Genomic DNA, 288,358 nt, shown 5'->3' with positions numbered 1-288,358 from the left:
GCTCCCCCAAACAGCCAGCACTGTCAGTGCTCCCCCACACAGACAGTACTGTCAGTGCTCCCCCACACAGCCAGTACTGTCAGTGCTCTCACCACACAGCCAGAACTGTCATTGCTCCCCCACACAGCCAGTACTGTATGTGCTCTCCCCACACAGCCAGCACTGTCACTGCTCCCCCCACACACCGAGCACTGTCAGTGCTCCCCACACAGCCAGCACTGTCAGTGCTCCCCCCACACAGCCAGCACAGTCATTGCTCCCCCACACATCCAGTACTGTCAGTGCTCTCCCCACACAGCCAGCACTGTCAGTGCTCCCCACACACAGCCAGCACTGTCAGTGCTCCCCCACACAGCCAGTACTGTCAGTGCTCCCCACACAGCCAGTACTGTCAGTGCTCCCTCACACAGCCAGCACCGTCAGTGCTCCCCACACATACAGCACTATCAGTGCTCCCCCACACATCCAGCACTGTCAGTGCTCCCCGCACAGCCAGCACTGTCAGTGCTCTCCACCCCCCACAGCCAGCCCTGTCAGTGCGCCTCCCACACAGCCAGCACTGTCAGTGCTCCCCCACACAGCCAGCGCTGTCAGTGCTCCCACCACACAGCCAGCACTGTCAGTGCTCCCAAAACACAGCCAGCACTGTCAGTGCTCCCCCACACAGCCAGCACTGTCAGTGCTCCCCCACACAGACAGCACCGTCAGTGCTCCCCCACACAGCCCGCACTGTCAGTGCTCCCCTCACACAGACTGCACTGTCAGTGCTCCCACCACACAGCCAGCACTGTCAGTGCTCTCCACCCCCCACAGCCAGCACTGTCAGTGCTCCCACCACACAGCCAGCACTGTCAGTACTCCCCACACAGCCAGCACTGTCAGTGCTCCCCCCACACAGCCAGCACTGTCAATGCTCACCCACACAGCCAGCACTGTCAGTGCTCCCCTCACACAGCCAGCACTGTCAATGCCCCCACCACACAGCCAGCACTGTCAGTGCTCTCCACCCCCCACAGCCAGCACTGTCAGTGCTCCCACCACACAGCCAGCACTGTCAGTACTCCCCAAACAGCCAGCACTGTCAGTGCTCCCCCACACAGCCAGCACTGTCCGTGCTCCCCTCACACAGCCAGCACCGTTAGTGCTCCCACCACACAGCCAACACTGTCAGTGCTCTCCACCCCCACAGCCAGCACTGTCAGTGCTCCCCCACACAGCCAGCACTGTCAGTGCTCCCCCAAACAGCCAGCACTGTCAGTGCTCCCCCACACAGACAGTACTGTCAGTGCTCCCCACACAGCCAGTACTGTCAGTGCTCTCACCACACAGCCAGAACTGTCATTGCTCCCCCACACAGCCAGTACTGTATGTGCTCTCCCCACACAGCCAGCACTGTCACTGCTCCCCCCACACACCCAGCACTGTCAGTGCTCCCCACACAGCCAGCACTGTCAGTGCTCCCCCCACACAGCCAGCACAGTCATTGCTCCCCCACACATCCAGTACTGTCAGTGCTCTCCCCACACAGCCAGCACTGTCAGTGCTCCCCACACACAGCCAGCACTGTCAGTGCTCCCCCACACAACCAGTACTTTCAGTGCTCCCCCACACAGCCAGAACTGTCAGTGCTCCCTCACACAGCCAGCACCGTCAGTGCTCCCACACATACAGCACTATCAGTGCTCCCCCACACATCCAGCACTGTCAATTCTCCCCGCACAGCCAGCACTGTCAGTGCTCTCCACCCCCCACAGCCAGCCCTGTCAGTGCGCCTCCCACACAGCCAGCACTGTCAGTGCTCCCCACACAGCCAGCACTGTCAGTGCTCCCCCACACAGCCAGCGCTGTCAGTGCTCCCACCACACAGCCAGCACTGTCAGTGCTCCCAAAACACAGCCCGCACTGTCAGTGCTCCCCTCACACAGCCAGCACTGTCAGTGCTCCCACCACACAGCCAGCACTGTCAGTGCTCTCCACCCCCCACAGCCAGCACTGTCAGTGCTCCCACCACACAGCCAGCACTGTCAGTACTCCCCACACAGCCAGCACTGTCCGTGCTCCCCTCACACAGCCAGCACGGTCAGTGCTCCCACCACACAGCCAGCACTGTCAGTGCTCTCCACCCCCACAGCCAGCACTGTCAGTGCTCCCCCACACAGCCAGCACTGTCAGTGCTCCCCCAAACAGCCAGCACTGTCAGTGCTCCCCCACACAGACAGTACTGTCAGTGCTCCCCCACACAGCCAGTACTGTCAGTGCTCTCACCACACAGCCAGAACTGTCATTGCTCCCCCACACAGCCAGTACTGTATGTGCTCTCCCCACACAGCCAGCACTGTCACTGCTCCCCCCACACACCGAGCACTGTCAGTGCTCCCCACACAGCCAGCACTGTCAGTGCTCCCCCCACACAGCCAGCACAGTCATTGCTCCCCCACACATCCAGTACTGTCAGTGCTCTCCCCACACAGCCAGCACTGTCAGTGCTCCCCACACACAGCCAGCACTGTCAGTGCTCCCCCACACAGCCAGTACTGTCAGTGCTCCCCACACAGCCAGTACTGTCAGTGCTCCCTCACACAGCCAGCACCGTCAGTGCTCCCCACACATACAGCACTATCAGTGCTCCCCCACACATCCAGCACTGTCAGTGCTCCCCGCACAGCCAGCACTGTCAGTGCTCTCCACCCCCCACAGCCAGCCCTGTCAGTGCGCCTCCCACACAGCCAGCACTGTCAGTGCTCCCCCACACAGCCAGCGCTGTCAGTGCTCCCACCACACAGCCAGCACTGTCAGTGCTCCCAAAACACAGCCAGCACTGTCAGTGCTCCCCCACACAGCCAGCACTGTCAGTGCTCCCCCACACAGACAGCACCGTCAGTGCTCCCCCACACAGCCCGCACTGTCAGTGCTCCACTCACACAGCCAGCACTGTCAGTGCTCCCACCACACAGCCAGCACTGTCAGTGCTCTCCACCCCCCACAGCCAGCACTGTCAGTGCTCCCACCACACAGCCAGCACTGTCAGTACTCCCCACACAGCCAGCACTGTCAGTGCTCCCCCCACACAGCCAGCACTTTCAATGCTCACCCACACAGCCAGCACTGTCAGTGCTCCCCACACAGCCAGCACTGTCAGTGCTCCCCCACACAGCCAGCACAGTCATTACTCCCCCACACAGCCAGTACTATCAGTGCTCTCCCCACACAGCCAGCACTGTCAGTGCTCCCCACACACAGCCGGCACTGTCAGTGCTCCCCCACACAGCCAGCACTCTCAGTGCTCCCCCACACAGCCAGCACCGTCAGTGCTCCCCACACAGACAGCACTATCACTGCTCCCCCACACATCCAGCAATGTCAGTGATCCCCCGCACAGCCAGCACTGTCAGTGCTCTCCACCCCCCACAGCCAGCCCGGTCAGTGCTCCTCCCACACAGCCAGCACAGTCAGTGCTCCCCACACAGCCAGCACTGTCAGTGCTCCCCCACACAGCCAGCACTGTCAGTGCTCCCACCACACAGCCAGCACTGTCAGTGCTCCAAACACACAGCCAGCACTGTCAGTGCTCCCCCACACAGCCCGCACTGTTAGTGCTCCCCCACACAGCCAGCACCGTCAGTGCTCCCCCCACACAGCCAGCACTGTCAGTGCTCCCCTCACACAGCCAGCACTGTCAGTGCTCCCACCACACAGCCAGCACTGTCAGTGCTCTCCACCCCCCACAGCCAGCACTCTCAGTGCTCCCCCCACACAGCCAGTACTGTCAGTACTCCCCCCACAGAGCCAGCAGTGTCAGTGCTCCCCCCACACAGCCCGCACTGTCAGTACTCCACGCACAGAGCCAGCACTGTCAGTGCTCTCCACCCCCCGCAGCCAGCACTGTCAGTGCTCCTCCCACACAGCCAGCACTGTCAGTGCTCCCAACACACAGCCAGCACTGTCAGTGCTCCCACCACACAGCCAGCACTGCCAGTACTCCCCACATCCAGCACTGCCAGTGCTCCCACAGCCAGGAAGGCCAGTGCTCCACCAACAGCCAGCACTGTCTGTGCTCTCCACCCCCCACACAGCCAGCACTGCCAGTGCTCCCACCACACAGCCAGCACTGCCAGTGCTCCCCACACAGCCAGCACTGTCAGTGCACCCCCACACAGCCAGCACTGTCAGTGCTCCCACCACAGCCAGCACTGTCAGTGCTCCTTCATACAGCACTGCCAGTTTCCACCCCAGCACCAAGCACTGCCAGTGCTCCCCACCACAGACATCACTCTTTGTGCTCCTCCACTCACCCGGCACTGCCAACGCTCCCCACAGCCAGACCTACCCGTGCCCCCCACAGCCAGCACGCCACAGAGATCGACCAAATGCCAACGCTCCCAGTGCTACATCCACAGGCAGCACAGCCAGTGCCAGACCCGCAGCCTGCACGGCCAGTGCTCCCCACAGCCCGCACTGCCAGTGCTCCCACAGGCAGCACTGCTAGGGCTCGACCCACAGCCAGGACTACATACGCCACCCACAGCCAGCATTGCCAGTGCTCTTCCCAGTGTCAGCAGTGACAGTTTCCCCCCCCCCAACACCCAGAACTGCCAGTGCACCACCACACAGCCAGCACTGCCAGTGCTCCCCACATCCAGCACTGCCAGTGCTCCCACAGCCAGGAAGGCCAGTGCTCCAGCACACAGCCAGCACTGTCAGTGCTCCCCCACACAGCCAGCACTGTCAGTGCTCCCCCACACAGCCAGCACTGTCAGTGCTCCCCCCACACAGCCAGCACTGTCAGTGCTCCCCACACAGCCAACACTGTCAGTGCTCCCCACACTGCCAGCACTGTCAGTGCTTCCCCACAGAGCCAGCACTGTCAGTGCTCCCACCACACAGCCAGCACTGTCAGTGCTCCCCCCACACAGCCAGCACTGTCAGTGCTCCCCACACAGCCAACACTGTCAGTGCTCCCCACACTGCCAGCACTGTCAGTGCCTCCCCACACAGCCAGCACTGTCAGTGCTCCCCCACACAGCCAGCACTGTCAGTGCTCCCCACACAGCCAACACTGTCAGTGCTCCCCACACTGCCAGCACTGTCAGTGCTTCCCCACACAGCCAGCACTGTCAGTGCTCCCCGCGCAGCCAGCACTGTCAATGCTCCCCCACACAGCCAGCACTGTCAGTGCTCCCCCACACAGCCAGCACTTTCAGTGCTCCCCCACACAGCCAGCACTGTCAGTGCTCCCCCACTCATCCAGCACTGTCAGTGCTCTCCACCCCCCACAGCCAGCACTGTCAATGCTCCCAACAGCCAGACAGCACTGCCAGTGCTCCACCACACAGCCAGCACTGCCAGTGCTCCCCAAATCTAGCACTGCCAGTGCTCCCCACAGCCAGGAAAGCCATTGCTCCACCAACAACCAGCACTGTCAGTGCTCCCCTCACAGCCAGCACTGCCAGTGCTCCCCCACACAGCCAGCACTGCAAGTGCTCCCACATACAGCACTGCTAGGGCTCGACCCACAGCCAGGACTACATACGCCACCAACAGCCAGCACTGTCAGTGCTCCCCCACACAGCCAGCACTGCCAGTGCTCCCCCATACAGCCAGCACTGCCAGTGCTCCCACATACAGCGCTGCCAGTGCTCGACCCACAGCCAGGACTACAAACGCCACCCGCAGCCTGCACGGCCAGTGCTCCCCACAGCCCGCACTGCCAGTGCTCCCCTCCCTCTCCACAGCCAGCATTCCTAGTGCGTCCCACAGCCATCACTGCCAGTGCTCCCACCACACACCATAAACAGCACTGCCAGTGCCCCCCAAATCCATCACTGCCAGTGCTCAACCCACAAAACCAGCACTGCCAGTGCTCCCCACAGCCAGGACGGCTACTGCTCCCCACAGCCAGGACGGCTAGATTCCCCCACCACCCAGCTCTTCCAGTGCTGCCCCGCCATCCAGCACTGCCAGTGCTCCCCACAGCCAGCACTAACAGTGCTCCCCCCATTCACCCAACACTGCCAGTTCTCCATCCCAACCCTACCGCCAGCAAAGCCAGTGCTCCACACACCCAGCACTGCCAGTGGTACACCCGCAACCAACACTTCCAGTGCTCCCGCTCCCGCAGCCAGCACTGCCAGTGCCTCACCACACCCAGCACTGCCAGTGATCCGCACCGCAGCCAGCACTGCCAATGATCCCCATACCAAGATCAACCAGTGCTCCCCACAGCCAGCACTGCCAGCGAACCCCCAACGGCCAGCACTGCCAGTGCTCATCCACAGCCAGCAATGCCATTGCTCCCCACACACCCAGCACTGCCAGTGCACACCCGAACAGCCAGCACTGCCAGTGCTCCCCACAGCCAGCACTGCCAGTGACTCCCAACACAGCCAGCAGTGCCAGTGCTTCCCACTGCCAGCACTGGCAGTGCCCCCCATACAGCCAGCACTGCTAGTGCTCCCCATACTGCACAGCCAGCACTGCCAGTGCTCATCCAACAGCCAGCAGTGCCAGTGCTCCCCACAGCCAGTGCACCCCGTCATCCAGCACTAAAATGCTCCATCCACAGCTATCACTGCCAGTGTTCCCCCCAAAGCAAGCACTGCCAGTTCTGCATCCACAGCCAGCACGGCCAGTACTCCCACCACAGCCAGCACTGCCAGTGTTCTCCCCACAGCCAGCAATGCCAGCGCAGCCGCACACTTCCAACATTGAGTATGCACTTCCCCACAGCCAGCAATGCCAGTGCACCCCACCAACGCAGCCTGCACAACCAGTGCTCCCCTCCCACAGCCAGCACTGCCAGTGCATCGCCACAGCCAGCACTGACAGTGCACCGCACAAAGCCTGCACTGCCAGTGCTCTCCACAGCCAGCACTGTCAGTGCTGCCCACTGCCAGCACTGTCAGTGCTCCCCACCGCCAGCACTGCCCGTGCCCCCCATATCCATCCCCCCTACTGCAGCCCACAAAGCCAGCACTGACAATGCTCCCCACACAGCTAGAATTGCCAGTGATCGCCGCCGTTGCCAGCACTGCCAATGCTCCCACACCCAGCACTACCAGTGCACCCTCCACAGCCAGCACTGCCAATACTACCCACACAGCCAGCACCGCCAGTGTTCTACCCCACAGCCGGCACTGCCAGTGCCCCCTCGCTGTCAGCACTGCTAATACTACCCCCACAGCCAGCACCGCCAGTGTTCTTCCCAACATCCAGCGCTGCCAGTGCTCCCCGACATCAATCACTGCCAGTTCTCACCACCACAGCCAGCACTACCAGTGCTCCCCACAGCCAGCAATGACAGTGCTCCCCCACACAGCCCGCACTGTTAGTGCTCCCCCACACAGCCAGCACCGTCAGTGCTCCCCCCACACAGCCAGCACTGTCAGTGCTCCCCTCACACAGCCAGCACTGTCAGTGCTCCCACCACACAGCCAGCACTGTCAGTGCTCTCCACCCCCCACAGCCAGCACTCTCAGTGCTCCCCCCACACAGCCAGTACTGTCAGTACTCCCCCCACAGAGCCAGCAGTGTCAGTGCTCCCCCCACACAGCCCGCACTGTCAGTACTCCACGCACAGAGCCAGCACTGTCAGTGCTCTCCACCCCCCGCAGCCAGCACTGTCAGTGCTCCTCCCACACAGCCAGCACTGTCAGTGCTCCCAACACACAGCCAGCACTGTCAGTGCTCCCACCACACAGCCAGCACTGCCAGTACTCCCCACATCCAGCACTGCCAGTGCTCCCACAGCCAGGAAGGCCAGTGCTCCACCAACAGCCAGCACTGTCAGTGCTCTCCACCCCCCACACAGCCAGCACTGCCAGTGCTCCCACCACACAGCCAGCACTGCCAGTGCTCCCCACACAGCCAGCACTGTCAGTGCACCCCCACACAGCCAGCACTGTCAGTGCTCCCACCACAGCCAGCACTGTCAGTGCTCCTTCATACAGCACTGCCAGTTTCCACCCCAGCACCAAGCACTGCCAGTGCTCCCCACCACAGACATCACTCTTTGTGCTCCTCCACTCACCCGGCACTGCCAACGCTCCCCACAGCCAGACCTACCCGTGCCCCCCACAGCCAGCACGCCACAGAGATCGACCAAATGCCAACGCTCCCAGTGCTACATCCACAGGCAGCACAGCCAGTGCCAGACCCGCAGCCTGCACGGCCAGTGCTCCCCACAGCCCGCACTGCCAGTGCTCCCACAGGCAGCACTGCTAGGGCTCGACCCACAGCCAGGACTACATACGCCACCCACAGCCAGCATTGCCAGTGCTCTTCCCAGTGTCAGCAGTGACAGTTTCCCCCCCCCCCCAACACCCAGAACTGCCAGTGCACCACCACACAGCCAGCACTGCCAGTGCTCCCCACATCCAGCACTGCCAGTGCTCCCACAGCCAGGAAGGCCAGTGCTCCAGCACACAGCCAGCACTGTCAGTGCTCCCCCACACAGCCAGCACTGTCAGTGCTCCCCCACACAGCCAGCACTGTCAGTGCTCCCCCCACACAGCCAGCACTGTCAGTGCTCCCCACACAGCCAACACTGTCAGTGCTCCCCACACTGCCAGCACTGTCAGTGCTTCCCCACACAGCCAGCACTGTCAGTGCTCCCACCACACAGCCAGCACTGTCAGTGCTCCCCCCACACAGCCAGCACTGTCAGTGCTCCCCACACAGCCAACACTGTCAGTGCTCCCCACACTGCCAGCACTGTCAGTGCCTCCCCACACAGCCAGCACTGTCAGTGCTCCCCCACACAGCCAGCACTGTCAGTGCTCCCCACACAGCCAACACTGTCAGTGCTCCCCACACTGCCAGCACTGTCAGTGCTTCCCCACACAGCCAGCACTGTCAGTGCTCCCCACGCAGCCAGCACTGTCAATGCTCCCCCACACAGCCAGCACTGTCAGTGCTCCCCCACACAGCCAGCACTTTCAGTGCTCCCCCACACAGCCAGCACTGTCAGTGCTCCCCCACTCATCCAGCACTGTCAGTGCTCTCCACCCCCCACAGCCAGCACTGTCAATGCTCCCAACAGCCAGACAGCACTGCCAGTGCTCCACCACACAGCCAGCACTGCCAGTGCTCCCCAAATCTAGCACTGCCAGTGCTCCCCACAGCCAGGAAGGCCATTGCTCCACCAACAACCAGCACTGTCAGTGCTCCCCTCACAGCCAGCACTGCCAGTGCTCCCCCACACAGCCAGCACTGCAAGTGCTCCCACATACAGCACTGCTAGGGCTCGACCCACAGCCAGGACTACATACGCCACCAACAGCCAGCACTGTCAGTGCTCCCCCACACAGCCAGCACTGCCAGTGCTCCCCCATACAGCCAGCACTGCCAGTGCTCCCACATACAGCGCTGCCAGTGCTCGACCCACAGCCAGGACTACAAACGCCACCCGCAGCCTGCACGGCCAGTGCTCCCCACAGCCCGCACTGCCAGTGCTCCCCTCCCTCTCCACAGCCAGCATTCCTAGTGCGTCCCACAGCCATCACTGCCAGTGCTCCCACCACACACCATAAACAGCACTGCCAGTGCCCCCCAAATCCATCACTGCCAGTGCTCAACCCACAAAACCAGCACTGCCAGTGCTCCCCACAGCCAGGACGGCTACTGCTCCCCACAGCCAGGACGGCTAGATTCCCCCACCACCCAGCTCTTCCAGTGCTGCCCCGCCATCCAGCACTGCCAGTGCTCCCCACAGCCAGCACTAACAGTGCTCCCCCCATTCACCCAACACTGCCAGTTCTCCATCCCAACCCTACCGCCAGCAAAGCCAGTGCTCCACACACCCAGCACTGCCAGTGGTACACCCGCAACCAACACTTCCAGTGCTCCCGCTCCCGCAGCCAGCACTGCCAGTGCCTCACCACACCCAGCACTGCCAGTGATCCGCACCGCAGCCAGCACTGCCAATGATCCCCATACCAAGATCAACCAGTGCTCCCCACAGCCAGCACTGCCAGCGAACCCCCAACGGCCAGCACTGCCAGTGCTCATCCACAGCCAGCAATGCCATTGCTCCCCACACACCCAGCACTGCCAGTGCACACCCGAACAGCCAGCACTGCCAGTGCTCCCCACAGCCAGCACTGCCAGTGACTCCCAACACAGCCAGCAGTGCCAGTGCTTCCCACTGCCAGCACTGGCAGTGCCCCCCATACAGCCAGCACTGCTAGTGCTCCCCATACTGCACAGCCAGCACTGCCAGTGCTCATCCAACAGCCAGCAGTGCCAGTGCTCCCCACAGCCAGTGCACCCCGTCATCCAGCACTAAAATGCTCCATCCACAGCTATCACTGCCAGTGTTCCCCCCAAAGCAAGCACTGCCAGTTCTGCATCCACAGCCAGCACGGCCAGTACTCCCACCACAGCCAGCACTGCCAGTGTTCTCCCCACAGCCAGCAATGCCAGCGCAGCCGCACACTTCCAACATTGAGTATGCACTTCCCCACAGCCAGCAATGCCAGTGCACCCCACCAACGCAGCCTGCACAACCAGTGCTCCCCTCCCACAGCCAGCACTGCCAGTGCATCGCCACAGCCAGCACTGACAGTGCACCGCACAAAGCCTGCACTGCCAGTGCTCTCCACAGCCAGCACTGTCAGTGCTGCCCACTGCCAGCACTGTCAGTGCTCCCCACCGCCAGCACTGCCCGTGCCCCCCATATCCATCCCCCCTACTGCAGCCCACAAAGCCAGCACTGACAATGCTCCCCACACAGCTAGAATTGCCAGTGACCGCCGCCGTTGCCAGCACTGCCAATGCTCCCACACCCAGCACTACCAGTGCACCCTCCACAGCCAGCACTGCCAATACTACCCACACAGCCAGCACCGCCAGTGTTCTCCCCCACAGCCGGCACTGCCAGTGCCCCCTCGCTGTCAGCACTGCTAATACTACCCCCACAGCCAGCACCGCCAGTGTTCTTCCCAACATCCAGCGCTGCCAGTGCTCCCCGACATCAATCACTGCCAGTTCTCACCACCACAGCCAGCACTACCAGTGCTCCCCACAGCCAGCAATGCCAGTGCTCCCCAACAGCCAGAACTGCCACTGCTCGTTCCACAGCCAGCACTCCCAGTGCTCCCCACACACCCAGCACTGCCTGTGCTACCCCAACAGCCAGCACTGCCAGTGCTCCACCACAGCAAGCACTGCCAGTGCCACCCACCACAGCCAGCAGCACCCGTGCTCCCCACTCATGCAGCACTCCCAATGCTCCCACACAACCAGCACAACCAGGACACCCCCCAAACCCAGCACTGCCAGTGCTTCTCCAGACTGCACAGCAAGCACTGCCAGTGTCCCACCCACAGCCAGCACTGCCAGTGCTTACTCCACAGCCAGCAGGCCAGTGCTCCCCACAACCAGTACAGCCAGTGCACCATCACACACAGCACTGCCAGCGCTCCCCGTCATCCAGCACTGCCAGTGCTCCATTCACATAGCACTGCCAGTGTTTCCACAAAGCAAGCACTGCCAGTTTTGCACACACAGCCAGCACTGCCAGTACTCTCACCACAGCCAGCACTGCCAGAGCTCCCCACACCCAGCATTGCCAGTGCTCTCCCCACACCCAGCAATGCCAATGCTCCACCCACTGCCAACATTGACAGTGCACCATCCACAGCCAGCACTGCCATTGCCCCACAAACCCAGCACTGCTAGAGCTCCTCATCAGCCAGCCCTGCTAGTGCTCCCCACAAAGCCAGCACTGCCAATGCTCCCCCACACCCAGCACTAGCAGTGCACCATCCACAGCCAGCACTGCCAGTACCACCCCCACAGCTAGCACTGCAAGTGCTCTTCCCCACAGCCAGCACTGCCAGCCCCCCCACATCCAGTACTCCCAGTGCTCCCCCGACACAAAGCACTGCCAGTGCACCCCACCACAGCCAGCACTGCCAGTGCTCCCACACGCAGCACTGCCATTGTCCCCACAACAGCCAGCACTGCCAGTGCACCTCCTCAAAGCCAGCACTGCCAGTGCCCCCCACAGCCAGCACAGCCAGTGCTCCCCCAAAGCCAGCACTGCCCGTGCCCTTCCACACATAGCACTGCCCCTGCTCCCCTACAGCCAGCTCTGCCAGTGCTCCCCTCACAGCCAACACTGCCATGCTCGCCCACCGCCTCGCAACCAGCGCTGCCAATGCACCACCCCCCACACACACCCAAAACTACCAGTGCAGCCCCAACAGCCAGCACTGACAGAGCTCACCCACAGCCAGCACTGCCACTGCCCCCCGCTGCCACCACAGCAAGTGCACACCGCCACACCCACGGCCAGCACTGGCAGGGTTCCCCCCACAGTCAGCATTGCCAGTGCTACCCCCACATTCAGCATTGCCTGTGCTCCCCCTTAGCCAGCACTGCCAGTGCTCCCCACAGATAGCACTGCCAGTGCCCCCCACAGCCAGCAATGCCAGCACGCCCGCCGACTGCCAACATTGACAGTGCACCCACTACTGCCAGCTCTGCCAGTGCCCCTACACCCAGCACTGCTAGAGCTCCCACCACATCCAGCACTACCAGTGCACCCCACCACCGCAGCCTGCACAACCAGTGCTCTCCCTCTCACAGCCAGCAGTGCCAGTGCACCGCACAAAGCCAGCCCTGCCAGTGCTCCCACTGCCGGCACTGCGAATGCCTCCCAAACCCAGCACTGCTAGAGCTCCCCAACAGCCAGCACTGCCAGGGTGCCCGCGCCGCAGCCTGCACTACCAATTCCCCCCTCCCACAAACAGCACTGCCAGTGCGTCCCCACACCCAGAACTGCCAGTGCACACCACAAAGCCAGCCCTGCCAGTGCTCCCCAAAGCCAGCACTGCCAGTGCTTCCCACTGCCAGCACTGCCAGTGCCACCCACACGCAGCACTGCCAGTGCACACCACAAAGCCAGCACTGCCAGTGCTCCTCCAAAAAGTCAAAACTGCCAGTGATCGCCAGCGTAGCCAGCACTGCCAATGCTCCCCACACCCACCACTAGCAGTGCACCATCCACAGCCTGCACTGCCAGTACTACCCCCACACCGAGCTCTGCCAGTGCACCATCCACAGCCAGCACTGCCAGTAATGCCCCCACAGTTAGCACTGCAAGTGTTCTTCCCCACAGCCAGCACCGCCAGTGCCCCGCCCCCACATCCAGCACTGCCAGTGCTCCCACAGCCAGCACGACAAGTGCCTCAAAATACTGCCAATAGCCAGCACTGCCAGTGCTCCCAAAGTCAGCACTGCCAGTCGTCCCTCCACATCCAGCACTTCCAGTGCTCCCCCGGCATTAAGCACTGCCAGTGCACCCCCCAAAGCCAGAACGGCCAGTGCTCCCCAACAGCCAGCACTGCCAGTGCTCCCCACAGCCAGTACTGCCAGTGCTCCTCCCGCAGAAAGCAATGCCAGTGCTCCCTCAAAGCCAGCACTGCCAGTGCCCTCCAACACCTAGCACTGCCCGTGCGCCACTACAACCAGCTCTGCTAGTGCTCCTCTCACAATCAACACTGCCAGTGCTCTCCCACCCACTCCCAGCCAGCGCTGCCAATGCAGCCCCCCCCCCACACACACACCCAGCACTATCAATGCAGCCGCCACAGCCAGCACTGCCAGAGCTCACCCACAGCCAGCACTGCCAGTGCCCCCCGCTGCCAGCACAGGATGTGCACCCCCCACCCACACGGCCAGCACTGGCAGTGTTCCCCCCACAGTCAGCATTGCCAGTGCTCCCCCACATCCAGCACTGCCAGTGCATCCCTTAGCCAGCACTGCAAGTGCTCCCCTTAGCCAGCATTGCAAGTGCTCCCCCACAGCGCCCCAACCCCGCAACCAGCACTGCCAGTGAGACCCAACCCCGCAACCAGCACTGTCAGTGCAGCCAACAAAACCAGGCACTGCCAGTGCCCCCCACACCCAGCTCTGCCAGTGCAGCCCACAAAGCCAGCACTGCCAGTGGTTCCCCACACTGCCAGAATTGCCAGTGATCGCCACCGTTGCCAGCACTGCCAATGCTCCCACACCCAGCCCTACAACTGCACCCTCCACAGCCAGCACTGCCAGTGCCCCCCTCGCTGCCAGCACTGCCAGTGCTCCCCAACATCCAGCACAGCCAGTGCTCCCACAGCTAGCACCGCCAGTGCTCCACCAACAGCCAGCACTGCCAGTGCCCCCCGCACAGCCAGCACTGTCAGTGCTCCCACCGCACAGCCAGCACTGCCATTGTTCCCCCCACAGTCAGCACTGCCAGTGCTCCCCACACCCAGCGTGCCAGTGCTCCCAACAGCCAGCGCAGCCAGTGCACCATCACACACAGCACTGCCTGTGCTCCCCATCATCCAGCACTGCCAGTTCTCCATCCACAGCTTGCACTGCCAATGTTCCCCCCAAAGCAAGCACTGCCAGTTTTGCACCCACAGCGAGCACTGCAAGCGCTCTCCCCACAGCCAGCAATGCCAGTGCTCCCCACAGCCAACATCGACAGTGCACCCCCCAATGCCAGCACTGCCAGTTCCCTCACACCCAGCACTGCCAGTGCACCCTACACAGCCAGCACTGCCAGTGCTCGTCCACAAAGCCAGCACTACCAGTGCACCATCCACAGCCAGCACTGCCAGTACTACCCCCACAGCCAGCACTGCGAATGCTCCCAACACCAAGCACTACCAGTGCACTATCACGGCCAGCACTGCCAGTACTACCCCCACAGCCAGCATTGCCAGTGCTCCCCACTCACCCAGCACTGCCAGTGCTCCACCCCACACCCATAGCCAGCACTGCCAGTGCCCCCCGCTGCCAGCACATCAAGTGCAACCCGCACCCCCACGGCCAGCACTGGCAGTGTTCTCCCACAGTCAGCATTGTCCGTGCTCCCCCACATCCAGCACTGACAGTGCTCCTGCTTAGCCAGCACTGCAAGTGCTCCCCATACAGCCCGTGCTGCCCACAGACAGCACTGCCAGTGCCCCCCACACTGCCTGTGCTCCCCCACACTTCTCAGCCAGCAGTACCAGTGCCCTCTCCCACTGCCAGCACAGCCAGTGCTCCCCACAGCCAGCACTGCCAGGGGTCTCCACTTTTAGCACTGCCAGTGCCCCCTCACACACGGCACTGCCAGTGCCTCCCCACATACAGCACTGGCAGTGCACCCACAAAAGCCAGCATTGCCAGTGCTCCCACGCCCATCACTTCCAGTTTTCCCCCAGAGCCAGCACTGCCAGTGCTCCACCCACACCCAGCAATGTCAGTGCTCCCCACAGCCAGCACTGCCCATGTTCGCCACACAGCCAGCACTACCAGTGCTCCCCCACACCCAGCACTGCCAGTGCTCAACCTACAGCCAGCACTGCCGGTTCTCCCCACTGCAACCAGCACTGCCAGTGTTCCAACAGCCTGCCCTGCCAGTGCTACCCCCACAGGCAGCACTGCCAGTGCTACCCCACAGCCACCGAGCTCTCCCTCACAGCCAGCACTGCCAGTGCTCCCACCTCCCAAATCCAGAACTACCAGTGTTCCCCCCACAGCCAGCACTGCCAGTGCTCCCACAGCCAGCACTGCCAGTACTCCCCCCACAGCCAGCACTGACAGTATTCCCCTCAGCCAGCACTCCCCCACACAGCCAGCACTGCCAGTGCCCCCACAGCCAGCACTGCCCGTGTTCGCCACACAGCCAGCACTACCAGTGCCCCCCCCACACCCAGCACTGCCAGTGCTCAACTTACAGCCAGCACTGCCGGTTCACCCCACTGCAACCAGCACTGCCAGTGTTCCAACAGCCTGCCCTGCCAGTTCCCCCCCCCCACATTCAGCACTTCCAGTGCTCTCCCCCGACATAAAGCACTGCCAGTGCTCCCCACCACAGCCAGCATTGCCAGTGCTCCCCACTCACCCAGCACTGACAGTGCTCCACCCCACACCCATAGCCAGCACTGCCAGTGCCCCCCGCTGCCAGCACATCAAGTGCAACCCGCACCCCCACGGCCAGCACTGGCAGTGTTCTCCCACAGTCAGCATTGTCCGTGCTCCCCCACATCCAGCACTGACAGTGCTCCTGCTTAGCCAGCACTGCAAGTGCTCCCCATACAGCCCGTGCTGCCCACAGACAGCACTGCCAGTGCCCCCCACACTGCCTGTGCTCCCCCACACTTCTCAGCCAGCAGTACCAGTGCCCTCTCCCACTGCCAGCACAGCCAGTGCTCCCCACAGCCAGCACTGCCAGGGGTCTCCACTTTTAGCACTGCCAGTGCCCCCTCACACACGGCACTGCCAGTGCCTCCCCACATACAGCACTGGCAGTGCACCCACAAAAGCCAGCATTGCCAGTGCTCCCACGCCCATCACTTCCAGTTTTCCCCCAGAGCCAGCACTGCCAGTGCTCCACCCACACCCAGCAATGTCAGTGCTCCCCACAGCCAGCACTGCCCATGTTCGCCACACAGCCAGCACTACCAGTGCTCCCCCACACCCAGCACTGCCAGTGCTCAACCTACAGCCAGCACTGCCGGTTCTCCCCACTGCAACCAGCACTGCCAGTGTTCCAACAGCCTGCCCTGCCAGTGCTACCCCCACAGGCAGCACTGCCAGTGCTACCCCACAGCCACCGAGCTCTCCCTCACAGCCAGCACTGCCAGTGCTCCCACCTCCCAAATCCAGAACTACCAGTGTTCCCCCCACAGCCAGCACTGCCAGTGCTCCCACAGCCAGCACTGCCAGTACTCCCCCCACAGCCAGCACTGACAGTATTCCCCTCAGCCAGCACTCCCCCACACAGCCAGCACTGCCAGTGCCCCCACAGCCAGCACTGCCCGTGTTCGCCACACAGCCAGCACTACCAGTGCCCCCCCCACACCCAGCACTGCCAGTGCTCAACTTACAGCCAGCACTGCCGGTTCACCCCACTGCAACCAGCACTGCCAGTGTTCCAACAGCCTGCCCTGCCAGTGCTACCCCCACAGGCAGCACTCCCAGTGCTACCCCACATCCACCGAGCTCTCCCTCACAGCCAGCACTGCCAGTGCTCCCCACCTCCCAAATCCAGAACTACCAGTGTTCCTCCCCCACAGCCAGCACTGCCAGTGCTCCCACAGCCAGCACTGCCAGTACTCCCCCCACAGCCAGCACTGACAGTATTCCCCTCAGCCAGCACTCCCAGTGCTCCCCCACACAGCCAGCACTGCCAGTGCCCCCATCAGCCAGCACGGCCAGTGCTCCCCACCCTCCCACAGCCAGCACTGCCAGTGCTCCCCACAGCCAGTACTGCCTGTGCTTTGCTCCTTAGCCAGCACTGCCAGTTCTCCTTCCCACACCCCACAGCTGATTGGCTGAGAGACTGTCAGCCAGTGGCTGGTGCAGCTGAATGGATGAGAGGCTGTCAGTCAGCGGCTGCAGCTCCTGATATGCTGAAACGCTGTCAGTCATTTTCATTTCCTCATTGATTTAATAATTGATGTAACCGTATAATTCACCGCGATCTTGATCTGCTCCCTGAACCTGGACTGAGTCACCACATAAATAAATGTGTTCGTGCAGCAATTTAAATCCCTCGGCATAAATCCGACTTGTTGTAAATTATATTGAGGAATGGTGATTATATATAATCCACTCAGTTTCAAATAGAAAAATGTAATAACGTACACGGTCCAGAGGAGGATGAAAGCTCCGGAGATGCTAAAAAGTAAAATCATTGACTTCCTTCTGCTCTCCATCTCTGGGTCAGTGCGATTGTCTCCCTGACTCTGAGCCCTCAGTGCCTTCCGGACCCGACTGGTGAGTAAAATGTGTTTGACTGTCAGAGCGTTGATCAACAGGATTGAGAAGAACGGCATCAATGGATTTAAAATCTTATTAAACCAGTTATATCCAACCCATCCGGCGTCAGTCAAAAATATCCTCTTTGTCAAACAGAACCACTGGACATTGCCGATCAATTCGCTAGGTTCATATATAAAGTACACAGGGATGTTTTTCACACAGAGCAGGAGGCCGCTTATGGACAGAATCACAGCCGCAGTTTTCCCGGTGCAATATTAGTTTTCAGTTTCTGGCAGCGAATGGCCAGAAATCGATCAAAGGAGAAAGTGAGGGTGAACCAGACAGAACAGTTCCTCGCTGCAGCGATCAGGGCACCCTTAACACTACACACAGGGGTGAGGGACAGGAAATTCCAGGGGAAATAATAATCATTGACCATGTTCAGAATGGGCTGGCAGATAATATAAAGCAGATCCGCCGTTGCCATGGCTACCAGGTAGCGAGTGGTGCAGGTAGAGAGACCACACTTCTCCCGACACAGAATCACAATTGCCAGTATATTAACTGTCAGAGAGAGAAAGGAGAGATGCGGGAAATTAATGGATAATGAATCTCCCTGTCTGAACCAGGACATAATGTCAGCATCAATATAATGGAAAGTGTGTGGGTGGTGTGTTGGGAGAGGAGTGGGCACAGAGATTAACATTGCAGAGAGGGAAGTAGGGAATGCAACTCCAGTGTTAAAGATGGGGAATGGCGGGGTTGGGGGGGTGTGTGAATTGCAGCCCTGTCAGTTTGATGGCAGTGGTAGGAAAATGTTTATAATTCAGAGACCTTTGGGAGAGGTTACATTTCTCATTCAGTCTGATTTACAGGATTCACTCAGGCCGGCCAAGTTTCCCAAGCCGGATACAAACATACCAGAGATTGTCATCTCTGCTCAATTATTGGACCACACCCCGGATTGGACCGTCCCCTGGACTGGACGTCTGATGGGGTTGGACCCCACTCCTGGTTTATTTGAATACTCCACGATCAATGGAAAAAATAAAACAAACGCAGGACCTTCCCACTTCATAATCATGGGAGGAATCGAAATATAGAATGTACAGTGCAAAAGGAGGCCATTCGGCCCATCGAGTCTGCACCGCCTCTTGGAAAGAGAAAACCAGTTCAGCCCACCCCATCCCCATAACCCAGTGACCCCATCTAAATTGTTTGGAAACTAAACAAAATTTATCTTGGCGAATCAACATAACCTGCTCATCTTGGGACTGTGGGACCCACCGGAGCACCCGGAGGAAACCCACGCAGACACGGGGGAGAAAGTGCAGACTCCGTACAGACAGTGGCCCAAGCCGGGAATCGAAACTGGGACCTTGGAGCTGTGAATCAACTGTGCCAACCACTGTGCTACCTTACAGCCCAGCCTGTTCAGAATAGAGTCTGTCCAGTCTCCAGAACATCCCGAGGGATCACCCCTCCCAGGTTTAGTCATTCGTAAAGTACTCGCTCCCAGGAATCCCCCATTGCCATGTCTCGAACATCCCAACATTACTGTTCCCAGGAATCCATCCTCTCTCTGTTTGAAAACAATCCCTGCCAAGCTTTTCTCAGGAATATTCCCGCTCCATCATTGGACATTCTCCAGGGTTCACTTGGCCGGAATAGACTCTCTCCAGATTCGTACTCATTGCATTCGACAAAAAAGTAGGAATATTTCAAAACAAGAGCGTTAAGATGGAGGAGAAAGTTCCCAGACTAAAGTTGTTTAAATTAAAGTTACGCCCTGCGGGATGTAACATCCTAATTGGACGATGAGATGTTGCTCCTCCAGCTTTCGTTGGGCTTCACTGCATTCTTGCAGCTGGCCAAGGACAGACATGTGGGCCTGAGAGCAAGGTGCTGAGTGAACATGGCCACAACAGGAAGGCTGGGGCCATGCTGTGGGCTGAGTGAAGGTGTTCCACAAAGCAGTCTCCCAGTCTGCGTTTAGTCTCGCCAATGTAGAGGAGACGGTATTGGCTCCAGCGAATACAGTAGAACAAATTGAAGGCACAGAAGTGAAACGCTGCTTCCCCAGAAAGGAGAGTTTGCTGCTGCGAACCATGAGGCGGGAGGAGGTAAAGGGACAGTTGTTGCACCGTCTCTGATTGCAGGGGAAGGTGCTGGGGGAAGGGAAAGGGGTGTGGGGTGTGAGGGGGAAGTGGACAAGGGGGAGGGAGCGGTACCTGAGGAATGCATACATTGAGGGGTGTGGTTGGAGAGAGGTGAAAATGTGTTTGGTGGTGACATCATGCTGGAGTTGGCAGAAATGGAGGAGGATTTTCCTTTCAATGGGGAGGCTGATGGTGTGGAAAGGGAGGAGAGGGAGACACTATCTTGTTTCCGAGAGGGAGGGGGATGTGTGAGGATAGAGGTGTGAGAAGTGAATTGAACACGATTGAGAGCCCTGTAAACAAAGGGAGGTGGTGGGGACAGACCGGTTAAGGAAAAGACAGAAATGCCAGACAGGCTATTTTCGAAGACGCCATCATGAGAACAGAGGCGATGGAGGTGGATAAAGTGGAAGAATGAACATAGAACATCGAACCTTACAGCGCAGTACAGGCCCTTCGGCCCTCGATGTTGCGCCGACTTGTGAAACAACTCTAACGCCCATCTACACTATTCCCTTGTCGCCCATATGTCTATCCAATGACCACTTCAATGCCATTAGTGTTGGCGAGTCCACTACTGTTGCAGGCAGGGCATTCCACGCCCTTACTACTCTCTGAAACAAGAACCTACCTCTGACATCTGTCTTATATCTATCTCCGCTCAATTTAAAGCTATGTCCCCTCGTGCTAGACATCACCATCCGAGGAAAAAGGCTCTCACTGTCCACCCTATCCAATCCTCTGATCATCTTGTATGCCTCAATTAAGTCTCCTATTAACCTTCTCGCTAACGAAAACAGCCTCACGTCCCTCAGCCTTTCCTCATAAGATCTTCCCTCCATAACCAGGCAACATTCTTGTAAATCTCCTCTGCACCCTTTCCAATGCTTCCACATCCTTCCTGTAATGCAGCGACCAGAATTGCACGCAATACTCCAAATGCGGCCGCACCGGAGATTTGTACGGCATCAACATGACCTCAAGACTCCGAAACGCAATCCCTCTACCAATAAAAGCTAACACACCGTACGCCTTCTTAACAATCCTCTCAACCTGGATGGCAACTTTCAGGGATCTATGTACATGGACACCGAGATCTCTCTGATCATCCACACTGCCAAGATTCTTAACATTAGCCCAGTACTCTGTCTTCCTGTTATTCATTCCAAAATGAATAACCTCACACTTTTCTGCATTAAACTCCATTTGCCACCTCTCAGCCCAGCGCTGCAGCTTATCTATGTCACTCTGTAACTTGTAACAACCTTCCGCAATGTCCACAACTCCACCGACTTTAGTGTCGACTTTAATCAGATGCAGTCTTTACAGGAAGCAGTGTATGAGGATCTGTACACAACCCTTGTGTTGGGGAATGGATGTGAAGAGGGATTGGGCATCCATTGTGAAGATTAGGCGGTTAGGGCCGGGGAAATTGACCTTGTTTATGGCACCAGAGGAATCAGGAATCATAGAATTCCCACAGTGCAGAAGGAGGTCATTCGGCCCATTAAGTCTGTACCAAACCTCTGAAAGAGTACCTCATTAAATCTCACTACCCCGCCTATCTCATCAACCCCTTAATCTAACCTACACCTCTTTTTAGACTCTACGGAGTAATTTAGCATGGTCAATCCACCTAACCTGGACTGTGGGAGGCAACCGGAGCACCCGGAGGAAACCCACGCAGACAAGGAGAAAAGGTGCAGTCTCGACCCAGACAGTCACCCAAGGTGGGAATTGATCCGGGGACACGGGTGCTGTGAAGCAGCAGTGCAAACCACTGTGTCACTGTGTCGCCAATGTCTTTGGGAAGGGGCAGAACAGGGTAAAGCGGATGGAATCAAGATCGGAAGAAATGATCTTGGTGGGGCTGGAACAGACCGAAATAACGGGTGTACTGGGACTTTCCTGTTTGTGGATTTTGGGAAGGAGGTAGAAGCGGGAAGTTGATGCAGGATGTGTGGGGTTGCGGGACTATGATGACCGAGGCTGTGGACAGAAGATATCCAGAGTCAATGAGGTCAGTGAAAGTCCTGGAAACAATATCATGATGTTTGGTGGTGTGCTGCTGGTCCAGAGGGAGGTAGCAGGATGGGTCTGAGAGCTGACGGTCAGCCTCTGTGAGGAAGAAGTCAGGACACCAGACAATAATGACACCACCCCTGTGAGCAGCTTAGATCACCAGGCCAGGGTTGGATATTAGAGAGAGGATTGGAGCAAGTTTAGAGTGAGTCAGGATTGTGTTGGTGAGAGGCACAGCGAAATTGAGACGGTCGATGTCGCACTGACAGATCTCAATGAAAAGATCAAGAGCTGATAGGAGGCCAGAGGGTGGGGTCCAGGTAGAGGGAGATTACTGGAGGCGGATGGATTTCAACAACACATTTTCATAAAATAGACAGTGAGAAACAGCAGAGACAATATTATCTATTCACTGATCATCTTCAGAATAATTACCAAAGAATTGAAAAGCAGAAGTCGGTCTCTGTTATTCTTGAATTTAGAACAGAATATAATAATATCTTCCAGTCACAATGTCAACAGTTGGAAATATGGAATTAGAAGCATGAGTGAAATGAAATCCAGTAACACAGAGTATACTAAATCGTCGGCACATATTCAAAAGTCAACATTATTCTTGACACATTTCATCCAATTAATTCAATAACAACCAGAAATAATAGTATAATGGATGTTAAAACAATTAGATTTTCTAAAGGCCGTCAGTAAGATCTGACATAACAGACTGATGAGTAATCTCAGAGCCAGTGGAGTTAGGGGACACAGCAGCAGAATGGACACATGCTGGCGACACACACAGAAAACAGGGAGAGGAGTTAAAAGGATTTAGGCTGGTTAGTGGAAGGTGAGAAGTGGTGTTCCACAAGGATCAGCACTGGGATCGCTCTCCTTCACCATTCCCATCAACAGTATGGGATCGGGAAGCAGAATGATAATTACACAATTTACAGACAGAATCAAATTGAGAGTGATAGTGAATACAGAGGAAGAATACAACTAATTACAGGCACAATTACATTCATCATTAATTATGAATTTGCAAAGTGGGTATTTCAATGGGAAATTTATGTTCCGACAGATCAGTGTCCGCTGCTGCATTTTGATCAGAACAATAGGTCCCCCAATCACTCCTTGGAAAACAAGTGTGTGAATGGACTGGAGGGGTTTCTGGGTTCAGGTGAATAAATTCACAAATCGTGCGAAGCAGAAACACAGTTTATAAACACCCATAAAAATTGATCAAACACGTGAGTTCATTTCAGGATGAATAGAAATGAGAAAATATCACAAAACCTATTGGAATACTGCACTGCTGTGGGTTTTATCAAATATTAGAGTGTGGGTGATATCTGTTCCTGTTAGACTATGTCAAAAGAAAACAGAGATAGAGACATTTAACTTCATACAATGAATATAAACATGTTCAAAACACAGCCAAACTCTTTGTTTTCAGCCTATTCCAAAGTTAAAACACACAGAGAGAACTCCACAGAATAGAGCGACCACTCCCCAATAAAATACATCATTTCAAAACAGAACCAACTAATTTCAGTCCAGTTACTGACCCACACACAATACAACTCCACACGGACAGATAGCCCCAGTGATAGATAGATAATTGGATTAGATACTCCACTCTGGTGACATACCCACATTCAGTACAATCCCACACTGACCGATACTTCCAGTAATCCTTGTTCGCTGCTGTCAGATATTTCAATCTGATTAGTGATCCACCCTCAGCGTGATTTCATTTTTACTCCCATTAAACCTTCCTTCAGAGCGATTGCCTTCACTGAGATCCAATCTGACATTATACAAGATTCCACTCAATATAATAACTTCACCGTTCAGAGATCCAGTGAGTTACAAACAGGTATATTGTTAGTAAATTAAATGGATTCAAACCATAGACATTATTAACGAGATTTGAATTAAGTGAATTATATCGTTGACCAGGTGTCTATATAACAGTGAGCTCGAGATCAGGATCAGATTTTCAGTCACAGTTTAAAATCAGAGAGCCGCTCACACACAGATTTACACAACTTCAATGGTGACAGACACTTACCAGGAACACCAACAATAGCCAGGATTGGGTAGAATACTTTCTCAACCATATCAATTGGATCATGCATTTTCACTGTGAAGTGATGTGTCCCTTCCTCCGATTGGCAATCTCTCTGTCTGAAACTCTGAGGTTATATATTCCACAAGCTTTTAATTAATGCCCTGTGGAACCACCTCAGGGATATTGAGGTTGTGACATCGTTCAACTTATTTTTCAAAGATGTAAACAAAGGGATTCCGATATTTGGTTCAGTGAAATAAAATATTATTTTTGTGAGTGAGTGACCTCTTGCCAAACACAGGACTGTGTTGGTCACATTGTTCAGCTAACATTAACAGAAAGGATGCTTTCCACTCAGACACCATCAGTCCCATCTCTACATCTCAGATTGTTTCAGTGATAGCCCTCACTCCACTGTGAACATTCAGAGATCCAGTTCCAATTGTCAGTGTGTTTCTCTGGGTGGTTCCACTGCACTCTGGGGTGTAGCTGCCTCTGTAACTGTGACCATTCAGTGATTCACTTCCAATTGTCAGTGTGTTTCTTTGTGTGGTTAAACTGAACTCTGAGGTCTAGCTGCCTCTGTAATTGTGACCATTCAGTGATTCAGTTCCAATTGCCAGTGTGTTTATCTGGGTGGCGCCACTGCACACTGGGGTGTAGCTGCCTCTGTAACTGTGACCATTCAGTGATTCAGTTCCAATTGTCAATGTGTTTCTCTGGGTGGTTACACTGCACTCTGGGGTGCAGCTGCCTCTGTAACTGTGACCATTCAGTGATTCAGTTCCAATTGTCAGTGTGTTTCTCTGGGTGGTTCCACTGCACTCTGGGGTGCAGCTGCCTCTGTAACTGTGACCATTCAGTGATTCAGTTCCAATTGTCAGTGTGTTTCTCTGGGTGGTTCCACTGCACTGTGGGCTGTAGCTGCCTCTGTAAATGTGACCGTTCAGTGATTCAGTTCCAATTGTCAGTATGTTTCTCTGGGTGGGTCCACTGAACTCTGGTGTGTAGCTGCCTCTGTAACTGTGACCATTCAGTGATTCAGTTCCAATTGTCAGTGTGTTTCTCTGCGTGGGTCCACTGCTCTCTGGGGTGTAGCTGCCTCTATAACTGTGACCATTCAGTGATTCGGTTCCAATTGTCAGTGTGTTTCTCTGGGTGGATCCTCTGCACTCTGGGATGAAGTTGCCTCTGCAACTGTGACCGTTCACTGATTCAGTTCCAATTGTCAGTGTGTTTCTCTGGGTGGTTCCGCTGCACTCTGGGGTGTAGGTTTCTCTGTAACTGTGACCATTCAGTGATTCAGTTCCAGTTGTCAGTCTGTTTCTCTGGGTGGTTCCACTGCACTCTGGGCTGTAGCTGCCTCTGTAACTGTGACCGTTCAGTGATACAGTTCCAATTGTCAGTATGTTTCTCTGTGTGGTACCACTGCACTCTGGGATGTAGCTGCCTCTGCAACTCTGACCATTCAGTGATTCAGTTCCAATTGTCAGTGTGTTTCTCTGCGTGGTTCCAATGCACTCTTGGCTGTAGCTGCCTCTGTAACTGTGACCATTCAGTGATTCAGTTCCAATTGTCAGTGTGTTTCTCTAGGTGGTTCTGACGGATGTGACATAAAATAGTTACTTTAGAGATATTAGTTACTGTAATGTAGAGATAGGCCAATCTCATTCTGGTGATTTCACAGACAAAGGATTTCAGACCGCATGGCAAAGCAAGGAGGAGGTGTGTCCACCAAAGGAGGGGAAAAGGATGCTGGGTAATAAGGGGCCAGAGGAAGGGATGAGAAGTGAGCCAATCAGAATGTATGACCAGGTCAGGAGGGGTATAGAATGACCTTTGGGAATCGTGTATGTGAAACTTGATACCATTTGAATTTATTTGCAGAAATCCCTTTGTCTCTTTGTTCATTCGCTTTCCGGGGTGTAGGAGATTGGATGTGTCTCATGCCTCTGTGAAATGAATCAGGCGTGCAAGCCAAATAAGATAACTAATGCTGTACCTGCAAATCCATCTCGACTTTTATTGAGGCCAGACTGACGGGTGAAGAAATTTGATTTGTCATTTGGTGTCGAATACCCGGGATTTCTCAAGACGGTTCTGACTGACCGCGAAATCAGAATTAGACTGATTATGAAAAGGGAGAGTAGGAAGAAGGGGCCCACAATGTATAGCTGGAAAATGACCGCGCATTGCTATTTCCCCTCTTCTTATCGCCTGATTAGTCTGGTCACTCGCGGTTGGTATGGAAAGATCGTCTCGACGAAATCAAGTCAGTCTGGGGATTAGAAAATTAAACTGATGGGATATCATAATTGTTAGTTAGTTCAGTTTTGGGTTAATTGTGTTGCTGATGAACTGATGTGACTTTAGCAGATGAAGGATCAGTTAAATAAGTGTTTTTAAATCTGAAGATGGTTCAACTCCATGTGTGAGTTCTGATTCGGCTTGGGCTAGGTTATGGGTTGATGCGACATCTAAAACAGATGTTTCAACTCCATGTGTGAGTTCTAATTCGGCTTGGGTTAGGTTATGGGTTGATGTGACATCTAAAACAGATGGTTCAACTCCATGTGTGAGTTCTGATTCGGCTTGGGTTCGTTTATGGGTTGATGCGACATCTAAAACAGATAATTCAATTCCATGTGTGAGTGTTTTAAATCTATAGTTGATTAAGCTAAAATTGTACCCTTGGACTGTAGTGGCGAATAACGCAGTTCTGAGGACTAGTTGAGATTATGGGGAATTGCTTGGATAAATTTCAAAACAAAGAACATCCATAGAACTGGATGCAGCATGTTAGTTAAAGCAGAAGTCTCTCAAAGGGTTAACAGCAGCAGCCAAAGTTAAAGACGACAGGCAGTGCTTCTCACTCAGGCCTTGAGATAACAGCAGCAGCCTGTAGTGTAATCGGACACCTTTCCTTTGAGTCAGTGAACTCCAGCAAAGTTACGTTTTGAATTAATTAAAGGAAACCAGTGGGTTTCTCCACCTCTTTGATAAAAGTTATTATTTTCGAAAGTGGGCAGCACGGCAGTCACTGCGTCAAGGTTTGGTATCTTCCTAAGCGGCAACTGTCTCCGAGTCTCACCAGGAGCCACTCTAGCTATTTCCTCTGGTTCTTCCAAGACTTCGACGTCCCTCCCTGTGACGAGAGGGAGGTCTTTCTCTTCAGAATCATCCCTGGCATCTCCCTTTGTTCTCGAAATTTGCGGTTTCCCCTTGGTCTGAAGGGATTTAGGTGGTATGATTAATTGTTTCTGGTTAGGATCAAGCCCTTCTCTCGCTGTCCGAGATCGGGTCCGAGAGCTAACTGGGCTTGTGGAACAGAGCTCCACGAAAGTGGGCAGCACGGTAGCACAAGTGACTAGCACTGTGGCTTCACAGCGCCAGGGTCCCAGGTTCGATTCCCTGCTGGGTCACTGTCTGTGCGGAGTTTGCACGTTCTCCCCGTGTCCGCGTGGGTTTCCTCCGGGTGCTCCGGTTTCCTCCCACAGTCCAAAGACGTGCAGGTTAGGTGGATTGGCCATGCTAAATTACCTGTAGTGTCCATAAGGGTTGGGAGGGGTTATTGGGTTGCGGGGATAAGGTGGAAGTGAGGGATTAATGTGGGTCGGTGCAGACTCGATGGGCCGAATGGCCTCCTTCTGCACTGTATGGTCTATGTAAAGCAATTGATTGAAATTGCCAGAATCTTAAGTTTTACTTACTTGAAATAATGTTTATCTTATTTTATTTGTGAATTAATAGAAACTTAAAGAAAATCACTGACACCATTTTAAAAAGTGTAAATCTGGAGATGACAGTTGACTTTGCTCCGGTATACATCACCGCAGCTAACTGCTGCCTCATTGATAGCAGCCAACATTTTTGAGAATATAATGTTAAAAGAAAAATTGTTAAGATAAAGAATTAATTAAGTTGTAAATGTTATACAAGTTTGTGTTAAGCAAATCGTAAATTTAGTTCTGAGTTGATATCAGAGCTAAGCTTGCAAGTTGCAGTAATTCAATTTGAATTTTCAAACATTTTAAGTTTTAAAAGAACACTGTTAGAACCTTTTCAATCATTTTGCCAAGGAGCAAAAATTGACATTGGTTATAAATAAGCAAATAAAAAAATATATATAATTTAAAAAAAAGGAAGAGCCAAAGTATGAAAGCTAAAGAGTTAATTAGATTATGGAGACAATATTGTCAAGAGAAAAAATATAAGATCATGTTATCAAGTTGGCAGGACAATGCCCTTAAAATGGGAATTCCAATTAGTGAACAGGGTAACCAAAAAAGATTACAGGTCTTGAAAAAGGAATGTGCATTCAAAAAAAAAACCGCGCAAGTAAAGACAAGAAAGGCTCGGGTCAAACAAAAGATGGGCTACGTAGTTCAATGGCTGGCCTTGAACTGACAGAAAATGATCAATTCGATAATTTGAAAATGTCAGCAAAGGATTTCGACTGCACCTGTAGCATTATCTGCACTAATTCCAGAACCACCATAGTGTAATAATTTGTATCCAGTCACTGCTCCCCAGATCCCAATCATGCCAGTCACTCCAGCCCTTTTGGTTGATAGCGTGGGTCCCGATTTACCATCTTCACGCTCAGTAGGGGAAGAGGAGCTCTGTTCCACAAGCCCAGTTAGCTCTAGGACCCGATCTCGGACAGCGAGAGAAGGGCTTGATCCTAACCAGAAACAATTAATCATACCACCTAAATCCCTTCAGACCAAGGGGAAACCGCAAATTTCGAGAACAAAGGGAGATGCCAGGGATGATTCTGAAGAGAAAGACCTCCCTCTCGTCACAGGGAGGGACGTCGAAGTCTTGGAAGAACCAGAGGAAATAGCTAGAGTGGCTCCTGGTGAGACTCGGAGACAGTTGCCGCTTAGGAAGATACCAAACCTTGACGCAGTGACTGCCGGGGCCCAGCCCACGATAGACGTTTATTTCCCATGGACACCCAGTGAGATGATGGCTATTATGGCTACAATCCCAGATAGAAAAGAATCTCCTGCTGCTTTCGTGGAATCCCTGAGAACTACCATCACAATTTATCAGGTTGATTCTAGGGACCTCTGGGCCCTAGTCCAGCAGGGTTTAACCCCAGCAGAGTACCATCTTAATCACTTGAATTATGCTAGCCACGCCACACTTCAGCAAGCTCATGCGTTAGACGACAACAGAGGAACACAAATTCTGAATGCGTTGAATAGCACATTTCAAAAACCCATAAATATTTCTGCTATCTTAGACTTAAAACCTAAGAAGATTGAAGAGCCAGAGGAATTTCTGGAACGTTTTAATGAAATCTACCATGGGCAGTCAGGCGACTTGCCATATCGAAATGGTCAGAATTCCCCTCAATATTGCGCTATGTTAATGCATTGCCTACCACCTTCTGTGGCTACTGCTGTGAAATGTAATAACATGAATTGGACAGAGAACGACCCTTCCCAGATGGCAAGGGCAGTCAGATTTTATTGGAAGGAGGGTGTAGGCCAGGAAGGAGGCTCAGTTACAAAGGTTAAGACTGAGTATGTAATGAAAAAGGATGATCTGCGACCCCAACAAGCGGCAGAAATGGTAGTTTACCAGCAGGAGCCCCAATATTGTGACTTTGGGTGGGGGGGGGGGGAATCAGCGAGGGGGAGGATATCAAACCCACCCAAAGGGACCCTCAGCTCCTTTTTATGGCCCACCGTATGCACCAACAGCTTTACAACCGCCGCCCCCTCTGAGGGGCCATTGGTCTACTGGGAGAAGAGGACGGGGCAGATATAGAGGGAGCAATGATTTTTTTAATTGCGGCCGTGCAGATCACTGGCAACAGGAATGCCCCTTTAAAAGACAGGCAGCAGAAGGAGATTATCCGACCCAAATGAGGGGGTACCCACCAAGGGGAGGACAGACGAGATACACTGACTTCTCCCAGGCAAACCCTTTCCCAACACAGGATTGACTAGCTAATTTAGTCATAAGGACTCTCCAATCGGACAGGGAACCTATTATCTCTCTGCAGATAGGAGATTAACATCACTCATTTGTAATCGACACTGGAGCAGCCATGTCTTCTGTGCAATCAGAACTTCGACTACCACTATCCGACCACACGCAGCAATTGTCGGGGTTCCAAGGACAGGTGTGTGAGTATCCTATCTCTGAACCTGTGACAGTCACTTACGAGAATAAGTCTGCAGATCATCAGTTTGTAGTGACTACTGGATTGGACTGTAATTTGTTGGCCCGAGATTTACTGTGTATCTTCCAGCTACAGCTAGAGTACGGAGACGAAGGGGTAACGGTCCAATCATGGAGGATGAGACAACAGTGCTATATTTCTATCACCCCCCCCCCCCCCCAGTGGTGGACGTTAGACATTGAACATTCACTGCATCACGTTACCCTGGCCTATGACAGAACCGGACAAAACAGGGAGTTGGAGGACAAATACCGGCCATTAATTGGGACCAAATGGCCAGTCAAGGTTACAGCCACAGTCACAGTAAAGAAGGTACAGCCGATTTTGTTACAATACCACCACATTAATGGCCACAGTCAGCTTCGGTAAGCCCTCATATTACACGTCAGGTCCACGACCAGTACCATGCCAGGGATCTGGGGCAAATGGTATGGAGGGCAGTGGATCATTCGGATCCAACAGAGTACGCGTTCCAAGTCATGCCGGACGGCACTGCCATAAAATATTTTGAGGTCCCTGAAACAATTAATACTCGACTGCAGCATCACTGGGGACATGATGTTTTGGAATATGTCAATCCACAGGTCTGGGCGGAATACCCATCACAAGTGGGAAAGACAAATGTTACACCTATTAAGGTAACGATGAAGGATCATGTAAAGCTACCTACCATTCGGCAATACCCCCTGAAATCCCAAGCTGCTCCGTCGATAGACAAATTAATTCAAGAGCTGTTGCAACTGGGTATTTTGGTCCCTTGCCAATCAGAATGTATCACCCCCATACTTGCTGTGCCTAAACTAGCCAAACCAGACCAGTACCGATTAGTACAGGATTTACGTTCAATCAATGCCATCGCATAGCCATTACATGCTCTCACCCTCCAACAGGATATTACGGTGTATAGCTCCCAATCGGTCATCGCACTACTGAGGCAACTGCGGACTCAGCATCTTACCGCAGCTCGTCAGAATAGATATGAGGTATACCTTTTGAACAATCCACGTCTGACATCTAAACACTGTACCACTATCAATCCAGCCTGTTTTCTTAGTGGTCCCCCTGTTCATGAAGACGCACCTGGCCACGACTGTTTAGCCTTGATTCAGGAAACTACCACAATAAGGGACGATTTGAGTGACATTTCGTCAGAACAACCTGACATGATTATGTGTGGTCAAATATCCCACCGGGGTTTAGTTAATGACTTACTGCAGATTTATGCCCGTGCAGATTTCCGTTATTAAATGCGCTGCCCACACAAATGGTAAGACCCCAGTTGACGTTGGTAATGAACAAGCAGATTGTGCAGCGCGGACAGTCGCACAAATTCAGCAAGTGATGGTGACTAAAATGTTAAGTCAGACTAAACGATCTACTATAAATATGTCTGCTTCTGACAAGTCAATGCCAACCATCCAAGACGTCATAAGGTTACAGGAGGACGCTCTTGAGAGTGATAAACAAATGTGGAAACGGTTAGGTTGTACATATGATTCTGTTTCCTCGTTATGGACCACGCCAGCACATCAGACTTGTATGTCTGATGTACTGGCTTTATGGGTCATCGAATGTGTACACTTTGCAACTCATTGTGGGGCTCGGGGGACTAGTGATTTGTTGCTGGTCACTTGGTGGCACCCTGAAATGCAGGGGTTGGCCCAGAGTATCAGTAATCGGTGTTTGATTTGTCAGCAATATAACAGCGGCAAAGGCATGCCTTGTGGGATGGGGCAAACCCCGTTGCCCAGTAGTCCCTTTGAGACGCTCCAAATGGATTATATTGAGTTGGAAAGGTGTCAATGTTATAAACATGTTTTGGTCATTGTGGATGTGTTCAGCAGATGGGTCGTGGCGTATCCGACTACCGATAATAAAGCTGCTACTGTGGTTTAAGTTTTGATGCGGGAAATCATTCCCCGGTACAGTAGACCAGCACAGTTGAGTTCTGATAACGGGCCGCATTTTCTTGGACAGATTAACCTGCCTCCCTTCTCCAGTGCTATTTTACAGGTGTGGAGCATGATGGGGTGGCTACGCATCGTCTGTGTGATATTTGGCCTCACCTCGCTTGGAGTGTTATTGGCGATGGACATGGAAAAGGGGAATATTATCTATATTTGTAACCCCAACCAACCTACAAGGATACATCACCTATGCAAAGGTGATGTTCTTCGCTGCCCCCATATACGAGGACATGGAATCGACTCATGGAAGGTCGTCAAAGTTAAGGAGAATGCAGGACTCCTGAAGCAATTGCACCGGTCCCGGCGATGGGAAGGGAACATTATATGGACATTGCCTTGTTTTTGGAGTACATGTAAATTTGATTTTGGATGTGTTAAGATTGGTGCGATAAAGGTAACATCAGACCGTCAGGAGAGCGTAGGAAGAGATTGTGAGAGAGAGAGAGGGACGAGAGAGAGGACGGGGCGTGTGAGAAGGGAAGTACAGCTAGAACGTAGGTTACCGGGAGATACACTTAAGTTAGTTAAAAGCCAAACTGAGGAAACCCCGGGTAGTATAACTCTCTTCTACCAGATTTACCACCGCTTGTATGGCCACGGACGGGTTGTCTGCTACCCGAACCCCGCAGCGGCGTCTAGGTTATTTTCTGTTTCACCGCTTTGGCGCACTCCCCAAACGGTGGATCATTGTCAGCGTTCCGAGCCACCGCCCGAGCAAGTCACTCTTCCTTACGATCCGGGTTCAGCACCACCGGCTATTTGCCTTCCCCTTCCTCGGGATAATTCCCACTCACAGTATGATAGGCTGCAACGGTGGAGGGCGTACATACCTAGCCACTTCACTCCCAATCGGGATTCCCGGTCGTACGAGAATTGTTTCAGCAGTGAAGGATACGGCTGTTTGCTGGTAGAGGTGGAAAGGAATATAACATGTCTGTTCCCCACCTGTACGGACAGGAGGTGTCATATCACCCAGGCGTCTGGCCAATGCGTTTGTTACAACACCACTTGCGTTCCATTGAACGCCGACCTCCAGCTCCTTTGTGGCTGGGCGAATGTCTCTCACATCACTGTTGGGACTAGGGCTTTCCGCATTGCTGGGCGGCCCGAATGGGCGTTTCGAAGCTGGACAAACTGGGCTACTGGGGGATCCTTACGCAACCGATATACTGATTGTGATGCTCACCTGTACACGGAGCAAGGATACTACTTTTTATTTAATGGCACAGCGACCAATGTTTTGTCACCCCCATTTCCCCGCCAAATTGCTATTGGGACTCTAGTCCCTACCACAGTCCCCTGCCCTTCGGCGTGGATGCTGCATAATCAGCGAGCACGCCGGGCAGTCTCAGCTGAATTTTGCGAGAACTGGAAAAAACCTCAGGTTCTCGCACCCAACCGGGGCCACTCAGCCGGGTGGGGGATTTTGAGCGTCTTGACACTGGGAGGTGTGGGGGGTTCCTTGGCTGTCAGCAATAGGAATTATTTTATTTGTGGCCTTACCATCTTGGGAAATGAAACCTTGGGAGCCCTCGGGGCAATAACCAAGGCAATAAAAAGCTGCGGTTGTTTGCAATGCAGAACCGGTATGCTCCTGACTATTTTCTGGCCCGTGAGGGTGGGGTATGCGCCGTAGTGCAGGGCAAGTGTATCATGGGAGTTCAGGACTTGACCGCTAACATCACTAAATTTGTGGATCACATACGGGATCACCTGGATGGAATGCAGGATCCTGGCTCTTGGGGTAACTGGGGATTTGGAGGTTGGAAGGACTGGTTGATAAATATGGCCATGTATTTAGTGGTGGCTATCGGCTGCATCTTTGTGGGCCCAGCCATCCTTAAATGTGTGATGGATAGAATGCGGGGTACACTGGAACAGATCAACGCCCCTAAAATTTTAGCTGTCAAAATCCATGAGAGTGTAGCAGATGAAGGGGGGCTACGCCAGGAATTGGAAATGCAGTGACAGATCTTTTTAGATGAGGGACCGCAGCTATGGATTCGATAGTTCGGTTATCATGGACTGATAAAAGGAGGGAATGACGAATGTGATATAAAATAGTTACTTTAGAGATATTAGTTACTGTAATGTAGAGATAGGCCAGTCTCATTCTGGTGAGTTCACAGACAAAGGATTTCAGACCGCATGGCAAAGCAAGGAGGAGGTGTGTCCACCAAAGGAGGAGAAAAGGATGCTGGGTAATAGGGGCCAGAGGAAGGGATTGGAAGTGAGCCAATCAGAATGTCTGACTAGGTCAGGAGGGGTATAGGATGACCTATGGGAATCGTGTATGTGAAACTTGATACCATTTGAATTGATTTGCAGAGATCCCTTTGTCTCTTTGTTCATTCGCTTTCCGGGGTGTAGGAGATTGGATGTGTCTCATGCCTCTGTGAAATGAATCAAGCTTGCAAGCCAAATAAAATAACTAATGCTGTACCTGCAAATCCATCTCGACTTTTATTGAGGCCAGACTGACGGGTAAAGAAATGTGTCAGGAGAAGGGAGCGTCTCGGACATTTATCAGGAGATTCTGGGATTGGGGGAGGCGCATACCGAGGGTCTGAAGAGCACGTGGGAGGAAGAGCTGGGAGGTGAGATAGAGGATGTTCTATTGGCAGGCGCATTGAGTAGAATCAACATGCCCGCCTGATACAATACTGTGCGGAAGGACCGGCGAACCATATCAACATGTTTTGGACATGTCCAAAGCTGAAGGGGTTTTGGCAGGGGTTTGTGGACGTCATGTCCACTGTGATAAAAACAAGGCAAGAAGTCTTACAACACAAGGTTAAAGCCCAACATGTTTGTTTCAAACACTAGCTTTTCGGAGCACTGCTCCTTCCTCAGGTGAATGAAGAGGAATGTTCCAGAAACATATAGAGAGGCAAATTCAAAGATGCCAGATAATGCCTAGAATGGGAGAATTAGCAGGTGATTCAATCTTTACAGATCCAGAGATGGGGTAACCCCAGGTTAAAGAGGTGTGAATTATCTCAAGCCAGGGCAGTTGGTAGGATTTTGCAAGCCCAGGCCAGATGGTGGGGAATGAATGTAATACGACAAGAATCCCAGGCCCCGGTTGAGGCCGCACTCATGTGTGCGGATCTTGTTCCAACACGCCACAGCAAAAAACCGCACCAACCTCGTCAGTAGCCAAACAGGGGACACAACCGACAGATTACCCTTCATCATCCAGTACTTTCGCGGAGCTGAGAATCTACGACATCTTCTTCGCAGCCTTCAGCACGTCATTGATGACGATGAACATCTTGACAAGGTCATCCCCAAACCCCCACTACTTGCCTTCAAACATCCGCACAACCTCAAACAAACCATTGTTGCAGAAAACTACCCAGCCTTCAGAACAGTGACGGCGACACCACACAGCCCTGCCATGGCAATCTCTGCAAGACGTGCCAGATCATTGACATGGATACCACCATTACACGTTAGAACACCACCCACAAGGTACGCGATACAGACTTGTGCGACTCGGCCAAAGTTGTCTACCTTATACGCTGCAGGAAAGGATGTCCTGAAGCGTGGTACAATGGCGAGACCATGCAGACGCTGCGACAACGAATGAACGGACATCGCGCGACATCACTAGGCATGAATGTTCCCTTCCAGTCGGGGAACACTTCAGCAGTCAAGGGCATTCAGCCTCTGATCTCCGGGTAAGCGTTCTCCAAGGGGGCTTCAGGACGCGCGACAATGCAGAATCGCCGAGCAGAAACTTATAGCCAAGTTCCGCACACATGAGTGCGGCCTCAACCGGGACCTGGGATTCATGTCGCATTACATTCATCTCCCACCATCTGGCCTGGGCATACAAAACCTTACCAACTGTCCGGATTTGAGACAATTCTCACCTCTGTAACATGGCGTTACCCCATCACTGGATCTGTAAAGATTTAATCACCTGCTAATGCTCGCATTCTAAGCATTGCCTGGCATCTTTGAAGTTGTCTATATATATGTTTCTGGAACATACCTCTTCATTCACCTGAGGAAGGAGCAGCGCTCCGAAAGCTAGTGTTTGAAACAAACATGTTGGACTTTAACCTGGTGTTGTAAGACTTCTTGCTGCGCTCACCCCAGTCCAACGCCGGCATCTCCACACGTTATAAACAAGGGTGGCGCTGAGTCCAGAGGTGCCGATTTTCGGGGTGTCGGAAGACGCGGGAATCCAGGAGGACAAAGAGGCAGAGGTTCTGGCCTATGCTTCCCTGGTAGCTGGGAGACAGATACTATTAGCATGGAGGGTCTCAGAGCCCCCAAAGTCCGAGACCTGGCTATCGGACACGGCTAGCTTTCTCTTTTTGGAGAAAATCAACTTCGCCTTGCGAGGGTCACTGTTTGGGTTCACCCGGAGGTGGCAACTGTTCGTCGACTTATTTGCGGGAACGTAATCGTCAGCAGACGGGGAGGGGGGTGGGAGTAGTTTGGATTAGAGTAGGGGGTTAATAAGTGTGGAACCTGTACGAGAGGTAAATGCCTTTTGCACTATGTTTATGATTTCATGTATATTGTTTACTTTGTTGTCGTTGCCCTGCCAAAGTACCTCAATAAAATGTTTGATAAAAAAGCGGTCAAATGCAGTTTTAGCATTCATAAGAACATAAGAACTAGGAGCAGGAGTAGGCCATCTGGCCCCTCGAGCCTGCTCCACCATTCAATGAGATCATGGCTGATCTTTTGTGGACTCATCTCCACTTTCCGGCCCGAACACCTTAACACTTAATCCCTTTATTCTTCAAAAAACTATCTATCTTTGTCTTTAAAACATTTAGTGAAGGAGCGTCTACTGCTTCACTAGGCAAGAAATTCCATAGATTCGCAACACTTTGGGTGAAGAAGTTCCTCCTAAACTCAGGCCTAAATCTAAGATTTAGGACTTAGTCACAAATCGTGGTACACATCGGTACCAATGACACAGGTAAGAGAAGGGACGGTGATTAAAAACAGGAATTTAGGGATCTAGGGTGGCAGCTGAGAGCCAGGACAAACCATGTTGTCATGTCTGGTTTGTTGCCGGTGCCACGTGCTAATGAGGTGAGGAACAGGGAGAGAGTGCAGATAAACACGTGGCTGCAGGGATAGTGTACGATGGAGGGTTTCAGATAAGTGGCTAATTGGAGCACATTCTGGGGAAGGTGGGACATGTACAGACAGGATGGTTTGCACCTGAACCAGAGGAGCACCAATATCCTGGGAGGGAAGTTTGCTACGGCCCTTAGGGGCGGGGGGAGGAGGGGGGGGGGGTAAAATAATTTGTCAAGGGTCTGGGAAAACGAGTTGTAGTCCAGAAGCCATTGTCGAGAGTAGTGAGCTACTGAGGGGGGTATCAAGGTCGCAGGAGTGTACCGGCAGACAGAAAGGCGGGTTGAAGTGTGTCTACTTCAATGCAAGGAGCATCCGGTATAAGGTCTGTGAACGTGGAGCGTATATTGGTACTTGGGACTACGATGTTGTGGCCATTACGGAGACATGGTTAAAACAGGGACAGGAATGGTTGTTGGAAGTTCCGGGGTACAGATGTTTCAGTAAGAGTAGGGAAGGTGGTAAAAGAAGTGGAGGAGTAGCATTGTTAATCAATATAGTTTAACGGCGGCAGGAAGGCAGTTTGAAAGGGATCTGCCTACTGAGGTAATGTGGGCCGAATTTAGAAATAGGAAAGGAGCGGTCACATTGTTAGGAGTTTTCTATAGGCCCCCAAATAATAATAGAGACGTGGAGGAAGAAATTGCAAAACAAATTATGGATAAATGTGGAGGTCCCAGGTGGTTGCATTGGGTGATTTTAACTTTCCAAATATTGATTAGAACCTCTATAGGTCGAACAGTTCGGATGGGGCAGTTTTTGTACAGTGTGTGCAGGATGGTTTTCTGACACAATATCTGGATAGGCCGACAAGAAGGGGGGATACATTGGATTTGGTACTGGGTAATTAACCGTGCCAAGTGTTAGATTTGTATGTGGGAGAGCACTTTGGAGATAGTGACCGCAATTCGGTTCCTTCACTATTGCAATGGAGAGCGATAGGGCCATACGACAGGGCAAGGTTTATAATTGGGGGAGGGGTAATTATGAAGCGATTACGCAAGAATTAGGGAGCATAAGATGGGAACAGAAACTGTCAAGGAAAGGCACAAATGAAAAGTGGAGTTTGTTCAAGGAGCAAATACTGCGTGTCCTTGATAGATATGTCCCTGTCAGGCAGGGAGGAAATGGCCATGTGAGGGAACTATGGTTCACAAAAGAGGTTGAATGTCTTGTCAAGAGGAAAAAAAGAAGCGTCTGTAAGGATGGGAAAACAAGGTTCAGTTGGGTCGCTTGAGGGTTACAAGGTAGGAAGGAATGAGCTGGAAAAAAAAGGGTTTAGGAGAGTTGGAGGGGGCATGAGAAGTCCTTGGCGGGTCAGATCAAGGACAACCCCAAGGCGTTTTACTCCCACGTGAGAAATAAAAGAATCACCAGGGTGAGGGTAGGGCCGGCCAAGGACAGTAGTGGGAACTTCTGCATGCAGTCAGAAGAGATAGGAGAGGCGCTGAATGAATAATTTTATTCAGTGTTCACAAAGGAGAGGGGCCATTGTTTTGAGGATGAGTGTGATTCAGTCGGGTAGGCTGGAGGAGGTAGATGTTCTGAGGAAGGATGTATGAGCAATTTTGAAAATCCTGAGGGTCGGCAAGTCCCCTGGGCCAGATGGGATATACCCCAGGATTCTTTGGGAGGCAAGGGATAAGATTGCAGAGCCTTTGTCTTTGATCTTTGGGTCCTCGCTGTCCATGGGGATAGTGCCAGAGGACTGGAGAGTGGCGAATGTTGTTCCTCTGTTCAAGAAAGGGAGTAGGAATGATCCTGGTAATTATAGGCCAGTTAGTCTTACTTCGGTGTTCGGGAAGATAATGGAAAAGTTCCTGAAGGATAGGATTTATGACCATTTGGAAAAATGCAGCTTAATCCGGAATAGCCAACAGGGATTCGTGAAGGGTAGGTCTTGCCTCGCAAATTTGTTTGAATTCTTTGAGCAGGTAACTAAGTGTGTAGATGAAGGTAGAGCAGTTGATGTCGTATACATGGATTTTAGTAAGGCGTGTGATAAGGTTCCCCGTGGTCGGCTCATGAAGAAAGTAAGGAGGCGTGGGGTAGAGGGAAATTATGCCAATTGGATAAGTAACTGGCTATCACACAGAAGACATGTGGTGGATTGAAACATTTCGGACTGGAGACCCAGTTACCAGCGGGTACCACAAGGACCAATGCTGGGTCCTCTGCTATTTGTGATTTTTTTCAATGATGTGGAGGAGGGGGCTGAAGGGTGGGTCAGTAAATTTGCTGATGATACCAAGATTGGTGGAGTAGTGGATGAGATGGAGGGCTGTTGTAGGCTGCAAAGAGACATTGATAGGATGCAGAGCTGGGCCGAAAAATGGCAGATGAAGTTTAACCCTAAAAAGTGCGAAGTGATTCATTTTGGTAGAAAAAAATTGAATGAGGATTACAGTGTCAACGGCAGGGTTCTGCGGATTGTGGAGGGACAGAGGGATCTTGGGGTTCATGTCCACAGATCTCTGAAGGTTGCCACTCAAGTGGTTAGAGCCGTGAAGAAGGCTTACAGTTTATTAACAGTGGGCTTGAGTTTAAGAGCCGCGGGGTTATGCTGCAACTACACATGACCCTGGTGAGACCACATTTAGAGTATTGTGTACAGTTCTGGTCAACTCATTATAGGAAGGATGTGAAAGCATTGGAAAGGGTGCAAAGGCAATTTACCATCATGCTGCCTGGTTTGCAGGATAGGTCTTATGCGGAAAGGTTGGAACGATTAGAACTAAATCACTGAATGGTCAAAGTTACAGAGGCAGCTACACCCCAGAGTGCAGTGGAACCACCCAGAGAACCACAATTGGAACTGAACCACTGAATGGCCACAGTTACAGAGGCAGCTACACCCCAGTTGGCAGTGGAACCACCCAGAGAAATACACTGACAATTGGAACTGAATCACTGAATGGTCGCAGTTACAGAGGCAGCTATATCCCAGAGTGCAGTAGAACCACCCAGAGAAACACACTGACAATTGGAAATCAAAAGTCAGTCTGGGGATTAGAAAATTAAACTGATGGGATATCATAATTGATAGTTCAGTTTTGGGTTAATTGTGTTGCTGATGAACGGATGTGACTTTAGCAGATGAAGGATCAGTTAAATAAGTGTTTTTAAATCTGAAGATGGTTCAACTCCATGTGTGAGTTCTGATTCGGCTTGGGCTCGGTTATGGGTTGATGCGACATCTAAAACAGATGGTTCAACTCCATGTGTGAGTTCTGATTCGGCTTGGTTTAGGTTATGGGTTGATGTGACATCTAAAACAGATGGTTCAAATCCATGTGTGAGTTCTGATTCTGCTTGGGTTAGGTTATGGGTTGATGCGACATCTAAAACAGATGATTCAATTCCATGTGTGAGTGTTTTAAATCTATAGTTGATTAAGCTAAAATTGTACCCTTGGACTGTAGTGGCGAAAAACGCAGTTCTGAGGACTAGTTGAGATTATGGGGAATTGCTTGGATAAATGTCAAAACAAAGAACATCCATAGAACTGGATGCTGCATGTTAGTTAAAGCAGAAGTCTCTCAAAGGGTTAACAGCAGCAGCCAAAGTTAAAGACGACAGGCAGTGCTTCTCACTCAGGCCTTGAGATAACAGCAGCAGCCTGTAGTGTAATCGGATACCTTTCCTTTGAGTCAGTGAACTCCAGCAAATTTACGTTATAAATTAATTAAAGGAAACCAGTGGGTTTCTCCACCTCTTTGATAAAAGTTATTATTTTCGAAAGCAATTGATTGACATTGCCAGAATCTTCAGTTTTACTGACTTGAAATAATGTTTATCTTATTTTATTTGTGAATTAATAGAAACTTAAAGAAACTAACTGACAAAATTTTAAAAAGTGTAAATCTGGAGATTACAGTTGATTTTGCTCCGGTATACATCACCGCAGCTAACTGCTCCCTCATTGATAGCAGCCAACATTTTTGAGAATATAATGTTAAAAGAAAAATTGTTAAGATAAAGAATTAATTAAGTTGTAAATGTTATACAAGTTTGTGTTAAGCAAATCGTAAATTTAGTTCTGAGTTGAGATCAGAGCTAAGCTTGCAAGTTGCAGTAATTCAATTTGAATTTTCAAACATTTTAAGTTTTAAAAGAACACTGTTAGAACCTTTTCAATCATTTTGCCAAGGAGCAAAAATTGACATTGGTTATAAATAAGCAAATAAAAAAAAATATATAATTTTAAAAAAAGAAAGAGCCAAAGTATGAAAGCTAAAGAGTTAATTAGATTATGGAGACAATATTGTCAAGAGGAAAGAGATATGATCATGTTATCAAGTTGGCAGGACAATGCCCTTAAAATGGGAATTCCAATTAGTGAACAGGGTAACCAAAAAAGATTACAGGTCTTGAAAAAGGAATGTGCATTCAAAAAAAAAAACCGCGCAAGTAAAGACAGGAAAGGCTCGGGTCAAACAAAAGATGGGCTACGTAGTTCGATGGCTGGCCTTGAATTCACAGAAAATGACCAATTCGAATATTTGAAAATGTCAGCAAAGAATTTCGACTGCACCTGTAGCATTGTCTGCACTAATTCCAGAACCACCATAGTGTAATAATTTGTATCCAGTCACTGCTCCCGAGATCCCAATCATGCCAGTAACTCCAGCCCTTTAGGTTGATAGCGTGGGTCCCGATTTACCATCTTCACGCTGAGTAGGGGAAGAGGAGCTCTGTTCCACAAGCCCAGTTAGCTCTAGGACCCGATCTCGGACAGCGAGAGAAGGGCTTGATCCTAACCAGAAACAATTAAGCATATCACCTCAATCCCTTCAGACCAAGGGGAAACCGCAAATTTCGAGAACAAAGGGAGATGCCAGGGATGATTCTGAAGAGAAAGAACTCCCTCTAGTGACAGGGAGGGACGTCAAAGTCTTGGAAGAACCAGAGGAAATAGCTAGAGTGCCTCCTGGTGAGGCTCGGAGACAGTTGCCGCTTAGGAAGATACCAAACCTTGACGCAGTGACTGCCGGGGCCCAGCCCACGATAGACGTTTATTTCCCATGGACACCCAGTGGGATGATGGCTATTATGGCTACAATCCCAGATAGAAAAGAATCTCCTGCTGCTTTCGTGGATTCCCTGAGAACTACCATCACAATTTATCAAGCTGATTTTAGGGACCTCTGGACCCTAGTCCAGCAGGTTTTAACACCAGCAGAGTACCATCTTAATCACTTGAATTATGCTAGCCACGCCACACTTCAGCAAGCCCATGCGTTAGACGACGATAGAGGGACACAAATCCTGAATGCGTTGAATAGCACATTTCAAACGCCCATAAATATTTCTGCTATCTTAGACCTAAAACCTAAGACGATTGAATAGCCAGAGGAATTTCTGGAGCGTTTTAATGAAATCTACCATGGGCAGTCAGGCGACTTGCCATATCAAAATTGTCAGAATTCCCCTCAATATTGCGCTATGTTAATGCATTGCCTACCACCTTCTGTGGCTACTGCTGTGGAATGTAATAACATGAATAGGACAGAGAACGACCCTTCCCAGATGGCAAGGGCAGTCAGATTTTATTGAAGGAGGGTGTAGGCCAGGAAGGAGGCTCAGTTACAAAGGTTAAGACTGAGTATGTAATGAAAAAGGATGATCTGCGACCCCAACAAGCGGCAGGAATGGTAGTTTAACAGCAGAAGCCCCAATATTGTGACTTTGGGTGGTGGGATCAGCGAGCGGGAGGATATCAAACCCACCCAAAGGGACCCTCAGCTCCTTTTTATGGCCCAACGTATGCACCAACAGCTTTACAACCGCCGCCCCCTCTGAGTGGCCATTGGTCTACAGGGAGAAGAGGACGGGGCAGATATAGAGGGAGCAATGCGTGTATTAATTGCGGCCGTGCATATCACTGGCAACAGTAATGCCCCTTTAAAAGACAGGCAGCAGAAGGAGATTATCCGACCCAAAGAAGGGGGTACCCACCAAGGGGAGGACAGACGAGATACATTGACTTCTCCCAGGCAAACCCTTTCCCAACACAGGATTGATTAGCTAATTTAGTCATAAGGACTCTCCAATCGGACAGGGAACCTATTATCTCTCTGCAGATAGGAGATTAACATCACACATTTGTAATCGACACTGGAGCAGCCATGTCTTCTGTGCAATCAGAACTTCGACTACCACTATCCGACCACATGCAACAATTGTCGGGGTTCCAAGGACAGGTGTGTGAGTATCCTAATTCTGAACCTGTGACAGTCACTTACGAGAATAAGTCTGCAGATCATCAGTTTGTAGTGACTACTGGATTGGACTGTAATTTGTTGGCCCGAGATTTACTGTGTATCTTCCAGCTACAGCTAGAGTACGGAGACGAAGGGGTAACGGTCCAATCATGGAGGATGAGACAACAGTGCTATATTTCTATCACCCCCCAGTGGTGGACGTTAGACATTCAACATTCACTGCATCATGTTACCCTGGCCTATGACAGAACCGGACAAAACAGGGAGTTGGAGGACAAATACCGGCCACTAATTGGGACCGAATGGCCAGTCAAGGTTACAGCCACAGTCACGGGAAAAGAAGGTACAGCCGATTTTGTTACAATAGCACCACATTTATGGCCACAGTCAGCTTCGGTAAGCCCTCATATTACACGTCAGGTCCACGACCAGTACCATGCCAGGGATCTGGGACAAATGGTAAGGAGGGCAGTGGATCATTCGGATCCAACAGAGTACGCATTTCAAGTCATGCCGGACGGCACTGCCATAAAATATTTTGAGGTCCCTGAAACAATTAATACTCGACTGCAGCATCACTGGGGACATGATGTTTTGGAATATGTCAATCCACAGGTCTGGGCGGAATACCCATCACAAGTGGGAAAGACAAATGTTACACCTATTAAGGTAACGATTAAGGATCATGTAAAGCTACCTTCCATTCGGCAATACCCCCTGAAATCCCAAGCTGCCCCGTCTATAGACAAATTTATCCGAGAGCTGTTGCAACAGGGTATTTTGGTCCCTTGCCAATCAGAATGTAACACCCCCATACTTTCTGTGCCTAAACTAGCCAAACCAGACCAGTACCGATTAGTACAGGATTTACGTTCAATCAATGCCATTGCATAGCCGTTACATGCTCTCACCCTCCAACAGGATATTACGGTGTATAGCTCCCATTCGGTCATTGCACTACTGAGGCAACTGCAGACTCAGCATCTTACCGCAGCTCGTCAGAATAGGTATGAGGTATACCTTTTGAACAATCCACGTCTGACATTTAAACACTGTACCACTATCAATCCAGAATGTTTTCTTAGTGGTCCCCCTGGCCATGAAGACGCACCTGGCCACGACTGTTTAGCCTTGATTCAGGAAACTACCACAATAAGGGACGATTTGAGTGACATTTCGTCAGAACAACCTAACATGATTATGTGTGGTCAAATATCCCACCGGGGTTTAGTTATTGACTTACTGCAGGCCCTCCTTATGCCCGCGCAGATTTCCGTTATTAAATGCGCTGCCCACACAAATGGTAAGACCCCAGTTGACGTTGGTAATGAACGAGCAGATTGTGCAGCGCGGACAGCCGCGCAAATTCAGCAAGTGATGGTGCCTAACATGTTAAGTCAGTCTAAACGATCTACTATAAATATGTCTGCTTCTGACAAGTCAATGCCAACCATCCAAGACGTCATAAGGTTACAGGAGGACGCTCCTGAGAGTGATAAACAAATGTGGAAACGGTTAGGTGGTACATATGATTCTGTTTCCTCTTTATGGACCACGCCAGCACATCAGACTTGTATGGCTGATGTACTGGCTTTATGGGTCATCGAATGTGTACACTTTGCAACTCATTGTGGGGCTCGGGGGACTCGTGATTTGTTGCTGGACACTTGGTGGCACCCTAAAATGCTGGGGTTGGCCCAGAGTATCAGTAATCGGTGTTTGATTTGTCAGCAATATAACACCGGCAAAGGTATCCCTTGTGGGATGGGCAAACCCCGTTGCCCAGTGATCCCTTTGAGACGCTCCAAATGGATTACATTGAGTTGGAAAGGTGTCAATGTTATAAATATGTTTTGGTCATTTTGGATGTGTTCAGCAGATGGGTCGAGGCGTATCCGACTACCGATAATAAAGCTGCTACTGTGGTTAAAGTTTTGATGCGGGAAATCATTCCCCAGTACAGTAGACCAGCTCAGTTGAGTTCTGATAACGGGCCTCATTTTCTTGGACAGATTAACCTGCCTCCCTTCTCCAGTGCTATTTTACAGGTGTAGAGCATGATGGGGTGGCTGTGTGATATTTGGCCTCACCTCACTTAGAGTGTTATTGGCGATGGACATGGAAAAGGGGAATATTATCTATATTTGTTACCCCAACCAATCTACAAGGATACATCACCTATGCAAAGGTGATGTTCTTTGCTGCCCCCATATACGGGGTCAGGGTATCGACTCATGGAAGGTCGTCAAAGTTAAGGAGAATGCAGGAGTAATAAAGCAATTGCACCGGTCCCGGCGATGGGAAGGGAACATTATATGGACATTGCCTTGTTTTTGGAGTACATGTAAATTTAATTTTGGATGTGTTAAGATTGGTGCGATAAAGATAACATCAGACCGCCAGGAGAGCGTAGGAAGAGGTTGTGAGAGAGAGTGGGGGACTAGAGAGAGGACGGGGTGTGTGAGAAGGGAAGTACAGCTAGAACGTAGGTTACCGGGAGATACACTTAAGTTAGTTAAAGGCCAAACTGAGGAAAACCTGGGTAGTATGAATCTCTTCTACCAGATTTACCACCGCTTGTATGGCCACGGACGGGTTGTCTGCTACCCGAACCCCGCAGCGGTGTCTAGGTTATTTTCTGTTTCACCGCTTTGGGGCACTCCCCAACCGTGGTTCATTGTCAGCGTTCCGAGCCACCGCCCGAGCAAGTCACTCTTCCTTACGATCCGGGTTCAGCACCACCGGCTATTTGCCTTCCCCTTCCTCGGGATAATTCCCATTCACAGTATGATAGGCTGCAACGGTGGAGGGCGTATATACCTAGCCACTTCACTCCCAATAGTGATTCCCGGTCGTATGAGAATTGTTTCAGCAGTGAAGGATACGGCTGTTTGCTGGTAGAGGTGGAAACGAATATAACATATCTGTTCCCCAACTGTACGGACAGGAGGTGCCATACCACCCGGGCGTCTGGCCAATGCGTTTGTGACAACACCACCTGCGTTCCATTGAACGCCGGCCTCCAGCTCCTTTGTGGCTGGGCGAATGTCTGCCATTTCACTGTTGGGACTAGGGCTTTCCGCATTGCTAGCCGGCCCGAATGGGCGTTTCGGAGCTGTATAAACTGGGCTACTGGGGGAGCCTTACGCAACCGATATACTGAGGTGATGCTAGCCTGCACACGGAACAAGGATACTACTTTTTATTTAATGGCACAGCGGCCAATGTTTTGTCATCCCCATTTCCACGCCAAATTGCTATTGGGGTTCCGTGGCTGTCAGCAATAGGAATTATTTTATTTGTGGCCTTACCATCTTGGGAAATGAAACCTTGGGAGCCCTCGGGGCAATAACCAAGGAATTGTCTCAGCTACGGTTGTTTGCAATGCAGAACCGGCATGCTCTTGACTATCTTCTGGCCCGTGAGGGTGGGGTATGCGCCGTAGGGCAGGGCAAGTGTATCATGGGAGTTCAGGACTTGACCGCTAACATCACTAAATTTATGGATCACGTACGGGATCACCTGGACGGAATGCAGGATCCTGGCTCTTGGGGTAACTGGGGATTTGGAGGTTGGAAGGACTGGTTCATAAATATGGCCATGTATTTAGTGGTGGCTATCGGCTGCATCTTTGTGGGCCCAGCCAACCTTAAATGTGTGATGGGTAGAATGCGGGGTACACTGGAACAGATCAACGCCCCTAAAATCTTAGCTGTCAAAATCCATGAGGGTGCAGCAGATGAAGGGGGGCTACGCCAGGAATTGGAAATGCAGTGACGCATCTTTTTAGATGAGGGACCGTAGCTATAGATTGGATAGTTCGGTTATCATGGAATGATAAATGGAGGGAATGACGAATGTGATATAAAATTGTTACTTTAGAGATATTAGTTACTGTAATGTAGAGATAGGCCAGTCTCATTCTGGTGAGTTCACAGACAAAGGATTTCAGACCGCATGGCAAAGCAAGGAGGAGATGTGTCAACCAAAGGAGGAGACAAGGATGCTGGGTAATAGGGGCCAGAGGAAGGGATTGGAAGTGAGCCAATCAGAATGTCTGACTAGGTCAGGAGGGGTATAGGATGACCGATGGGAATCGTGTATGTGAAACTTGATACCATTTGAATTGATTTGCAGAGATCCCTTTGTCTCTTTGTTCATTCGCTTTCCGGGGTGTAGGAGATTGGATGTGTCTCATGCCTCTGTGAAATGAATTAAGCTTGCAAGCCAAATAAAAAAACGAATGCTGTACCTGCAAATCCATCTCGACTTTTATTGAGGCCAGGCTGACGGGAAAAGAAATTTGGGATTTGTCAGGAGAAGGGAGCGTCTCGGACTTTTATAAGGAGCTTCTGGGGTTGGGGGAGGCGCAGACGGAGGGGCTGAAGAGCACGTGGGAGGAGGAGCTGGGAGGTGAGATAGAGGATGTTCTATTGGCAGGCGCATTGAGTAGAATCAACATGCCCGCCTGATACAATACTGTGCGGAAGGACCGGGGAACCATATCAACATGTTTTGGACATGTCCAATGCTGAGGGGGTTTTGGCAGGGGTTTGTGGAAGTCATGTCCACTGTGATAAAAACAAGGCAAGAAGTCTTACAACACAAGGTTAAAGCCCAACATGTTTGTTTCAAACACTAGCTTTCCGGAGCACTGCTCCTTCCTCAGGTGAATGAAGAGGAATGTTCCAGAAACATATAGAGAGGCAAATTCAAAGATGCCAGATAATGCCTAGAATGGGAGCATTAGCAGGTGATTCAATCTTTACAGATCCAGAGATGGGGTAACCCCAGGTTAAAGAGGAGTGAATTGTCTCAAGCCAGGACAGTTGGTAGGATTTCGCAGGCCAGATGGAGGGGAATGAATGTAATGCGACAAGAATCCCAGGCCCCGGTTGAGGCCACACTCATGTGTGCGGAACTTGTTCCAACACGCCACAGCAAAAAAACGCACCAACCTCGTCAGTAGCCAAACAGGGGACACAACCGACAGAGTACCCTTCATCATCCAGTACTTTCCCGGAGCTGAGAATCTACGACATCGTCTTCGCAGCCTTCAGCATGTCATTGATGACGATGAACATCTTGCCAAGGTCATCCCCAAACCCCCACTACTTGCCATCAAACAACCGCACAACCTCAAACAAACCATTGTTGCAGAAAACTACCCAGCCTTCAGAACAGTGACGACGACACCACACAGCCCTGCCATGGCAATCTCTGCAAGACGTGCCAGATCATCGACATGGATACCACTATTACACGTGAGAACACCACCCACAAGGTACGCGATACAGACTTGTGCGACTCGGCCAACGTTGTCTACCTTATACGCTGCAGGAAAGGATGTCCTGAAGCGTGGTACATTGGCGAGACCATGCAGACGCTGCGACAACGAATGAACGGACATCGCACAACAATCACCAGGCAGGAATGTTCCCTTCCAGTCGGGGAACACTTCAGCAGTCAAGGGCATTCAGCCTCTGATCTCCGGATAAAGTTCTCCAAGGGGGCTTCAGGACGCGCGACAACGCAGAATCGCCGAGCAGAAATTTATAGCCAAGTTCCGCACACATGAGTGCGGCCTCAACCGGGACCTGGGATTCATGTCCCATTACATTCATCCCCCACCATCTGGCCTGGGCATACAAAATCCTACCAACTGTCCGGATTTGAGACAATTCTCACCTCTTTAACATGGCGTTGCCCCATCACTGGACCTGTAAAGATTTAATCACCTGCTAATGCTCGCATTCTAAGCATTGCCTGGCATCTTTGAAGTTGTCTATTTATATGTTTCTGGAACATACCTCTTCATTCACCTGAGGAAGGAGCAGCGCTCCGAAAGCTAGTGACATCAAAACAAACCTGTTGGACTTTAACCTGGTGTTGTAAGACTTCTTGCTGCGCTCACCCCAGTCCAACGCCGGCATCTCCACACGTTATAAACAAGGGTGGCGCTGAGTCCAGAGGTGCCGATTTTCGGGGTGTCGGAAGACGCGGGAATCCAGGAGGACAAAGAGGCAGAGGTTCTGGCCTATGCTTCCCTCGTAGCTGGGAGACCGATATTATTAGCATGGAGTGTCTCAGTGCCCCCAAAGTCCGAGACCTGGCTATCGGACATGGCTAGCTTTCTCTTTTTGGAGAAAATCAAGTTCGCCTTGCGAGGGTCACTGTTTGGGTTCACCCGGAGGTGGCAACTGTTCGTCGACTTATTTGCGGGAACGTAATCGTCAGCAGACGGGGAGGGGGGTGGGAGTAGTTTGGATTAGAGTAGGGGGTTAATAAGTGTGGAACCTGTACGAGAGGTAAATGCCTTTTGTACTATGTTTATGATTTCATGTATATTGTTTACTTTGTTGGCGTTGCTCTGCCAAAGTACCTCAATAAAATGCTTATTAAAAAAACGGTCAAATGCAGTTTTAGCATTCATAATAACATAAGAACTAGGAGCAGGAGTAGGCCACATGGCCCCTCGAGCCTGCTCCACCATTCAATGAGATCATGGCTGATCTTTTGTGGACTCAGCTCCACTTTCCGGCCCGAACACCATAACACTTAATCCCTTTATTCTTCAAAAAACTATCTATCTTTATCTTAAAAACATTTAATGAAGGAGCCTCTACTGCTTCACTGGGCAAGGAATTCCATAGATTCACAACCCTTTGGGTGAAGAACTTCCTCCTAAACTCAGTCCTAAATCTAAGATTTAGGACTTAGTCACAAATCGTGGTACACACCGGTACCAACGACACAGGTAAGAGAAGGGACGGTGATTAAAAAAAAAAATTTCGGGATCTAGGGTGGAAGCTGAGAGCCAGGACAAACCATGTTGTCATGTCTGGTTTGTTGCCGGTGCCAAGTGCTAGTGAGGTGAGGAACAAGGAGAGAGTGCAGATAAGCCCGTGGCTGCAGGGATAGTGTACGATGGACGGTTTCAGGTAAGTGGCTAATTGGAGCACATTCTGGGGAAGGTGGGACATGTACAGACAGGATGGTTTGCACCTGAACTAGAGGAGCACCAATATTCTGGGAAGGAAGTTTGCTACGGCCCTTCGGGGCGGGGTGGTGGGGGGAGGGGGGGAAAACTAATTTGTCAGGGGGCTGGGAAAACGAGCTGTAGTCCAGAAGCCAGTGTTGAGAGTAGTGAGCTACTGAGGAGGGTATCAAGGTCGCAGGAGTGTACCGGCAGACAGAAAGGCGGGTTGAAGTGTGTCTACCTCAATGCAAGGAGCATCCGGTATAAGGTAGGTGAACGTGGAGCGTTGATTGGTACTTTGGAGTACGATGTTGTGGTCATTACGGAGACATGGCTAGAACAGGGACAGGAATGGTTGTTGGAAGTTCCGGGGTACAGATGTTTCAGTAAGATTAGGGAAGGTGGTAAAAGAAGTGGAGGAGTAGCATTGTTAATCAATATAGTTTAACGGCTGCAGGAAGGCAGTTTGAAGGGGATCTGCCTACTGAGGTAATGTGGGCCGAATTTAGGAATAGGAAAGGAGCGGTCACATTGTTAGGAGTTTGCTATAGACCCCCAAATAGTAATAGAGATGTGGAGGAAGAAATTGCAAAACAAATTATGGATAGGTGTGGAGGTCCCAGGTGGTTGCATTGGGTGATTTTAACTTTCCAAATATTGATTGGAACCTCTATAGGTCGAACAGTTCGGATGGGCCAGTTTTTGTACAGTGTGTGCAGGATGGTTTCCTGACACAATATCTGGATAGGCCGACAAGAACGGGGGGACACATTGGATTTGGTACTGGGTAATTAACCGTGCCAAGTGTTAGATTTGTATGTGGGAGAGCACTTTGGAGATAGTGACCACAATTCGGTTCCTTCACTGTTGCAATGGAGAGCGATAGGGCCATACTGCAGGGCAAGGTTTATAATTGGAGGAGGGGTAATTATGAAGCGATTACGCAAGAATTAGGGAGCATAAGATGGGAACAGAAACTGTCAGGGAAAGGCACAAATGAAAAGTGGAGTTTGTTCAAGGAGCAAATACTGCGTGTCCTTGATAGACATGTCCCTGTCAGGCAGGGAGGAAATGGCCATGTGAGGGAACTATGGTTCACAAAAGAGGTTGAATGTCTTGTCAAGAGGAAAAAAGAAGCGTCTGTAAGGATGAGAAAACAAGGTTCAGTTGGGTCGCTTGAGGGTTACAAGGTAGAAAGGAATGAGCTGAAAAAAAGGGTTTAGGAGAGTTAGAGGGGGCATGAGAAGTCCTTGGCGGGACAGATCAAGGACAACCCCAAGGCGTTTTACTCCCACGTGAGAAATAAAAGAATGACCAGGGTGAGGGTAGGGCCGGTCAAGGACAGTAGTGGGAACTTCTGCACGCAGTCAGAAGAGATAGGAGAGGCGTTGAATGAATAATTTTATTCAGTGTTCACAAAGGAGAGGGGCCATTGTTTTGAGGATGAGTGTGATTCAGTCGGGTAGGCTGGAGGAGGTAGATGTTCTGACGAAGGATGTATGAGCAATTTTGAAAATCCTGAGGGTCGACAAGTCCCCTGGGCCAGATGGGATATACCCCAGTATTCTTTGGGAGGCAAGGGATGAGATTGCAGAGCCTTTGGCCTTGATCTTTGGGTCCTCGCTGTCCATGGGGATAGTGCCAGAGGACTGGAGAGTGGCGAATGTTGTTCCTCTGTTCAAGAAAGGGAATAGGAATGATCCTGGTAATTATAGGCCAGTTAGTCTTACTTCGGTGGTCGGGACGATAATGGAAAAGTTCCTGAAGGATAGGAAACATTTCGGACTGGAGACCAAGTTACCAGCGGGTACCACAGGGATCAGTGCTGGGTCCTCTGCTATTTGTGATTTCTATCAATGATGTGGAGGAGGGGGCTGAAGGGTGGGCCAGTAAATTTGCTGATGACACCAAGATTGGTGGAGTAGTGGATGAGGTGGAGGGCGGTTATAGGCTGCAAAGAGACATTGATAGGATGCAGAGCTGGGCGAAAAATGGCAGATGAAGTTTAACCCTAAAAAGTGCGAAGTGATTCATTTTGGTAGAAAAAAATTGAATGAGGATTACAGAGTCAACGGCCGGGTTCAGCGGATTGTGGAGGGACAGCGAGATCTTGGGTTCATGTCCACAGATCTCTGAAGGTTGCCACTCAAGTGGATAGAGCCGTGAAGAAGGCTTACAGTTTATTAACGGGGGGGGGGGGGCTTGAGTTTAAGAGCCGCGGGGTTATGCTGCAACTACACATGACCCTGGTGAGACCACATTTAGAGTATTGTGTACAGTTCTGGTCAACTCATTATAGAAAGGATGTGAAAGCATTGGAAAGGGTGCAAAGGCAATTTACCAACATGCTGCCTGGTTTGCAGGATAGGTCTTTTGCGGAAAGGTTGGAACAATTGGAACTAAATCACTGAATGGTCACAGTTACAGAGACAGCTACACCCCAGAGTGCAGTGGAACCACACAGAGAAATACACTGACAATTGGAACTGAATCACTGAATGGTCACAGTTACAGAGGCAGCTACACCCCAGAGTGCAGTAGAACCACCCAGAGAAACACACTGACAATTGGAACTGAATCACTGAATGGTCACAGTTACAGAGGCAGCTACACCCCAGAGTACAGTGGACCCACCCAGAGAAACACACTGACAATTCGAACTGAATCACTGAATGGTCAGTTACAGAGGCAGCTACACCCCAGATGGCAGTGGAACCACCCAGAGAAACACACTGACAATTGGAACTGAATCACTGAATAGTCACAGTTACAGAGGCAGCTACACCCCAGAGTGCAGTAGAACCACCCAGAGAAACACACTGACAACTGGAGATGAATCACTGAATGGTCACAGTTACAGAGGCAGCTACGCCCCAGAGTGCAGTGGAACCACCCAGAGAAACACACTGACAATTGGAACTGAATCACTGAATGGTCACAGTTACAGAGACAGCTACACCCCAGAGTGCAGTGGAACCACCCAGCGAAACACACTGACAATTGGAACTGAATCACTGAATGGTCACAGTTACAGAGGCAGCTACGCCCCAGAGTGCAGTGGAACCACCCAGAGAAACACACTGACAATTGGAACTGAATCACTGAATGGTCACAGTGGAGCGAGGGATATCACTGAAAACAATCTGAGATATAGAGATAGGACTGATGGTGTCTGAGTGGACAGCAACCTTTCTGTTAATGTTAGCTGAACAATGTGATCAACACAGTCCAGTGTTTGGAAAGAGGACACTCACTCACAAAAATAATATTTTCTTTCACTGAACCAAATATCGGAATCTGTTTATTCACATCTTTGAAAAATAAGTTAAACGATGTCATAACCTCATTTTTCAATTCATTTCATTTTTCAACGTCAATATCCCTGAGGTGGTTCCACAGGGTATTAATTAAAAGCTTGCAGAACATATAACCTCAGAGTTTCAGACTGAGAGATTGCCAATCGCAGGAAGGGACACATCACCTCACAGTGAAAATGCTTTATCCAATTCAGACTGCTGAGAAAATATTCTACCCAATCCTTGCTATTGTTGGTGTTCCTGGTAAGTGACTGTCACCATTGAAGTTATGTAAATCTGTGTGGGAGCGGCTCTCTGATTTTAAACTGTGACTGAAAATATCTGATCCTGATCTAATGCTCACTGTTATAGACACCTGGCCAACGATATAATTGCCAAATGTCTTTAAGCATGTCAATGATTTGAATCTCTTTCATAAACTCACAATAAACCACTGTTTGTAACTCACTGGATCTCTGACCGGCGAAGTTATTATATTGAGTGGAATCTTGTATAATGTAAGATTGGATGTCAGTGAAGGCAATCTCTCTGAAGGAAGATTTAGGAGGAGAAAGAATTAAATCACATTGAGTGTGGGTATCTGTCAGTGTGGAATTGTCCTGACTGTGGGTCACTATCCGGAGTGGAATATCTGACAGCGGTGAACAAGGATTACTGGAAGTGTCTGTCAGTGTGGAATTGTACTGACTGTGGGTCACTATCCAGAGTGGAATATCTGACAGCGGTGAACAAGGATTACTGGAAGTATCTGTCAGTGTGGAATAGTACTGAATGTTTGTCTCTTACCAGAGTGGAATATCTGATTCAATTATCTATCTATTACTGGGACTATCTGTCCGTGTGGAATTGTATTGTGTGTGGGTCAGTAACTGGACTGAAATTAGTTGGATCTATTTTGAAATAAAGTGGAGTTCTCTCTGTGTGTTTTAATTTTGGAATAGGTTGAAAACAGGAAGAGTTTGGCTGTGTTTTGATGATGTTTGATATTTATTGTATGAAGTGAAATAGCTCTATTTCTGTTCTCTGTTGACCTACTCCAACAGGAACACATATCACCCACACTCTAATATTTCATAAAACCCACAGCAGTGCAGTATTACAACAGTTTTTTTGATATTTTCTCATTTCTATTCATCCTGAAATGAACATACATGTTTGATCAATTTTTATGGGTGTTTATAAACTGTGTTTCTGCTTCATACGATTTGTGAATCTATTCACCTGAACCCAGAAACCCCTCCAGTCCATTCACACACTTGTTTTCCAAGGAGTGATTGGGGGATTTATTGTTCTGATCAAAATGCAGCAGCGGACACTGATCTGTCGGGACATTAATGTCCCATTGAAATACCCACTTTGCAAATTCATAATTAATGACGATGTGTGAATGTAATTAGTTGTATTCTTCCTCTGTATTCACTATCATTCTCAATGTGATTTTGTCTGTAAATTGTGTAATCATCATTCTGCTTCCCGATCCCAGACTGTTGATGGGAATGGTGAAGGAGAGTGATCCCACTGCTGATCCTTGTGGAACACCACTTCCCACCTTCCACCAATCAGCCTAAATCCCTTTAACTCCTCTCCCTGTTTACTGTGTGTGTCGCCAGCATGTGTCCATTCTGCTGCTGTGTCCCCTAACTCCACTGGCTCTGAGATTACTCATCAGTCTGTTATGTCGGATCTTACTGACGGCCTTTAGAAAATCAAATTGTTTAACATCTATCATACTACTCAGATCTATTATTTCTGATAGTTATTGAAATAATTGGATAAAATATGTCAGGAATAATGTTGACTTTGGAATATGTGCCGATTATTAAGAATACTCTCTGTTACTGGATTTCTTTTAACTCAGACTTCTAATTCCATTTTTCCAATTGTTGACATTGTGACTGGAAGATTTTATTACATTCTGTTTTAAATTCAAGAATAACAGAGACCGACTACTGCTTCTCAATTCTTTGGTAATTATTCTGATGGTGATCAGTGAATAGATAATATTGTCTCTGCTGTTTCTCACTGTCTAATTTATGAACATTTGTTGTTGAAATCCATCCGCCTCCAGTAATCTCCCTCTACCTGGACCCCACCCTCTGGCCTCCTATTAGCTCTTGATCTTTTCATTGAGATCTGTCAGTGCGACATCGACCGTCTCAATTTCTCTGTGCCTCTCACCAACTCTGTCCTGACTCACTCAAAACTTGCTCCAATCCTCTCTCGAATATCCAACCCTGGCTTGATGATCGAAGCTGCTCACAAGTTGGTGCCATTATTGTCTGGTGTCCTGACTCTTCTTCCTCACAGAGGCTTACCGTCAACTCTCAGGCCCATCCTGCTACCTCCCCCTGGACCAACAGCACACCACCAAACATCATGACGTTGTTTCCAGGACTTTCAGTGACCTCGTTGACTCTGGATATCTTCTGTCCACAGCCTCGGACATCATAGTCCCACAACCCCACACATCCTGCATCAACCTCCCGCTTCTACCTCATTCGCCAAATCCACAAACAGAAAAGTCCCAGGACACCCATTATTTCGGCCTGTTCCTGCCCCAGCAAGATAATTTCTTCCTGTCTTGATTCCATCCGCTTTACCCGGATCTGCCCCTTGCTAACGAGATTGGTGGCACAGTGACACAGTGTTTTGCACTGCTGCCTCACAGCACCAGGTTCCCCGGATCAATTGCCACCTTTGGTGACTGTCTGTGTGGAGACTGCACTTTTTCTCCCTGTCTGTGTGGGTTTCCACCGGGTGTTCCGCTTACCTCCCACAGTCCAGGTTAGGTGGATTGACCATGCTAAATTACTCCGCAGTGTCCAAAAAGATATGTAGGTTAGATTAAGGTGTTAATGAGATAGGCGGGGGAGTGAGCTTGGTTGAGATACTCTTTCAGAGGTTTGCTACAGACGTAATGAGCCGAATGGCCTCCTTCTGCACTGTGGGGATTCTATGATTCCTGATGTCTCTGGGGCCGTAAACAAGTTCCATTTCCCTGGCCCTAACCGCCGAATCTTCACAATGGGCGTCCAATCCCTCTGCGCCTCCGTTCCCCAACACAAGGGTTGTGTACAGATCCTCATACCCTGCTTCCTGTAAAGACTGCATCTCATTAAAGTCGACACTAAAGTGGGTGGAGTTGTGGACAGTGTGGAAGGATGTTACAAGTTACAGAGGGACAGAGATAAGCTGCAGCACTGGGCTGAGAGGTGGCAAATGGAGTTTAATGCAGGAAAGTGTGAGGTGGTTCATTTTGGAAGGAATAACAGGAAGACAGAGTACTGGGCTAATGGTAAGATTCTTGGCAGCATGGATGAGCAGAGAGATCTCGGTGTCCATGTACACAGATCCCTGAAAGTTGTCACCCAGGTTGAGAGGGTTGTTAAGAATGCGTACGGTGTGTTAGCTTTCTTTGGTAGAGGGATTGCGTTTCAGAGCCATGAGGTCTTGTTGCAGCTGTACAAAACTTTGGTGCGGCCGCATTTGGAGTATTGCGTGCAATTCTGGTCGCCGCATTGTAGGAAGCCTTTTTCCACGGATGGTGATGTCTCGCACGAGGGGCCATAGCTTTAAATTGAGGGGAGATAGATATAGGAACGATTTCAGAGGTAGGTTCTTTACTCAGAGAGTACAAAGGGCCTGGAATGCCTTGCCTGCAACAGTAGGGGAATCGCCAAGACTAAGGGCATTCAAATGGTCATTGAATAGTCACATGGGCGATAAGGGAATAGTGTAGTGGGCTTCAGAATGGTTTCACAGGTCGGCGAAACATCGAGGGCCGAAGGGCCTGCACTGTGCTGTAATGTTCTATGTACTATGTTCATTCTCCCACTTTCTCCATCTCCATCGCGTCTGTACTGATGATGGCGACTTCGAAAATAGCCCGTCTGGCATGTCTGTCTTTTCCTTTACCGGGCTGTCCCCACCATCTTCCTTTGTTAACAGGGCTCTCAATCGTGTTCAATTCACTTCTCACACCTCTGTCCTCACACATCCCCCTCCCTCCCAGAAACATGATAGTGTGTCCCTCTCCTCCCTTTCCACACCATCAGCCTCCCCATTGAAAGGAAAATCCTCCTCCATTTCTGCCAACTCCAGCATGATGTCACCACCGAACACATCTTCACCTCTCTCCAACCACCCCCCTCAATTTCTGCATTCCTCAGGTACCGCTCCCTCCCCCTTGTCCACTTCCCCCTCAGACCCCGCACCCCTTTCCCTTCCCCCAGCACCTTCCCCTGCAATCAGAGACGGTGCAACAACTGTCCCTTTACCTCCTCCCGTCTCATGGTTCTCAGCCGCAAACTGTCCTTTCTGGGGAAGCAGCGTTTCAGTTCTGTGCCTTCAATTTGTTCTACTGTATTCGCTGCTGCCAATACCGTCTCCTCTACATTGGGGAGGCTAAACGCAGACTGGGAGACTGTTTTGTGGAACACCTTCACTCAGCCCACAGTGTGGCCCCAGCCTTCCTGTTGTGGCCATGTTAACTCAGCACCTTGCTCTCAGGCCCACATGTCTGTCCTTGGCCTGCTGCAAGAATTTCATAGAATTTACCGTGAAGAAGGAGGCCATTCGGCCCATCGAGTCTGCACCGGCTCTTGGAAAGACACCCTACCCAAGGTCCACACCTCCACCCTATCCCCACAACCCAACAATACCACCCAACACTAAGAGCAATTTTGGACACTAAGGGCAATTTATCTTGGCCAATCCACCTAACCTGCACATATTTGGAACGTGGGAGGAAACCGGAGCACCCGGAGGAAACCCACGCACACACGGGGAGGATGTGCAGACTCCGCACAGACAGTGACCCAAGCCGGAATCGAACCTGGGACCCTGGAGCTGTGAAGCAATTGTGCTAGCCACAATGCTACCGTGCTGCCCATTCGCCTCAAGAATGCAGTGAAGCCCAACGCAAGCTGGAGGAGTAACATCTCATCGTCCAATTCAGATGTTACATCCCACAGGACATAACTTTAATTTAAACAACTTTAGTCTGGGAACTTTCTCCTCCATCTTAATGCTCTTGTTTTGGAATATTTCTAATTTTTTGTCGAATGCAATGAGTCCGAATCTGGAGAGAGTCTGTTACGTCCAAGTGAACACTGGGGAATATCCAATGCCGGAGCGGGAATATTCCTGAGAAAAGCTTGGCAGGGATTGTTTTCAAACAGGGAGAGGATGGATTCCTGGGAACAGTGATGTTGGGATGTTCCCGACATGGCAATGGGGGATTCCTGGGAGCGGGTACTTTACGAATGACTAGACCTGGGAGGGGTGAACCCTCGGGATGTTTTGGAGACTGGACAGACTCTATTCTGGAAAGGCTGGTTGGCACAGTTGATTCACAGCTCCAGGTTCCCAGGTTCCATTCTCGGCTTGGGTCACTGTATGTGCGAAGTCTGCACTCCCCCCTCCCCCCCCCCCTTGTCTGCGTGGGTTCCCTCCGGGTGCACCGGTTTCCTCCCACAGTCCAAAGATGAGCAGGTTAAGTGGATTGGTCAAGATAAATTGTGTTTAGTTTCCAAACAATTTAGATGGGGTCACTGGATGATGGGGTGGTTTGAACTGGTTTTCTCTTTCCAAGGACCGGTGCAGGCTCGATGGGCAGAATGGCCTCCTTGTGCCCTGTACATTCTATATTTCTATTTCTCCCATGGTTATGAAGTGGGAAGGTCCTACGTTTGTTTTATTTTTTTTCCATTGATCGTGGAGTATTCAAATAAATCAGGAGTGGGGTCCAACCCTATCAGAAATCCAGTCCAGGGAACGGTCCAATCCGGGGAATGGTCCAATAATTCAGCTGGCATGATAATCTCGGGTATGTTTGTATCCGGTTTGGGAAACCTGGCCGGCCTGAGTGAATCCTGTAAATCAGACTCAAGGAGAAATGTAATCTCTCCCAAAGGTATCTGGATTATAAACATTTTCCTACCACTGCCATCAAACTGACAGGGCTGCAATGCACACTTTCCCCGCCCATTCCCCATCTTTAACACTGGAGTTACATTTCCTACTTCCCTCTCTGCAATGCTAATCTCTGTGCCCACTCCTCTCCCAACACTGCCACCAACCCCCTATCCATTATATTGCTGCTGCAATTATGTCCTGGTCCAGACAGGGAGATTCATTATCCAGTAATTTCCCGCGTCTCTCCTTTCTCTCTCTGACAGTTAATTTACTGGGAATTGTGATTCTGTGTCGGGGGAAGTGTGGCCTCTCTACCTGCACCACTCGCTACCTGGTGGCCATGGCAACGGCGGATCTGCTGTTTATTATCACTCGTCCCATACTGACCATGATCAATGGTTATTATTTCCCCCGGAGTTTCCTGTACCTCACCCCTGTGTGTCGTGTTTACTCTGTCCTACTCTCTGCAGCCAGGGACTGTTCTGTCTGGTTCACCCTCACTTTCTCATTTGATCGATGTGTGGCCATTCGCTGCCAGAAACTGAAAACCAAATATTGCACCGGGAAAACTGCGGCTGTGGTTCTGTCCACAAGCGGCCTCCTGCTCTGTGTGAAAAACATCCCCCTGTACTTTGCAGAGGAACCTGGGGCGATAATTGACAATGTCCAGTGGGGCTGCGTCACAAAGAGCAGCTATTGGACTGACCCGGGATGGGTTGGGTATAACTGGTTTGATCAGGTTTTAACCCCATTGACACCGTTCTTCTCAATCCTATTGATCAACGCTCTGACAGTCAGACACGTTTTACTCAGCAGTCGGGTCCGGAAGACACTGAGGGCTCAGAGTCAGGGAGACAATCGCACCGACCCAGAGATGGAGAGCAGAAGGAAGTCAATGATTTTACTCTTCAGCATCTCCGGAACTTTCATCCTTCTCTGGACCGCGTCAGTTATTAAATTTTTCTATATCGATTTGTCAGATTTTTATTACCTCACTGATCCTCAATATAATTTACAACAAGTCGGATGGATGCTGCAGGATTTAAATTGCTGCACAAACACATTTATTTATGTGGTGACTCAGTCCAGGTTCAGGGAGCAGATCAAGATCGCGGTGAAATATCCGGTTACATCAATTATTAAATTGATGAGAAAATAAAACTGACTGACAGCCTCTCAGCCAATCAGGAGTTCCAGTCGATGACTCACAGCCTCTCAGCCAATCAACAGCTCCAGTGTCCGACTGGCAGCCTCTCAGCCAATCAGGAGTTCCTTCCGCTGACTACCGGCCTCTCAGCCAATCAGCAGCTCCAGTCTCCGACTGGCAGCTTCTCAGCCAATCAGGAGCTCCAGCCTCTGATTGACAGTCTCTCAGCCAAATATCAGCTTCAGCCGCTGCTGACAGTTGTGGGGTGTGGGGGAGCACTGGCAGTGCTGGCTTAGTGGTGGGAGCACTGACAGTGCTGGCTGTGTGGTGGGAGCACTAACAGTGCTGGCTGTGTGGGGGAGCGCTGACAGTGCTGGCTGTGTGGTGGGAGCACTGACAGTGTTGGCTGTGTGGGGGAGCACTGACAGTGCTGGCTACGTGGTGGGAGCATTGACAGTGCTGGCTGTGTGGGGTTAGCACTGACAGTGCTGGCTGTGTGGGGGGAGCACTAACATTGCTAGTTGTGTGAGGAGCACTGGCAGTGCTGGCTGTGTGGGGGGAACACTGACAGTGCTGGCTGTGTGGGGGGAGCACTAACATTGCTGGTTGTGTGGGAGCACTGGCAGTGCTGGCTGTGTGGGGGGAACACTGACAGTGCCGGCTGTGTGGTGGGAGCACTGACAGTGCTGGCTGTGTGGGGGAGCACTGACAGATCTGGCTGTGTGGGGGAGCACTGACAGTGCTGGCTGTGTGGTGGGAGCACTGGCAGTGCTAGCTGTGTGGGGAGCACTGACAGTGCTGGCTGTATGGGGGGGGGCACTGACAGTGCTGGCTGTGTGTGGGGGGGCACAGACAGTTCTGGCTGTGCGCTGGGAGCACTGACAGTCCTAGCAGTGTGGGTGGGAGCACTGACAGTGCTGGCAGCGTGGGGGAGCACTGCCAGTGCTGGCTGTGCGGTGGGAGCACTGACAGTGCTGGCTGTGTGGGTGGGTGCACTGTCAGTGCTGGTTGTGTGGGCGGAGCACTGGAAGTGCTGGCTGTGTGAGGGGAGCACTGTCAGTGCTGGTTGTTTGGGGGTTCACTGGCAGTGCTGGCAGTGAGAGGTGGCACTGGCAGTGCTGGCTCTGTGAGCGAGCACTGGCAGTGCTGGCTCTGTGGGGAGCACTGACAGTGCTGGCAGTGTGGGGTAGAACTGACAGTGCTGGCTGTGTGGGGAGCACTGACATGCTGGCTGTGTGGGGGGAGCACTGACAGTGCTGGCTGTGTGGAAGTAGCACTGGCGGTGCTGGCTGTGGAGGGGAACGCTGCCAGTACTGGCCTTTGGTGGTCGCATTAGAAGTGCTGGCTGTTGTGGGGGAGGCGCACTGGCGGTGTTGGCTTTGGGAGGGGGAGTGATGGCAGGGCAGGCATTTCGGGAGGGGATCACTGTCATTGTTGGCTGTGTGGAGGGAGCACTAGCAGTGCTGGTTGTGGGCGGGAGCACTGGCAGTAATTGCTCTGGGGGAGCGTTGAAATGGGGGGAGAACAGGAAGTGCTGGCTGTGGGGAGAACTGGCAGGGCTTGCCGTGGGGAGCACTAGCAGTGCTGGATATGTGGGGGAGCACTGGCTGTGGTGGGCGAACTGGCAGTACTGGCTGTGGGGGGAGTACTGGCAGTTCTGGCTGTGAGGGGAGCACTGGCAGTGCTAGCTGTGGAGGGGAGCACTGCCAGTGCTGGTCTTGGGGGGGGAGCACAAGCTGTGCTGGCTGTTTGGGGGAGCGCTGACTGTGGAGGGGAGCATTTCCAGTGCTGACTGTATGGGAACACTGGCACTGCTGGCTTTGGGAGCACTGGCAGTACTAGCTGTGGAGAGCACTACCAGTGCTGGCATTGAGTGGGGAGCACAGCCAGTGTTGGCTGTGTGGGGAGCGCTAGCAGTGCTGGCTGTGGAGTGGAGCACTGGAAGTGCAGGATGTTTGTGTGGTGAGTGCACAGGCAGTGCTGGTTTGGGGTGGAAGCACAGGCAGCGCTGGCTGTGTGGAGAGGAGCACTGGCAGTGCAGGTTGTGGGGAGCACTGGCAGAGCTGGATGTGGGGGTGCAGTGGCAGTGCTGGCTGTGGGGGAGCAGTGGCAGAGCTGGATGTGGGGAGCAGTGGCAGTGCTGGCTGTGGTGGGAGAACTTGCAGAGCTGGCTGTGTGGAGGGGAGCACTGGCAGTGATGGCCATGTGTGGGGAGCACTGACATTTCTGGCTGTGGTGGGAGCATTGCCAGTGCTGGCCTTGGGGGGCGGAGCACAGGCAGTGCTGGCTGTGGTGGGAGAACTGGCAGTACTGGCTGTGTGGAGGGGAGCACTGGCCGTGTAGGCTGTGGGGGCGCACTGGCAGACCTGGATGTGGGGGAGCAGTGGCAGTGCTGGATATGGGGAAGCAGTGGCAGTGCTGGCTGTGGGAGGGGAGCACTGGCAGTGTTGGCCGAGAGGGGAGCACTGGCAGTGCTGGCTCTGGGGGTGCACTGGCAGTGCTGGTTTGGGTACCACTGGCTGTGCTTGTTGTGGGAAGCACTGACAGTGCTGGCTCTGTGGGGAGCACTGGCAGTGCTGGCTGTGGCGATGAGCACTGACTGTGCTGGCTATGTGGGGTTAGCACTGACAGTCCTGGCTGTGGGGGGAGCACTAACATTGCTGGTTGTGTGGGGAGCACTGGCAGTTCTGGCTGTGTGGGGGGTTGCACTGAGAGTTCTGGCTGTGTGCTGGAGAGCACTGGCAGTGCTGGCTGTGTGGGGGAGCACTGACAGTGCTGGCTGTGTGGTGGGAGCACTGACAGTGCTGGAAGTGTGGGGGGAGCACTGACAGCGCTGGTTGTGTGGGGGAGCACTGACTGTGCTGGCTGTGTGATGGGATCACTGGAAGTGCTGGCTGTGTGGTGGGAGCACTGACAGTGCTGGCTGTGTGGGGGGAGTACTGACAGCGCTGGCTGTGTGGTGGGAGCACTGACAGTGCTGGCTGTGTGGTGGGAGCACTGAAAGTGCTGGCAGTGTGGGGGGAGCACTGACAGCGCTGGTTGTGTGGGGGAGCACTGACTGTGCTGGTTGTGTGATGGGAGCACTGAAAGTGCTGGCTGTGTGGTGGGAGCACTGACAGTGCTGGCTGTGTGGGGGGAGTACTGACAGCGCTGGCTGTGTGGTGGAAGCACTGACAGTGCTGGGTGTATGGGGGAATAACTGACAGTGCTGGCTGTGTAGTGGGAACACTGGCAGTGCTGTCTGTGTGGTGGGAGCACTGACAGTGCTGGCTGTGTGGTGGGAGCACTGACAGTGCTGGCTGTGTGGTGGGAGAAATGACAGTGCTGGCTGTGTGGGGAACACTGACAGTGCTGGCTGTGTGGTGGAGCACTGACAGTGCTGGCTGTGTGATGGGAGCACTGAGAGTGCTGGCTGTGTGGGGGAGCACTGACAGTGCTGGCTGTGTGGAAGGTAGCACTGGCGGTGCTGGCTGTGGAGGGGAACGCTGCCAGTACTGGCCTTGGGTGGTAGCATTAGAAGTGCTGGCTGTGGTGGGGGGCGTACTGGCAGTGTTGGCTTTGGGGGGAGTGATGGCAGTGCAGGCATTTGGGGAGGGGAGGACTGGCATTGTTGGCTGTGAGGAGGGAGCACTGGCAGTGCTGGTTGTGGGCGGGAGCACTGGCAGTACTTGCTCTGGGGGTGCGTTAAAATGGGGGGGAGAACTGGAAGTTCTGGCTGTGGGAGCACTGACAGAGCTGGCTGCGTTGGGGGGAGCACAGGCAATGCTGGCTGTGGGAGAACACTGGCAGGGCTTGCCGTGAGGAGCACTGGCAGGGCTGGATGTGTGGGGGAGCACTGGATGTGGTGGGAGCACTGGCAGTACTGGCTGTGGGGGTAGTACTGGCAGTTCTGGCTGTGAGGGGAGCACTGGCAGTGCTAGCTGTGGAGGGGAGCACTGCCAGTGCTGGTCTTGGGGGGAGCACAAGCTGTGCTGGCTGTGTGGGGGAGCGCTGACTGTGGAGGGGAGTATTTCCAGTGTTGTCTGTATGGGAACACTGGCACTGCTGGCTTTGGGGATCACTGGCAGCGCTGGCTGTGTGGGGAGCACTGAAAGTGCTGGCTGTGTGTGGGGAGCACTGACAGTGCTAGCTCTGTGGGTGAAGCACTGACAGTTGGCTGTTTGGGGAGCACTGCCAGTGCTGGCTGTGGGTGTGTGGAGCACTGGCAGTGCTGGATGTGGGGAGATCACTAACAGTGCTGGCTGTGTGGGGGAGCACTGACAGTGCTGGCTGTGTGAGGGAGCACTGACAGTGCTGACTGTGTGGGGGGAGCACGGACAGTGCTGGCTGTGTGAGGGAGCACTGACATTGCTGACTGTGTGGGTGGAGCACGGACAGTGCTGCTGTGTGGGGAGCACTGACAGTGCTGGATGTGTGGGGAGCCCTGCGAGTGCTGGCTGTGGGTGTGTGGAGCACTGGCAGTGCTGGATGTAGGGAGACCACTGGTAGTGCTGGCTGTGTGGGGGGCAGCACTGGCAATGCTGTCTATGGGGCGCACTGGCACGGTTGGATGTGCGGAGACCACTGGCAGTGCTGGCTGTGTGGGGGCAGCACTGGCAATGCTGGCTGTTGTGGAGCAGTGGCAGGGTTGGCTGTGGGGGAGCGCTGCCAGTGTTGTATGTGGGAGGATGGAGCACTGGCAGTGCTAGCTGTTGTGAGGAAGCACTGGCAGTGATGGTCCTAGGTGGTAGCACTGGCAGAGTAGGCTGGGGGGAGCACTGCAGTGCTGGATGTTTGTGGGGTGAGTGCACAGACAGTGCTGGTTTGGGGTGGAAGCACAGGCAGCGCTGGCTGTGTGGAGAGGAGCACTGGCAGTGCAGGCTGTGGGGGAGCACTGGCAGAGCTGGATGTGGGGAGCAGTGGCAGTGCTGGCTGTGGGGGGAGCAGTGGCAGAGCTGGATGTGGGGAGCAGTGGCAGTGCTGGCTGTGGTGGGAGAACTTGCAGAGCTGGTTGTGTGGAGGGGAGCACTGGCAGTGATGGCCATGTGTGGGGAGCACTGACATTTCTTGCTGTGGTGTGAGCATTGCCAGTGCTGGCCTTGGGGGGCGGAGCACAGGCAGTGCTGGCTGTGGTGGGGAACTGGCAGTGCTGGCTGTGTGGAGGGGAGCACTGGCCGTGCAGGCTGTGGGGGCGCACTGGCAGACCTGGATGTGGGGGAGCAGTGGCAGTGCTGGCTGTGTGGGGGAGCACTGACAGTGCTGGCTGTGTGGAAGGTAGCACTGGCGGTGCTGGCTGTGGAGGGGAACGCTGCCAGTACTGGCCTTGGCTGGTAGCATTAGAAGTGCTGGCTGTGGTGGGGGGTGCGCACTGGCAGTGTTGGCTTTGTGGGGGAGTGATGGCACTGCAGGCATTTGGGGAGGGGAGAACTGGCATTGTTGGCTGTGTGTGGAGGGAGCACTGGCAGTGCTGGTTGTGGGCGGGAGCACTGGCAGTACCTGCTCTGGGGGAGCGTTGAAATGGGGGGAGTGCTGGCTGTGGGAGCACTGACAGAGCTGGCTGCATGTGGGGAGCACTGGCAGTGCTGGATGTGTGGGGGAGCACTGGCTGTGGTGGGAGCACTGGCAATACTGGCTGTGGGGGGAGTACTGGCATTTCAGGCTGTGAGGGGAGCACTGGCAGTACTAGCTGTGGAGAGCACTGCCAGTACTGGCATTGAGTGGGGAGCACAGCCAGTGCTGGCTGTGTGGGGAGCAGTGGCAATGCAGGCTGTGGGAGCACTGGCTGTGCTGGCTGTGAAGGGGTGCACTGGCAGTGCTGGTAGTGGGGAGGGGCTCTGGCAGTGCTGGCTTTGGGGAGCACTGGCAGTGATGACTGTGAAGTGGTGCACTGGCAGTGTTGGTAGTGGGAGGAGCTCTGGCAGTGCTGGCTGTGGGAGCACTGGCAGTGCTGGATGTGTTGAGGAGAGCACTGCCAGTGCTGTCATTGAGTGGGGAGCACAGCCAGTGCTGGCTGTGTGGGGAGCGCTGGCAGTGCTGGCTGTGGTGGGGAGCACTGGAAGTGCTGGATGTGGGGGAGCACTGCCATAGATGGCTGATTGGGGAGCACTGTCAATCCTGGCTGTGGGGTAGCACTGTCAATCCTGGCTCTGGGCAGCACTGGCAGAGTTGGCTGTGGAGGGAGCACTGGCAGTGCTGGCTGTGTGAATGGGAGCACTGGCAATGCTGTCCGTGGGGAGCACTGGCAGTGCTGGGTGGGAAGAAGTGGCAGTGCTGTCTGTGTGCGGGCAGCACTGGCAATGCAGGCTGTGGGAGCACTGGCAGTGCTGGCTATGCAGGGGTGCACTGGCAGTGCTTGTAGTGGGGAGGAGCTCTGGCAGTGCTGGCGGCTGTGGGGAGCACTGGCAGTGATGGCTGTGAAGGGGTGCACTGGCTATGCTGGTAGTGGGTGGAACTCTGGCAGTACTGGCTGTGGGGATCACTGGCAGGGCTGGCTATGTGGGGAGCGCTGGAGGTGCTGGCTGTGGTGGGGGAGCACTGGAAGTGCTGGATGTGGGGGAGCAATGTCATTGATGGCTGATTGAGGAGCACTGGCAGTGTCGGCTGTGGGGAGCACTGGCAGTGTCGGCTGTGGAGGGAGCACTGGCAATGCTGGATGTGTGAATGGGAGCACTGGCAATGCTGGGAGAGGGAGGACGGGAGCACCGGCAGTGTTGGCAGTGGAGGGAGCACTGGCAGTGCTGGCTATGTGAATGGGAGCACTGGCAATGCTGTCCGTGGGGGGCACTGGCAGTGCTGGGTGGGGGAGCAGTAGCAGTGCTGTCTGTGTGGGGGCAGCACTGGCAATACAGGCTGTGGGAGCACTGGCAGTGCTGGCTATGCAGGGGTACACTGGCAGTGCTTGTAGTGGGGAGGAGCTCTGGCAGTGCTGGCTGTGGGGAGCACTGGCAGTTCTGGCTGTCCGAGGGGCACTGACAGTGCTGAATGTGGAGGGAGCACTGCCAGTGCTAGCCTTGGTTGGGAGCACTGCAAAGTAGGCTGTGGGGAGCACTGGCGGTGCTGTATGTTTGTGGGGTGCACTGGCAGTGCTGGCTGTGGTAGAGTGAGCTCTGGCTGTGGGGGAGCACTGGCAGTGATGGTTGTGTGGGGGAGCAATGGCAGTGCTGGATGTAGGGGAGCACTGGCAGTTCAGGCTGTGAGGGGAGCACTGGCAGTGCTGGCTGTTGGGAGCACTGGCAGTTCAGGCTGTGAGGGTGGAGTACTGACAGTGCTTGCTGTAGCGAGCACTGACAGTGCTGGCCATGTGTGGGGAGCACTGACATTTCTGGCTGTGGAGAGGAGCACTGGCAGTGCAGGCTGTGGGGGCGCACTGGCAGAGCTGGATGTGAGGGAACAGTGGCAGTGCTGGATGTGGGGAAGCATTGGCAGTGCTGGCTGTGTGGAGGGGAGCACTGGCAGTGATGGCCGAGAGGGGGAACACTGGCAGTGCTGGTTCTGGGGGTGCACTGGCAGTGCTGCTTTGGGGACCACTGGCTGTGCTTGTTGTGGGGGCACTGACAGTGCTGGCTCTGTGGGGAGCACTGGCAGTGCTGGCTGTAGCGATGAGCACTGACTGTGCTTGCTATGTGGTTTTAGCACTGACAGTGTTGGCAGTGTGGGGGAGCACTGACATTGCTGGTTGTGTGGGGAGCACTGGCAGTGCTGGCTGTGTGGGGAGTGCACTGACAGTTCTGGCTGTGTGGTGGGGAGCACTGGCAGTGCTGGCTGTGTGGGGAGCACTGACAGCGCTGGTTGTGTGGGGAGCACTGACTGTGCTGGCTGTGTGGTGGGAGTACTGACAGTGCTGGCTGTGTGTTGGGAGCACTGATAGTGCTGGCTGTGTGGGGGGAGTACTGACAGCGCTGGCTGTGTGGAGGAAGCACTGACAGTGCTGGATATATGGGGGAATAACTGACAGTGCTGGCTGTGTAGTGGGAGCACTGGCAGTGCTGTCTGTGTGGTGGGAGCACTGACAGTGCTGGCTGTGTGGTGGGAGCACTGACAGTGCTGGCTGTGTGGGGGAGCACTGACAGCGCTGTCTGTGGGGAGCACAGGCAGTGCTGGCTATGTAGGGGAGCACTGGCAGTGCTGGCTATGAGGGGCCCACTGGCAGTGCTGGCTGTGGGGGAGAAATGGCGGTGCTGGCTATGGGGGATGCACTGGCAGTGCTGGCTGTGGGGAGCTCTGGCAATGCTGGCTATGGGGGGTGCACTGGAAGTGCTGGCTGTGGTGGTGCACTGGCCGTACTGGCTGTGGGGGTAGCACTGGCAGTGCTAGCTCTGGAGGGGAGCACTGGCTGTGGAGGGGAACATTGCCGGTGCTGTCTGTGTGGGGGAGCACTTGCAGTGCAGTATGCGTGTGGGGAGCACTGGCAGTGCTGGCTATGGGGGAGAATACAGGGGGAGAATGTGCAAACCCCAGACGGAGAGTGACCCAGAGCCGGGATTGAACAGTGGTTAGTACTGCTTCCTCAAAGCTACAGGGTCCCAGATACGATTCCCGGCTGGGTCACTGTCTGTGCGGAGTCTGCACGTTCTCCCCGTGTCTGTGTGGGTTTCCTCCGGGTGCTCCGGTTTGCTCCCACCGTCCAAAGGCTTGCAGGTTAGGTTAGTTGGCCAAGATTTATCAAAATTGCCCACAGTATCTAAAGATGTTCAGGTTCGGTGGGGTGACAGCGAGTGGGCGCTCCCCTACCCCGTGTAGGCGCTCTCTTCAGGGTTTACACCGTCTCTGTCATTATTGTTTACACCTACAATGCTGCCAAACGTTCTATCGAACTTTTTATCTCATGATCTTCAATCACTACGAAACAAATTCATAGATTTCATAGAATTTACCGTGCAGAAGGAGGCCATTCGGCCCATCGAGATTGCACCGGCTCTTGGAAAGAGCACCCTACCCAAGGTTCACACCTCCACCCTATCCCCGCAACCCAACAACCCCACCCAAAACTATGGGCAATTTTGGACACTAAGGGCAATTTATCATGGCCAATCCAGCTAACCTGCACATCTTTGGATTGTGGGAGGAAACCGGAGCACCCGGAGGAAACCAACGCACACACGGGGAGAACGTGCAGACTCCGCACAGACAGTGACCCAAGCCGGAATCGAACCTGGGAACCGATGGAAGAAGTTGGAAGAGTGAGTAAGCCGCGTGCGAGGGATCTTTGATTATACTGCCCGCTTTCCCCAGGCAGCGGGAGGTGTAGATGGAGTCAATGGATGGCAGGCAGGTTCGTGTGATGGACTGGGCGGTGTTCACGACTCTCTGATGTGTCTTGCGGTCCTGGGCCGAGCAGTTGCCATACCAGGCTGTGATGCAGCCTCATAGGATGCTTTCTATGGTGCATCTGTAAAAGTTGGTAAGAGTCAATGTGGACATGCCGAATTTCCTTAGTTTCCTGAGGAAGTATAGGCGCTGTTGTGCTTTCTTGGTGGTAGCGTCGACGTGGGTGGACCTGGACAGATTTTTGGAGATGTGCACCCCTTGGAATTTGAAACTGCTAACCATCTCCACCTCGGCCCCGTTGATGCTGACAGGTGTGTGTACAGTACGTTGCTTCCTGAAGTCAATTACCAACTCTTTAGTTTTGCTGGCATTGAGGGAGAGATTGCTGTCGCTACACCACTCCACTAGGTTCTCTATCTCCCTCCTGTATTCGGACTCATCGTTATTTGAGATCCGGCCCACTATGGTTGTATCGTCAGCAAACCTGTAGATGGAGTTGGAACCAAGTTTTGCCACGCAGTCGTGTGTGTACAGGGAGTAGAGTAGGGGGCGAAGTACGCAGCCGGTGTTGAGGACTATTGTGGAGGGTATTGTTGTTCATTCTTACTGATTGTGGTCTGTTGGTCAGAAAATCGAGGATCCAGTTGCAGAGTGGGGAGCCAAGCCCTCTGTTTTGGAGCTTTGATATGAGCTTGGCTGGGATTATGGTGTTGAAGGCGGAGCTGTAGTCAATCAATACGAGTCTAATGTAGGAGTCCTTGTTTTCGAAATGCTCTAGGGATGAGTGTAGGGCCAGGGAAATGGTGTCTGATGTGGACCGGTTGCAGCGGTATGCGAATTGCAGTGGATCAAGGCATTGTGGGAGTATGGACGTGATGCGCTTCATGATCAACCTCTCGAAGCACTTCATTATGACAGAAGTCAGGGCCACTGGTCGTCAGTCATTGAGGCACGTTGCCTGGTTCTTCTTTGGTACCGGTATGATGGTGGTCTTCTTGAAGCAGGTGGGGACCTCGGAGTGGAGTAGGGACAGCTTAAAGATGTCCGCGAATACCTCTGCCAGCTGGTCCGTGCAGGCTCTGAGTGCACGACCAAGGATCCCGTCTGGGCCTGTCGCCTTCCGAGGGTTCACTTTCAGGAAGGCCAATCTGACTTCGGAAGCTGTGTTGGTGGGTATGGGTGAATTATGGGCTGCTGTGGCACTCGCCAGCGGGTTGTTGGTTACCTGCTCGAACCGAGCATAGAATGCATTGAGTTCACCGGGGAGGGGTGTGCTGCTGCCAGAGATACTGTTCGGCTTCGCTTTGTAGCCCGTTATGTTGTTTAGCCCTTGCCACAACCGCCGAGAGTCTGTCTGTGACTCTAGCTTGGTTTGATATTCTCTCTTGGCATTCCGGATGGCTTTGCGGAGGTCGTACCTGGATTTCTTGTATAGGTCAGGGACCTCTGCCTTGAACACCTCAGATCTGTCCTTCAGTAGGGAGTCAATCTCGCGATTGAGCCATGGTTTCCGGTTGGGGAACGCACGTACTGCTTTCTTTGGCATGCAGTCGTCCACACATTTTCTGCTGAAGTCTGTGACGGTGGTGGCATACTCATTTAAGTTGGTCGCTGTGTTCTTAAATATGGACCATCCATGCATTTACCAGTCACGTAAGAGCTCTTCGGTCTCCTCGGACTAGCACTGCACAACCTTCTTAGGTGTGCTGGAAGATGAGGGTGATGATGCCTTTCCTCATGGACTCTGACATGCTGTCTCCCAGAAGCATACTCTCGTACACTTCCAGCAGGTCTGGGCCCATGCAGTCCTGCAGCGCCGAATACAACTCAACCGGTAAGCTTCCGGGAGTTTTACTCGTCTCGAAGGACTTGACGGCCTTTGTCAGCTCATCCAGAGTTAGTGGTTTGTCCAGGTTTTCCAGCTCGCTGTCGCCTATGACCTCCGTGATAGTCGACAGGATGGTCTGGGAAACAGTGCTATCTGTTGGCTTCTGGTCATACAGTCCGGCATAAAAGGATTGGCTGATCCTCAGGATGTCAGACTGCGATGACTTTACAGAGCCATCTTCTTCCTTCAGGCTGCTGATCACAGAGGTCTCTCTGTGCACATTTTGGAAGAAGAAGCGTGAGCACTTTTCATCCTGCTCCACGGAGCGGACTCTGGAACGGAAGAAAGCCTTGGAGGCCTCCGAGGTGTAGAGCGAGGCTTGCTGGCTCTTCACCTCTTGCAGGTCCTCCTTCACATCGACCCCCATCGACTGCAGCTGGAGCAAATTCTGCATACATTTCTGGAGCCTGGACATGACGACTCGTCTCTCTCTCACCTTTTGAACGCCCTTGAGGATTAAAAACATTTTGACGTACCCCTTGATTGCTTCCCACCATAGATGTGGAGACTCAAAGAGGGGTTTCGTTGTTCTCCAACCTTTGTAATCCCTCCTGAGTTCCTCGAGGTTCTCAGGGGTCAGCAGTTTTACATTCAGCTTCCATGTCCCCCTGCCTACCCCCTGGTTTTCCTGCAGGTGGCAGTCGGCCAGTAGGAGGCAGTGATCAGAAAAGAACACCGGCCTTACATCGGTGGTCCTGACAGTGAAAGCTCGGGACACAAAGAAGAAGCCTATCCTGGAGCGGACGGACCCGTCTGGCCGTGACCATGAGTATCTACGCTGCGCTCCGTCTGCAGGCTTGCTGCAGACGTCGAGCAGCTTGGCGTCTTTTACCGTTTCCATCAGGAGTCTGGACGTAGCGTCTAGTTTGCTGTCGGCTCTGCTGGATCGTCCAGCCGGATCGATGATGCAGTTGAAGTCACCACCCAGAATGACCGGCTTGGAGGTGGCCAACAGCAGTGGGAGTTGCTGAAGGCCTGCCAGCCGCTCACTCTTTACGGCCGGGGCGTACACATTAATACGTCTGAGAGGGTTGCTTTTGTATTTGACGTCTGCTACGAGGAGGCGCCCGGCCACCACCTCCTTAACGTCGGAGATGGTGAAGTTGCCTCCCCGCAGCAGAATACCCAGGCCGGAGGAGCGGCAGTCGTTTCCTCCTGACCAGATGGATGGCCCGTGGGACCAGCAGCTCGACCAGCGCCTGTAGTTGCTGAGGTGCGGAATTCCGCACTCCTGCAGGAACAGTAGGTCAGCTTTCACATTTGCTAAATAGTTGAGTGTGGCTACACACCGCGAAGTATCTTTGATGCTTCGCACATTTATGGATGCAATTTGAAAACCCATTATAGAAAGGGAGATTTACCAGTCTCAGAGTCCATAGTCTATACAGTTGGCTGTTCCAGCTGTTGGATGTTCCCCAGCTTGCCGGGGGTGCTCGCAAACTGTTGCACAGTTGCAGGGCTGAGAAAACTGTCCTGGTCCGCACTGGTCCCGTGAACCTGATGCAGATGCATTGCGGGGATGGTGTTGGGGTTGCAGGCCGGTCTTCGCCTGGGTTGTTGCTGCTTGTTACTTTCGGGGGTTGGTCTTTGACCTTGTTTTCGATGTCCGGCGTTTGGTGGCCGTTGGTCATATTGCTGTTCCCATGAGCCAGAGGTTGGTTGTCTCGGCGGGTTTTATTTTCTTTTCCGTCGGTGGTCTGGGGGGTCTGTGAATCCCGTTCCACATTGGTGCTTTGCCTCTTTATTTGAGGCTGATTCTTGTCTTGTTTTCCCTCATCGGAGGAGGTGTCGGCACTAAGTGCGCTGGCTGAAAGGTGTCGCTTTTTGCCACTCCCCATCGGGGGGGGGGTTCTTCAGTTTGTTTTTTTGTTTCCTCTTCGTTTGTCCCTGTTCACTGCTTCCCAGGGGTCTTTATACTTCGACCCATCCTCTTCCATTGAGTGTTCCTCGTCAGATGAGGCTGGGGTTGAGTTGTCCGGTCGTGCTGGAGCCTCTTCTTTTTATTGGGGCCCCTTCTGTTACTTTTCCGCATTCTGTACCGTGGTGTCTTTTTCGGTGGAGGGTGTATGAACCTCTTCTGTGATCGGCTTTTTAACTCCGCTGCTGATGATCTGTGCATATGTCGCCCCGCGTTTCGGGCAGGCCCTGTAAAGATGGCCGACCTCCCCACACAGGTTGCAGCACTTGTCTTCTTTGCAGTCCTTAGTCGTGTGTCCCTCCTGCCTGCAGTTTTTGCAGAAGGTCACGCTGCATTTTGCGGCAACATGCCCGTTTTGCCACAGGTGTGGCATACTCGTGGCTGTCCCACGTAGTAGAGGTAGCCACGATTTCCTCCAATGGCGAAACTGGAGGGGGGATGCAGGATGGTTCCGTTGCCGTCTGTTCTCAGAGTCACCTTGATCTGGTGCTCATTTGTCCAGATGCCGAAGGTGTCTTTCACTTGCACGCTGTCACTTTTCAGCTCAGCGTACCTGGCGAGGAACGTGAGCACATCAGACACGGGGACGTGGGGGTTGTACGTGTGCAGTGTAACAACCCGAGTTTGTTGCGACGGTATCGTAAACAGAGGCTCCGCAGTCATGATCGACAGGGGACTCTGGTTACCTTTTTCCTTGAAGACGTTCAAGAATCTGATGCACGCTGCGACGCTCATGAAGGTGACATCAAAATATCCACTGTTGGGGAAGTTTTGCAAGCAGAAGATCTCTGTTGCTTTAAACCCACAACACTCGAGCAGCACCCGCTTCACGAAGAGTTTCCGGTCCAAAGGTGACTCTCCTTCCGTTTTCTTCACTGTGACTTGGACAGTGTTTCGCACTTCCCAGCCTGATGGTCGGGATGCAGCTGCATCCATAGCTCGAACGTTGGGTCTTAACTGTATCGTAGTTGGCTTAGGGCAGCATGTAGATCCACCAATAGCAGCCGAGCTCCAAACGTTTCCTCTTTGATGACTTCAATCCCTCCGAGTTCTCCAGTCCACGATCGACATCGAAATCCTCAGCTTCCCTCGATTAAATGAGACTACACTTGATCTTAGCCAAAATGCCGAGCAGCGACAGCCCAGAATTTCCGGCTATGACTCTTGTCCTCCTCGTCCACCGACATTCAGGTGCACCTTGCTGCGCTCGAATGTGCTTTTAAACTTTTAGTCTACGGTCACTTTTGGTCAAGAGACCTCCAGCTTGGCCGAGCACGGTGGAGTCTGTGTATGCAGAACCAGTAAAACAGGGTGACATCGTCTGGCACGCCTTCCACTGTCATCACCAGAAGAAATGGAGACGCTGTGAAGGCCCAGTGACACCCAACGCAGGGAGTCGAAGAAACCTCCAGCTTTGCCGAACAAAGTGCAATCCGTAAGTACTGGCGGAATCCAACAGGGGGCAATGTCTAGTCTCCCTGAGCTCCACCCTGGCGTGTTGGTCGTGGAGTCAGGATACCGAAATGAGACGCCGTGAAGGTACACCTACATCTAAATCAGGATGCCGTTCAGTCTGTCGCCACACTTCCCCGTTGGGCAGGATGAAGGGATGTGGTAACGGAAGTGAGGAGAAGGCAAGTCGGCATCCTGGGGTGAGGGGGAGTGGACTGTAAAAAGCAGCAGGAAATCTGTGCGGCATATCGGCTGAAAACGGAGCCTGGCAGCTACAAGTCCGCGAGTCATTTGGCTCGCAAGATTAGTGCACAAAGCGCCCGCCAGCAGAAAAGCTAGCAATGCTTTGGAGCCTGAAAGGCCATAAATTGGTCAGGATGAGACAACTGGACAAGAGAGAAAAGGGGAAACCAGGTTTTGCGCCATTTTCTGCTTTTGTACTTCTTGCTCCCCAAAGCGAGGTGAAGGCACCATTCCTGGAAGCATTGCAAGACCAGGTTGATGCGTGGAGCGGAAGGAGCAAGCCCCTGAACCATCTCCGAGTCCCAAAAATTAATTTAATATTCGGTCCCCAGATTGAGGGCATATCAGATATTAAACTGATAAGAACAGATACTACACTTGATCTGAGCCAAAAAGCCGAGAAGCGTTAGCCCATATTTTCCGGCTATGGCTCTTGTCCTCCTCGTCCACCGAGATTCAGGTGCACCTTGCTGCGCTCGACTGTGGTTTGGAACTTTTAGTCCCTACGGTCACTGTTGGTCAAGAGACCTCCAGCTTGGCCGAGCACGGTGGAGTCTGTGCATGCAGAACTAGTAAAACACAACAGGGAGACATCGTCTGGCGCGCCTTCCACTGTCATCACAGGAATAAATGGAGACGCTTTGAAGGCCCAGTGACACCCAATGCAGGGAGTCGAAGAAACCTCCAGCTTTGCCGAACAAAGGGCAATCCGTGCAAGCAGCAAGTACTGGCGGAATCCAACAGGGGGCAATGTCTAGTCCCACTGAGCTCCACCTTGGCGTGTTGGTCGTGGAGTCAGGAGAGCGAAAAGAGACTTCCCTGTTGTGCAGGGTGAAGGGCTGTGGTACCTGAAGTGAGGAGAAGGCAAATCGGCATCCGAGGGTGAGGGTGAGTGGCCTGTAAAAAGCAGCAGGAAATCTGTGTGGCATGTTAGCTGAAAACGGAGCCTGGCTGCCGTAAGTCCGCGAACATTCGGCTCGCAACATTAATGCACGAAGCGCCCGCCAGCAGAAAAGGTAGCAATGCTTTGGAGCCTGAAAGGCCATAAATTGGTCAGGATGAGACAACTGGACAAGAGAGAAAAGGGGAAGCCAGGTTTTGCGCCATTTTCTGCTTTTGTACTTTTTGCTCCCCTAAGCGGGGTGAAGGCACCATTCCTGGAAGCATTGCAAGACCAGGTTGATGCGTGGAGCGGAAGGAGCAAGCCCCTGAACCATCTCCGCGTCCCAAAAATCAATTTAATATTCAGTCCTCAGATAGAGAACATATCAGATATTAAACTGATAAGAACAGATTTTTTTTTTCAAAAAAATATACTTTATTCAGAAAAATTTATCATGAGCATTACAGAAACATTTCAAATTGTCTTGACTGTACATTTCCGGCAGGGTTACATGTTGCCTTGACTTTCTTTCATTCAATTTTGATATTGTCATACACATATCACTCTTTACATTACTATTCCTTCTTAAATATTTACAGTGGCATGTTTGTTTTTGTACATTGGCGTGTTGGTTGCCCCGACCGAGGGGCTTTACACTGTTACCCGCCCCTCGGTGTACATTTGCTGGAAAGACTTTACACAGTGGTCTTTCCCCATTGCGCCTTGGCGGCAGCTGCCCCAAGCTTGAGTGCGTCCTTCAGCACGTAGTCCTGGACCTTGGAATGTGCCAGTCTGCAACACTCGGTCGACGACAATTCTTTGCACTGGAAGATCAGCAAGTTTCGGGCATACCAAAGAGCGTCTTTTACCGAGTTGATGACCTTCCAGCAGCAGTTTATATTTGTCTCGGTGTGTGTCCCTGGAAACAGTCCGTAGAGCACAGAGTCCTGTGTCACAGATCTGTTCGGGATAAACCTTGACAAATACCACTGCATCTCTCTCCAGACCTTCTTCGCAAAGGCACATTCCACAAGGAGGTGTATGACCGTCTCATTTCCCCCACAGCCACTCCGAGGGCAGCGTGCATTGGCGCAGAGCCTTCGGGTGTGCATGAAGAAACTGACAGGGTGGGCCCTTCTCACCACCAGCCAAGCTCGGTCTTGGTGCTTGTTTGAAAGTTCTGGTGATGAGGCGTTCTGCCAGATGACTCTGGCAGTCTGCTCAGGGAACCATCCAAAGTCCTCCACGGTCTCCTTTTCCCTGAGGGCCTCGAGGACATTACGTGCTGACCACTGCTTCATTGCCTTGTGGTCAAAGGTGTTTTCCTTCAAAAACTTTTCCACGAAGGACAGGTGGTACGGTACGGTCCAACTACTTGGAGCGTTCCGCGGCAATGAGGCCAGACCCATCCTTCGTAACACCGGGGACAGGTAGAACCTCAGTATGAAGTGACACTTGGTGTTTGCATACTGGTGGTCCACGCACAGCTTGATGCAGCTGGACACAAAGGTGGCCAACAGGATGAGGGAGGCGTTGGGTACATTCCGCCCTCCCTTCTCCAGAGGTTTGTACATGGTGTCCCTTCGGACACGGTCCATCTTGGATCACCAGATTAATTTGAAGATGGCCCGGGTGACTGCTGCGGTGTAGGGTCGGGTTATGGGCCAGACCTGCGCCACGTACAGTAGCACCGAGAGTACCTCACACCTGATGACCAGGGGTTTGCCCGCAATGGAGAGGGAGCGTTGCTCCCACCAGCCCAGTTTCTGCCTTGCCTTTGCTAAGCGCTCCTCGCAGGTTTTGGTGCACGCCCCAGCAGCTCTGAACCATATCCCCAGCAAAATCAGGTAATCTGACCTGACAGTGAAGGGGACAAAGGACCGGTCGGCCCAGTTCCCAAAGAACATGGCCTCGCTCTTGCCACGGTTTATCTTGGCTCCCGAGGCCAGTTCAAACTGGTCGCAGGTGGTCAAGAGCCTGCGCACAGACGCAGGATCCGAGCAGAAGACGGCAACGTCGTCCATGTACAGGGAGGCCTTGACTTGCATGCCTCCACTGCCTGGGATCGTCACTCCTCTTATACCCGGATCCCTCCTGATGGACTCGGCAAAAGGTTCTATGCAGCACACAAAAAGGGCAGAGGAGAGAGGGCAGCCCTGCCTGGCTCCGGATTTGATCTGGAACTTTTCTGGTTCCCACCCATTGATTGAGACTGCGCTATAGATGTTTGTGTTGAGCAGTTTGATCCAATTGCGAATTCCCTCCCCAAACCCATTTTGGAGAGCACGTCCATCATGTAGTTCGGGAGAGAGAGAGAGCCGGGACTTTGGAAACAGCGCGGGAGTTTGAAAAAGCGCGGGAGCTGCGAGGCAGAGGGGACAGTTTAAAAGGTCGCTGCGTGGGTGAGGTAAGTACTGCTTAACAACTTCCTTACCTTGCAGGTCAGCTGTTAGTTCGGGAGAGAGAGAGAGAGCCAGGACCTTAAAAACAGCGCGGGAGTTTGAAAAAGCGCGGGAGCTGCGAGGCAGAGGGGCCAGTTTAAAAGGTCGCTGCCTGGGTGAGGTAAGTACAGATTAACAACTTACTTACCTTGCAGGCCCAGTCGATTTCAGCAGGAGCGAGCAGGCTAGTCCATTTCAGCGGGGGCAGTACGTAAGTGATTTCTGGGAGGTAAGTCTCTCCTTTAAAGACACTTACCTGGTCCCGTTTTCGGTCCCTCTTTGCTGTTTTTTAAAAAAAATGTTTCGTGTTTAAGGCGGGAACAGGAAGTCGACCCGCGGACTTCTGGGAAGACCCTCACCAATAAAATCTGGTGGAGAGGAAACCCGAGACACTACACGTGTAGTGTCTCCCACCCGCCCTCCTCCTCTAACCTAATAATAAAAACCCATTGGTGCGAGGTAAGTACCATATTTTATTATTATTTTTTTTTAAATAAAAAGATGTAATTTAGTTGTTAGCCAGATCTTGGTAGAAAGTTAGAGGGATGGCAGGGAAGGGAGTGCAATGTTCCTCCTGCAGGATGTTTGAAGTGAGGGATGCCGTTAGTGTCCCTGCTGATTTTACCTGCAGGAAGTGCTGCCATCTCCAGCTCCTCCAAGACCGAGTTAGGGAACTGGAGCTGGAGTTCGAAGAACTTCGGATCATTCGGGAGGCAGAGGGGGTCATAGATAGCAGCTTCAGGGAATTAGTTACACCAAAGATTGGAGATAGATGTGTAACTGTAAGGGGGACTGGGAAAAAGCAGTCAGTGCAGGGATCCCCTGCGGTCGTTCCCCTGAGAAACAAGTATACCGTTTTGGATACTTGTGGGGGGGACGACTTACCAGGGTAAGCCATGGGGTACGGGCCTCTGGCACAGAGTCTGTCCCTGTTGCTCAGAAGGGAAGGGGAGAGAGGAGCAGAGCATTAGTAATTGGGGACTCGATAGTCAGGGACACAGATAGGAGATTTTGTGGGAGCGTGAGAGACTCACGTTTGGTATGTTGCCTCCCAGGTGCAAGGGTACGTGATGTCTCGAATCGTGTTTTCAGGGTCCTTAAGGGGGAGGGGGAGCAGCCCCAAGTTGTGGTCCACATTGGCACTAACGACATTGGTATGAAAGGGGATAAGGATGTCAGGCAGGCTTTTAGGGAGCTAGGATGGAAGCTCAGAACTAGAACAAACAGAGTTGTTATCTCTGGGTTGTTGCCCGTGCCACGTGATAGTGAGATGAGGAATAGGGAGAGAGAGCAATTAAACACGTGGCTACAGGGATGGTGCAGGCGGGAGGGATTCAGATTTCTGGATAACTGGGGCACTTTCTGGGGAAGGTGGGACCTCTACAGACAGGATGGTCTACATCTGAACCTGAGTGGCACAAATATCCTGGGGAGGGGGAGAAGTGTTAGTGCTCTTTGGGGAGGGGGGGGTTAATCTAATGCAGCAGGGGCATGGGAACCTGGATTCTAGTTTTAGGGTAAGGGAGAATGAGCGTATAGAGGTCAGGAGCTCAGATTTGACGTCGCAGGAGGGGGCCAGTGTTCAGGTAGGTGGTTTGAAGTGTGTCTACGTCAATGCCAGGATTATACGAAACAAGGTAGGGGAACTGACAGCATGGGTTGGTACATGGGACTTCGATGTTGTGGCCATTTCGGAGACATGGATAGAGCAGGGGCAGGAATGGATGTTGCCGGTTCCAGGGTTTAGGTGTTTTAGTAAGCTCAGAGAAGGAGGCAAAAGAGGGGGCGGTGTGGCGCTGCTAGTCAAGAGCAGTATTACGGTGGCGGAGAGGATGCTAGATGGGGACTCTTCTTCCGAGGTAGTATGGGCTGAAGTTAGAAACAGGAAAGGTGAGGTCACCCTGTTGGGAGTTTTTTATAGGCCTCCAAATAGTTCTAGGGATGTAGAGGAAAGGATGGCGAGGATGATCCTGGATAAGAGCGAAAGTAGCAGGGTAGTTATTATGGGAGACTTTAACTTTCCAAATATTGACTGGAAAAGATATAGTTCGAGTCCATTAGATGGGTCGTTTTTTGTACAGTTTGTGCAGGAGGGTTTCCTGACAGTTTGTTGACAGGCCAACAAGAGCTGAGGCCACGTTGGATTTGGTTTTGGGTAATGAACCAGGCCAGGTGTTGGATTTGGAAGTAGGAGAGCACTTTGGGGACAGTGACCACAATTCGGTGACGTTTACGTTAATGATGGAAAGGGATAAGTATACACCGCAGGGCAAGAGTTATAGCTGGGGGAAGGGCAATTATGATGCCATTAGACGTGACTTGGGGCGGATAAGGTGGAGAAGTAGGCTGCAAGTGTTGGACACACTGGATAAGTGGAGCTTGTTCAAGGATCAGCTACTGCGTGTTCTTGATAAGTATGTACCGGTCAGGCAGGGAGGAAGGCGCCGGGCGAGGGAACCGTGGTTTACCAAAGAAGTGGAATCTCTTGTTAAGAGGAAGAAGGAGGCCTATGTGAAGATGAGGTGTGAAGTTTCAGTTGGGGCGATGGATAGTTACAAGGTAGCGAGGAAGGATCTAAAGAGAGAGCTAAGGCGAGCAAGGAGGGGACATGAGAAGTATTTGGCAGGAAGGATCAAGGAAAACCCAAAAGCTTTCTATAGGTATGTCAGGAATAAGCGAATGACTAGGGAAAGAGTAGGACCAGTCAAGGACAGGGATGGGAAGTTGTGCGTGGAGTCTGTAGAGATAGGCGAGATACTAAATGAATATTTTTCGTCTGTATTCACTCAGGAAAAAGAGAATGTTGTGGAGGAGAATGCTGAGACCCAGGCTAATAGATTGCATTGAGGTACGTAAGGAAGAGGTGTTGGCAATTCTGGACAGGCTGAAAATAGATAAGTCCCCGGGACCTGATGGGATTTATCCTAGGATTCTCTGGGAGGCCAGGGAAGAGATTGCTGGACCTTTGGCTTTGATTTTTATGTCATCATTGGCTACAGGAATAGTGCCAGAGGACTGGAGGATAGCAAATGTGGTCCCTTTGTTCAAAACGGGGAGCAGAGACAACCCCGGCAACTATAGACCGGTGAGCCTCACGTCTGTAGTGGGAAAAGTCTTGGAGGGGATTATAAGGGGCAAGATTTATAATCATCTAGATAGGAATAATATGATCAGGGATAGTCAGCATGGCTTTGTGAAGGGTAGCTCATGTCTCACAAACCTTATCGAGTTCTTTGAGAAGGTGACTGAACAGGTAGACGAGGGTAGTGCAGTTGCTGTGGTGTATATGGATTTCAGCAAAGCGTTTGATAAGGATCCCCACGGTAGGCTATTGCAGAAAATACGGAGGCTGGGGATTGAGGGTGATTTAGAGATGTGGATCAGAAATTGGCTAGCTGAAAGAAGACAGAGGGTGGTGGTTGATGGGAAATGTTCAGAATGGAGTTCAGTCACAAGTGGAGTACCACAAGGATCTGTTCTGGGGCCGTTGCTGTTTGTCATTTTTATCAATGACCTAGAGGAAGGCGCAGAAGGGTGGGTGAGTAAATTTGCAGACGATACTAAAGTCAGTGGTGTTGTCGATAGTGTGGAAGGATGTAGCAGGTTACAGAGGGATATAGATAAGCTGCAGAGCTGGGCCGAGAGGTGGCAAATGGAGTTTAATGTAGAGAAGTGTGAGGTGATTCACTTTGGGAGGAATAACACGAATGCGGAATATTTGGCTAATGGTAAAGTTCTTGAAAGTGTGGATGAGCAGAGGGATCTATGTGTCCATGTACGTAGATCCCTAAAAGTTGCGACCCAGGTTGATAGTGTTGTGAAGAAGGCCTATGGAGTGTTGGCCTTTATTGGTAGAGGGATTGAGTTCCGGAGTCAGGAGGTCATGTTGCAGCTGTACAGAACTCTGGTACGGCCGCATTTGGAGTATTGCGTACAGTTATGGTCACCGCATTATAAGAAGGACGTGGAGGCTTTGGAGCGGGTGCAGAGGAGATTTACCAGGATGTTGCCTGGTATGGAGGGAAAATCTTATGAGGAATGGCTGATGAACTTGAGGTTGTTTTCGTTGGAGAGAAGAAGGTTAAGAGGAGACTTAATAGAGGCATACAAAATGATCAGGGCGTTGGATAGGGTCGATAGTGAGAGCCTCCTCCCGAGGATGGAAATGGCTGGCACGAGGGGACATAGCTTAAAACTGAGGGGTAATAGATATATGACAGAGGTCAGAGGTAGGTTCTTTACGCAAAGAGTAGTGAGGCCGTGGAATGCCCTACCTGCTACAGTAGTGAACTCGCCAACATTGAGGGCATTTAAAAGTTTATTGGATAAACATATGGATGATAATGGCATAGTGTAGGTTAGATGGCTTTTCTTTCGGTGCAACATCGTGGGCCGAAGGGCCTGTACTGCGCTGTATTGTTCTATGTTCTATGTAGGTGCGCTATATTCGGTCAAAAGCCATCTCCTGGTCAAGGCTGATGAGGCAGGTGTCCACCCTCCTGTCCTGCACGTAGACGATCGTATCCCTCAGTAGCGCGAGGCTATCAGAGATCTTCCTGCCGGGTACAGCACAGGTCTGGTCAGGGTGGATCACCGACTCCAGAGCAGACCTCACCCGATTGGCGATGACCTTGGCTACAATTTTGTAATCCACATTCAACAGTTAAATGCGTCGCCAATTTCGACTTTATTCCCTTTCCCCCTTCTGCTTGTAGATGAGGGTGATGATGCCTTTCCTCATGGACTCTGAGATGCTCCCTTCCAGAAGCATACTCTCGTACACTTCCAGCGGGTCTGGGCCCATCCAGTCCCACAGAGCCGAATACAACTCAACCGGTAAGCCGTCGCTTCTGGGAGTCTTACTCGTCTCGAAGGACTTGACAGCCTTTGTCAGCTCGTCCAGAGTTAGTGGTTTGTCCTGGTTTTCCAGCTCGCTGTCGCCTATGACCTCCGTGATAGTCGACAGGATGGTCTGGGAAACAGTGCTATCTGTTGGCTTCAGGTCATACAGTCTGGCATAAAAGTATTGGCAGATCCTCAGGATGTCAGACTGCGATGACATTACAGAGCCATCTTCTTCCTTCAGGCTGCTGATCACAGAGGTCTCTCTGTGCACCTTTTGGAAGAAGAAGCGTGAGCACTTTTCGTCCTGCTCCACGGAGCGGACTCTGGAACGGAAGATAACCTTGGAGGCCTCCGAGGTGTAGAGCGAGGCTTGCTGGCTCTTCACCTCTTGGAGATCCTCCTTGACATCGACCCCCATCGACTGCAGCTGGAGCAAATTCTGCATACTTTCTGGAGCCTGGACGTGACCCCTCGTCTCTCTCTCACCTTTTGAACGCCCTTGAGGATGAAAAACCTCTTGATATTCCCCTTGATTGCTTCCCACCAGAGGTGTGGGGCCTGAAAGAGGGGTTTCACTGTTCTCCAACCTGTGTAATCCCTCCTGAGTTCCTCGAGGTTCTCAGGGGTCAGCAGTTTTACATTTAGCTTCCATGTCCCCCTGCCTACCTCCTGGTATTCCTGCAGGTGGCAGTCGGCCAGTAGGAGGCAGTGGTCAGAAAAGAACACCGGCCTAACGTTGGTGGACCTGACTGTGAAAGCTCGGGACACAAAGAAGAAGTCTATGCTGGAGCGGACGGACCCGTCTGGCCGTGACCATGTGTATCTACGCTGCGCTCCGTCTGCAGGGTTGCTGCAGACGTCGAGCAGCTAGGCGTCTTTTACTGTTTCCATCAGGAGTCTGGACGTAGCGTCTAGTTCAACTGATAAGAACAGATTTTTTTTTTCCCCAAAAATATACTTTATTCATAAAATTTATCATAAGCATTACAGAACATTTCAAATTGTCTTGACTGTACATTTCCGGCAGAGTTACACATTGCCTTGACTTTCTTCCATTCAATTTTGAAATTATTATACACATATCACTCTTTACATTACGATTCCTTCTTAAATATTTACATTGTCGTGTTTGTCTTCTACATTGGAGTGTTAGTTGCCCAGACCGAGGGGGGTTTACACTGTTACCCGCCCCTCGGTCTACATTTGCTGGTGAGACTTTACACAGTGGTCTTTCCCCATTGCGCCTTTGCCTCAGCTGCCCCAAGCGAGAGTGCGTCCCTCATCTCGAAGTTATGGACCTTGGAATGTGCCAGTCTGCAACACTCGGTCGACGACAATTATTTGCACTGGAAGATCAGCATGTTTCGGTCATACCAAAGTGAACTTTCACCGAGTTGATGACCTTCCAACAGCAGTTTATGTTTGTCTCGGTGTGTGTCCCTGGAAACAGTCCGTAGAGCACAGAGTCCTGTGTGACAGAACTGCTCGGTATGAAACTTGACAAGTACCACTGCATCTCTCTCCAGACCTTCTTTGCAAAGGCACATTCCACAAGGAGGTGGGTGCCCGGCTCATTTCCCCCACAGCCACTGCGAGGGCAGCGTGCATTGGCGCAGAGCCTTCGGGTGTACATGAAGTATCTAGCGGGGAGGGCCCATCTCACCACCAGCCAAGCTAGGTCTTGGTGCTTGTTTGAAAGTTCTGGTGAGGAGGCGTTCTGCCAGATGACTCTGACAGTCTGCTCAGGGAACCATCCAACGTCCTCCACAGTCTCCTTTTCCCTGAGGGCCGCGAGGAAATTACGTGCTGACCACTGCTTCATTGCCTAGTGGTCAAACGAGTTTTTCTTCAAAAACGTTTCCACGAAGGACAGGTGGTACGGCACGGTCCAACTACTTGGAGCGTTCCGCGGCAACGAGGCCAGGCCCATCCTTCATCACACGGGGGACAGGTAGAACCTCAGTATGTAGTGTCACTTGGTGTGTTGCCTCCCTGGTGCAAGGGTCAAGGATGTCTCGGAGCGGCTGCAGGGCATTCTGGGGGCGTGGGGGTGAACAGCCAACTGTCGTGGTGCACATAGGCACCAACGATAGAGGGAAAAACGGGACGAGGTCCTACAAGCTGAATTTAGGGAGCTAGGAATTAAACTAAAAAGTAGGACCTCAAAGGTAATAATCTCAGGATTGCTACCAGTGCCACGAGCTAGTCAGAGTAGGATTGTCAGGATAGAGAGGATGACTGCGTGGCTCGAGAGATGGTGCAAGAGGGAGGGATTCAAATTCCTGGGACATTGGAACCGGTTCTGGGGGAGGTGGGACCAGTACAAACCGGACGGTCTGCACCTGGGCAGGACTGGAACCGATGTCCTGGGGGGGGGGGGGGGGGGGGGGGGTGGGGGGGGGGGGTGTTTGCTAGAGCTGTTGGCGAGAATTGAAACTAATGTGGCAGGGGGATGGGAACCGATGCAGGAAGTTGGAAGGTAGTAAAACAGGGACAGAAATAAAAGGCAGTAAGGGGGAAAGTGTAAGGCAGAGAAGCCATAATCACTAATCAAAAAGTGCAACAGTACAAGGTACAGTGACTGAGGGGAGCTCAGTGAATAGGACCAGGAATACTAAAAGAAATAAAACGGGAAGTGAAAACATTAATGGTAAGCGACGCGGCAGGTTGTTACAGGAAGATGTGGGTTTGACGACAAGTAAAATTAGGAGAAAGGTTAAGAGGAATTATAACTTAGCAGAGGTTACTGATTGAGGTGTTAACATTCAGAACAGAGGTAAAAAAAAGCCAACATAAGTGTACTTTACCTGAATGCTCGTAGTATTCGGAATAAGGTAAATGAGTTGATGGCGCAAATCATCGTGAATGAGTATGATTTAGTGGCCATTACTGAAACATGGTTAAAGGATGGTCACGACTGGGAGTTAAATATCCGAGAGCATCAAACTTTTCGGAAGGACAGAGTGGATGATAAGGGAGGTGGTGTAGCTCTGATATTTAAGGATGACATCCGGGCAACAGGAAGGGATGACATTGGTGCTATGGAGGAATAGGTTGAATCCATTTGGGTGGAAATCAGATATAGTAAGGCGAAAAAGTCACTGATAGGAGTAATCTATAGGCCACCAAATAATAACATTATGGTGGACCAGGCAATAAACAAAGAAATAACAGATGCATGTAGAAATGGTACAGCAGTTATCATGGCGGATTTTAATCTACATGTTGATTGGTTTAACCAGGTCGGTCAAGGCAGCCTTGAGGAGGGGTTTATAGAATGTATCCTCGATACTTTCCTAGAACAGTATGTAATGGAACCTACGAGGGAACAAGCGGTCCTAGATCTGGTCCTGTGTAATGAGACAGGATTGTTTCAGGATCTCATAGTTAGGGATCCTCTCGGAAGGAGCGATCACAATATGTTGGAATTTAAAATACAGATGGAGGTTGAGAAGGTAAAATCAAGCACTAGTGCTTGTGCTTAAACAAAGGAGATTACAATGGGGTGAGAGAAGAACTAGCTAAGGTAGACTGGGAGCAAAGACTTTATAGTGAAACAGTTGAGGAACAGTGGATAACCTTCCAAGGGATTTTTCACAGTGCTCAGCAAAGGTCCATACCAACAAAAAGGAAGGACGGTAAAAAGAGGGAAAATCGACCTAAGGAAATAAGGGAGAGTATCAAATTGAAGGAAAAAACATACAAAGTAAAGATCAGTGGGAGACTAGAGGACTGGGAAAGCTTTAGGGGCAACAGAAAGCTACTAAAAAAGCTATAAAGATGAGTAAGATAGATTATGAGAGTAAACTTGCTCAGAATATAAAAACAGATAGTAAAAGTTTCTACAAATACATAAAATACATACAACAAAAAAGAGTGGCTAAGGTAAATATTGGTCCTTTAGAGGATGAGAAGGGAGATTTAATAATGGGAGATGAGGACATGGCTGCGAAACTGAACAGGTTTTTTGGGTCGGTCTTCACAGAGGAAGACACAAATAACATGCCAGTGACTGATGGAAATGAGGCTATGACAGGTGAGGACCTTGAGAGGATTGTTATCACTAAGGAGGGAGTGATGGGCAAGCTAATGGGGTTAAAGGTAGACAAGTCTCCTGGACCTGATGGAATGCATCCCAGAGCGCTAAAAGAGATGGCTAGGGAAATTGCAAATGCACTAGTGATAATTTACAAGAATTCACTAGACTCTGGGGTGGTCCCGGCGGATTGGAAATTAGCAAACGTGACTCCACTGTTTAAAAAAGGAGGTAGGCAGAAAGCGGGTAATTATAGGCCAGTGAGCTTAACTTCGGTAGTAGGGAAGATGCTGGAATCTATCATCAAGGAATAAATAGCGAGGCATATGGATGGAAATTGTCCCATTGGGCAGACGCAGCATGTGTTCATAAAGAGCAGGTCGTGTTTAACTAATTTAGTGGAATTTTTTGAGGACAGAAACAGTGCGGGAGATGACGGGGAGCCACTGGATGTAGTATATCTGGATTTCCAGAAAGCCTTTGACGAGGTGCCACACAAAAGGCTGTTGCATAAGATAAAGATGCATGGCATTAAGGGGAAAGCAGTAGCATGGATAGAGGGTTGGCTAATTAATAGAAAGCAAAACGTGGGGATTAATGGGTGTTTCTCTGGTTGGCAATCAGTAGCTAGTGGTGTCCCTCAGGGATCAGTGTTGGGCCCACAACTGTTCACAATTTACATAGATGATTTGGAGTTGGGGACCAAGGGCAATGTGTCCAAGTTTGCAGACGAAAATAAGATAAGTGGTAAAGCAAAACGTGCAGAGGATACTGGAAGTCTGCAGAGGGATTTGGATAGGTTAAGTGAATGGGCTAGGGTCCTGCAGGTGGAATACAATGTTGACAAATGTGAGGTTATCCCTTTTGGTAGGAATAACAGCAAAAGGGATTATTATTTAAATGATAAAATAATAAAACATGCTACTGTGCAGAGAGACATGGGTGTGCTAGTGCATGATTCGCAAAAAGCTGGTTTTCAGGTGCAACAGGTGATTAAAAAGGCAAATGGAATTTTGTCCTTCATTGCTAGAGGGATGGAGTTTAAGACTAGGGAGGTGCTGCTGCAATTGTATCAGGTGTTAGTGAGGCCACACCTGGAGTATTGTGTTCAGTTTTGGTCTCCTTACTTGACAAAGGACTTACTGGCACTGGAGGGTGTGCAGAGGAGATTCACTAGGTTAATCCCAGAGCTGAAGGGTTGGATTACGAGGAGAGGTTGAGTAGACTGGGACTGTACTCGTTGGAATTTAGAAGGATGAGGGGGGGGGGGGAGATCTTATAGAAACATATAAGATTATGAAGAGAATAGATAGGATAGATGCGGGCAGGTTGTTTCCACTGGCGGGTGAAAGCAGAACTACGGGGCATAGCCTTAAAATAAGTGGAAGTCGATTTAGGACTGAGTTTAGGAGGAACTTCTTCACCCAAAGGGTTGTGAATCTATGGAATTCCTTGCCCAGTGAAGCAGTAGAGGCTCCTTCATTAAATGTTTTTCAGATAAAGATAGATAGTTTTTTGAAGAATAAAGGGATTAAGGGTGATGGTGTTCGGGCCGGAAAGTGGAGCTGAGTCCACAAAAGATCAGCCATGATCTCATTGAATGGTGGAGCAGGCTCGAGGGGCGAGATGGCCTACTCCTGCTCCTAGTTCTTATTTCTTATGTTCACACAGCCAGCACTGTCAGTGCTCCCACCACACAGCCAGCACAGTCAGTGCTCCCACCACACAGCCAGCACTGTCAGTGCTCCCCCACACAGCCAGCACTTTCAGTGCTCCCACCACACAGCCAGTACTGTCAGTGGTCCCACCACACAGCCAGCACTGTCAGTGCTCCCCACACACAGCCAGCACTGTCAGTGCTCCCACCACACAGCCAGCACTGTCAGTGCTCCCACCACACATCCAGCACTGTCAATACTCCCCCCACACAGCCAGCACTGCCAGTGCTCCCCCACACCGCCAGCACTGCCAGTGCTCCCCTACACAGATAGCACTGTCGCTGCTCCACCACACAGCCAGCACTGTCAGTGCTCCCCCACACAGCCAGTACTGTCAGTGCTCCCCCCCACACAGCCAGCACTGTCAGTGCTCCCCCCACACAGCCAGCACTGTCAGTGCTCCCCCACACAGCCGGTACTGTCAGTGCTCCCACCCCACAGCCAGCACTGTCAGTGCTCCCAACACACAGCCAGCACTGTCAGTGCTCCCACACACAGCCAGCACTGTCAGTGCTCCCACCACACAGCCAGCACTGCCAGTGCTCCCACCCCACAGCCAGTACTGTCAGTGCTCCCAACACACAGCCAGCACTGTCAGTGCTCCCACACACAGCCAGCACTACCAGTGCTCCCACTAGACAGCCAGCACTGTCAGTGCTCCCCCCCACACACAGCCAGCACTGTCAGTGCTCCCCCACACAGCCAGCACTGTCAGTGCTCCCACCACACAGCCAGCACTGCCAGTGCTCCCACCACACAGCCAGCACTGTCAGTGCTCCCCCTCACACAGCCAGCACTGTCAGTGCTCCCCCACACAGCCAGCACTGCCTGTGCTCCCACCACACACCACAACTGTCAGCAGCGGCTGGAGCTGATAATTGGCTGAGAGGCTGTCAGTCAGCGGCTGGAGCTCCTGATTGGCTGAGAGTCTGTGAGTTAGCGGCTGAAGATCCTGATTGGCTGAGAGGCTGTCAGTCAGCGGCTGGAGCTCCTGATTGGCTGAGAGGCTGTCAGTCAGTTTATTTTTCTTATTAATTTGAAAATTGATGTAACCGGATATTTCACCGCGATCTTGATTTGCTCCCTGAACCTGGACTGAGTCGCCACATAAATAAGTGTGTTTGTGCAGCAATTTAAATCCTGCAGCATAAATCCGACTTGTTGTAAAGTATATTGAGGAAGGGTGATGTAAAGTAATCCTCTCACATCGATATAGAAAAATTTAGTAATAGACACAGTCCAGAGGAGGATGAAAGTACCGTAGATGCTGAAGAGTAAAATCATTGACTTCCTTCTGCTCTCCATCTCTGGGTCTGTGCGATTGTCTCCCTGACTCTGAGCCCTCAGTGCCTTCCGGACCCGACTGCTGAGTAAAATGTGTCTGACTGTCATGGCGTTGGTCAACAGGATTGAGAAGAACGGCATCAATGGGCTTAAAACCTGATCAAACAACTTATATCCAACCCATCCCGGGTCAGTGACAAAGCTGCTCTTTGTGACGCAGCTCCACTGGACATTGTCCATTATCTCCCAAGTTTCATATGTAAAGTACCAGGGGATTTTTTTTCACACAGAGCAGGAGGCCGCTTGTGGACAGAACCATAGCCGCAGTTTTCCCAGTGCAATATATAGTTTTCAGTTTCTGGCAGCGAATGGCCACAAATCGATCAAAGTAGAAAGTGAGGGTGAACCAGACAGAACAGTCCCTGGCTGCAGCGATCAGGGCACCCTTAACGCTACACACAGGGGTGATGGACAGGAAATTCCAGGGGAAATAATAACCATTGATCCTGTTCAGTATGGGTTTAGTGATAATAAACAGCAGATCCGCCGTTGCCATGGCCACCAGGTAGCGAGTGGTGCAGGTAGAGAGGCCACACTTCCCCGACACAGAATCACAATTCCCAGTATATTAACTGTCAGAGAGAGAAAGGAGTGACGCGGGAAATTAATGGGTAATGAATCTCGCTGTCTGAACCAGAACATAATTTCAGCATCAATATAATGGACAGTGGATGGGTGGCAGTGTTGGGAGAGGTGTGGGCACAGAGATTACCATTGCAGAGAGGTAAGTAGGAAATGTAACTCCAGTGTTAAAGATGGGGAATGGGGGGAAAGTGTGAATTGCAGCCCTGTCAGTATGATGGCAGTAGTGGGAAAATGTTTATAATTCACAGACCTTTGGGGGAGGTTACATTTCTCATTTAGTCTGATTTACAGGATTCACTCAGGACGGCCAGGTTTCGCAAACCGGATACAAACATACCAGAGATTGTCATCCCAGCTCAATTATTGGACCACTCCCCGGATTGGACCGTTCTCTGGACTGCATTTCTGAAGGGGTTGGACACCATTCCTGGTTTATTTGAATACTCCACGATCAATGGAAAAAAATGAAACAAACGCAGGACCTTCCCACTTCATAATCATGGGAGGAATAGAAATACAGAATGTACAGTCCAAAAGGATGACATTCGGCCCATCAAGTCTGCGCCGGCCCTTGGAAAGCGAAAACCAGTTCAGCCCACCCATCCCCATAACCCAGTGACCCCATCTAAATTGTTTGGAAACTAAACACAATACATCTTGGCCAATCCACCTAACCTGTTCATCTTTGGACTGTGGGAGGAAACCCGGGCACACGGAGGGAACCCACGCACACACGGGGGAGAAAGTGCAGACTCCGCACAGACAGTGACCCAAACCGGGAATCGAACCTGGGACCCTGGAGCTGTGAATCAACTGTGCTAACCACTGTGCTACCGTGCAGCCCAGCCTGTCCAGAATAGGGTCTGTCCAGTCTCCAGAACATTCCGAGGACGCACCCCTCCCAGGCTTAGTCATTCGTTAAGCACCCTCTCCCAGGAATCCCCCATTACCATGTCTCGAATATCCCAACATCACTGTTCCCATGAAACCATCCCCTCCCTGTTTGAAAACAATTCCTGCCAAGCTTTTCTCAGGAATATTCCCGCTCCGGCATTGGACATTCCCAGAGTTCACTTGGCCGGAATAGACTCTCTCCAGATTCGGACTCATTGCATTCGACACAAAAGTAGGAAAATTTCAAAACAAGAGCGTTAAGATGGAGGAGAAAGTTCCCAGAATAAAGTTGTTGAAATTAAAGTTACGTCCTGCGCGATGCAACATCCGAATTGGACGATGAGATGTTGCTCCTCCAGCTTGCGTTGGGCTTCACTGCATTCTTGCAGCAGGCCAAGGACAGACATGTGGGCCTGAGAGCAAGGTGCTGAGTTAACATGGCCACAACAGGAAGGCGGGGGCCATGCTGTGGGCTGTGAAGGTGTTCCACAAAGCAGTCTCCCAGTCTGTGTTTAGTCTCCCCAATGTAGAGGAGACGGTATTGGCAGCAGCGTCTACAGGAGAACAAATTGAAGGCACAGAAGTGAAACGCTGCTTCTCCAGAAAGGAGAGTTTGCTGCTGAGAAGCATGAGACGGGAGGAGGTAAAGGGACAGTTGTTGCACCGTCTCTGATTGCAGGGGAAGGTGCTGGGGGAAGGGGAAGGGGTGTGGGGTGTGAGGGGGAAGTGGACAAGGGGGAGGGAGCGGTACCTGAGGAATGCACAAATTGTAGGGGTGGTTGCAGAGAGGTGAAGATGTGTTTGGTGGCGACATCATGCTGGAGTTGGCAGAAATGGAGGAGGATTTTCCTTTCAATGGGGAGGCTGATGGTGTGGAAAGTGAGGAGAGGGAGACACTATCATGTTTCCGGGAGGGAGGGGATGTGTGAGGACAGAGGTGTGAGAAATGAATTGAACACGATTCAGAGGCCTGTTAACAAAAGGAAGGCAGCCAGGAGACAGCCCGGTTAAGGTAAAGACAGATATGCCAGGCGGGCTATGTTCGAACACGTCACCATCAGAACAAAGGCGATGGAGGTGGAGAAAGTGGGAGATTGAGATGCAGTCTTTACGGGAAGCAGGGAATGAGGATCCCTACACAACCCTCGTGTTGGGGAACGGAGGTGCAGAAGGATTGGACATCCATTGGGAAGATTAGGCTGTTAGGGCCAGGGAAATGGACCTTGTTTACGGCACCAGAGGAATCAGGAATCATAGAATCCCCACAGTGCAGAAGGAGGTCATTCGGCCCATTAAGTCTGTACCAAACCTCTGAAAGAGTACCTCAACCAAGCTCACTCCCCCGCCTATCTTATTAACCCTTTAATCTAACCTACACATCTTTTTGGACACTGCGGAGTAATTTAGCGTGACCAATCCATCTAACCTGGACGGTGGGAGGTAACCGAAGACCCGGAGGAAACCCACGCAGTCACGGAGAAAAAGTTCAGTCTCCACACAGACAGTCACCCAAGGTGGGAATTGATCAGGGGACCCTGGTGCTGTAAGGCAGCAGTGCAAACCACTGTGTCACTGTGATACCAATGTCTTTGGGACGGGGCAGAACAGGGTTAAGCGGATGGAATCAAGATCGGAAGAAATGGTCTTGGTGGGGCTGGAACAGGCCGAAATAATGGGTGTACTGGGACTTTCCAGTTTGTGGATTTTGGGAAGGAGGTAGAAGCGGGAGGTTGATGCAGGATGTGTGGGGATGTGGGACTATGATGTCCGAGGCTGTGGACAGAAGATATCCAGAGTCGATGAAAGTCCTGGAAACAATATCATGACGTTTGGTGGTGTGCTGCTGGTCCAGGGGGAGGTAGCAGGATGGGTCTGAGACAATAGTGGCACCACCCGTGTGAGCAGCTTAGATCATCAGGCCAGGGTTGGATATTAGAGAGATGATTGGAGCAAGTTTTGAGTGAGTCAGGATAGAGTTAGTGAGAGGCACAGAGAAATTGAGACGGTCGATGTCGCACTGACAGATCTCAATGAAAAGATCAAGAGCTGATAGGAGGCCAGAGGGTGGGGTCCAGGTAAAGGGAGATTACTGGAGGCGGATGGATTTCAACAACAAATATTCATAAAATAGACGGTGAGAAACAGCAGAGACAATATTATCTACTCACTGATCATCATCGGAATAATGACCAAAGAATTGAAAAGCAGAAGTCGGTCTCTGTTATTCTTGAATTTAGAACAGAATATAATCAAATTTTCCAGTCCCAATGTCAACAGTAGGAAAAATGGAATTAGAAGCATGAATTAAAATAAATCCAGTAACACAGAGTATTCTAAATAGTCGGCACATATTCCAAAGTCAGCATTATTCCTGACACATTTCATCCAATTATTTCAATGACTACCAGAAATAATAGATCTGAGTAGTATGATAGATGTTAAACAATTGGATTTTCTAAAGGCCGTCAGTAAGATCCGACATAACAGACTGATGGGTAATCTCAGAGCCAGTGGAGTTAGGGGACACAGCAGCAGAATGGACACATGCTGGCGACACACACAGAAAACAGGGAGAGGAGTTGAAGGGATTTAGGCTGATTGGTAGAAGGTGGGAAGTGGTGTTCCTCAAGGATCAGCACTGGGATCACTCTCCTTCACCATTCCCATCAACAGTATGGGATCGGGAAGCAGAATGATAATTACACAATTTACAGACAGGATCAAATTGGGAGTGATAGTGAATACAGAGGAAGAATACAACTAATTACAGGCACACATTCATCATTAATTCTGAATTTGCAAAGCGGGTATTTCAATGGGAAATTAATGTTCCGACAGATCAGTGTCCGCTTCTGCACTTTGAACAGAACAATAAGTCCCCCAATCACTCCTTGGAAAACAAGTGTGTGAATGGACTGGAGGGGTTTCTGGGTTCAGGAGAATAGATTCACAAATCGTGTGAAGCAGAAACACAGTTTATAAACACCCATAAACATTCATCAACATGTGAGTTCATTTCAGGATGAATAGAAATGAGAAAATATCACAAAACCTATTGGAATGCTGCACTGCTGTGGGTTTTATGAAATATTAGAAGTGTGGGTGATATCTGTTCGTGTTAGAGTAGATCAACAGAGAACAGAGATAGAGACATTTCACTTCAGACAATAAATATCAAACATCTTCAAAACACAGCCAAACTCTTCCTGTTTTCAACCTATTCCAAAGGTAAAACACACAGAGAGAACTCCACAGAATGGAGCGGCCACTCCCCAATAAAATACAGCATTTCAAAACAGAACCAACTAATTTCAGTCCAGTTACTGAACCACACACAATACAATTCCACACGGACAGGTAGTCCCAGTAATAGGTAGATAATTGGATCAGATCTTCCAGTCTGGTGAGAGACCCACACTCAATACAATTCCAGACTGACAGATACTTCCAGTAATCCTTGTTCACTGCTGTCAGATATTTGAATCTGATTAGTGATCCACCCTCAGAGGGATTTCATTCTTACTCCCACTAAACCTTCCTTCAGAGAGATTGCCTTCACTGAGATCCAATCTAACATTATACAAGATTCCACTCAATATAACAACTTGATTGATCAGAGATTCTGTGAGTTACAAACAGGTTTATTTTTAGTTCATGAAATGAATTCAAACCATGCACATTATTAACGAGATTTGAATTAAGTAAATTATATCATTGACCAGGTGTAACAGTGAGCACGAGACCAGTGTTAAATATTTTCAGTCAGAGTGTAAAATCAGAGAGCCGCTCACACAGAATTCCACAACTTCATTGGTGAAAGTCACTTACCAGGAACACCAACAATTGCAACGATTGGGTAGAATATTTTCTCAGCAGTCTCAACTGGGACAAGCATTTTCACTGTGAAGAAATGTGGCAATCTCTCTGTCTGAAGCTCTGAGGTTATATATCCCACAAGCTTTTAATTAATACCATGTGGAGCCACCTCAGGGATATTGAGGTTGTGACATCGTTTAACTTATTTTTCAAAGATGTGAACAAACAGATTCCGATATTTGGTTCAGTGAAAGCAAATATTATTTTTGTGAGTGAGTGACCTCTTTCCAAACACTGGACTGTGTTGATCACATTTTTCAGCTAACATTAACAGAAAGGATGCTGTCCACTCAGACACCATCAGTCCCATCAATACTTCTCAGATTGTTCCAGTGATATCCGTCACTCCACTGTGATCATTCAGTGATTCAGTTCCAGGTGTCAGTGTATTTCTCTGGGTGGTTCCACCGCACTCTGAGATGTAGCTGCCTCTGTAACTGATCATTCAGTGATTCAGTTCCAATTGCCAGTATGTTTCTCTGAGTGGTTCCACTGCACTCTGGGATGTTGCTGCCTCTGAAACTGTGACCATTCAGTGATTCAGTTCCAATTGTCAGTGTGTTTCTCTGGGTGGGTCCACTGCACTCTGGGAAGTAGCTGCCTCTGTAACTGTGACCATTCAGTGATTCAGTTCCAATTGTCAGTGTGTTTCGCTGGGTGGGTCCACTGCACTCTAGGAAGTAGCTGCATCTAAATGTGAACATTCCTTTATTTCATTTCAGTAAGACAAATGAGCTGAATTTGGTCACTCGGCCCATCGGCTCTGCTCCGCCATTCTATCATGGCTGATATGTTTCTCATCCTCATTCTCCTAATTTCTCTCCTTCTCCCCATAACCCCTGATCTCCTTGTTCGCCAAGAATCTATCTGTCTCTGTCTTAAAGACACTCAGTGATTTGGCCTCCACAGCCTTCTGCAGCAAAGAGTTGCACAAATTCAGTACGTTCTGGCTGAATACATTCCCCACATCTCTGTTTAAAAGCATCGTCCCGTTAGTCTGAGATTGTGTCCTCTGGTTCCAGTTTTTCACTAAAAAAGAAACACCCTCTCCACAACCACTCTATCCAGGCCTCGCAGTATCCTGGAAGCTTCATAGAACATAGAACATAGAACAATACAGCGCAGCACAGGCCCTTCGGCCCACGATGTTGCACCGAAACAAAAGCCATCTAACCTACACTCTGCCATATCATCCATATGTTTATCCAATAAACTTTTAAATGCCCTCAATGTTGGCAAGTTCACTACTGTAGCAGGTAGGGCATTCCACGGCCTCACTCCTCTTTGCGTAAAGAACCTAACTCTGACCTCTGTCCTTTATCTATTACCCCTCAGTTTAAAGTTATGTCCCCTCGTGCCAGCCATATCCATCCGCGGGAGAAGGCTCTCACTGTCCACCCTATCCAACCCCCTGATCATATTGTATGCCTCTATTAAGTCTCCTCTTAACCTTCTTCTCTCCAACGAAAACAACCTCAAGTCCATCAGCCTTTCCTCATAAAATTTTCCCTCCATACCAGGCAACATCCTGGTAAATCCCCTCTGCACCCGCTCCAAAGCCTCCACGTCCTTCCTATAATGCGGTGACCAGAGCTGTACGCAATACTCCAAATCCGGCCGTACCAGAGTTCTGTACAGCTGCAACATGACCTCCCGACTCCGGAACTCAATCCCTCTACCAATAAATGCCAACACTCCATAGGCCTTCTTCACAACCCTATCAACCTGGGTGGCAACTTTCAGGGATCTATGTACATGGACACCTAGATCCCTCATCTCATCCACACTTTCAAGAACTTTACCATTAGCCAAATATTCCGCATTCCTGTTATTCCTTGCAAAGTGAATCACCTCACACTTCTCTACATTAAACTCCATTTGCCACCTCTCAGCCCAGCTCTGCAGCTTATGTATATCCCCGTGTAACCTGCTACATCCTTCCACACTATCGACAACACCACCGACTTTAGAATCGTCTGCAAATTTACTCACCCACCCTTCTGCGCCTTCCTCTAGGTCATTGATAAAAATGACAAACAGCAACGGCCCCAGAACAGATCTTTGTAGTACTCCACTTGTGACTGTACTCCATTCTGAACATTTCCCATCAACCACCACTCTCTGTCTTCTTTCAGCTCGCCAATTTCTGATCCACATCTCTAAATCACCCTCAATCCCCAGCCTCCGTATTTTTTGCTATAGCCTACCGTGAGGAACCTTGTCAAACGCTTTGCTGAAATCCATATACACCACATCAACTGCTCTACCCTTGTCTACCTGTTCAGTCACCTTCTCAAAGAACTCAATAAGGTTCGTGAGGCATGACATACCCTTCACAAAGCCGTGCTGACTATCCCTGATCATATTATTCCTATCTAGATGATTATAAATCTTGTCTCTTATAATCCCTTCCAAGACTTTACTCACTACAGACGTGAGGCTCACCGGTCTATAGTTGCCGGGGTTGTCTCTGCTCCCCTTTTGAACAAAGGGACCACATTTGCTGTCCTCCAGTCCTCTGGCACTATTCCTGTAGCCAATGATGACATAAAAATCAAAGCCAAAGGTCCAGCAATCTCTTCCCTGGCCTCCCAGAGAATCCTAGGATAAATCCCATCAGGTCCCGGGGACTTATCTATTTTCAGCCTGTCCAGAATTGCCAACACCTCTTCCCTACGTACCTCAATGCCATCTATTCTATTAGCCTGGGGCTCAGCATTCTCCTCCACGACATTATCTGTTTCCTGAGTGAATACTGACGAAAAATATTCATTTAGTATCTCGCCTATCTCTTCAGACTCCACACACAATTTGCCATCCCTGTCCTCGACTGGTCCTACTCTTTCCCAAGTCATTCGCTTATTCCTGACATACCTATTGAAAGCTTTTGGGTTTTCCTTGATCCTGCCTGCCAAATACTTCTCATGTCCCCTCCTTGCTCGTCTTCGCTCTCTCTTTAGATCCTTCCTCGCTACCTTGTAACTATCCATCGCCCCAACCGAAACTTCACACTTCATCTTCACATAGGCCTCCTTCTTCCTCTTAACAAGAGATTCCACTTCCTTGGTAAACCACGGTTCCCTCGCTCGACGCCTTCCTCCCTGTCTGACCGATAAATACTGATCAAGAACACGCAGTAGCTGATACTTGAACAAGCCCCACTTATCCAGTGTGCCCAACACTTGCAGCCTACTTCTCCACCTTATCCCCCCCCCCCCCCAAGTCACGTCTAACGGCATCATAATTGCCCTTCCCCCAGCTATAACTCTTGCCCTGCGGTGTATACTTATCCCTTTCCATCATTAACGTAAACGTCACCGAATTGTGGTCACTGTCCCCAAAGTGCTCTCCTCCCTCCAAATCCAACAACTGGCCTGGTTCATTACCCAAAACCAAATCCAACGTGGCCTCGCCTCTTGCTGGCCTGTCAACATATTGTTTCAGGAAACCCTCCTGCACACACTGTACAAAAAACGACCCTTCTATTGTACTCGAACTATATCTTTTCCAGTCAATATTTGGAAAGTTAAAGTCTCCCATAATAACTACCCTGTTACTTTCGCTCTTATCCAGAATCATCTTCGCCATCCTTTCCTCTACATCCCTAGAACTATAAGGAGGCCTATAAAAAACTCCCAACAGGGTGACCTCTCCTTTCCTGTTTCTAACTTCAGCCCATACTACCTCGGAAGAAGAGTCCCCATCTAGCATCCTCTCCCCCACCGTAATACTGCTCTTGACTAGCAGCGCCACACCTCCCTCTCTTTTGCCTCCTTCTCTGAGCTTACTAAAACACCTAAACCCCGGAACCTGCAACATCCATTCCTGTCCCTGCTCTATCCATGTCTCCGAAATGGCCACAACATCGAAGTCCCAGGTACCAAGCCATGCTGCCAGTTCCCCTACCTTGTTTCGTATACTCCTGGCATTGAAGTAGACACACTTCAAACCACCTACCTGAACACTGGCCCCCTCCTGCGACGTCAAATCTGTGCTCCTGACCTCTATACTCTCATTCTCCCTTACCCTAAAACTACAATCCAGGTTCCCATGCCCCTGCTGCATTAGATTAAACCCCCCCAAAGAGCACTAACAAATCTACCCCCCAGGATATTTGTGCCCCTCAGGTTCAGATGTAGACCATCCTGTCTGTAGAGGTCCACCTTCCACAGAAAGAGCCCCAGGTATCCAGAAATCTGAATCCCTCCCGCCTGCACCATCCCTGTAGCCACGTGTTTAAATGCTCTCTCTCCCTATTCCTCATCTCACTATCACGTGGCACGGACAACAACACAGAGATAACAACTCTGTTTGTTCTAGTTATGAGCTTCCATCCTAGCTCCCTGAAAGCCTGCCTGACATCCTTGTCCCCTTTCCTACCCATGTCGTTAGTGCCAATGTGGACCACCACTTGGGGCTGCTCCCCCTCCCCCCTAAGGACCCGGAAAACACGATCCGAGACATCACGTACCCTTGCACCTGGGAGGCAACATACCAAACGTGAGACTCTCACGCTCCCACAAAATCTCCTATCTGTGCCCCTGACTATAGAGTCCCCAATTACTAATGCTCTGCTCCTCTCCCCCCTTCCCTTCTGAGCAACAGGGACAGACTCCGTGCCAGAGGCCCGTACCCCATGGCTTACCCCTGGTAAGTCGTCCCCCCCACAAGTATCCAAAGTGGTGTACTTGTTTCTCAGGGGAACGACCGCAGGGGATCCCTGCACTGAATGCTTTTTCCCAGTCCCTCTTACAGTTACCCACCTATCTCCAATCTTTGGTGTAACTAATTCCCTGAAGCTGCTATCTATGACCCCTTCTGCCTCCCGAATGATCCTACACCAGAATTTATTGGTGAGGGTCTTCCCAGACGTCCGTGGGTCGACTTCCTGTTACCGCCTAAAAAACTAATTAAAAAAAAAGAAAAGAAAAATTCTCAGCTCCTGCTGAAATTGACTAACCAGCCAGCTCCACTCCCGCCGAAATCGATTGGCCTGCCCCTGCAAAGACAAGTGCTTTTAAAGGCCAGACTTACCTCCCAGCAGCCACTTCCGCAATGCTCCAGCTGAAACTGACTCACCAGCTGTTCTCCCGCCGAAATCGACTGGCCTGCCCCTGCAAAGACAAGTGCTTTTAAAGGCCAGACTTACCTCCCAGCAGCCACTTCCGCACTGCTCCATCTGAAACTGACTCACCAGCTGTTCTCCCGCCGAAATCGACTGGCCTGCCCCTGAAAAGACAAGTGCTTTTAAAGGCCAGACTTACCTCCCAGCAGCCACTTCCGCAATGCTCCCGCTGAAACTGACTCACCAGCTGTTCTCACGCCGAAACCACGCTTTCAATAAGATCCCCCCTCATCCTTCTAAACTCCAACAAGTACAGACCCAGCGTCCGCAACCACTCCTCAGAAGACAAGCTCTTCATTCCAGGGATATCATAGATTATCATAGAATTTACAGTGCAGAAGGAAGCCATTCGGCCCATCGAGTCTGCACCGGCTCTTGGAAAGAGGACCCTACCCAAGGTCAACACCTCCACCCTATCCCCATAACCCAGTAACCCCACCCAACACTGAGGGCAATTTTGGACACTAAGGGCATTTTATCATGGCCAATCCACCTAACCTGCACATCTTTGGACTGTGGGAGGAAACCGGAGCACCCGGAGGAAACCCACGCACACATGGGCAGGATGTGCAGACTCCACACCGACAGTGACCCAAGCTGGAATCGAACCTGGGACCCTGGAGCTGTGAAGCAATTGTGCTATCCACAATGTTACCGTGCTGCCCATTTTTTAAAAATGTTTTTTTATAATGGTCTATTTTGGATTTAATATATGTCCAAATCAAGCACATGTCAACCCCTTGGAAGAATTAGCCACCTAAAAGTCCACCATGACTTTTGGCCGAAAAAGTTGGTCTCAAAAATTAGACTTTGACATAATTATAGACAGCACCTTTATCATTTATATAGCAATCCCAAATTAAATTTCATGTTGCAAGAAGATAATAATGAAAATAACATGTTATGTATCGCTATTATTTTATACTAGGTACTGAAAAATAAATTTGGAGGCAATTAATTACAAGGAGTATGAAGCGTTCAGTCACTCAAAGCCAAAAGTTCGGATTTTAAGAAAATCTGGCAGCATGCTGGACTTTAATATCGGAATACTAAGGTACATTCCTGCACAAATAGGATTGACGAGAGATAAACATTTTTAAAAATGTATCCTTTTTATTCTCAGGGGGGATTATTTATTTTTATTTTTTTTTCTATTTCTAGTGAACCTCCTCTGGACCCTTTCCAAGGGAAGCATATCCTTCTTCAGATACGGGGCCCAAACCTGCTCACAATTCTCCAAATGGGGTCTAACCATAGACTTATACACCTTCAGAAATACATCCCTGCTTTTGTACTCTCGCCCTCTCGACATGAATGCTAACATTGCAATTGCCTTCCTAACTGCCGACTGAACCTGCACGTTAAACGCAAGAGAATCGTGAACACGGCCTCCCAAGTCCCTTTGTGCTTCTGATTTCCTTTGTGCTTCTGATTTCCGAAGCATTTCCCCATTTAGGGAATAGTCAATTCCTCCATTCCTCCTTCCAAAGTGCATAACCTCACACTTTTCCACATTGTATTCTATCTGCCACTTCCTTGCACAATATCCGAGCCTCGAAATCCTTCTGCAGCCTCCCCCCCATCCCCCCCACCCCCACCCCACCGCCCCCCCACCCCCACACTCCGCTTCCTCAATACTACCTGTCCCTCTACAGATCTTTGTATCATCTGCAAACTTAGCGACAATGCCTTCGGTTCCTTCTTCCAGATCATTAATGTATAATGTGGGAAGTTGTGGTCCCAGCACAGACCCTGTGGCACACGACGAGTCACCGGCTGCCATCCCGATAAAGATCCCTTTATCCCCACTCTCTGCCTTCTCCCAGTCAGCCAATTCTTTTTCCATCCCAGGATCTTACCTTGAACACCATGGGCTCTTTCCCAATTTAACAGTCTGTAATGCGGCACCGTGTCAAAGGCCCTCTGGAAATCTAAATACATCACGTCCACTGATTCTCCCTTGTCTAACGTGCTTGTTACTTCCTCAAAGAACTCTAACAGATTTGTCAGGCATGACCTCCCCTTGACGAAGCCGTGCTGACTCAGTCCTATTTTACCATGCACTTCCAAGTACTCCGCAATCGTATCCTTAATAATGGATCTAAAATCTTACCAATGACCGAAGGCAGGCTATCCGGCCGATAATTTCACGTCTTCTGCCTCCCTCCCTTCTGAAACAGCGGTGCTACATTAGCCACTTTCCAGTCCTCTGGGACCCTTTCTGCCTTCAGTGATTCCTGAAAGATTCCCGCCACTGCCTCCACAATCTCCTCAGCTATCTCTTTTCGAACCCTGGGATGAGGTCCATCCGGTCCAGGTCATTCATCCACCTTCAGATCTTTCAGTTTCCGCAGAACCTTCTCCTTAGTGATGGCCACGGCACTCCCCTCTGCCCCCTGGTTCTCCTGGAGCTCTGGCATCCCACTGGTGTCTTCCACCGTGAAGACTGATGCAAAGTAACTATACAGTTGGCCTGCCATTTCTTTGTTGCCTATTATTACTTCCCCAATCACATTTTACAGTGTTCCAATGTCTTTTTCTTGTCTCTCTCTTACCTTTTATATATTGAAAAGAACATCTTCTTATCGTCTTTTACGTTACTAACTAGCTTGCACTCATATTTCATCTCCTCCTCCTTTATTGTTTTTTTTCAGTTGTCCTCTGCTCGCTATTAAATGCTTCCCAATCTTCTGGGCATCCCACTGCTCCTCGTCACATTGTATGTTTTTTATTTTGCTTTACTGCTGTCCTTGACTTCCCTCGTCAACCATGGATGCCTTGTCCTCCCCTTGGCATGTTCCCTCCTAGAACATAGAACATAGAACAATACAGCGCAGTACAGGCCCTTCGGCCCACGATGTTGCACCGAAACAAAAGCCATCTAACCTAGACTATGCCATTATCATCCATATGTTTATCCAATAAACTTTTAAATGCCCTCAATGTTGGCAAATTCCCTACTATAGAACATAAATAAATTTAGCGTATCCAATCATTTATTTTTCCAATTAAGGGTCAATTTAGCGTGGCCAATCCACCGAACCTGCACATCTTTGGGTTGTGGGGGTGAAACACACGCAGACATGGGGAGAATATGCACATCCCACAGGGACAGTGACCCAGGGCCGGGATTCGAACCTGGGTACTGCGTGCTGCAGTCCCAGTGCAATCCACTGCGCCACATGCCGCCCTACTTGGGATGAAATTCTGTTGTTCCTCATGAATAAGCCCCCACAACTCCTGCCATTGCTGTTCCACTGTCTTCCCTGCGAGGCTCTATTTCCAATCAACTCTGGCCAGCTCATCCCTCATGTCTTTGTAGTTACCCTTATTTAATTGTAATACTGTTACATCTGATTGCAGCTTCTCCCTCTCAAACTGCAGGGTAAATTCTATCATATTGTGGTCACTGCCCCCTCAGGGTTCCTTCACCTTATGTTCACTAATCAAGTCTGCTTCATTACACATCACCAAATCCGGAATTGCCTGTTCCCTAGTCGGCTCTGTCACAAGCTACTAAAAATAAACATCTCTCAGACTTTCCACAAATGCCTTTTCTTGGGATCCACGACCAACCTGATTTTCCCAGTCCACCTGCATATTGAAGTTCCCATGATTATTGTAATATTGCCTTTTTTACAGCCTTTTCTATCTCCTGATTTATTTTCTGCTCCACATCTTGGTTACTGCTCCGGGTCCTGCAAATAACTCCGATCAGAGTGTTTTTCTCTATTCGATTCCTCAACTCTACCCACAGAGATTCTATGCCTTCTGATCCCATATTGCTCCTTGCTATCGATTTAACTTCATTCCTTACGAACAATGCAACCCCTCACCCTTTGCCCATCTGCCTGTCCATTCGATAGAACACATATCATTGCATATTTTGATCCCAGCCCTGATCACCTTGCAGCCACGTTTCTGTGATTCCCACCACATCGTCCCAGCCAATATTAATGTGCGCAACATGCAACTTTACCTTGTTCTGTATACTGTGCACATTTAGGTCCACCACCCTCAATCCTGCATTGAGCACCTCCCTTCTCACACTTGTCATCTTTTTTGCTCTGCCTGAGGGTGATGTTGTTCAGGTATTTTTGTTCCATATTTCCCCTTCAGTTATTACACCTGCTGAGCTACCGCTCTGGTTCCCACCCCCAATCATATTAGTTTCAATTCTCCCGGGTGACACTAACAAACCGCCCAGCGAGGATAGTGATGCCCCTCCAGTTTAGAAGCTACCCGCCCTTCTTGTCCAGGTCCCACCTGTCCCGGAAGATAGCCCAATGGCCCAGAAATCTGAAATCCTCCCTCCTACACCACCAGTTTAGCCACGTGTTTAGCTGTACCATCCTCTTGTTCCTTGCCTCGCTGTCACGGGGTACAGGGAGTAATCCTGAGATTACAACCCGAGAGGTCCTGCTTTTTAGCTTACTGTCTAACTTCCTGAACTCCTTCTGCAGGACTTCATCTCTCTTCCTGCCGATGTCGTTCGTACCTCTGTGAACTAAGGCCTCTGGCTGTTCACCCTCCCTCTTCAGGACGTCCTGTGTTCGTTCAGCGACAACCTTGCCCCTGGCACCAGGGAGACAACATACTAACCTGGAGTATCCTTCCTGTCCACAGAAGCGCCTATCTGTGCCCCTTACTATAAAGTCCCTATACCTATCGCTTTCCTGCACTTTGCCCTCTCCTGCTGAATAACAGAGCCAGTTGTGGTGCCACTGTTCTGGCTGCTGTTGTTTAACCCTGATAGGCTATCCCCCCAACTGTATCCAACACAGTATACATATTAGAGAGGGGGAAAGCCACATGGGATTCCAGCGCTGACAGCCTTCTCTTTCCAGCAGTCATCCACCCAACTATCTGCCTGCACTTAGATGTGACCACGTCTCCAGAACGTCTGTCTATGATGCTTTCCGCCACCTGCATGCTCCTAAGTGCGTCCAAATGCTGCTCCAACCGAACCACGCGGTCTGTGAGGAGTGGCCATCGGCTATATCTGCTGCAGACGTAGTCGATCAGAACGCTGGAAGCGTCATGGTTCTCCCACAACTCACAGTTAGAGCACTGCACCCCGCTGAATGACATTTATGCACTGGTTAATTTATTCAATATAATCAGTTAATTGTTGTCAGATTAAGTTACAATTAACGGTATGGTCCTGGCGCTGGATTCTTACTGTAAATTAAATATTAAATTCTAATCCCTGCTCTCAGGTTTAGTTACTCCTCTGCCCATTTAATGAATTAGTTGCTGCAGTTGTACAGAACCTTAATTACATGAGTAGAATGGTAATACCGGGATACGGACCACAGGAAGTGCAGAAGATTATAGGTTAGATGGGCAGCATGTTCAGCACAGGCTTGAGGGCCGAAGGGCCAATACCTATGCTGTACTTTTATTTGTGCTTTGTTCTTTGTTCTAACTGTTTGTATCAGGTATTGCTGAGTAAGGAGTCCAAAATCGCAATCAAGAGTCTATGTTGCAAGTGCTTGTCTTCAACAACGAACACGAGGTAATGGGACTGAGAGACTGGAGGAGATAATGCCACACCTTCCGGGCCAGACAGTGGAAGGCAAGGCATCATGTGTTCAACTATTAATAGAATAATAATAATCTTTATTCACAATAAAAATATTTATTGTCGCAAGTAGTCCCACATTGCAATGAAGTTACTGTGAAAACTCCCTAGACGCCACACTCCGGCGCCTGTTCGGGTACACAGAGAGACATTTAAGAATGTCCAACTCACCTCACAACACGTCTTTCGGGACTTGTGGAAGGAAATAAGAGCACCCAGAGGAAACCCACACAGACACGGGGGACCGTGCATACTCCACACAGACAGTGACACAAGCCGGGAATCGAACCTGGGATCCCGGAGCTGTGAAGCCACTGTGCTAACCACTGTGCTATCATGCCGGCCTTTAAATCTGCAATCCTCAAAAATTGGGAGAGTGTCGGTATCACGGAGAGTTATGGATCTGTTGTGTAATACTGATAAATTAATCACCAAGGCCATGGCAGGGTTTGATCCTCCTACAATCCGCCAGCTCCAATCTTAACTATCACATTAGACCCCGGCATTGATCAGTCCATTAAACCTGGGAAACAGACTCTCATTGATAAATAATGAATGGAAACAATGGTTGATCGCTCTCTTATTGTGAAACAGTCTGTATTTTCCCGAGGAGAAACAGTAGAGGATACAGAAGGGAACTAAAAGGACCAGTCTCCCCAACAACAACAGCGAGAGTTTGTAGTTATACAGTTGTGGCAGTCAGATAGCCTCAATAATTTAAATAAATATGTAACACAATATAGAATTGTTTCTCAGCCCATTACTTCCCGGATTCCATCATTTAAATTGCTGAGACGTCTTCAGTAGAAACAGGCAGAGAGATCACATTGTATTCCACCACATAGCAGCGATATTTCTAGTAATTAATGGAATTAAAACCTGAAACATAATTACTGGTACTCATCGACATTTCCAAATGCATATTATTGTGAAAAGTATAAAGGTTTCTAGATATATTCACTAATCATTGGACTGAAAATAATCATGTTCCTGGCATGATGAGTCTATAGAAAGATAATCACAGTTTAGTTAATTGTGAGCAGAAATGTGTATGTTCAATTCATTGTGTTATTGTAGGAAGGTCAGGAATTACTGACTCTATTTGAAAGAGCAATGTTATTATGATTATTGTCTGAAAAATATTTATTTTCGCCTGTGATTACTGGAATAATCAATCCTTCAATAAACACATTCAAAGTTGCAATTAAATGTTTTCGTTATTTACTGTGTTCAATGGACTAAAAACGAACGTGATACTTCCTATCAATGTTGTGCAAACATGATGGTGTAATATATGACATCCTGCCTTCCATCATTAGATCTCAGAGATCATACAATCGACAGTGCAGAAGGAGGCCATTCGGCCCATCGAGCCCTCACCGGCTCTTGGAAAGAGCACCCTACCCAAGGCCACACCTCCACCCTATCCCCATAACCCAGCAACCCCATCCAACCTGAGGGCAATTTAGCGTGGCCAATCCACCTAACCTGCACATCTTTGGACTGTGGGAGACAATCAGAGCACCCGGAGGAAACCCACGCAGACACGGGGAGAACGTGCAGACTCCGCACAGACAGTGACCCAAGTGGGAATCGAACCTGGGACCCTGGCACTGTGACGTCATAGTGGCACCACTATGCTACCGTGCTGCTCGATTTGCTCAGTTTTCTTTGGTAGAATGAGGCAGAGAGAATTCTCACACTATCCAGACATGGCGCAACTATTATTAATGAAATTAAATCCTGAGATATAATTGCTGGTATCATAGACATGGGAATTATTTCGCAATACATATTATTGTGGGAAGTTAAAAGATTTATACATCTCGTTAGTGATCAATGGATTAATCAGTATCTTGCCATGATAGTTATCTTGGACAATAATCATCGGTTTAATGCCCTGTACCCGGTTCTCCGTCTCGCCAGTCCCGTTATCCGGCGCGGCGCACCCACCGCCACAACGGGATTCTCCATTCCCGCAGCCGGTCAATGACGTTTCCCATTGTGACCACCCCACGCCAAGGAGAAACCCGCCGACATGGGTGTGCTGCGGGCGGAATTGGAGGATGCTGCCGAGGGAGAATCCCATTGATTGGGATTGTGAGCTGAACAAATGCATTTTTAATTGATGCTATTATTGTTGTGTGGTCAGGAATTACAGATTCTATTCCACTGAATAACAATCTCCATTTGATTATGGTCTGAACAGTAATTAGAATCCGCCTATGATTATTGCAATGAACAATCCTTTGACAATCACAGTGAAAGATGCAATGACATGTTTTTACTTATTTGCTGTGTTTAATGGACTGAAAACTGATTTGGTATTTTCTCTCAATGTTGCACAAATAATAATTAGTTGTGTAATGCTTGTTGGACATTAACATAATGAGCTACTCACTGACTTAATTCAACCTCGCAATGAATGAATGAGATAATTGTTTATTGGACCAAACAATCAATTCAAGTTCACTCTGATTATTGGGATGAACTACGTTAACAGGTGATTAATCTTCCACAGAAAATAATTGAATAATTCAAGTAAAAATCACCAGATCCGTCTGAATTTCACCAGTTTAAAGACATTTAATGTTGGGATTCTGGCAATCATTGATTAAAATATCTGAAACATTTTAACAGATAGCTCTTCCATATTCGCTTGATTATTGGGTGTAATGATTAAAAGTTAGTTCCTCTAACACTTAGGGTTGGGTGATATTTGGGATTGGGTGACCTCTGGCATTGGGTGATATCTGGGGTTGGGCGATCTCTGGCGTTGGGTGAACTCTGGGGTTGGGTGATCTCTGGGGTTGGGTGATCTCTGGGGCTGGGTGATCTCTGGCGTTGGGTGATCTCTGGGATTGGGTGATCTCTGTCGTTGGGTAATCTCTGGAGTTGGGTGATCTCTGGCCTTGGGTGATCTCTGCCGTTGGGTGATATCTGGAGTAGGTGATATCTGGGATTGGGTGATATCTGGTGTTGGGTGATCTCTGGGGTTGGGTGATATCTGGGGTTGGGTGATATCTGGGGTTGGGTGATATCTGGGGTTGGGTGATATCTGGGTTTGGGTGATATCTGGGTTTGGGTGATATCTGGTTTTGGGTGATCTCTGGGGTTGGGTGATATCTGGGTTTGGGTGATATCTGGCGTTGGGTGATATCAGGGGTTGGGTGATATCTGGGGGTGGGTGATATCTGGGGTTGGGTGATATCTGGGGTTGGGTGATATCTGGGGTTGGGTGATATCTGGGGTTGGGTGATCTCTGGTGTTGGGTTATCTCTGCCGTTGGGTGATATCTGGTGATGGGTGATTTCTGTGGTTGGGTGATATATGGGGTTGGGTGATCTCTGTGGTTGGGTTATCTCTGCCGTTGGGTGATCTCTGGGGTTGTGTGATATCTGGGGTTGGGTGATCTCTGGGGTTGGGTGATATCTGGGGATGGGTGATATAAAGGGTTGGGTGATTATATGGGGTTGGGTGATATCTGGGGTTGGGTGATATCTGGGGATGGGTGATATCTGGGGCTGGGTGATATGTGGGCTTGGTTGATATCTGGTGTTGGTTGATATCTGGGGTTGGGTGAAATTTGGGGTTGGGTGAATTCTGGTGTTGGGTGATATCTGGTTAAGGGTGATATCTGGGGTCGGGTGTTCTCTGGAGTTGAGTGGTATCTGTGATTGGGTGATCACTGGGGTTCGGTGATATCTGAGGTTGGGTGATATCTGGGGATGGGTGATATCAAGGGTTGGGTGATTATATGGGGTTGGGTGAAATCTGGGGTTGGGTGATATCTGGGGATGGGTGATATCTGGGGTTGGGTGATATCTGGGGTTGGTTGATATCTGGGGTTGGGTGAAATTTGGGGTTGGGTGAAATCTGGTGTTGGGTGATATCTGGGATAGGGTGATATCTGGGGTCGGGTGTTCTCTGGAGTTGAGTGGTATCTTTGATTGGGTGATCCCTGGGGTTGGGTGATATCTGGGTTTGGGTGATATCTGTGGTTGGTTCATATCTGGGTTGGGTGATATCTGTGGTTGGGTGATCACTGTGGTTGGGTGATATCTGGGGTTGGGTGATATCTGGGGTTGGGTGATAAGACCATATGCCCATAAGACATAGGAGCGGAAGTAAGGCCATTCGCCCCATCGAGTCCACTCCACCATTCAATCATGGCTGATTTCAACTCCATTTACCTGCTCTCTCTCCGTAGCCCTTAATTCCTCGAGAAATCAAGAATTTATCAACTTCTGTCTTAAAGAAACTCTGTGGCAATGAATTCCACAGACCCACCACTCTCTGGCTGAAGAAATTTCTCCTCATCTCTCTTCTAAAGTGACTCCCTTTTATTCTAAGCCTGTGCCCCCGGGTCCTAGACTCCCCTGCTAATTGAAACAACTTCCCTACGTCCACCCTATCTAAGCCATCCATTATCTTGTACGTTTCTATTAGATCTCCCCTCAACCTCCTAAACTCCAATGAATATAATCCCAGGATCCTCAGATGTTCATCGTATGTTAGGCCGACCATTCCTGGGATCATCCGTGTGAATCTTCGCTGGACCAGCTCCAGTGCCAGTATGTCCTTCCTGAGGTGTGGGGCCCAAAATTGCTCACAGTATTCTAAATGGGGCCTAACTAATGCGTTATAAAGCTTCAGAAGTACATCTCTGCTTTTATATTCCAAGCCTCTTGAGATAAATGACAACATTGCATTTACTTTGTTAATTACGGACTCAACCTGCAAGTTTCCCTTTAGAGAATCCTGGACTAGGACTCCCAAGTCCCTTTGCACTTCAGCATTATGAGTTTTGTCACCGTTTAGAAAATAGTCCATGCCTCTATTCTTTTTTTCCAAAGTGCAAGACCTCGCACTTGCCCACATGGAATTTCATCAGCGATTTCTTGGACCACTCTCCAAAACTGTCTAAATCTTTCTGCAGCCTCCCCACCTCCTCCATACTACCTGCCCCTACACCTATCTTTATATCATCGGCAAACTTAGCCAGAATGCCCCCAGTCCAGTCATCTAGATCGTTAGTATATGAAGAGAACAGCTGTGGCCCCCAACACTGAACCCTGTGGGACACCACTCGTCACCGGTTGCCATTCTGAAAAAGAACCTTTTATCCCAACTCTCTGCCTTCTGCCTGACAGCCAATCATCAATCCATGTTAGTACCTTGCCTCGAATACCATGGGCCCTTATTTTACTCAGCAGTCTCCCGTGAGGCACCTTATCAAAGGCCTTTTGGAAGTCAAGATATATAACATCCATTGGCTCTCCTTGGTCTAAACTATTTGTTATCTCTTCAAAGAACTCTAACAGGTTTGTCAGGCACGACCTCCCCTTACTAAATCCATGCTGACTTGTCCTAATCCGACCCTGCACTTCCAAGAATTTAGAAATCTCATCCTTAACAATGGATTCTAGAATCTTGCCAACAACCGAGGTTAGGCCAATTGGCCTATAATTTTCCATCTTTTTCCTTGTTCCCTTCTTGAACAGGGGGGTTACAACAGCGATTTTCCAATCCTCTGGGACTTTCCCTGCCTCCAGTGACTTTTGAAAGATCATAACTAACGCCTCCACTATTTCTTCAGCTATCTCCTTAGAACTCTAGGATATAGCCCATCTGGGCCCGGAGATTTATCAATTTTTAGACCTCTTAGTTTATGTAGCACTTTCTCCTTTGTGATGGCTACCATTTTCAACTCTGCCCCCTGACTCTCCGGAATTGTTGGGATGTTACTCATGTCTTCTACTGTGAAGACTGGGGCAAAGCACTTATTTAGTTCCTCAGCTATTTCCTTGTCTCCCATCACTAGATTACCAGCGTCATTTTGGAGCGGCCCAATGTCTACGTTTGCCTCCCGTTTGTTTTTAATGTATTTAAAGAAACTTTCACGATCATTCATAATGTTACTGGCTAGCCTACCTTCATAATTGATCCTCTCTTTCCTTACTTCTCTCTTTGTTATCCTCTGTTTGTTTTTGTAGCCTTCCCAATCTTCTGACTTCCCACTACTCTTTGCCACATTATAGGCTTTCTCTTTTGCTTTGATGCATTCCCTAACTTCCTTTGTCAGCCATGGCTGCCTAATCCACCCTCTGATAATCTTTCTTTTCTTTGGGATGAACCTCTGTACGGTGTCCTCAATTACTCCCAGTAACTCCTGCCATTGCTGTTCTACTGTCTTTCCCACTAGGCTCTGCTCCCAGTCGATTTTCGTCAGTTCCTCCCTCATGCCCCTGTAGTTACCTTTATTTTACTGTAACACATTTACATCTGATTCTACCTTCTTTCTATCAAATTGGAGATTGAATTCTACCATATTATGATCACTGCGTCCTAAGTGTTCCCTTATTTTAAGATCTTTAATCAAGTCTGGCTCATGACAGAACACGAATAAGTCCAGAATGGCCTGTTCCCTCGTGGGCTCCATCACAAGCTGTTCCAAAAAGCCCTCCTGTAAACGTTTAATGGATTCCCTTTCCTTGGGTCCACTGACAGCATTATTTACCCAGTCCACCTGCATATTGAAGTCCCCCATGATCACTGTGACCTTGCCTTTCTGACATGCACTTTCTATTTCGTGGTGCATTTTGTGCCCCTGGTCCTGACCACTGTTAGGAGGCCTGTACATAACTCCCATTATGTTTTTTTTGCCTTTGTGGTTCCTCAACTCGACCCACACAGACTCCACATCATCTGACCCTATGTCGTTTAGTGCCATTGATTTAATTTTATTCCTAATTACCAAGGCAACCCCGCCCCCTCTGCCCACCTCTCTGTCTTTTCGATAGGTTGTGAATCCCTGGATGTTTAAATGCCAGTCCTGAACCCCCTGCAACCACGCCTCTGTGATGCCTAGCACATCATACCTGCCAGTCACAATCTGGGCCACAAGCTCATCTACCTTATTCCGTACACTGTGCGCATTTAAATATAGCACCTTTAATTCTCTATTGCCCATCCCTTTTTGTTTTCTTAGTGTGGTGGACCTTGGATTACTGAGCCTTTCCATACACTGTGTCCTATTTTGTGGGATGGGGACTATCGTAACCTCTCCTGAGTTTTGTCTTTTCGTGCTTTTTTGTATTCCTAAGCAGCTACGCTTCCCATTGATTACTTCACCTCTTGGTTCCCTGACTTTCCTTTCCCCCCCCCCCCCATCTCTCGTTTAATGTCCTATTGACCACCCTATTTACACTTTTCGCCTGATCACTTGTCCCAGCTCGGTTCAGGTGGAGACCATCCCAACGGTATAAGTCCCCCCTGTCCCAAAACTGATGACAGTGTCCCATGAAAAGGAAATCCTCTTTCCCAAACCACTCTTTCAGAGGTGTTGAGTTTGGGTAGGGTGCTCTTTCCAGGAGCCGGTGCAGACTCGAGGGGCCGAATGGCCTCCTTCTGCACTGCAAATTCAATGATAATCTATGATTAATCTAGGACAAAGTTTCGGCACAACACCGTGGGCCGAAGGGCCTGTTCTGTGCTGTATTTTCTATGCTCTATGTTCTATGTTCCCTTATTCTTGCCTCCCTATGCCAATTTGCACGTGGCTCGGGGAGTAATCCGGAAATTATGACCCTTGAGGGGGGCCTGTTTTTGAATTTGAATCCTAGCTCTTCATAATCTCTAAACAGGTCATCTTTCCTAGACTTGCCTATGTTGTTGGTGCTGACATGGACTACAACAACTGGATCCTCCCCCTCCCTCTCCAGTATCCTTTCAAGACGGTCAGAGATGTCCCGCACCCTAGCACCGGGCAGGCAACATACCATGCGGAACTCTTCATCCTGCTCACAAACGATACCATCTATCCCCCTGATAATAGAATCCCCTACATCTACAACTTGCCTGTATAGCCCCTCCCCTTAAATGGCCTGCTGAACCACGGTGTCTTGGTCAGCTGACTCATCCTTCCTGCAGCCCTGTTCGCCATCCGCACAGGGAGCAAGTGCCTCATACCTGTTGGACAGCGTCAAGGGCTGAGGCTCCCGAATTCCTGACTGCTGGTTCCTTTTACCTGCCTGACTTGCAGTCACAGCCTGCTGTCCCTGGCCACTGGCAGGATTTAAACTACTTACTCTGACAGGTGTGACTGCCTCCTGAAACACAGTGTCCAGGTAAGTCTCCCCCTCCCGGATGTGCCTCAGTGTTTGAAGCTCAGACTCCAGCTCATCAACTCTGAGCCGGAGCTCTTTGAGCAGCCAACACTTACTGCAAATGTGGTCGCTGCAGCTCGCAATGGGATCTGCCAGCTCCCACATCAAGCAGCTCAAGCACATCACCTGACCAGCCATCACTAATTAATTAATTAGTTTAATTTAAGTTTACGAGTTTAGCTATGTGGTTTGTTTTTTTAATTTGGGGCAGATTTGCTATCAACCAATCAGATCACAGCTTCCCTCTGACGTCACCTTTGGGGGGGGTGGAAACTGGAAAACATGAAGTTACCGTTAGGTTTTTTTACTCACAGTCTGCTCCTCCTCCTCCGAATGGCTCCCGAAATTAGGCCCGAAGAAAGAGAGAGAACAAATCAGTCGGGACAAAGCACCTTCTCCCACTCTTCACCGAATTACCTCACTGCACCAAATTACCAAAGTCTCACTCTGTCTGTGTCTCACTCACTCAGGCTGTGTTCCTTTGACCTGCGCAACGGTTACTAAGTGCGCTTTCTGTCTGTCTTTTATACAGAATTCAGGACGACTCACACTAAAACTTCAACGAGAAGAATACAATGTGTACCTTTGTGCCCCTTAAAAGGCCTCAGGTGACGGCCAGATAACTGCCTCTCAGCAATTAGTGTGGGGGGCAGCTTCAGCCAATCAGACACTACTCTACACTGAGAGTAGTGTTTCTTAACTGAAAAACAGCACAATTAGATTTATCACTTACCTTTCTTGGTTACCTCACTGCACCAAATTCTCACTCTGTCTGTGTCTCTGGGGTTGGGTGATATCTGGGGTTGGCTGACATCTGGGGGTTGGGTGATATCTGTGGTTGGGTGATCACTGTCGTTGGGTGGTACCTGGGGTTGGGTGATCCCTGGGGTTGGGTGATCTCTGGGGTTGGGTGATATCTGGGCTTGGTTGATATTTGGGGTTGGGTGATATCTGGGGTTGGGTGATACTGGGGTTGGGTGATATCTGGGTTTGGGTGATATCTGGGGTTGGATGATGTCTGGGGTTGGCTGATCTCTGGGGTTGGGTGATATATGGGGATGGGTGATCTCTGAGGTTGGGTGATCTCTGCCGGTGGGTGATATCTGGGGTTGAGTGATATCTGGGGTTGGGTGATATCGGGGATTGGCTGATGTCGGGAATTGGGTGATATATGGGGTTGTGTGATATCGGGGCTTGGGTGATATCTGGGGTTGGGTGATATCTGCCGTTGGGTGATCTCTGGGATTGTGTGATATCTGGGGTTGGGTGATATCGGGGATGAGTTGATATCGGGGATTGGTTGATATCTCGGTTTGGGTGATCTCTGGAGTTGGGTGATCTCTGCGGTTGGGTGCTAACTGGGGTTGAGTGATATCTGGGGTTGGGTGATCTCTGGGGTTGGGTGATATCTGGGGTTTGGTTATCTCTGGGGTTGGGTGATATCTGGAGTTGGGTGATATCTGGGGTTGGGTGATCTCGAGGTTTGGGTGATATCTAAGGTTGAGTGTTATCTGGCTTTGGGTGATATCTGGCGTTGGGTGATATCGGGGGGGCTGATATCCAGTGGGTGCTGATATCCGTTCTGCGGTGATGTTTGGTGGGGGCATGAATTCCAGGGTCGTTTCATATCCGAGGGGGGGTGATATCACGGTGGGTGCGATGTCGTGGAGGCGGTGATATCAGGGTGTGGAGGTGATATCGGGGAGGGGGTGATATTGGGCTGGGGATGATATCGGGGTGGGGGTGATATCGGTGAGGGGGTGATTTCGGTGAGGTGGTGATATTGGGGAGGGGTGATATCGGGGAGGGGTGATATCGGTATTGGGGGAATATCGGTTAGGTGGTGATATTGGAGAGGGGGTGATATCGTGGAGGAGGTGTTATCGGTTAGGGGTGATATCGGGAAGAGTGTGATATCGGATAGGGTGTGATATCGGGGAGGGGGTGATATCAGGGTGGGGGTGATATCGGGGAGGGAGTGATACCGGGGAAGGGGTGATGTCAGGGAGGTGGTGATATCGGGGGGGGGGTGATATCAGGGTGGGAGTGATATCGGGGAGGGGGTGATATCAGGGTGGTGCTGATATCGGGGAGAGAGTGATATCGGTAAGGGGGTGATGTCGGGGAGGGGGTGATATCGGGCTGGGAGTGATATCGGGGAGAGAGTGATATCGGGGAGGGGGTGATGTCGGGGAGGGGATGAAATCGGGGGGGGGGGGTGATATCGTGGAGGGGTGATATCAGGGTGTGGAGGTGATATCGGGGAGGGGTGATATTGGGGTGGGGATGATATCGGGGTGGAGGTGATATCGGTGAGGGGGTGATTTCGGTGAGGTGGTGATATTGGGGAGGGGTGATATCGGGGAGGGGGTGATATCGGTGTTGGGGGGATATCGGTTAGGTGGTGATATTGGGGAGGGGGTGATATCGGGGAGGGGGTGATATCGGTTAGGGGTGATATCGGGAAGAGTGTGATATCGGATAGGGTGTGATATCGGGGAGGGGGTGAAATCAGGGTGGGGGTGATATCGGGGAGGGAGTGATATCGGGGAGGGGGTGATGTCAGGGAGGGGGTGATATCGGGGGTATATCAGGGTGGGAGTGATATCGGGGAGGGGGTGATATCAGGGTGGTGCTGATATCGGGGAGAGAGTGATATCGGTAAGGGGGTGATGTCGGGGAGGGGATGATATTGGGGAGGGGATGATATCGGGGGGGGGTGATATCGTGGAGGGGGTGATATCGGGGTGGGTGTGATATCGGGGAGGTGATGATATCCGGGGGGGTGATATCGAGGTGGGGGGGGGATATCGAGGAGGTGATGTCGGGGATTGGATGATGTCGGGGAGAGGGTGATATCGGGCAGCGGTAATATCGGGGAGGAGGTGATATCGGGGAGGGGGTGATATCGGGATGAGGCTGATATCGGGGAAGTGGTAGTTTTGGGGAAGTGGTGATATCGGGGAAGGGGTGATATCGGGAAGGGGGTGATAGCGGGGTGGGAGTGATATCGGGCAGGGGGTGATATCGGGATGGGGTGATATCGGGGAGGTGATGATATCGGTTTGGGGGTGATATCGGGGAGGGGGTGATATCGGGGAGGGAGTGATATCAGAGAGGGGGTGATATCGGTTTGGGGGTGATATCGGGGTGGGGTGATATCGGGGTGGGGGTGATATCGGGTTGGGGTGATATCGGGGAGGAGGTGATATCAGGGTGGGGTGATATCGGGGAGTGAGTGATATCGGGGAGGGGTTGATGTCAGGGAGGGGGTGATATCGGGGTGGGGGTGATATCAGGGTGGGAGTGATATCGAGGTGGGGGTGATATCGAGGGGTGATGTCGGGGATTTGATGATGTCGGGGAGGGGGTGATATCGGGGAAGGGGTGGTTTTGGGGAAGGGGTGATATCGGGGTGGGGTGATATCGGGGAGGGGGTGATATACGGGGGCGTGATATCGAAGTGGGGGTGATATCGAGGCGGTAATGTCGGGGATTGGATGAAGTCGGGGAGGGATTGATATCAGGCAGGGGGTAATATCGGTGAGGGGGTGATATCAGGGAGGGGGTGATATCGAGGTGGGGGTGATATCGGGGAAGGGGTGGTTTTGGGGAAGGGGTGATGTCGGGGAAGGGGTGATATCGGGAAGGGGGTGAGAGCGGGGTGGGTTATATCGGGAAGTGGGTGATATCTGGGTGGGGGTGATGTCTGGGAGGGGGTGATATCGGGCAGGGAGTGATATCAGAGCGGGAGTGATATCGGTGTGGGCGTGATATCGGGGTGGGTTGATATCGGAGTGGGGGTGATATCGGGTTGGGTGTGACATCGGGGAGGGGGTGATATCGGGTAGGGAGTGATATCAGAGCGGGGGTGATATCGGTGTGGGCGTGATATTGGGGTGGGGTGATATCGGGGTGGGGGTGATATCGGGTTGGGTGTGATATCGGGGAGGGGGTGATATCGGGGAGGGGGTGATATCGGGGAGAGGCTGATATCGGGGTGAGGGTGGTGTTGGGGTGGGAGTGGTATTGGGGAGGGGTTGATATCGGGGAGGGGGAGGTATCGGGGAGGGGTGATGTCGGGGAGGGGGTGATATTGGGGAGGGTATATCCGTGGTGGGGGAGGGGTAGTGCTGCGATGTCTATTGAGACACAACAATCCCGAAGAGCCCCAATGGGACCAATGGGCAGCAGGAGCCGCCAGTGCGCCTGCGCCACACCCATCTCAGCATCCCCTGCGTGCCGGTGGCGGCTATCTGGTGTTGCCAGGGGAAACTGCCGGTGGCCATCTTGTGTTGCCAGTGTAAACTCCCGCGGCAGTCTTGAGTTGCCAGGGGAGATTCCCCGCGACCACCTTGTGTTGCCAGGGGAGACTGCCGGTGGCCATCTTGTGTTGACAGGGGAGACTCCCCGTGATCATCTTGTGTTGCCAGGGGAGTCTCCCGGCAGCTATCTTGTGTTGCCAGGGGAGACGATGCCAGTCAGTGGGTAGCCCTCGCACTGCAACTTGGACAGTAACTCTCCCGCACATGCGCACGGACAGCTCTGTGTGAAGCCTCCATTGTCTGAAGCATTATTACTGCCATAAGACCCTGAGTCCACAACCGTTCCTCATACGACAAACTCGTCTCTGCTTTCAGACTCCGGCTTCACTCTCGGTTCTGAAACACCTATTCCCCTTTCCTTGGAGGGTCAGCGGCCCCTGGCGGCGGGGTGACAGCTGCCTCTGGGGGCGGGGGGACAGCGGCCTCTGGCGGCAGGGGGACAGCGGCCTCTAGCGGCGGGGGGACAGCGGCCTCTGGCGGCGGGGGGACAGCGGCCTCTGGCGGCGGCGGGACAGCGGCCTCTGGCGGCGGCGGGACAGCGGCCTCTGGCGGCAGGGGGACAGCGGCCTCTAGCGGCGGGGGGACAGCGCTCTCTGGCGGCAGGGGGACACCGGCCTCTGGCGGCGTGGTGACAGCGGCCTCTGGCGGCGTGGTGACAGCGGCCTCTGGCGGCAGGGGGTCGGCGGCCTCTGGGAGCTACGGGACAGCGTCCTCTGGCGCCGGGTGGACAGCGGCCTTTGGCGGTGGGGGGACAGAGGCCTCTAGCGCCGGGAGCACAGCGGCCTCTGGCGACAGGTGGACAGCGGCCTCTGGCGTCAGGCGGACAGCGGCCTCTGGCGACAGGGAGGGGGACAGCAGACTCTGGCGGTAGGGGGATAGCCGCCTCTGGCGGCGGGGGGACAGCGGCCTCTGGCAGCGGGGGGACAGCAGCCTCTGGTTGAGGTACGACATTTGCCTCTGGAGGCGGGGGGACAGCAGCCTCTGGCGGCGGGGGGACAGCGGCCTCTGGCGACAGGGGGACACCGTCCTCTCGCGGCAGGGGGACACCGGCATCTGGCGGCGGGGGGTCAGCGGCCTCTGGCGGCGGGGGGTCAGCGGCCTCTGGCAGCGGGGGGACAGCTGCCTCTTGTGGCAGTAGGATAGTGGCCTCTGGAGGCAGGGGGACAGCGGTCTCTGGCGGCGGGGAGACAGCGGCATCTGGCGGCGGGGGGACAGCGGCCTCTGGCGGTGTGGTGACAGCGGCCTCTGGCGGCAGGGGGACAGCGGCCTCTGGCGGCGTGGTGACAGCGGCCTCTGGCGGCAGGGGGTCGGCGGCCTCTGGGAGCTAGGGGACAGCGTCCTCTGGCGCCGGGTGGACAGCGGCCTTTGGCGGCGGGGGGACAGCGGCCTCTGGCGGCGGGGGGACAGCGTTCTCTGGCGGCAGGGGGACAGCGGCCTCTGGCGACAGGTGGACAGCGGCCTCTGGCGTCAGGCGGACAGCGGCCTCTGGCGACAGGGAGGGGGACAGCGGACTCTGGCGGTAGGGGGATAGCCGCCTCTGGCGGCAGTGCGACAGTGGCCTCTGGCGGCGGGGGGGGACAGCGGCCTCTGGCGGCGGCGGGACAGCAGTCTCTGGTGGAGGTAGGACATTTGCCTCTGGATGCGGGGGGACAGCAGCCTCTGGCGGCGGGGGGACAGCGGCCTCTGGCGACGGGGGGACACCGTCCTCTCGCGGCAGGGGGACACCGGCATCTGGCGGCGGGGGGTCAGCGGCCTCTGGCGGCGGGGGGTCAGCGGCCTCTGGCAGCGGGGGGACAGCTGCCTCTTGTGGCAGTAGGACAGTGGCCTCTGGAGGCGGGCGGACAGCGGCCTCTGGCGGCGGGAGGACAGCGGCATCTGGCGGCGGGGGGACAGCGGCCTCTGGCGGCAGGGGGACAGCTGCTGGTGAGCAGTGAGTGCGGGTGGGGCTGTCTGTCTCTGTCTGTGTCTCGGTCTGTGTCTGTGTCTCTGGCTGTGTCTCTCTCTGTGTTTCTGTCTCTGTGTCTCTGTCTCTGTCTGTGTCTCTGTCTCAGGCTGTATCTCTGTGGCTCTGTGTCTCCGTCTGTGTCTTTGTCAGTATTTGTGTCTCTGTCTGTGTCTGTGTCTGTGTCTGTATCTGTGTCTTTGTCTGTGTCTCTGTCTCTGTCTCTATCTGTGTCTCCATCTGTGTCTGGGTCTGTGTCTCTGTTTCTATCTTTGTCTGTGTTTCGCTCTGTGTCCGTATCTGCGTCAGTGTCAGTGTATTTTTCTCTGTCTGTGTCTGTGTCTCTGTCTGGGTCTCTGTGTGTGTCTCTGTGTGTGTCTCCGTCTGTGTCTCTGCCTGTATCTGTGTCTGTGTCGGTGTCTGTATCTGTGTCCCTGTCTGTGTATGTGTCTCTGTCTGTGTCTATCTTTGTGTTTCTTGTGTCTCTGTCTGTCTCTCTAGTCTGTGATTATGTCTGTGTTTCTGTCTGTTTCTCTGTCTCTGTCTGTGTGCCTATCTGTGTCTCTGTCTGTGTCTTTGTCTGTGTCGGTGTATGTGTCTCTGTGTCTGCTTGTGTCCCTGTCTGTGTCTCAGTCTGGGTCTCCATCTATGTCTCTGAATCTGACTGCGTTTCTGTCTGTGTCTCTGCCTGTGCCTGTGTCTATTTCTGTGTCTCTGTCTGTTTCTATGCCTGTGTCTCTGTCTATGTCTGTGTCTCTGCCTGTGTATCTGTCTGTGTCTGTCTGTGTCTGTGACTCTGTCTGTGACTCTGTCTGTATGATCTGTATGTTTCTGTGTCTGTGTCTCTGTCTGTGTCTCCGTCTGTGTCTCCGTCTGTGTCTCTGTCTGAGTCTCTATTTGTGTATGTGTCTTTGTCTGTGTCTCTGCCTGTGTCTGTGTCTATAACTGTGATTCTGTCTCTGTTTGTGTCTCCTTCTGTGTCTGTGTCTCCGTCTGTGTCTGTATCTCTGTCTGTGTCTCTGACTGTTTCTGTGCCTCTGTCTGTGTCTGTGTCTCTATCTGTGATTCCGTCTCTGTCTGTGTCTCTGTCTGTGTCACTGCCTCTGTCTCTGTCTGTGTCTGTGGCTCTGTCTGTTTCTGTGTTTGTGTCTCTGTGCCTCTGCCTCTGTCTGTGTCTCTCTCTGTATCTCTGTCTGTGTCTCTGTCTGCTTCGGTGTTTGTATCTCTATCTGTGGCTGTATGCGTCTCTGTGTCTCTGTGTCTCTGTCCGTGTATCTGTCTATGTCTCTGTCTGTATCTCTGTCTGTGTCTCTGTCTGTGTCTCTGTCTGGGGCACATTCTCCTGCACAGACTGTGTTTGAGTGTGAGACACGCACCCAGCTGATCTGCCATGGCGGAGGCAAACAAACCAGCTGATCGGCAATTGGGGGAATCGCACTCCCAGCTGATCGGCATTGCGGAGAATCACGCACCCAGCTGATCAGCAATGCGGGGAAGCACACACCCAGCTAATCGGCAATGCGGGGAAGAACAAACCCAGGTGATCGGAAATGGGGGAAGGTAGACACCCAGCTGATCGGCAATGGGGGGAAGCACACACCCAGCTGATCGGAAATGGGGGAAGGTAGACACCCAGCTGATTGGCAATGGGCGGAGACACACATCCAGCTGATCAGCCATGGGAGGGGAGCACACTCAGCTGATTGGCCATGGGGGTGGGGGGGGGAGGCACACCTCCAGCTGATCGGCAATGCGGGGAAGGACACACCCAGCTGCTCGGCAATGCGGGGAAGCACACACCCAGCTGATCCGCAATGCGGGGAAGGACACACCCAGCTGTCGGCAATGGGGGAGGCACACACCCAGCTGATCGGCAAAGGTGTGAAGCCGCACACCCAGGTGATTGGCCATGGGGGGAGTCACACCCACCCACCGATAGTCCCTCCTGGTAATGCAGAATGGTAAATCAGGTTGAGGCTGGCTGGGGAAGGTCAGTTTTACCGGCAGTAAGAGGAGAGAGATGCCGCGTGGGTGGGGTTTCCTCTCAGGATTTAATGAATTGAAGAAGTGAACTAAAGGGAACTTCCAGCAGTATCTTCAACTGCTGCCTGAACTGAGTCTGTGTCACGGCGTAAATCGCAGTGTTTGTGCAGCAACTCAGGAGCTGCAGCATGAAGCCCAATTCCTGAACATAATAATGTAACCATACAGACTCATACCCAAGATACCACATCCGGTTCCATATAGAATAAACCATTAACGTTGACCATAACAGGATGAAATTGGCGGAGATAATAAACAGTAAAATGATGGATTTCCTCCGACTCTCCATCTCTGGGTCTCTGGGACTGTCCCCACTGCTGTGAGCCCGGAGTCTCCTGCGGGCCCTGCTGCTCAGGACAATGTGTCTGACGGTGAGAACATTGAGCAGCAGAATCAGGGCGAATGGAACACACGGGGTTAGAATGTGGTGGAGGAACTCGATTGGTCCCCAGACCGGAGAGAACAGAACATCCTCTGTGACAGCACAAAACCAGGGGTCGTTCCACAGCCAATACCCACCGGTCATCATAAACCCCCAGGAAATGTCCTTCAAACAGCTCAGCACAGCCACTGTTCCCAGAACCACAGCCGCCGTTTTCTCGCTGCAATGTTTATTTTTCAGCTTCAGGCAACAAATGGCCACAAATCGATCAAAGGTGAAAGTGACGGTGAACCAGACAGAACAGTCAGTGGCTGCAAAAAGCAGGGCGGCGTGGATATTACACATGGGGATGGACCGCAGGAAATTAAACTGTTCCTTAAAAACAATGGGAATGTGTCTCAATATCAGGTCGAGAATAACGACCAGTAGATCCCCCACTGCCATGGCCACCAGGTAACAAGTCACACATTTGGACAGCCCACAGTTTCTTCTCTTCAGGATCACAATTGTGATGAGGTTCACTGGGAGGAAGGGAAATTCACAATAAAATTATACATCAGCCTGGGAAAGACATCACAAGTATGGTCGGTGTGGTGTTGAGGAAGTCAAATTAATATACACAAATACACTCACACTCACACACATACAGTAATACACTCAGACACACAGGCACTAACACACACTCACACACACATAGACAGTAACACACACACACAGACGCTAACACACACACACTCACACACATACAGAGACAGTAACACACTCACACATACACAGAGACAGTAACACACACACACACAGACAGTAACACATTCTCAGACACGCAGAAACTAACACACTCTCACACAGACATTAATACACTCACATACACACAGACACTAACACACACACATACTGAGACAGTAAGACACTCACACATACACAGAGACAGTAACACACACACACACACAGTCAGTAACACACTTTCAGACACACAGACACTAACACGCTCACTCACACACAGACATTAACACACTCACACACACACACTAACAAACACACACTCACACACATACCGAGACAGTAACACACTCACACATACACAGAGACAGTAACACACACACACACACACACAGTAACACACTCTCACACACACAGACACGAACACACTCTCTCACACACACACAGACAATAACACAGTCTCACACACACAGGCACTGACACACACACACAGCTCACGCATACATTAACACACACACAGTAACACACTCATACAATAATACACACACAGTAACACACACACATACATTAACACACACATACAGTAATACACTCACACATACTTTAACACACACACACAGACAGTAACACACTGACACACATACAGAGACAGTAATACACTCACACACACAGACACTGACACACACTCACACACACATACAGAGACAGTAATACACTCACACATGCACTGACACTAACACACTGACAGACACACACAGACAATAATACACTCACACATACATTAATACACACACACAGACAGAGATAGTAATACACTCATACAGACACTAACACACGCATAGTAATACACACAGAGTAATAAACTCAGACAGACACTAACACACACACACATACAGAGACAGTAATACACTCAAAGTCACACGTACACTAACCACACCCACACAAACAAACCCCTCACAAACAATCTAACACGTCACACACAACCTAACCCCTCACATACAAACTAACCCCTCAAACACAAGCTAACCCCTCACACACAAAGTAACGTCTCACGCACAAACTCACCCCTCACACACACACACTAACAACCCCAACACACACTAACCCCCCTCTCACACATACTAACCTCCCACACACGATACACCCCCCACTACCAACGCAGAATCCCCCACCCCACACACGCACTCAACCCACTCACACACGCACAGTCAATTCCCCTCACACACCCATTTGTGAGGGGTGTGTGATGTATTATGTGGCTAACTGGGTTATGGTACAATGAGTATGTGAGGGTTGTGTGGTGTTCTGGGTGACTGACTGGGCTATGGTACATTGCGTATGTGAGGCGTGTGTTGTTTACTGGGTGACTGACTGGGCTATGGTTCATTGCATATGTGAGGGGTGTGTGGTTTACTGGGTGACTGACTGGGCTATGCTACATTGCGTATGTGGGGATTGCTGGGTGACTGAATGGGCTATGGTATATTGCGTATGTGAGGGGTGTTTGGTTTACTGGGTGTCTACTGAGCTATGAAACGTTGCCTCTGCGAGGGGTGTGTGTTGAATTGTGTGGCTAAGGAATAGGGTACATAGTGTATGTGAGGGGGGGGGGTGGTGTACAGGGTGACTGACTGGGCTGTGGTACATTGCGTATGTGAGGGGAGTGTGTTTTACTGGATGGCTGACTGGGCTATGGTACATTGCATGTGTGAGGTATGTGTGGTTTACTCGCTAAAAGACTGCAATATGGTACATTGAGTATGTGAGGGATGTGTGGTGTATTGTGTGGCTGACTGGGATTTGGGACATTGCGTATGTAAGGTGTGTGGAGTATTGTGTGGCTAACTGAGTGATGGTTCATTGCATATGTGAGGGGTGTGTGTTTTACTGGGGGACTGACTGAGCTATGGTGTGTGGTTTACTGGGCGGCAGACTGGGCTATGGTAAATTGCGTATGTGAGGGGTGTGTAGTTTACTGGGCGACAGACTGGGCTATGGTAACTTGCGAATGTAAGGGGTGTGTGGTTTACTGGTTGACTGACTAGGCTATGGTACATTGCGTATGTGAGGGGTGCGTGGTCTATTGTGTGGCTAACTGAGCGATGCTACATTTCGTCTGTAATGGGTGTGTGGGGAATTGTTTGGCTAACTGGGCTATGGTACATTGTGCATGTGAGGGGTGTGTGGTCTGCTGGGTCACTGACTGGGCTATGGTACATTGCGTATGTGAGGGGTGTGTGGTTTGCTGGGACACATACTGGTCTATGGTACATTTCGTGTGTGAGGGGTGTGTTGTTTTCTGCATGACAGACTGGGCAATGGTACATTGCGTATGTGAGGGGTGTGTGGTTGGCTGGGTGACTTGCTGGGCTATGAAACATTGAGTATGTGAGGGGTGTGTGGTTTGCTGGGTGACTGACTGGGCTATGAAACATTGCGTATGTGAGGGGTGTGTAGTTTGCTGTGTGACTTATTCGCTGCAAGACTGCATATTGGTGCATTGCGTTTGTGAGGGAGGTGTGGTGTATTGTGTGGATAACTGGGCTATGGCACATTGCATATCTGATGGGTGCGTGGTTTGCTGTGTGACAGACTGAGCTATCGTCCATTTCGTAAGTGAGGGGTGTATGGTTTGCTGGGTGTCTACTGGGTTATGGTGCTTTTCGTTTATGAGGGGAATGTTGTGAATTGTGTGGCTGACTGGGCTATGGTTCATTTCCTATGTGAGGGGGGCTGTATAGTTGGGTGACTGACTGGGCTATGGTACATTGCGTCTGTGAGTTGTGTGTATCACATTGCGTATCTGAGGGATGTGTGGTGTATTGTGTGGATAACTGGGCTATGGTGCATTACGTATGTGAGGGGTGTGTGGTTTGCTGGGTAACTGACTGTGCTGTAGTATATTTCGTATGTGAGAGTTGTGTGGTTAACTGAGTGACTGACTGGGCAATGGTACATTGCGTATGTGAGGGGTGTGTGGTTTACAGTGTGACTGACTGGCCCATGGTACATTACGTCTGTGAAGAGTGTGTGGTTTACTGGGTGACTGACTGGGCAATGGCATATTTCGTATCTGAGGGCTGTGTGGTCTACTGGGTGTCTGACTGGGCAATGGTACATTGCGTATGTGAGGGTTGTGTGGTTACTTGTGTGACTGACTGGTCTATGGTACATTGCGTTTGTGAGGGGTGAGAGTTTTGCTGGGAGACTGACTGGGCTATGGTACATTGCGTATGTGAGGGGTGTGTGGTTTACTGAGTGACTGACTGGGCTATGGTACATTACGTCTGTGAGGGGTGTGTGGTTTGCTGGGTGACTGACTGGGCTATGGTGTATTGCGCATGTGAGGGGTGAGTGGTTACTTGGGTGACTGACTGGGCTATGGTACATAGCGTCTGTGAGTGGTGTGTGGTGTATTGTGTGGCTAACTGAGCGATGGTACATTGCTTCTTTGAGGGGTGTGTTGTTTGCTTGCTGACTGACAATGGTCCATTGCGTATGTGAGGGGTGTGTGCTTTACTGGGAGACTGACGGGGCTGTGGTACATTGCGGAAGTGAGGTGTGTGTGGTTTGCTGGGTGACTGACTGGGCTGTCGTACATTGCGCATGTGTGGGGTGTACGGTTTACTGGGTGACTGTCTGGGCTAAGAAACATTGCGGAAGTGAGGGGTGTGTGGTGTGCTGGGTGACTGACTGGGCTATGGTACACTGCGTATGTGAGGGGTGTGTGGTTTACAGAGTGACTGACTGGCCCATGGTACTTGCGTCTGTGAAGAGTGTGTGGTTGAGTGGGTGACTGACTGGGCAATGGCAAAATTTCGCATCTGAGGGGTGTGTGGTGTACTGGGTGACTGACTGGGCTATGGTACTTTGCGTATGTGAGGGTTGTGTTGTTACTTGGGTGACTGACTGGTCTATGGTACATTGCGTATGTGAGGAGTGAGAGGTTTGCTGTAGTATATTGCGTATGTGATGCGTGTGTGGTGTATTGTGTGGATAACTGGGCTTTGGTACATTGCATATGTGAGGGGTGTGTGGTTTGCATGGTGACTTGCTGGGCTATGGTACATTGCGTCTGTGAGGGGTGTGTGGCTTACTGTGTGACTGACTGGGCAATGGGTCATTGCGTCTGTGAGGGGTGCGTGGTTTGCTGGGTGACTGACTGGGCTATCGTCCAATGCGTATGTGAGGGTTGTGTGGTTTACTGAGTGACTGACTGGGCTGTGGTACATTGCGTATGTGAGGGGTGTGTGGTTTACTGGGTTACTGACTCGACTGTGGTACACTGCATATATGAGGGGTGTGTGGTTTGCTGGGTGACTGTCTGGGCTATGGTACATTGCGTTTGTGGCAGGTGTGTGGTGTATTGTGTGTCTCACTGGGCTATGGTACATTGCGTATGTGAGAGGTTAAGGGTTTGCTGGGTGACTGCCTAGGCTATGGGACATTGCGTATGTTAGGGGTGTGTGGTTTGCTGTCTGACTTGCTGGGCTATCGTCCAGTCCGTATGTGAGGGTTGTTTGGTTTACTGAGTGACTGCCTGTTCAATGGTATATTGCGTATGTGAAGGGTGTGTGGTTTACTGGGTTACTGACTCGACTATTGTTCATTTCATATGTGAGGGGCGTGTGGTTCGCTGGGTGACTGACTGGGCTGTGGTACATTGCGTATGTGAGGGGTGTGTGGTTTACTGGGTGACTGACTGGGCTGTGGTACATTGCGAATGTGAGGGGTGTGTAGTTTGCTGTGTGACTTGCTGCGCTATCGTTCATTGCGTATGTGAGGGTTTTGTGTTTTACTGAGTGACTGACTGGCTATAGGTCTGTGAGGGGTGTGTGGTTTGCTGGATAACTGACTGGGCTATGGTACATTGCGTATGTGAGAGGTGTTTGGTTTGCTGGGTAACTGACTTGGCTATCGTCCAATGCGTATGTGAGGGTTATGTGGTTTACTGTGTGACTGACTGGTCTGTGGTACATTGTGTATGTGAGGTGTGTGTGGTTTGCTGGGTGACTACAAGTTCAATGGTACATTGCGTATGTGAGAGATGTGTGGTTTGCTGGATGACTGACTGGGCTATGGTACATTGCGTATGTGAGGGGTGTGTGGTTTGCTGGGTGGCTGAATGGGCTGTGGTACAATTCGTATGTGAGGTGTGAGTGGTTTACTCGCAGAAAGACTGCACTCTGGTACATTGCGTATGTGAGGGGTGTGTGTTCTATTGTGTGGCTAACTGAGCGATGGTTCATTGCATATGTGAGGGGTGTGTACTTTACTGGGCGAATGAATGGGCTATGTTACATTGCATATATGTGGGGTGTGTTGTCTATTGTGTGGCTAACTGAGCGATGGTTCACTGCATATGTGAGGGGTGTGTGCTTTACTGGGTGACTGAATGGGCTATGTTACATTGCGTATGTGAGGTGTGTGTGGTCTATTGTGTGGCTATCTGAGCGATGCTTCATTGCATGTGTGAGGGGTGTGTGCTTTGTTGGGCGACTGACTGGGCTATGGTACATTGCGTATGTGCGGGGTGAGTGGTTTGCTGGGTGATTGCCTGGGTTATGGTATATTGCGTGTGTGATGCGTGTGTTGTGCATTGTGTGGCTCAATGTGCTATGGTACATTGAGTGTGTGAGAGGTGTGTGGTGTATTGTGTGTCTCACTGGGCTATGGTACATTACGTATGTGAGGGGTTTGCTGGGTGACTGCCTAGGCTATGGTACATTGCGTATGTGAGGGGTGTGTGGTTTGCTGTGTGACTTGCTGGGCTATCGTCCATTGCGTATGTGAGAGTTGTGTGGTTTGCTGGGTAACTGATTGGGCTCTGGTACATTGCGTATGAGAGGGGTGTGTGGCTTACTGGGTGACTGACTGGGCTATGGTACATTGCGTATGTGAGAGGTGTGTGGTTTGCTGGATAACTGACTGGGCTATGGTACATTGCGTATGTGAGAGGTGTTTGGTTTGCTGGGTAACTGACTTGGCTATCGTCCAATGCGTATGTGAGGGTTGAGTGGTTTACTGTGTGACTGACTGGTCTGTGGTACATTGTGTATGTGAGGGGTGTGTGGTTTGCTGGGTGACTACAAGTTCAATGGTACATTGCGTATGTGAGGGGTGTGTGGTTTGCTGGATGACTGACTGGGCTATGGTACATTGCGTATGTGAGGGGTGAGTGGTTTGCTGGGTGACTGTCTGGGTTATGGTACATTGCGTGTGTGATGCGTGTGTGGTGTATTGTGTGGATAACTGGGCTTTGGTACATTGCGTACTTGAGGGGTGTATGGTTTACTGAGTCACTGACTTGGCTATGGTCCATTGCGCATGTGAGGGGTGTGTGGTTTGCTGGTTGACTGCATGTTCAATGGTACATTGCGTCTGTGAGGGGTGTGTGGTTTACTGGGTTACTGACTGGGCTATGGTACATTTCATATGTGAGGGGTGTGTGGTTTGCAGGGTGACTGACTGGACTGTGGTACATTGCGTAAGTGAGGGGTGAGTGGTTTGCTGGGTGACTGCCTAGGCTATGGTACTTTGCTTATGTGAGGGGTGTGATATTTCCTGTGTGACTTGCTGGGCTATCGTCCATTGCGTATGTGATGGTTGTTTGGTTTACTGAGTGACTGCCTGTTCAATGGTATATTGCGTATGTGAAGGGTGTGTGGTTTACTGGGTTACTGACTCGACTATTGTTCATTTCATATGTGAGGGGCGTGTGGTTTGCTGGGTAACTGATTGGGCTATGGTACATTGCGTATGAGAGGGGTGTGTGATTTGATGGGTAAATGGCTGGGCTATCGTCCATTGGGTATTTGAGCGTTGTGTGGATTACTGGGTGACTGACTGGGCGGTGGTACATTACGTATGTGAGGGGTGTGTGGTTAGCTGGGTGACTGCCTGTTGAATGGGACATTGAGTATGTGAGGGGTGTGTGGTTTTCTTGGTGACTGACTGGGCTATGGTATAATGCGTATGTGAGGGTTGTGTGGTTTGCTGGATGACTGACTGGGCTATGGTACATTGCGTATGTGAGTCGTGTGTGGTTTTGTGGGTTACTGACTCGACTATGGTACATTTCAGATGTGATGGGTGTGTGGTTTTGGGTGACTGTCTGGGCTGTGGTACATTGCGTATGTGAGAGGTGTGTGGTTTACTGGGTGACTGACTGTGCTATGGTACATTGCGTATGTGAGGGGTGAGTGGTTTGCTGGGTGACTGTCTGGGTTATGGTACATTGCGTGTGTGATGCGTGTGTGGTGTATTGTGTGGATAACTGGGCTTTGGTACATTGCGTACTTGAGGGGTGTATGGTTTACTGAGTCACTGACTGGGCTATGGTCCATTGCGTATGTGAGGGGTGTGTGGTTTGCTGTGTGACTTGCTGGGCTCTGGTGTATTGCGTCTGTGAGGAGTGTGTGGCTTACTGGGTGACTGAATGGGCTGTGGTACATTGCGTCTGTGAGGGTTGTGTGGTTTACTGGGTGACTGACTGGGCTATGGTACATTGCTTATGTGAGGGGTCTGTGGTTTACTGGGTTACTGATTCGACTATGGTACATTGCATATGTGAAGGGTGTGTGGTTTGCTTGGTGACTGACTGGGCTGTGGTACATTGCGTATGTGATGGTTGTGTGGTTTACTGAGTGACTGACTGGGCTATGGTACATTTGACTGTGAGGGGTGTTTGGTTTACTGAGTGACTGTCTGGGCTATGGTACATTGCGTATGTGAGAGTTGTGTGGTATACTGGATGACTGACTGGGCTGTGGTACATTGCGTATGTGAGGGGTGTGTGATTTGCTGGGTGACTGCATGATCAATGGTACATTGCGTATGTGAGGGGTGTGTGGTTTGCTGGGTGACTGACTGTGCTATGGTACATTTCATATGTGAGGGGTGTGTGGTTTGCTGGGTGACTGACTGTGCTATGGTACATTTCATATGTGAGGGGTGTGTGGTTTGCTGCGTGACTGACTCAACGATGGTACATTTCATATGTGAGGGGTGTGTGGTTTACTGGGTGACTGATTGGACTGTGGTACATTGCATATGTGAGAGGTGTGTGGTTTGCTGGGTGACTGACTGGGCTATGGTACATTTCGTAGGTGAGTGGTGCGTGGTTTACTGGGTTACTGACTCGACTATGGTACATTGCAGATATGATGGGTGTTGGTTTACTGGGTGACTGACTGTGCTAAGGTACATTGCGTATGTGAGTGGTGAGTGGTTTGCTGGGTCACTGTCTGGGTTACGGTACATTGCGTGTGTGATGTGTGTGTTGTATTGTGTGTCTCACTGGGCGATGGTACATTGCGTATGTGAGGGGTGAGTGGTTTGCTGGGTGACTGCCTTGGCTATGGTACATTGCGTAAGTGATGCGTGTGTGTAATATTGTGTGGATAACTTGGCTTTGGTACATTGCGTATTTGAGGGGTGTATGGTTTACTGGGTGACTGACTGGGCTATGGTCAATTGCGTATGTGAGGGGTGTGTGGTTTGCTGTGTGACTTGCTGGGCTATGGTGCATTGCGTCTGTGAGGGGTGTGTGGCTTACTGGGTGACTGACTGGTCTATGGTACATTGCGTCTGTGAGGGGTGTGTGGTTTAATGGGTGACTGACTGGGCTATGGTACATTGCGTATGTGAGCGGTCTTTTGTATATTGGGTTAATGATTCGACTATGGTACAATGCATATGTGAGGTGCGTGTGGTTTGCTTGGTGACTGACTGGGCTGTGGTACATTGCGTATGTGAGGGGTGTGTGGTTTGCTGTGTGACTTGCTGGGCTATCGTCCATAGCGTATGTGATGGTTGTGTGGTTTACTGAGTGACTGACTGTGCAATGGTACATTGCGTATGTGAGGGGTGTGTGGTTTGCAGGGTTGCTGATTGGGCTATGGTACGTTGCGTATGTGAGGGGTGTGTGGTTTGCTGGGTTGCTGATTGGGCTATCGTCCAATGCGTATGTGATGGTTGTGTGGTTTACTGAGTGACTGACTGGGCTATGGTACATTTGACTGTGAGGGGTGTTTGGTTTACTGTGTGACTGACTGGGCTATGGTACATTGCGTATGTGAGGGGTGTGTTTTTTGCTGGGTTGCTGATTGGGCTATGGTACGTTGCGTATGTGAGGGGTGTGTGGTTTGCTGGGTTGCTGATTGGGCTATCGTCCAATGCGTATGTGATGGTTGTGTGGTTTACTGAGTGACTGACTGGGCTATGGTACATTTGACTGTGAGGGGTGTTTGGTTTACTGAGTGACTGTTTGGGCTATGGTACATTGCGTATGTGAGAGGTGTGTGGTTTGCTGGGTGACTGCATGATCAATGGTACATTGCGTATGTGAGGGGTGTGTGGTTTGCTGCGTTACTGACTCGACGATGGCACATTTCATATGTGAGGTCTGTGTGGTTTGCTTGGTGACTGAATGGGCTATGGTTCATTGCGTATGTGAGAGGTGTTTGGTTTGCTGGGTAACTGACTGGGCTGTGGTACATTGCGTATGTGAGGGGTGTGTGGTTTGCTGGGTGTCTGCCTGTTCAATGGTCCATTGCGTCTGTGAGAGGTGTGTGGTTTACTGGGTTACTGACTCGACTATGGTACATTTCATATGTGAGGGGTGTGTGGTTTGCTGGGTGACTGACTGGGCTGTGGAATATTGCGTATGTGAGGGGTGTGTGGTTTACTGGGTGACTGTCTGGACTGTGGTACATTGCGTCTGTGAGGGGTGTGTGGTTTACTGGGTGACTGACTGGGCTATGTCACATTGCGTCTGTGAGAGGTGTTTGGTTTGCTGTTTAACTGACTGGGCTATGGTACATTGCGCATGTGAGGGGTGTGTGGTTTGCTGGGTGGCTGCCTGTTCAATGGTACATTGCGTATGTGAGGGGTGTGTGGTTTGCTGGGTAGCTGACTGGGCTATCATCCATTGCGTATGTGACGGTTGTATGGTTTACTGAGTGACTGACTGGGCTATGGTTCATTGAGTATGTGAGAGGTGTGTGGTATACTGGGTGACTGACTGGGCTATGGTACATTGCGCATGTGAGGGGTCTGTGGTTTGCTGGGTGACTGCCAGTTCAATGGTACATTGCGTATGTGAGGGGTGTGTGGTTTGCAGGGTGACTGACTGGACTGTGGTACCTTGCGTAAGTGTGGGGTTAGTGGTTTGCTGGGTGACTGCCTAGGCTATGGTACTTTGCGTATGTGAGGGGTGTGATATTTCCTGTGTGACTTGCTGGGCTATCGTCCATTGCGTATGTGATGGTTGTTTGGTTTACTGAGTGACTGCCTGTTCAATGGTATATTGCGTATGTGAAGGGTGTGTGGTTTACTGGGTTACTGACTCGACTATTGTTCATTTCATATGTGAGGGGCGTGTGGTTTGCTGGGTGACTGACTGGGCTGTGGTACATTGCGTATGTGAGGGGTGTGTAGTTTGCTGTGTGACTTATTCGCTGCAAGACTGCATATTGGTGCATTGCGTTTGTGAGGGAGGTGTGGTGTATTGTGTGGATAACTGGGCTATGGCACATAGCGTATCTGATGGGTGCGTGGTTTGCTGTGTGACAGACTGAGCTATCGTCCATTTCGTAAGTGAGGGGTGTATGGTTTGCTGGGTGTCTACTGGGTTATGGTGCTTTTCGTTTATGAGGGGAATGTTGTGAATTGTGTGGCTGACTGGGCTATGGTTCATTTCGTATGTGAGGGGGGCTGTATAGTTGGGTGACTGACTGGGCTATGGTACATTGCGTCTGTGAGTTGTGTGTATTACATTGCGTATCTGAGGGATGTGTGGTGTATTGTGTGGATAACTGGGCTATGGTGCATTACGTATGTGAGGGGTGTGTGGTTTGCTGGGTAACTGACTGTGCTGTAGTATATTTCGTATGTGAGAGTTGTGTGGTTAACTGAGTGACTGACTGGGCAATGGTACATTGCGTATGTGAGGGGTGTGTGGTTTACAGAGTGACTGACTGGCCCATGGTACATTACGTCTGTGAAGAGTGTGTGGTTTACTGGGTGACTGACTGGGCAATGGCATATTTCGTATCTGAGGGCTGTGTGGTCTACTGGGTGTCTGACTGGGCAATGGTACATTGCGTATGTGAGGGTTGTGTGGTTACTTGTGTGACTGACTGGTCTATGGTACATTGCGTTTGTGAGGGGTGAGAGTTTTGCTGGGAGACTGACTGGGCTATGGTGTATTGCGTATGTGAGGGGTGTGTGGTTTACTGAGTGACTGACTGGGCTATGGTACATAGCGTCTGTGAGTGGTGTGTGGTGTATTGTGTGGCTAACTGAGCGATGGTACATTGCTTCTTTGAGGGGTGTGTTGTTTGCTTGCTGACTGACAATGGTTCATTGCGTATGTGAGGGGTGTGTGCTTTACTGGGAGACTGACGGGGCTGTGGTACATTGCGGAAGTGAGGTGTGTGTGGTTTGCTGGGTGACTGACTGGGCTGTCGTACATTGCGCATGTGTGGGGTGTACGGTTTGCTGGGTGACTGTCTGGGCTAAGAAACATTGCGGAAGTGAGGGGTGTGTGGTGTGCTGGGTGACTGACTGGGCTATGGTACACTGCGTATGTGAGGGGTGTGTGGTTTACAGAGTGACTGACTGGCCCATGGTACTTGCGTCTGTGAAGAGTGTGTGGTTGAGTGGGTGACTGACTGGGCAATGGCAAAATTTCGCATCTGAGGGGTGTGTGGTGTACTGGGTGTCTGACTGGGCTATGGTACTTTGCGTATGTGAGGGTTGTGTTGTTACTTGGGTGACTGACTGGTCTATGGTACATTGCGTATGTGAGGAGTGAGAGGTTTGCTGTAGTATATTGCGTATGTGATGCGTCTGTGGTGTATTGTGTGGATAACTGGGCTTTGGTACATTGCATATGTGAGGGGTGTGTGGTTTGCATGGTGACTTGCTGGGCTATGGTACATTGCGTCTGTGAGGCGTGTGTGGCTTACTGTGTGACTGACTGGGCAATGGGTCATTGCGTCTATGAGGGGTGTGTGGTTTATTGGGTGACTGACTCGGCTATGGTACATTGCGTATGTGAGGGGTGTGTGGTTTACTGGGTGACTGACTGGGCTGTGGTACATTGCGGATGTGAGGTGTGTGTGATTTACTGGGTGACTGACTCGACTGTGGTACACTGCATATATGAGCGGTGTGTGGTTTGCTGGGTGACTGACTGGACTATGGTACATTGCGCATGTGAGATGTGTCTGGTTTGCTGGGTAACTGATTGGGCTATGGTACATTGCGAATGTGAAGGGTGTGTGGTTTGCTGGGTAACTGGCTGGGCTATCGTCCATTGAGTATTTGAGGATTGTGTGGATTACTGGGTGACTGACTGGGCTGTGGTACATTACGTATGTGAGGGGTGTTGTGTTGCTGGGTGACTGACTGGGATATGGTACAATGCGTATGTGAGGGGTTTGTGGTTAGCTGGGTGACTGCCTATTGAATGGTACATTGAGTATGTGAGGGGTGCGTGGTTTGCTTGGTGACTGACTGGGCTATGGTATAATGCATATGTGAGGGGTGTGTGTTTTGCTGGGTGACTGACTGGGCTATCGTCCAATGCGTATGTGAGGGGTGTGTGGTTTACTGAGTGACTGACTGGGATATGGTACATTGCGTATGTGAAAGGTGTGTGGTACATTGGGTGACTGACTGGGCTGTGGTACATTCCGTATGTGAGGGGTGTGTGGTTTACTGGGTTACTGACTCGACTGTGGTACACTGCATATATGAGGGGTGTGTGGTTTGCTGGGTGACTGTCTGGGCTATGGTACATTGCGTTTGTGGCAGGTGTGTGGTGTATTGTGTGTCTCACTGGGCTATGGTACATTGCGTATGTGAGAGGTTAAGGGTTTGCTGGGTGACTGCCTAGGCTATGGGACATTGCGTATGTGAGGGGTGTGTGGTTTGCTGTCTGACTTGCTGGGCTATCGTCCAGTCCGTATGTGAGGGTTGTTTGGTTTACTGAGTGACTGCCTGTTCAATGGTATATTGCGTATGTGAAGGGTGTGTGGTTTACTGGGTTACTGACTCGACTATTGTTCATTTCATATGTGAGGGGCGTGTGTTTTGCTGGGTGACTGACTGGGCTGTGGTACATTGCGTATGTGAGGGGTGTGTGGTTTACTGGGTGACTGACTGGGCTGTGGTACATTGCGAATGTAAGGGGTGTGTAGTTTGCTGTGTGACTTGCTGCGCTATCGTTCATTGCGTATGTGAGGGTTTTGTGGTTTACTGAGTGACTGACTGGCTATAGGTCTGTGAGGGGTGTGTGGCTTACTGGGTGACTGACTGGGCTATGGTACATTGCGTATGTGAGAGGTGTGTGGTTTGCTGGGTAACTGACTTGGCTATCGTCCAATGCGTATGTGAGGGTTATGTGGTTTACTGTGTGACTGACTGGTCTGTGGTACATTGTGTATGTGAGGGGTGTGTGGTTTGCTGGGTGACTACAAGTTTAATGGTATATTGCGTATGTGAGGGGTGTGTGGTTTGCTGGACGACTGACTGGGCTATGGTACATTGCGTATGTGAAGGGTGTGTGGTTTGCTGGGTGGCTGAATGGGCTGTGGTACAATTCGTATGTGAGGTGTGAGTGGTTTACTCGCAGAAAGACTGCACTCTGGTACATTGCGTATGTGAGGGGTGTGTGTTCTATTGTGTGGCTAACTGAGCGATGGTTCATTGCATATGTGAGGGGTGTGTACTTTACTGGGCGAATGAATGGGCTATGTTGCATTGCATATTTGTGGGGTGTGTTGTCTATTGTGTGGCTAACTGAGCGATGGTTCACTGCATATGTGAGGGGTGTGTGCTTTACTGGGTGACTGAATGGGCTATGTTACATTGCGTATGTGAGGTGTGTGTGGTCTATTGTGTGGCTATCTGAGCGATGCTTCATTGCATGTGTGAGGGGTGTGTGCTTTGTTGGGCGACTGACTGGGCTATGGTACATTGCGTATGTGCGGGGTGAGTGGTTTGCTGGGTGATTGCCTGGGTTATGGTATATTGCGTGTGTGATGCGTGTGTTGTGCATTGTGTGGCTCAATGTGCTACGGTACATTGAGTGTGTGATGAGTGTGTGGTGTATTGTGTGGATAACAGGGCTATTATACATTGCGGATGTGAGGGGTGTGTGGTTTACTGGGTGACTTGCTGGGCTATGGTACATTGCGTATGTGAGGGGGGTGTGTTTACTTGGGTGACTGACTGGGCTATGGTACATTGCGCATGTGAGGAGTACGTGGTTTACTGGGTGACTGACTGTGCTATCGTCCATTGCGTATGTGAGGGGTGTGTGGTTTGCTGGGTGACTGACTGGGCTGTGATACATTGTGTATGTGAGGGGTGTGTGGTTTACTGGGATACTGACACGACTACGGTACATTGCATATGTGAGGGGTAAGTGGTTTGCTGTGTGACTGCCGCGGCTACGGTACATTGCATATGTGAGGGGTGTGTGGTTTGCTGTGTGACTTGCTGGGTAATCGTCCATTGCGTATGTGAGGGTTGTGTGGTTAACTGAGTGACTGACTGGGCTATGATACTTTGGGTCTGTGAGGGGTGTGTGTATTACTGGGTGACTGACTGGCTGATGGTACATTGCGGAAGTGAGGGGTAAGTGGTTTACTGGGAGACTGACTGGGCAATGGTACATTGCGTATGTGAGGGGAATGTGGTTTACTGGGAGACTGACTGGTCTATGGTACATTGCGTATGGGAGGGGTGTGTGGTTTACTGGGTGACTGACTGTGCTGTTGTATATTGCGTATGTGAGGGGTGTGTGGTTTGCTGGGTGACTGTCCGGGCTATGGTACATTGCGTATGTGAGGGGTTTGCTGGGTGACTGCCTAGGCTATGGTACATTGCGTATGTGAGGGGTGTGTGGTTTGCAGGGTAACTGACTGGGATATGGTACATTGCGTAATTGAGAGGTGTGTGGTTTGCTGGGTAGCTAACTGCGCTATCGTCCATTGCATATGTGAGGTTTGTGTGGGTTACTGAGTGACTGACTGGGCTATGGTACATTGCGTATGTGAGAGGTGTGTAGTACACTGGGTGACTGACTGGGCTGTGGTACATTGCATATGTGAGGGATGTGTGGTTTTCTGGGTGACTGCCTGTTCAATGTTACATTGCGTATGTGTTGGGTGTGTGGTTTGCTGGGTGACTGACAGGGCTATAGTAAATTGCGTATGTGAGGTGTGTGTGGTTTACTGGGTGACTGCCTGTTCAATGGTACATTGCGTATGTGAAGGGTGTTTGGTTTACTGGGTTACTGACTCGACAATTGTTCATTTCATATGTGAGGGGTGTGTGGTTTGCTGGGTGACTGACTGGGCTTTGGTATATTGCGTATGTGAGAGGTGTGTGGTTTACAGGGTGACTGACTTGGCTATCGTCCATTGCGTATGTGAGGGTTGTGTGGTTTACTGAGTGACTGACTGGGCTATTGTGCATTGCGGAAATGTGAGAGGTGTGTGGTTTACTGTGTGACTGACTGGTCTGTGGTACATTGCGTATGTGAGGGGTGTGTGGTTTACTGGGTGACTGACTGTGCTATGGCACATTGCCTATGTGAGGGGTGTGTAGTTTGCTGTGTGACTTGCTGGGCTATGGTACGTTGCGTCTGTGAGGGGTGTGTGGCTTACTGTGTGACTGACTGGGCTATGGTACATTGCGTCTGTGAGGGGTGTGTGGTGTACTGGGTGACTGACTGGACTATGTCTACTGAGCTATGGAACGTTGCCTCTGTGAAGGCTATGTGGTGAATTGTGTGGCTAAGGAATAGGGTACATAATGTATGAGCGGTGTGTGGTGTACTGGGTGACTGACTGGGCTACGGTACATTGCGTATGTGAGGGGTGTGTGGTTTGCTGGGTGACTGACTGGGATATGGTACAATGCGTTTGTGAGGGGTGTGTGGTTTCCTGGGTGACTGCCTGTTGAATGGTACATTGCGTATGTGAGGGGTGTGTGGTTTGCTGGGTGACTGAATGGGTTATGGCACATTGCGTATGTGAGGGGTGTGTGGTTTTCTGCGTGACAGACTGGACTGTGGTACATTGCATATGTGAGGGGTGTGTGGTTTGTTGAGTGACTGACTGGGCTATGGTACATTGCGTATGTGAGGGGTGAGTGGTTTACTGGGTTACTGACTCGACAATGATACATTGCAGATGTGATGGGTGTGTGGTTTGCTGGGGGACTGTCTGGGCTGTGGTACATTGCGTATGTGAGTGGTGAGTGGTTTGCTGGTTGACTGTCTGGGTTATGGTACATTGCGTGTGTCATGCGTGTGTGGTGTATTGTGTGTCTCACTGGGCTATGGTACATTGTGTATGTGAGGGGTGAGTGGTTTGCTGGGTGACTGCCTTGACTATGGTACATTGCGTATGTGAGGCGTGTGTGGTTTGCTGGGTGACTGAATGGGCTGTGGTACATTGCGTATGTGAGGTGTGAGTGGATTACTCGCAGAAAGACTGCACTCTGGTACATTATGTATGTGAGGCGTGTGTGGTCTATTGTGTGGCTAACTGAGCGATGGTTCATTGCATGTGTGAGGGGTGTGTGCTTTACTGGGCGACTGAATGGGCTATGTTACATTGCTTATGTGAGGGGTGTGTGGTCTATTGTGTGGCTATCTGAGCGATGTTTCATTGCATGTGTGAGGGGTGTGTGCTTTGTTTGGCGACTGACTGGGCTATGGTACAATGCGTAAGTGAGGGGTGAGTGGTTTGCTGGGTGATTGCCTGCGTAATGGTATATTGCGTGTGTGATGCGTGTGTGGTGCATTGTGTGGCTCAATGGGCTATGGTACATTGCGTGTGTGATGAGTATGTGGTGTATTGTGTGGATAACTGGGTTCTTTTAATTTGCGTATATGAGGGGTGTGTGGTTTGCTGGGTGACTTGCTGGGCTAGAGTACATTGTGTATGTAAGGGGTGTGTGGTTTACTGGGTGACTGACAGGGCTATGGTACATTGCGGAAGTGAGGGGTGTGTGTTTTACTGGGTGACGGACTGGGCAATGGTACATTGCATATGTGAGGGGTGTGTGGTTTGCTGTGTGACTTGCTGGGTAATCGTCCATTGCGTATGTGAGGGTTGTGTGGTTAACTGAGTGACTGACTGGGCTATGATACTTTGGGTCTGTGAGGGGGGTGTGTATTACTGGGTGACTGACTGGCTGATGGTACATTGCGGAAGTGAGGGGTAAGTGGTTTACTGGGAGACTGACTGGGCAATGGTACATTGCGTATGTGAGGGGAATGTGGTTTACTGGGAGACTGACTGGTCTATGGTACATTGCGTATGGGAGGGGTGTGTGGTTTACTGGGTGACTGACTGTGCTGTTGTATATTGCGTATGTGAGGGGTGTGTGGTTTGCTGGGTGACTGTCCGGGCTATGGTACATTGCGTATGTGAGGGGTTTGCTGGGTGACTGCCTAGGCTATGGTACATTGCGTATGTGAGGGGTGTGTGGTTTGCAGGGTAACTGACTGGGATATGGTACATTGCGTAATTGAGAGGTGTGTGGTTTGCTGGGTAGCTAACTGCGCTATCGTCCATTGCATATGTGAGGTTTGTGTGGGTTACTGAGTGACTGACTGGGCTATGGTACATTGCGTATGTGAGAGGTGTGTAGTACACTGGGTGACTGACTGGGCTGTGGTACATTGCATATGTGAGGGATGTGTGGTTTTCTGGGTGACTGCCTGTTCAATGGTACATTGCGTATGTGTTGGGTGTGTGGTTTGCTGGGTGACTGACAGGGCTATAGTAAATTGCGTATGTGAGGTGTGCGTGGTTTACTGGGTGACTGCCTGTTCAATGGTACATTGCGTATGTGAAGGGTGTTTGGTTTACTGGGTTACTGACTCGACAATTGTTCATTTCATATGTGAGGGGTGTGTGGTTTGCTGGGTGACTGACTGGGCTTTGGTATATTGCGTATGTGAGAGGTGTGTGGTTTACAGGATGACTGACTTGGCTATCGTCCATTGCGTATGTGAGGGTTGTGTGGTTTACTGAGTGACTGACTGGGCTATTGTGCATTGCGGAAATGTGAGAGGTGTGTGGTTTACTGTGTGACTGACTGGTCTGTGGTACATTGCGTATGTGAGGGGTGTGTGGTTTACTGGGTGACTGACTGTGCTATGGCACATTGCCTATGTGAGGGGTGTGTAGTTTGCTGTGTGACTTGCTGGGCTATGGTACGTTGCGTCTGTGAGGGGTGTGTGGCTTACTGTGTGACTGACTGGGCTATGGTACATTGCGTCTGTGAGGGGTGTGTGGTGTACTGGGTGACTGACTGGACTATGTCTACTGAGCTATGGAACGTTGCCTCTGTGAAGGCTATGTGGTGAATTGTGTGGCTAAGGAATAGGGTACATAATGTATGAGCGGTGTGTGGTGTACTGGGTGACTGACTGGGCTACGGTACATTGCGTATGTGAGGGGTGTGTGGTTTGCTGGGTGACTGACTGGGATATGGTACAATGCGTTTGTGAGGGGTGTGTGGTTTCCTGGGTGACTGCCTGTTGAATGGTACATTGCGTATGTGAGGGGTGTGTGGTTTGCTGGGTGACTGAATGGGTTATGGCACATTGCGTATGTGAGGGGTGTGTGGTTTTCTGCGTGACAGACTGGACTGTGGTACATTGCATATGTGAGGGGTGTGTGGTTTGTTGAGTGACTGACTGGGCTATGGTACATTGCGTATGTGAGGGGTGAGTGGTTTACTGGGTTACTGACTCGACAATGATACATTGCAGATGTGATGGGTGTGTGGTTTGCTGGGGGACTGTCTGGGCTGTGGTACATTGCGTATGTGAGTGGTGAGTGGTTTGCTGGTTGACTGTCTGGGTTATGGTACATTGCGTGTGTCATGCGTGTGTGGTGTATTGTGTGTCTCACTGGGCTATGGTACATTGTGTATGTGAGGGGTGAGTGGTTTGCTGGGTGACTGCCTTGACTATGGTACATTGCGTATGTGAGGCGTGTGTGGTTTGCTGGGTGACTGAATGGGCTGTGGTACATTGCGTATGTGAGGTGTGAGTGGATTACTCGCAGAAAGACTGCACTCTGGTACATTATGTATGTGAGGCGTGTGTGGTCTATTGTGTGGCTAACTGAGCGATGGTTCATTGCATGTGTGAGGGGTGTGTGCTTTACTGGGCGACTGAATGGGCTATGTTACATTGCTTATGTGAGGGGTGTGTGGTCTATTGTGTGGCTATCTGAGCGATGTTTCATTGCATGTGTGAGGGGTGTGTGCTTTGTTTGGCGACTGACTGGGCTATGGTACAATGCGTAAGTGAGGGGTGAGTGGTTTGCTGGGTGATTGCCTGCGTAATGGTATATTGCGTGTGTGATGCGTGTGTGGTGCATTGTGTGGCTCAATGGGCTATGGTACATTGCGTGTGTGATGAGTATGTGGTGTATTGTGTGGATAACTGGGTTCTTTTAATTTGCGTATATGAGGGGTGTGTGGTTTGCTGGGTGACTTGCTGGGCTAGGGTACATTGTGTATGTAAGGGGTGTGTGGTTTACTGGGTGACTGACAGGGCTATGGTACATTGCGGAAGTGAGGGGTGTGTGTTTTACTGGGTGACGGACTGGGCAATGGTGCATTGCATATGTGAGGGGTGTGTGGTTTGCTGTGTGACTTGCTGGGTAATCGTCCATTGCGTATGTGAGGGTTGTGTGGTTAACTGAGTGACTGACTGGGCTATGATACTTTGGGTCTGTGAGGGGTGTGTGTATTACTGGGTGACTGACTGGCTGATGGTACATTGCGGAAGTGAGGGGTAAGTGGTTTACTGGGAGACTGACTGGGCAATGGTACATTGCGTATGTGAGGGGAATGTGGTTTACTGGGAGACTGACTGGTCTATGGTACATTGCGTATGGGAGGGGTGTGTGGTTTACTGGGTGACTGACTGTGCTGTTGTATATTGCGTATGTGAGGGGTGTGTGGTTTGCTGGGTGACTGTCCGGGCTATGGTACATTGCGTATGTGAGGGGTTTGCTGGGTGACTGCCTAGGCTATGGTACATTGCGTATGTGAGGGGTGTGTGGTTTGCAGGGTAACTGACTGGGATATGGTACATTGCGTAATTGAGAGGTGCGTGGTTTGCTGGGTAGCTAACTGCGCTATCGTCCATTGCATATGTGAGGTTTGTGTGGGTTACTGAGTGACTGACTGGGCTATGGTACATTGCGTATGTGAGAGGTGTGTAGTACACTGGGTGACTGACTGGGCTGTGGTACATTGCATATGTGAGGGATGTGTGGTTTTCTGGGTGACTGCCTTTTCAATGGTACATTGCGTATGTGTTGGGTGTGTGGTTTGCTGGGTGACTGACAGGGCTATAGTAAATTGCGTATGTGAGGTGTGCGTGGTTTACTGGGTGACTGCCTGTTCAATGGTACATTGCGTATGTGAAGGGTGTTTGGTTTACTGGGTTACTGACTCGACAATTGTTCATTTCATATGTGAGGGGTGTGTGGTTTGCTGGGTGACTGACTGGGCTTTGGTATATTGCGTATGTGAGAGGTGTGTGGTTTACAGGGTGACTGACTTGGCTATCGTCCATTGCGTATGTGAAGGTTGTGTGGTTTACTGAGTGACTGACTGGGCTATTGTGCATTGCGGAAATGTGAGAGGTGTGTGGTTTACTGTGTGACTGACTGGTCTGTGGTACATTGCGTATGTGAGGGGTGTGTGGTTTACTGGGTGACTGACTGTGCTATGGCACATTGCCTATGTGAGGGGTGTGTAGTTTGCTGTGTGACTTGCTGGGCTATGGTACGTTGCGTCTGTGAGGGGTGTGTGGCTTACTGTGTGACTGACTGGGCTATGGTACATTGCGTCTGTGAGGGGTGTGTGGTGTACTGGGTGACTGACTGGACTATGTCTACTGAGCTATGGAACGTTGCCTCTGTGAAGGCTATGTGGTGAATTGTGTGGCTAAGGAATAGGGTACATAATGTATGAGCGGTGTGTGGTGTACTGGGTGACTGACTGGGCTACGGTACATTGCGTATGTGAGGGGTGTGTGGTTTGCTGGGTGACTGACTGGGATATGGTACAATGCGTTTGTGAGGGGTGTGTGGTTTCCTGGGTGACTGCCTGTTGAATGGTACATTGCGTATGTGAGGGGTGTGTGGTTTGCTGGGTGACTGAATGGGTTATGGCACATTGCGTATGTGAGGGGTGTGTGGTTTTCTGCGTGACAGACTGGACTGTGGTACATTGCATATGTGAGGGGTGTGTGGTTTGTTGAGTGACTGACTGGGCTATGGTACATTGCGTATGTGAGGGGTGAGTGGTTTACTGGGTTACTGACTCGACAATGATACATTGCAGATGTGATGGGTGTGTGGTTTGCTGGGGGACTGTCTGGGCTGTGGTACATTGCGTATGTGAGTGGTGAGTGGTTTGCTGGTTGACTGTCTGGGTTATGGTACATTGCGTGTGTCATGCGTGTGTGGTGTATTGTGTGTCTCACTGGGCTATGGTACATTGTGTATGTGAGGGGTGAGTGGTTTGCTGGGTGACTGCCTTGACTATGGTACATTGCGTATGTGAGGCGTGTGTGGTTTGCTGGGTGACTGAATGGGCTGTGGTACATTGCGTATGTGAGGTGTGAGTGGATTACTCGCAGAAAGACTGCACTCTGGTACATTATGTATGTGAGGCGTGTGTGGTCTATTGTGTGGCTAACTGAGCGATGGTTCATTGCATGTGTGAGGGGTGTGTGCTTTACTGGGCGACTGAATGGGCTATGTTACATTGCTTATGTGAGGGGTGTGTGGTCTATTGTGTGGCTATCTGAGCGATGTTTCATTGCATGTGTGAGGGGTGTGTGCTTTGTTTGGCGACTGACTGGGCTATGGTACAATGCGTAAGTGAGGGGTGAGTGGTTTGCTGGGTGATTGCCTGCGTAATGGTATATTGCGTGTGTGATGCGTGTGTGGTGCATTGTGTGGCTCAATGGGCTATGGTACATTGCGTGTGTGATGAGTATGTGGTGTATTGTGTGGATAACTGGGTTCTTTTAATTTGCGTATATGAGGGGTGTGTGGTTTGCTGGGTGACTTGCTGGGCTAGGGTACATTGTGTATGTAAGGGGTGTGTGGTTTACTGGGTGACTGACAGGGCTATGGTACATTGCGGAAGTGAGGGGTGTGTGTTTTACTGGGTGACGGACTGGGCAATGGTACATTGCATATGTGAGGGGTGTGTGGTTTGCTGTGTGACTTGCTGGGTAATCGTCCATTGCGTATGTGAGGGTTGTGTGGTTAACTGAGTGACTGACTGGGCTATGATACTTTGGGTCTGTGAGGGGTGTGTGTATTACTGGGTGACTGACTGGCTGATGGTACATTGCGGAAGTGAGGGGTAAGTGGTTTACTGGGAGACTGACTGGGCAATGGTACATTGCGTATGTGAGGGGAATGTGGTTTACTGGGAGACTGACTGGTCTATGGTACATTGCGTATGGGAGGGGTGTGTGGTTTACTGGGTGACTGACTGTGCTGTTGTATATTGCGTATGTGAGGGGTGTGTGGTTTGCTGGGTGACTGTCCGGGCTATGGTACATTGCGTATGTGAGGGGTTTGCTGGGTGACTGCCTAGGCTATGGTACATTGCGTATGTGAGGGGTGTGTGGTTTGCAGGGTAACTGACTGGGATATGGTACATTGCGTAATTGAGAGGTGTGTGGTTTGCTGGGTAGCTAACTGCGCTATCGTCCATTGCATATGTGAGGTTTGTGTGGGTTACTGAGTGACTGACTGGGCTATGGTACATTGCGTATGTGAGAGGTGTGTAGTACACTGGGTGACTGACTGGGCTGTGGTACATTGCATATGTGAGGGATGTGTGGTTTTCTGGGTGACTGCCTGTTCAATGGTACATTGCGTATGTGTTGGGTGTGTGGTTTGCTGGGTGACTGACAGGGCTATAGTAAATTGCGTATGTGAGGTGTGCGTGGTTTACTGGGTGACTGCCTGTTCAATGGTACATTGCGTATGTGTAGGGTGTTTGGTTTACTGGGTTACTGACTCGACAATTGTTCATTTCATATGTGAGGGGTGTGTGGTTTGCTGGGTGACTGACTGGGCTTTGGTATATTGCGTATGTGAGAGGTGTGTGGTTTACAGGGTGACTGACTTGGCTATCGTCCATTGCGTATGTGAGGGTTGTGTGGTTTACTGAGTGACTGACTGGGCTATTGTGCATTGCGGAAATGTGAGAGGTGTGTGGTTTACTGTGTGACTGACTGGTCTGTGGTACATTGCGTATGTGAGGGGTGTGTGGTTTACTGGGTGACTGACTGTGCTATGGCACATTGCCTATGTGAGGGGTGTGTAGTTTGCTGTGTGACTTGCTGGGCTATGGTACGTTGCGTCTGTGAGGGGTGTGTGGCTTACTGTGTGACTGACTGGGCTATGGTACATTGCGTCTGTGAGGGGTGTGTGGTGTACTGGGTGACTGACTGGACTATGTCTACTGAGCTATGGAACGTTGCCTCTGTGAAGGCTATGTGGTGAATTGTGTGGCTAAGGAATAGGGTACATAATGTATGAGCGGTGTGTGGTGTACTGGGTGACTGACTGGGCTACGGTACATTGCGTATGTGAGGGGTGTGTGGTTTGCTGGGTGACTGACTGGGATATGGTACAATGCGTTTGTGAGGGGTGTGTGGTTTCCTGGGTGACTGCCTGTTGAATGGTACATTGCGTATGTGAGGGGTGTGTGGTTTGCTGGGTGACTGAATGGGTTATGGCACATTGCGTATGTGAGGGGTGTGTGGTTTTCTGCGTGACAGACTGGACTGTGGTACATTGCATATGTGAGGGGTGTGTGGTTTGTTGAGTGACTGACTGGGCTATGGTACATTGCGTATGTGAGGGGTGAGTGGTTTACTGGGTTACTGACTCGACAATGGTACATTGCAGATGTGATGGGTGTGTGGTTTGCTGGGGGACTGTCTGGGCTGTGGTACATTGCGTATGTGAGTGGTGAGTGGTTTGCTGGTTGACTGTCTGGGTTATGGTACATTGCGTGTGTCATGCGTGTGTGGTGTATTGTGTGTCTCACTGGGCTATGGTACATTGTGTATGTGAGGGGTGAGTGGTTTGCTGGGCGACTGCCTTGACTATGGTACATTGCGTATGTGAGGCGTGTGTGGTTTGCTGGGTGACTGAATGGGCTGTGGTACATTGCGTATGTGAGGTGTGAGTGGATTACTCGCAGAAAGACTGCACTCTGGTACATTATGTATGTGAGGGGTGTGTGGTCTATTGTGTGGCTAACTGAGCGATGGTTCATTGCATGTGTGAGGGGTGTGTGCTTTACTGGGCGACTGAATGGGCTATGTTACATTGCTTATGTGAGGGGTGTGTGGTCTATTGTGTGGCTATCTGAGCGATGTTTCATTGCATGTGTGAGGGGTGTGTGCTTTGTTTGGCGACTGACTGGGCTATGGTACAATGCGTAAGTGAGGGGTGAGTGGTTTGCTGGGTGATTGCCTGCGTAATGGTATATTGCGTGTGTGATGCGTGCGTGGTGCATTGTGTGGCTCAATGGGCTATGGTACATTGCGTGTGTGATGAGTATGTGGTGTATTGTGTGGATAACTGGGTTCTTTTAATTTGCGTATATGAGGGGTGTGTGGTTTGCTGGGTGACTTGCTGGGCTAGGGTACATTGTGTATGTAAGGGGTGTGTGGTTTACTGGGTGACTGACAGGGCTATGGTACATTGCGGAAGTGAGGGGTGTGTGTTTTACTGGGTGACTGACTGGGCAATGGTACATTGCATATGTGAGGGGTGTGTGGTTTACTGGGTGACTGACTGGCCGCTGGTACATTGCGGAGGTGAGGGGTGTGTGGTTTACTGGGTGATTGACTGGGCAGTGGTACATTTCGTGTGTGAGGGGTTGTGGTTTGCTGGGTGACTGACTGGGCTATGGTACGTTGCGTATGTAAGGGGTGTGTGCTTTACTGGGTTACTGACTCGACTATGGTACATTGCAGATGTGATGGGTGTGTAGTTTGCTGGGGGACTGTCTGGGCTGTGGTACATTGCGTATGTGAGGGGTGAGTGGTTTGCTGGGTGACTGTCTGGGTTATGGTACATTGCGTGTGTGATGCGCGTGTGGTGTATTGTGTGTCTCACTGGGCTAAGGTACATTGCGTATGTGAGGAGTTAGTGGTTTGCTGGGTGACTGCCTTGGCTATGGTACAATGCGTATGTGATGCGTGTCGTGTATTGTGTGGATAACTGGGCTATGGTACATTGCGTATGTGAGGTGTGTGTGGTTTGCTGGGTGACTGACTGGGCTATGGCACATTGCCTATGTGAGGGGTGTGTGGTTTGCTGTGTGACTTGCTGGGCTATGGCACATTGCGCCTGTAAGGGGTGTGTGGTGTTCTGGGTGACTGACTGTGCTATGGTACATTGCGTATGTGAGGTGTGTGTGGTTTACTGGGTTAATGACTCGACTGTGGTACACTGCATATATGAGGGGTGTGTGGATTGCTGGGTGACTGTCTGGGCTATGGTACATTGCGTGTGTGACGGGTGAGGGGTTTGCTGGGTGACTGCCTAGGCTATGGTACATTGCGTATGTGACGGATGATGGGTTTGCTGGGTGACTGCCTAGGCTATGGTACATTGCGTATGTGAGGGTTGTGTGGTTTGCTGTGTAACTTGCTGGGCCATCGTCCATTGCGTATGTGAGGGTTGTGTGGTTTACTGAGTGACTGACTGGGCTATGGTACATTGTGTCTGTGAGGGGTGTGTGGTTTGCTGGGTGACAGACTGGGCTATGGTACATTGCGCATGTGAGATGTGTGTGGTTTGCTGGGTAACTGGCTGGGCTATGGTACATTGCGTATGTGAGAGGTGTGTGGTTTGCTGGGTAACTGACTGGGCTATCGTCCATTGCGTATTTGAGGGTTGTGTGGTTTACTGTGTGACTGACTGCGCTACGGTACATTGCGTATGTGAGGGGTGTGTGGTTTGCTGGGTGACTGACTGGGATATGGTACAATGCGTTTGTGAGGGGTGTGTGGTTTCCTGGGTGACTGCCTGTTGAATGGTACATTGCGTATGTGAGGGGTGTGTGGTTTGCTTGGTGACTGACTGGGCTATGGTATAATGCGTATGTGAGGGGTGTGTGGTTTGCTGGGTGACTGAATGGGTTATGGCACATTGCGTATGTGAGGGGTGTGTGGTTTTCTGCGTGACAGACTGGACTGTGGTACATTGCATGCGTGAGGGGTGTGTGGTTTGTTGAGTGACTGACTGGGCTATGGTACATTGCGTATGTGAGGGGTGAGTGGTTTACTGGGTTACTGACTCGACAATGGTACATTGCAGATGTGATGGGTGTGTGGTTTGCTGGGGGACTGTCTGGGCTGTGGTACATTGCGTATGTGAGTGGTGAGTGGTTTGCTGGTTGACTGTCTGGGTTATGGTACATTGCGTGTGTCATGCGTGTGTGGTGTATTGTGTGTCTCACTGGGCTATGGTACATTGTGTATGTGAGGGGTGAGTGGTTTGCTGGGTGACTGCCTTGACTATGGTACATTGCGTATGTGATGCGTGTGTGGTGTATTGTGTGGATAACTGGGCGTTGGTACATTGCGTATTTGAGTGGTGTATGGTTTACTGGGTGACTGACGGGGCTATGGTACATTGCGTATGTGAGGGGTTTGTGGTTTGCTGAGTGACTTGCTGGGCTATGGTGCATTGCGTCTGTGAGGGGTGTGTGGCTTACTGGGTGACTGACTTGGCTATGGTACATTGCGTCTGTGAGGGGTCTGTGGTTTACTGGGTTACTGATTCGACTATGGTACATTGCGTATGTGAGGGGTCTGTGGTTTACTGGGTTACTGATTCGACTATGGTACATTGCGTATGTGAGAGGTGTGTGGTTTACTGGGTGACTGACTGGGCTGTGGTACATTGCATATGTGAAAGGTGTGTGGTTTGCTGGGTGACTGACTGGGCTATGGTACATTGCGTATGTGAGAGGTGTTTGGTTCGCTGTTTAACTGACTGGGCTATGGTACATTGCGCATGTGAGGGTTGTGTGGTTTGCTGGGTGGCTGCCTGTTCAATGGTACATTGCGTATGTGAGGGATGTGTGGTTTGCTGGGTAGCTGACTGGGCTATGGTTCATTGCGTATGTGAGAGGTGTGTGGTATACTGGGTGACTGACTGGGCTGTGGTACATTGCGCATGTGAGGGGTCTGTGGTTTGCTGGGTGACTGCCAGTGCAATGGTACATTGCGTATGTGAGGGGTGTGTGGTTTGCTGGGTGACTGACTGGGCTATGGTACATTTCATATGTGAGGTGTGTGTGGTTTGCTGAGTGACTGACTGTGCTGTTGTATATTGCGTATGTGAGGGGTGTGTGGTTTGCTGGGTGACTGTCCGGGCTATGGAATATTGCGTGTGTGAGAGGTGTGTGGTGTATTGTGTGTCTCACTGGGCTATGGTACATTGCGTATGTGAGGGGTGTGTGGTTTGCTGTGTGACTTGCTGGACCATCGTCCATTGCGTATGTGAGGGTTGTGTGGTTTACTGAGTGACTGACTGGGCTATGGAACATTGTGTCTGTGAGGTGTGTGTGGTTTACTGGGTGACAGACTGGGCTATGGTACATTGCGCATGTGAGATGTGTGTGGTTTGCTGGGTAACTGGCTGTGCTATGGCACATTGCGTATGTGAGGGGTGTGTGGTTTGCTGGGTAACTGACTGGGCTATCGTCCATTGCGATTTGAGGGTTGTGTGGTTGACTGAGTGAATGACTGGGCTATGGTACATTGCGTATGTGAGAGGTGTGTGGATTACTGGGTGACTGACTGGGCTGTGGTACATTGCGTATGTGAGGGGTGTGTGGTTTGCTGGGTGACTGACTGGGATATGGTACAATGCGTATGTGAGGGGTGTGTGGTTTGCTGGGTGACTGACTGGACTGTGGTACATTGCATATGTGAGGGGTGTGTGGTTTGCTGGGTGAATGACTGGGCTATGGTACATTGCGTATCTGAGGGGTGAGTGGTTTACTGACTCGACAATGGTACATTGCAGATGTGATGGGTGTGTGGTTTGCGGGGGGACTGTCTGGGCCGTGGGACATTGCGTTTGTGAGAGGTGTGTGGTTTACTGGGTGACTGACTGTGCTAAGGTACATTGCGTATCTGAGGGGTGAGTGGTTTGCTGGGTGACTGTCTGGGTTATGGTACATTGAGTGTGTCATGCGTGTGTGGTGTATTGTGTGTCTCACTGGGCTATGGTACATTGCGTATGTGAGGGTTGAGTGGTTTGCTGGGTGACTGTCTGGGTTATGGTACATTGCGTGTGTCATGCGTGTGTGGTGTATTGTGTGGATAACTGGGCTTTGATACATTGCGTATTTGAGGGGTGTATGGTTTACTGGGTGACTGACTGGGCTATGGTACATTGCGTATGTGAGGGGTGTGTGGTTTGCTGTGTGACTTGCTGGGCTATGGTGCATTGCGTCTGTGAGGGGTGTGTGGCTTACTGGGTTACTGATTCGACTATGGTACATTGCATATGTGAAGGGTATGTGGTTTGCTGGATGACTGACTGGGCTGTGGTACATTGCGTATGTGAGGGGTGTGTGGTTTGCTGTGTGACTTGCTGGGCTATCGTCCACTGCGTATGTGATGGTTGTGTGGTTTACTGAGTGACTGACTGGGCTATGGTACATTGGGTCTGTGAGGGTGTGTGTGGTTTACTGGGTGACTGACTGGGCTATGGTACATTGCGTATGTGAGAGGTGTTTGGTTTGCTGGGTAACTGACTGGGCTATGGTACATTGCGTATGTGAGAGGTGTGTGGTTTACTGGATAGCTGACTGGGCTATGGTACATTGCGCATGTGAGATGTGTGTGGTTTCATAGATTATCATTGAATTTACAGTGCACAAGGAGGCCATTCGGCCCATCGAGTTTGCACCGGCTCTTGGAAAGAGCACCCTACCCACGATCAACGCCTCCACCCTACCCCCATAATCCAGTAACCCCACCCAACACTAAGGGCAATTTTGGACACTAAGGGCAATTTATCATGGCCAATCCAGCTAACCTGCATATCTTTGGGCTGTGGGAGGAAACCGGAGCACCCGGAGGAAACCCACGCACACACAGGGAGGATGTGCAGACTCCACACAGACAGTGACCCAAGCCGGAATTGAACCTGGGACGCTGGATCTGTGAAGCAACTGTGCTAACCACCATGCTACCGTGCTGCGCGTAATCAGCAAACTCAGTTTGCTGAGTGACTGACTGGGCTGTGGTATATTGCATATGTGAGGGGTGTGTGGTTTGCTGGGTGACTGACTGGGCTATAGTACATTGCGTATGTGAGGGGTGAGTGGTTTGCTGGGTGACTGACTGGGCTATGGTACATTGGGCCTGTGAGGGGTGTTTGGCTTACTGGGTGAGTGACTGGGCTATCGTCCATTGCGTATGTGAGGGGTGTGTGTTTTACTGGGTGGCTGACTTGGCTGAGGTGCATTGCTTATGTGAGGGGTGTGTGTGTGTATCACTGGGTGACTGACTGGGCTATGGTACATTGTGTATGTGAGGGGAGTGTGGTTTACTGGGTAACTGACTGGCCGATGTTACATTGCGGAAGTGAGGGGTTTGTGGTTTACTGGGTTACTGACTCGACAATGGTACATTGCAGATGTGATGGGTGTGTGGTTTGCTGGGGGACTGTCTGGGCTGTGGTACATTGCGTATGTAAGTGGTGAGTGGTTTGCTGGTTGACTGTCTGGGTTATGGTACATTGCGTGTGTCATGCGTGTGTGGTGTATTGTGTGTCTCACTGGGCTATGGTACATTGTGTATGTGAGGGGTGAGTGGTTTGCTGGGTGACTGCCTTGACTATGGTACATTGCGTATGTGATGCGTGTGTGGTGTATTGTGTGGATAACTGGGCTTTGGTACATTGCGTATTTGAGTGGTGTATGGTTTACTGGGTGACTGACGGGCCGCTGGTACATTGCGGAGGTGAGGGGTGTGTGGTTTACTGGGTGATTGACTGGGCAGTGGTACATTTCGTGTGTGAGGGGTTGTGGTTTGCTGGGTGACTGACTGGGCTATGGTACGTTGCGTATGTGAGGGGTGTGTGCTTTACTGGGTTACTGACTCGACTATGGTACATTGCAGATGTGATAGGTGTGTAGTTTGCTGGGTGACTGTCTGGGTTATGGTACATTGCGTGTGTGATGCGCGTGTGGTGTATTGTGTGTCTCACTGGGCTAAGGTACATTGCGTATGTGAGGAGTTAGTGGTTTGCTGGGTGACTGCCTTGGCTATGGTACAATGCGTATGTGATGCGTGTCGTGTATTGTGTGGATAACTGGGCTATGGTACATTGCGTATGTGAGGTGTGTGTGGTTTGCTGGGTGACTGACTGGGCTATGGCACATTGCCTATGTGAGGGGTGTGTGGTTTGCTGTGTGACTTGCTGGGCTATGGCACATTGCGTCTGTAAGGGGTGTGTGGTGTTCTGGGTGACTGACTGTGCTATGGTACATTGCGTATGTGAGGTGTGTGTGGTTTACTGGGTTACTGACTCGACTGTGGTACACTGCATATATGAGGGGTGTGTGGATAGCTGGGTGACTGTCTGGGCTATGGTACATTGCGTGTGTGACGGGTGAGGGGTTTGCTGGGTGACTGCCTAGGCTATGGTACATTGCGTATGTGACGGATGATGGGTTTGCTGGGTGACTGCCTAGGCTATGGTACATTGCGTATGTGAGGGTTGTGTGGTTTGCTGTGTAACTTGCTGGGCCATCGTCCATTGCGTATGTGAGGGTTGTGCGGTTTACTGAGTGACTGACTGGGCTATGGTACATTGTGTCTGTGAGGGGTGTGTGGTTTGCTGGGTGACAGACTGGGCTATGGTACATTGCGCATGTGAGATGTGTGTGGTTTGCTGGGTAACTGGCTGGGCTATGGTACATTGCGTATGTGAGAGGTGTGTGGTTTGCTGGGTAACTGACTGGGCTATCGTCCATTGCGTATTTGAGGGTTGTGTGGTTTACTGTGTGACTGACTGCGCTACGGTACATTGCGTATGTGAGGGGTGTGTGGTTTGCTGGGTGACTGACTGGGATATGGTACAATGCGTTTGTGAGGGGTGTGTGGTTTCCTGGGTGACTGCCTGTTGAATGGTACATTGCGTATGTGAGGGGTGTGTGGTTTGCTTGGTGACTGACTGGGCTATGGTATAATGCGTATGTGAGGGGTGTGTGGTTTGCTGGGTGACTGAATGGGTTATGGCACATTGCGTATGTGAGGGGTGTGTGGTTTTCTGCGTGACAGACTGGACTGTGGTACATTGCATGCGTGAGGGGTGTGTGGTTTGTTGAGTGACTGACTGGGCTATGGTACATTGCGTATGTGAGGGGTGAGTGGTTTACTGGGTTACTGACTCGACAATGGTACATTGCAGATGTGATGGGTGTGTGGTTTGCTGGGGGACTGTCTGGGCTGTGGTACATTGCGTATGTGAGTGGTGAGTGGTTTGCTGGTTGACTGTCTGGGTTATGGTACATTGCGTGTGTCATGCGTGTGTGGTGTATTGTGTGTCTCACTGGGCTATGGTACATTGTGTATGTGAGGGGTGAGTGGTTTGCTGGGTGACTGCCTTGACTATGGTACATTGCGTATGTGATGCGTGTGTGGTGTATTGTGTGGATAACTGGGCTTTGGTACATTGCGTATTTGAGTGGTGTATGGTTTACTGGGTGACTGACGGGGCTATGGTACATTGCGTATGTGAGGGGTTTGTGGTTTGCTGAGTGACTTGCTGGGCTATGGTGCATTGCGTCTGTGAGGGGTGTGTGGCTTACTGGGTGACTGACTTGGCTATGGTACATTGCGTCTGTGAGGGGTCTGTGGTTTACTGGGTTACTGATTCGACTATGGTACATTGCGTATGTGAGGGGTCTGTGGTTTACTGGGTTACTGATTCGACTATGGTACATTGCGTATGTGAGAGGTGTGTGGTTTACTGGGTGACTGACTGGGCTGTGGTACATTGCATATGTGAAAGGTGTGTGGTTTGCTGGGTGACTGACTGGGCTATGGTACATTGCGTATGTGAGAGGTGTTTGGTTCGCTGTTTAACTGACTGGGCTATGGTACATTGCGCATGTGAGGGTTGTGTGGTTTGCTGGGTGGCTGCCTGTTCAATGGTTCATTGCGTATGTGAGAGGTGTGTGGTATACTGGGTGACTGACTGGGCTGTGGTACATTGCGCATGTGAGGGGTCTGTGGTTTGCTGGGTGACTGCCAGTGCAATGGTACATTGCGTATGTGAGGGGTGTGTGGTTTGCTGGGTGACTGACTGGGCTATGGTACATTTCATATGTGAGGTGTGTGTGGTTTGCTGAGTGACTGACTGTGCTGTTGTATATTGCGTATGTGAGGGGTGTGTGGTTTGCTGGGTGACTGTCCGGGCTATGGAATATTGCGTGTGTGAGAGGTGTGTGGTGTATTGTGTGTCTCACTGGGCTATGGTACATTGCGTATGTGAGGGGTGTGTGGTTTGCTGTGTGACTTGCTGGACCATCGTCCATTGCGTATGTGAGGGTTGTGTGGTTTACTGAGTGACTGACTGGGCTATGGAACATTGTGTCTGTGAGGTGTGTGTGGTTTACTGGGTGACAGACTGGGCTATGGTACATTGCGCATGTGAGATGTGTGTGGTTTGCTGGGTAACTGGCTGTGCTATGGCACATTACGTATGTGAGGGGTGTGTGGTTTGCTGGGTAACTGACTGGGCTATCGTCCATTGCGATTTGAGGGTTGTGTGGTTGACTGAGTGAATGACTGGGCTATGGTACATTGCGTATGTGAGAGGTGTGTGGATTACTGGGTGACTGACTGGGCTGTGGTACATTGCGTATGTGAGGGGTGTGTGGTTTGCTGGGTGACTGACTGGGATATGGTACAATGCGTATGTGAGGGGTGTGTGGTTTGCTGGGTGACTGACTGGACTGTGGTACATTGCATATGTGAGGGGTGTGTGGTTTGCTGGGTGAATGACTGGGCTATGGTACATTGCGTATCTGAGGGGTGAGTGGTTTACTGACTCGACAATGGTACATTGCAGATGTGATGGGTGTGTGGTTTGCGGGTGGACTGTCTGGGCCGTGGGACATTGCGTTTGTGAGAGGTGTGTGGTTTACTGGGTGACTGACTGTGCTATGGTACATTGCGTATCTGAGGGGTGAGTGGTTTGCTGGGTGACTGTCTGGGTTATGGTACATTGAGTGTGTCATGCGTGTGTGGTGTATTGTGTGTCTCACTGGGCTATGGTACATTGCGTATGTGAGGGTTGAGTGGTTTGCTGGGTGACTGTCTGGGTTATGGTACATTGCGTGTGTCATGCGTGTGTGGTGTATTGTGTGGATAACTGGGCTTTGATACATTGCGTATTTGAGGGGTGTATGGTTTACTGGGTGACTGACTGGGCTATGGTACATTGCGTATGTGAGGGGTGTGTGGTTTGCTGTGTGACTTGCTGGGCTATGGTGCATTGCGTCTGTGAGGGGTGTGTGGCTTACTGGGTTACTGATTCGACTATGGTACATTGCATATGTGAAGGGTATGTGGTTTGCTGGATGACTGACTGGGCTGTGGTACATTGCGTATGTGAGGGGTGTGTGGTTTGCTGTGTGACTTGCTGGGCTATCGTCCACTGCGTATGTGATGGTTGTGTGGTTTACTGAGTGACTGACTGGGCTATGGTACATTGGGTCTGTGAGGGTGTGTGTGGTTTACTGGGTGACTGACTGGGCTATGGTACATTGCGTATGTGAGAGGTGTTTGGTTTGCTGGGTAACTGACTGGGCTATGGTACATTGCGTATGTGAGAGGTGTGTGGTTTACTGGATAGCTGACTGGGCTATGGTACATTGCGCATGTGAGATGTGTGTGGTTTCATAGATTATCATTGAATTTACAGTGCACAAGGAGGCCATTCGGCCCATCGAGTTTGCACCGGCTCTTGGAGAGAGCACCCTACCCAAGATCAACGCCTCCACCCTACCCCCATAATCCAGTAACCCCACCCAACACTAAGGGCAATTTTGGACACTAAGGGCAATTTATCATGGCCAATCCAGCTAACCTGCATATCTTTGGGCTGTGGGAGGAAACCGGAGCACCCGGAGGAAACCCACGCACACACAGGGAGGATGTGCAGACTCCACACAGACAGTGACCCAAGCCGGAATTGAACCTGGGACGCTGGATCTGTGAAGCAACTGTGCTAACCACCATGCTACCGTGCTGCGCGTAATCAGCAAACTCAGTTTGCTGAGTGACTGACTGGGCTGTGGTATATTGCATATGTGAGGGGTGTGTGGTTTGCTGGGTGACTGACTGGGCTATAGTACATTGCGTATGTGAGGGGTGAGTGGTTTGCTGGGTGACTGACTGGGCTATGGTACATTGGGCCTGTGAGGGGTGTTTGGCTTACTGGGTGAGTGACTGGGCTATCGTCCATTGCGTATGTGAGGGGTGTGTGTTTTACTGGGTGGCTGACTTGGCTGAGGTGCATTGCTTATGTGAGGGGTGTGTGTGTGTATCACTGGGTGACTGACTGGGCTATGGTACATTGTGTATGTGAGGGGAGTGTGGTTTACTGGGTAACTGACTGGCCGATGTTACATTGCGGAAGTGAGGGGTTTGTGGTTTACTGGGTTACTGACTCGACAATGGTACATTGCAGATGTGATGGGTGTGTGGTTTGCTGGGGGACTGTCTGGGCTGTGGTACATTGCGTATGTAAGTGGTGAGTGGTTTGCTGGTTGACTGTCTGGGTTATGGTACATTGCGTGTGTCATGCGTGTGTGGTGTATTGTGTGTCTCACTGGGCTATGGTACATTGTGTATGTGAGGGGTGAGTGGTTTGCTGGGTGACTGCCTTGACTATGGTACATTGCGTATGTGATGCGTGTGTGGTGTATTGTGTGGATAACTGGGCTTTGGTACATTGCGTATTTGAGTGGTGTATGGTTTACTGGGTGACTGACGGGGCTATGGTACATTGCGTATGTGAGGGGTTTGTGGTTTGCTGAGTGACTTGCTGGGCTATGGTGCATTGCGTCTGTGAGGGGTGTGTGGCTTACTGGGTGACTGACTTGGCTATGGTACATTGCGTCTGTGAGGGGTCTGTGGTTTACTGGGTTACTGATTCGACAATGGTACATTGCGTATGTGAGGGGTCTGTGGTTTACTGGGTTACTGATTCGACTATGGTACATTGCGTATGTGAGAGGTGTGTGGTTTACTGGGTGACTGACTGGGCTGTGGTACATTGCATATGTGAAAGGTGTGTGGTTTGCTGGGTGACTGACTGGGCTATGGTACATTGCGTATGTGAGAGGTGTTTGGTTCGCTGTTTAACTGACTGGGCTATGGTACATTGCGCATGTGAGGGGTGTGTGGTTTGCTGGGTGGCTGCCTGTTCAATGGTACATTGCGTATGTGAGGGGTGTGTGGTTTGCTGGGTAGCTGACTGGGCTATCATCCATTGCGTATGTGACGGTTGTCTGGTTTACTGAGTGACTGACTGGGCTATGGTTCATTGCGTATGTGAGAGGTGTGTGGTATACTGGGTGACTGACTGGGCTGTGGTACATTGCGCATGTGAGGGGTCTGTGGTTTGCTGGGTGACTGCCAGTTCAATGGTACATTGCGTATGTGAGGGGTGTGTGGTTTGCTGGGTGACTGACTGGTCTATGGTACATTTCATATGTGATGTGTGTGTGGTTTGCTGAGTGACTGACTGTGCTGTTGTATATTGCGTATGTGAGGGGTGTGTGGTTTGCTGGGTGACTGTCCGGGCTATGGAATATTGCGTGTGTGAGAGGTGTGTGGTGTATTGTGTGTCTCACTGGGCTATGGTACATTGCGTATGTGAGGGGTGTGTGGTTTGCTGTGTGACTTGCTGGGCTATGGTGCATTGCGTCTGTGAGGGGTGTGTGGCTTACTGGGTTACTGATTCGACTATGGTACATTGCATATGTGAAGGGTATGTGGTTTGCTGGATGACTGACTGGGCTGTGGTACATTGCGTATGTGAGGGGTGTGTGGTTTGCTGTGTGACTTGCTGGGCTATCGTCCACTGCGTATGTGATGGTTGTGTGGTTTACTGAGTGACTGACTGGGCTATGGTACATTGGGTCTGTGAGGGTGTGTGTGGTTTACTGGGTGACTGACTGGGCTATGGTACATTGCGTATGTGAGAGGTGTTTGGTTTGCTGGGTAACTGACTGGGCTATGGTACATTGCGTATGTGAGAGGTGTGTGGTTTACTGGATAGCTGACTGGGCTATGGTACATTGCGCATGTGAGATGTGTGTGGTTTCATAGATTATCATAGAATTTATAGTGCTCAAGGAGGCCATTCGGCCCATCGAGTTTGCACCGGCTCTTGGAAAGAGCACCCTACCCAAGATCAACGCCTCCACCCTACCCCCATAATCCAGTAACCCCACCCAACACTAAGGGCAATTTTGGACACTAAGGGCAATTTATCATGGCCAATCCATCTAACCTGCATATCTTTGGGCTGTGGGAGATAACCGGAGCACCCGGAGGAAACCCACGCACACACAGGGAGGATGTGCAGACTCCACACAGACAGTGACCCAAGCCGGAATTGAACCTGGGACCCTGGATCTGTGAAGCAACTGTGCTAACCACCATGCTACCGTGCTGCGCGTAATCAGCAAACTCAGTTTGCTGAGTGACTGACTGGGCTGTGGTATATTGCATATGTGAGGGGTGTGTGGTTTGCTGGGTGACTGACTGGGCTATAGTACATTGCGTATGTGAGGGGTGAGTGGTTTGCTGGGTGACTGACTGGGCTATGGTACATTGGGCCTGTGAGGGGTGTTTGGCTTACTGGGTGAGTGACTGGGCTATCGTCCATTGCGTATGTGAGGGGTGTGTGTTTTACTGGGTGGCTGACTTGGCTGAGGTGCATTGCTTATGTGAGGGGTGTGTGTATCACTGGGTGACTGACTGGGCTATGGTACATTGTGTATGTGAGGGGAGTGTGGTTTACTGGGTGACTGACTGGCCGATGTTACATTGCGGAAGTGAGGGGTATGTGGTTTACTGGGTTACTGACTCGACTATGGCACATTGCATATGTGAGGGGTGTGTGGTTTGTTGGGTGAGTGACTGGGCTGTGGTACATTACGTCTGTGAGAGGTGTGTGGTTTACTGGGTTACTGACTCGACTATGGTACATTGCATGTGTGAGGGGTGTGTGGTTTACTGGGTTACTGACTCGACTATGGTACATTGCATATGTGAGGGGTGTGTGGTTTGCTGTGCGACTTGCTGGGCAATGGTATATTGCGTCTGTGAGGGGTGTGTAGTTTACTGGGTGACTGACTGGTCTATGGTACATTGCGTCTGTGAGGGGTGTGTGGTTTCCTGGGTTACTGACTCGACTATGGTACATTGCATATGTGAGGGGTGTGTGGTTTGCTGGGTGACTGACTGGGCAGTGGTACATTGCGTATGTGAGAAGTGTGTGGTTTACTGGTGACTGACTGGACTGTGGTACATTGAATATGTGAGGGGTGTGTGGTTTGCGGGGTAACTGTCTGGGATATGGTACATTGCGTATGTGAGGGATAAGTCGTTTTCTGTGTGACTGCCTAGGCTATGGTACATTGCATATGTGAGGGGTGTGTGGTTTGCTGTGTGACTTGCTGGGCTATCGTCCATTGCGTATGTGAGGGTTGTGTGGTTTACTGAGTGACTGACTGGGCTATGGTACATTGGGTCTGTGAGGGGTGTGTGGTTTACTGGATGACTGCTGGGCTATGGTACATTGCTTATGTGAGAGGTGTGTGGTTTGCTGGGTAACTGATGGGCTTTCGTCCATTGCCTATGTGAAGGTTGTGTGGTTTACAGAGTGACTAACTGGGCTGTGGTAAATTGCGTGCGTGAAGGGTGTGTGGTTTACTGGGTTACTGACTCGACTATGATACATTGCAGATGTGATGGGTGTGTGGTTTGCGAGGGGACTGTCTGGGCTGTGCTCCATTGCGTTTGTGAGAGGTGTGTGGTTTACTGGGTGACTGAATGTGCTATGGTACATTGCGTATCTGAGGGGTGAGTGGTTTGCTGGGTGACTGTCTGGGTTATGGTACATTGCGTGTGTCATGCGTGTGTGGTGTATTGTGTGTCTCACTGGGCTATGGTACATTGCGTATGTGAGGGTTGAGTGGTTTGCTGCGTGACTGCCTTGGCTATGGTACATTGCGTATGTGATGCGTGTGTGGTGTATTGTGTGGATAACTGGGCTTTGATACATTGCGTATTTGAGGGGTGTATGGTTTACTGGGTGACTGACTGGGCTATGGTACATTGCGTATGTGAGGGGTGTGTGGTTTGCTGTGTGACCTCCTGGGCTATGGTGCATTGCGTCTGTAAGGGGTGTGTGGCTAACTGGGTGACTGACTGGGCTATGGTACATTGCGTCTGTGAAGGGTGTCTGGTTTACTGGGTGACTGACTGGGCTATGGTACATTGCGTATGTGAGGGGTCTGTGGTTTGCTGTGTGACTTGCTGGGCTATCGTCCATTGCGTATGTGATGGTTGTGTGGTTTGCTGAGTGACTGACTGGGCTATGGTACATTGGGTCTGTGAGGGTGTGTGTGGTTTACTGGGTGACTGTCTGGGCTATGGTACATTGCGTATGTAAGAGGTGTTTGGTTTGCTAGGTAACTGACTGGGCTATGGTACATTGCGTATGTGAGAGGTGTGTGGTTTACTGGATAGCTGACTGGGCTATGGTACATTGCGCATGTGAGATGTGTGTGGTTTCATAGATTATCATAGAATTTGCAGTGCACAAGGAGGCCATTCGGCCCATCGAGTTTGCACCGGCTCTTGGAAAGAGCACCCTACACAAGATCAACGCCTCCACCCTACCCCGATAATCCAGTAACCCCACCCAACACTAAGGGCAATTTTGGACACTAAGTGCAATTTATCATGGCCAATCCATCTAACCTGCACATCTTTGGGCTGTGGGAGGAAACCGGAGCACCCGGAGGAAACCCACGCACACACAGGGAGGATGTGCAGACTCCACACAGACAGTGACCCAAGCCGGAATTGAACCTGGGACCCTGGAGCTGTGAAGCAACTGTGCTAACCACCATACTACCGTGCTGCGCGTAATCAGCAAACTCAGTTTGCTGAGTGACTGACTGGGCTGTGGTATATTGCGTCTGTGAGTGGTGTGTGGTTTGCTGGGTGACTGACTGGCCGATGGTACATTGCGGAAGTGAGGGGTATGTGGTTTACTGGGTTACTGACTCGACTATGGTACATTGCATATGTGCGGGGTGTGTGGTTTGTTGGGTGAGTGACTGGGCTGTGATACATTACGTCTGTGAGAGGTGTGTGGTTTACTGGGTGACTGACTGTACTGTGGTACATTGCATGTGTGAGGGATGTGTGGTTTACTGGGTTACTGACTCGACTATGGTACATTGCATATGTGAGGGGTGTGTGGTTTACTGGGTTACTGACTCGACTATGGTACATTGCATATGTGAGGGGTGAGTGGTTGGCTGGGTGACTGCCTAGGCTATGGTACATTGCGTATGTGAGGGGTGTGTGGTTTGCTGTGCGACTTGCTGGGCAATGGTATATTGCGTCTGTGAGGGGTGTGTTGTTTACTGGGTGACTGACTGGGCTATGGTACATTGCGTCTGTGAGGGGTGTGTGGTTTCCTGGGTTACTGACTGGACTATGGTACATTGCATATGTGAGGGGTGTGCGGTTTGCTGGGTGACTGACTGGGCAGTGGTACATTGCGTATTTGAGAGGTGTGTGGTTTACTGGTGACTGACTGGACTGTGGTACATTGCATATGTGAGGGGTGTGTGGTTTGCGGGGTGACTGTCTGGGATATGGTACATTGCGTATGTGAGGGGTAAGTGGTTTTCTGTGTGACTGCCTAGGCTATGGTACATTGCATATGTGAGGGGTGTGTGGTTTGCTGTGTGACTTGCTGGGCTATCGTCCATTGCGTATGTGAGGGTTGTGTGGTTTACTGAGTGACTGACTGGGCTATGGTACATTGGGTCTGTGAGGGGTGTGTGGTTTATTGGGTGACTGCTGGGCTATGGTACATTGTGTATGTGAGAGGTGTGTGGTTTGCTGGGTAACTGATGGGCTATCGTCCATTGCCTATGTGAAGGTTGTGTGGTTTACAGAGTGACTAACTGGGCTGTGGTAAATTGCGTGCGTGAAGGGTGTGTGGTTTACTGGGTTACTGACTCGACTATGATACATTGCAGATGTGATGGGTGTGTGATTTGCGGGGGGACTGTCTGGGCTGTGGTACATTGCGTTTGTGAGAGGTGTGTGGTTTACTGGGTGACTGACTGTGCTATGGTACATTGCGTATGTGAGGGGTGAGTGGTTTGCTGGGTGACTGTCTGGGTTATGGTACATTGCGTGTGTCATGCGTGTGTGGTGTATTGTGTGTCTCACTGGGCTATGGTACATTGCGTATGTGAGGGTTGAGTGGTTTGCTGGGTGACTGCCTTGGCTATGGTACATTGCGTATGTGATGCGTGTGTGATGTATTGTGTGGATAACTGGGCTTTGATACATTGCGTATTTGACGGGTGTATGGTTTACTGGGTGACTGACTGGGCTATGGTACATTGCGTATGTGAGGGGTGTGTGGTTTGCTGTGTGACTTGCTGGGCTATGGTGCATTGCGTCTGTGAGGGGTGTGTGGCTAACTGGGTGACTGACTGGGCTATGGTACATTGCGTCTGTGAAGGGTGTCTGGTTTACTGGGTGACTGACTGGGCTATGGTACATTGCGTATGTGAGATGTGTGTGGTTTCATAGATTATCATAGAATTTACAGTGCAAAAGGAGGCCATTCGGCCCATCGAGTTTGCACCGGCTCTTGGAAAGAGCACCCTACACAAGATCAACGCCTCCACCCTACCCCCATAATCCAGTAACCCCACCCAACACTAAGGGCAATTTTGGACACTAAGGGCAATTTATCATGGCCAATCCATCTAAACTGCACATCTTTGGGCTGTGGGAGGAAACCGGAGCACCCGGAGGAAACCCACGCACACACAGGGAGGATGTGCAGACTCCACACAGACAGTGACCCAAGCCGGAATTGAACCTGGGACCCTGGAGCTGTGAAGCAACTGTGCTAACCACCATGCTACCGTGCTGCGCGTAATCAGCAAACTCAGTTTGCTGAGTGACTGACTGGGCAGTGGTATATTGCATATGTGAGGGGTGTGTGGTTTGCTGGGTGACTGACTGGGCTATGGTACATTGGGCCTGAGAGGGGTGTTTGGCTTACTGGGTGAGTGACTGGGCTATCGTCCATTGCGTATGTGAGGGGTGTGTGTTTTACTGGGTGGCTGACTTGGCTGAGGTGCATTGCTTATGTGAGGGGTGTGTGTCTTACTGGGTGACTGACTGGGCTATGGTACATTGTGTATGTGAGGGTTGTGTGGTTTACTGGGTGAATGACTAGCCGATGGTAAATTGCGAAAGTGAGGATTATGTGTTTTACTGGGTTCCTGACTCGACTATGGTACATTGCGTATGTGAGGGGTGAGTGGTTTGCTGGGTGACTGTCTGGGTTATGGTACATTGCGTGTGTCATGCGTGTGTGGTGTATTGTGTGTCTCACTGGGCTATGGTACATTGCGTATGTGAGGGTTGAGTGGTTTGCTGGGTGACTGCCTTGGCTATGGTACATTGCGTATGTGATGCGTGTGTGATGTATTGTGTGGATAACTGGGCTTTGATACATTGCGTATTTGAGTGGTGTATGGTTTACTGGATGACTGACTGGGCTATGGTACATTGCGTATGTGAGGGGTGTGTGGTTTGCTGTGTGACTTGCTGGGCTATGGTGCATTGCGTCTGTGAGGGGTGTGTGGCTAACTGGGTGACTGACTGGGCTATGGTACATTGCGTCTGTGAAGGGTGTCTGGTTTACTGGGTGACTGACTGGGCTATGGTACATTGCGTCTGTGAGGCGTCTGTGGTTTACTGGGTTGCAGATTCGACTATGGTACATTGCATATGTGAAGGGTGTGTGGTTTACTGGATGACTGACTGGGCTGTGGTACATTACGTATGTGAGGGGTGTGTGGTTTGCTGTGTGACTTGCTGGGCTATCGTCCATTGCGTATGTGATGTTTGTGTGGTTTACTGAGTGACTGACTGGGCTATGGTACATTGGGTCTGTGAGGGTGTGTTTGGTTTGCTGGGTAGCTGACTGGGCTATGGTACATTGCGTATGTGAGATGTGTGTGGTTTCATAGATTATCATAGAATTTACAGTGCAAAAGGAGGCCATTCGGCCCATCGAGTTTGCACCGGCTCTTGGAAAGAGCACCCTACACAAGATCAACGCCTCCACCCTACCCCCATAATCCAGTAACCCCACCCAACACTAAGGGCAATTTTGGACACTAAGGGCAATTTATCATGGCCAATCCATCTAAACTGCACATCTTTGGGCTGTGGGAGGAAACCGGAGCACCCGGAGGAAACCCACGCACACACAGGGAGGATGTGCAGACTCCACACAGACAGTGACCCAAGCCGGAATTGAACCTGGGACCCTGGAGCTGTGAAGCAACTGTGCTAACCACCATGCTACCGTGCTGCGCGTAATCAGCAAACTCAGTTTGCTGAGTGACTGACTGGGCAGTGGTATATTGCATATGTGAGGGGTGTGTGGTTTGCTGGGTGACTGACTGGGCTATGGTACATTGGGCCTGAGAGGGGTGTTTGGCTTACTGGGTGAGTGACTGGGCTATCGTCCATTGCGTATGTGAGGGGTGTGTGTTTTACTGGGTGGCTGACTTGGCTGAGGTGCATTGCTTATGTGAGGGGTGTGTGTCTTACTGGGTGACTGACTGGGCTATGGTACATTGTGTATGTGAGGGTTGTGTGGTTTACTGGGTGAATGACTAGCCGATGGTAAATTGCGAAAGTGAGGATTATGTGGTTTACTGGGTTCCTGACTCGACTATGGTACATTGCGTATGTGAGGGGTGAGTGGTTTGCTGGGTGACTGTCTGGGTTATGGTACATTGCGTGTGTCATGCGTGTGTGGTGTATTGTGTGTCTCACTGGGCTATGGTACATTGCGTATGTGAGGGTTGAGTGGTTTGCTGGGTGACTGCCTTGGCTATGGTACATTGCGTATGTGATGCGTGTGTGATGTATTGTGTGGATAACTGGGCTTTGATACATTGCGTATTTGAGGGGTGTATGGTTTACTGGATGACTGACTGGGCTATGGTACATTGCGTATGTGAGGGGTGTGTGGTTTGCTGTGTGCCTTTTGGGCTATGGTGCATTGCGTCTGTGAGGGGTGTGTGGCTAACTGGGTGACTGACTGGGCTATGGTACATTGCGTCTGTGAAGGGTGTCTGGTTTACTGGGTGACTGACTGGGCTATGGTACATTGCGTCTGTGAGATGTGTGTGGTTTCATAGATTATCATAGAATTTACAGTGCACAAGGAGGCCATTCGGCCCATCGAGTTTGCACCGGCTCTTGGAAAGAGCACCCTACCCAAGATCAACGCCTCCACCCTACCCCCATAATCCAGTAACCCCACCCAACACTAAGGGCAATTTTGGACACTAAGGGCAATTTATCATGGCCAATCCACCTAACCTGCACATCTTTGGGCTGTGGGAGGAAACCGGAGCACCTGGAGGAAACCCACGCACACACAGGGAGGATGTGCAGACTCCACACAGACAGTGACCCAAGCCGGAATTGAACCTGGGACCCTGGAGCTGTGAAGCAACTGTGCAAACCACCATGCTACCGTGCTGCGCGTAATCAGCAAACTCAGTTTGCTGAGTGACTGACTGGGCTGTGGTATATTGCGTGTGTGAGGGGTGTGTGGTTTGCTGGGTGACTGACTGGACTGTACTATATTGCATATGTGAGGGGTGTGTGGTTTGCTGGGTGACTGACTGGGCTATAGTACATTGCGTATGTGAGGGGTGAGTGGTTTGCTGGGTGACTGACTGGGCTATGGTACATTGGGCCTGTGAGGGGTGTTTGGCTTACTGGGTGAGTGACTGGGCTATCGTCCATTGCGTATGTGAGGGGTGTGTGTTTTACTGGGTGGCTGACTTGGCTGAGGTGCATTGCTTATGTGAGGGGTGTGTGTCTTACTGGGTGACTGACTGGGCTATGGTACATTGTGTATGTGGGGGGGGGGGGTTTACTGGGTGAATGACTAGCCGATGGTAAATTGCGAAAGTGAGGGTTATGTGGTTTACTGGGTTCCTGACTCGACTATGGTACATTGCATATGAGAGTGGTGTGTGGTTTGCTGGATGACTGACTGGGTGTGTACATTGCGTATGTGAGGGGTGTGTGGTTTGCTGTGTGACTTGCTGGGCTATGGTGCATTGCGTCTGTGAGGGGAGTGTGATTTACTGGGTGACTGACTGGCCGATGGTACATTGCGGTAGTGAGGGGTGTGTGGTTTACTGGGTTACTGACTCGAATTTGGTACATTGCATATGTGAGGGGTGTGTGGTTTGTTGGGTGAGTGACTGGGCTGTGGTACATTACGTCTGTGAGAGGTGTGTGGTTTACTGTGTGACTGACTGTACTGTGGTACATTGCATGTGTGAGGGGTGTGTGTTTTGCCGAGTGACTGACTGGCTTTGGTACATTGCGGATGTGAGGGGTGTGTGGTTTGCTGTGCGACTTGCTGGGCAATGGTATATTGCGTCTGTGAGGGGTGTGTAGTTTACTGGGTGACTGACTGGGCTATGGTACATTGCGTCTGTGAGGGGTGTGTGGTTTACTGGGTTACTGACTCGACTATGGTACATTACATATGTGAGGGGTGTGTGGTTTACTGGTGACTGACTGGACTGTGGTACATTGCATATGTGAGGGGTGTGAGGATTGCGGGGTGACTGTCTGGGATATGGTACATTGCGTATGTGAGGGGTAAGTGGTTTTCTGTGTGACTGCCTAGGCTATGGTACATTGCATATGTGAGGGGTGTGTGGTTTGCTGTGTGACTTGCTGGGCTATCGTCCATTGCGTATGTGAGGGTTGTGTAGTTTCCTGAGTGACTGACTGGGCTATGGTACATTGGGTCTGTGAGGGGTGTGTGGATTACTGGTTGACTGCTGGGCTATGGTACATTGCGTATGTGAGAGGTGTGTGGTTTGCTGGGTAACTCATGGGCTATCGTCCATTGCCTATGTGAAGGTTGTGTGATTTACAGAGTGACTAACTGGGCTGTGTTAAATTGCGTGCGTGAAGGGTGTATGGTTTACTGGGTTACTGACTCGACTATGATACATTGCATATGTGATGGGTGTGTGGTTTGCTGGGTGACCTGACAGGGCTATGGTACATTACGTCTGTGAGAGGTGGGTGGTTTACTGGGTGACTGACTTGGCTGTGGTACATTGCGTATTTGAGGGGTGTGTGGTTTGCTGGGTGACTGACTGGGCTGTGGTACATTGCGTATGTGAGGGGTATGTGGTTTGCTGTGTGACTTGCTGGGCTATGGGATATTGCGTCTGTCAGGGGAGTGTGGTTTACTGGGTGACTGACTGCGCGATGGTACATTTGACTGTGAGGGGTGTGTGGTATACTGGGTGACTGACTGGGCTGTGGTACATTGCGTATGTGAGGGGTGTGTGGTTTGCTGGGTGACTGATTGTGCTATGGTACATTGCGTATGTGAAGGGTTTGTGGTTTGCAGCGTGACTGCCTGTTCAATGGTACATTGCGTATGTGAGGGGTGTGTGGTTTACTGGGTTACTGACTCGACTATGGTACATTTCATATGTGAGGGGTGTGTGGTTTGCTGGGTGACTGACTGGGCTATGGTACATTGCGTATCTGAGGGGTGAGTGGTTTACTGGGTTACTGACTCGACTATGGTGCATTGCAGATGTGATGGGTGTGTGGTTTGGGGGGGACTGTCTGGGCTGTGGTACATTGCGTATGTGAGGGGTGTGTGGTTGACTGGGTGACTGACTGTGCTATGGTAAATTGCGTATGTGAGGGGTGAGTGGTTTGCTGGGTGATTGTCTGGGTTATGGTACATTGCGTGTGGCATGCGTGTGTGGTGTCTTGTGTGGATAACTGGTCTTTGGTACATTGCGTATTTGAGGGGTGTGTGGTTGACTGGGTGACTCACTGGGCTATGGTATATTGCGTATGTGAGGGGTGTGTGGTTTGCTGGGTGACTGACTGGACTGTGGTACATTGCGTATGCGAGGGTTGAGTGGTTTGCTGGGTGTCTGCCTTGGCTATGGTAATTTGCGTATGTGAGGGGTGTGAGGTTTGCTGTGTGACTTGCTGGGCTATCGTCCATTGCGTATGTGAAAGGTGTGTGGTACACTGGGACTGACTGGGCTGTGGTACATTGCGTATGTGAGGGGTGTGTGGTTTGCTGGGTGACTACCTGTTCAATGGTACATTACGTATGTGAGGGTTGTGTGGTTTACTGGGTGACTGACTGGGCTATGGTACATTGCGTCTGTGAGGGGTGTGTGATTTGCTGGGTGACTGACTCGACTATTGTTCATTTCATATGTGAGAGGTGTGTGATTTACTGGGTGCCTGACTGGGCTGTGGTACATTGCGAATGTGAGGGGTGAGTTGTTTGCTGGGTGACAGCCTAGGCTATGGTACATTGCATATCTGAGGGGTGTGTAGTTTGCTGTGTGACTTGCTGCGCTATCGTTCATTGCGTATGTCAGGGTTGTGTGGTTTACTGAGTGACTGATTGGGCTATGGGTCTGTGAGGGGTGTGTGGCTTACTGGGTGACTGACTGGGCTATGGTACATTGCGTATGTGAGAGGTGTGTGGTTTGCTGGGTAACTGACTTGGCTCTTGTCCACTGCGTCTGTGAGGGTTGTGTGGTTTACTGAGTGACTGACTGGGCAATGGTACATTGCGGATATGAGAGGTGTGTGGTTTTCTGTGTGACTGACTGGTCTGTGGTACATTGCGTATGTGTGGGGTGTGTGGTTTGCTGGGTGACTACATGTTCAATGGTACATTGCGTATGTGAGGTGTGTGTGGTTTGCTGTGTGACTGACTGGGCTATGGTACATTGCGTATGTGAGGGGTGTGTGGTTTGCTGGATGTCTACTGAGCTATGGAACATTTCCTCTGTGAGGGCTGTGTGGTGAATTGTGTGGCTAAGGGATAGGGTACATAATGTAAGAGGGGTGTGTGGTGTACTGGGTGACTGACTTGGCTGTGGTACTTTGCGTAAGTGAGGGGTATGTGGTTTACTGGGCGAATGAATCGGCTATGTTACATTGCGTATGTGAGGTGTGTGTTGTCTATTGTGTGGCTAACTGAGCGATGGATCATTGCATATTTGAGGGGTGTGTGCTTTACTGGGCGGCTGAATGGGCTATGTTACATTGCGTATGTGAGGGGTGTGTGGTCTATTGTGTGGCTATCTGAGCGATGTTTCATTGCATGTGTGAGGGCTGTGTGCTTTGTTGGGCGACTGACTGGGCTATGGTACATTGCGTATGTGCGGGGTGAGTTGTTTGCTGGGTGATTGCCTGGGTTATGGTATATTGCTTGTGTGATGCGTGTGTTGTGGATTGTGTGGCTCATTGGGCTATGGTACATTGAGTGTGTGATGAGTGTGTGGTGTATTGTGTGGATAACTGGGCTATTATACATTGCGGATGTGAGGGGTGTGTGGTTTACTGGGTGACTTGCTGGGCTATGGTACATTGCGTATGTGAGGGGTGTGTGTTTACTTGGGTGACTGACTGGGCAATGGTACATTGCGCATGTGAGGGGTACGTGGTTTACTGGGTGACTGACTGTGCTTTCGTCCATTGCGTATGTGAGGGGTGTGTGTTTTACTGGGTGACTGACGTGGCTGTGGTACATTGCGCATGTGAGGGGTGTGTGGTTTGCTGCATGACTGCCTGTTCAATGGTACATTGCGTATGTGAGGGTATGTGGTTTGCTGGGTGACTGCCTGTTCAATGGTACATTTCATATGTGAGGGGTGTGTGGTTTGCTGAGTGACTGACTGGGTATGGTATATTGCGTATGTGAGGGGTGCGTGGTTTGCTGGGTGACTGACTGGACTGTGGTATATTGCATATGTGAGGGGTGTGTGGTTTGCTGGGTGACTGTCTGGGCTATGGTACATTGGGTCTGTGAGGGGTGTGTGGTTTGCTGGGTGACTGTCTGGGATATGGTACTTTGCGTATGTGAGGGGTAAGTGGTTTGCTGTGTGACTGCCTAGGCTATGGTACATTGCATATGTGAGGGGTGTGTGCTTTGCTCTGTGACTTGCTGGGCTATCGTCCATTGCGTATGTGAGGGTTGTGTGGTTTACTGAGTGACTGACTGGGCTATGGTACATTGGGTCTGTGAGGGGTGTGTGGTTTACTGGGTGCCTGCTGGGCTATGGTACATTACGTATGTGAGAGGTGTGTCGTTTTCTGGATAACTGACTGGTCTATCGTCCATTGCCTATGTGAGGGTTGTGTGGTTTACAGAGTGACTGACTGGGCTGTGGTAAATTGCGTGCGTGAGGGGTGTGTGTGGTTTACTGGGTGACTGACTGGGCTGTGGTACATTGCGCATGTGAAGGGTGAGTGGTTTACTGGGTTACTGACTCGACTAAGGTACATTGCATATGTGAGGGGTGTGTGGTTTGCTGGGTGACTGACAGGGCTGTGGTACATTACGTCTGTGAGAGGTGTGTGGTTTACTGGGTGACTGACTGTACTGTGGTACATTGCATATGTGAGGGGTGTGTGGTTTGCTGCGTAACTGACTGGGCTATCGCCCATTGTGTATGTGATGGTAGTGTGGTTTACTGAGTGACTGAATGGGATATGGTACATTGCGGATGTGAGAGGTGTGTGGTTTACTGTGTGAATGACTCATCTGTGGTACGTTGTGTATGTGATGGGTGTGTGGTTTGCTGGGTGACTACCTGTTCAATGGTACATTGCGTATGTGACGTGTGTGTGGTTTGCTGGGTGTCTGACTGGGCTATGGTACGTTGCGTATGTGAAGGGTGTGTGGTTTGCTGGGCGTCTACTGAGCTATGGAACGTTGCCTCTGTGAGGGCTGTGTGGTGAATTGTGTGGCTAAGGAATATGGTACATAATGTATGAGAGGTGTGTGGTTTACTGGATGATTGACTTGGCTGTGGTACTTTGCGTAAGTGAGGGGTGTGTGGTTTACTCGCAGAAAGACTGCACTCTGGTACATTGCGTATGTGAGGGGTGTGTGGTCTATTGTGTGGCTAACTGAGCGATGGTCCATTGCATATGTGAGGGGTGTGTGCTTTAATGGGCGAGTGAATGGGCTATGTTACATTGCGTATGTGAGGGGTGTGTGGTCTATTGTGTGGCTATCTCAGCGATGTTTCGTTGCATGTGTGAGGGGTGTGTGCTTTGTTGGGCGACTGACTGGGCTATGGTACATTGCGTATGTGCGGGGTGAGTAGTTTACTTGGTGACTGACTGGGCTATGGTACATTGTGTATGTGAGGGGTGTGTTGTTTACTGTGTGACTGACTGGACTGTGGTACATTGCATATGTGAGGGGTAAGTGGTTTGCAGTGTGACTGCCTAGGCTATGGTACATTGCATATGTGAGGTGTGTGTGGTTTGCTGGGTGACTGACTGGGCTGTGGTATATTGCGTATGTGAGAGGTATGTTGCTTACGGGGTGACTGACTGGACTGTAGTACATTGCATATGTGAGGGGTGTGTTGTTTGCTGGGTGACTGTCTGGGCTATGGTACATTGCATATGTGAGGGGTAAGTGGTTTGCTGTGTGACTTGCTGGGCTATCGTCCATTGCGTATGTGAGGGTTGTGTGGTTTACTGAGTGACTGATTGGGCTATGGTACATTAGGTCTGTGAGGGGTGTGTGGTTTACTGGGTGAATGCTGGGCTATGGTACATTGCATATGTGAGAGGTGTGTGATTTACCGGGTGAATGAGTGGGCTATGGTACATTGTGAATGTGAGGGGTGTGTGTTTACTTGGGTGACTGACTGGGCAATGGTACATTGCGCATGTGAGGGGTGTGTGTATTGCTGGGTGACCTGCTGGGCTATCGCCAATTCGTAAGTGAGGGGTGTGTGTTTTACTTGGTGACTGACTTGTCTGTGGTGCATTGCGTATGTGAGGGGTGTGTGTATTACTGGGTGACTGACTGGGCTGTGGTACATTGCGTATGTGAGAGGTGTGTGATTTACAGGGTGACTGACTGGACTGTGGTACATTGCATATGCGAAGGGTGTGTGGTTTGCTGGGTAACTGACTGGGCTGTGGTACATTGCGTATGAGAAGGGTGAGTGGTTTGCTGTGTGACTTGCTGGGCTATTATACATTGCGCATGTGAGGGGTGTGTGTTTTACTTGGTGACTGACTTGGCTGTGGTGCATTGCGTATGTGAGCGGTGTCTGTGTTTCTGGGTGACTGACTGGGCTATGGTACATTGCGTATGTGAGGGGTGAGAGGTGTACTGGGTTACTGACTCGACAATGGTACATTGCAGATGTGAGGGGTGTGTGGTTTGCTGGGTGACTGTCTGGGCTGTGGTACATTGCGTATGTGAGGGGTGAGTGGTTTGCTGGGTGACTGCCTTGGCTATGGTACATTGCGTATGTGATGCTTGTGTGGTGTATTCTGTGGATAATTGGGCTTGGGTACATTGCGTATTTGAGGAATGTGTGGTTTACTGTGTGACTGACTGGGCTATGGTACATTGCGTCTGTGAGGGGTGTGTGGTTTACTGGTTTACTGACTCGACTATTGTTCATTTCATATGTGAGGGGTGTGTGGTTTGCTGGGTGACTGACTGGGCTATGGTACATTGCATATGTGAGAAGTGTGTGGTTTGCTGGGTAACTGATTGGGCTATTGTACATTGCGTATGTGAGAGGTGTGTGGTTTGCTGGGTAACTGCCTGGGCCATGGTACATTGCATATGTGAGAGATGTGTGGTTTGCTGGGTAACTGACTGGGCTATGGTACATTGCCTATGTGAGGGGTGTGTAGTTTGCTGGGTGACTGCCTGTTCAATGGTACATTGCGTATGTGAGGGGTGTGTGGTTTGCTGGGTGACTGACTGGGCTATGGTACGTTGCGTATGTGAAGGGTGTGTGGTTTGCTGGTTGTCTGCTGAGCTATGGAACGTTGCCTATGTGAGGGCTGTGTGGTGAATTGTGTGGCTAAGGAATAGGGTATATAATGCATGTGAGGGGTGTGTGGTGTACTGGGTGACTGACTTGGCTGTGGTACTTTGCGTATGTGAGGTGTGTGTGGTTTACTCGCTGAAAGACTGCACTCTGTTACATTGCGTATGTGATGGGTGTGTGGTCCATTGTGTGGCTAACAGAGCGATGGTTCATTGCATGTGTGAGGAGTGTGTGCATTACTGGGCGACTGAATGGGCTATGTTACGTTGCGTATGTGAGGGTTGTGTGGTCTATTGTGTGGCAATCTGAGCGATGTTTCATTGCATATGTGAGGGGTGTGTGCTTTAGGCCGACTGACTGGGCTATGGCCCATTGTGTATGTGAGGGGTGAGTGCTTTGCTCGGTGATTGCCTGGGTTATGTTATATTGCGTGTGCGATGCGTGTGTGGTGCATTGTGTGGCTCAATGGGCTATGGTATATTGCGTGTTTGAGGGGTGTGTGGTTTGCTGGGTGAGTTGCTGGGCTATGGTACATTGCGTATGTGTGGGGTCTGTGGTTTACTGGGTGACTGACTGGGCTGTTGTACATTGCTTATGTGAGGGGTGTGTTTTACTGGATGACAGACTGGGCTATCGTCCATTGCATATGTAAGGGGTGTGTGTTTTACTTGGTGGCTGACTTGACTGTGGTGCATTGCGTATGTGAGGGGTGTGTATTACTGGGTGACTGACTGGGCTCTGGTACATTGTGTATGTGAGGAGTGTATGTTTTACTGGGTGACTGACTGGGCAATGGTACATAGCGTCTGTGAGTGGTGTGTGGTGTGGCTAACTGAGCGATGGTACATTGCGTATGTGAGGGGCGTGTGGTTTACTGGGTGACTGACTGGGCTATGGTATCTTTAGTATGTGAGGGGTGTGTGGTGTATTGTGTGTGTAACTGGGCTATGATACATTGCATACATGAGGGGTGTGTGGTTTACTAGGTGACTGGCTGGGTCATAGTACATTGCGTATGTGAGGGATGTGTGGTCTATTGTGTGGCTAACTGGGCGATGGTTCATTGCGTCTGTAATGGGTGTGTGGTGAATTGTGTGGCTAACTTGTTCTATGGTACATTGCGGATGTGAGGAGTGTGTGGTTTACTGGGTGACTGACTTGGCTGTGGTACATTGCTTATGTGAGGAGTGCGTGGTTTGCTGGGTGATTGACTGGGCTATGGTATATTGCGTATGTGAGGGGTGTGTGTTTTGCTGGGTGACTTCCTGGGGTATGGTACATTGCATATGTGAGGGGTGTATGGTTTACTGGGTGACTGACTGGGCTGTGGTTCATTGTCACTCTGATGGATGTGTTTTTTACTGAGTGATATGAGGGGTCAGCACGGTAGCATTGTGGATAGCACAATTGCTTCACAGCTCCAGGGTCCCAGGTTCGATTCCGGCTTGGGTCACTGTCTGTGTGGAGTCTGCACATCCTCCCCGTGTGTGCGTGGGTTTCCTCCGGGTACTCCGGTTTCCTCCCACAGTCCAAAGATGTGCAGGTTAGGTGGATTGGCCATGACACATTGCCCTCAGTGTCCAAAATTACCCTTATTGTTGGGTGGGGTTACTGTGTTATGGGGATAGGGTAGAGGTGTGGACCTTGGGTGCGGTGCTCTTTCTAAGAGCCGGTGCAGACTTGATGGGCTGAATGGCCTCCTTCTGCACTGTAAATTCTATGCAAAGATGTGTCGATCATTTCGCTCACTTTGACCACCCAAGTGAAGTTATTTGCCGTCTTGCCACACTGCCGCCATGTTGGTGAAGCCATGCGCTGAACATTAATATCCCGCAGAATCGGTACCACTTCCCTTTGTAAGGTCAGTACAAAGACTTCGTGTGTCCTCTTACGAAACTGACATCTAAAGTGTAATATCCGAACCATACTGGATTCTAAACATTTATACTGTTTGACCCTCCATGCCATTCATTGCACACAGTCGGTGGTGTTGACAATATCGGATGAACAACAGCTGACCAAGTTATACATGCACACCGTGAAGCATAAAAATGATGATTGTATCCTCATCATGGTGGTGGTATGAAGGGGCATTACTGTAGGTCTGGAGTCACACCGAGGTCAGACTGGGTAAGGATGGCAGACTTCCTTCCCGAAAGGACATCAGTAAACTATATTGATGATTACAACAATCAATGATAGTTTCTGAGGCAAATGGGCTCCTGAAATCAGAGCCCGCTCACATCTCCCATCAACCATGGTGCCTTCCCATTCAATCGCACAAGGTGTAACACCTGCACCTTTAGCTCTTCCATGCTTAACATCGCAGGCCCAAAACACTAATTCCAGGTTAAGAAGCGTTTCACTTGCATCTCTTCCAATTTGTTCTATTGCATTCGCTGCTCCCAATGTGGTCTCCTCTATCTCGCAGAGACCAAACGCAGACTGGGTGATCGCTTTGCTGAGCATCTTCGGTCTTTGCGCACTCAGGACCCTGACGTCCCTGTTGCTTGCCATTTTAACAAATGACCCTGCTCCCATGCCCACATGTCTGCCCTTGGCCTGCTGCAATGTTCCAGTGAAGCTCAACGCAAACTGGAGGAACAACATCTCATCTTCCGGTTAGGCACGCTACAGCTTCCGGTCTGAACATCGAATTCAACAACTTCAGATGATCAGCCCCACCTCGACCCATTTGTTTTCATTTCATTTTAATTGTCTTTTACAATTTCTTTCTTTCCTAATATTCATTTAATTCCCCCCACCTAATCTTATCCACCTTTCCTTCACCTTGTCCTCTTTGCTTCCCCCTTCCCCTCCCCCCACATCTACAGTTCATCCTCTGATGTTAGTTTCTCTGCTGTTTGACCTTTCACATCTTTTGTCCTCTCTGGGGACTGCCATTAGCACTCTATTCCGTTGGTTTCTGTGGCCATTAGCGCTCTTTCCCCTTGGTTTCTATGGCCAATAGCACCCAGTTTCCCTGGGTTTCTGTGGCTATGACGCATCTTTCATTGTCACTCTACAGTATAGATACTTCTCACTTTCTCTGTCTGTTAGCTTTGACAAAGAGTCATTGGACTCAAAACGCTCCATCTTTTCTCTCCCGACAGATGCTGCCAGACCTGCTGAGAGTTTCTAGAATTTTCTCTTTCGGCCCCTCACTGTTCACGTGACCAATTCGGGACCTACTGTGTGTGAGCACGCGAATCACAACATAAGATCAGAAGAACATACGAACTAGGAGCAGGAGTAGGCCACCTGGCCCCTCGAGGCTGCGCCACCATTCAATGAGATCATGGCTGATCTTTTGTGGACTCAGCTCCACTTTCCGGCCCGAACACAATAACCCTTAATCCCTTTATTTTTCAAAACCTATCTATCTTTATCTTTAAAACATTTAATGAAAGAGCCTCAACTGCTTCACTGGGCAAGGAATTCCATAGGTTCACAACCCTTTGGGTGAAGAGGTTCCTCCTAAACTTAGTCCTAAATCTACTTCCCCTTATTTTGAGGCTATGCCCCCTCGTTCTGCTTTCACCCGCCAGTGGAAACAACCTGCCCACATCTATCCTATCTATTCCCGACAACCAATGGGAAAAAAACGCGGTTCTCTGGGAGCAGGGGCCAGGCAGTGGGCACCTGGGTGTTGCAGAATGAAAACGTGTTCAGTTGTCTGAGTGGGCAGTCCCCAACGTCCCTGTGTTGAAGCCTAATCACTTTGTCAGAATTTGTGGGCACAATAAGCTTCCGATTAACCAGCTGCCCAAATTACTAAGTGCCCAATTCCCCAGACAGAGGAACTTTGTACGACGTTGGTGGTGACCCTCAGATTTACATAGTTTGTCTTAAGTCACGTGTCTTTACCATTGGAACAGGACGAGGATTCCGGGAATAATGAGGCCATTAATACACACAACAAACTTTTTAATCCTCCGGATTAACTTTGGGAATCTTTTCGACCTGCGCAATGTTTCAATGCACAATGGAAACACTGTTCCAACGCGTCCCAAAGGCTGTAGTCTACCTCGATGATGTTTCAGTGAGAGGAACAACACAGAAAAACACTTGGCCAGTTTAGAAGCGGCAGTAAGATGATTCAAAGATGCTGGCAACGGATTGCAGAGCGCAAAGTGTAGTTTCCAGGCCAGTGAGGTCACACAGTGTAGCCACCTAAATTGGCCAACTCCCGATTTAAAATGGCGAACGGCAAAGGCTGATGGGAAAGTCAGCCAACATAGACAGAAACCAGCAGCTGCAGGTTTGCTGTGTATTTACCTCTGCAAAGGCCAGACAACGTCGATACCAGTGACCATCAGCATAACAAAGCAACAGCCATCTGCATACTGATGAGCAATCCCCGGGAACAATAAGTAACATTTTGGACACACAAAGCAAAGCCAGACTCCTCTGCGCCAGCAGGAGCCAACACAAAGGAGGTGAACGAGCACCTCAAGACCGCCCATCGATCAGGGAACTGCTCCAGTATTGGAGAAATTGAACCAAGCGATTGGGACAAAGTCCAATCACTTGGGACCAGGTACAGGGTCCGCCCCGAAAGGCGGGAAGGCCCTGGGGATTATAAGAGTTGAGCCCCAAGTTCAAATCGCTCTCTCTTCACCTCTGCGTCCTGCCCGGGTCACCCAGCAACACAAACCAACATTGACCGTGACAGGTGCAGTGCCCCCCGAACAAAGTAAGTCTTAATTCAACGCTCGCTGCGAGATAGGCGCTCCTAGCTACCATTCCGTACCAACTTCGAATCCCGCAGACTCAGAACCCGAACGAAAGGCCATTTGTTCCCCTGACCTGGTGGGCCATTCCGAAGTTAAGTATAGGCCTGTTAGTTATAGAAGTAGTTTCAACGTAGAATTTGTGCATGAGTAGCGATTACTGTGTATAATGAATGTGCTTTGATTTAAATCTTACTAATCGGTGTATTGGATTATTGATCATGACTCGGACTTGAACCTCGTGGCGGTATCATAAAGATACCTGGCGACTCGAGAGCAAAGGTAATAAAAGGGGCAGCACGGTAGCCTTGTGGATAGCACAATTGCTTCACAGCTCCAGGGTCCCAGGTTCGAATCTGGCTTGGGTCACTGTCTGTGCGGAGTCTGCACATCCTCCCCGTGTGTGCGTGGGTATCCTCCGGGTGCTCCGCTTTCCTCCCACAGTCCAAAGATGTGTGGGTTAGGTGGATTGGCCATGATAAATTGCCCTTAGAGTCCAAAATTGCCCTTAGTGTTGGGTGGGGTTACTGGGTTATGGGGATAGGGTAGCGGTGTTGACCTTGGGTAGGGTGCTCTTTCCATGAGCCGGTGCAGACTCGATGGGCCGAATGGCCTCCTTCTGCACTGTAAATTCTATGAAAACAGAGCAATTGAACCAAGAATAAAGTTAGCAACAACACTTAGGATTCAAAAGGCCTGCACAGTCTGAGAACAAGGAGAGGGACAGAAAAGAAGAGCTCCCACCCAATAATGTGGCAGAAATAAAATGGTTTTAGGGATTGGAAACTGCTATGGTCAGTTCATCCGCAATCTGACCCCCACATTGGCTGCACGGCAGCTCCTGTTAAATACACAGCAATTCAGGCATTGGAAAGAACCACAAGAATTCGATTTCCAGCACGTCAAGCAGGCCCGACAGTCACCCAGCCTGGATGTGCACTTTGATCACAGTAAACTGATCAGCCTGTCCTGCGGCACTTCGTCTTATTGAATAGGTGTGCTCCTGTCTCATGGGGTGGAGGGTGACTCAGAGAGACCGAGTGCCTTTGTCCCCCGAACTGTCACCGACTCCGAATGGAAGTGTGCACAGATTGGGAGAAGGCGGGCATGCTGTAAATAATGCTTTGAATAAATTCCACCAGTCCATGCAGGGCCGCGCTTTAACCATCTAACAGACTCTCAGTCACTGCTGGGGCTCCTGGGTGAAGACAAGCCAGTTCCCACAATTGCGTCAGTCAAGGTCCGGCGGTGAATTTGAGTTTGGCGGCCTCCAGCTCCATTTCACAGCATCAGCCGGGGATGCAGATCACCAACACCGATGTCCAGAGTCGGCTCCAGCTTCCCAAATGTTTGACTTGCAAATCCGTCCAGCGCGAGATTGTCCGGCTGGCAACTTTTACAGACACCCCCTGGCCACACAGAGATGGGAATGTTGACCAGGAGCTGCAGGGGTTATACAGAGCACACCCTGGCCACACAGAGATGGGAATGTTGACCAGGAACTGCAGGGGTTATACAGAACACGCCCTGGACACACAGATATGGGAATGTTGACCAGGAGCTGCAGGGGTTATACAGAGCACACCCTGGCCACACAGAGATTGGAATGTTGACCAGGAACTGCAGGGGTTATACAAAACACGCCCTGGACACACAGATATGGGAATGTTGACCAGGAGCTGCAGGAATTATACAGAGCACACCCTGCCCACATAGAGATGGGAATGTTGACCAGGAGCTGCAGGGGTTATACAGAGCACAACCTGGCAAAACAGGGATGGGAATGTTGAACAGGAGCTGCACGAGTTATACAGAGCACACCCTGGACACACACACAGATGGGAATGTTGAGCAGGAGCTGCAGGTGTTCTACTTTGCACACCCTGGCCACACAGAGATGGGTATGTTGACCAGGAGCTGCAGGAATTATACAGAGCACACCCTGGCCACCCAGAGATGGGAATGTTGACCAGCAGCTGCTGGGGTTATACCGAGAACACCTTGGCCACACAGAGACGGGAATGTTGACCAGGCGCTGCAGGCGTTATACAGAGCACACCCTGGCCACAGGCAGAGTTGGTAATGTTGACCACGAGCTACAGGAGTTACACAGAGCACACCCTGGCCAGACAGAGTTGGGAATGTTGACCAGGACCTGCAGGGGTTATACAGAGCACCCTCTGGCCACACAGAGATGGGAATGTTGACCAGGAGCTGCAGGGGTGAGACAGAACACACCCTGGCCACGCAGAGATGGGAATGTTAACCAGGAGCTGCAGCGGTTATTCAGTGCACACCCTGGCCAAACACAGATGGGAATGTTGACCAGGAGCTGCAGGGGATATACAGAGCACACCGTGGCCACACAGATATGGAAATGTTGACCAGCAGCTGTAGGGGTTACACAGATCACACCCTGGCCACGCAGAGATGGGAATGTTGTCCAGGAGCTGCAGGGGTTAGACGGAGCTCAGCCTGGCCACAGACAGCTGGGAATGTTGACCAGGAGCAGCAGGCGTTATACAGAGAACACGCTGGTCACACAGTGATGGGAATGTTGACCAGGAGCTGCAGGGGTTTGACAGAGCTCACCCTGGCCACAGAGAGGTGGGAATGTTGACCAGGAGCAGCAGGGGTTATACAGAGAAGACCCTGGCCACGCAGAGATGGGAATGTTGACCAGGAGCTGCAGGGGTGATACAGAGCACACCCTGGCCACACAGAGATGGGAATGTCGTCCAGGGGCTGCAGGGGTTATACAGAGCACTCCCTGGCCACACAGAGATGGAAATGTTGACCAGGAGCTGCAGGAGTTATTTAGAGCACACCCTTTCCACACAGAGATGGGAATGTTGACCAGGAGATGCAGGTATTATACAGAGCACACCCTGGCTACACAAAGATGGGAAAGCTGACCAGGAGCTGCAGGGGTTGTACAGAGCACAACCTGGCCACACAGAGATGGGAATGTTGACCAGCAGGTGCAGGGGTCATACAGAGCACACACTGGCCACACAGAGATCGGATTGTTGACCAGTAGCTTCAGGGGTCAGATAGAGCACACCCTGGCCACACAGAGATGGGAATGTTGACCTGGAGCTGCATGGGTTATACAGGGCACACCCTGGCCACACACAGACGGGAATGTTGACCAGGAGATGCAGGGGTTATACAGAGCAGACCCTAGCCAGATACAGAGATGGGAATGTTGACCAGGAACTCCAGGAGTTATACTGAGCACACCCTGGCCATACAGAGATGTGAATGTTGACCAAGAGCTGCTATGCTTATACAGACCACAGACTGGCCACACAGAGATGGGAATGTTGACCAAGAGCTGCTGGTGTTATACAGAGCACACCCTGGCCACACAGAGATGGGAATGTTGACCAGGAGCTGCAGGGTTTATACAGAGCATACCATGGCCACACAGAGATGGGAATGTAGACCAGGAGCTGTTGGGGTTATACAGAGCACACCTGGGCCACACAGGGATGGGAATGTTGATCAGGAGCTGCAGAGGTGATACAGAGCACACCTTGGCCACACTGAGATGGAAATGTTGTGCAGGAGCTTCCGGGGTTATACAGTGCACACCCTGGTCAAATACATATGGGATTGTTGACCAGAAGCTGCCGTAGTTATTCAGTGCACACCCTGGTATCACACAGATGGGAATGTTGACCAGGAGCTGTAGGGATTAAAGAGCACACCCTGACCACACTGAGATGGGAATATTGACCTGGAGCTGCATGGGTTATACAGGGCACACCCTGGACACACACAGACGGGACTGTTGACCAGGAGATGCAGGGGTCATACAGAGCACACCCTGGCCACACAAAGCTGGGAATGTTGACCTGGGGCTGCATGGGTTATACAGGGCACACCCTGGCCACACACAGACGGGAATGTTGACCAGGAGATGCAGGCGTTATACAGAGCAGACCCTAGCCACATACAGAGATGGGAATGTTGACCAGGAGCTCCAGGAGTTATACTGAGCACACCCTGGCCATACAGAGATGTCAATGTTGACCAAGAGCTGCTGGGGTTATACAGAGCACACCATGGCCATACAGAGAAGTCAATGTTGACCAAGAGCTGCTGGGGTTATACAGAGCACAGACTGGCCACACAGAGATGGGAATGTTGACCAGGAGCTGCTGGTGTTATACAGAGCACACCCTGGCCACACAGAAATGGGAATGTTGACCAGGAGCTGCAGGGGTTATCCAGAACACACCCTGGCCACACAAAGATGGGAATGTTGACCAGGAGCTGCAGGGGTTATCCAGAACACACCCTGGCCACACAGAGATGGGAATGTTGACCAGGAGCTGCAGGGGTTTTATAGAGCACACTCTGGCCACACAGATATGGGAATGTTGAGCAGGAGCTGCAGGGTTTATACAGAGCATACAATGGCCACACAGAGTTGGGAATGTAGACCAGGAGCTGTTGGGGTTATACAGAGCACACCTGGGCCACACAGGGATGGGAATGTTGATCCGGAGCTGCAGAGGTGATACAGAGCACACCTTGGCCACACTGAGATGGAAATGTTGTGCAGGAGCTTCCGGGGTTATACAGTGCACACCCTGGCCAAATACATATGGGATTGTTGACCAGAAGCTGCCGTAGTTATTCAGTGCACACCCTGGTCTCACACAGATGGGAATGTTGACCAGGAGCGGCAGGAGTTAAACAGAGCACACCCAGGCCACACAGAGATGGGAATGTCGACCGGGAGCTGCAGGGTTTATACAGAGCACACCCTGAGCACATACAGAGATCGGAATGTTCACCAGGAGCTGCAGGGGTTATACAGAGCACCCGCTGGCCACATACAGAGATGGTAATGTTCACCAGGAGCTACTGGAGTTATACAGAGCTAACCCTCGCCACACAGAGATGGGAATGTTGACCAGGAACTGCAGGGGTTACACAGAGCACACACTGGCCACACAGAGATTGGAATGTTGACCAGGAGCTGCAGGGTTTATACAGAGCACACCCTGGCCACACAGAGATGGGAATGTTGACTAGGAGCTGCAGGAGTTGTTCAGAGCACACCCTGGGCACACAGAGAAGTGAATGTTGACCATGAGCTGCAGGGGTTATACAGAGCACACCCTGGTCACACAGAGATGGGAATGTTGACACAACGCTGCCGGGGTTATACAGAGCACACCCTGGCCAAATACAGAAGGGACTGTTGATCCGACTCTGCAGGAGTTATTCAGTGCACACCCTAGCCACACACAGATATAATGTTGACCAGGAGCTGCAGGAGGTATGCAGAGCACACCCAGGCCACACAGAGATGGGAATGTTGACCAGGAGCTGCAGGAGTTATGCAGAGCACACACTGGCCACCCAGAGAAGGAAATATTGATCAGGAGGGGCCAGGATTATACAGTGCACACCCTGGGAACACACATATGGGTATGGTGAACAGGAGACGCAGGAGTATACAGAGCACACCCTGGCCACACAGAGATGGGAATGTTGATCAGGAGCTGTAGGGGTGATGCAGAGCCTACCCTGGCCACACACAGTTTGGGAATCCTGAGCAGAAGCTGCCGGGGTTATACAGTGCACGCCTTGGTCACACAGAGATGGGAATGTTGACCAAGAGCTTCAGGGGTTTTCCCGAACACACCCTGGCCACACAGAGATGGTAATGTTGACCAGGAGCTGCAGGAGTTATGCAGAGCACACCCAGGCCACACAGAGATGGGAATGTTGACCAGGAGCTGCAGGAGTTATGCAGAGCACACACTGGCCACCCAGAGAAGGAAATATTGATCAGGAGGGGCCAGGATTATACAGTGCACACCCTGGGAACACACATATAGGTATGGTGAACAGGAGACGCAGGGGTACACAGAGCACACCCTGTCCACACAGAGATGGGAATGTTGATCAGGAGCTGCAGGGGTGATGCAGAGCCTACCCTGGCCACACACAGTGATGGGAATCCTGAGCAGAAGCTGCCGGGGTTATACAGTGCACGCCTTGGCCACACAGAGATGGGAATGTTGACCAAGAGCTTCAGGGGTTTTCCCGAGCACACCCTGGCCACACAGAGATGGTAATGTTGACCAGGAGCTGCAGTGGTTATATAGTGCACACCCTGGTCACACACAGATGGGAATGTTGACCAGGAGCTGGAGGGGTTATACAGAGCACACCCTGGCCACACAATGATGGCAATGTTGACCAGGTGCTGCAGGGTTTATACAGAGCACACCCTGGCCAAACACAGATGGGAATGTTGACCAGGAGCTGCAGGTGTTTTACAGAGCACACCCAGGCCACACAGACATGGGAATGTTGACCAGGAGCTGCAGTGGTTATATAGTGCACACCCTGGTCACACACAGATGGGAATGTTGACCAGGAGCTGCAGTGGTTATATAGTGCACACCCTGGTCACACACAGATGGGAATGTTGACCAGGAGCTGGAGGGGTTATACAGTGCACTCTGTGGCCACACAGAGATGGGAATGTTTAACAGGAGATGCTGGGGTTATACAGAGCACACCCTAGCCACACAGAGATGGGAATGTTGACCAGGAGATGCTGGGGTTATACAGAGCACACCCTGGCCACACACAGACGGGAATGTTGACCAGGAGCTGCAGGGGTTACACAGGGCACACGCTGGCCTCACACTGAGATGGGAATGTTGACCAGGAGCTGCAGGGGTTATACAGAGCACACGCTGGCCACACAGAGGTGGGAATGATGACCAGCAGGTGCTGGGGTAATGCAGAGCACACCCTGGCCACACACAGACGGGAATGTTGACCAGGAGCTGCAGGGTTTACACAGAGCACACGCTGGCCACACGGAGATGGGAATATTGACCAGTAGTTGCAGGGATTATGCAGAGCACACCCTGGCCAAACACAGACGGGAATATTGACCAGTAGCTGCAGGAGTTATACAGAACACACCCTGGCCATACAGAGATTGGTATGTTGACCAGGAGCTGCTGGGGTTATACAGAGCACACCCTGGTCACACAGAGATGGGAATGTTGACCAGGAGCTGCAGGGCTTATCCAGATCACACCCTGGCCACGCAGAGATAGGAATGTTGAACAGGAGCTGCAGGGGTTGTACAGAGCACACCCTGGCCACTCAGAGATGGGAATTTTGACCAGGAGCTTCAGGGGTCATGCAGAGCACATCCTGGCCACACAGAATGGGAATGTTGATCAGGAGCTGCAAGCGTTATACAGAGCATACCCTGGTCACACACAGAGATGGGAATGGTAACCAGGTGCTGCCGGAGTTATATTGAGTACACACTGGCCAGACAGAGATGGGAATGTTGACCAGGAGGGCCGGAGTTATACGGAGCACACCCTGGCCACACAGAGATGGGTATGTTGACCAGGAGCTGCAGCGATTATACAGAGCACACCCTGGCCACACACAGATGGGAATGTTGACCAGTAGCTGCAGGGGTTATACAGAGCACACCCTGGCCACAGACAGAGTTGGTAATGTTGACCAGGAGCTACAGGAGTTACACAGAGCACACCCTGGCCAGACAGAGTTGGGAATGTTGACCAGGACCTGCAGGGGTTATACAGAGCACCCTCTGGCCACACAGAGATGGGAATGTTGACCAGGAGCTGCAGGGTTGAGACAGAACACACCCTGGCCACGCAGAGATGGGAATGTTGTGCAGGAGCTTCCGGGGTTATACAGTGCACACCCTGGCCAAATACATATGGGATTGTTGACCAGAAGCTGCCGTAGTTATTCAGTGCACACCCTGGTCTCACACAGATGGGAATGTTGACCAGGAGCGGCAGGAGTTAAACAGAGCACACCCAGGCCACACAGAGATGGGAATGTCGACCGGGAGCTGCAGGGTTTATACAGAGCACACCCTGAGCACATACAGAGATCGTAATGTTCACCAGGAGCTGCAGGGGTTATACAGAGCACCCGCTGGCCACATACAGAGATGGTAATGTTCACCAGGAGCTACTGGAGTTATACAGAGCTAACCCTCGCCACACAGAGATGGGAATGTTGACCAGGAACTGCAGGGGTTACACAGAGCACACACTGGCCACACAGAGATTGGAATGTTGACCAGGAGCTGCAGGGTTTATACAGAGCACATCCTGGGCACACAGAGAAGTGAATGTTGACCATGAGCTGCAGGGGTTATACAGAGCACACTCTGGTCACACAGAGATGGGAATGTTGACACAACGCTGCCGGGGTTATACAGAGCACACCCTGGCCAAATACAGAAGGGACTGTTGATCCGACTCTGCAGGAGTTATTCAGTGCACACCCTGGCCACACACAGATATAATGTTGACCAGGAGCTGCAGGAGGTATGCAGAGCACACCCAGGCCACACAGAGATGGGAATGTTGACCAGGAGCTGCAGGAGTTATGCAGAGCACACACTGGCCACCCAGAGAAGGAAATATTCATCAGGAGGGGCCAGGATTATACAGTGCACACCCTGGGAACACACATATGGGTATGGTGAACAGGAGACGCAGGGGTACACAGAGCACACCCTGTCCACACAGAGATGGGAATGTTGATCAGGAGCTGCAGGGGTGATGCAGAGCCTACCCTGGCCACACACAGTGATGGGAATCCTGAGCAGAAGCTGCCGGGGTTATACAGTGCACGCCTTGGCCACACAGAGATGGGAATGTTGACCAAGAGCTTCAGGGGTTTTCCCGAGCACACCCTGGCCACACAGAGATGGTAATGTTGACCAGGAGCTGCAGTGGTTATATAGTGCACACCCTGGTCACACACAGATGGGAATGTTGACCAGGAGCTGGAGGGGTTATACAGAGCACACCCTGGCCACACAATGATGGCAATGTTGACCAGGTGCTGCAGGGTTTATACAGAGCACACCCTGGCCAAACACAGATGGGAATGTTGACCAGGAGCTGCAGGTGTTTTACAGAGCACACCCAGGCCACACAGACATGGGAATGTTGACCAGGAGCTGCAGTGGTTATATAGTGCACACCCTGGTCACACACAGATGGGAATGTTGACCAGGAGCTGCAGTGGTTATATAGTGCACACCCTGGTCACACACAGATGGGAATGTTGACCAGGAGCTGGAGGGGTTATACAGTGCACACCGTGGCCACACAGAGATGGGAATGTTTAACAGGAGATGTTGGGGTTATACAGAGCACACCCTAGCCACACAGAGATGGGAATGTTGACCAGCAGGTACTGGGGATATACAGAGCACACCCTGGCCACACAGAGATGGGAATGTTGACCAGGAGATGCTGGGGTTATACAGAGCACACCCTGGCCACACACAGACGGGAATGTTGACCAGGAGCTGCAGGGGTTACACAGGGCACACGCTGGCCTCACACTGAGATGGGAATGTTGACCAGGAGCTGCAGGGGTTATACAGAGCACACGCTGGCCACACAGAGATGGGAATGTTGACCAGCAGGTGCTGGGGTAATGCAGAGCACACCCTGGCCACACACAGACGGGAATGTTGACCAGGAGCTGCAGGGTTTACACAGAGCACACGCTGGCCACACGGAGATGGGAATATTGACCAGTAGTTGCAGGGATTATACAGAGCACACCCTGGCCAAACACAGACGGGAATATTGACCAGTAGCTGCAGGAGTTATACAGAACACACCCTGGCCATACAGAGATTGGTATGTTGACCAGGAGCTGCTGGGGTTATACAGAGCACACCCTGGTCACACAGAGATGGGAATGTTGACCAGGAGCTGCAGGGCTTATCCAGATCACACCCTGGCCACGCAGAGATAGGAATGTTGAACAGGAGCTGCAGGGGTTGTACAGAGCACACCCTGGCCACTCAGAGATGGGAATTTTGACCAGGAGCTTCAGGGGTCATGCAGAGCACATCCTGGCCACACAGAATGGGAATGTTGATCAGGAGCTGCAAGCGTTATACAGAGCATACCCTGGTCACACACAGAGATGGGAATGGTAACCAGGTGCTGCCGGAGTTATATTGAGTACACACTGGCCAGACAGAGATGGGAATGTTGACCAGGAGCGGCCGGAGATATACGGAGCACACCCTGGCCACACAGAGATGGGTATGTTGACCTGGAGCTGCAGCGATTATACAGAGCACACCCTGGCCACACACAGATGGGAATGTTGACCAGTAGCTGCAGGGGTTATACAGAGCACACCCTGGCCACAGACAGAGTTGGTAATGTTGACCAGGAGCTACAGGAGTTACACAGAGCACACCCTGGCCAGACAGAGTTGGGAATGTTGACCAGGACCTGCAGGGGTTATACAGAGCACCCTATGGCCACACAGAGATGGGAATGTTGACCAGGAGCTGCAGGGGTGAGACAGAACACACCCTGGCCACGCAGAGATGGGAATGTTGACCAGGAGCTGCATCGGTTATTCAGTGCACACCCTGGCCAAACACAGATGGGAATGTTGACCAGGAGCTGCAGGGGTTAGAGAGAGCGCACCCTGGCCACACAGAGATGGGAATGTTGACCAGGAGCTGCAGGGGATATACAGAGCACACCGTGGCCACACAGAGATGGAAATGTTGACCAGCAGCTGTAGGGGTTACACAGAGCACACCCTGGCCACGCAGAGATGGGAATGTTGTCCAGGAGCTGCAGGGGTTAGACGGAGCTCAGCCTGGCCACAGACAGCTGGGAATTTTGACCAGGAGCAGCAGGCGTTATGCAGAGAACACGCTGGCCACACAGTGATGGGAATGTTGACCAGGAGCTGCAGGGGTTTGACAGAGCTCACCCTGGCCACAGACAGGTGGGAATGTTGACCAGGAGCAGCAGGGGTTATACAGAGAAGACCCTGGCCACGCAGATATGGGAATGTTGACCAGGAGCTGCAGGTGTGATACAGAGCACACCCTGGCCACACAGAGATCGGAATGTCGTCCAGGGGCTGTAGGCGTTATACAGAGCACGCCCTGGCCACACAGAGATGGAAATGTTGACCAGGAGCTGCAGGAGTTATTTAGAGCACACCCTTTCCACACAGAGATGGGAATGTTGACCTGGAGATGCAGGTATTATACAGAGCACACCCTGGCTACACAAAGATGGGAAAGCTGACCAGGAGCTGCAGGGGTTGCACAGAGCACAACCTGGCCACACAGAGATGGGAATGTTGACCAGCAGCTGCAGGGGTCATACAGAGCACACACTGGCCACACAGAGATCGGATTGTTGACCAGTAGCTTCAGGGGTCAGATAGAGCACACACTGGCCACACAGAGATGGGAATGTTGACCTGGAGCTGCATGGGTTATACAGGGCACACCCTGGCCACACACAGACGGGAATGTTGACCAGGAGATGAAGGGGTTATACAGAGCAGACCCTAGCCAGATACAGAGATGGGAATGTTGACCAGGAACTCCAGGAGTTATACTGAGCACACCCTGGCCATACAGAGATGTGAATGTTGACCAAGAGCTGCTATGCTTATACAGAGCACAGACTGGCCACACAGAGGTGGGAATGTTGACCAAGAGCTGCTGGTGTTATACAGAGCACACCCTGGCCACACAGAGATGGGAATGTTGACCAGGAGCTGCAGGGTTTATACAGAGCATACCATGGCCACACAGAGATGGGAATGTAGACCAGGAGCTTTTGGGGTTATACAGAGCACACCTGGGCCACACAGGGATGGGAATGTTGATCAGGAGCTGCAGAGGTGATACAGAGCACACCTTGGCCACACTGAGATGGAAATGTTGTGCAGGAGCTTCCGGGGTTATACAGTGCACACCCTGGCCAAATACATATGGGATTGTTGACCAGAAGCTGCCGTAGTTATTCAGTGCACACCCTGGTATCACACAGATGGGAATGTTGACCAGGAGCGGCAGGAGTTAAACAGAGCACACCCTGGACACACTGAGATGGGAATGTTGACCTGGAGCTGCATGGGTTATACAGGGCACACCCTGACCACACAGAGATGGGACTGTTGACCAGTAGCTTCAGGGGTCAGACAGAGCACACCATGGCCACACAAAGCTGGGAATGTTGACCTGGGGCTGCATTGGTTATACAGGGCACACCCTGGCCACACACAGACGGGAATGTTGACCAGGAGATGCAGGCGTAATACAGAGCAGACCCTAGCCACATACAGAGATGGGAATGTTGACCAGGAGCTCCAGGAGTTATACTGAGCACACCCTGGCCATACAGAGATGTCAATGTTGACCAAGAGCTGCTGGGGTTATACAGAGCACACCATGGCCAGACAGAGAAGTCAATGTTGACCAAGAGCTGCTGGGGTTATACAGAGCACAGACTGGCCACACAGAGATGGGAATGTTGACCAGGAGCTGCTGGTGTTAGACAGAGCACACCCTGGCCACACAGAAATGGGAATGTTGACCAGGAGCTGCAGGGGTTATCCAGAACACACCCTGGCCACGCAGAGATGGGAATGTTGACCAGGAGCTGCAGGGGTTATCCAGAGCACACCCTGGCAACACAGAGATGGGAATGTTGACCAGGAGCTGCAGGGGTTTTATAGAGCACACTCTGGCCACACAGATATGGGAATGTTGAGCAGGAGCTGCAGGGTTTATACAGAGCATACCATGGCCACACAGAGTTGGGAATGTAGACCAGGAGCTGTTGGGGTTATACAGAGCACACCTGGGCCACACAGGGATGGGAATGTTGATCCGGAGCTGCAGAGGTGATACAGAGCACACCTTGGCCACACTGAGATGGAAATGTTGTGCAGGAGCTTCCGGGGTTATACAGTGCACACCCTGGCCAAATACATATGGGATTGTTGACCAGAAGCTACCGTAGTTATTCAGTGCACACCCTGGTCTCACACAGATGGGAATGTTGACCAGGAGCGGCAGGAGTTAAACAGAGCACACCCAGGCCACACAGAGATGGGAATGTCGACCGGGAGCTGCAGGGTTTATACAGAGCACACCCTGAGCACATACAGAGATCGGAATGTTCACCAGGAGCTGCAGGGGTTATACAGAGCACCCGCTGGCCACATACAGAGATGGTAATGTTGACCAGGAGCTACTGGAGTTATACAGATCTAACCCTCGCCACACAGAGATGGGAATGTTGACCAGGAACTGCAGGGGTTACACAGAGCACACACTGGCCACACAGAGATTGGAATGTTGACCAGGAGCTGCAGGGGTTATACAGAGCACACCCTGGCCACACATAGATGGGAATGTTGACTAGGAGCTGCAGGAGTTGTTCAGAGCACACCCTGGGCACACAGAGAAGTGAATGTTGACTATGAGCTGCAGGGGTTATACAGAGCACACTCTGGTCACACAGAGATGGGAATGTTGACACAACGCTGCCGGGGTTATACAGAGCACACCCTGGCCAAATACAGAAGGGACTGTTGATCCGACTCTGCCGGAGTTATTCAGTGCACACCCTGGCCACACACAGATATAATGTTGACCAGGAGCTGCAGGAGGTATGCAGAGCACACCCAGGCCACACAGATATGGGAATCTTGACCAGGAGCTGCAGGAGTTATGCAGAGCACACCTGGGCCACACAGGGATGGGAATGTTGATCAGGAGCTGCAGAGGTGATACAGAGCACCCCTTGGCCACACTGAGATGGAAATGTTGTGCAGGAGCTTCCGGGGTTATACAGTGCACACCCTGGCCAAATACATATGGAATTGTTGACCAGAAGCTGCCGTAGTTGTTCAGTGCACACCCTGGTATCACACAGATGGGAATGTTGACCAGGAGCGGCAGGAGTTAAACAGAGCACACCCTGGCCACACTGAGATGGGACTGTTGACCTGGAGCTGCATGGGTTATACAGGGCACACCCTGACCACACAGAGATGGGAATGTTGACCAGTAGCTTCAGGTGTCAGACAGAGCACAACCTGGCCACACAAAGCTGGGAATGTTGACCTGGGGCTGCATGGGTTATACAGGGCACACCCTGGCCACACACAGACGGGAATGTTGACCAGGAGATGCAGGCGTTATACAGAGCAGACCCTAGCCACATACAGAGATGAGAATGTTGACCAGGAGCTCCAGGAGTTATACTGAGCACACCCTGGCCATACAGAGATGTCAATGTTGACCAAGAGCTGCTGGGGTTATACAGAGCACACCATGGCCATACAGAGAAGTCAATGTTGACCAAGAGCTGCTGGGGTTATACAGAGCACAGACTGGCCACACAGAGATGAGAATGTTGACCAGGAGCTGCTGGTGTTATACACAGCACACCCTGGCCACACAGAAATGGGAATGTTGACCAGGAGCTGCAGGGGTTATCCAGAACACACCCTGGCCACGCAGAGATGGGAATGTTGACCAGGAGCTGCAGGGGTTATCCAGAACACACCCTGGCCACACAGAGATGGGAATGTTGACCAGGAGCTGCAGGCGTTTTATAGAGCACACTCTGGCCACACAGATATGGGAATGTTGACCAGGAGCTGCAGGGTTTATACAGAGCATACCATGGCCACACAGAGTTGGGAATGTAGACCAGGAGCTGTTGGGGTTATACAGAGCACACCTGGGCCACACAGGGATGGGAATGTTGATCCGGAGCTGCAGAGGTGATACAGAGCACACCTTGGCCACACTGAGATGGAAATGTTGTGCATGAGCTTCCGGGGTTATACAGTGCACACCCTGTCCAAATACATATGGGATTGTTGACCAGAAGCTGCCGTAGATATTCAGTGCACACCCTGGTCTCACACAGATGGGAATGTTGACCAGGAGCGGCAGGAGTTAAACAGAGCACACCCAGGCCACACAGAGATGGGAATGTCTACCGGGAGCTGCAGGGTTTATACAGAGCACACCCTGAGCACATACAGAGATCGGAATGTTCACCAGGAGCTGCAGGGGTTATACAGAGCACCCGCTGGCCACATACAGAGATGGTAATGTTGACCAGGAGCTAGTGGAGTTATACAGATCTAACCCTCGCCACACAGAGATGGGAATGTTGACCAGGAACTGCAGGGGTTACACAGAGCACACACTGGCCACACAGAAATTGGAATGTTGACCAGGAGCTGCAGGGGTTATACAGATCACACCCTGGCCACACATAGATGGGAATGTTGACTAGGAGCTGCAGGAGTTGTTCAGAGCACACCCTGGGCACACAGAGAAGTGAATGTTGACTATGAGCTGCAGGGGTTATACAGAGCACACTCTGGTCACACAGACATGGGAATGTTGACACAACGCTGCCGGGGTTATACAGAGCACACCCTGGCCAAATACAGAAGGGACTGTTGATCCGACTCTGCCGGAGTTATTCAGTGCACACCCTGGCCACACACAGATATAATGTTGACCAGGAGCTGCAGGAGGTATGCAGAGCACACCCAGGCCACACAGAGATGGGAATGTTGACCAAGAGCTTCAGGGGTTTTCCCGAGCACACCTTGGCCACACAGAGATGGTAATGTTGACCAGGAGCTGCAGTGGTTATATAGTGCACACCCTGGTCACACACAGATGGGAATGTTGACCAGGAGCTGGAGGGGTTATACAGAGCACACCCTGGCCACACAGAGATGGGAATGTTGACCTGGAGCTGCAGGGGTTATACAGAGCACACCCTGGCCACACAATGATGGCAATGTTGACCAGGAGCTGCAGGGTTTATACAGAGCACACCCTGGCCAAACACAGATGGGAATGTTGACCAGGAGCTGCAGGTGTTTTACAGAGCACACCCAGGCCACACAGACATGGGAATGTTGACCAGGAGCTGCAGTGGTTATATAGTGCACACCCTGGTCACACACAGATGGGAATGTTGACCAGGAGCTGGAGGGGTTATACAGAGCACACCCTGGCCACATAGAGATGGGAATGTTGACCAGGAGATGCTGGGGTTATACAGAGCACACCCTGGCCACACACAGACGGGAATGTTGACCAGGAGCTGCAGGGGTTACACAGGGCACACGCTGGCCTCACACTGAGATGGGAATGTTGACCAGGAGCTGCAGGGGTTATACAGAGCACACCCTGTCCACACAGAGATGGGAATGTTGACCAGCAGGTGCTGTTGTAAGGCAGAGCACACCCTGGCCACACAAAGACGGGAATGTTGACCAGGAGCTGCAGGGTTTACATAGAGCACACGCTGGCCACACGGAGATGGGAATGTTGACCAGTAGTTGCAGGGATTATACAGAGCACACCCTGGCCAAACACAGACGGGAATATTGACCAGTAGCTGCAGGAGTTATACAGAACACACCCTGGCCATACAGAGATTGGTATGTTGACCAGGAGCTGCTGGGGTTATACAGAGCACACCCTGGTCACACAGAGATGGGAATGTTAACCAGGAGCTGCAGGGCTTATCCAGATCACACCCTGGTCACATAGAGATGGGAATGGTAACCAGGTGCTGCCGGAGTTATATTGAGTACACACTGGCCAGACAGAGATGGGAATGTTGACCAGAAGCGGCCGGAGTTATACGGAGCACACCCTGGCCACACAGAGATGGGAATGTTGACCAGGAGCTGCAGCGATTATACAGAGCACACCCTGGCCACACAGAGATGGGAATGTTGACCAGTAGCTGCAGGGGTTATACAGAGCACAGCCTGGCCACACAGAGATGGGAATGTTGACCAGGAGCTGCTGGGGATATGCAGAGCACACCCTGTCCTCATACAGAGATGTGAATGTTGACCAGGAGCTGCAGGAGTTGTACAGAGCAGACCCTGGCCACACAGAGATGGGAATGTTGATCAGGAGCTGCAGGGGTTATACAGAGCACACCCTGGCCACACACAGATGGGAATGTTGACCAGTAGCTGCTGGGGTTATACAAAGCACACACTGGCCACACACAGAGATGGGAATGTTGATCAGGAGCTGCCCGGGTTATACAGTGCACACCCTGGCCACACAGTGAAGGGAATGTTGACCAGGAGCTGCAAGGGTTATACAGAGAACACCCTGGCCACGCACATATGGGTATGGTGAACAGGGGCTCAGGGGTTCGACAGAGCACACACTGGCCGCACACAGAGATAGGATTGTTGACCTGGAGATGCAGGGATTATATAGTGAACACCCTGGCCAAACGCAGAGATGGGAATGTTGACCACGAGCTGCAGGGGTTATACACAGTTCACCCTGTCCACTCAGAGATGGGAATGTTGACCAGGAACTGCTGGGGTAATACAGAGCACGCCCTGGCCACACATAGAGGTGAATGTTGACCAGGAGCTGCAGGTGTTATACAGCGCACAACCTGGCCAGACAGAGATGGGAATGTTGACCAGATGCTGCAGGGCTTATACAGAGCACACACTGGCCACACAGAGATGGGAATGTTGACCAGGAGCTGCTGGAGTTATACAGAGCACATCCTGGCCACACAGAGAGATGGGAATGTTGAACAGGAGCTGCAGGGATTATACAGAGCACACCCTGGCCACACAGAGATGGAAATGTTGACCAGGAACTGCAGGTGTTATACAGTGCACACTTTGGCCATACTCAGTGATGGGAATGTTGAACAGGAGCTGCAGGAATAATACACAGCGCACCATGGCCACACAGAGATGGGAATGTTGACCAGGAGCTGCTGGAGTTATACAGAGCACATCCTGGCCACACAGAGAGATGGGAATGTTGAACAGGAGCTGCAGGGATTATACAGAGCACACCCTGGCCACACAGAGATGGAAATGTTGACCAGGAACTGCAGGTGTTATACAGTGCACACTTTGGCCATACTCAGTGATGGGAATGTTGAACAGTAGCTGCAGGAATAATACACAGCGCACCATGGCCACACAGAGATGGGAATGTTGACCAGGAGCTGCAAGGCTTATACAGAGCACACGCTGGCCACACAGAGATGGGAATGTTCACTGGGACCTGCTGGGGTGAGACAGAGCAGACCCTGGCCACACAGAGAAGGGAATGTTGACCAGGAGCTGCAGGGGTTATACAGAGCACACTTGGCCACACAGAGAGATGGGAATGTTGACTAGGAGCTGCAGCGGTTATACAGTGCAGACCCTGGCCACACAGAGAAGGGAATGTTGAGCAGGAGCTGCAGGGGTTATACAGAGCACAACCTGGCCACACAGAGATGGAAATGTCCTCCACGAGCTGCTGGTGTTATACAGTGCACACCCTGGCCACACAGAGATGGGAATGTTGATCAGGAGCTGCCCAGGATATACAGTGCACACCCTGGCCATACAGAGAAGGGAATGTTGAGCTGGAACGGCAGGGGTTATACAGTGCACACTCTAGCCACACAGAGTAATGGGAATGTTGAACTGGAGCTGCACGGGTTATATAGAGCAAACTTTGGCCATACACAGAGATGGGAATGTTGATCAGGAGCTGCAGGGGTTATACAGAGCACACACTGGACACAAAGAGCTGGGAATGTTAACCAGGAGCTGCAGGAGTAATACAGAGCGCACCATGGCCACACAAATATGGGTATGGTGAACAGGAGCTCAGGGGTTCGACAGAGCACACCCTGGCCACACATAGGGAAGGTAATGTTGACCAGGATCTGCAGGGGTTATACAGAGCACACCCTGGCCACACAGAGATGGGAATGTTGACCAGGAGCTGCAAGGGTTATACAGAGAACACCCTGGCCACGCACATATGGGTATGGTGAACCGGAGCTCAGGGGTTCGACAGAGCACACACTGGCCGCACACAGAGATAGGATTGTTGACCTGGAGATGCAGGGATTATATAGTGAACACCCTGGCCAAACACAGAGATGGGAATGTTGACCACGAGCTGCAGGGGTTATACACAGTTCACCCTGTCCACTCAGAGATGGGAATGTTGACCAGGAACTGCTGGGGTAATACAGAGCACGCCCTGGCCACACATAGAGGTGAATGTTGACCAGGAGCTGCAGGTGTTATACAGAGCACAACCTGGCCAGACAGAGATGGGAATGTTGACCAGAAGCTGCAAGGGTTATACAGAGCACAACCTGGCCAGACAGAGATTGTAATGTTTACCAGGAGCTGCAGGGGTTATACAGAGCACACCCTGGCAACACAGAGATGGGAATGTTGACCAGGAGATGCAGGGGTTATACAGAGCACACTCTGGTCACACAGAGAAGGGAATGTTGACCAGATGCTGCAGGGCTTATACAGAGCACACCCTGGCCACACAGAGATGGGAATGTTGACCAGGAGCTGCTGGAGTTATACAGAGCACATCCTGGCCACACAGAGAAGGGAATGTAGAGCAGGAACTGCAGGTGTTATACAGTGCACACTTTGGCCATACTCAGTGATGGGAATGTTGAACAGGAGCTGCAGGAGTAATGCACAGCGCACCATGGCCACACAGAGATGGGAAAGTTGACCAGGAGCTGCAAGGCTTATACAGAGCACACGCTGGCCACACAGAGATGGGAATGTTAACCGGGACCTGCTGGGGTTAGACAGAGCAGACCCTGGCCACACAGAGAAGGGAATGTTGACCAGGAGCTGCAGGGGTTATACAGAGCACACCCTGCCCACACAGAGATGGGAATGTTGATCAGGAGCTGCGGGGTTATACAGAGCACACCCTGGCCACACAGAGATGGGAATGTTGACCAGAAGCTGCATCGGTTATACAGGGCACACTTGGCCATACAGAGAGATGGGAATGTTGAACAAGAGCTGCAGGGATTATACAGAGCACACCCTGGTCACACAGAGATGGGAATGTTGATCAGGAGCTGCGGGGTTCTACAGTGCACAACCTGGCCACACTCGGAGATGGGAATTCTGAACAGGAGCTGCAGGGGTTATACAGAGCACACTCTGGCCGCGCAGAGCTGGGAATGTTGACCAGGAGCTGCAGGAGGAAAACAGAGCACACCATGGCCACACAGAGATGGGAATGTTGGCCAGGAGCAGCAGGAGTTATACAGAGCACACCATGGCCACAGAGAGATGGGTATGTTGACCAGGAGCCCCTGGGGTCCCAACTATACAATCTCCAGAAACACTTCCATATCCCCTCCAGTAACTCCCCAATAACACAACCTCCAGAAACACATCCCCATCTCCTACACGAACTTCGCAACACAACCTCCAAAAACCCATCCTCATCACCTCCACTAACTTTCCACTAACACAACATCTCCTAAAGCATTCACATCATCTCCACTAAATTACAAATAATAAAACCTCCAGTAACCCATTGACAACTCCTCCACTAACTTCCCAATAACACAATCTCCAAAAACCCATCCCCATTACCTCCACTGACGTCCCAATAACACAATTTCCAGAAACACATCCACTTCACCTCCACTAACTTCCCCATAACACAACCTCCATACACATATTCACTTCACCTCCACTACCCTCCCAATAACACAACCTCCAGAAACACATTCTCATCACCTCCACTATCTTTCCAATAACACAATCTCCAAAAACCCATCCTCATCACCTCCACTAACTTCTCAATAACACAACCTCCAGAAAGACATCCACTTCACCTCCACTAACTTACCAATAACACAAACTACAGAAACACATCCACATCACCTCCACTAACGTTCCAATAACACAACCACCAGAACCACATCCGCATCGCCACCACTAACTTCCCAATAACACAACCTCCAGAAACACATCCTCATCAACTCAACTAACCTCGCAATAACACATTTCCAGAAACACATCCACAGCCCCTCTACTAACCTCCCAATAACACAACCTCCAGAAACACATCCTCTTCACCTCCACTAACCTCCCAATAACACAACTTCCAGAAACACATCCTAATTACCTCCATTAACATCCCAATAACACAATTTCCAGAAACACATCCACTTCACCTCCACTAACTTCCCCAAAACCCACCCTCCATACACATATTCACTTCATCTCCACTACCCTCCCAATAACACAATTTCCAGAAACACATCCACTTCACCTCCACTAACTTCCCCAAAACCCACCCTCCATACACATATTCACTTCACCTCCACTATCCTCCCAATAACACAACCTCCAGAAACACATTATCATCACCTCCACTATCTTTCCAATAACACAACCTCCAGAAAGACATCCACTTCACCTCCACTAACTTACCAATAGCACAAACTCCAGAAACACATCCACATCACCTCCACTAACTTTCCAATAACACAACCACCAGAACCACATCCGCATCGCCACCACTAACTTCCCAATAACACAACCTCCAGAAACACATCCTCATCAACTCCACTAATCTCCTAATAAAACAACCTCCAGAAACACATCCTCTTCACCTCCACTAACTTCCCAATAACACAACCTCCAGAAACACATCCTCTTCACCTCCACTAACCTCCCAATAACACAACTTCCAGAATCACATCCTCACCCCCCCCCCACTAACTTTCCAATAACACAACCTCCAGATATACATTCACTTCAGCTCCAATGACGTCCCAATAACACAACTTCTAGAAACACATCCTCATCACCTCCACTAACGTCCCAATAACACAACCTCCAGAAACACATTCATTTCACCTACACTAACTTCCCAATAACACAACCTCCAGAAAACCATCCTCATCAACTCCACTAACTCCCAAATGACACAACCTCCAGAAACCCATGCAGCAGCACCTCCACTACCTTCCCAATAACACAACATCTGCTGAAGCATTCACTTCACCTCCACTAACTTCCCAATAACACAACCTCCAGAAACACATTCACATCACCTCCACTTACCTCCCAGTAACACAACCTCCAGAAACACATCCACATCACCTCCACTAACCTCCCAATAACAGAACCTCCAGAATCACATCCTCATCACCTCTACTACCTTCCCAATAACACAAACTCCAGAAATACATCCACATGACCTCCACTAACTTCCCAATAACACAAACTCCAGAAATACATCCACATCACCTCCACTAACTTCCCAATAGCACAACCACTAGAACCGCATCCTCATCACCACCACTAACTTCCCAATAACGCAACCTCCAGAAACACATCGACATCACCTCCACTAACCTCCCAATAACACATCTCCAGAAACACGTCCATAGCACCTCAACGAACTTCCCAAAAACACAACCTCCAGAAACGGATCCTCATCACCTCCAATAACTTCTCAAAAACACAAACTCCAGAAACACATCCTCAACACCTCCACTAACTTTCCAATAACACAACCTCCAGAAACACATCCGCATCAAGGTGGCGCAGTGGATTAGCCCTGCTGCCTCAAGGCGCCGAGGTCCCAGGTTCGATCCCGGCTCTGGGTCACTGTCCATGTGGAGTTTGCACATTCTCCCCGTGTTTGTGTGGGTATCGCCCCCACAAACCAAAGATGTGAAGGCTAGGTGGATTGGCCTAGCTAAATTGCCCCCTGTTATGGGCCAGGGTTTAGAGAACACCAAAGTGTATTTTGGCAGCACGGTAGCACAAGTGATTAGCACTGTGGCTTCACAGCGCCAGGGTCCCAGGTTCGATTCCCTGCTGGGTCACTGTCTGTGCGGAGTTTGCACGTTCTCCCCGTGTCCGCGTGGGTTTCCTCCGGGTGCTCCGGTTTCCTCCCACAGTCCAAAGACGTGCAGGTTAGTTGGATTGGCCATGCTAAATTACCCGTAGTGTCCATAAGGGTTGGGAGGGGCTATTGGGTTGCGGGGATAAGGTGGAAGTGAGGGATTAATGTGGGTCGGTGCAGACTCGATGGGCCGAATGGCCTCCTTCTGCACTGTATGTTCTATGTATGTAATCGCCTCCATTAATTTCCCAATAACACAATCTCCGGAAACACATCCGCATCACCTCCACTATCTTCCCAATAACACATCCTCATCACCTCCACTAAATTCCCAACAACACAAACTCCAGAAACACATTCACTTCACCTCCACTAATTTCCCAATATCCACAGAACCTCCACTAACGTCCGAATAACACAACCTCTGCTAAAACATTCACAGCACCTCCACTAACATCGCAATAACACAACCTCCAGAAACACATCCACATCACCTCCACTCACTTCCCAATGACACACCATCCAGAAACACATCCTCATCGCCTCCATTAATTTCCCAATAACACAATCTCCAGAAACACATCCACATCACCTCCACTATCTTCCCAATAACACAACCTCCAGAAACACATCCATATCACCTCCACTAACTTCCCAACAACACAAACTCCAGAAACACATTCACTTCACCTCCACTAACCTCCCAATAACACATCTCCAGAAAAACCTCAACTGCACCTCCACTAACTTCCCAAGAACACAACCTCCAGAAAAACATCCTCATCACCCCCACTCACTTCCCAAGAACACAACCTCCATAAACACATTCACTTCACCTCCACTAACTTCCCAATAATACAACCTCCAGAAACACATCCTCATCTCCTCCACTAACTCCCCAACACAACGTCCAATAATCCATTCTCATCACCTCCACTAACTTACTAATGACCCAAACATCAGTAACCCATGCTGATCACCTCCACTAACTTCCTAAAAAACACAATCTCCAGAAACACATCCTCATCACCTCCATTAACTTCCCAATAACACAAATTCCAGGAACACATCCTCAGCACCTCCACTAACTTCCCAACAACACAACCTCCAGAAACACATTCACTTCATCTCCACTAACTTCCCATTGGATACAAACTCCAGAAACCCATCCTCATCACCTCCACTAACTTCCCACAAACACAATCTCTGCTAAAGCATTCACACCATCTCCACTACCTTCCCAATAATACAACCTCAAGTAACCCATTCACTTCACATCCACTAACTCCCCAATTATACAACCTCCAGAAACACATCCACATCACCTCCATTCACTCCCCAATAACACAAACTCCAGACATCCATTCTCATCACCTCCACTAACCTCCCAATAACACAACCTCCAGAAACACATCCACTTCACCTCCACTAACTTTCCATTAACACAACCTCCAGGAACATATTAAGTTCACCTCCACTACCTTTCCAATAACGAAACCTCCAGAAACACATCCCCTGCAGCTCCACTTACTTCCCAATAACACAACCTCCAGAAACATATTCAGTTCACCTCCACTATCTTCCCAATAACACAACCTCCAGAAACTCATCCACTTCACATTCACTAACTTCCCAATAACAGAACCTCCAGAAACATATTTCGTTCACCTCCACTACCTTCCCATTCACAAAACATCCAGAAACACATCCTCATTACCTCCATTAACTTCCCAATAATACAAACTCCAGAAACACATCGTCATTACATCCATTAGCTTCCCAATGACACAACCTCCAGAAACACATCCACATCACCTCCACTTACTTCCCAATAACACAACCTCCAGAAACACACCCTCATCACCTCCACTAACTTCCCAATTACACACCATCCGGAAACACATCCTCATCGCCTCCATTAACTTCCCAATAACACAACCTCCAGAAACACATCCACTTCACCTCCACTAATTTCCCAATTAACACAAACTCCAGAAAATCATCCACATCACCTCCACTAACTTCCCAAAACACAACCACCAGAACCACATCCTAATCACCACCACTAACTTTCCAAAAACACAACCCCCAAAAACACATCCTCATCAACTCCATTAACTTCCCAATAACACAAACTCCAGGAATACATTCTCAACACCTCCACTAACGTCCCAATAACACAACCACCAGAACCACATCCTCATCACCACCACTAACTTCCCAATAACACAACCCCCAGAAACACATCGACACCACCTCCACTAACCACCAAATAACTCATATCCAGAAACACATCCTCATCACCCCTACTAACTTCCCAAAAACACAATCTCCAGAAACCCATCCTCATCTCCTCCACGAACATCTCAACACAACCTCCAGAAACCCTTCCTCGTCACCTCCACTAACTTCCAAATGACACAACCCCCAGAAACCCATGCACCAGCACCTCAACTAACTTCCCACAAACTAAATCTCTGCTAAAGCATTCACATCATCTCCACTAACGTCCCAATAATACAACCTCCAGAAACACATTCACTTCACCTCCACTAACTTCCCAAGAACACAACCTACAGGTACACATTCACTTCACCTCCACTAACGTACCAATAATACAACCTCCAGAAACACATCCTCAACTCCTCCACGACCTTCCCAACACAACCTCCAGAAACCCATCCTCATCAACTCCACTAACTTCCAAATGACACAACCTCCAGGAACCCATGCACCAGCACATCCACTAACTTCCCACAAACACAACCTCTGCTAAAGCATTCACATCATCTCCACTAACTTCCCAATAACACAACCGCCAGTAACCCATTCACTTCACCTCCACTAACTTCCCAATAATACAAACTCCAGAAAAGCATCCTCATCTCCTCCACGAACTTCCCAACACAACGTCCAGAAATCCATTCTCATCACCTCCACTAATTTCCTAATGACCCAAACACCAGAAAGCAATGGTGATCACCTCCACTAACTTCCCAACAACACATCCTCATCAACTCCACTAAGTCCACAATCATGGAAGCACCAGAAAACAATCCACTTCATGTCCACTAGCTTCCCAATAACTTAACCCCCAGAAACCCATCCTCATCACATCCACGAACATTCCAATCACACAACCTCCAGAAACCTATCCACAGAACCACCGCTAACATCCCAAGAACACAACCTCCAGAAAAACATCCTCATCACCTCCACTAACTTCCCAATACCACATCTTCCAGAAACACATCCTCATCACCTCCACTAATTTCCCAATAATACAACCTCCAGAAACACATCCTCATCACCTCCATTAACTACCCAATAACACAAACTACAAGGAACACATCCACAACACCTCCACTAACTTGTCAATAATACAACCTCCAGAAACACATCCTCATCACCTCCATTAACTTCCCAATAACACAGCCTCCAGAAACACATCCACAACACCTCCACTAACTTCACAATAACACAACCTCCAGAAACACATCCTCATCACCTCCATTAACTTCACAATAATACAACCTCCAGAAACACATCCTCATCACCTCCACTAACCTCCCAATAACACAACCTCCAGAAACACATCCACATCACCTCCACTAACCTCCCAGTAACACAACCTCCAGAAAGACATCCACAACACCTCCACTAACTTCACAATAAAACAACCTCCAGAAACACATCCACATCACCTTCACTAATTTCACAAGAAAAGAACCTCCAGAAACACATTAATTTCATCTCCACTAACTTCCCAATAACACAACCTCCAGATACACATTCACTTCATCTCCACTATCTTCCCTATGATACAACCTCCAGAAACACATCCTCATCTCCTCCACGAACCTCCCACCACAACCTCCAGAAACCCATCCTCATCATCTCAACTAACTTCCCACAAACACAATCTCAGCTAAAGCATTCACATCATCTCCAATAACCTCCCAATAATAAAACCTCAAGTAACCCATTCACTTCACCTACACTAACTCACCAATTAGACAACCTCCAGAAGAACATCCACATCACCTCCATTACCTTCACTAATTTCCCAAGAACACAACCTCCAGCAACACATTCACTTCATCTCCATTAACGTCCCAATAACACAAACTCCAAGAACACATTCTCAACACCTCCACCAACTTTCAATAACACAACCACCCGAAGCACATCCACATCACCTCCATTAACTCCCCAATAACACAACCTCCAGACATCCATTCTCATCACCTCCACTAACTTCCTAATGACCCAAACTACAGAAAGCAATGCTGATCACCTCCACTAACCTCCCAATAACACAAACTCCAGAAACACATCCACTTCACCTCCACTAACTTCCCAATAACACAACCTCCAGAAACATATTTCGATCTCCTCCACTACCTTCCCATTAACTAAACCTCCAGAAACACATCCTCATTACCTCCATTAACTTCCCAATAACACAACCTCCAGAAACACATCGTCATTACATCCATTAGCTTCCCAATAACACAAGCTCCAGAAACACATCCACATCATCTCCACTAACTTCCCAATAACACACCTTCTAGAAACACATCCTCATCACCGCCATTAACTTCCCAATAACACAACCTCCAGAAACACACCCTCATCACCTCCACTAACTTCCCAATTACACATCATCCGGAAACACACCCTCATCGCCTTCCTTAACTTCCCAATAACACAACCTCCAGAAACACATCCACTTCACCTCCACTAATTTCCCAATGACACTAACTCCAGAAACACATCCACATCACCTCCACTAACTTTCCAATAACACAACCCCCAGAAACACATCCTCATCACCTCCACTAACTTCCCACAAACACAATCTCTGCTAAAGCATTCACACCATCTCCACTACCTTCCCAATAATACAACCTCAAGTAACCCATTCACTTCACATCCACTAACTCCCCAATTATACAACCTCCAGAAACACATCCACATCACCTCCATTCACTCCCCAATAACACAAACTCCAGACATCCATTCTCATCACCTCCACTAACCTCCCAATAACACAACCTCCAGAAACACATCCACTTCACCTCCACTAACTTTCCATTAACACAACCTCCAGGAACATATTAAGTTCACCTCCACTACCTTTCCAATAACGAAACCTCCAGAAACACATCCCCTGCAGCTCCACTTACTTCCCAATAACACAACCTCCAGAAACATATTCAGTTCACCTCCACTATCTTCCCAATAACACAACCTCCAGAAACTCATCCACTTCACATTCACTAACTTCCCAATAACAGAACCTCCAGAAACATATTTCGTTCACCTCCACTACCTTCCCATTCACAAAACATCCAGAAACACATCCTCATTACCTCCATTAACTTCCCAATAATACAAACTCCAGAAACACATCGTCATTACATCCATTAGCTTCCCAATGACACAACCTCCAGAAACACATCCACATCACCTCCACTTACTTCCCAATAACACAACCTCCAGAAACACACCCTCATCACCTCCACTAACTTCCCAATTACACACCATCCGGAAACACATCCTCATTGCCTCCATTAACTTCCCAATAACACAACCTCCAGAAACACATCCACTTCACCTCCACTAATTTCCCAATAACACAAACTCCAGAAAATCATCCACATCACCTCCACTAACTTCCCAAAACACAACCACCAGAACCACATCCTAATCACCACCACTAACTTTCCAAAAACACAACCCCCAAAAACACATCCTCATCAACTCCATTAACTTCCCAATAACACAAACTCCAGGAATACATTCTCAACACCTCCACTAACGTCCCAATAACACAACCACCAGAACCACATCCTCATCACCACCACTAACTTCCCAATAACACAACCCCCAGAAACACATCGACACCACCTCCACTAACCACCAAATAACTCATATCCAGAAACACATCCTCATCACCCCTACTAACTTCCCAAAAACACAATCTCCAGAAACCCATCCTCATCTCCTCCACGAACATCTCAACACAACCTCCAGAAACCCTTCCTCGTCACCTCCACTAACTTCCAAATGACACAACCCCCAGAAACCCATGCACCAGCACCTCAACTAACTTCCCACAAACTAAATCTCTGCTAAAGCATTCACATCATCTCCACTAACGTCCCAATAATACAACCTCCAGAAACACATTCACTTCACCTCCACTAACTTCCCAAGAACACAACCTACAGGTACACATTCACTTCACCTCCACTAACGTACCAATAATACAACCTCCAGAAACACATCCTCAACTCCTCCACGACCTTCCCAACACAACCTCCAGAAACCCATCCTCATCAACTCCACTAACTTCCAAATGACAGAACCTCCAGGAACCCATGCACCAGCACATCCACTAACTTCCCACAAACACAACCTCTGCTAAAGCATTCACATCATCTCCACTAACTTCCCAATAACACAACCGCCAGTAACCCATTCACTTCACCTCCACTAACTTCCCAATAATACAAACTCCAGAAAAGCATCCTCATCTCCTCCACGAACTTCCCAACACAACGTCCAGAAATCCATTCTCATCACCTCCACTAATTTCCTAATGACCCAAACACCAGAAAGCAATGGTGATCACCTCCACTAACTTCCCAACAACACATCCTCATCAACTCCACTAAGTCCACAATCATGGAAGCACCAGAAAACAATCCACTTCATGTCCACTAGCTTCCCAATAACTTAACCCCCAGAAACCCATCCTCATCACATCCACGAACATTCCAATCACACAACCTCCAGAAACCTATCCACAGAACCACCGCTAAGATCCCAAGAACACAACCTCCAGAAACACATCCTCATCACCTCCACTAACTTCCCAATACCACATCTTCCAGAAACACATCCTCATCACCTCCACTAATTTCCCAATAATACAACCTCCAGAAACACATCCTCATCACCTCCATTAACTACCCAATAACACAAACTACAAGGAACACATCCACAACACCTCCACTAACTTGTCAATAATACAACCTCCAGAAACACATCCTCATCACCTCCATTAACTTCCCAATAACACAGCCTCCAGAAACACATCCACAACACCTCCACTAACTTCACAATAACACAACCTCCAGAAACACATCCTCATCACCTCCATTAACTTCACAATAATACAACCTCCAGAAACACATCCTCATCACCTCCACTAACCTCCCAATAACACAACCTCCAGAAACACATCCACATCACCTCCACTAACCTCCCAGTAACACAACCTCCAGAAAGACATCCACAACACCTCCACTAACTTCACAATAAAACAACCTCCAGAAACACATCCACATCACCTTCACTAATTTCACAAGAAAAGAACCTCCAGAAACACATTAATTTCATCTCCACTAACTTCCCAATAACACAACCTCCAGATACACATTCACTTCATCTCCACTATCTTCCCTATGATACAACCTCCAGAAACACATCCTCATCTCCTCCACGAACCTCCCACCACAACCTCCAGAAACCCATCCTCATCATCTCAACTAACTTCCCACAAACACAATCTCAGCTAAAGCATTCACATCATCTCCAATAACCTCCCAATAATAAAACCTCAAGTAACCCATTCACTTCACCTACACTAACTCACCAATTAGACAACCTCCAGAAGAACATCCACATCACCTCCATTACCTTCACTAATTTCCCAAGAACACAACCTCCAGCAACACATTCACTTCATCTCCATTAACGTCCCAATAACACAAACTCCAAGAACACATTCTCAACACCTCCACCAACTTTCAATAACACAACCACCCGAAGCACATCCACATCACCTCCATTAACTCCCCAATAACACAACCTCCAGACATCCATTCTCATCACCTCCACTAACTTCCTAATGACCCAAACTACAGAAAGCAATGCTGATCACCTCCACTAACCTCCCAATAACACAAACTCCAGAAACACATCCACTTCACCTCCACTAACTTCCCAATAACACAACCTCCAGAAACATATTTCGATCTCCTCCACTACCTTCCCATTAACTAAACCTCCAGAAACACATCCTCATTACCTCCATTAACTTCCCAATAACACAACCTCCAGAAACACATCGTCATTACATCCATTAGCTTCCCAATAACACAAGCTCCAGAAACACATCCACATCATCTCCACTAACTTCCCAATAACACACCTTCTAGAAACACATCCTCATCACCGCCATTAACTTCCCAATAACACAACCTCCAGAAACACACCCTCATCACCTCCACTAACTTCCCAATTACACATCATCCGGAAACACACCCTCATCGCCTTCCTTAACTTCCCAATAACACAACCTCCAGAAACACATCCACTTCACCTCCACTAATTTCCCAATGACACTAACTCCAGAAACACATCCACATCACCTCCACTAACTTTCCAATAACACAACCCCCAGAAACACATCCTCATCACCTCCACTAACTTCCCAATAACACAACCCCCAGAAACACATCCTCATCAACTCCATTTACTTCCCAATAACACAAACTCCAGGAACACATCCTCAACACCTCCACTAACTTCCCAATAACACAACCACCAGAACCACATCCTCATCACCACCACTAACTTCCCAATAACACAAACCCCAGAAACACATCGACATCACCTCCACTAACCTCCAAATAACACATCTCCAGAAACACATCCTCATCACCCCCACTAACTTCCCAAAAACACAACCTCCAGAAACCCATCCTCATCTCCACCACGAACATCTCAACACAACCTCCAGAAACCCATCCTGGTCACCTCCACTAACTTCCCAATGACACAACCCCCAGAAACCCATTAACGAGCACCTCCACTAACTTCCCACAAACACAATCTCTGCTAAAGCATTCACATCATCTCCACTAACGTCCCAATAATACAACCTCCAGAAACACATTCACTTCACCTGCACTAACTCCCCAATAACACAACTTCCAGCAACACATTCACTTCTCCTCCACTAACTTCCCAATAACACAACCTCCAGAAATACTTCACTTCACCTCCACTAACTTCCCAAGAACACAACGTCCAGCAACACATTCACTTCACCTCCACTAACTTCCCAAGAACACAACCTACAGGTACACATTCACTTCACCGCCACGAACTTCCCAACACATAGAACATAGAACATAGAAAATACAGCACAGAACAGGCCCTTCGGCCCACGATGTTGTGCCGAACCTTTGTCCTAGATTAATCATAGATTATCATTGAATTTACAGTGCAGAAGGAGGCCATTCGGCCCTTTGAGTCTGCACCGGCTCTTGGAAAGAGCACCATACCCAAACTCTACACCTCCACCCAACACCAAGGGCAATTTGGACATTAAGGGCAATTTATCATTGGCCAATTCACCTAACCCGCACATCTTTGGACTGTGGGAGGAAACCGGAGCCCCCGGAGGAAACCCACGCAGACACGGGGAGGACATGCAGACTCCGCACAGACAATGACCCAAGCCGGAATCGAACCTGGGACCATGGAGCTGTGAAGCAATTGTGCTATCCACAATGCTACCGTGCTGCCCTTAAGAACAAATAAATCTGCACTATATCATTTTACCTTCATCCATGTACCTATCCAATAGCTGCTTGAAGGTCCCTAATGTTTCCGACTCAACTACTTCCACAGGCAGTGCATTCCATGCCCCCACTACTCTCTGGGTAAAGAACCTACCTCTGATATCCCTCCTATATCTTCCACCTTTCACCTTAAATTTATGTCCCCTTGTAATGGTGTGTTCCACCCGGGGAAAAAGTCTCTGACTGTCTACTCTATCTATTCCCCTGATCATCTTATAAACCTCTATCAAGTCGCCCCTCATCCTTCTCCGCTCTAATGAGAAAAGGCCTAGCACCCTCAACCTTTCCTCGTAATACCTACTCTCCATTCCAGGCAACATCCTGGTAAATCTTCTTTGCACCTTTTCCAGAGCTTCCACATCCTTCCTAAAATGAGGCGACCAGAACTGTACACAGTACTCCAAATGTGGCCTTACCAAAGTTTTGTACAGCTGCATCATCACCTCACGGCTCTTAAATTCAATCCCTCTGTTAATGAACGCGAGCACACCATAGGCCTTCTTCACAGCTCCATCCACTTGAGTGGCAACTTTCAAAGATGTATGAACATAGACCCCAAGATCTCTCTGCTCCTCCACATTGCCAAGAACTCTACCGTTAACCCTATATTCCGCATTCATATTTGTCCTTCCAAAATGGACAACCTCACACTTTTCAGGGTTAAACTCCATCTGCCACTTCTCAGCCCAGCTCTGCATCCTATCTATGTCTCTTTGCAGCCGACAACAGCCCTCCTTACTATCCACAACTCCACCAATCTTCGTATCGTCTGCAAATTTACTGACCCACCCTTCAACTCCCTCATCCAAGTCATTAATGAAAATCACAAACAGCAGAGGACCCAGAACTGATCCCTGCGGTACGCCACTGGTAACTGGGATCCAGGCTGAATATTTGCCATCCACCACCACTCTCTGACTTCTATCGGTTAGCCAGTTCGTTATCCAACTGGCCAAATGTCCCACTATCCCATGCCTCCTTACTTTCTGCATAAGCCTACCATGGGGAACTTTATCAAATGCCTTACTAAAATCCATGTACACTACATCCACTGCTTTACCTTCATCCACATGCTTGGTCACCTCCTCAAAGAATTCAATAAGATTTGTAAGGCAAGACCTACCCCTCACAAATGCGTGCTGAATATCCCTAATCAAGCAGTGTCTTTCCAGATGCTCAGAAATCCCATCCTTCAGTACCCTTTCCATTACTTTGCCTACCACCGAAGTAAGACTAACTGGCCTGTAATTCCCAGGGTTATCCCTAGTTCCTTTTTTGAACAGGGGCACGACATTCGCCACTCTCCAATCCCCTGGTACCACCCCTGTTGACAGTGAGGACGAAAAGATCATTGCCAACGGCTCTGCAATTTCATCTCTTGCTTCCCATAGAATCCTTGGATATATCCCGTCAGGCCCGGGGGACTTGTCTATCCTCAAGTTTTTCAAAATGCCCAACACATCTTCCTTCCTGACAAGTATTTCCTCGAGCTTACCAATCTGTTTCACACTATCCTCTCCAACAATATCGCCCCTCTCATTTGTAAATACAGAAGAAAAGTACTCGTTCAAGACCTCTCCTATCTCTTCAGACTCAATACACAATCTCCCGCTATTGTCCTTGATCGGACCTACCCTCGCTCTAGTCATTCTCATATTTCTCACATATGCGTAAAAGGCCTTGGGGTTTTCCTTGATCCTCCCCGCCAAAGATTGTTCATGCCCTCTCTTAGCTCTCCTAATCCCTTTCTTCAGTTCCCTCCTGGCTATCTTGTATCCCTCCAATGCCCTGTCTGAACCTTGTTTCCTCAGCCTTACATAAGTCACCTTTTTCCTCTTAACAAGACATTCAACCTCTCTTGTCAACCATGGTTCCCTCACTCGACCATCTCTTCCCTGCCTGACAGGGACATACATATCAAGGACACGTAGCACCTGTTCCTTGAACAAGTTCCACATTTCACTTGTGTCCTTCCCTGCCAGCCTCTGTTCCCAACTTATGCACTTCAATTCTTGTCTGACAACATCGTATTTAACCTTCCCCCAATTGTAAACCTTGCCCTGTTGCACGTACCTATCCCTCTCCATTACTAAAGTGAAAGTCACAGAATTGTGGTCACTATCTCCAAAATGCTCCCCCACTAACAAATCTATCACTTGCCCTGGTTCATTACCCAGTACTAAATCCAATATTGCCCCTCCTCTGGTCGGACAATCTACATACTGTGTTAGAAAAGCTTCCTGGACACACTGCACAAACACCACCCCATCCAAACTATTTGATCTAAAGAGTTTCCACTCAATATTTGGGAAGTTAAAGTCGCCCATGACTACTACCCTATGACTTCTGCACCTTTCCAAAATCTGTTTCCCAATCTGTTCCTCCACATCTCTGTTACTATTGGGGGGCCTATAGAAAACTCCTAACAATGTGACTGCTCCTTTCCTATTTCTGACTTCAACCCATACTACCTCAATTGGGTGATACTCCTCGAACTGCCTTTCTGCAGCTGTTATACTATCTCTAATTAATAATGCCACCCCCCCCCAACATCTTTTACCACCCTCCCTAATCTTATTGAAACATCTATAACCAGGGACCTCCAACAACCATTTCTGCCCCTCTTCTATCCAAGTTTCCGTGATGGCCACCACATCGTAGTCCCAAGTACCGATCCATGCCTTAAGTTCACCCACCTTATTCCTGATGCTTCTTGCATTGAAGTATACACACTTCAACCCATCTCCGTGCCTGCAAATACTCTCCTTTGTCAGTGTTCCCTTCCCCACTGCCTCATTACATGCTTTGGCGTCCTGAATATCGGCTACCTTAGTTGCTGGACTACAAATCCGGTTCCCATTCCCCTGCCAAATTAGTTTAAACCCTCCCGAAGAGTACTAGCAAACCTCCCTCCCAGGATATTGGTGCCCCTCTGGTTCAGATGCAACCCGTCCTGCTTGTACAGGTCCCACCTTCCCCAGAATGCGCTCCAATTATCCAAATACCTGAAGCCCTCCCTCCTACACCATTCCTGCAGCCACGTGTTCAACTGCACTCTCTCCCTATTCCTAGCCTCGCTATCACGTGGCACCGGCAACAAACCAGAGATGACAACTCTGTCTGTCCTGGCTTTCAACTTCCAGCCTAACTCCCTAAACTTGTTTATTACCTCCACACCCCTTTTCCTACCTATGTCGTTGGTACCAATGTGCACCACGACTTCTGGCTGCTCCCCCTCCCCCTTAAGGATCCTGAAGACACGATCCGAGACATCCCTGGCCCTGGCACCCGGGAGGAAACATACCTTCCGGGAGTCTCGCTCGCGACCACAGAATCTCCTATCTATTCCCCTAACCATTGAATCTCCTACAACTATTGCTTTTCTATTCTCCCCCTTCCCTTCTGAGCCCCAGAGCCAGACTCCGTGCCAGAGACCTGACCGCTAGGGCCTTCCCCCGGTAGGTCATCCCACCCAACAGCATCCAAAACAGTATACTTGTTTTGAAGGGGAACGGCCACGAGGGATCCCTGCACTGTCTGCCTGTTTGTTTTTTTCCCCCTGACTGTAACCCAGCTATTCTTGTCCTGTACCTTGGGTGCGGTTACCTCCCTGTAACTCTTCTCAATCACCCCCTCTGCCTCCCGGATGATCCGAAGTTCATCCAGCTTCAGCTCCAGTTCCCTAACACGGTCTTTGAGGAGCTGAAATTGGGTGCACTTCCCGCAGGTATAGTCAGTTGGGACACCGGTGGTATCCCTCACCACCCACATCCTACAGGAGGAGCATGTAACTGGCCTAGCCTCCATCCCCTCTTACCTTACAGAATATAGCTGCTGTGTGGGCTAACTAGATCTCCGCCCTCCGACTCTGCTCCCAGTCAGCTACACTTCCTGTAAACTCCTGGCTCTCTTCTCACTCTTTGCGGAAATGTCGGAAACAAAATGAAAGGAGCACCTTACTCCCTCCTCACCTAACTCCCTCGGTCACCAAACTCTCACTATCGCACTCAAAAAGCACCAAATTCAGCACTCCCTCGGTCACCAAACTCTCACTATCGCACTCAAAAAGCACCAAATTCAGCACTCAGTGCAAACTCATCCTCAACACCTCCACTAACTTCCCAATAACACAACCTCCTGAAACCCATCCTCATCACCTCCACTAACTACCAAATGACACAACCTCCAGAAACCCATGCACCAGCACATCCACTAACTGCCCACATACACAATCTCTTTCCAATAACACAACCTCCAGAAACACATCCACTTCACCTCCACGAACTTCCCAACACAACCTCCAGAAGTCCATTCTCATCACCTCCTCTAACTTCCTAATGACCCAAACTCCAGAAAGCAATGCTGATCACCGCCACTAACTTCCCAACAACACAAACTCCAGAAACACATCCTCATCAACTCCACTAAGTCCACAATTATAAAAGCACCAGAAATCCATCCTCTTCATGTCCACTAGCTTCCCAAAAACTCATCCCCTAGAAAACCATCCTCATTACCTCCACTAACATCCCAAGAACACAACCTCCAGAAACACATCCTCGTTACCTCCATTAACTTCCCAGTGACACAACCTCCAGAAACACATCCTCATCACCTCCACTAACTTCCCAACAACACAACCTCCAGAAACACATTCACTTTACCTCCACTAACTTCCCAATAACACAACCCCAGAAACACATACACATCACCTCCATTAACTTCCCAATCACACAACCTCCAGAAACACATCCTCATCACCTCCACTAACTTCCCAATAACACAACCCCCAGAAACACATCCTCATCAACTCCATTTACTTCCCAATAACACAAACTCCAGGAACACATCCTCAACACCTCCACTAACTTCCCAATAACACAACCACCAGAACCACATCCTCATCACCACCACTAACTTCCCAATAACACAACCCCCAGAAACACATCGACATCACCTCCACTAACCTCCAAATAACACATCTCCAGAAACACATCCTCATCACCCCCACTTACTTCCCAAAAACACAACCTCCAGAAACCCATCCTCATCTCCTCCACGAACATCCCAAGAACACAACCTCCAGAAACACATCCTCGTTACCTCCATTAATTTCCCAATAACACAACCTCCAGAACCACATTCACTTTACCTCCACTAACTTCTCAATAACACAACCTCCAGATACACATTCACTACATCTCCACTAACCTCCCAATGATACAACCTCCAGAAACACATCCTCATCTCCTTACCGAACCTCCCTCCAAAACCTCCAGAAACCCATCCTCATCACCGCCACTAACTTCCCACAAACACATTCTCAGCTAAAGCATTCACATCATCTCCAGTAACCTCCCGATAAAACAACCTGAAGGAACCCATTCACTTCACCTCCACTAGCTCCCCCATTAGACAATCTCCAGAAACATATCCATATCACCTCCATTAACTCCCCAATAACACAACCTCCAGAAACACATCAACTTCACCTCCACTAACTTCCCAATAACACAACATCCAGGGACATATTACGTTGACCTCCACTACCTTCCCATTAACTAAACCTCCAGAAACACATCCTCATTACCTCCATTAACATCCCAATAACACAACCTCCAGATACACATTCACCTTACCGCCAATATCTTCCCAATAACACAACCTCCAGAAACAATGCTCATTACCTCCATTAACATCCCAATAACACAACCTCCAGATACACATTCACCTTACCGCCACTATCTTCCCAATAACACAACCTCCAGAAACACATCCTCGTCTCCTCCACGAATTTCCCAACACAACCTCCAGAAACCCGCCCTCATCGCCTCTGATATCTTCCCAATGTCACAACCTCCAGAAACCCATTCACAGGCACCTCCACTAAATTCCCAGTAACACAACCTCTGCTCAAGCATTCACATCATCTCCACAAACGTCACAAAAATACAACCTCCAGTATCCCATTCACATCACCTCCACTAACTCCCCAAAAGACAACCTCCAGAAACACAGCCACATCACTTCCATTAACTCCATAATAAAACAACCTCCAGAAATCCATTCTCATCACCTCCACTAACTACCACATGACCCAAACTCCAGAAACTCATCCACATCAACTCCACTTAGTCCTCGAATATAGAATCACCAGAAATCCCTCCACTTCAACTCCACTATCTTCCCAATAACACAACCTCCAGAAACACATCTTCATTACCTCCATTAACTTCCCAATAACACAACCTCCAGAAACACATCCACTTCACCTCCACTAACTTCCCAATAACACAACCTCCAGAAACACATCCACATCACCTCCACTAACTCCTCAATAATGAAACCACCAGAAACACATCCAAATCACCTCCACTAACGTCCCAATAACAACCACCAGATACACCACTACATCACCTCCTCTAATTTCCCAATAACACAACATCCAGAAACACATCCACATCACCTCCACTAACTTCTCAATAACACAGCTCCAGAAACACATCCTCAAAGCCTCCACTACCTTCCCAATAACAAAACCTCCAGAAAGATATCCACTTCACCTCCACTAACTTCCCAGAAATACAATCTCCAGAAACACATCCTCATCACCTCCACTAACTTCACAATAACACACCGTCGAGAAACCCATCCACATCACCTCCACTAACTCCCCAATAACACAACCTCCAGAATGCCATCCACACCACCTCCACTAACTTCCCAATAACACAATCTCCAGAAAGACATCCACATCACCTCCACTAACTTCCCAATAACACAACCTCCAGAAATCCATCCACATCACCTCCACTAACCTCCCAATAACACAACCACAAGTACCACAGCCTCATCACCACCAACTTCCCAATAACACAACCTCCAGAAACGCATCCACATCAGCTCTACGAACCTCCCAATAACACATCTCCAGAAATACATCCACAGCTCCTCTACTAACTTCCCAATAACACAACCTCCAGAAACACATCTTCATTACCTCCATTAACTTCCCAATAACACAACCTCCAGAAACACATCCACTTCACCTCCACTAACTTCCCAATAACACAAACTCCAGAAACACATCCTCATCACCTCCACTAACATCCCAATAACACAACCTCCAGAAAGACATTCACTTCACCTCCACTAACTTCTCAATAACACAATCTCCAGAAACACATCCACATCACCTCCACTAACTCCTCAATAATGAAACCACCAGAAACACATCCAAATCACCTCCACTAACGTCCCAATAACACAACCACCAGAAACACATCTACATCACCTCCTCTAACTTCCCAATAACACAACCTCCAGAAGCACTTCCACATCACTTCCACCAACTTCTCAATAACACAAACTCCAGAAACACATCCTCATCACCTCCATTCACTTCCCAATAACACCACCTCCAGCAACACATCCTCATCACCTCCACTACCTTCCCAATGACACAACCTCCAGACACACATCCTCATCACCTCCACTAACTTCTCAATAACACATCTCCAGAAACACATCCTCAAAACCTCCACTACCTTCCCAATAACACAACCTCCAGAAAGACATCCACTTCACCTCCACTAACTTCCCAATAACACAATCTCCAGAAACACATCCTCATCACCTCCATTAACTCCCCAATAACGCAACCTCCAGAAACCCATCCACACCACCTCCACTATCTTCCCAATAACACAATCTCCAGAAACACATCCACATCACCTCCACTAACTTCCCAATAACACAACCTCCAGAAACGCATCCACATCAGCTCCACGAACCTCCCAATAACACAACCTCCTGAAATGCATCCACATCACCTCCACTAACCTCCCAATAATAGATCTCCAGAAACACATCCACAGCACCTCTATTAAAGTCCCAATAACACAACCTCCAGAAACACAGCCTCATCGCCTCCACTAACTTCCCAATGACACAACCTCCAGAAACCCATGCACCAACACCTCCACTAACGTCCCACTAACACAACCTCTGCTAAAGCATTCACATGACCTCCACTAATTCCCCAATAAGATAACCTCCAGAAACACATGGACATCACCTCCATTAATTCCCCAATAACACAACGTCCAGAAATCCATTCTCAACACCTCCACTAACTTTCTAATGACGGAAACTCCAGAAACCATCCTGATCACCTCCACTAACTTCCCAATAACTCAACCTCCAGAATCCCATCCACATCACCTCCACTGTCTTCCCAATAACACAACCTTCAGAAACGCATCCACATCACCTCCACTAACTTCCCAATAACACAAACTCCAGAAAATCATCCGCATCACCTCCACTAACTTTCCTGTAGCAGAACTGGACATTGAATGAAAATTAACTGTTTTCACTTTCGTTGGAAATGGTATAAATTATTGTGTGAGACTGTGGAGAATTTCAATCACAGAATGAGAACATTGATATTGAGATGCTGCCAGATTGGGAACCAATGTAGATCAGTCAGCAGAGGGATGGTTCGTGACTGGCATCGGGTGTGGGTTAGGATATGGACAGCAGAGTTGGGGGTGAACTGTGCTTCATGAAGATTTATAACAGCAATTGGGTGACTAGAATTTAATCGCAATAGCCGAGTCTGGATTTGACACAGCACAGATGATGTAATATTCTGCGGCTGGGATGAGTCGATGGCAAGTGCGCAGTATTGGGAATAGATAGAACATCTGGATATACATAAGTTCAGTGTCAAAGGGAGCACGGAGATTGTGACCCCAGTCTCCGATTTCTGCCAGAGAGCGGTGTGTGGATACTGGATAGGGACTGAGATTAGTGACTGGAAGTGAAGAACATGCATTCAATATTTCCAAGATGGAAATCTCCAGAGCAATAATACACTTAAAGTAGTTTATACAATAAACAACTGGATAGTGAAACTTACCAGGGACACCGACAACAGCAAGGAGGGGAAAATAAATCGCCTGAATTATCCAGAGTACATCTTCAATCCAACCTGGTGAAGGGAAAGTATCTTGAGCAATCGACTTAAGACCCCAGGATAAACTCCTGACCATTGCTGTAACGTTCCTGTGGATCGTTCCCAGATTCTGATCCATTGCTGTAACGTTCCTGTGGATAGTTTCCAGATTCTGATCCATTGCTGTAACGTTCCTGTGGATAGTTCCCAGATTCTGATCCATTGCCGTAACGTTCCTGTGGATAGTTCCCAGATTCTGATCCATTGCTGTAACGTTCCTGTGGGTAGTTACCAGATTCTGATCTATTGCTGTAACGTTCCTGTGGGTAGTTTCCAGATTCTGATCCATTGCTGTAACGTTCCTGTGGTAGTTCCCAGATTCTGCTCCCTCCTCTCGGTCTCTCTGGAGCCGCTGATCTCTGGCAGTGTTGGAGTTGACGCTCCCGCTGACTGTTTGGATAACGTAGTGAAATGAATCGCTTATTAATAGCAGATAGAAACCCTCCAGTGACACGGTTAGATCCATAGAGACTGACATTAATCGCAGTTACTGAACAAACAGACTCAGTTAACCCCTTTCATTCCAACAATTTTTATATCACAATGAAATAGAAGATTAGCCGGTTCTGGATTGGCTGTGTGACAGTGACTGAGGGATGGTGTGTGGAAATATTGGACACACTGACACTGATACCCAATCCTCATTGATATCTGAGTGGTTCCAGGGGACTGGGTCACTTTCACTGTCCCATCCTGTTTATACAAGGAGAGAGAGGGATAAACCCTGGAGTGACAGAGCAGTCAGTATAATGTTAGTCACCAGAACATTTCTAGGGGTCAGAATGGACAACAGGAATATTGCCCCTTCGCGAGGAAATGGTGTTATGTGACCAGAAACACGGCGACATTCGTGGGAAATCACATCGCATGTTGTTATTGCAGTTATATTTCAAAATAACTGGAGGATTAATGAGGGAACTGATATGAACTTATGTACTGGACCATATTGAGATCAAATGTAATTTGTTAAAGTTGTTATCGAGTCCCAAAGCCGTGGATTAAAGGGTCTGTGACAGTGTGAATGTGATATTGGCAAAGAAACAGAAAGCAGAGAGAAGCGGTGAATGATAGTTATTCAGACAGGAGGGGAGGAGACATTGATGTTCACTTGGGGTCCACATGCGAACAATTGCTCTTCAAGCTACAATTCACTGAAATAGGCTTCAATGGAAAGAATTGCAACATTCGCAAATGACAGACACTCAGCAATGACACAGTGAGCAGGGTAGCAGCAATCTTCAGCAGCATGTTCCCAGATCTGTGAAAGGGAGAGTCACGGGGAAAGTAAATTTAAATCACTGTCTTGTGGGTGATGCATTAGGGAGGAGGTCTGAGGACAGGAAATATAAACCAAACGGGACACGTTTAAAAAGTGTACAGGAAGGGAGCGTGTCCATGTCGACACTTTGCACTGGAAGGTCATGGTGATAAGATTGGAAAAACCTCAGAAGATATTTAACTTGATCAATAGAGGCGGAGACTCCTAGAAGAAGGATGTTCGGATCATAGAGTCATCGAAGTCCAGAGCACAGAAAGGCCATTCGGCCCATCTGGACTGCGCAGGTCAAAAACAACCACCTGAGTATTTGAAGCCCACTTTCTAATACTTTGCCAATAGCCTATAGAGTTATAACTAGGTTTATAGATAGGACCATAAGTGAGAAATTGCTTCTTGTTCTGCCGCTAAATATACAAAAGGATGTGAGGATCGGATCTTGGAGACAAAACAAAGGATTTCATAGAATATACAGTGCAGAAGGAGGCCATTCGGCCCATCTAGTCTACACCAGCTCTTGGAAAGAGCACCCTACCCAAGCCCAGACCTCCACCCTATCCCCATAACCCAGTAACCCCACCCAACACTAAGGGCAATTTTGGACACTCAGGACAATTTAGCTTGGCCAATCCACATAACCTGCACATCTTTGGACTGTGGGAGGAAACCGGAGCACCCGCAGGAAACCCACGCACACACGGGGAGAACGTGCAGGCTCCGCACAGACAGCGACCCAAGCAGGGAATCGAACCTGGAACCCTGGAATCCTGGGGTTGTGAAGCAACAGTGTTAACCACCATGCTACCGTGCTGGATATTTAATGGAGTGCTGTCAGGGATGGAGGATTTCAGTTAAATATGGGGATTAGTGAACTGGAATTGTAATCTGTAGATCAGTTTAATTTAAAGAGCAATTTCACAGAGGACTCCAAATTAGGAAGGAGTTTAGAGAGAGTGAGCAGAAAGGGTTCCACTGGAACCAGCAACAGTAACAAGATTTACAATAATTCATCAAAGACGGCGTGAGCATATTGATAGGACATTTAATACAGAGTTGTTGGATCTGGGATACACTGTCTGAAAACACGATGAGAGCAGTTTCAACTGAAAGTTTCACAATGGAACTGGACAAATACTGACAGGGGATTGTTATAATCTGGAATACACTGTCTGAAGACAGGCTGGGAGATGATTCAATAGTAAATTTCACACTGGAACTGGATAAATGCTGACAGGGGATTGTTATTATCTGGAATACGCTGTCTGAAGACAGGCTGGTAGCACTTTCAGTAGTAAATTTCACAATGGAACAGGATAATCATCATACCGGGCTACAAAGCGAAGCTGAACAGAATGTCCAGCAGCAGCGCCCCCTCCCTGATGAGCTCAATGCATTCTCTGCTCGGTTCGTGCAGGACACCATAAAAGCGCTGCCGACTGTCCCAGCAGCCCCGGTCACACCAAACACAACGTCACACCTTCCTAAATCAGATCGGCGAACTTAGAGGTGAACCCTCGGAAGGCGACAGGCCCGGACGGGGTCCCTGGTCGTGCACTCAGATCCTGCGCGGACCAGCTGGCAGATTGGTTCAAGGACATCTTCAACCGTTGCATACTCCGCTCCGAGATCCCCACCTGCTTCAAGAAGACCACCATCATGCCTGTGCCAAAGAAGAGCCAGGTCACGTGCCTCAAGGACAATTGTCCACTGGCGCTGATATCGAAAGTAATAAAGCGCTTCGAGATGTTGGTCATGAAACACATGAACACCATACTCCCAAAATGCCTACATCCACTGCATTTCGCCCATCACCGCAGCCGATCCACAGCAGACGCCATCTCCATGGCCCGACACTCATCCCTGGAGCATCTTGACAACAGGGACTCCAACATCAGACTCCTGTTCATTGACTACAGCTCCGCATTCAACACCATAATCACAGCCAAGCTCATATCAAAGCTCCAAAACCTAGGACTTAGCTCCTCACTCTGCAACTGGATCCTCGACTTTCTGACGCACAGACCACACTCAGTAACAATAAACAACAACACCTCCTCCACAATAGTTCTCAATACCGGGGTCCACAAGGCTGTGTACTTAGCCCCCTAATATGCTCCCTACTCATACACGACTGCGAGGCAAAATTTGGCTCCAACTACATCTGAATGTTTGCTGACGCTACGACCATAGTGGGCCGGATCTCGAACAACGATGAATCAGAAAACAGGAGGGCGAGAGAGAATCTAGTGGAGTGGTGTAATGACAACAACAGTCGTCCCTGGATAGGTTATCAATATTTACAGTGGTCCCTGGGCGGTATGTCATTTTCTTCACTGGTCCCTGTGCAGTACAATATTAATTACAACGGTCCCAGTGTGGAATTTCATTATTTACAATGGTCCCTTGGCAGTTTATCATTATTTACAGCGGTGGCAGGGTGGAATTAAGTTACTCACAATAGTCCCTGGTGAGTATATCATCATTTACAGATGTCACTGGATAGTATACCATTATTTGCAGTGGTTTCTGGGTCGTATACCATTATTTAAAGTGGTCCCTGTGCGGTATATCATTATTTACAGTGGTGTCTGGGTATCATATCATTGTTTACAGCAGTCCCAGGGTGGAATTGCATTATTTACATTTGTTTCTGGGTAGTCTATCATTACTTACAGTGGTTCCTGGGTGGTATATCATGACTTGCAGCGGTCCCTGTGCAGTACCTCATTATTTGCAACGGTCCCAGGAAGGAATTGCATGATTTACAGTCGTCCCTGTACAGTACATCATTATTATCAATGGTCCTGGGGTAGTATATCATCATTTTGAACGGTCCCAGGGTGGTATTTCATTATTAGCAGTGATGCCTGGATAGTATATCATTATTTACAGTGTCCCTGGGTAGTATATCATTATTTACAGTGGTCCCTGGGAATATGTCATTAGTTACAGTGGTTCCTGTGTAGTACATCATTATTTACAACGGGCCAGGGTGAACTTTCAATATTTTCAGTGGTCCCTGGATAGTACATCATTATTTACTGTTGTCCCTGTGTAGTACGTCACCATTTACAGTCGTCCCTGGGTATGATATCTTTATTTACAGTGGTCTCTGGATAGTATGTTATTATTTACAGTCGCCGCTGGCTCGCATATCATTATGTACAGTGGTCCCTGGGTAGTATGTTATTATTTGCAGAGTTCCCTGAGTAGTTTATCATTATTTACTATGGTCCCTGGGTCGGGTATCAGTATTTTCAGTGGTACCTGTGCAGTATGTCATTATTTTCAGTGGTCCCTGTGCAGTACAATATTATTTACAACGGTCCCAGTTTGGAATTTCATTATTTACAGTGGTCCCTGGGGAGTACATCATTATTTACAACGGTCCCAGAGTGGATTTTCATTATTGACAGTTGTCTCTGGGTAGTATATCATTATTTACAGTGGTTCCTGGGTGGTATATCATTACTTACAGCGGTCCCTGGGTAGTATATCATTATTTACCGGGGTTCCTGGGTAGTATGTGATTATTTTCGGTGGTCCCTGTGCAGTACCTCATTATTTACAAAGGTCTCAGTGTTAAATTACATTATTTACTGTGGTCCCTGTGTCGTATATCATTATTTTGGACGGTCCCAGGGTGGAATTTCATTATTAACAGAGGTCCCTGGTTAGTGTATAATTATTTACAGTAGTCCCTGGGCAGTATGTCATTAGTTACAGTGGTTCCTGTGTAGTACATCATTATTTACAACGGTCCCAGGGTGAAATTACACTATTGACAGTGGTCCCTGGATAGTACATCATTATTTACCTTTTTCCCTGTGTAGTATATCATCATTTGCAGTCGTCCCTGGGTCGTATATCTTTATTTGCAGTGTTCCCTGGGTAGTATATCATTATTTACGTGGTCCCTGGGTAGTATATCACTAGTTACAGTACTCGCTGGGCAGCATGTCATTTACAGTGGTCCCTGTGTAGGACATCATTATTTACATCGGTCCCAGTGTGGAACATCAATATTTACAGTAGTCCCTTGGTAGTATATCATTATTTACAGTGGTCCTTGGGTCGTATATCATTATTTTGAACGGTCCCATGGTGGAATTTCATTATGAACAGACGTCCCTGTATAGTATATCATTATTTACAGAGTCCCTGGGAAGTATATCATTATTTACAGTGGTTCCTGGGCAGTATCTCATTACCTATAGTGGTTCCTGTGTAGTACATCATTATTTACAATGGTCCCAGGGTGAAATTTCAATATTTACAGAGGTCCCTGGATAGAAGATCATTATTTACATTTGTCCCTGTGTAGTACGTCATCATTTACAGTCGTCCCTGTGCAGTATATCTTTATTTACAGAAGTCTCTGGATAGTATGTCATTATTTACAGTGTTCCCTGGGTAGTATATCATTATTTACGTGGTCCCTGGGTAGGATATCATTATTTACAGTGGTCGCTAGACAGTATGTCATTTACAGTGGTCCCTGTGTAGTACATCATTATTTACAACGGTCCTTTGGTGGAATTTCTATATTTACAAAGGGACCTGGATAGTGTATCATTACTGACAGTGGTCCCTGAGTAGTATGTAATCATTTACAATCGTCCCTGGGAAATATATCTGTATTTACAGTGGTGCCTGTGCACTACGTCATTATTTACAGTGGTCCCTGTGTAGTACATCATTATTTACAACGGTGGCAGGGTGGAATTAAGTTATTCACAATGGTCCCTGGATAGGATATCATTATTTACAGATGTCACTGGGTAGTATATCATTATTTACAGTGGTCTCTGGGTCGTATACTATTATTTAAAGTGGTCTCTGGGCGGTATGTCATTATTTACAGTGGTTTCTGGGTAGTATATCATTATTTGCAGTCGTCCCTGCCTCGCATATCAGTGTTTACCGTGCTCCCTTGGTAGTATGTTATTATTTGCAGAGTTCGCTGGGTAGAATATCATTATTTACAGTGTTCCCTGTGTAGGATGTCATTATTTACAGTGGTCGCTGGTCACTATGTCGTTTACAGTGGTCCCTGGGTAGAATATCATTATTTACAGTGGTCACTGGGGAATATATCATTATTTACATCGGTCCCTGGGTAGTATGTCATTATTTGCAGTGGTCCCTGTGCAGCACAATATTATTTACAACGGTCCCAGTGTGGAATTTCATTATCTACAGTGGTCCCTTGGCAGTTTTTCATTATTGATCGCCGTCCCTGGGTATCATTATTTACAGTGGTCGCTGGTCAGTATGTCACTTACAGTGGCCGCTATGTAGTGCATCATTATTTACAACGGTCCCAGGGTGGAATTTCATTTTTTACGGTTGTCTCTGGGTAGAGTATCATTATTTACCGTGGTTCCTGGGTAGTATGCGATTATTTTCAGTGGTCCCCGTGCAGTACCTCATTATTTGCAATGGTCCCAGCGTTAAATTTCATTGTTTACAGTGGTCCCTGTGCAGTACATCATTATTATCAATGGTCCTTGGGTAGTTTACCATTATTATGAACGGTCCCAGGGTGGCATTTCATTATTAACATCGGTCCCTGGATGGTATATCATTATTTACAGTGTCCCTGGGTAGTATATCATTATTTACAGTTGTCCCTGGGCAGTGTGTCATTACTTACAGTGGTTCCTGTGTAATGCATCATTATTTGCAACAGTCCCAGTGTGAAATTTCAATATTTACAGTGGTCCCTGGATAGCCTCTCATCATTTACAGTCGTCCCTGGGTAGTATATCTTTATTTACAGTTGCCTCTGGATAGTATATCATTATTTACAGTCGTCCCTGGCTCGCATTTCAGTATTTACAGTGGTCCCTTGGTAGTATATTATTATTTGCAGAGTACCCTCTGCAGTACGTCTTTACTTACAGTGGTCCCTTGGTAGTATATCGTTATTTACAGTTGTCCCTGGTCAGTATGTCATTACTTACAGTGGTTCCTGTGTAATACATCATTGTTTACAACTGTCCCAGGGTGGAATTTCATTATTCACAGTAGTCCCTGTATTGTATAATCATTATTTACAGTGGCACTGGTTGTATATCATTATTTACAGTGTTTTCTGGACAGTATGCCATTATTTACAGTGGTCCATGTACAGTCTATCATTATTTACACTGGTCCATGGGCAATATGTCATTATTTACACTGGTCCCTGTGTAGTATATCATTTACAGTGGTCCCTCGGTAGTATATCATTTTGCACAGTGGTCCCTGGGCAGTACGTCATTATTTGCAGTGGTCCCTGGGTAGTATAGTATTTTTTTACTGTGGTCCCTATGTAGTACATAATTATTTACAACGATCCCAGTGTGGAATTTCATTACTTACAGTGGTCCCTGGGTAGTATGCCATTATTTACTGTGGTCCTTGAGTTGTATATCATTATTTACAGTGGTCCCTAGGTAGTATGTTATTATTAACAGTGGTCCCTGGCATAATATCACTATTTACAGCGGCCCCTTGCAGTCTATCATTGTTTACTGTGGTCCATGTGCAGTATATCATTATTTACACTGGTCCCTGGGCAGTATGTCATTATTTACGGTGGTCCCTGTGCAGTATAGTATTTTTTTACTGTGGTCCCTATGTAGTACATAATTATTTACAACGATCCCAGTGTGGAATTTCATTACTTACAGTGGTCCCTTGGTAATATGCCATTATTTACAGTGGTCCCTGGGTTGTATGCCATTATTTACTGTGGTCCTTGAGTTGTATATCATTATTTACAGTGGTCCCTAGATAGGATATTGTTATTTACAGTGGTCCCTAGGTAGTATGTTATTATTAACAGTGGTCCCTGGCATTATATCACTATTTACAGCGGTCTCTTGCAGTCTATCATTATTTACTGGTCCCTGGGTAGTATATCATTATTTACAATGGTCCCTGTGTAGTTTATCATTCTTTGCAGTGGCCCCTGTGTAGTGTATCATTGTTTCGAGTGTTCCCTGGGTAGTATATCCTCATTTACAATGATCCCTGTGCAGAATATAATTATTTACAGAGGTCTTTGCCATTATATATTATTATTCATAGTGGCCCTGGGCAGTGTTTCTCTTTTTACAGTGCTTGCTGGATAGTATATCATTATCTACAGTGGTCCCTCTGTAGTATACTATTATTTCCAGTGGCCCTTTTATGTTATTCCCTGTGTAGTATATCATTATTTACCGTGGTCCCTGGATAGTACTTCATTATTTACAGTTGTCGCAGGATAGTATATCGTTACTTACAGTCGTCGCTTTGCAGTATATCATTGTTTATAATGGTTCCTTGGTACTATTTCATTGTTTACAGTGGTGCCTGGGCAATGCATAATTTTTTACAGTGGTTTCTAAATTGTATATCATCATTTTCAGTGGTTTCTGTCGACTAAGTTCACTATTTACAGAGCTCCTTGGGTCGTATATCATTAATTACATTGCTCCCTTGGTAGTATATCGTTATTTACAGTGGTTCCCGAGTTGTATGTCTTTATTGACAGTGTTCCGTGGGTAGTATATCATTCTTTACTGTGGTCCCTGTGTAGTATATCCTTATTGACAGTGGTTCCTTGATTATCAATATTTGCAGTGGTACCTCTGCAGTATATTACGTGTTATCGTGGTCCTGGATAGCATATCATTATTTACATTGTTCCCTTTGATAGAATGTCATTATTTACTGTATTCCCTGTGCATGATACCATTATTTCCAGTTTTCCGTTTGTGGTGTATCATTTTGTACCGTTGACACTAAGCAGCATATCATTATTTAACGTGGTTTCTCGGTAGTATATTATTACAATACACTGGGCCATGTGCAGTACACCATTATTTACAGTGGTTCCTGGGTAGTTTATCATTTTAATACACTGGTCCCTGGGCAGTATATTGTCATTTGAGAGTACGTTTCAGAAATGGGTGTATATTAATATCTGTAGTGAGAGTACCTTTAAGAAATGGGTGCATATTACTGCAGTGTTGTCTGAGAGTGGGTGGGACTGGGCTGTGTGTGTGTTTTAGTTTCGTTTTCAGTGTTGGAGCTGACGCCAGACCAAGCTAGTGTACTACTGTTCTCTCTGCCATCAAAATGCTATCTCTTGATCATTTGGTGAATTTAGAATTATAAATGTTCTCAGTAGTGAATGTCAACTTAATGTGCTCCTGGTAAAAGGTGTCTTAAGTCTTCTGGATGTTAAAAAGACAGCTTCGGGATTATTCAGTGTTGTACTCTTTGGAGTTTGTATTTGAATTAATGGTTGCTAAGATGTTCACTGTTTGTTTCAAAAAGGTTAACTTGAGTTTATTGAATAAACATTGTTTAGCTTTAAAAAATACATTTCCATTTCTGATGTGCCACTCCTGTAGAGGGCCGTATGCTCCCCATACCACAATTAGTAAAATTGTGGGTCAGGTGAACTCCACGATATACTTTGGGGTTCTCTAAACCCTGGCCCAAAACAAATTGGGGGCTCGCCCGGAATAAAAGTTTCCTTATTGGATTGGTTTAGTAAACTTAAAGACAGTGAGGTGTGAGCATATTGTGATTGCTGATCAGGTGTGGTGTTCTACTTTATGTGTGGAGTGTGTTGTGGACAATGGCTCTTTCAGAGTCTCTGACGTTTTTGGGGGTGGATACAGTCACACGCAGTACCTTACGGACAGAGACTAAAAGCAGACTGTTAGATTTGGCAAAAACATTGCAGTTAACATTGCCTGACAAAATGCGAAAAGTTGAGGGAATTATGGCGCTGGCTAAGCATTGAAAGTTGCCTGAGATACAGTTTGACTCTTTGGAAATGGCAAAAATTAAGTTGCAAATTAAACAAATGGAACATGAGAAAGAATTAAAGCAGCTTGAATACGAAAGATATAGAGTAGAAAAAGAAAGAGAAAGGGAGATACAGATCAGGAAAAAATTTGAAGAGATAGAGGTTGCACTTTAGAACATGGCCATGAAACAGAACACTCAGTTAAAATTGGCAATCGTAAAGGGAAACGTACAGTTGGATGATAGCGATGATGATAGTTCGAAAGAGCGTCATAGTTGAAGGCTTTGTGGGATCTATATAAATCTTTCCAAGCATTGCCAAGGTTTGGCGAGGTTTGTCGAGAAGGAGGTAGAAGCTTTTTTCAGTTCATTTGAGAAGATGGCTAAACAAATGAAATGGTCACAGCACATGTGGGTATTACTGATTCAAACAAAGCTAGTGAAGTGTTTGCATCAATACCGGAGGAGGTATCAGGGCCGTATGAGGAGGTGAAAAAGCCCATCTTGGGTGCATATGAACTAGCGCCTGAAGCCTACAGACAAAGGTTTAGAATTTTAAGGAAAGAATTTGGTCAAACATGCATGGTGTTTGAAAGGCTCAGAGTAATTTTGATAAGTGGATCAGGGATTTGAAAATAGGCAAAACATATGAAGCTCTCGGAGAAATTATACTTTTGGAGGAGTTTAAAAATTCAATTCCTGATATAGTGGGGACTCATGTGGAAGAACAGAGGGTTAAAACTGCGAGATTAGCAGCAGAAATGGCAGATGATTATGAATTAGTTCATAAATCAAAGCTTGGTTTCCGACATCAGTTTCAGCCCGTGAGGAATAGAAACTGGGGACATGAGAAATACTCAAGTGGTAAAAGTAATGGTGATCTGATGGGAGATAATAAGGAGCGTGTACCTCAGATTATAAAAGAAATCCAGGCGGGTGGAAACGAAATGAAGAGTTTCAAATGTTTCCACTGTAATAAACAAAGCCATATAAAGTCACAGTGTTGGGGGTTGAAGAAAAGCACTGGGAAGACTGATGTGGTAAAACAGGATAAGGCCGTGGTGTTTGTTAAAGTGGTAAAGGAAAGCCCAAGTGAAGCGAAGGAGGTGCAAAATATTGAACAGCCTAATCAAGAGGTGATTGATACACATATGCCAGATCACTTTAAATAATTTACTTGTGTGGGTAAAGTTTACTCATGTGTATCAGGAGGAGTAGGTATAGAATTCACAAATTTAAGAGATACGGGAGCTAGACAATCTTTAATGGTAAGAGATGAGGAGTTATGTAGTTTGGGAAGAATGTTGCAGAAAAGGTGGTAATATGTGAAATTCAGGGTGAGAGGAGTAGTCTGTTGTATAAGGTGAGGTTGGAAAGTCCAGTGAAAAGTGGTGAAGTGGCAGTCGGAGTAACAGAGAAACTATCTTGTCCAGGAATACAGTTTATCTTGGGTAATGATATAGCTGGGTCGCAGGTGGGAGTGATGCCTAATGTGGTTGATAAGCCAGTGGAACATCAGACAACTGAAGTGTTGAAGGACGAATATCCTGGAATTTTTCCGGACTGTGTAGTTACAAGATTGCAAAGTCACAGGTTAAGGCAAGAGGAGAAATCAATGAGTGAAGATGAAGTGGAAGTGCAATTATCAGAAACGAGTTTTGATCAGATGGTTAAAAAATAACAAGAACAGGTGGAGAATAAAGCGGATATTTTTAGTTCTGGAAAATTGGCGGAGTTACAACAAAATGATATAGAAATAAAACGGATGTATCAGAAAACACACACGGAGGAGGAATCTGCGTATAATCCAGAGTGTTATTACCGTAAAAGTGATGTCTTGATGAGAAGATGGAGACCATTAAATATGCAGGCGGATGAAAAGTGGGCAGAAGTTCATCAAGTAGTATTGCCGGTAGAAAGGAGGTGTTGCGAGTTGCACATGAGGGACCAGTGGGAGGTCATTTGGGAATACGGAAAACTCAAGCTAAACTACAAAAACATTTTTATTGGTCTGGACTACATAAAGATGTAGTTAATCGTGTCAATCAGATCACACATGTCAAGTGAGAGGGAAACCTCAAGCGGTGACAAAACCAGCGCCCTTAATACCCATCCCAGCATTTGATGAACCTTTTACAAGGGTCATAATTGATTGGGTAGGACTGCTTCCTAAAACGAAAAGTGGAAATCAATATCTTTAGATTACAATGGATGTGTCAACTCGGTTTCAAGAGGCCATTCCAGTACGTAATATTACAGCTAAAAAGATTGTGGAGGAATTACTTAATTTATTTATGAGATATGGACTGCCCACATAAATGCAATCGGATCAAGGATCACATTTTACCTCAAGGTTGTTCAAAGAAGCTCTGGATAGCTGAGGAATAAAACAATTTAAATCAACTGCGTACCATCCAGAATCGCAGGGAGCGTTAGAAAGGTGGCATAAGGCATTAAAGACAATTTTGAGGGCTTATTGTCAAGATTATCCAGAGGATTGGGATAAAGGATTTCATATCGTACAGTTTTGCAATTAGGAATGCGCCTAATGAGTCAACCAAATTTAGTAATTTTGAACTAATTTTTGGTCATGAGGTAAGAGGACCACTTACATTGATTAAGGAAAAATTGGTTAGTGAGAAATTGGAACTTACATTATGGGATGATGTGTCAAATTTTAGTGAACGATTAAATACAGCAGGTGAATTGGCTAGAGAACATTTAAAAGGTGCACAAAATGTGATGAAACGGATAGCGGTCAAGAAATCCAAAGTTCGTATCTTTGCCTGTGGAGATAAAGTTTTAGTATTGTTACCAGTGGTAGGTGAACCTTTAAAAGCAAGGCTTTGTGGACCTTATCAGACTGAGAGGAAATGAAGTGAGGTGAATTATCTGGTTAAAAATACCAGATAGAAGTCGGACTCACCGAGAGTGTCATGTGAATATGCTTAAATGGTACTTTGTAAGGGAAGGAGAGAAAACGGAGGTTTTAATTAGTCTAACTAAAAGTAACGAACAAAATCCAGATGATTGTGAATTTGACATACCTCAAATTAAATTGGAAAACGAGGATGTTCCTACAAATTGGGATAAATTGTTGAGTTAGCTTCCAGAGGAAAAACGAACTGACCTGAAAGAGTTATTGATATATCATGGGCAAGTTTGTGGAGATAAATTGGGAAGCACTAACATGGCTATACTTGACGTAGATGTGGGAAATGCTGTTCCAATCAAAAACATCCAGACAGACTTAACTCTTTAAAACTGGCACAGGTTAACAGAGAGATTGAGAGTATGCTTAAAAATGGCATAATTGAAGTGGGTTGCAGCCAATGAAGCTCACCCATAGTGATGGTGCCTAAACCAGACGGAACGCAACGGATGTGTGTGGACTATAGAAAGGTTAATGCAGTTACAAGAACCGACTCTTACCCTATCCCACGTTTGGAGGACTGCATTGAGCAAGTGGGACAACCAGCTTTTATTTCCAAACTTGGTTTACATAAAGAATACTGGCAGGTACCTTTATCCGAAAGGGCGAAGGAGATTTCAGCTTTTGTGACTCCAGATGGTGTATACCAATTCAACGTTAAGCCATTTGCCATGAAAAACGCCCCAGCCACATTCAAACGGTTAACTAACAAAGTTGTTTCAGGATTACCCAATTGTGCGCTTTCCATCAACGATCTGGTAATTTGCAGCCAGACATGGAAAGAATATTTAAAACAACTGATGGAGTTATCCGATCGACTTCAGAAGGCGGGTTTGGTGGTATACCTAGCCAATGGGAATTTGGAAAAGCCCAAGTCACTTTTCTTGGCCATACAATCGGACAGGGTCGAATGGTATCACGGGATGTGAAGCCAACAGTTATTGGGGAGTTTCCGATACAGGACCGGAAATAATGAGATTTCTTGGTCTGAGTGGATTTTACCAGAAATTTGCATCGAATATTTGTAGAGTTGATGTTCCACTGATAGACTTGCTGAACAAACGTCGAAAATTGCAGTGGACAGCGGACTTTCAACAGGCATTTAACAGCCGGAAACTGTGATAACCAATGCTCCCGTGTTGGAGAATTGCAAGGAACTCTGTGATCAGATTGAACTAAAGTAACTGACTTTAAAGAGAAATGCAGAGGCGGAGAGAAATGGACGGATCGTGCAAGGACATTCTTGTTCAAAGTGACTGTCAATCGAGAAGGATTTCAGTTGGAGGAAGAAGAACAAAAATGAACTATATTATAATACCTGTATGCCTGTGTTGTTTTGATGCTGCAAAAACATATTTACTGTGTGCATTTCTTAAAGGACAGTAAAAAGGTGAAAAATGAAGCAATTTTGAAGTTCATGGGGTTTTTTTCTTGGGGGGGAGATGTCATGTGAGAGCAGCTTTAAGAGATGCGTGTTTAAGAAATATACATTGAAGAAATTGGTGTTGATTAGTGATGCCAGAGTGTGGGTGGATCTGGGCTGTCCGTCAGCTTTTTACTTTCATTTTAGTCTATTTGCTGCAAGGTGTGTTTTAGTTTCGTTTTCAGAGCTGGATAGCTGCAGTCACAGCCAGAAGAGGTATTAGTCTCTCCATCTGTAATCTAAAGACTGTAAATCGATCATTTGGTGATTTCAAACTAATAACTGCTCTCAGTCGTGACTTTAACTTGATGTGCTTCTGTTTAAACGTTTTTTTCAAGACATAGAACATAGAACATTACAGCGGAGGACAGGTCCTTCGGTCCTCAATGTTGCGCCGACCTGTGAAACCACTCTAAAGCCCATCTACACGATTCCCTTATCGTCCATATGTCTTTCCAATGACCATTTGAATGCCCTTAATGTTGGCGAGTCTACTCCTGTTGCAGGCAGGGCATTCCACACCCTTACTACCCTCGGAGTAAAGAACTTACCACTGACATCTGTTCTATATCTATCTCCCCTCAATTTAAAGCTATGTCTCATCGTGCTAGACATCACCATCCGAGGAAAAAGGCTCTCACTGTCCACCCTATCTAATCCTCAGATCATCATGTATGCCTCAATTAAGTCACCTCTTAACCTTCCTCTCTCTAAAGAAAACAGCCTCATGTCCCTCAGCCTTCCCTCATAAGTTCTTCCCTCCAGACCAGGCAACATTCTGGTAAATCTCCTCTGCATCCTTTCCAATGCTTCCACATCCTTCCTATAATGCGGCGACCAGAATTGCACGCAATACTCCAAATGCGGCCGCACCAGAGTTTTGTACAGCTGCAACATGACCTCATGGCTCCGAAATTCAATCCCTCTACCAATAAAAGATAACACACCGTACTCCTTCTTAACAACCCACTCAACCTGGGTAGCAACTTTCAGAGATCTATGTACAGGGACACCGAGATCTGCCTGTTCATCCACACTACCAAGAATGTTACCATTAGTCCAGTACTCTGTCTTCCTGTTATTCCTTCCAAAATGAATCACCTCACACTTTTCTGCATTAAACTCCATTTGCCACCTCTCAGCCCATCTCTGCAGCTTATCTATGTCCCCCTGTAACTTGTAACATCCTTCCGCACTGTCCACAACTCCACCGACTTTCGTGTCATCTTCACATTTACTCACCCATCCTTCTACGCCCTCCTCCAGGTTATTCATAAAAATGAGAAACAGAAGTGGCCCCAAAACAGATCCTTGTGGTACACCACTAGTAACTGGACTCCAGTCTGATCATTTCCCATCAACCACCACTCTTTGTCTTCTTCCAGCTAGCCAATTTCTGATCCAAACTGTTACCTTGGGGAACCTTATCAAACGTTTTACTGAAATCCATTTTCACCACATCAACTGCTTTACCCTCATTCACCTGTTTGGTCACCTTCTCAAAGAACTCAATAACGTTTGCGAGGCACGACCTACCCTTCACAAAACCGTGTTGACTATCTCGAATCAAATTATTCATTTCCGCATGATGATACATCCTATCTCTTATAAACCTTTCCAAGACTTTGCCCACAACAGAAGTAAGGCTCAATGGTCTATACTGACCGGGGTTGTCTCTAATCTTCTTACTGAGCAAGGGAAATACATTTGCTATCCTCCATTCTTCTGGCACTATTTCTGTAGACAAAGATAACTTAAAGATCAAAGCCAAAGGCTTAGCAATCTCCTCCCTAGCTTCCCAGAGAATCCTCGGACAAATCCCATCCGGCACAGGGGACTTATCAATTTTCACACTTTCCAGAATTGCTAACACCTCCTCCTTATAAGCCTCCAGCCCTTCTCGTCGAGTAGCCTGTATGTCAGTATTCTCCTCGACAACATTGTCCTTTTCCTGTGCAAAAAACTGACGAAACATATTTATTTAGCACCTCTCCTATCTCCTCGGACTCCACGCACAACTTCAGACTACTGTCCTTGACTGGCCCGAGTCTTACCCTAGGCATTCGTTTATTCCTGACATATCTATAGAAAGCTTTAGGGTTGTCCTTGATCCTACCTGCCAAAGACTTTTCATGTCCCTTCCTGGCTCTTCTTAGCTCTCTCTTTAGGTCCTTTCTAGCTAACTTGTAACTATCGAGCGCGCTAACTGAACCTTCACGTCTCATCTTTACATAAGCCTTCTTCTTCCTCTTGGCAAGTGTTTCAACTGCATTAGTAAACCACGGTTCCCTCGCTTGACCACTTCCTACCTGCCTGACAGGCACATACTTATCAAGGACACGCAGTAGCTGTTCCTTGAACAAGCTCCATATTTCCATTGTGCCCATCCCCTGCAGTTTTCCTCTCCATCCAATGCATCCTAAGTATTGCCTCATCGCATCATAATTGCCTTTACCCCAGATATTACTTTTGCGCTGTGGTATACACCTATCCCTTTCCATCACTAAAGTAAACTTAATTGAATTGTGGTCACTATCACCAAAGTGCTCACCTACCTCCAAATCTGTCCTGGTCCATTAGCCAGTACTAAATCCAACATGGTCTCGCCTCTCATTGGCTTATCTACATACTGCGTCAGAAAACCCTCCTGCACACATTGGACAAAATCGGACCCATCTAAAGTACTCGAACTATAGCGTTTCCAGTCAATATTTGGGACGTTAAAGTCCCCCATAACAACTACCCTGTTGCTTTCGCTACTATCCAGAATCATCTTTGCAATCCTTTTCTCTCCATCTCTTGAATTTTTCGGAGGCCTTTAGAAACCCCCTAACAGGGTGACCACACCATTCCTGTTTCTAACTTCAGCCCATACTACCTCAGGAGGCGAGTCCTCATCAAACGTTCTTCCAACCACCGTAATACTGTCCTTGACTAACAATGCCGGCCCTCCCCCTCTTTTACCACCTTCCCTGAGCGTACTGAAATATCTAAACCCCGGCACCTGCAACAACCATTCCTGTCCCTGCTCTATCCATGTCTCCGAGATGGCCACAACATCGATGTTCCAGGTACCAACCAATGCCGAAAGTTCACCCACCTTATTCCGGATGCTCCTGGCATTGAAGTAGACACACTTTAAACCACCTTCCTGTCTTCCGGTACACTCCTGCAACTTATGGATGTTAAAATGACACCTTAGGGATTAATTAGTGTTGTATTCCTTGGGGGTTGTATTTGAATTGATGGTTGCTAAGATGTTCACTGAATGTTTTAAAAAGGTTAACTTGAGTTCATAGAATAAACATTGTTTTGCTTTAAAAATACTTTTCCATTTCTGCTGTACCACACCTGTCGAGTGGGCCGTGTGCTCCCCATACCACAATCTATCAAAAGTTGTGTGTCAGAGGAACTCCATGATAGACTTTGGGGTTCTCTAAACTCTGGCCCATGACAGGTCAAGCAAAGCTAAATTTATACGTCTTCGACGCGGAACGTGGTTAAATTTATCTGTCTTCGAGGCTGAGCATGGCTCAACTTTAAACGTCTGCGGCAGAGCATGGTTAAGTTTTAAACATCTTCGAGACAGATCATGGCAAAATTTTAAACAAAGTTGAGGCGGAGCATGGCTAAATTATGAACATCTGCGAGGCAGAGTATGTAGAAATATTAAACATCTAAGATGCCGATCACGGCAACATTTTAGACATATTCCTGGCCGAACATGACTAAATTTGCAACATCTTCTAGGCCGAACATGTGTAAATATTAAACATCTTCAAGGCAGAGGATGGCTAAATTTTAAGCATCTTCGAGGCCAAGCATGGCTCAGTTTCAAACGTCTTAAAGGCCAAACATGGCTAAAGTTTAAACGACTTGGACGCCGAGCATGGCTAAATTTTCAATGTCTTAGAGGTCAAACATGGCTAAAGTTTAAACGACTTGGACGCCGAGCATGGCTAAATGTTAAAAGTCTTCTCGGCCAAGCACGGCTAAATGTTAAAAGTCTTCTAGGCCGAGTATCTGAAAATATCAAACATCTTCGAGGCCGAGCATGGCTCAAATTTAAACGCCTCAGAGGCCGACCATGGTGAGATTTTAAACAAATTAGCGGCTGAGCATGCCTAAATTATAAACATCTTCGAGGCCGAGTATGTAGAAAAAGGCCGAGCATGGTTAATTTGTAGTCATATTCGAGGCCTAGTATGGCGAAATTTTAAACATCTTCGACGCCGAAGGTGGCAAAATGTGAAACATCTTTCAGACCGAGCATGGCCAAATTTTAAACATCGTATCGGCCGAGTATCTGTAAATATTGAACATCTTCGAGGCCGAATATGGCGCAATTACAAACGTTTTTAAGGCAGAGCATGGCTGAAATGTAAACATCTTCCATGCTCAGCATGTCTAAATTTTAAACATTTTCGAGACTGAGCATGGCTAAGTTTTAAACATTTTCGAGACTGAGCATGACTAAATTTTGAACATTTTCGAGACTGAGCATGACTAAACTTTAAACATCTTCGAGGCCGAGCATGGCTGAACATTAAACGTCTTAGAAGTTGAGCAAGGCTAAATTCATACGTCTTAGAGGACGAGCATGGTTAAATGTATAATTCTTTGCGGCGGAGGATGGCTAAATGCTAACCATCTTCGAGGCCGAGAAAAGCTAAATTTTTAATGTCTTGGAGGCCGAGGATGGCTAAATTTTGCACATCTTCGAAGCCAAGCATTGCTAAATTTTAAACGTCTTCGGGCCAAACATGGCTAAAGTTTAAGCGTCTTGCTGCCGAGTCTGTAAACATTGAACATTTTCGATGCCGAGCATGACTAAAATTTAAACATCTTAGAGGCCGAGATTGGCAACATTTTGTACACATTCCAGGCTGAGCATGGCTAAAATGTAAGCATCTTCCAGACAGAGGATAGGTAAATTCTAAACAACTTGGAGGCCGAGCATGGCTGAAATGTAAACATCATAGACAACGAGTTGGCTAAATTTTAAACGTCTTAGATGAAGAGCATGACAACATTCTAAACATCATCCGGGCCGAGCATGGCTAAATTTCAAACATTCTCAAGGCCTTGCATGGCTAATTGTAATCATTTTTGAGGCCAAGAATTACTAAATTTTAAAACTCTTAGAGGTCGAGCATGGCAGAACTTTTTCAAAAAATGTTTTTTCAATAAATTTTGCATGGCCAAACCACCTACCCTGCACATCATTGGGTTGTGAGTGTGAAAGCGAGGCAAACACGGGGAGAATGTCCAAATTCCACATGGACAGTGACCCAGAGCCGGGATCACACATGGGACCTCGGCGCCGAGAGGCAGCAGTGCTAACCAACTGCGCCACCGTGCTGCCCTGCATGGCTGAATTTGAAACATCTTAGAGAACAGTGTCCTACGGTAAACAGCATACTTAAACTGTGCCCTAAAGTAAACAGTCTATTTTAAAAGTGCCCTCCAGTAAACAGTCTATTGAAACATCAACCTTCAGTAAACTTAGTCTATTTAAACAGTTCCCTACAGCAAAAAGTCTATTTAAACAGTGCCCTACAGGACACAGTCTATTGAAACAGTTCGCTACAGTCAACAGAGACTATAAAATGTGCCCAACAGTAAACAGTCTATTTAATAAGTGCCCTACATTAAAGTCTATTGAAGCAGAACCCTACAGTAAACTTAGTCTATTTAAACAGTAGCCTACTGTAAACAGTCTATTTAAACAGAGCCCTACAGTAAACAGTCTATTGAAAAGTGTGCAACAGTAAACAGAGACTATATAAACAGTCCTACAGTAAACAATCTATTTAAATAGTGCCCAATAGTAAACACGGGAGGGTTTAAACTAGTATGGCAGGGGGTGGGTACCGGAGCAATAGGTTAGAAGGTGAAAATATTGAGGGAGAACCAGGGAATAGAGCCATTATGGTTGTGGGGAAGAGCAGACAGGGAGATGTTGCTGCAAACAACGGGACTGGTGGTCTGAAGCGCATATGTTTTAATACAAGAAGAATAACGGATAAGGCAGATGAACTTACAGCTTGGATTAGTACTTCTAACTATGATGATTTTGCCATTACGGAGACCTGCTTGAGGGAAGGACAGGATTGGAAGCTAAACGTTCCAAGTTTCAGATGTTTCAGGAGGGATAGAGGGGGATGCAAAAGGGTGGCGTAGTTGCGCTACTGGTCAGGGAGAATGTCACAGCTGTACTGCGGGAGGACACCTCAGAGTGCAGTGAGGCTACATCGGTAGAGATCAGGAATAAGAAGGGTGCAGTCACAATGTTGGGGGTTTACTACAGACCTCCCAACAGCCAGCAGGAGATGGAGGAGCAGATAGCCAGACAGATTTTAGAAAGGAGTAAAAGCAAGAGGGTTGTTGTGATGGGAGACTTCAACGTCCCCAATATTTACTGGGACTCACTCAGTGCGAGAGGCTTGGGCGGGGCATAGTTGTAAGGAGCATCCAAGACGGCTTCTTAAAGCAATATGTAGACAGTCCAACGAGGGAAGGGGCGGTACTGGACCTGGTATTGGAGAATGAGCCCGGCCAGGTGGTAGAAGCTTCAGTCGGGGAGCATTACGGGAACAGTGACCAAAATTCAGTACGTTTTAAAGTGCTGTTGGACAAGGATACGAGTGGTCCTAGGGTGAATGTGCTAAATTGGGGAAGGCTAATTAGAACAATATTAGGCGGGAACTGAAGAACCTAGATTGGGAGCGGATGTTTGATGGTAAATCGACATCTGACATGTGGTAGGCTTTCAAATTTCAGTTGAAAGGAATTCAGGACCACCATGTTCCTGTGAGGAAGAAGGATAAATACGGCAATTTTCGGAACCTTGGATAACGAGAGATATTGTAGGCCTCGTCAAAAAGTAAAAGGAGGCATTTGTCAGGGCTAAAAGGTTGGGAACAGACGAAGCTTTTGTGGAATCTTAGGAAAGTCGGAAGGAACTTAAGCAAGGAGTCAAGAGGGCTTAAATGGGTCACGAAAAGTCATTGGCAAATAGGGTGAAGGAAAATCCGAAGGCTTTTTACACGTACATAAAAAGCAAGAAGTAGCCAGGGAAAGGGTTGGCCCTCAGAAGGACAGGCAAGGGAATCTATGTGCGGAGCCAGAGGAAATGTGCGAGGTACTAAATGAATACTTTGTATCAGTATTCACCAAAGAGAAGGAATTGGTGGATGTTGAGTCTGGAGAAGGGTGTGTAGATAGCCTGGGTCACATTGAGATCCAAAAGGACGAGGTGTTGGGCGTCTTGAAAAATATTAAGATGGATAAGTCGACGGGGCCTGATGGGATCTACCCCAGAATACTGAAGGAGGCTAGAGAGGAAATTGCTGAGGCCATAACAGAAATCTTTGGATCCTTACTGTCTTCAGGTGATGTCCCGGAAGACTGGAGAATATCAAATGTCTTTACTTTGTTTAAGTAGGGTAGCAAGGATAATCCAGGGAACTACAGGCTGGTGAGCCTTACATCAGTGGTAGGGAAATTACGAGACAGGATCTACTCCCATTTGGAAGCAAATGGACGTCTTAGCGAGAGGCAGCATGGTTTTGTGAAGGGGAAGTGGGGTTTCACTAGCTTGATAGAGTTTTTCGAAGAGGTCACAAAGATGATTGATGCAGGTAGGGCTGTGGATGTTGTCCATATGGACTGCAGTAAGGCCTTTGAGAAGGTCCCTCTTGGCAGACTTGTACAAAAGGTGATGTCACACGGGATCAGGGGTGAGCTGGCCAGATGGATACAGAGCTGGCTAGGTCATAGAAGGCAGAGAGTAGCAATGGAAGGGTGCTTTTCTAATTGGAGGGCTTTGACTAGTGGTGTTCCGCAGGGATCAGTGCTGGGACCTTTGCTGTTCGTAGTAGATATAAATGATTTGGACTAAAATGTAACTGGTCTAATTAGTAAGTTTGCAGACGACACAAAGATTGGTGGAATTGCGGATAGCGATGAGGACTGTCAGAGGATACAGCAGGATTTAGATTGTTTGGAGACTTGGGCGGAAAGATGGGAAATGAAGTATAATCCGGGCAAATGTGATGTAATGCATTTTGGAAGTTCCAATGCAGGTGGGGAATATACAGTGAATGGTGGAACCCTCAAGAGTATTGACAGTCAGAGAGATCTTGGTGTGCAGGTCAACAGGTCACTGAAAGGGGCAACACAGGTGGCGAAGGTAGCCAAGAAGGCATTCAGCATGTTTGCGTTCATTGGCCGGGGCATTGAGTATAATAATTGTCAAGGCATTTTGCAGCTGTAGAGAACCTTAGTTAGGCCACACTTGGAGTATGGTGTTCACTTATGGTCGCCACACAACAGAAGGATGAGGAGGCTTTAGAGAGGGTGCAGAAGAAATTTACTAGTATGGAAGGCATTAGCTATGAGGAGCGGTTGAATAAACTCGTTGTTTTCTCACTGGGACGACGGAGGTTGAGGGGCGAACTGATTGAGGTCTACAAAATTATGAGGGGCATAGACAGAATATATAGTCAGTGTCTTTTTCCCAGGATGGAGGCGTCAATTACTGGGGGGGAGGGCGGCATATGTTTAAGGTGCGAGGGGCAAGGTTTAGAGGAGATGTACGCGGCAAGTTTTTAAACAGAGGGTAGTTGGTGTCTGGAACTCGCTGCCGGAGGAGGTGGTGGAAGCAGAGACGATAGTGACACCTAAGGGGCATCTTGACAAATACATGACTGGCATAGGAATAGATGGATCCGCAACCAGGAAGTGTAGAAAATGTAAGTTTGGACAGGGTGCATGGTCGGCACAGTCTTGGAGGGCCGAAGGACCTGTTCTTGTGCTGTACTTGTGTTTGTTCTTTGTTCTTTATTCTTTGTTCTTTTAACAGTCTAGTTAAACAGTGTCCGACAGTAATCAATCTATTGGCACTGTTCCCTACAGTAAACATTCTAGTGAAACAGTAGCCTACAGTAAACAGTCTGTTTAAACATTGTCCTACAGTAAACATAGCCTACTTAAACAGCATCCCACTAATCAGTCTGAACCCTGTCTATTTACGCAGCATCCTACAATAAACAGTCTATTTAAACAGTGCCCTACAATAAAGAGTCTATTTAACAGTGCCCTACAGTAAAAGGTCTATTTCAACAGTCCGAAAGTAAACAGTCTATTTAAACAGTGCCCTACAGCAAAGTCTATTAAAACAGTCCCCTACAATAACGAGTCTATTTAAATAATGCCCAACAGTAAGCAATCTACTTAAACAGTCCCAACAGTAATCAGTTTATTCAAAGAGTTTCCTACAGTTAATAGAGTCTAGTTAAACAGTCCTACAGTAAACGGTGTCGATTTAAACAGTGCCCGACAGTAAATAGTCTATGTAAACAATGGCCTCGAGTAAACCGAACATAGAACGTAGAACATTACAGCGCAGTGCAGGCCCTTCGGCCCTCGATGTGGCGCCGACCTGTGAAACCACTCTAAAGCCCATCTACACTATTCCCTTATCGTCCATATGTCATTCCTATGACCATTTGAATGCCCTTAGTGTTGGCGAGTCCACTACTGTTGCAGGCAGGGCATTCCACGCCCTTACTACTCTCTGAGTAAAGAACCTACCTCCGACATCTGTCTTATATCTATCTCCCTCAATTTAAAGCTCTGTCCCCTCGTGCTAGACATCACCATCCGAGGTAAAAGGCTCGCACTGTCCATCCTATCTAATCCTCTGATCATCTTGTATGCCTCAATTAAGTCACCTCTTAACATTCTTCTCTCTAACGAAAACAGCCTCAAGTCCCTTAGCCTTTCCTCATAGGATCTTCCCTCCATACCAGGCGACATTCTGGTAAATCTCCTCTGCACCCTTTCCAATGCTTCCATATCCTTCCGATAATGCGGCGACCAGAATTGCACGCAATACTCCAAATGCGGCCGCACCAGAGTTTTGTACAGCTGCAACATGAGCTCATGGCTCAGAAACTCAGCGCCTCTATCAATAAATGCTAACACACCGAACGCCTTCTGAACAACCCTCTCAACCTGAGATGGGGAGAAGCGTTCACATTGGTGAAAGGATTGAGGATGAGCAGCTCTGGATTAAAGGATTGAGTAAATGAAGCAATGATGATATAAACTAGGACTTTCTCACACAGCGAGTGGTGAGGATGGGGAATCCCCTGCCTGAGTGAGTGGCGATGGGAAGAATTCAAAGGGGAGGTATACTCTGCTGTGAAAGTGAATCCCGATATCCAAAGAACAAGAACACGAAGAAAGAAAAGAACAGCGCAGGAACAGGCCCTTCGGCCCTCCAAGCCTATGCCGACCATACTGCCCGTCTCATCTAAAATCTTCTACACTTCCGGGTTCCGTATCCCTCTATTCCCATCCTATTCATGTCTTTGTCAAGATGCCCCTTAAACGTCACTATCGTCCCTGCTTCCACCACCTCCTCCAGCTCCGAGTTCCAGGCACCCACTACCCTCTGCATAAAAAAACTTGCCTCGTATATCTCCTCTAAACCTTGCCCCTCACACCTTAAACCTATGCCTCCTAGTAATAGACCCCTCTACCCTGGGAAAATGTCTCTGACTATCCACTCTGTCTATGCCCCTCATAATGTTGTAGACCTCTATCAGGTCGCCCCTCAACCTCCTTCGTTCCAGTGACATTACTGGCATGTGTAAATCAATACCCTGCGCATTGATCATAGCCTGTCAAACTAACCTGTACATTTTTGGATTCCCTTGTGCCCTAGCAAGTTTATCTTTGCTCTCCCATCCAGACTGACTTTTTTTTATTTCTGTAATTATCTGGATGTGGCCCCCTACTAAACCTGCACACTGTGTCCCATTCCCCTCGCCAATCCAGTTGTCATACCCTCGAACAGTCTTAGAAAACCCACGGCAAAGTTGTAGATTCCATTCCCATTCAGGTGCAACTCATCCGAGTTTCAAGGTTGCGCCGGGCCCAGGAACGGAATCACTGGCCGCGAAAATAAAGCCTATTCGCCCACACCATCTATGTAGCAACCATTCATCTGCTATACCCCCCTTCATCCAATCCTCGCAGTCAAGGATCTGGAGATATTAACCTCGGACGTCATTCTTTTCAATCTGCTCGGAAAACTGTAAATTATTGACGCAGGACCTCGTCCCTTTTTCTGTATCTGTCGTTGGTACCAATTTAACCCACGACCTCTGTCTGTTCGCACTCCATCTTCAGAATGCCCTGAAAGGGTTTGCCGATATTCATGGCACTGGCACCAGTCAGGCCAAATGCCATCCTGGACTCAGAGATACGGCAGTGGAAACGCTCATTGGACTTCTCACAGCGCAATGACCTTGTTTCTGGTGCATTCCCCAGATTAAACGTCGCTTCCAGCGTTTTCAAAACAGAAAAACTGTCCTTGAATGAGATGCATGCTGCGTCTTTCCTAATCTGCTGATTCCCCCTGATTATGACTGGTGGTCCCAAATTTGTACAATATAGATTCATGACCTGGAAGGAGGTACTGAAGGCACTGTTGCCAGGTTTGCAGATGAAACAAAGGTTTTTAGAGGGACGGGTAGTATAGAGGAAGCAAGGGGACTTCATGTGGAAAAGTGTGAAGTTATACACTTTGGAAGGAGGAAGTTAGGCATAGACTATTTTCTAAATGGGGAAATGCTTCGGAAATCAGAAGCACAAAGGCACTTGGCAGTCCTTGTTCACGGTTCTCTTAAGTTTAACGTTCAGGTCCAGTGGGCAGTTAAGAAGGCAAATGTAATGTTAGCATTCATGTCAAAGCGCAAGAATACAAGACCAGGGTTGTGCTTCTGAGGCTTCTGAGGCTGCATAAGGCTCTGGTCAGACCCCATCTGGAGTATTTTGAGCAGTTGTATCTAAGGAAGGATGTGCTGGCCTTGGAAAGAGTCCAGGGGACTTTCACAAGAATGATCCGTGGAATGGGGAACTTGTCGTATGAGGGACGTTTGAAGACTCTGGGTCTGTACTTGTTGGAGTTTAGAAGGATGAGAGGAGATCTTATTGAAACTTACAAAATACTGCGAGGCCTGGATAGAGTGGAGGTGGGAAGGATGTTTCCAATTGTAGGAAAAACTAGAAGCAGAGCACACCATCTCAGACGAAAGGGACGATCCTTTAAAACAGAGATGAGGAGGAATTTCTTCAGCCAGAGGGTGGTGCATCTGTGGAACTCTTTGCCGCAGAAGGCTGTGGAGGCCAAATCACTGAGTGTCTTTAAGAGAGAGATAGATAGGTTTTTGATTAATAATGTGATCAGGGTTTATGGGGAGAAGGCAGGAGAATGGGGATGGGAAAGTATCAGCCATGATTGGATGGCGGAACAGACTCGATGGGCCGAGTGGCTTAATTCTGCTCCTATGTTTTATGGTCTTATTCCCTCTTTAATTGCAAATATAATACTCCACATTTTCTACACTATCTTCCCTCTCCACAACTTAAATTATCCTCCACTACTTTCACTTCGTCACAATTCTGTTCTGTTCCCCTCATCTCTCATCTCCTTTTCCGCCTTCATTCTCCACACCTTTTTTTTCAACCTCTCGGTTCCACTCCTTACTTTACCTCCCAGCCACTCTTCAGTTGCCAACAATCCACTCTGTGTGCTTCCCGACATGTTGCACTATTTCAATCTCCTCCCATATCAATCTATTCATCTCGTGTACGTTCCTTTCCTCTCAATATACATCCTTTCTTCTCCCCACCTCTCTAATGCCCATCACTCTACCCTCATCTCTTGTTATTCAACTCTCAGTTCGACTAGAATTTGCAAATGCAAAATGTTTAAATATAAAGAGGAGGAAGATCGTAACAGACTCCACGGGGCGGGGTAGACGCAGGGAGGTCAGGTAATATTTAATGAGTGGTAGTATAACGTGACGGATTTTGTTTGTAGTCTCAAACGAGACATCATTAGGCTAAAGTTGCCAATTTAAACTGTTGTTTCACACAAAAGCGTGATATATATTTGGCAACAACACAATTTACATTACGAGAAGTATTTATACATAGCCTGCTATTCAACCATTTCAGTGTCGTTTCCAATTGTAAACACCACGATTTATGACCAACATAAATATCTTTCAGTTAATACCACAGATCCATTATGAAAGTTCTTTGCCTGGCAATAATTCAGAGACTTTGAATGTTTTCCATGAAACTTTGAAGATGGAACAACATTTAAGGAAGATAATCAATATGAAATTGATTATCATACAAAGGTATGTGGAGGCACAGGTACTTTCGAGGAAACCGGGAGCGACAGAAGGTCTTGGGAAGGCCAGGAGGTGGGCAAAGATGTAGCAGATTGAATACAATGGGGAAAAGTGTGAGGTCATGCATTTTGGTAGCAAGAATGGAGGCATAGAATATTTTCTAAATGTAGAAATGCTGAGAAAACGAGAAGCACGAGTCCGAGTCGAAGATTACCTGACCATTAACGTGCAGGTTCAGTCGGTAGTTAGGAAGGCAAATGCAATGGTCGCATTAATGTTGAGAGGATAGAATGCAAGAGGAGTGATGTACGTCTGTGCCTGTATAAGGTTATGGCCAGACCCCATTAGAAGTATTGTGAGCAGTTTGGGGCCTAGTATCTAAGGCAGGATGTGTTCGTCTTGGAAACAGTCCAGAGGAGGTTCACAAGGATGATCGCTGGAATGGAGAGCCTGCCGTTTGGAGCAGTTGGGGACTCTGGATCTCTACTCGTTGGAGTTTAGAAGGATGAGGGGGACCTTTTTGAAACTTACAGAACACTGAGCAGCCTGGATAGATTGTTCGTTGAGAGGATGTTTCCAGCGGTAGGAAAAACTAGAACCCGAGGTCACAGTATCAGACTAAAGGGACGACACTATAAAACTGCGATGAGAAGAAACGTCTTCAGCCAGAGGGTGCTGAATCTGTGGAACTCTTTGCCGCAGAAGGTTGTGCAGGCCAAATCACTGAGTGTCTTTAAGACAGAGATAGATAGGTTCTTGTTTAAGAAGGAGGTCAAGGCACGGAAGAACATAACAACCATGACTGAATGGCGGAGCAGACTCATTCGGCGAATGGACTAATTATGTTCCTATGTCTAATGGACCTACGGTCTTATAATATTGATTTGGCGCGGGGGTTCAGGGAGACGTTTACTATATTGGTAGAAACTAACTCCATTGAACGTTCGGTATGAATGGAAACAGACTTAAGACAATCATTAAATGTATCACACAGACATACAGCGGTGAAAGGTTATGAGGTTGCATAGAACTGTTTGGAGCGTCTGAATCGATCACATCCTCTGAGCTGAAATGTCATATTTATTATTCTGGGAGGAAATCATTTAATTACACTCATAACCAATCCAGTAATTAAACCTGTCGATCTATTTCCGACGTTCCTATCTCCATCATGTTGCACCTCCTGACCAAATCAATGCAACCTTGACCTTGTTTCGTCCTCCCTCTCTGGCGAATTTTAACTGAGCCAAAATATCTGCCCTCCTATACCACTTGAAACAACGTTTTCGAATTTAGTATTTTCACTGACCTATATAGATATTCCCCAGGCACAAAGAAAAACAGAAACAACAATGTCACATTCCAACAAGTGTTTGGAAGTGTCTTTCTGGCCTTGCTCTGCCTGACACATCACTGAATCCAGTGCCGTCAGCTGGAACACCTAATCCTGTTGTGCTCTATTCAGTGCCTTGTCCAGGTGTAACAAGACTTCCCTGTTTGTGTGCTCACCTGCCTGGGAAACAAAGAACAACATTCCATTTTACGCACCTATTACCTGCTCAACTTGCTTGCTGGCTTTTAATGTCTGACCCCCCCCCCCCCCCACACACACACACACACACCTCTCATCAAACGCCTCGGTGCTGCATATTTCTGCTGTCTTTCTGCATTTGAATAATATTCAGGACCTTTATTCTTCCCAGCAATGTATAAAATTACAATTCCCTACATGATATTCCATCTGTCAAGCCTTTGTTCATTCACCCAATCTGTCTATGTCCCTCTGTAACTCTGTTCCATCCTCACCACTTGTCCTCCAAGTTATTGCAGCGTGAGCAGGGCAGAGCAGAGAAGAGACGTGAGAATTAGAGCCACAAACAAATGACAGTGACGCAAAGAGTGGAGGTAAATTGAAGATGGGGCAAAGTGAAATTGATTTGCTATAAAAGGGAGACATAGTAAGAGAGAAAATAATTTTGGAAACTTGAATGGGGCAGGTCCAGAAAAAGATAATCTGGGGAAATTGAAAGAAACAAAGGAGAGGAATATTTAATAAGAATAAGGACTGTGAGCGCGACATTGTGAGTGAGGGGATGATGCGAGGGAATGGGCAATACGTGCCCAGTATTCAAATGCAAAAACAGTGTTACTCGCCCCGGATTTGTGGAAGAAGCAACATTGTATAGTGAACTTTAGTCGGCATCTTCGAGATTCGAGCCTGATCCTAAGATGGTGATGTAATCCCCAATGAGACTTGCAGTGAGAGCGCAGCTGCTCTCAGTAACTTCTTTGTTGAGCAACCTGTGAAAAACATCATTAGGGATGTACAGACCTCGCATCACTGATCATCCAGTTTAATATAAATAAACCGTTCATGACCCTTTACTGTGTCGAACACCAGGGGACAGATCTTCACCAACACCAGCACGATTCCTTGACACAGAAAATGCGTTGGTCAAAATTTTCCGTGTCAGCAGCTGTGTACTATCCTGTACTCGCAACGGTCGGCGTTCCTGGGAAATTACTTTTAGATCTTGACATTTTGAACTTGTGTCTGTTTAATTTTCAAAACCGGCCAAATGTATTGCGTTGACCTTCAATTTTGAGCTAAAGATGGTGATGATTTTTTAATGTACTTCAGTTTGAACATTAAAATAACTATTTCATCTGGAAAACTCATTGTAGATTATCTCTGAAGGCGTCCTCTGTCCCACTGCATTACAGTGCGGATACTTTGTTTTACTCACAGACACTTACATTTTGATATGTTTTCTTCTGATTATTTATATTTGTCAGATATTCTGCAACACCCTTTTCCGCCCCTTTGGGCTCTCTTACCTCCGACCAGCTTCATGTTTCATGATGAACTGCCTTTCAAATGTAGCGCAGTGTTTTCTTTCTGCTCCTTTCCGCTCCGTTTCCTATCATCGTTCCAGAGCGGTAGATCAGACTGCTCATTTTTATCATTGGTTTGTTCTCTGGCGGTCTGTTCATCATTCTTATTTTCTGTCCCCTCAAACCACTAACCGTGGACATTATCGGCTTTGCAACTCGGCTTTCTACCCAGCTTTAATGTATCCATTGAAACAGCTAATCCAACGCCCTCTGACGTCTCAAACATGGTATTACAGCTGAGAGGTGATAATCCACAATGTACGACAACACCAAGCACTGGGTATTCAGGAGATTATCGCAGCACGCCGGGGGTGTGGCTATCAAACCTTGGATACTTCAACTGAACCTGACTGTAGCAGATTCTCTATATTGAGTGTTGACCAGTGACAGAATCACAGAATAATATCATAGAATCATAGAGTTTACAGTGCATAAGGAGGCCGTTCAGCCCATCGAGTCTGCACCGACCCTTGGAAAGAGCAGCCCACTTAAACCTATCTCCGTAACCCAGTAACCCAACCTAACCGTTTTTGGACACTAAGGGCAATTTATCATGGCCAATCCACCTAACCTGCACATCTTTGGACTGTGGGAGGAAACCGGAGCACCCGGAAGAAACCCAGGCACACACGGGGAAAGTGTGCAGACTCCGCACAGACAGTGACCCAAGCCGGGAAATGAACCTGGGACCCTGGCGCGGTGAAGTAACAGTGCTAACCACTATGCTACCGCGCCGTTCTTTTCGTATTATCACCTGAGTTCTCCCAGTGAGCCAGAGAGAAGACAGCCAGAGTGAGACAGCGAAGAGTGAGTTTGGGAACTTGAATCTAGGTGGGAATTGAATTGAATCAGTAAGGCAGCTCCTTTTAAATTTCAGGAGTTTAAATTAATTTAAACTAAACTACCATTGTGCAGTGTGGGTTAACAAGGGGTGCCTCACCCACTCACATAACTGGTTGACAGTTAAGTGTCAGTCACGTAAATCTACCTTGATCGAAAAGCAGGTGGGGGAGGGGAATCAATTCAGGACAGTTTAAAAAGAGCAACTTGTAAACTCACTCCCAATGAGTTCTCCCAGTGAGCAAGAGAGAAGACAGCCAGGAGTGAGACAGCAAAGAGTGAGTTTGGGAATTCGAATCTAGGTGGGAATTCGAAGCTGGGTGGGGAGGACGTTCTTTTTATCCCTGGTAAGTGACTGGTAAGTAGTGTTTCTGTTTTCTTTTTCTTTTCATTGGCATATTTATTTATTTTGTTCTTTGTTGATTATTTACTTATTTAATTTTTTTATGGTGGGGGGGGGGGGGGGAATTGTAATTGTTGAAGTTAACCGAAGGTTTAAGACATGGCAGGAGATCTCAGACCCGTGCCATGCTCCTCGTGTGCGATGTGGGAGCTCAGGGACACGGCCACTGACCCTGACTCCTTCACGTGCAAGAAGTGTGTCCAGTTGCAGCTCATGTTAGACCGCTTGACGGCTCTGGAGCTGCGGATGGACTCACTTTGGAGCATCCGCAATGCTGAGGACGTCTGGATAGCATGTTTGGCGAGTTGGTCACACCGCAGGTGAAAGGTACTGAGGGAGATAGAAAATGTGTGACCAAAAGACAGAGCAAGAGTAAGAAGGCATTGCAGGTGTCCTCTGCGGTCATCCCCCTGCAAAACAGAGACACCGCTTTGGATACTTTTGAGGGAGATGGTTCACCAGGGGAAGGCAGCAGCAGCCAGGTTCATGGCATCGTGGCTGGCTCTGCTGCGCAGCTGAGCAGGAAGAAGAATGGCAGGGCTTTAGTGATAGGGGACTGAATTGTAAGGGGAATAGACAGGCGGTTCTGCGGACGCAATCGAGACTCCAGGATGGTATGTTGCCTCCCTGATACAAGGGTCAAGGACGTCACGGAGCGGCTGCAGGACATTCTGGGAGGGAGGGGGGGTGAACAGCCAGCTGTCATGGTGCACATAGACACCAACGATAGTAAAAAAACGGGACGAGGCCCTACAAGCTGAATTTAGGATGCTAGGAGATAAACTAAAATGTATGACCTCAAAGGTAGTAATCTCGGGATTGCTACCAGGGCCACGAGCTAGTCAGAGTAGGAATGTCAGGATAGAGAGGATGAATACGTGGCTCGAGAGATGGTGCAAGAGGGAGGGATTTAAATTCCTGGGACATTGGAACCGGTTCTGGGGAAGGTGGGAACAGTACAAACCGGACGGTCTGCACCTGGGCACTGGAACCGATGTTTGCTAGAGCTGTTGGGGAGAGTTTAAACTAATGTGGCAGGGGTATGGGAACTGATGCAGGAAGTTGGAAGGTAGTAAAACGGGGACAGAAATAAAAGGCAGTCAGGGGGAAAGTGTAAGGCAGAGAAGACATAATCAAAAATCAAAAAGGGCAGAGTACAAGATACAGTGACTGAGGGGAGCTCAGTGAATAGGACCAGGAATACTAAAATAAATAAAACGAGAAGTGAAAACATTAATGCTAAGCGACGCGGCAGGTTGTTACATGAAGATATGGGTTCGACGACAAGGAAAATTAGGAGAAAGGTTAAGTGGAAATATAACTTAGGAGAGGTTACTGATCGAGGTGTTAAGATTCAGAACAGAGGTAAAAAAAGCCAACATAAGTGTACTTTACCTGACTGCTCGTAGTATTCAGAAGAAGGTAAATGAGTTGATGGCGCAAATCATCGTGAATGACTATGATTTAGTGGCCATTACTGAAAAATGGTGAAAGGATGGTCACGACTGGGAGTTAAATGTCCGATGGTATCAAACTTTTCGCAAGGACAGAGTGAATGGTAAGGGAGGTGGTGTAGCTCTGTTATTTAAGGATGACTTCCGGGCAAAAGTTAGGGATGACATCGGTGCTATGGAGGGTAAGGTTGAATCCATTTGGGTGGAAATCAGGAATACTAAGGCGAAAAAGTCACTGATAGGATTAATCTATAGGCCACCAAATAGTAACATAATTTTGGGGCAAGCAATAAACAAAGAAATAACAGATGCATGTAGAAATGGTACAGCAGTTATCATGGGGGATTTTAATCTACATGTTGATTGGTTTAACCAGGTCGGTCAAGGCAGCCTTGAGGAGGAGTTTATAGAATGTATCCGCGATAGTTTCCTAGAACAGTATGTAATGGAACCTACGAGGGAACAAGCGGTCCTAGATCTGGTCCTGTGTAATGAGAAAGGATTGATTCAGGATCTCATAGTTAGGGATCCTCTCTGAAGGATCGATCACAATATGGTGGAATTTAAAACACAGATGGAGGGTGAGAAGGTAAAATCAAGCACTAGTGTTTTGTCCTTAAACAAACGAGATTACAATGGGATGAGAGAAGAACTAGCTAAGGTAGACTGGGAGCAAAGACTTGATAGTGAAACAGTTGAGGAACAGTGGAGAACCTTCCAAGAGATTTTTCACAGTGCACAGCAAAGTTTTATGCCAACAAAAAGGGAAGACGGTAAAAAGAGGGAAAATCGACAGTGGATATCTAAGGAAATAAGGGAGAGTATCAAATTGAAGGAAAAAACATACAAAGTAGCAACGATCAGTGGGTGACTAGAGGACTGGGAAATCTTTAGGGAGCAACAGAAAGCAACTAAAAAACCTATAACGATGTGTAAGATAGATTACGAGAGTAAACTTGCTCAGAATATAAAAACAGATAGTAAATGTTTCTACAAATACATAAAACAAAAAAGAGTGGCTAAGGTAAATATTGGTCCTTTAGAAGATGTGAAGGAGATTTAATAATGGGAGATGAGGAAATGGCTGAGGAACTGAACAGGTTTTTTGGGTCGGTCGTCACAGTGAAAGACACAAATAGCATGCCAGTGACTGATGGAAATGAGACTATGACAGGTGAGGACCTTGAGAGGATTGTTATCACCAAGGAGGTAGTGATGGGCAAGCTAATGTGGCTAAAGGTAGACAAGTCTCCTGTACCTGATGGAATGCATCTCAGAGTGCTAAAAGAGATGGCGAGGGAAATTGCAAATGTACTAGTGATAACTTACCAAAATTCACAAGACTCTGGGGTGGTCCCGGCGGATTGGAAATTAGCAAACGTGACACCTCTGTTTAAAAAAGAAGGTAGGCAGAAAGCGGGTAATTATAGACCAGTGAGCTTAACTTCGGTAGTCGGAAAGATGCTGGAATCTATCATCAAGGAAGAAATATCGAGGCATCTGGAAGGAAATTGTCCCATTGGGCAGACGCAGCATGGGTTCATAAAGGGCAGGCGGTGCCTAACTAATTTAGTGGAAATTTTTGAGGATATTAACAGTGCGGTAGATAACGGGGAGCCAATGGATGTGGTATATCTGGATTTCCAGAAAGCCTTTGACAAGTTGCCACACAAAAGGTTGTTGCATAAGATAAAGATGCATGGCATTAAGGGGAAAGTAGTAGCATGGATAGAGGATTGGTTAATTAATAGAAAGCAAAGAGTGGGGATTAATGGGTGTTTCTCTTGTTAGCAGTCTGAAGCTAGTGGTGTCCCTCAATGATCAGTGTTGGGCCCACAACTGTTCACAATTTACATCGATGATTTGGAGTTGGGGACCAAGGGCAATGTGTCCAAGTTTGCAGACGACACTAAGATAAGTGGTAAAGCAAAAAGTGCAGAGGATACTGGAAGACTGCAGAGGGATTTGGATAGGCTAAGTGAATGGGCTAGGGTCTGGCAGATGAAATACAATGTTGACAAATGTGAGGTTATCCATTTTGGTAGGAATAACAGCAAAATCGATTATTATTTAAATGATGAAATATTAAAACATGGTGCTGTGCAGAGAGACCTGGGTGTGCTAGTGCCTGAGTCGCAAAAAGTTGGTTTTCAGGTGCAACAGGTGATTAAGAAGGCAAATGGAAATTTGTCCTTCATTGCTAGAGGGGTGGAGTTTAAGACTATGGAGGTTCTGCTGCAATTGTATAAGGTGTTAGTGAGGCCACACCTGGAGTATTGTGTTCAGTATTGGTCTCCTTACTTGAGAAAGGACGTACTGGCACTGGATGGTGTGCAGAGGAGATTCACTAGGTTAATCCTAGAGCTGAAGGGGTTGGATTACGAGGAGAAGTTGAATAGACTGGGACTGTACTCGTTGGAATTTAGAAGGATGAGGGGGATCTTATAGAAACATATAAGATTATGAAGGGAATAGATAGGATAGATGCGGGCAGGTTGTTTCCACTGGCGGGTGAAAGCAGAACTGGGGGGCATAGCCTCAAAATAAGGAGAAGTAGATTTAGGACTGAGTTTAGGAGGAACGTCTGCACCCAAAGGGTTGTGAATCTATGGATTTCCTTGCCCAGTGAAGCAGTAGAGGCTCCTTCATTCAATGTTTTTAAGATAATGATAGATCGTTTTTTGAAGAATAAAGGGATTAAGGGTTATGGTGTTCGGGCCGGAAAGTGGAGCTGAGTCCACAAAAGATCAGCCATGATCTCATTGAATGGTGGAGCAGGCTCGAGGGGCCAGATGGCCTACTCCTGCTCCTAATTCTTATGTTCTTATGTTATGTTCTTCCCGGACTATAACCTGGCGGTAACACAGTCATCAAGACTGTTGCTTCACAGCTCCAGAGTCTCAGGTTCGATTCCCGGCTTGGATCACTGTCTGCGTGGAGTCTGCACGTTCCCCCCGTGTCTACGTGGGTTTCCTCCGGGTGCACCGGTTTCCTCCCGAAAGTCACGAAATATATGTCTGTTACATGTGAATTTGACTTTGTGAATTTTCTCTCTGTGGACCGGAACATGTGGCGACTTCCACAGTAACCTCATCGCAGTGTTCATGTGCGCCTGCTTGTGACATTATTATTCTAACTGGTTTCTATTCTCCTTCTCACAGTGAACATCGTGACAATCGCAATCCTGTCTTTCAAAAACTGTGGCCTCTCCAAATGCATCGCCCGCTATCTGGTAGCGATGGCTGCAGCCGATCTCATGGTTATTGTCTGGAATGTAATCTTACATCGCATTACTAAAATATATTGGCATTACACTTTCCTGCTCTACACTCCCATTTGCAGATTCATTCTCTTCATGTCTCCCACCGCAATCGACATTTCTGTTTGGTTGACGGTCTCTTTTACCTTTGATCGCCTGGTGGCCATTTGCTGTCAGAAGCTGAAAACCAAATACTGCACCGAGAAAACTGCTGTTGTTGTTATCACCACTGTGAGCTCGCTGGTCTGCTTGAAGAACATTCCCTGGCCCTTCCTGTATTCCTCCTATTACAACTGGATGCCGTGGGGATGCAGGCTGTCCACACATTTTTTCATTGAGCCGATTTGGATAGCATACTCTTGGATTGAGCAGCTTCTAATCCCAGTGATTCCATTCTTTCTGATTTTGTTCTTTAATATTGTCACCGTCAGACGCATTTTAATCGCCAATCGCGGTCGAATGAGCCTCCGGCAGCACAGCAGCGACAGGGATGAAAAGGATCCTGAGCTGATGAACCGGAGACGATCCATTGTGTTACTCTTTGCAATATCCAGTAGTTTTATCCTGCTCTGGATGACAGCAGTTATATATTTCATCTACGTTAGAATTACGTCGGCCTTCAAGAGCAGATCCCTACTTGCTACCTTTCCTGATTTTCAACAGGCTGGGATTATACTGCAGCTTCTGAGCTCCTGCACCAACACAGCTATTTACACAATCACCCAGAGAAAGTTCAGAAACCTGCTGCTCAGTGCGATCAAATATCCCTTTACACTGATAGGGAAATTAGCGAAATGTTGGGGGAAAAATTACTGAAGACGGGACTCCCATTCTCCTTGTCCCATTTCAAGTACATTACAATTATCATCCAACATTACAAAATCCAATCAGCAGAAGGTCAAATAATTTTAACTTATGTTTTAAACAATTATTTTTGTAAAAATTAACCAGCATTCAATTGACCAATATCTGCAATCCAATGACTGAAGAAAATACATCCAATACGCGAGGCCCACTCAAATACTGCAAATTGTTCATTTGTCAAATTACTTCACAACATTGAAAAAAATGTAAAAATCAAATGGGTCCAATTGGATATTGATGCTTATTTCCACCGAACCATTCTACTAATTAATCCCAGTTCATGGCCCATTTTTCCGTCATCCTCTTCACTTATTTATGAGTTTACTTAATACACACTCATTATTCAGTACCTGTAATAATTTAATAAATGTTCGACAATTTTAAACGAAAAATGTGTGTGTCAGGATTCTCCCTGCCCGGCGCGAGGCCAGAGAATCCCCGCGAACGGGCCACGCCACCCGACGCCGGCACGTGGTTCTCCGCAGTGCAGAGAATCGGCGCCATTGGCGCCAGCGTGGTTGGCGCGAAGCCGGTCGCGGGCCACTCTACGTGGACGGCCTGGCGATTCTCCGGCCTGGATCGTCCATAAGAAAGGAGCCGAGTGCCGCCTGCGCTGTTCTAACTTGGATTTGGATTTGGATTTGTTTATTGTCACGTGTACCGAGGCACAGTGAAAAGTATTTTTCTGCGAGAAGCTCAACAGATCATTAAGTACATGAGAAGAAAAGGGAATAAAAGAAAATACAGAATAAACGCTCTGAGCCGGCGGGTCCTCGGCGTGTAAGGGTCGGGTATCGGCTTGTGGGGGGTGGGAGGGGGTGTAAACCACTGTAGTATATAATATGTGTATTGTGGTAATCGGCGACTGTATTACATGTAATGTGGTAAACCACTGTCCGATGGCTCCGGCTCCCCTCGGGCTCGGTATAAAGGTGGCTGGTCTCCGCCTCTGACCCAGTTCGGGATCAGAGGCCAGGAGGCTTTATGTTTCGTCTATTAAAGCCTCGGTTACGTTCACCACTCGTCTTGTGTTCATTGATGGCGCATCAATTTAATGGACTAAACGTCTAAGATGAATTCATCGCTCAGGCCTGGAGCTGGACCCACAGGCAGCCGACGCCACTGCAACATTCGAGCACTGGTGCTTCGAAGCGTACCTCAGATCCGCCACCGAAGACTTCACCAACCTCCAAAAGCAGCAGAATTTCAACACACGGATGAGCCCGCAAGATTTCCTTCTCATCAGAGACGCCCCTCGTATTCGGAGGCGATAATACTGCTGAAGGGACAATGTTAAAGTCTGTAAACGAGGTGTATGTGAGGCACGTTCTTGCCACGAGGCGACAACGCCTTGGGGAATTATGAGCCGAATTCCTGCATGCCTTGCGGGTACTTGGCCGGAACTGTGCTTGCCAGGCGGTATCGGCTACCCAACAACAGAGCTGCTGATCAGGGACGGCTATGTCGCAGATATGAAATCGAATTACATCCGCCAGCGATTGCGATATTGTACACTCGGCCTCCCAGAGACAGTGCAGCTCTCAAACTCGCTGGATGCCGCCTTCCAGACATGGAGGCCTACACCTCCGACCACACGGCACCCCCGTGGACGTCGTGGGCGCCGCCATCATCCAACTCGAGTGCGGCCCAATCATCTGCTGCACAGCAGCCTGCCAACGCCGGAAGCCCGAAGTGCTACTTTTGCGGCCAGGGTCAGCTTCCCAGACAACGCTGCCCTGCACGGAACGCGACTTGCAACGGCTGTGGGAGGAGTGGCCGCTTTGCGAAAGCCTTCCAGGTCCGAGATCTCCCTAAAACACCTGGGCCAAGCAGCGATGCCTGCTGCCCTTTGGAGCCGCCCCCAGCTGCCGCGCCACCCACCTTGTGCGACCTGTGGGCGCTGCCATCTTTGCGCCATCTTCGATTTCGCCCGCCACGTGGGACCCATGGGGCCGACTTCTTTGCTGCCATCTTGTACTCCACCCGCCACGCGCGAACCAGGGGGGCCACAATCTTTGACGCCATCTCCGATGCCACCCGCCATGCGCGACTCATGGGGGCCGCCATCTTGGGACCACTATGCAGCCTCCCGCGAGCCCTGCTCACCCGGTAGTATGCTGGCCGCCTTTACCTCCGACAGGCTTACCCGTCACCTTCTGAATCTCGCTGCCATCACGCTCGACCAGTCCCGGCCACATCAGCCCACAAAATCTAAAATGACCGTCCGGATCAAGGGGCACGAGACGGTCCTGCCTTTCCGACTCCCGGAGCACAGACAGCTTCATCCAGTTGACTTGAAGTCCACATAGTACCAGTTCCCTATCTACCCGGATGACCGCCAATGCACTGCCTTTGAGGCCGATGACCGCCTCTACCACTTCCTCAGGGTTCTCTTCGGCGTCACCAATGGGGTCTCGGTTTTCCAACGAGAAATGGACCGAATGGTTGACCAGTGCGGGCTGCGGGCCACGTTCCCGTAATTAGATAATGTCACCATCTGCGGCCATGACCAGCAGGACCATTACAAAAACCTCCGGCACTTCCTCCACACCGCTAAACTCCTGAACCTCACCGATAATAAGGAAAAAAGCGTTTTCTGCACAACCTGCCTCGCCATCCTTGGCTAAGTTGTAGAAAACGGACTCCTAGGGCCCGATCCCGACCGCATGCGCCCCCTCCTGGAACTCCCCCTCGCCCATGGCCACAGGACCCTGAAGACATGCCTGGGGTTTTTCTCTTACTATGATCAGTGGGTCCCCAATTATGCGGACAAGGCCCATCCCCTTATTAAATGCACCATTTTTCCCCTGACGGCTGAGGCCCGCCTGGTCTTCAAACGCATCAAGGCAGATATTGCCAAAGCCGCGATGCACGCTGTGGATGAGTCCATTCAGTTCCAGGTGGAGAGCGATGCGTCTGGCTTTGCTCTCGCCGCTACCCTCAACCAGGCGGGCAGGCCCGTGGCTTTCTTCTCCCGTACCCTCCATGCCTCCGAAATTCGACACTCCTCCGTCAAAAAGGAGGCCCAAGCCATTGTGGAAGCTCTGCGACATTGGAGGCATTACCTGGCCGGTAGGCGATTCACTTTCCTCACTGACCAAAGGTCGGTTGCCTTCAGGTTTAACAATACACAGCAGGGCAAAATCAGGAACGACAAGATTCTGCGTTGGAGGATCGAGCTCTCCACCTACAACTACGATATCTTGTTTCGATCTGGGAAGCTCAATGCGCCCCCAGATGCCCTACCCCACGGTACATGTGCCAGCGCACAAGTAGACCGACTTCGGGCCCTCTACAATGACCTCCATCACACGGGGGTCATCAGTTTTTTTCACTTTATCAAGGCTCGCAACCTGCCTTACTCCACCGAGGAGATCAGGACCGTGACCAGGGACTGCCAGGTCTGCGGGACTGCAAACCACACTTCTATCGGCCAGACAAAGCGCACCTTGTAAAGGCCTCTCGCTACTTTGAGCGCCTCAGCATCGACTTCAAAGGACCCATCCACTGACCGTAACATATACTGCCTCAACGTCATTGATGAGAACTCAGGTTTCCCTTTCGCCATAACGTGCCCTGACATGACCGCTGCCACCGTCATCAAGGCCCTGCACAGTCTTTTCCTCTTGTTTGGGTTCACCACCTCCATCCATAGCGATCCGGGTTCCTCCTTCATGAGCGACGAGTTACGTCAGTTCCTGCTTCGCCAGGGCATCGCCTCTAGCAGGGCCGACCAGCTACAACCCCCGGGGCAACAGACAGGTGGAGAGGGAGAACGCGACGGTCTGAGAGGCCGTCCTCCTGGCCCTATGGTCTAGAAGTCTCCTCGTCTCCCGCTGGCAGGAGGTCCTCCCCGATGCACTGCACTCCATCCGGTCGCTGTGCACTGCCACCAACGAGACCCCTCACCAACATATGTGTGCCTTCCCCACGTCGTCCACCTCCAGGGTCTCGCTCCCGTCCTGGCTGACATTCCCAGGGCCCGTCCATCTCGGGAAGCATGCGAGGAGCCATGAATCAGATCCCCTCATCGAGAAGGTCCTGCTCCTCCAGGCCAATCCACAATATGCCTACGTGGCACATCATGACGGGCGACAGGACACAGGTTCCCTCCGGGATTTAGCATTTGCAGGTTCCCCAACGACCATAACCACCACCCCCAGGCCCAACGGCAACCATCACCACCACCTCCGCCCATACATCTCTCCCCCCCCCCTTCATCGACTCAACTACTGGGTGAGTAAGAGGACAACACGCTCCTGGTGTACATCTCGACACCGGTGCACACACCACAGCCGGGGCTGAGACGATCACGGAGGAAGATCAAGGCCCCCGACAGAATTAATCTTTAAGTCCACTTCACCCCCGCTGGACTCGTCTTTTTAATAGGGGGTGAATGTGGTAAACCGCTGGAGTGTATAATATGTGTATTGTGGTAAATGGCTACTGTATTACATGTAATGTGGCAAACCACTGCCGAGGTCTCCGCCTCCCCTCGCTCTCGGTGTAAAGGTGGCTGGCTCTGCCTCCCCTCGGGCTCGGTATAAAGGTGGCTGGTCTCCGCCTCTGACCCAGTTCGGGATCAGAGGCCAGGAGGTGTTCTGTTTAGTCTATTAAAGCCTCAGTTACGTTCACTACTCGTCTTGTGTTCATTGATGGCACATCAGGGGGGAGGGGGTTCCGACCCCAGGGGGGACCAGGGGGGAACTCCGATGTTGCCTGGCCCGCGATCGGGACCCACTGATCGGCGGGTCGGCCTATGTGGCTGGGGGCCTCCTTTCTTGCGCGCCGGCTCCTGCAGCCCTGTGCCATGTTGCATCGCGTCCGGCGCGTTGAAGGAGGCCACTGCGCATGCGCAATTTGGCACTGGCGTCACTGTGCGTGTCCTCGTTGGTGACGGTGCATCTGCGCATGCACGGAGCCTGCGGTGCCCAGTTCCCGCCGGGATCTGTAGCTGGAGCGGCGCGAACCGCTCCAGCGCCTGTTGGGGCCAGAATTAGACATGAGAGCGACCCGTTCACGTAAAATGCGATGGCGTTTACGATGGCGTGGACACGGCCGTGGAATTAGAGACTCCAGCCCCCTGTATTGATTGTCCTGAGAACATGCTTACACTTCAAACATTTTTTTTGTCGATCTGCAACAATGGTCATTATATTTGAAGTCAAGGTATTATTCTAATAACAGAAAGAAACAGCGAATGAGGCAGTTCAGAGGAGCAGTTCAGACTGACATGCTGCAGTCTATGTGGGCTGATTTAGAATATGGTTCGAGATGCCAGAAGCCGGACGGGTAGTAGCGATGGAATTGAAACATTGCCGCAGAGAAGAGAATCATCAGTTGCATTGTGCTGCAGGATGAACACGTGATGGAGATGAAATGGGGGAGGGTACTGAACTCCCACGTGGTTAACGCTGTAGACCCTCATTGTAATAGCTTCTGGGGGAGGGCAACAATATGTTGAAGTGGAACGGCGGTGGTCAATATCGAATATTAATTGCTGTAGAGATACGTCATTGGGAGTAGGCCAAGCTGAGGGTTCCTTGGAGAGCTTGAAAATGGTCCGGTAAAGGGAAGAAAATGAGATGGATGTTGCATGATGAGTGGAGGAATGACAGTGGTGGTGTGGAGGTGGTTATTGAGTTAGCAGAAGAGTTGGAAAAGAGGATAATGAAGGCAATGAAACGGCGTGGCCATACTTTCGTATATCCGAGTTTCTAAGGTTTGGTAGCCGTAAGGGAACGGATTAAGGCATTGTTGTGTGGAGAATGTGCAAGTGTGGGTGTGGACAGGGAGTGACATTAGGAGCGGTGGGGGGGAACGTTTTGGTCAAGTGTTTTGTGGACAGGATGGCTGATTATTTGGAGGGGTTAGCAGATTACTTGAAGCTATGAGACAGAGGGTGTGGATAGGTCTGGAGGGTAACCGACGACGATGATGTGCAGTGTGAAGGTATGTAGGGGGAAGGGGTGTGACAACAGAAGGCCAAGGCGTTAAGGGTTTTTGTACAGGACCATGCTAGAACTGATTGGACAGATTGTGCTGGGGAGCGTCTGGATGCCAGTGGACTATTGCCTTGGGAATAGACAGAACAGAAGGATTTAAGCAGTTGGAGGTGGACGTAAATAGGAGAGAGTGAATGGTGTTTGGGGAAGCAGGGTGTAGGTACAGACGGGGTGTTTAGATACATATAGAATACATAGAAGATAGGAGCAGGGAGAGAACATTTGTCCCTTCGAGCCCGCTCCGCCATTCATCGCGATCATGGCTGATCATCCAACTCAAGAGCCTAATCCTGCTTTCTCCCCATAGCCTTTGATCCCATTCTCCCCAAGGGCTATATCCAGCCGCCACTTGAATATATTCAAAGTTTTAGCATCAACTACTGTCTGTGGTAGTGAATTCCACAGGCTCACCACTGTTTGTGTGAAGAAATGTATCTTTATGTCTGTCCGAAATGGTTTACCCTGAATCCTCAGGCTGTGTCCCCTGGTTCTGGACACACCCACCATTGGTAACATCTTCGCTGCATCTACCCTGTCTAGTCCTGTTAGATTTTATCAGTATCTATGAGATCCCCCCTCATTCTTCTGAAATCCAGCGAGAACAATCCCAACCTCGTCAAACTCTCCTCACATGACAATCCCGCAATCCCTGGAATTAATCTGGTAAACCTTCGCTGCAATCCCTCGAGAGCAAAAACATCATTCCTCAGAGAAGGAGACCAAAACGGTATACAATACTCCAAGTGTGGCCTCACCAAGGCCCTGTACAATTGCAGCAACACATCCCTGCTTCTGCATTCGAAACCTCTCGCAATGAAGGCCAACATATCATTAGCCTTCTTTTTTTAAAATTTGGAGTACCCAATTCATTTTTCCAGGTCAGGGGCAATTTGGTGTGTTCAATCCACCTAACCTGCACATCTTTGGGTTGTGGGGGCGAAATCCACGCAAACACGGGGAGAATGTGCAAACTCCACACGGACAGTGACCCAGAGCCGGGATCGAACCTGGGACCTCGGCGCCATGACACTGCAGTGCTACCACTGCGCCACCGTGCTTCCCACCATTAGCCTTCTTTAACGCCTGCTGCACAAGCATACTTGCCTTCAGCGAATGGTGCGCAGGAACACCCAGGCCCCACTGCACACTCCCCTCTCCCAACCATTCAGCTAGTAATGTGCCTTTCTGTTTTTACTTCCAAAATGAATAACCTCACATTTATCCAGATTATACTGCATCTGCCATTAGTTTGTCCACTCGCCCAAACTCCAGATCTTGCTGTAGGATCCCTGCATGCTCATCACAATTCACCCTCCCACCTAATTTGGTATCCTCTGCAAACCTTGAGGTGTTACATTTTGTTCCCTCATCCAAATCATTAATATATATTGTGAATTGCTGGGGTCCCAGCACCGATCCCTGTGATATCCCACTGGTTACTGTCTGCCAACTTAAAAAGGGTCTATCAACCCCTAGTCTTTGTTTCATCTCTGCCAATCAGTTTTCTATCTATCTCAATACATTTCCTCCAATCCCATGCGTTTTAATTTTGCACAATAATCTCTCATGCGGGACATTGTCAACCGCCTTATGAAAGTCCAAATATATCACATCGACTGGCTCGCCCTTGTCAACTGTACTGGTGACCTCTTCAAAAATTATAACAGATTTATCAAGCATGACTTTCCCTTCATAACTCCATGCTGAGTCTCACTGATCTTGATACTGTCTTCTAAATGTTCCGCTTTTAAGTCCTTGATAATGGATTCAAGCATTTTCTCCACTACAGATGTTAGGCTGACTGGTCTATACTTCTGTGCTTTCTCTCTACCTCCCTTTTTGAATATGGGAGAGACGTGAGATGCCCTCCAATGTGCAGGACAGTTCCAGAGTTTATAGAATCCCGGAAGATGACCACCAATGCATCCACTGTTTCCAGAGCCACCTGTTTAAGCACTCCGGGATGCAGATTCTCAGGCCCTGGGGATTTATCCGCCTTCAATTCCATCAGTTTTCCAGCACCATTTCTCTACTAATGTTTATCTCCCTCAGTTCTTCCTCGAACTGAACCTTTCATTCTCCAACATTTCTGGGATCTGATTTGTGATCTCATTTGTGAATATAGGACCAAATTATGTATTCAATTGCTGAGCCATTTCTTTGTCCCTTATTATGTATTCCCCTGTTTCTGTCTGTAGTGGGCCCACATTTCATTTTACCAATCTCTTTCTCTTCACATATCTGTCGAAACCTTAAGCGCAGGCTTTATGTTCCCGTCTAGCTTCCTTTCGTATTGCACTTTCCGTTCTTCATCAATCCCTTCGTCATTCTTTGCTAAATTCTAAACTGCTCCCAATCCTCAGCCCTATTATTTTTCTTGGCCGATCTGTATGCTTCTTCCTTGTATCGTATGCTATTTCTAATTTCCTTTGTAAGCCATGGATTGGCCCTCTTACCGCCTTTCCTTTTGTGCCAGACAGGAATGAACAGTTGTTGTCGTTCCTCCATGCGTTTCTTGAATGTTTGCTATTGTCTATCCACTCTCATCCTTTAACGTAACTCTCCCCAATCCATCAAGGCCGACTCACGGCTCATATCCTCATAGTTCCCTTTATTCTGATTCAGCACGCTAGTCTCCGAATCAACTATATATGACACCCACTAATGTTTTTTGCCCCTTGGTATTTCTCAGCTCATACAGATTCCACATTGTCAGAGCTATATCCTTTCTCACTATTGTGTTAATGTCCTCTTTAACCTGCAGTGCCACGCCAGGTCCTTTTCTTTTATACCTGTTCTTCCTAAATATTGAGAACGCTGGGACATTCAGTTCCCATCCGAGTCCACCCTACAGCCATATCTCCGTAGTCCCAATTATATCATGCGCATTGATATAGCTCTGCACGATTATTCATCTACTTTATTGCAAATGCTCCGTGCATTAAGGCACAGAGCTTCAAAGTTGGTCTTTTTCACAATGTTTTTCTTGCTCCCAATATTTTTCTCCACTGCCCTGTTTGAATTTTGGCCTCTGTTTCTCCACCTATCACTTTTCTTATTCATTTTTCTACCTTTTGCTTTTGCCCTTGCGCCTTCGTGCGCTCTGTCTCCTTGCATGGGTTCCCACCCCCTTGGCATATTAGTTTAAACCGTCCCCAACCGGTCTCGGAAATAACACCCCCCCCCCCCCCCCACTCACCAGACATCAATTCCAGACCTGCCCAGGTTTAACCGGTCCAGTTTGTGCAGGTCCCACCCCCACCAGAACCGGTCCCAATTCGCCAGGAATCTGAAACCATCCTCCTGACACCAGCTCTTCAGCCGCGTATTCACCCTATATATCCTGTCATTTCTCCTCTGACAGTAACGTGGCACCGGGAGTTATCCTGAGATCACTACCTTTGAGGTCCAATCTATGTGTGGAATGATCCAGAGCCATAGGGAGAAGGCATAGGAAGTGGGATCTGTTCCTGGAATGATCCAGAACAACAGAGAGAGTCTGGGGCAGTGGGATCTGTTTGTAGAATTATCCAGGGCATTAGGGAGAGGCTGGGGCAGTGGGATCTGTTCGTGCAATTATCCACGACATTAGGGATAGGTTGGGGCAATGAGATCTGTTTGTGAAATGATCCAGGACATTAGGGAGAGGCTGGGGCAGTGGGATCTGTTTGTAGAATGATCCAGGACCATACAGAGAGGCTGGGCAGTGAGATCTGTTTCTGTAATGATCCAGTACAATAGGGAGAGTCTGGGCAGTGAGATCTGTTTGTGAAATTAGCCAGGGCAATCGGGAGCGTCTGGGGCAGTGGGATATGTTTGTGGAATGATCCAGAACAATAGAGAGAGACTCGGGCAGTGAGATCTGTTTGTTGAATGATCCAGGACCAAAGAGAGAGGCTGGGGCAGTGGGATCTGTTTGTGGAATTATCCAGTACAATAGAGAGAGGCTGGGGCAGTGACATCTGTTTGTTGAATGATCCAGGACCAGAGAGCGACGCTGGGGCAGTGGGATCTGTTTGTGGAATGATCCAGTACAATAGGGAGAGTCTGGGGCAGTGGGACCTGTTTGTGGAATGATCCAGTACAATAGGGAGAGTCTGGGCAGTCGGATCTGTTTGTGCAATGATCCAGTACAATAGGGAGAGGCTGGGGCAGTGGGATCTGTGTGTGTAATGATCCAGTACAATAGGGAGAGGCTGGGGCAGTGGGATATGTTTGTGGAATGATCCAGTACAATAGAGAGAGGCTGGGGCAGTGGGATCTGTGTGTGGAATGATCCAGTACAATAGGGAGAGTCTGGGGCAGTGGGACCTGTTTGTGGAATGATCCAGGACAATAGGGAGAGTCTGGGCAGTGGGATCTGTTTGTGGAATGATGCAGTACAATAGAGAGAGGCTGGGGCAGTGGGACCTGTTTGTGGAATGATCCAGGACATTAGAGATACGCTGGGGCAGTGGGATCTGTTTGTGGAATGATCCAGTACAACAGGGAGAGTCTGGGGCAGTGGGACCTGTTTGTGGAATGATCCAGGACATTAGGGAGAGGCTGGGGCAGTGGGATCTGTTTGTGGAATGATCCAGGACATTAGCGAGATGCTGGGGCAGTGGGATCTGTTTGTGGAATGATCCAGGACATTAGGGAGAGGCTGAGGCAGTGGGATCTGTTTGTGGAATGATCCAGTTCAATAGGGAGAGTCTGGGGCAGTGGGATCTATTTGTGGAACGATTCAGGACAATAGGGAGAGGCTGGAGAAGTGGGATCAGTTTGTGGAATTGTCCAGGGCAACAGGGAGAGGCTGGGGGAGTGGGGCTAGTTTGGGGATTGACACTGGGCTACGGGGAGGTTTGGGCAGGGGGATTAGTTTGAGGAAAGAGACAGGGCTATGGGGAGAGAGTGGGGCAGTGGGATTAGTTTGGGGCTTGACACAGGGCTATGTGGGAGAGTGGGGCAGTGGGAAAAGTCTGGAGATTCATACAGGACAATGGAGGGGGAGAGTAGGGCAGCGCGATTAGTTTGTGGACTGATACAGGACGATGGGGAGGGAGTCGAGCAGTGGGTTTAATTTGCAGCTTGATGCATGGCTTTTGGGAGTGAGCCGAGCAGTGGGATTAGTTTGGGGATTGATACAGGGTTATGGGGAGAGAGTGGGACAGTGGAATTAGATTGGGATTGATACAGGGCTATGGGGAGAGAGCAGGGCAGTGGGATTAGTTTGGGGATTGATACACGGCCATGGGGAGGGAGTCGAGCAGTGGCTTTAGTTTGGGGATTGATAAAGGTCAATGGGGAGCGAGTCATGCAGTGGGACTAGTTTGTGGAGTGATACATCGTTATGGAGAGGGAGTCGAGCAGTGGGTTTAGATTGTAGATTGACACACGACTATGTGGAGAGGTCGGGGCAGTGGGGTTAGTTTGTAGATTGATACAGTGCTCGGGGGATGGGGACGAGCAGTTGGATTAGTTTGTAGATTGATACAGGTCTATTGGGGAGAGGTGGGCAGTGGGATTTGTTTGTGGATTGATACAGGGCTATGAGGAGAGGGTGGGGCAGTGGGATTAGTTTGGGATTGATACAGGGCTCTGGGGAGAGAGCGGGGCAGTGGGGTTAGTTTGGTATTGATACAGGGCTATGGGGAGCGAGCGGGGCAGTGGGATTAGTTTGAGGATTGACACAGGGCTATATGGAGAGAGTTGGGCAGTGACATTAGTTTGTGGATTGATCCAGGGCAATGGAGAGAGAGCGGGGCAGTGGGATTAGTTTGTGGATTGATCCAGGGCTATGTGGAGAGATCGGGGCAGTGGGATTAGTTTGTGGATTGATACAGGGGTATGGGGAGAGAGTGGGACAGTGGGATTAGTTTGAGATTGTTACAGGGCTATGGGGAGAGAGTGGGGTAGTGGGATTAGTTTGGGATTGTTACAGGGCTATGGGGAGAGAGTCGGACAGTGGGGTTAGTTTGGGATTGTTACAGGGCTATGGGGAGAGAGTGGGACAGTGGGGTTAGTTTGGGGATTGTTACAGGGCTATGGGGAGAGAGTGGGACAGTGGGGTTAGTTTGGGATTGATACAGGGCTATGGTGATAGAGTGGGACAGTGGGGTTAGTTTGGGATTGATACAGGGCTATGGGGAGAGGGTGGGACAGTGGGGTTAGTTTGAGATTGTTACAGGGTGTTGTGAAAACTCAGAAGAATGTGACATTTGAAACATGAAAGTAACACTGAGAATGCCTGAGGCTTTTAAATGAAAGGGAGAAGTCCCACAAGGGGTAAAAAGCAGCAGCCTGTTTTCAACGCAGCAACTTCACAGAGCGAAGAAAACAGATAGGAGCTTTATTTTAATTCACAAGTTAGAAAAGACATTTGATTGATTTAAAAACTCTTAAAGTTATGTGAAAGGGAACAGTATTTCACAAATCTTTAAGTAATGAATTATTTTATTGAACAATTAGGTAAAGCAGCCAGAATCTTAAGTAAAAGATAAGGAACAACTGTTAAGTGTGAAAAGTTGCTGACACTGGTAATAAAGTGAAACAACTGATTCACAAATTAAGAAAACTAGAAGGTGACAAGGTTACATTATAACGTACATCACATTTGAAGTTAAAACTCTTTGGAAGATGGCCAAAGCAGATAAAGTTAGGGTCAGGGGGGAATAACCCGAACATGACATGAGCTTCACCTGAAGATGACCCGGGTCGAATCTGAGAAAACTCATTGAAAAAGACATAAAACCAAAAGGGTGCGAACTAAGGCACAGACAAATTTATGACATGTCAAGCAAAGCGAGAAAGGTCCAGTCCAGAATGGCGAGCTGGTGAGGATGAAGCTGCGCTGTCGCTGTTGAAGCAGCGCCACGCTTCTAAACTGTTAAAGCTTTCGGACTGTCAATGAGACAGTCTGAAGGGTGCCAGGTGCAGAGGTTTAGGGGCCCCAAATGCCTATAAAAACTGGGGAAAATGAGCAAATAATCAGAGAATCTTCCTCGGTGATGGGACAAGCAACATCGACAGACCAAGCAGCCCAGAGAAGTCAGCAGAAGACCAAAAGCTGAAGAAAACTGATTGTCAAGAGAGACTTGAAAGTCTGCAACTGGTCCGAACAAGAAAATATCTTTCTCCCTTTCTGTAAAAGTAGTTATTCTCTTTTAACTTGAAAATAAAGTTAAGTTCAAATTGATAACCTGAAGGAGTGGTTATTACTATTTTCTTTAAAAAATTTACTTTACTTCACTTAGCAAGCTGGACCCGTGTGTAAGTTACTAAGTGGTAAGTAAATAAAGTCCTTCTACGAAGATACGGGTTATACCGTGGGATAACCAGGGTAGCACGGTAGCATTGTGGATAGCACAATGGTTTCACAGCTCCAGGGTCCCAGGTTCGATTCCGGCTTGGGTCACTGTCTGTGTGGAGTCTGCACATCCTCCCCGTGTGTGCGTGGGTTTCCTCCGGGTGCTCCGGTTTCCTCCCACAGTCCAAAGATGTGCAGGTTAGGTGGATTGGCCATGATAAATTGCCCTTAGTGTCCAGAATTGCACATAGTGTTGGGTGTGGTTGCTGGGCTATGGCGATAGGGTGGAGGTGTGGACCTTGGGTAGGTTGCTCTTTCCAAGAGCCGGTGCAGACTCGATGGGCCGAATGGCCTCCTTCTGCACTGTAAATTCTATGAATCTATGAATTTATGAATAACTTGAAACGCTAGTTTGATCCGAATAGCACTCGCCAAAGTCTGCGTAAGAGTCGGGGAGTGAGAATCCCCAGAATAAATTGACCCCTTTTTTGGTATAGAGGGAATTCTAATAGTGGTGAGGTAAACACTACATGGCGCCCAAACCTGGTTGATTTTGAAAGTTGAAAGTTTGTGGGGCTTCAGGGCCCAGCGGGTCATTCTAAATTACTCCATGGCACCCGGCGTGGAGGCCTAGAATATTCGAAGTTTCTAGGTTGGACCGCCTAGAATATTCGAAGTTTCTAGGCGAGGGGAGGCTAGAATATTGGAAGTTTCTAGTTGAGCGGGGCCGCCTAGAATATTGGAAGTCTCTCGGCGAGGCGAGGCTAGAATATTAGAAGTTTCTGGTTGAGCGGGGCCGCCTGGAAGATTAGTAGTTCCTCGGCGAGCAAACTATACCGGCCGAGTTTAGTTTGATAAGTCATGGGTGATTGACTTCGAAGGATTCTGTAGGATCTTGGGACATAAAACTCAGTTGGGTGCGAGTGTTAGTAGACTGGAAGATACGAACCCTGAGTAAACATCTGCAGGACGGCTTGGTAACTCGTACCGAGTGCCCTGCATCCAACTGGTAGAAGTAGGCCAGAAATAAATCCTCCGTGGAGTCAGGCAGATTGTGAGGATAGAACCTGGAGCGATAGGGACGCCTAGAAACTTTGCGGACCGATAAATCGACCCTTAACGAACACAGGAGGATAGTGCCTTAGGTACATTTGAGATAACTGCCCACAACGGGTACGTATCCCTTAATTTCAGATCGTGACTGAAAGGGACCGCCAGTCGCAGTTATAACTAAATATAGTTTAAAAATCCGAAAAATGGCAATTAGTGTAATCCTCTTGCCCTGGAATGCGGGCGAGAGAGATGGAGCAATGGAACAAAAGTGGGGAGAATTAAAGAAGCAGAGGAAATCTTGGGAGAAAGTGATTGATCAGGAGGGTGACATATCATTCTTTGTAAGGGTGCCTAGAGCCCTGCCGAGTAGAGATCCGATCGGGATTCTGACAGCATTGTGTAAATTTGCGTTTGAAAGAGAAGCTGAATCACTAGTTCTGTTCGGACCCAAGCAGAAGCAAGCAGCTGCTCAAGTGGACAAGATATACTCTAGATTGGTTAAAATTTTTGATCAGGACAATATGAAAGAAATAACTCAAATTCCTAGTGAATACAAAATTAAGTCAAAACTGACAAAGAACAAGAACAAAAATGTACAGCACAGGAACAGGCCTTTCGGCCCTCCAAGCCCGTGCCGACCATGCTGCCCGACTAAACTACAATCTTCTGCACTTCCTGGGTCCGTATCCTTCTATTCCCATCCTATTCATGTGTTTGTCAAGATGCCCCTTAAATCTCACTATCGTCCCTGCTTCCACCACCTCCTCCGGTAGCGAGTTCCAGGCACCCACTACCCTCTGTGTAAAAAAACTTGCCTCGTACATCTACTCTAAACCTTGCCCCTCTCAACTTAAACCTATACCCCCTAGTAATTGACCCCTCTACCCCGGGGAAAAGCCTCTGACTATCCACTCTGTCTATGCCCCTCATAATTTTGTAGACCTCTATCAGGTCGCCCCTCAACCTCCTTCGTTCCAGTGAGAACAAACCGAGTTTATTCAACCGCTCCTCATAGCTAATGCCCTCCATACCAGGCAACATTCTGTTAAATCTCTTCTGCACCCTCTCTAAAGCCTCGACATCCTTCTGGTCGTGTGGCGACCAGAATTGAACACTATACTCCAAGTGTTGCCTAACTAAGGTTCTATACAGTTGTAACATGACTTGCCAATTCTTATACTCAATGCACCGGCCAATGAAGGCAAGCATGCCGTTTGCCTTCTTGACTACCTTCTCCACCTGTGTTGCCCCGTTCATTTACCTGTGGACCTGTACACCTAGATCTCTCTGACTTTCAATACTCTTGAGGGTTCTACCATTCACTGTATATTCCCTACCTGCATTTGACCTTCCAAAATGCATAACCTCACATTTGTCCGGATTAAACTCCATCTGCCATCTCTCCGCCCAAATCTCCAAACAATCAAAATCCTGCTCTATCCTCTGACAGTCTGCATCGCTATCCGCAATTCCACCAACCATTGTGTCGTCTGCAAACTTACTAATCAGACCAGTTACATTTTCCTCCAAATCATTTATATAGACTACAAACAGCAAAGGTCCCAGCACTGATCCTTGTGGAACACCACTGGTCACCGCCCTCCAATTGGAAAAGCTTCCTTCCATTGCTACTCTCTGCCTTCTATGAACTAGCCAGTTCTGTATCCACCTTGCCAGCTCACCCCTGACCACGTGTGTCTTCACCTTTTGTACTAGTCTACCATGAGGGGCCTTATCAAAGGCCTCACTGAAGTCCAGATAGACAACATCCACTGCCCTACCTGCATCAATCATCTTTATGACCTCCTCGAAAAACTCTATCAAGTTAGTGAGACACGACCTCCCCTTCACAAAACCATGCTGCCTCTCACTAATACTTCCATTTGCTTCCAAATGTGAGTAGATCCTGTATCGAAGAATTCTCTCCAGTAATTTCCCTACCACTGAAGTAAGGCTCACCGGCCTGTAGTTCCCTGGATTATCCTTGCTACCCTTCTTAAACAGAGGAACAACATTGGCTATTCTCCAGTCTCCGGGACATCACCTGAAGACAGTGAGGATCCAAAGATTTATGTCAAGGCCTCAGCAATTTCCTCTCCAGCTTCCTTCAGTATTCTGGGGGAGATCTCATCAGGCCCTGGGGACTTATCTACCTTAATATTTTTAAGACACCCAACACCTCGTCTTTTTGGATCTCAATGTGACCCAGGCTATCTGCACACCCTTCTCCACACTCAACATCAACCAATTCCTTCTCTTTGGTGAATACTGATGCAAAGTATTCATTTAGTACCGCGCCTATTTCCTCTGGCTCCACACATAGATTCCCTTGCCTATCCTTTAGTGGGACAACCCTTCCCCTGGCTACCCTCGTGCTTTTTATGTACGTGTAAAAAGACTTAGGATTTTCCTGAACCCTCTTTGCCACTGAATTTTCGTGACCCATTTAATCTCTGCTGTAGCTCCGGATTTAATTTGTGAGCTAATACCCCCGATATTCCTCCTCCTAATTTCCTAATGACCAAAGGAGTCTAGAAGGCAGTTGCAAAACAATGAGAAGCTAGAAATGGAGGAAGATGAGGAATCAGTGTTAGAATCAGAAAGCGCTGAAAAAACAGTGGGGCTGCAAACAAGTGCGTTACGTGAAAAGAGAAGTGAAAAGGAACAGATGGAAATGTAATAAATCCTGCACCAAGGAGGAAAGCAAATACAATTAGTGGCAGGGGATTGTGTGAATGCCAAAGAGATTGTGCAGGTGAATCCTTCCAATAAGGAGGGGACATTAGGAGCAGGAATATCGGGAGTATTAGCTCACAAATTAAATCCGGAGCTACAGCAGAGATTAAATGAGGCAAAAAAACTCCTGGATAAGAGAGGCTTATCAGAACGGAGGTGTCTCAATTTTTGTCAGAATACATAAAGCTCTGTAGAATAGAGAGGCAAGATCTCAGTGGATAAATGAGTGTCTGTGTGCTTGATAAGGATTTGTGAAGTTTCCTTTGGTGTTTCTAGTTTTTAAATGTTGTATTTTTGAAAAAAACACGAATTTCACATCAATTGGAAGTTATAAATGGCAAGCAGAAATGTGATCAGTATTATGTGGCAGCAAATTAGTATGTTCAGAAGTAAATTGGTCTTAGCTTAAACACAAAACGAAGTTTTACTCGCAAGCAGCCATAGCTCTGTGCAGGAAACTACTTTGAAACTAACGCATTGAAATTGACACGGTAGCAGAAGGACTGAAGTTTAGAATGTTAAATGCATTGAAGAAGGAGCTTTAGGGAAAGAATATATTACACCAAAAGTTAGATTAGGAGAATTACTTGCAGTATCATGGAAATAAGAATCTGGTGGCAGGAAAATATTTAATCAAGATAGGTACTGGGAAGATTGGGATATTGAAACCGATTGATAACATGGAGGAAATAAAGAAACAGAAAGAGAAAAGTATTTGAAGTGATGATGCATGGCGAGCGAATGAAGTGTTTGACATTCTTCGAATCTCACTCAGGGGTGCAATGATAGAAGTAGGAGGCTTAACCGGCCTGGAATGAAAGTAATTAGGACAAAGAGGAAAATAGATTGGTTAAATGGGGGGGGGGGGCAACGATATTAATGGGTATTACAGTAATTAGTTTGGGATTATTAATATGGTTAATTGCATTAGGAAAGTCAGGTGAAATAATGGGATATGGAAACATATACACCAGATTGAAACACAGAGAAAACATAATAAAAAAAGAATACACAAATATTTAATTATAACGGAGGAAATCATTAATTTTCAGGACATTCAGCAGATTAGACTGAACAACAGTATGTTGGAATGAAGAGAGAGCGCCAGTAACAACATGTTCAGTAAAATGTGGGGAGCACTTACAAACAGTCTGGGATCCATACTGAACCTATCAGACAGATTGAAGATTTTTAAACAGTATGCGGGAAAAACTAATGATACTCAATGGGACCCCGAGAAAGGGCAAATTAAGATAGGAAATGCACCAGAATAAAACCACAACTAGGAGTGATTTGGGACACGATTTGATAGATGTGGGTTTAAAAATTAAAGGAACAATTAAAACAGTAATTAAAATTATAACAAATCCATTTAAATGGTTTTGTACAATGTTAACCTGGATTCTAAACAATTGGTACTTGTTTGTATCAACAGCAGGAGAAATGATCATCGCTGCATAGCTATGGAAATTGGGAATTTTAAAATTGTGTCTGATTTTATACTGCAAATGTTGCAATAAAAGTGCTCAAAGAAGAGAGAGAAGAATGATACAATTGGCCGCATATTTGAGGAAAGTAAATGATAAAACCAGGAAGAAATCATCCCGGTTTAGAAATGAGCCAAATATCAAATAATTGCTGAGGAGTGAAATCTCCGGTCACCAGCTCTGGCTGGACATGTGTCCTGAGAGCCACCTGATGGATGATCTGAGGTCTCAACGGGATGTGTATTGCATGATGGATTTATTGAGGGTCTCGACAGGTAACATGTCACTGACGAAGAACCCTTCAGTTTAAAGAAAATAATGAGAAAACAATGGCACAGAAGACAATTTAAAAAAAAAATAACTTAACGCAGCAATATATTTAGCTTGATGTTGCGACGGGGAAGATATGACAAATGTATTCAACGTAGTTTCCTTGAGGCATTATGATAGTTATTTTGAAAAAAATGTTATGTATCTCGTACAATACTGTTATGTATGTATGTGAGAAGAAAAGAAAAACAAGATGGCTGAAGCAAGGTCTGACATGACTTGATATATGTGATATCTACTGATAACGGGAGAATCCTGAATGATGATGGTTTGTTGTTTAAAGGAAGAATTGGCACTGTGAAAATAACGACAGGCTGCAGCAGGTCAGGAGGAGCGTGTCCAGCAACAAGCGGGCAGTGAGGTCTGTCAAAACCGTGAATTATTACAGGACACCAGTATGAGTTAGACGCGATAAATGGGTATATAAGGATGGGCATAAGCTAAAAGTTTTCGGAAAGATTTGGGAAAAGTGGTGGGACATCCCTTTAACTCTCAGGACTGAGAAAAGAACATCGGAGAATCCAGCATGTTTTTCGCTGAAGGCTTACAAGAAGCAACCGTTTGAACAGATATTGATGAATCAGCCACTGAAGGGGCTGAGAGTTGTTTTCTCGGTAGTGGGGTTAGGTAACAGAAGAATCCCACCAAGTTTGACAGGGTTTATAATATAAGTATTTAATTGGTCATTTCTAATATGTGTGAGTTAGGTATTGAAATTGAAATGTATGAAAAATAGTTACAAATGTTAACTTCAATAGCACCCTGGTCAGACCAGGATTTGAACTGCCAATGTTATATTTTATCTTTATTCATAGAATTGTAATAGTTGTTGAAATAATTATGTAATGCGGGAACACACACCCAGTTGTGTGAGTAGTTGCTTGACGACATGTTAAGATAGGACTTATTCTTTTGAAATTTTGTATTTTAATAGGAAGGATTTCATGTTTATCTGGAAACGGATAAAATCATGGTTCGAAATGAAGCCAGTGGATTCGACTGGCTCACGCCTCAACCTGCTGGATGCATTAAATGTTTCAGAACTAGTATTAGAAACGTAGTTTTCACCACTTTAGTATGGCTGTGTGGTAACTGTTATCAAGTAAGGTATAAACCTCATGCCCTTATTAATGTAAGTTGAACTTCAACCGATGTTATACACCAGATACATCGATGACATTTTTTTCCTTTGGACCCACTGCGAAGAATCACTGAAACGACTACACGATGACATTAATAAGTTCCATCCAACCATCAGACTCACCATGGACTACTCTGCAAAATCAGTTGCATTCTTGGACACACTCGTCTCCATCAAGGACGGTCACCTCAGCACTTCGCTTTATCGCAAACCCACGGATAACCTCATGATGCTCCACTTCTCCAGCTTCCACCCTAAACACATTAAAGAAGACATCCCCTATGGACAAGCGCTCCGTATACACAGGATCTGCTCAGACGAGGAGGAGCGTAACAGACATCTACAGACGTTGAAAGATGCCCTCGTACGAACGGGATATGGCACTCGACTCATCGATCGACAGTTCCAACGCGCCACAGCGAAAAACCGCACCAACCTCCTCAGAAGACAAACATGGGACACAACCGACAGAATACCCTTCGTCGTCCAGTACTTCCTCGGAGCGGAGGAACTACGTCATCTTCTTCACAGCCTTCAACACGTCATTGATGATGATGAACATCTTGCCAAGGTCATCCCCACACCCCACTACTTGCCTTCAAACAACCGCGCAACCTCAAATGAACCATTGTGTGCAGCAAATTACCCAGTCTTCAGAACAGTGACCACGACACCACACAACCCTGTCATGGCAATCTCTGCAAGACGTGCCAGATCATCGACATGTATACCACTATTACACGTGAGAACACCACCCACCAGGTACGCGGTACATACTCGTGCGACTCGGCCAACGTTGTCTACCTCATACGCTGCAGGAAAGGATGTCCCGAAGCGTGGTGCATTGGCGAGACCATGCAGATGCTGCGACAACGAATGAACGGACATCGCGCAACAATCACCAGGCAGGAATGTTCCCTTCCAGTCGGGGAACACTTCAGCAGTCAAGTGCATTCAGCCTCTGATCTCCGGGTAAGCATTCTCCAAGGCGGCCTTCAGGACCCGCGACAACGCAGAATCGCCGAGCAGAAACTTATAGCCAAGTTCCGCACACATGAGTGCAGCCTCAACCGGGACCTGGGATTCATGTCACATTACATTCATCCCCCACCATCTGGCCTACGAAATCCTACCAACTGTCCTGGCTTGAGACAATTCACACCTCTTTAACCTGGGGTTACCCCATCTCTGGATCTGTAAAGATTTAATTACCTGATAATGCTCGCATTCCTAGCATTGTTGGCATCTTTGAATTTGTCTATATTTGTGTTTCTGCAACAGACCTCTTTATTCACCTGAGGAAGGAGCAGCGCTCCGAAAGCTAGTGACATCGAAACAAACCTGTTGGACTTTAACCTGGTGTTGTAAGACTTCGTACAACGAAAACAGTGTTTACGTCAACCGTACACTCCTGTAAACAGTCTATGTAAACAGTGCACTACAGTAGACATTGCTTATGTAAACCGTACACTGCTGTAAACACAGTCTATCTAAACAATGTCCCGCAGTAAACAGTGCTAATGTAAACCTCACACTACTGTAAATGAGTCTCTGTAAACAGCGCCCTATAATAAACAGTGCTTACGTAAACCGTACTCTGCTGTAAACTGAGCCAATCTACACAGTGCCCGAGAGTAAACAGTGTTTACGTCAACCGAACACTGCTGTAAACAGAGTCTATGCAAAAAAAATGCCCCACAATAAACAGTGTTATGGAAACCGTACACTGCTGTAAACGGAATCTAAGTAAACAGTTCTCTATACTAAACCGGTATTTAAACAGCCCTACAGTAAACAGTGTCCATGGAAACAGTGCCCTCCAGTAAAAGGTGTTAATGTATACCGTACACTGTTGTAAACAGAGTCTAGGTAAACAGCGCAAACAGGAAACAATGTTAATGTAAACCATACACTTCTGCAAACCCAGTCTTGGTAAACAGCGCCTACAGTAATCAGTGTTTATGTAAACCGAGCACAACTAAACAGTGACAATGTAAACATTGCCCTACAGTAACAGTGGTTATGTAAATCGTGCACTGCGGTAAACATACTCTATGTAAACAGTGCCCTACAGTAAGCAGTGTTTCTATAAAATGTACACTGCTGTGTACAGAGACTATGTAAACAGTGAACTACAATAAACATAGTGAAAGTACACCGCACACTGCTGTAAATGGAGTCTGTGTAAACAGTGAACTGCAGTAAACAGAACTTAAACTGTGCTCGACAGTAAAATGAGTATAGTTAAACAGTGCCCTACAGTAAAGAGAGTGAAAGTAAAACGTACACTACTGCAACCAGAGTCTATGTAACCAGTGCCCTATAGTAAACAGTGTTTCTGTAAATCGTACACTGCTGTAAATAGTGACTATGTAAACAGTGCACGTAAGTAAGTGTTTATGTAAAGCGTGCACTGCTGTAAACAGCGTCGTACAGTGAACAGTGTTAACTTAAACCGTACCCTACTGAAAACAGAGTCGATGTAACCAGTTACCTCCATTAAACAGTGTTAATGTAAACCATACAACACTGTAAATAGACTAATTCCTGTAGGGCACTGTTTACATAGTCTATTAAAAGAGTGCCCGACAGTAAACAGAGTCTATGTTAATTACACCCTACAGTAAACAACGTCTATGCTATCTGCAACCTACAATAAACAGTGTTAATGCAAACCATACACTACTGTAAACAGTCTATATAATTAATGCACTCACGTAAAGATAATCGACTAAAACGGTGCCGTACAGCAAACAATGTTTATGTAAACCATACACTGTTGCAAACAGAGTCGATGCAAACAGTGCGCTACTGTAAACAATGTTTTTGTAAACTGTACAGTAGTGTAAACAGCGTACGTAAATGTACCTCTTCATTCACCTGAGGAAGGAGCAGCGCTCCGAAAGCTAGTGACATCGAAACAAACCTGTTGGACTTTAACCTGGTGTTGTAAGACTTCGTACTGTACGTAAATGTAGCCTGCGGTAATCACTGCATGTAAACCGGACATTGCTGTAAACGGAGTCTATATCAACTGGGCCTGCAGTAAACAGTGTTTCTGTGAACTGTACACTGCTGTAAACAGATTCTTTGTAAACAGGGCCCTACAGTAAACAGAGTGAAAGTAAACCGTACACTACTGTAAACAGAGTCTGGAAACAGTACCCTACAATAAACACTGCTTATGTGAAATGTACAGAGCTGGAAGCAGAGACTATGTAAACAGTGCACTACAGTGAACGGAATCCTAACTGTGCCACCCAGTAAACCGAGTCTATGTAAATAGCGCCCTCAGGTAAACAGAGTGAAAGTAAACCGTGCACTAATGTAAACAGCGTATATGTAAGCAGTGCACTACAGTAAACTGTGTTTCTGTAAATGACACTGCTGCAAACAGTGACTATATAAACAGTGACCTACGCTAAACAGTCTATGTAAACAGTGCGCTACTGTAAACAATATTGATGTAAACCATATGCTACTGCCAACAAAGTCTAGCTACACATCGATCTACAGTAAACAATGTGAATGTAAATCATACACTACTGTAAACAGAGTCTTTGTAAATATAGCACTACAGCAAACAGTGTTTATGTAAACGGTACACTGCTGGAAACAGATTCTGTATAAACAGTGCGATACAGTAAACAGTGTTTATTTAATATATACACTGCTGTAAACAGAGTCTATGTAAACAGTGCCCAAACAGTAAACAGTGGTTACGTAAACCGTACAATACGGTAAACCTGGTCTCTGTAAACAGTGCCCTACAGTAAACAGTGTTTATGTAAGCCACACCCTGCTCCAAATAGAGTCTATGTAGCAGTGCCCAATAGTAAATAGTTTTTTATGCAAACCGTACACTACTGGAAATAGCGTCTGTGTAAACAGTGTCCTACTATAAACAGTGTTTCTATAAAATGTACACTTCTGTAAACAGAGTCAATGTAAACAGTGCCCTACGGTAAACAGTATTTACGTGAAGTATAAATTGCTGCAAAATCTCTACGTGAACAGTGTCCAAAAGTAAACAGTGTTTCTTAAAACTTATGCTGCTGTAAACAAAGTCTATGTAAACAGCGCCCTACAGTAAACAGTGTGAACGTGAACCGTACTCTGCTTCCTATGTAAACAGGGCCGTAACAGTGTCTCTGTAAACCGTGGAGTGGTGTAAGCAGAGTCTATGTAAACAGTGCCCTGCAGTAAACAGTTTTTGAAAACCGTAACCTGCAGTATAAAGTGTCTGTGTAAACAATGGACTACAGTAACCAATGTTTATAGAAACCGTAAACTGTTGTATACAGAGTCTATGTCAACAATGCCCTTCGGTAAACAGCATTTGGATACACCGTGCACTGCTGTAAACAGAGTGTATCTAAAGAGCGTCCTACAGTAAACAGACTCAAAGTAAACAGTCCACTACTGCAAACAGTCTATGAATAGAGTGCTCTACAGTAAGCAGAGTGAAAGTAAACCGTACACTATTGTAAACAGAGTCCATGTAAACAGAGACCTGCAGTAAACATAATTTAAGCAGTGCCATACTGTAAGCAGATTCTATGTGAACAGTGCCCTACAGTAAAAAGTGTTTATGCAAACTGTACACTGCTATAAACAAAGTCTATGTAAGGAGTACGCTGACTAAACAGTGTTTATGGAAACCGTACATTGCCGTAAACAGAGTATATGTAAACAGTGCCCTACAGTTAACAGAGTGAAAGTAATCTGCACAATACAGTAAACAGTCTATATAAACAGTGCCCTACAGTAAACAGTGCTTATGTAAACCGTACACTGCTGTAAACGCTGTCTATGGAAACAGTGCTCTACAGTAAACAGTGTTCATGTAAATCATACATGACTGTAAACAGAGTCTATGTAAATATAGCGCGACAGCAAACAGTATTTACGTAAACAGTACACTGCTGGAAACAGTGTCTATATAAACGGTGCCCGACAGTAAACTGTGTTTATTTAAAATATACGCTGCTGTAAACCGAGTCTTTATAAACAGTGTCCGACAGTAAACAAAGTGAAGGGGGCAGCACGGTAACATTGTGGATAGCACAATTGCTTCACAGCTCCAGGGTCCCGGGTTCGACTCCAGCATGGGTCACTGCCTGTGCGGAGTCTGCACATCCTCCCCGTGTGTGCGTGGGTTTCCTCCGGGTGCTCCGGTTTCCTCCCATAGTCCAAAGATGTGCAGGTTAGGTGGATTGGCCATGATAAATTGCCCTTAGTGTCCAAAATTGCCCTTAGTGTTGGGTGGGGTTACTGGGTTGTGGGGATAGGGTGGAGGTGTTGACCTTGGGTAGGGTGCTCTTTCCAAGAGCCGGTGCAGACTCGATGGGCCAAATGGCCTCCTTCTGCACTGTAAATTCTATGATCTATGAACTATTAAACTAAACCGTACACTACAGTAAACAGTGTCTAGGTAAACAGAGACCTATAGAACATAGAACATTACAGCACAGTACAGGCCCTTCGGCCCTCGATGTTGGGCGCAGCACGGAAGCACAGGACCAGCACGGTAGCATTGTGGATAGCACAATTTCTTCACAGCTCCAGGGTCCCAGATTCGATTCCGGCTTGGGTCACTGTCTGTGTGGAGTCTGCACAGCCCCCCCCCCCCCCCCCCCCCCCCCGCGTGTGTGCGTGGGTTTCCTCCGGGTGCACCGGTTTCCTCTCACAGTCCAAAGATGTGCAGGTTAGGTGGATTGTCCCTTAGTGTCCAAAACTGCCCTTAGTGTTGGGTGGGGTTGCTGGGTTATGGGGATAGGTTGGAGGTGTTGACTTTGGGTAAGGTGCTCTTTCCAAGAGCCGGTGCGGACTCGATGGGCCGAATGGCCTCCTTCTGCACTGTAAATTCTAAAAAAAATTATATGTTGCGCCGACCTGTGAAACCACTCTAAAGCTCTTCTACACTATTCCCTTATCACTCATATGTGTATCCAATCACCATTTGAGTGCCCTTAATGTTTGCGAGTCCACAGCTGTTGCTGGCAGGGCATTCCACAGCCTTACTACTCTCTGAGTAAAGAACCTACTCTTACATCTATCTCCCCTCAATTTATAGGTATGTCCCCTCGTGCTTGACACCACTATCCGAGGAAAAAGGCTCTCACTGTCCATCCTATCCAATTTCTGATCCAAATTGCTAAATCACCCTGAATCCCATGCCTCCGTATTTTCTGCAGGAGCCTACCGTGGGGAACCTTATCAACCGCTTTACTGAAATCCATATACAGCAGATCAACTGCTTTACCCTCATCCATCTGTTTGGTCACCTTCTGAAAGAACTCAATAAGGTTTGTGAGGCACGACCTACCCTTCACAAAACCGTGTTGACTATCTCTGATCAAATAATTTCTTTCCAGATGATTATACATCCTATCTCTGATAAAACTTTCCAAGATTTTGCCCGTAACAGAAGTAACGCTCACTGGTCTATAGTTACCGGGGTTGTCTCTACTCCCCTTCTTGAACAAGGGGACAACATTTGCTATCCTCCAGTCTTCTGGTACTATTCCTGCAGACAAAAATGACTTAAAGATCAAAGCCAAATGCTCAGCAATTTCCACCCTAGCTTCCCAGAGAATCCTAGGATAAATCCCATCCGGTCCAGAAGACTTACCTATTTTCCCACTTTCCAGAATTGCTAACACCTCCTCTCTATGAACCTCAAGCCCTTCTAGTCTAGTAGACTGAATCACAGTATTCTCGACAACATTGTCTTTTTCCTGCGTGGAAACTGACGAAAAATATTCATTTAGCACCTCTCCTATCTCCTCAGACTCCAAACACAACTTCCCGCTATTTGTCCGTGACTGGCCCTATTCTTACCCTAGTCATTCGTTTATTCCTGAAATATCCAAAGAAAGCTTTGGGGTTATCCTTGATTCTTCCTGTCAAAGACTTCTCATGTCCCCTCCCGGCTCTTCTTAGCTCTCTCTTTAGGTCCTTCCTAGCTAACTTGTAACTCTCGAGCGGCCTAACTGAACCTTCATGTCTCATCTTTACATAAGCCTCCTTCTTCTTGTTGACAAGTGTTTCGACTGCTTTAGTAAATCACGGTTCCCTTGCTCGACCACTTCCTCCCTGCCTGACAGGTACAAACGTATCAAGGACACGCAGTAGATGTTCCTTGAACAAGCTCCACATTTCCATTGTGCCCATCCCCTGCAGTTTTCCTCTCCATCCGATGCATCCTCAGTCTTGCCTCATCGAATCATAATTGCCTTTCCCCCAGATATAACTCTTGCCCTGTGGTATATACCTATCCCTTTCCATCACTAAAGTAAACGCAATGGAATAGTGGTCACTATCACCAAAGTGCTCACCTACCTCCAAATCTAACACCTGTCCTGGTCCATTACCCAATACCAAATTCAATATGACCTCGCCACTCGTTGGCCTATCTACATACTGTGTCAGGAAACCCTCCTGCACACATTGGACAAAAACAGACCCATCTAAAGTACTCGAACTATAGCGGTTCCAGTCAACATTTGGAAAGTTAAAGTCCTCCATCACAACTACCCTGTTGCTTTCGCTCCTATCCAGAATCAAATTTGCAATCCTTTACTCTACATCTCTGGAACTTTTCGGAGACCTATAGAAATCCCTAACAGGGTAACCTCTCCTTTCCATCTTTTTAACCTCGCCCATACTACCTCAGTAGACGAGTCCTCATCAAACATCCTTTCTGCCACCGTAATACTGTCCTTGACTAACAATGCCACCCCTCCCCCTCTTTTACCACCTTCCCTGAGCTTACTGAAATATCCACACCACGGCACCTGCAACAACCATTCCTGTCCCTGCTCTATCCACGTCTCCGAATTGGCCACAACATGGAAGTCCCAGGTACCAACCTGTGCCGCAAGTTCACCCACGTTATTACGGATGCTCCTGGCATTGAAGAAGACACACTTTAAACTACCTTCCTGCCGGTACACTCCTGCAACTTTGAAACCTTACTCATGACCTCACTGCTCTCAACCTCCTGTACACTGGAGCTACAATTCTGGTTCCCAAGCCCCTGTTGAACTAGTTTAAACCCTCCCGAAGAGCCGAAGAGCTTTAGCACATCCCCCCCCACCCCCCGCCCCCCAAGATTTTGGTACCCCTCTCGTCCAGGTGTAGACCATTCCGTTTGTAGAGGTCCCACCGACCGCAGAATGATCCCCGATTATCCAGAAATCTTCAGCCCTCCCTCCTGCACCATCCCTGTAGCCACGTGTTCACCTCCTCTCTCTCCCTATTCCTCGTCTCGCTATCACGTGGCACGGGTAATATCCCAGAGATAATAACTCTGTTTGTCCTAGATCTCAGTTTCCACCCTAGCTCCCTGAATTCCTGCCTTGCATCCCTATCCCTTTTCCTACATATGTCGTTGGTACCTATGTGGACCGCGACTTGGGGCTGCTCGGTAAACAGTGTCTACGTCAACCGTACAATACGGTAAACATGGTCTATATAAACAGTGCCCTACAATAAACAGTATTACGGTAAATAGATCCTATGTGAACAGTGCCCATCAGGAAAAGGGTTCATGTAAACCGTACACTGCTGTAAACAGAGTCTCGGAAAACAGCGCATTCAGTAAACAGCGTTTATGTCAACAGTACAGTGCTGCAAACAAAGTCTATGTAAACAGTACGCTAAGTAAACAGTGTTTATGTGACCTTACATTGCCGCAAACTGAGTTTCTGTAAACAGTGCCCAACAGTGAACAGAGTGAAATGTTACCATGCACTGCTGTAAGCAGAGTCCATGTAAACAGTTCCCTCCAGTAAAAAGTGTTTATATAAGCCGTAGCCTGCTGTAAATAGAATCTATGTAACCGTCCCCTTCAGTATATAGTTTTTATGTAAACTGTGCACTACTGTAAACAGAGTCTATGGAAACAGTGCCCTACAGTCAATATTGTCCATGTAAATTGTATACTGTTGTAATCGGAGTATATGCAAATTCTGTCCAACTGTAAACAGTGTTTAATGTAAACTACTGCAAACAGAGTGACTGCAAACAGTGCCCTACAATAATCAGTATTTATGTGAACCGTACACCACTGTA

At 49.1% G+C, this 288,358-nt stretch overlaps 1 non-coding gene and 1 pseudogene across 1 annotated transcript; both read right to left on the bottom strand.

Annotated features, from left to right (window-relative positions):
• Nucleotides 1-75,816: 75,816 nt before the first annotated feature.
• On the bottom strand, nucleotides 75,817-76,007 carry LOC140397625 (U2 spliceosomal RNA). The gene has a single exon (XR_011937058.1). It is a non-coding gene; the product is annotated as a U2 spliceosomal RNA (small nuclear RNA).
• A 733-nt stretch (nucleotides 76,008-76,740) lies between these two features.
• LOC140397163 (U2 spliceosomal RNA) lies at nucleotides 76,741-76,914 on the bottom strand (annotated as a pseudogene).
• Between the last annotated feature and the right edge of the window lie 211,444 nt (nucleotides 76,915-288,358).

This window comes from Scyliorhinus torazame, chromosome 20, assembly GCF_047496885.1.
Source record: "Scyliorhinus torazame isolate Kashiwa2021f chromosome 20, sScyTor2.1, whole genome shotgun sequence".
NCBI classification, from domain to species: domain Eukaryota; kingdom Metazoa; phylum Chordata; class Chondrichthyes; order Carcharhiniformes; family Scyliorhinidae; genus Scyliorhinus; species Scyliorhinus torazame.
The sequence above is the reverse complement of the archived record's forward strand: the minus strand, read 5'-3'. Positions and strand labels throughout refer to the sequence as shown.